The sequence below is a fragment of the Diabrotica undecimpunctata genome, chromosome 9, assembly GCF_040954645.1.
Source record: "Diabrotica undecimpunctata isolate CICGRU chromosome 9, icDiaUnde3, whole genome shotgun sequence".
NCBI classification, from domain to species: Eukaryota; Metazoa; Arthropoda; class Insecta; order Coleoptera; family Chrysomelidae; genus Diabrotica; species Diabrotica undecimpunctata.
This window is the reverse complement of record NC_092811.1, coordinates 111,843,686-112,132,043: the sequence shown is the minus strand read 5'-3', so window position 1 is coordinate 112,132,043 and position 288,358 is coordinate 111,843,686. Positions and strand designations below refer to the sequence as shown.

General features: G+C 34.1%; 2 protein-coding genes across 3 annotated transcripts in view; one reads left to right on the top strand and one right to left on the bottom strand.

The window, feature by feature from the left end:
- The window catches only part of TrpA1 (Transient receptor potential cation channel A1), a 299,380-nt gene extending 206,116 nt beyond the window's left edge, over positions 1–93,264 (top strand). The window contains exons 5-20 of one of the 2 annotated variants that reach the window (XM_072544022.1): positions 11,086–11,176; positions 20,249–20,444; positions 40,571–40,800; positions 41,087–41,398; positions 47,505–47,601; positions 53,444–53,622; positions 58,567–58,731; positions 61,388–61,502; positions 65,641–65,810; positions 69,054–69,198; positions 69,262–69,360; positions 72,737–72,958; positions 77,127–77,555; positions 82,532–82,813; positions 83,387–83,546; positions 89,158–93,264. In XM_072544022.1, the coding sequence (XP_072400123.1) occupies positions 11,086–11,176; positions 20,249–20,444; positions 40,571–40,800; positions 41,087–41,398; positions 47,505–47,601; positions 53,444–53,622; positions 58,567–58,731; positions 61,388–61,502; positions 65,641–65,810; positions 69,054–69,198; positions 69,262–69,360; positions 72,737–72,958; positions 77,127–77,555; positions 82,532–82,813; positions 83,387–83,546; positions 89,158–89,444 (3,179 nt within the window). In that variant the 3' untranslated portion in view covers positions 89,445–93,264. Of the gene's footprint in view, positions 1–11,085; positions 11,177–20,248; positions 20,445–40,570; positions 40,801–41,086; positions 41,399–47,504; positions 47,611–53,443; positions 53,623–58,566; positions 58,732–61,387; positions 61,503–65,640; positions 65,811–69,053; positions 69,199–69,261; positions 69,361–72,736; positions 72,959–77,126; positions 77,556–82,531; positions 82,814–83,386; positions 83,547–89,157 lie in introns of both variants that reach the window. The other variant, XM_072544021.1, reaches the window with a different exon arrangement.
- Positions 93,265–104,782: 11,518 nt separating this feature from the next.
- Egfr (epidermal growth factor receptor) lies at positions 104,783–237,743 on the bottom strand. The gene is made up of 5 exons (XM_072544020.1): positions 237,454–237,743; positions 123,116–124,643; positions 121,470–121,862; positions 107,419–108,853; positions 104,783–105,872 (listed from the first exon to the last, which is right to left on the bottom strand). The coding sequence occupies exons 1-5, from the start codon at positions 237,665–237,667 to the stop codon at positions 105,087–105,089; spliced, it is 4,356 nt and encodes a 1,451-aa protein (XP_072400121.1). The 5' UTR covers positions 237,668–237,743; the 3' UTR covers positions 104,783–105,086.
- Between the last annotated feature and the right edge of the window lie 50,615 nt (positions 237,744–288,358).

Below are 288,358 nucleotides of genomic sequence, written 5' to 3'. Positions count from 1 at the left end.
AAAGGTCTTCTACATTTATGCTTATTGCTCTATTAGGGAGCATACTGAATATCCATTCGATTATGGCCAGGGGAACATTCCTGACGTTGAGCTGTTGGGTGATGATTGGGAATGTGGTTTTATCAAACGCTCCCTCAATGCCTATGAATATACGTAAGGTGGATTCTTTATTATCCAGCGATCTTTCAATTCTTCCCACTACATAATGCAGTGCAGAATCGGTAGAATCGGTGTAAAAGACGTATTTGATGTTCAATAAAATTTCTTTTAAGACGTGTTGGTTTTCGGTATACTCTTTTAAGGATTCTACTACTTCTTACATTAATAAAGGTATATATTTGAATATTTTTCAGAACCTTCAAAAATTTCTAAATGTTCGGATGACAAGTATAAAACAAATGATTGAATTTTGAATGGAAACCTTCGAACAAATTCATCGTTCTTTGTGGAGACGTACTTCTTTCGGCCCACATGGTATGCAATCGCAAAACAATCGTCACCGTCTTTGAAGTCCAACAAAGAAATATTAAGTTACACGAAATGTCTGATTCTTTCAAGTATTCCGTTGCCAAGCCCCAAAGCTTAAAAAATTGGTGTATGAACTACAGAAAATAAAGCTAAACCGAAAAAATCTGGTGTCCGACAAGGCTGTGTCATGTCCCCATTACTCTTTAACCTGAACTCTGAAGGCATATTTAAACAAGATCCCCAGTCGACCAACGGTCATGGGGGAATAAATGTTTGCTTCATTAGGAGAGCAATTACTATAAGCAATTACTGTAATTTAAAGCAATAAACATTTTTGGATCTGAATCTGAGAGAATAGTTTTTTTCCCTATCAATATTCACTATACGTTTGCAATAATGTTAGCCGCTTAACTATTTTAAATTAGAGACAAACCTTAGAAACTGTTTAAAACACAGCTCTACGAATAGGTGCGTTTCGAACGACACCAGTTCAAAGTTTACAATGCTTAACAGGAGAACCACCCCTAAGTTTACGATGCAAATACCTTTCTATCTCATATGCTTCTAAAATAGCTAGTAATAAAGAACACCCTACTTATACCAATACGTTCACAGATCGCTTCTAAGACACTTTCTCTACAACAAGACTTTTTTTTTTGGACTGAGGTGGAAAGGTTCTAAACCGACTAGGGAAGATGTCCCTAGAACTGTTGGATTCGATCCGGAAAGGAGCACATGCTAGGACATAGCATCCAAAGTATGGATTATATGCGCCACATGCACTCCTGACCAGTCGCCTACCAACTAAAAACCACCCCTTCTTCGGACAAGGCACCCCCGGACGAGTTCAATCGGTGAACGAAACATTGAGATGCCTTGTGCAGTCTGAAAATTTGGGAGAAAATTGTAAAAAGGGTTCTTACCTAACAACGATAAGAACCACTTAAAATGATATGCAGAGACGGTATTGTGGGGAAACAAAATATGAGTTCATAAAAAGTGCAGGTGTGTTCAGCCTGACAAGGAAGGAATGTAAATTAAAAGAGGCATGGGGTCGTGAAAACTACGTACGTAATATAATTACAGATCTGGCTGTAAAGCTGCCGTCTATTCCGTCGTGCAGCCGAGCTGTAAAGAACTCATGACAGCGTATTATGTAATTTGTTACCTCAACCACCCTGTTCCTGTCTCGCTCTTTCTAGCGTCTCCTTTTTCTTTATAATTTGCGTAATTATGTTATAGTAACATCGTAGGCTTCTTTGTTTTGGGTCGCTTTCTGTATTAGATTGTTGGGCGTTATCGCTCCTAGCCCTGATATGAAATCTACAACAAGACTGGATCTATCATTTTACGAAAGAGTTAGAAGAAACCTTCATGACCTACATCTTGAATTTCCTGAAATTCTACCAACAAATTTCCTAACTTCTACACCTTGGTTAATACCAATTCCTAAGATTAATACTTACCTGGCTCCAACTCACAGCGACTAGGCACGACCAAGTGAGAATAACACGTTTGCGACTAAGACACAGGAACTTTACACATAAACACCTCTTTACGTGAACTGTGCCGCCAATGTGTGAAAAATGTCAAGTAACACTCCCCGTGAAGCATATACTAACTCAATGCAAAACATATGAAGCAGCAAGAGGAAAGCACACTATCCCAAATAATATAAAGGAAGCCTTAGGGAAAAACATGAACATTAAAAACACAATAAGTTGTCTTAAAGACTCAGGACGCTATCATTTATTGTAATTTTTTCTAACTTTACCTGTATTATATTTTGTAGGTCGCTAATAACCCTTGTGGTTACAGCGTAAATAAATAAAAAAAAAACTAAATACAACATATTCTCGACCAAATATTAGTTGTACAAAAAGTTTATTAGGCAAACACAACAATTCACATTAAATATCATTGCAAAACATTCAATTTATGAGAATTAAACCAAGATGTTGAAGTCAAGTTTATGGTCCATGTAAGAATGAATTAAAGGTTAGAATATTAATGAAAGCTTATATTATTCTTGAGAAAAAAATTTATTAAACAGTGCCGTAATTAATATAAAAATAAATAGTAAATATATTAACAATATCAAGTTGCAGACGATACCGTACTGATAGCAGAAAAAATAGAAGACAAAAATTACAAAATATACTATAAATAGACAGAGTTATAGACAGATTTATACAGTTACAGACAGTTAATAATGCAAGTGAAGTTAGGGGACTGACAATAAATCTTCAAAAAACTAATTGTGATTAGAAAAATTGATGAAATTTGTCTTATTGGTCTAAAACCCAATTTTAACAATATAAATATGGTCCTTCTGTATGAACAGTTTTAAACACTCTAGCAGAGGAAGAAAGAGACTCAACAGAAAATTTGCTGCGAAATGAAATAGTAAGAGCAACTTCAAATCTCTTACAATACATTGTAAGGTCTGCAACTGATTCCACATCCTGGAAAGCAAAAGCCTTAACATAATCAGGAAGAAGACCATTAATGATTTCATCCACTTTTTCACCTTCCGGAATTGATTTTGAAGACCGGAGCATCAAAGACTCCATATAAGAAATATATGCAGAGACCGGTTGTTTAAAAGACTGTTTTGTGGAACGTATTTGTTCTCACAAATTTCTTTCATAATTGTATGGTAAATAAGTTTTATTTAAGGAAGCAATTAATTCATACCATGAATTAAAAGATTTTTTTGTGAAATGATTATGCCACCAAGTAAAAGCAGCACCTTCAAATAAATCTCCTGCAGAGATGAATAAATCTTCATCAGTGCAGTTTCTAGAAAACTTAAAGGTTTCAATCTGTTCCAGAAATGGAATTAGAGGTTCTTTACCAGAAAATTTGTTAATACCTTATTTATAAACAGGAACAGACTTAACAGATGAGGTTGAAGATTGAGAATAATTAAAGTTTACTCTATCAGAAGTAGAAGCAACAGATTGGTCCACAATATCAGGTTGATCAACAATATCAGACAAAGTAGCCTTTAATTTTAATAAATCATAGCGGATAGCTTTTTTAAATTTTTCTTCATCTTCAGAAGTTGTCTGTAGAAGGGAGATTCTACCAGACAAATGAGTTAAACGAGAACTAAAAGCTTTGAATCTGCTATCAGATTTTGTACCTGAATAATTAGATACGGGAGATAACAGATCAGAATAGGAAGCTAAAGCTTGTTGGTAATCAACATCAAAATATAAATTGACCGAAACATCAGAAAAACTACGGTTACTGTCTTCCTAAGAAAGAAGTCCAGTAAGAATCTTTCGTTTTTCCTCTACTATACTTGGGACAAATACATTCCTAATAAGAATGGCATATGATAATACATCTGTATTTAGATGTTTAGGTAGCATCTTGAAGAAATAATTTAAAAAAAAATTAAGAAAGTAATTAAAGTACGCTATACACAAAAACTGGTTAAGTTAAAAAAAACAGACCTCTTAAATCAATATAAAAGTACCTATCATCATAAAAAAAAATGTAAAAATATCTGAGTATAAAATATAAATCAAATATGCTGAAATATATAAAATTTGAAAAGTGAAAACACGTGAAACAATGTTTCAACATGTGAAAAGTAATGTATATAAAAATAGTCAAAAGTATGGAAATATTAAAATTAACTGCAAATAATGAAAATATGGACACATATAAAAATAAATAAAACAAGTATTTATTAAAGCTTGTATATTTGCTACCAAACCAAAAATTCAGAGCCCAATTCTTCGAATAAAACAAGTAACGTTGGCGCCAATGTGTAGCAATAAGACTACCAAAGAGAATTGAAATACTATTATAAAAATAATACCTCAATCAACCATGGGAGCTTATCGCCTATGCTTCGCCTAGCTCAGTATCTCAAGTGTGAGTTCGTCTTGTCTTAAACTAAGAATTAAACCATAAACCCTTAGCTAATAGTAAATAAAACAATTATGTAACTAATCAAATTTATTAAAAATGTGACGAAAAAACCATCAACTCTGCCAAGGCTTTACAATAAATAAATTTGCGATACTTGTGACATCGATGAGTAATTGTGTGGCCTCCCAATTAGATGGTTAGGTCCTCCTGAGTTGAACAAATTAATTAATTATTATTACGTAGTTAAATTCTGTTAAGATTCCTACATACATATAACTGGAAACGTGGTTTAGGAAGAAGTGAGAGAATTCTTTTATAGATTTTAATTATAGACAAAAAACATATCCCACTATGTCAGAAAAGCTGATTGACAGAAAGTAAGTGGGAGACTGAAATGAAGTTAGCACAGATGTCATAGGATGTACGTCTATGATGGAATTAGCTTTTCTGTCAACATAGAACAGAATATTTAGTCTACCGGATAGAGAAAGAGAAGGCAAATATGAATTCTGCCGTAAAGAAAGAGAAAGAAAAGAAAGACAGAGGGCGCCAACTACTTTTTGAAGAAAAAATAGTAAAACGAAACTGGATGTAAAGGAATTAATAAATTAATAAAGAAATTAAAATAAAATAATTATATAAATATAAATTAATAAAGATGTGACGTTTTTAACGTTACAACACCGTAAATAAAGACTAAGAATTTATAACAACGATTATGAAAAGAAATACCTCGTACTTAGGCTATATAATGAGAAATAACAAATATAATCTGCTCCAAATAATAAGTAAAGGAAAGATAGTGTGCTGAAGAGGACTAGGCAAAAAAATTAAGTCATGGCAACTTGTGGAAATTATATTTAAAACTGTTCGACACTAGCATGGGTTTTCCCTGTTCGCTTATCATTTCAGTAGCTTAAATTTTCTACGACGTTATGATCAAGTACAAGCAAGACGCAAAACTATCAGTAAACTAATTTGAAATAAGTTTGCAGTGAAGTTTATACGGATTTAAAGAATGATGGAAAAATCCAATTTTTAAATGGCCATCAATTCCAATAAAATCCCTACCTACCTCAATTTCCAAGAATTTCATCGGGAGCCAATTCACGCAAACATTTTTATCAGTAGAGAGCTTATTACCTGCAAACGGGAGCCAATTCATGTGCAGTGCAACCCTAAAAATCATTCCAGAAATATTAATCTAAGGGTAAGAATCTGTTCCTCTTTTTTTAACTCTTTTTGGATTTGTGCGTTTAAGCAACTCTAATTTTCACAGATTTTTACTGTATCTGTTTTGTTCATTTGTACGTTCTTTCTTTAGATTATTCAAAGTAACAATATTCAAATTATAGTCTATTTTTATTAGAAAATATAAAACAGTTACGAGATATTACAGAAAATAAATTTTAATTTGGTAATTTAAAAACTTTTTTGTGTGTACATTTGTGCTATTTTAAATTATGTTTAATATATCTATTGATAGACAAAAATAGCAAAAAAACAGTTCAATTCATGGCCTAATTTTGTATTATATATTTTATAAATCACATAGCAAATATCCAGAAACTCTAATATTACGTTAACGTCCGAAGCTTTAACAAAATAATCTAATATCTCAAATCTTTTGAAAAGAAAACTTCAAAAAAAATGTCAAGCACAAAAGTAAAGAGGTACAAATCAACTTTCATTGCCAAAAAGAGAAGTTTACCTCTTCAAAAAATAAAGTTTCGAGCTTGATGATTGAGATTTTCATGAAATAAATGTATCCCACGGACATACTGATGTGTAAGAAATTGAACTTAAAAGTCTTTTTAGATTCATCTGATTAAAAAAGTTTGCTGAATACTCCCTAACACAATATAAATGACCATGTTACACAAAAATTTTTTATTTAGTTTACTTATTTTCATTTCATTTCTGTTTTATTTACTTGGTAATATCCAGTGATATATTTTTTTACAGATCAATACATACAAATTCTTATTAACTTTGATAGCATGATGAAAATTTCTTTTATGCTATTTTTTATCATAAATGGCAACACTGGTTATTATTATTAACCCGGCGTCACATACGTGGATTTTTCTGTCATTAGTACATATGTGGGGTGTGACAAACCCCAATTTCTAAGAAAATCAGAATTTTTTCTGGCAGTTTTTTTATATGTTGTCTAATTTCATGGTCTGAAGTGATCATCTAAGGACTATTTAAGCAAAAAAAAATAATCAGAACACCTTTATTCAAAAGAAATTAAAAATAAACTAATAATAGGCAATTCTCCATAAGCATAATCTTACCAAAAAATATAAACACCATATGATCAAAAATACAATAGTAAATGAAAATCTAATAGTAAAATAATACAAGGAAAAGCTCTGCCCGGTTGTACAGTGAAAGAAAAAAAATTAATCGCTATTTGAATTCATGCAATTTTGACAACTTATGACAGCATGCTCCAGGCACAGTAATGATTCACAGTTTGAACAGAAATATTTAGTTTTCCGATCTCGGCTTCTTGGACATACTGAACATCTTCCAATGAGTTTTGGAATCTTGGCAGCTGGCACTGAAGGGGCATCTTGGCCAAAATGTGCAATGTTTTGACGAATACTCCTTGGTATTCTTAGATTATTTTTGCTTTCAGATATGTGGTCCTGGATCAATTCAAAGCCCAACATTTTGATAAACAATCTTCTGGCAAGTTTGAAATCTTGATTGTTTTCTCTGTATATCACCAAAGCATTTATGGCGGCTGTATTCAAGAGAGAAAACAGGATCGTAAGAGGCCATCTCCGTGAGTTTCTAGATACGTTATATGATGCAGACAGTTCATTAACTACATCTACTCCACTTTTAGTAAAGTTGTAGAAGCTTATTATTTCTGGTAAATTTTTATCGCCAGTTGCTTCATCAATAGCTCCATCATGGTGCATGGTGGACAACAGTAGGACGTTTTTATTTTTTTTTTTTTTCGGCACATACGATAAAAGTGTAATATCTTTCTGAAAGCCAAATAAAGATGTCATTTGTTCTCTGTTCTGGACTGTCCAAAATTATACTGGGATGCATCGTTTGTTCTTTCTCAGCGTGCCTACTGACGTAAGTTTATGCTCGTTCAGCAATTTTATCATTAATTCATAACTAGTGTACCAGTTGTCAAAGGTCACATTTCGGTTGGAACCAGAAATAAGTTGTATTAGCCTCTCTACTATATCTATTGGGGAATTACTAACACTGTAGGGACCTTCTGGCTGTTTTCCTGCATACACTTCCAAATTTAAAACGTAGTACGAACGGGCATCAACTAGGGCTTGCACTTTGATACCATACTTTGCAGGCTTGTTGGGCATGTACTGTTTGAAAGCACATCTTCCACGATAAGACTCCAACTTCTCATCTATCGTCACATATTGAGAAGGAATGTAGGCCTGCTTACAATTTTCAATAAATTTGTCCAGAATTCCACGAACTGGAGCTAATTTGTCAATCGCCAATCTGTCTTTACGATTCTCGATGTTATGGAACCGAAGACAGACCATCAGGAATTGAAAACGATTTATAGACATCGTATTGCGGAATATATCGACACCAATCCCATCTGTTTGACATAAGTCTCTCAAATTCTGACGATTAGAGTGAAACATACCTGCTAAATAAAGAAGTCCGATAAATGCTTTAATTTCACATTCATTGGTTGGTTTCACCATGCATTTATTTTGATATGCAATTGATTTTTGTTGAATTTTGAGATTGGTCCAGCGCACTATGTATTCGATCATTTGTCGGTCAAAAAACAATTGCCAACAATCTAAAGCACGTTTAGCATTTTTTTCATAATGCTTCACACCCGGCAAATGAGTAATAATGTTCTCTGATATTGTTCGAACCCGTTTATTATTTGAAGCAAGTTTGTTCCATTGTGTTCCGTCTTTTCCGAGATACATTTCTTCGTTTCTTGGAGGTCCGTCAGTGCTTTTATTTTCCGTCTCATTCTGAAGTTCTGTTTTTGATGTCTCCATGTCTAAATCTCCGTCAGAAACTACATCTTCTATTGCGATATCCTGCTCCGAGTCGGTGTTGTGGTCGCTTTCAGAGATATGGTCAATATCGTCATCGCTTCCCGATTCGATGGCATCGTCATCAATTTTAGCCCATAGAGCTTCAAGCTTTTTCTGTTCCGCTTCGTATGACATGATATTTTAGCTAAAAAATTAAACAATTGAATATGCAGATTCAAATAAGTCAAAAATAAAAAAACTTACTTATAATGTCAAAATTGCAAACGTGAGTACATAGGTGGGGTTTAACACACCCCAGAGCGTTTCAGGCGCGTGTAACTTCACTCACTGCCTACAATGTACTGAGATAACGCCTGAATTCGATGGTGGGGACATTTTTGGGAAGCTATTGGGGTGGACGTGCGCATAAGTCTGCGTTTGATTTATTTTAAGAGCGATATTTGGGAGCTGGGGTTTGTGAAACCCCACATATGTAGTGCCGGGTTAAATGAACATAATATCTTTGAATTTAAAAAAATTTAATTAAGCAGGTTTTTCTTGAGAAGTCACTGTTTAATGAATTTTGCATTACATTCCGTAAATTCCAAATATTTGTTTTTTTTGTATTTTTTTTTTAATAAAAAATAAATTTGTTTTTTTTTAGTATTATTTACTTATACAAAATTAGACAATATACAGACAATATACAGAAGAATATACAAACTTAGACAAAATATTTTTTGAGCTACAAAATGAATTTGGTGGAGTATAATTAGTTTTTTATTAACGTTTATTGGGACGCGATTTCGCGCTTTCTGCAGTTTATGCGAAATTTCCAAAAATGTGCGGAGGACGCTAATTCGCGTCTAACAAAAAGTAAGTAAAATGACCACCTGCAGCAGATTTTCAACATATTTTTTTCACATATCTCATAAATCATATTTGAATATACCAAAAAAATACTTCCACACAGGGCTACACTACTATAAGATTACCATAATAGTGAAAGGGCTAGGGTGTTGAGAGTGCAGCATATGAAGGGATGTTCGAGATGTTTTCTGGATATGAAGAGAGGGACACTGTATACGCAGCAGATACAAGTGTCTTGCTTTTCTTCCAGTGATCTTGTCCTGTATTATAAGGTGTAGAAAGTTATACTTTTCTGGATGTCTCAACAAATGATCGAAACTTTGTACCTTTGGAATTTTTGTTGTTTTCGATTTTTCTGTGTTTTTTTTTCATTAGGTGTTAAACTATCTCACTCATTATTTATTCCATCCAATTTATCCATACTGCAATATGGAAGATATGTAGTAGCATATTAATCGGATTTAAAGGTTAAAAGTAATATTAATGAGAATTCTTATTGCTTTGTTTGTTCTCCCATATTAGTTTGCTCTCTCATACATAAAAACTATTCATGAAGATTATAACAAAACGGCTTGTAAGGGGAGGAGTTTTGTCCTCCTTGTTGTGGTGCCTGGTGGTTGATATCCTTCTTGAGCGACAGCCAGAACAAGGTATATATGCGCAAGCCTACGCCGATGACATATTTATACTAGTTGAGGGACTCTTCTCGGGAACGTTCCACGAGGTCAGCCAGGTAAGCCTCGGGCTCGTTGACGAATAGCAGTTGAGTGCCGGTAGCAGGCACTCGGGGTTAATTTTACGAAGACTACTGTGGTTCTGTTTACTCGATAAAGGGCCATCTGACCTACAAGGGAGCTTACCTTCTATGGTAAAACTGTATCGGTTTCCAAGTCAGTGAAGTACTTAGGAGTGATCCTGATTCTAAACGTTCATGGAAAGAACATCTCGATGCCAAGGTTAGCAAGGCCACGGTAATTTTCTGAGCCTACTGAAGAGCTTTCAAAGTAAAATGAGGTCTACAGCCAAAAATTTTATATTGGATGTATCAATCCATAATAAGGCCTATCCTGACTTATGCGGCTATTGTGTGGTGGCCCCAGGCTAGACTGGCTTCAGCTAATGCCCAGCTTACTCACCTCCAGCGGTTGGCATGCGTTGGCATCTCAGAAGCCATGAGGAGACAGCATGAGGAGACAACTTACAGTAGCTCTTGAGGCTTTCCTGGATTTACCTTCTCTACATCTTATTGCAGAGCACGAAGCCATGATGGCAGCCTATCATCTTAACTGTTGTGTATACTGGTTGGTTAGGAATTAATGGTAGGGTGTATCATCTGGAGACAGGCCTTCGATTGTTGTCCTGTGCTCTCTATGATACAGGAGCACACAGCCCCCCAATTTGAGTTCTCATCCTCGTTCTTGGTTCAATTTCCTGACCGGGTTTAGTGGAACGAACGAGAGCCAGCACTGATCTGTCAAAGCGGGCTCACATGGTTTATTTTGATTAAATTTTGGTATCTTTCAGTAATTAATATATAATCGATCTGATTGCATATGATCTTATCTTTATTTCTAGCAAGGTATTCCTTGCTAATGTAAAATTAATTAAAACACCCACGAGATCACATCAAAATAATTATTAAATAGTTTCTTTAACAATTAAGGCTGTCTAATTTTAAAAAATGGTTACTAATTGCTACATACTTAAAAATGGAAATACATTGTCCACCATGTAAATTTCCTGAACGTAATCTTGGCTAGAGAGAAGAAATAAAAATTTTAGAAATCCTGTATATGAGAATTCTTTCCAGCTTATTTCTCAGTACAATAGTTGTTCATAACTTTATTTTCTTTTTTAGATTTAAACATCCTCGACAATGCAAGGAATACTCCTTTACATGTAGCTGTAGAACATGAGGCTTTGGATGCTGTTGACTTTCTGTTAGACAAGTAAGTAATTATCCTTAAATGTAGGTAGATAGTGGTCTAAGAGGATAAATGTCCATCTCACAAAATTTGAAGTCTCTTTCTTTTGAATTTATTTTATTTATTTATGGCTGACAATATTATAAAATATAGGAAACTGGTATTGTGATGGGTAGACAATATAACACACCAAACTCAGTAAAACACAAGTTAAATTTAAATAAAAATATCATCATCATCAGTTGGTGCTACAGCCCTTCGTGAGCCCTGGCCTACCTCAAAACATTCTTCCATCCTTTCCTGTCGAGTGTCTGTTTTCTCCATCTCCTTCCTCCAATCTGCCTTAAATCGTCCTACACATCGTCCAGATTTCTGAGTTTAATGGGTCCCTTCTACGGCCTATTTAGCATGGTTACTTTAGCAGGAGTAAATAAAAATATATTTAAAAAACTTATACAGAAGTAAAACAATTCACATTTGAATTTAGGTATAAAGCATATAATTAGATTTTTTTTTTAAAATGTCGTCAAAATTTATACAGGAGCATAACGTGACGTTTTCGATCTAGATCAGATCATCCTCAGTGCCTTCTTTTGTAATTAAACACTAAAATTGTAGCTGTGACATCAATATATGGTTGTACATTGCTCCAAATTTAAATTCTAATGTGACTCTAGGTCGATGACATTGGATAAAAATTTAATACTTAAAGAGCAACATGTTTCTTTGCTCGACTTGAACACGTGGTTCTTGTCAGTTAAAACGACACAGACCAACTGGCTGAGGTGACAGGAAATATAATTCAAGAAGACAGCATTAACATGACGAGGTATGGGTATGTTCAGAGACTAATGTAATTTTTAAAATTATAAAATTTTTTGTAATAATATCTAATATCTTATTAATGAAAAACTTTAGTTAGAATTAAATTCATTTAAATGATAATATTTATTGTCTGTGAAACAAGCATCCATAGTAAAGAACAAAAAAGGTAAAATAATTACAGATTTAAATTAAAAACTGGCAAGATGGACAGAATACATTGAAGAACTTTTTGCAGACGAAAGACCAGAAATAGCAGTGGCAGAACCTACAGACGACACAACAGGGCCTGAAATCCTAAAAAGCGAGGTAGAACATGCCATAAGGAACACAAAAGGGGGTAAAGCTGCAGAACCAGATGAAATTCCTGTAGAATTGTTGAAACTAATAGACGCCGACGAACTTGAAATAATGGTGAACCTCTTTAACACAATTTATAGAACAGGCATCATACCAAAGAAATGGCTCTCCTCTACTTTTGTCACAATCCCGAAGACGAATAACGCCAGAGAGTGTTCAGACCACAGAACTGTAGCATTGATGAGCCACACACTAAAAGTATTTTTAAAAATAATTCACAAAAGAATATTTAATAAATTAGAAGAGGACATAAGCGCCACACAGTTTGGATTCAGAGGTGGACTGGGAACACGTGAAGCTTTGTTTGGTCTGAGTGTGTTAATGCAAAAATGTTTGGATGTAAACCAAGACCTCTACGTAGGTTTCATATATTTTGAGAAGGCCTTTGATAAAGTCAGACACCAAAAGCTGTATGAAATCCTAAGAAGCAAGAACATCGACAGTCGCGACATTAACATTATATCCAGGTTGTACTGGAAACAAACAGCAAAAATCAAAGTTGATAATGAGTTAACCAAAGAAATTGAGATTCGTCGAGGTGTGCGTCAGGGTTGTGTGCTTTCTCCACTATTATTCAATATATATAGCGAAACGATATGTCAGGAAGCGCTCCTAGAGCAAAACATTAGTATGAACATTAACGGAGAGTTAATTAACAATATACGATACGCTGATGACACGCTAATAGTAACAGATAACCTAGCAAATTTACAGTTTTTGATGAAAAACATAAACACCCATACCAAAAAATATGGTCTAAAACTGAATATCAAAAAGACTAAATTCATGATTGTAACAAAGAAGCTATACACCAATGTGAATTTAACCATAAATAATCAGCCAGTTGAAAGAGTTACGTCCTACAAATATTTAGGGGTTTGCTTCACTAATACTAATGACCAGACAAGAGAAATCAAGAGGCGAATAGAGATAGCAAGACAATCGTTTGTCAAAATGAAAAAGTTCCTGTGCAGCCGGGACATAAATATAAACTTAAGAACGAGAATGTTAAGGTGCTATTATTTTCTCCGTTCTGCTGTACGGCATGGAAGCCTAGACACTGAAAAAGATAAACATCAAAAACATTGAGGCATTCGAGATGTGGTGTTACAGGAGAATGTGGAAAATACCATAGACAAAAAGAGTAACAAATCAAGATGTTCTGCTAAAGATGGGGAAGGAATTCGAAGTCATAAAAAGCATACAAACGAAAAAACTGGAATATCTGGGCCACATAATGAGAGGAGAAAAGTAGTCTCTGCTTAGACTCATAATTAAAGGAAAAATCTCGGGAAAGAGAAATGTGGTACGTAGGAGGATTTCCTAGTTGAGAAATTTAAGGGAGTGGTATGGGTGCAGTTCAATACAGTTGTTCAGACCTGCAGCCAACAAAGTGAAGATTGCTGTGATGGTAGCCAACCTCCGATAGCAGGCAGTACTGCAAGAAGAAGAAGATTTATTGTCTTAAATCTGCAAATCTCTATTATTGAAAAAACAATTAAGTTATTAAATTAGTGGAAATAATGTTTGAGGTTGAATCTATGACATCATAAGTATTATGAAAATTGATTAAGGTAGAAAATGAACGGAAGTGATGTAGTACTGTACACATAATAGTGTAAGAAATGGTATAGAAAGTAGTATATACTAAAAGATTAGGCTGAAATCCAGTGATATTGAAGTTAATACATTTTGATTGGGTAATGGTGGTTGATAACAGAATATGATATTCTAACTATTATTATATTGTAGTTGTGTTAGTATAAATATTAGATTATAGTGAAGTATGTTAAAATGAATATAAATGAAGCTGAGAAAAATGAATAAAATTTAAAAAAAAAGAGGAAATGTAAAATGTTGGTTAAATACCATAAGAAATTGAATAATATGTTGTTATGAACGGCATGAACAAAGTTAGGTAATTAAAATATATAAATGGAAAACCAGACAAAATGATATGTATATGAATATGTATTTGAGAAAGAATGAAATAATAGAGACTATGTGTTAAGTTAACTGTGAAGCGATTAGATTGACTGCTTATCTGAGTTGGTTAAGTGAAATGTGTAGTATAGGTGATAATGGAGTCAACAGACTGAAACTATCGAATGGATGGGTGAAAATAAATGATGAAGTTTAATTTTAATGATGAAGTTTAAGTTTAAAGATTAATGTGAAGAATAATGGTGAAGAACGGTTCAAGCAAGACAAGTAAGGTGACCCAAGAAGTAAAAGACATGAGGAAAGAGTATGTGATAAAGTGAGTCGTAAAGAGGCTGGCAGGAGGACGAGAAATAAGAAACTACAATGGGATAAGGTGGTGAAAGAGGAATTGACTATGAATACAAGTGTAGAATCGTGATATCTCAGGAACGGTAACTCTTCAGAAACAAATCATAAAAATCATTTTTGTTAAGAATTTTAAGATCTATAACTTCATTTAAAGTTTTTTTTTTGATAAAATTTACTGTTTTCGAGAAAATCCAAAAAACCTCAAATTTTGACCTTTGATCCCGATTAACTTTTGTAGTATACGATCAATTGGGATTTTTAAAACTTTTTTTAACGGTAAAGCCCAACTCTCCACCAATATTTGGCTTTCCGGGAATTTTTGTTATCTGACCACTATTTTTATGTGTAAATTGACCGCAAAACATATAAGATTTACAAATATTAAAGGTAGAAACAGCTAAACTGAACGGTTTCAAAATAGCGTGAGATTTTTTGTAACTTAAAAAGAGTCCCAAAAGAAGTAAAAAACCACCTTCAACTCATTAGAAAGGTAAAGCTATTCCTTGAGAAAGTCATCATCATCGGGCGCGTTGTGCGGGGAGCGTTTTATCGCGTAAAATAATACTAAGGAACAAGTACCAATTTAAGAAATAAAGAACTGGGACTCGGACCGTCAGTCATCCTTTGGCTAGTGGAAACGTTACCGGTTAATAGCTTTGTATTCTTCGACAGATATTTTTCGACGATACCTTTGTTGCTCAAATTATCTGAGCTACAAATACATGGCACAGATTGTTCATATTATGAACAATCGTTTTAAAGGATTTACATTTAAAACAGAGAATCAGCTGAAAAGAGGCGATTCTGAGCAGGTTACTAGCAGTGATCAGAAGATATGTATCACTAAATGGAAAGATAATAAATCCGTTTTAATGGCATCTACTGTTTTTGGCCAAGAACACACACATTTAGTCAAACGATGGGATAAAGCTAATGCTAGTCGTGTAAAGATTCCATGTCCAAACTTAATTAAAATTTACAACGAAAAGATGGGTGGAGTTGAAATCTGCGATCAGATGATGGAATATTATAGAACATTTTTCAAAACTCGCAAATGCACATTGAAGGTAATCCTACATCTATTTGATTTAACTATTGTAACAGTTGGATGGAATACCGTCGCGACTACCGAAGTAACAAATACAAATCAAAAGATATTAAAGATTTATTATATGATCGCATAGAACTAGCAGATTATTTGTTATGTGGAACAAAAAGTCCAAATACAGAAAACGGGGACACAGAAGATGAACATGAAGACCCTAGTCCAAAGAAAATGAGACCGTCACCTTTACCTTGCACTGACAAAAGATATGATGGTTTTAATCACTGGCCTGTCTTGGAAATAAGCCTAAGCCTCCAAAGAAGTGTGGAAGAATAGTTTGTAATTTAAATTTTCCATAGAATAGTCCACTTCCCGTATCTTTTTAATTTTTCTACAAACAGTCTGTTATTTTTAATGATTTTTCCTTTATTTATTGAGAGGCCCAAGATACAAGTCAGTATATCGATTACTGATAAACCAAATGAAATGTTGCAGGATTAAGTCTTACAAGCGTTGTCTTTATCTTCTTTTAATTTATTTGTCCTAAACACGCAACCTAATTATTTAAAGAAGTAAAATAGAAAAAATGTTATATATTCCGCCAAATTCCAAAGTCTAAGGTCAAACAAAAAAGATAAATTAGTTAACTATGTCTTTTAGATAAGAATATTTCAGAGAAATATAATTTAAAAGGATCTATCTCATTATGAAACATAATATGGAGCATTGGACCATTCTCGTTAATATTAATTCGATTGTCTTTTTCGTATCTTAAAAAAAGTGTTTTGCGCATGAAAGTGATTAGAAAAAAGTAAAACAAAAAAGTTGAAGGCAGAAGTATAGGTTGTGGCACTTGGACAAGACGTTTAAAGTTTAATTCTGAAGTCACTGGCGCCAATGTCGGTGAGCGTTGGAGCTGCATTACCGACCGAGTTTAGTCAAAACATGAACCTTAGCCAAGACCGAAACCATTTGTCAACTGAATATCTGGCAGCTGACGTCTAACAGGTGTGTAAGTAAAATTCTTGATATACAGGGCGTAGTTAAAAAGTCTTTTCATTTGCGACATTTTAGGATTTAAGGAATATGATTGTATAGAAAAATAAAAATGGTGTCAGGTGTGACATAACACGTAGGTGTGTCATGTTATACAGGTCGTATTTAGGAAATTCTTTTCATTAACGACAAATTAGGATTTAAAGAATATGCATATATATTGTAGGAGAGCACATTGTAATACAAACTTTTCAATCGTCCTCATCTTAGTCAATCAATCTAGAATATTTACAAAAATAATATAGCAGGCAATACTCTTAACCGAGTATACTATTTGTTTACCTATCCTATTAATAACAATTTAATTTGTATATCTTAGGCAATACCTTTGGGAAAAAAATATGAACTAACCACATATATATATATATATATATATATATATATATATATATATATATATATATATATATGTATATATATTATATATATTATATATATATATATATATATATATATATATATATATTATATATATATTTATATATATCTGGAATCCAGATAGGATCGTGGAATATTAGAAACCTGAATAAACCGGGTGCGCAGAGAAACAAAACAGATAATGAGATCAGAAACAATGAGGGTCTTCCACGCGCTACCTTGCCACCTTGCTGACAGTCTGTGGATGAATGAAAGTAGTGCTTCAGAAGTGATGGCGGCCTCACAGCAGCCATTCTGCTTCCAGATCGCTATATGATAGAGGAGGGTCTGGCTTAGCAGGTAGGCGTTTGACGTAGACTCAGCGACAAGAGGGCATTTTAAAGTACCTCAGGAACTATCGCCGGGAGTACAAATGCAGTATGCGTGTCTATATTCTTTGGTATAAAGAACGAATCCTACACTAAGGTCAGTCAGGCGGAGTCCTGGACTGAGATGTCTATTGAAGTTTCCAAACCTCCCTCAATAAAGACGAAAAAGAGAAGTAATGAGATCAGAGATACAAGAACAAACTATATTTTACAAAGGGATAAATTAACTGGCAGTAAAGATCTGAGAGTGGCGTTTATAGTGGGCATATCAATAAAATGATTTTATACCTTACATGTTGAGATGAAAGGCCCAATAAGAGTGAAAAGCGGAGAAATGACAACAAGAATACGCCATGAATTAAAAAACATAATTAAGGGAAAAGACATAGTTGGATTTACAACAAACTTTGTCAATATAGAAAGATCTATCAATAAAATCAAGAAAACTACCCGATCTACTAGACTTTTGTATCATAAAAGGAATCAGTAAAAATTATTTTCAGGTAGAGTCTTCTCTAAATTTATCCTCGGATCACTCGCCAATCATAACCTCTCTACAATAAAATTATTTTTCAATAATAGGCAAAATACTCTACATAACCATAAAACGAGCTTGGTTGAATTTAGAGAACACTTAGATGCACAAGTCAATCTGCAAATTTCAATAAAAATGCCACAAGAAACAAAAAGTGAAACAAAAGAATTCGCAATAGCTATACGGAAAGCAGTGTGGGCAGCAACCCCAACTATTAATTACATTAAACTAGAAAAAAATATTGACCCTACAGCTAAACAAAATATACTAGAGAAACGGCAGCTATGAAAACAATGGCCGATATCGAAATGCGCAAGCGTTTTGCGGCAAGCAAAACTTTATAGAGTTACCAAAGATCTAACAAAGTTACTAAATCATATCAAAAACAAAGGTATCAAGGATTACTAAGTTCTTTTGCAGCCTCTGAAGATACAGACTATTCACTTTGGTAGGCAACAAAAAAACTTAAAGAACCACAATATTGTTTTCCAATAAGAGACATGCAGGGTTAATGGGCCAGAGATGAAAAATACAAAACCAAAAAAAGCTCCAGGGTTTGTTCTGATAACAGACAAGTTATTGCAAGAATGTACAATAAAAAGTTACAAATATCTGCAGCGCATTTTCAACGCCATCATCAGATTAGGCTACTTTCCGAGTCAATGGAAAATTTCACAGATTATCCTGACACCAAAACCTGGAAGAATATCAGAAGACCTAAAATCCTATAGACCTATCATTTTGTTGCCGATTCTATCAGAGGTATTCGAAAAGCTTTTATTGATAAGATTGATTCCAATCTTAGAAAAAACTAAACTTATACCGAACCACCAATTTGGCTTCAGGCTTAGGCATGGGAGAATCGAGTAGGTGCATAGAATAGTAAAAAATATCTCTTACGCGCTGGAAAGTAAATCCTACCTCTCAGCAGCCTTTCTAGACGTCAGTCAAGCCTTCGATAAGGTTTGGCATGAAGTCCTACTTTATGGGATAAAGAAACAATTGCCATATCCTTTCTTTCCACTTCTAAAATCCTACCTATCAGATATATACTTCCTGCTGAAGCAGCACGATAAATAAACTCAGCTTTACCCTATCAAAGCAGCTGTTCCACAAAGAAGCGTACTAGGACCTATTTACAGACGACACCGCAATACTGACCATAGACTCTAATCCCACAAAAGCATCAGAGAATTCACAAGAAAACCTAAATAAAGTAGAAACTTAGCTAAAAAATGGACCACATATATAACCTTTACAACGAAACGAGGTGAATACCCTCCGGTCACACTCAATGGCAAGCAATTAAATAAGGCAAACGACACAAAATGCTTAGGTCTCCATCTTGAAAAATATCTAACCTGGCAGAAGCACATGTTTACCAAAAGAAAACAACTGGGCATTAAATTTAGACATATGGACTGGTTGATTGGTCGAAACTCTAAACAAACATTGGATAACAAACTGCCTATATACAAGGCGATTCTCAAGCCCAGATAAACATATGATATTCAGCTATATGGCACCGCTAGCAATTCTAATCTTGCAATCCTCCAATGCTTCCAAAATAAAGTATTAAGTTCATAGTAAATGGTCCATAGTATGTTACATCCTCCTCTATAGAAAAAGATCTGGAAGTGCCTCCGGTAAAAGAAGTTGTAACAAGTTACAATGTCAAATATGGTAAACGGATAAAAGTGCATCCCAATGTACTCGCGCAGCGGTTATTCGATGACAATAATGAAGTGCGTAGGTTGAAACGTTTTAAACCAAATAATTCATACTTTTTAATTAATCTATTCAGAATAAATTAGTCACATTTGAAGTTGCTAAATAAATAAAAGAAACTCTTAATTGGAGTTAATAAAAAAAATATGAAATTATAACTTAAACTCAAGTTCTCTAAAACTATTGAGCTAAATAAATACATATATAAAGTGATACTGCACTTTTGTACTGTACAAACTTGTTTTAATTATATATTTGTATTCAATATTTTGCTATGTAAGTCAAAGTTCAAGTGAATAGTCAATTATATTTACAATTGGTTGATAGTATATGATTCAAGGGTATTTACATATCTTTAACCAATATGGCTTTACTGAAATCCAAGCTAATGATGTATAATCTAATTTTATGAATTTACGTTGTGATTTAATCAGTTTTGGATAAATAACTCTGCCAATTTATTGGAGCATAGTATTTATTGATGTAATATTACAAAATTGTTTCTTTTTCAGGGGCGTGAAGACAGACATCTTAAATGAGAAAAATCAGGCGGCGATTCACTTGGTAACTGAGCTTAATAAGGTAGCAGTGTTGGAAGTAATGAGCCGTCATAAAAACAGAATTGACATACAGCAGGGTGGTGAACACGGACGATCAGCACTCCATATTGCCGCTATCTACGACCACGAAGAATGCGCAAGAATATTGGTAAGGATAAAAATTTACTTATTACTTTAAAAAAATCCACTATATACAGGATGCGGCAGATAAACGGCCAATTAGAAATATATCTCGAGAATTAAGGTAACTGAATCATGAACATTGGAATGGAGGGGTTTTAAAGTGTGTCCTATTTAATGAAAATATTTTTATTTATTTGCTACTTCCGGTTATACCGGAAGTTGCTTATAACCTTTTAATGGTACACCCTTTATATTTTTTAATTTTAGAAATATTAACGTTATTTTTTGTTTAAAGTTCTCTATACCTATTGTGAATCGTTTTTGAGTTATAATGGCTTTTATATGAAAATTATCTACAGCCTATTACCAGTTATGTCCAAAATCCCAGAGAAAGTCATTGCAAGTAGACTGATTATTAAAATACAGAACAACAATAATATATATATATATATATATATATATATATATATATATATATATATATATATATATATATATATATATATATATATGTAATCGAACACCTCTCTACCCAACTGAACAAGTGGATGTGGTGGTAGAAAAGATATAATCAGCCTTCCATAAAAGAGCTTTTAAAATGCCATTTTCCTGGATGTAAGTCAAGCATTTGACAAGATCTGGCATCCGGGATTACTATTCAAACTGAAGAAAGCAATATCTTAACCGCTATATTTTACACGATACTAAAATCATACTTCGAAGAAAGAAAATTTCAAGCTAAAAAGAAAGTGTGTCTAACCTCCACAACATAAATTCAGGGGTGTCTTGAGAACAATTCTCTACACAAACTTTAAAGCTGATTTTCCAGCTAGAGAAGAATTCACAATCGCAAAATTCACAGTTGACACTGCAATTCTGGTCAAAAACCCAGATTCCATACAAGCAGCTGAAATATTACAACAAAACCATATATTTAATTGAAATATGGGCTAAGAAATGGACGATAAAGATCAATGAAACAAAATCAGTTAACGTGTTATTTACTAAATACCACAAAGAAACACCAAATCTCCTAATGCATAACAAAAATAGTCCCAAAAATGTTACTGTAAAATATCTTGACAAGAGCTAACACGGAAAATACACATCTGTATGAATAGGAAGCAATTAGGAATAAAATTAATGCTTCTGGTTACTCGGTCGTACATCTACCGTATTATTATCTAACAAAATATTAGTGTATAAAGCAATCATCCGACCCTTTTGGACATACGGGATTGAACTGTGGGGAACTGCAGCAGATACTAGAGCGATTTCAGTCTAAGGTTCTTTGTGCCATCACTGATGCACCGTGGTTCATTCCAATTACAGACATTTATAGGGACTTTAAGATCGAAACAGTGAAGCAGATGATTGTTAAAAGCGGTGATAAATTTTTTAAACGACTGGAAAAACATTCCAACTAGTTAGGAGTAAATTTATTGGAGAACTCCATCCAAACTAAATATATTAAACATGAAGACTACAGGGAAAAAACCAGACATATCAAAATTTCGTAAAACCGAGAAAAACGCATATTTAACTTTAAAACCATAATGTGTCTTACGTTGAAACGTATAAAAAAACTCGGTAGTCAAAATTGCTCCCTAAAAACACATGAACGGCATTGTACTGTTTTTATTCAGAAAAATGTGTTACACTCTTTAAAAATATAGAAAATTCTTATCAACCGCAATTTGTCCATTGAAAGAACCAGCTTAGTCATCTGAAACAGAAAATTGTCAGTTCTTTCAGTAATGAAAATAGGTTTCATTTTAATTGGCATTTCTATTGTGAATGATAGGTAATGATAAATACAGTAAAACCTGTAAATAATGGTCACTAAAAATGACAGAACTATTGACCGATATAAAAAGGTAGCCGCTAATACCAAATTTTGTAGTTCACAAATTTTGGTTTGAGAAACTTTGGAACTGGCAGGCTAGTACAAGTGGCCGGTTTTGACAGGTGGCCGTTAACACAGGTTTTACTGTAACATGGCTCGTTAAAGATGGAACACCAGGGCATACGTCAAAATTTTCCGTTGGTGGAAGCGTGCTCCGGGCGTCGTTGACCAGTCTTAATCGCAAAAGTAGATCGACGCCGACGTTAAATAAAGAAACAAAAGGAAAGAATAATTATAATAATAATAATTTACCTGTTACTAGTGATTATAAGGTAAGACGGGGAAAATTCCACAGCTGCAGGACCACAGAATCTCATAAGGCTCATTAAATCGCTGTGCTTGGCTTTTGAAATTGCGAAGGGTCCTGAAACATCATGCAGGGAATAATATTATAATTTCTTGTGATACCTTATACCTTACCTGAGTAGAGTGGTAATGGTAATTCAAGTTCTCTATTCTTAAACTCCGTAGTTGTTGAGGACATTCATTACTTCAAGATGCTTGACAAGAATGGTCCATTGTAAGAAGATCGATGATTTATGAGTCGACTGTGCTCTGATGTGGCAACATCATCATATAACGGGGGTCCTACGGCGATTGCCGCTTCCCGCATTTCAGCCTCCATCTTTTCCTATCTCTCCAATCTCCCTCTTCTAAGCCTCTAGATTGCATTGTTTTTGTAATTTCTCTTCTCCAGGAATTTGGTGGTCTTTCCCTTTTCCTTCTTTCTGGCGGAACATACATTAAGGCTTTCTTTGGCCACCGTTCCTCCTTCATTCTCATCACGTGACCATACCATTGTAATTGCCTTCCTTGTATTCTATCTGAAAGAGTATCTCTAATTCCTGTACGGTTTCGTATTTCCTCATTCCTGATTCTTTCCATTCTCGATACTCGACATGACCTTCTAAGATAATCCATTTCCACAACGTCTACTTTATCTCGTTCATTCTTTGTCATCGTCCAACATTCAGCACCATATGTGGTAATTGGTTCTACAATTGCTCTGTATACGCGAAGTTTGGTATGCATCTTTATTTTATTAGATCACAATAATGAATTCAGTATTCGGATGCATTTTTTCCCTTGGGTTATTCGGTTTTGTACATCTATCTTAACTCTGTCATCTGCTGATATGATGCTTCCTAGATATTTATACTGGTTGCAGCCTTTTATAACTGCGTTTTCAAGCCTTAGATCTGTGGTATTTCCTCCAATTTTTAAATATTCTGTTTTGCTTATGTTTACAGTGGCAACAACCTCTTTCAAAACCTTAGTTTTGAAAGTGCATTTTGGAACATACTTCTTGTCTACAAATGATTTCCAGTCCAAAACTATTTTTCGCCTTACTTTCACGATGATGAATGGAGACGGCATTACGCGGGACGCCTTGATCATGTCTTTAAACTCTTTGGGTACTTCAAAAGGCGTTTTTAGATTCCACCGTCCAACATTCTTGTCACACTCTAAGTATGAATGTCCACGGATGGGATATGTAATTTTTATTTCACGAAGCCCATGGATTTTGTTGTTCACAATATAATGTATGAATCGAAATATTGTAAAAAAATTTTTAACTCCTCAACCTCATCATCCAAAAAGTTATTAATAAAATGTAACAAAAACAATACCACCTTATCTAACCTTTTTTGACAATTTCCTCGTGGTAAGAGTAAAAAATTGATTGACCAGACGATAAGACGTGAACATTAAAAGTGTACATTGATAGCTGGCGCTTATAGTACGTGTCGTTCTGCAAGCAGGTAAATTCGTTTTTTTTAATACTATCATGGCCTTGTCGACCCTTGAAACTTCCGATATGATCCCGTATCAATTGTTTTGTGGCATCTGGCAACTTCCTGTATCCGGAACTATGCTTTCCCCTATTATCTATTGGAGCTTCTGTAAGGGATTGTTTGATAAACGTTAGTTTGTTTTTCGTTATTCCATGTAATGAACAAAATGTTTTCAAATAAACCAGGATATCTTATCCTTTAACATGAATGCGATAAGCAAAACTAGCAGTATAAAAATTAGCAGTATTTTCATCTGTGTGTGGTCTCCTTTGCCTTACACGAAGTACTGTGATCAATCCAGCAAGATACGAATTGTGTTTGTTGTGAGAAGGAAGTGCATTGAATGACTGAAGGATTTTCTTTCTTTGTTCTTCACTTACCACATCGAAGCACTTATATCGTGAACAGTGATAAGATTTCCCAGCTTTATGAGTTGATAACTTCCGTTTTTTACTCACTTCTCTTATCCGCCCGGTTTTCTTTTGGCAGCAGCGTTGCAACCTCTTCATGCTCTGAGTGAGAACTCGAAATAGTTCGTTTTAATGATAGTCACTACAAACGGTCAAAAGCACAAACACACGGACCAAATGGTGTGGATAATATGACTGGAGGTAGCGATTCGTATTTGTCAGAAATAGCCCACTACCCCTACTCTCCCTTTTTCCTTTTCAGATTCGATACGTTGATCGCATATTTCCGCGTGTAAGAGAGAAGAAATAACCGTTTAAGAAATGCGAATTTTTCTACCTTCCTGTTTATATTTTTACAAGAAACAACACGAGTCTTGTTGAACATTTGATCATTCAGAAAAATAATGATGTTCGATATTCACAAATGTTTGATCTTACAAAAAAACTATCTTTTATTGAAACACGCTTTATTTAATAATAATGCTTACTTGTTTGTATGTAACAGATTGTATTTTTAAACAATTAAAAAAAATAGAATTATCAGTTAAATATGGGTTAAAGTGGCTCATTTTGGGTGGAGATTTTACTTTTTAGTTCTTATCAGTGGTTCCCAATGGGGGCGGTACCGCCCACCGGTGGGCGTTGAAGAGAGATAAGGGAGCTTTTTGGATCCAAGGAAAATTTGGGGGCGTTGAGGAACAGCTGCCGCTCCCCTAAAGTAACTCATTGCTTTTTTGCTTCTAACAACTTCTAACAATCCGAAAATATAAACGAAATGCACAAAATGCATTTTGGTTATGCACCCTGCAATTTTTTATTTATCACTCAGTCCAACACTGCAACAATTTCGACGTTGCAGTCGAACGTAGAACGTTTCAGTTTGGTTAGTATAATTCCACTTCCAGTAGAACCTTTCTGCTTTAAGTGAATTTTGGCTCCTCCTTCGCGCAGCGGCATGGTCAGGCATAACTTAATCATTCGAGATTGTTTCGCTAAAGCAGGGTGGTGAATTTTCTTCTGTGTGTTATTTGCAGAAAGTTGCAGTGCATTTATTAGAAATATATTTTATTGTAATACATATTTGTCACAAAGGTAAGTATCTACGTGGCATTTATATCACTTACTATAATTCTTTATTATTTTTCCCTATCGTAATTTACGAGGAATTTGTAAAAATGTAATAAATCTAAATTTGTTTCCTTATACATATGTATAGTTATTGTAAAATATTCAAAAAGTACCAACTTGCACAAACTGGATCAAAGTAAAAAGTTAATTAGGACCTACCTACACTGAGAGAAGAATTGGGGAAAAAGTACAAAAAATCTTAATAAAATTTACTATTTATTTATTTTATTTATTTATTTATTAAAACTTTATTTATTAAAACAAACACCACCTAGGTAGTAATTACATGTAAGAGTGCTCATTACTCGGTATAAAAATATACACACAAAAAATACAATATACTACAATATACACACAAGTACAAAATAAAAACACAGAAAGTAAAACACATTAAAAAAAAGACGCAAGTTAATAAAATTTTAAAATTCAGTCCATTACTTATCTATTCATAACATTTTTTAATATCCCTTACACTACAGGTAAAGAGGTCTATATCAGAGATCTTTATTAACTCATTACACTGATATTGCATATAGTTTATTATTGCACAAGAATTATATGGACTACAAGAAAATAGGTCATTACTGTTTACCCCTAGGTTGACCTTTGGCACATGAAACCTAATAAAGTTGATCAAACCACATGTCTTATATTTAACATTGTTAATGACATTATGAATAAACACAACACAATGCATGTTTCTTCTTTGCTCTAATGACTGCAAGCCAAATATTTGAAGCAACTCTTTTGATGGCGTAAGGTGAGTATACACATTGTATTTCTTAAGGTATAAATACCTTAGAAATCTTTTTTGTACCTTTTCTATATGATTAATATGAACTTTGGCCTCAGGAGTCCATACCACTGATGCATATTCCAAGTTTGGTCTGACTAAAGCGTTATATAGTCTAATGGTTGTGTTTATACTAAAGTGTTTGGAATTTCTTATTACAAATCCCAATATTTTGTAGGCTTTATTAACAATATTTATATAGTGTTCATTAAATTTCATGTTAGCCTGTAAGTATATTCCCAGATCTTTACATTTAGTTTTCCTAGATACTACACAATTGTCTATACTGATCATAGACTGCCAAAAATAAACTATTTACTGAATATAAAGTCATTTTTATAATATGTGTACAGTATGGTAATTTTTAATAAGTTGTTTTGTAATTTTTCCTCAAATTCTCCTCTCAGTGTATATTTATTTACTTGTGGCATGTTTTAAATTTCTCGACTACTTGCTTGGATATTCCGCCACTCTGAAATATTGATTTTGCTAACTAAAAAAATATTTAAAATGATCAAAGCGGTGGCTACAGCATATTTATTTTTACAGATATACCTACAGTATGTCCGATCCAAAGAAAAAGTGCAGATAATACAATGTCGAATATTTGAAGTATGGTTTTATTGAGTCGCCTTCTAATAAGGCATTACCAATGTGTTTAATTTGCTAGAGAGTTTTCTCAAATGAAGCCATGAAACCTTCACGATTACAAGAACATTTGACCAAAATACATCTCGACAGAAAAGACAGAAATTTATCATATTTTGAAATGCTCAAAAAACAACATTTCAAACGTCCAACTTTAGCTAGTATCTTTTCAGCAGCATTAAAGCAAGACGATGATGGGCTACATGCTTCTTATAACATTTCCTTACTTATAGCTAAATCAGGAAAACCCCATACTATTGGCGAAGAATTAATACTGCCAGCTGTAAGTGAAGTTTTGCGGACTGTACTGCACCAGCAGGCATCTGATATTATTAAAAAAATTCCATTAAGCAATAATACGGTACACAGACGAATTGACGAAATGTCTGAGGATGTGGAGCGTTCTCTAACTTATTATTTAAAGACTACTGAGTTTTCTTTACAGCTTGATGAATCAACTCTGCCAAACAATGAGTCTTTACTTCTTGCGTACGTTCGCTTCATAAAAAGTGAAAAAATCTGTCAAGAACACTGGCAACAGATACTAAAGGCAAATCGACATTTTATGTTCTGGAACACTATTTTACAGATAAAGGTATACCTCTGGAAAATGTCATAACTGTAGCTACAGATGGTGCTCCGGCAATGGTTGGACGACACCGCGGACTGATAGCATATTTGAAAAAAGCGGTACCAAATATACTCGCCGTGCATTGTGTAATTCACAGACAGCATTTAGTTACAAAAAATCTTAGTGATCGCCTTCATTGTTCACTACAATATGTAATTACTGCAGTTAACAAGATCAGAAGCAGTGCTCTCAATGATAGATTGTTTAGAAAACTGTGTGATGAAAACGACGAGAATTTTAATCGTTTATTGTTGCACGCAGAAGTTCGATGGCTTTCGAAGGGTATCTGTCTAAAAAGATTTTATGATCTCTTTGACTCAGTTTTAGAGTTTTTTGAAAGCAAAGATGATTCTTTGAGAGACAGTTTATTAAAATTTAAGAGCGATATTGCTTATTTAATTGATTTATACGATAAATTTAATGAAACAAACCTACAGCTACAAGGTGATAATTTGAATTTGATCAAAGCAAAAGGAACTATTTCCTCGTTCGTGTCAAAACTTAATTTGTATAGGCAAAATTTGGGTCGGAGACAATTTCATCGGTTTCAAAATCTTTCCTCTCTGGAGACAAATGATGAAGACATTCTGGTATATTGCCAGCACTTGGAAGCACTTCAAGAAGATTTTAGAAATAGATTTCAGGATATCCTTGGTCTGATTATTCCAGATTGGGTGCTAGAACCGTTCTCAAGTTTAGAAACAGCAGAATTATCACTACAGGAGGAATTGATAGAAGTGTCAAAAAATGAAGAGTTAAAAGTGAAATTTACAAATGGATATCAAGAAATTTTGGCTGCAATGTCAAATTTCAGTATTATATCCAGCTTTATGGGCTGCATCAAAGAAGTTTTTCATTGCCTCTCCTTCATCGTATTTAACCGAAAGAGGATTTAGCATAGTCAGCAATTTATTAACAAAGAAGAGAAATAGACTGTCCATAGTGGAGCGCGGTGATTTAAGATTGCTGATGACAAGTATGAAACCAAATATTGACAGATTACTATCATTACATCAAGCTCAGCCTTCTCATTAAAAATGTTATATTATTATTATATTGTTTTTTATGATATGTATTTAAGTTAAAGTTTGATCAATACATGAATACTGTATTTTTAAATAAAACATTTTTTTTTAATTTGTTGTTGCTTGGATTAGTTAAGGGGTCGTCGAATCATATTCAAGGTAGCCTTTGACCCAAAAAAGGTAAAACAATTGTGAATGAAAGTGCGTTACTAATTTTAAGAATGGAAGAGTTTTTTAAGGGGGGCGTTAAGTATTTTGTTTTTGGAAAAATGGGCGGTAGGCCGAAAAAGATTGGGAACCACTGTTATATATAATTACATTATTTTTAATCCCATATTAATTACGTAAACTTACACTCATACCTTTACTGTTGCTATTTCCTTCTTCATATTTCAGGCTACACTCTGTATATCTTTGAGATTTAGTCTTACTATAGCTGTAATCCTCCCTATATATTTTTTAAGGGTTTTTTTTATTAAATTACATCAAAAATCCTCAAAACTGTAAAAATGTAAAATCGCTAAATTTACAATGTATAATAATTATTCAACGAGAAACCTTCTACATACTGTAGATATGTGGGTAACTTGTGGAAAAGTTAGTATATATAAAATCCTCAAAGTTTTCGTTTAAAATCGTTTGCTACTTTCTATCAAAATATCATAAATTAAACCCAAACGTTTCTTGAGCTATATTGTTTTCACAGTAAATAGATCCACATAACCCAGATCTGGTGGAAACTTTCAAATTGTTCGATTTAAAGTTCTATATACTTCTGCTGTAATAAAAACCAGACGCAAACCTGCAATAAAAATTTATTCAATTTAGTTGTTGCCCACAGGGTTTATTTTAAAAATAAATGCTATTGGCTGTATTACATTCTCAAACGTTTTAAATGTTTAAATGTATGAACTGGAAATGGATTCATTTAAAACTAAGTATTATTAAAAAAAGGTTTTTATTTGAGTTGATGTTTCGACAGGTATTCCATGTCTTTATCGAAGCTATATCTAAAATTATTTGATTATTTTTATCATAGTATTTACAAAAAGTACTAATAAAAACTTACAATAAAACGTAAATTATTCCATTTGGAGTAAAATAAAATGATCAGTCGTGAACGTGTACCCTCTTTATAAACACAAAGGGAGGTTTACACAAAGAACGATATTAAAGTTCGGGCTTCAGTCTGGTAGAGGTATCTTGGTCGGGGTTTGACAGGGCTAGACTATCGACTAGAAAAAAAAACGAGTGAGATGGAGAGACACGAAAGAGAAGATAATCTTGGGCACCACCCTAATTTTGAAAGGAATAGGGAAACCTAGTAAATAAGAGAATGGGCAGATAATAAGATAAGAACGATAACGAGAAAGTGACGACAACGTAAAGAATATAAAACAAAAACAATACGAGAAAGATACAGATAGTTATTATACGGAACGGAGTTGCTGACGTGAAAATAAAATTAAAAAGAATTGAACTCGGTAAACAACAACCAAAAATTAATATAAGAATGCTAAAAAACGAATTAAAAAATAATGTGAATGTTAATACGCAAAAAACACTAACTGACAACAAACAAATTATGGACGTAAATAAAAAGTGGTATAATATAAAAAACACATTACTGAAACCAGCTTATGAAAGTTTGATACAACATAGGTCAGAGGCTAAAAAGCAGTGGATAACAGAAGAAATACTACTCCAGATGAAAGAAAGAAGGAAATATAAAGGAAAAGATCTACAGAAGTATAAAGAAATACAACGAATAATTAAGGAAAAATCAAAAAAGCTAAGGAAATCTATTTGATGAAACAATGTAAAGAAATAGAAGAACTAGAAACACAATATGATATGAGAAATATGTACAAAAAAAATAAGAGAAGTGACTGGAATGGGTCGAAATAGACAGCAAGGACACGTAAAAGACAAAAAAGGAGTACTACTAATAGATTTACTAGAGAAATTAGGACGATGGGAGGAGTGCGTTGGAAAACTTTTCTATGATGAAAGAGGTGAAATGCAGAAAATACAAGAATTAAATCCTATAGAGAGACAGAAGATCACGATAGATGAAATCAAATATGCTGTCAAAAACTCTAAAGACAATAAGGCAGCTGGATTAGATGAAATACCAGTAGAACTGTTAAAACTAGTGGAAGAGGATAACTTGGAAGTATTGGCAGATTTATTCAACACGGTGTACGATACGCGAATAATACCACAAGAGTGGCTGAAGTCAGCATTTATAACCATTTCTAAAAAACAAGCAGCAAAAGAGTGCTCTGATTATCGAACACTGAGCCTCATGACTCTCACTTTAAAAGTACTACTAAAAGTAATGCATAGGATAATATACGAAAGGCTAGAGAAGGATATTACCGAGACGAAGTTTGGGTTCCGAAATGGAATGGGTACTCGAGAAGGACTATTTGCCATCAACATATTGATTCAGCGATGTCGGGATGTAAACGTTGATCTACACTTGTGCTTTGTTGACTACGGAAAAGCTTTCGATAAAGTAAGATATGAAAAACTAATATCAATACTTATGAACAAGTGCATTGACAGTAAAATTATAAATATAGTGCAAACATTATATTGGAACCAAAGTGCCATAGTTCAAATTGATGGGAACACTTATAAGAAATGAAGATCTGTAGAGGAGTTAGACAGGGATGTGTTTTATCGCCTTATATTATAATTTATATTCTTAAGAAATTTTTCAAAACACGCTCAATAATATCTTAGCGGGAGTTACCGTTAACGGAAAATTAATTAACAACTTACGATATGCAGACGACACTGTGATCATAGCAACGAGTATAGAAGATCTACAACATCTTATCGAAAGCTTAAGTATGAATAGTGCTGAGATGGGAATTACTATAAACGCTAAAAAAACGAAGTACATGCTAATTACAAAAGATCACAAAATATACATCACCTATTGACAATCAATGGTAACGTGATAGAACAAGTAGAAAAATATCAGTACTTGGGGACTTTGATCAATGAAACCAATGATCATACTGCAGAAATAAACAAGCAAATAGAGATTGCCAGATCAGCGATTATACGAATGAAGCCACTCCTAACATACAAAAATCCAAATTGGGAGATCAGACTACGTACCATTCGCTGGTACGAAAAAATACAATTTAAAAATATTCGAGGCTTTCGAACTCTGGTTATACCGTAGAGTATTAAAAAGTACTGGAGAGGGTTGGTAAAAAACAGAACTAATCACCACTATACAAACCAGAAAACTGGAATACCTAGGCCACGTGATGAGGGGACCAAAATATGAAATTTTGAGACTCATAATACAGGAAAAGATTTAAGGAAAAAGATCTGTTGGCCGAAGTCAGAACTCATGGTTGAAGAATCTACGTGATTGGCATCAATGCAGATCTATTGATTTGTTTAGAGCAGCAAGTTCAAAAATAAAAATAGCCATTATGATTGCCATTTCGCTTCTAAAAATGAATCAATCCATATTTTCACATGAAAAAAAAAACATAATACTTAAAATACATGGTTGCAACCGAAAAACAAGGTTTTACAAAAATTCGCTAACGGAATTATTCCACAAGATGTTTCAAAGTTAGGATAAAAAAACACATTTTAATTAACTAAAAAAATCTTTTGACCAAAATTTTCTCCGTTGCGTTTTTTTGCATCTGAGTGTAAATTGTCAATGCGTACATACAGTTTCATATAATTGGCACGTGTCTGAGAGATATACCGGTAGAGAAGCGGAAATCGTAATGTTGAGGATTGGCGAAGAACCAAATGGAAATTGTGTTACCTCAATTCTCAGGGTGGTTCAAAGGTAAAACAGCGGCAGAATCCAATCAGTTATAGGCAGTATTGAATATACGGCAATAAAAAGCAACTACTTAGTAGCAGTATATAACAAATCAGCGGCAGAATGTAATTATTTGTAGGCGGTACTGAATATACGGCAGTAGGACGCAATATACAAGATACGAAGTCTGAAGTACGATGGCCAACAGAAGTGAAATCCAAGTCTATAGTTAATAAAAAAAATTGAAATTAGCTTGACAATAACAAGATATGATCTGAATAAATGACATACCGCCAAGTTGACCTGCTTATCTCGAAGGATGGTACACAAATAAAGTAATACTTTTCGAAATTCGTATGAGAGCTTAAATTTTCTCTAAAGAGGGGATTTTTTTAGTCATGCCCTAATTATACTTTAGAATTGAAAAGCGACTCGGGTAAGAGGGACCTCCTTGATTTTCGAAGGTTTTTTAGAAAGCGAGAGAATTATACCTGTTCTTAGAAGTCAAGGGTTGGTGATTAGACAAAACACACAAGCTATTGACTTGTTTCTGAGAAGGGAAAGTATCATAAGGAAACCATGACTTGCCCTTGATAATATATGTCAATTGGAAAGTGTAGTATAACACAGGTTTACAAAAAAAATATTTTTTAAAATTGTTTGGAATTTCATAACTGATTTTTATGTATTTTTCAGCGCTGATTGCAAAAATGCAATCCATTTTTTTCTATCAGGTAAGGTTTTCTCACAAAAAAGGAATTACTTTTTGGTATAATAACAAAATTTTAGCAATTTTTCAAATTTTTTCTTAAGTTAAAGGATTTTATTTCATGTATAATACATGTTATAAACTACATATCTAGTACACTTACATTTCTCTTTAAGCTCATAAGTCCTTATAGTAACGCTTTTGCTTTCCGTCGAAGCTTCTTTTATTGCTTTTCCGGCTGTGTACTCGTTGAGGGTCATCTTGTTTTAGCATCCAGCAGTAGTCCGCTATCATGTTGACGTTCCATCTTCCTTGATACCTTCTTTCCATTTCCTTGATATCTTGGTGGAATCTTTCATCCTGCTCTTCACTTACATCACCAAGGTTTGCAGGGAAGTAGTCTAGATGTGAATGGAGGAAATGAACTTTAATGCTTATGTTACATCCCAGCTTCTTAAAGTTGTCGAGCATGTCTGCGACGATTGTCTTGTAGTTAGGATCTTTTTTGTTTCCTAGGAAACCGGTAACAACTAATTTAAAAGATGTCCATGCTGCTTTTTCGTTTGTTTCCATTTTGTCCATAAAATTGGGATCTCTCATCAGTTTTCTAATGTCTGGTCCGACAAAGACTCCTTCCTTTAGTTTTGCCTCGGATAAACCAGGAAACTGTCCACAAAGATACTTGAAACACTCCCCTTCTTTTGGCAACGCCTTTACAAATTGTTTCATTAACCCCAACTTAATGTAGAGTGGTGGTAGTAATACCTTTTTGGGATCCACAAGGCTTTTCCTCTCAACATTTTTAACCCCCACCTATAAGGTTTTTCTCAAGGGCCAAACTTTTTTAATGTAGTGTTGCTTTCTGTCTCTACTGTCCCATTCACAGAGAAAGCAAGGGAACTTTGTATAACCACTTTGTTGACCAAGCAGCATTGAGATCACTTTCAAATCACCACATAGTGTCCATTTATGGTCTGAATAGCAGAGTTTGTTTAAAACCAGTTCGAGGTTTTCATAACATTCTTTCAAGTGAACAGAATGTCCAACTGGCATAGAAGCATACTTATTGCCATTGTGTAGAAGCACTGCTTTAAGGCTTCTTTTTGAAGAATCTATAAAAAGTCTCCACTCATCAGGAGCATATTCTATTTTGAAACGTGCCATAAGTCCAGGAACATCACTGCAAAACACCAAGTCACCTTCTTGAGAGAAAAAAGATACAAACTTCTTTTCCCTGGAACGATACCAAGAAAAGGACGTACCCGGAGCCAACATATTTTTATCTTTTAATCTAGACCCTAAAAGTTCTGCCGAGTCTTTAGGAAGACCTAGGTCTCTAACTAAATCATTCAGTTCAGAGAATGGAACAGAATCGGTTGTGCCAGGATCGTAGCCATCACTGTCTTCTTCACTTTCACCTAGCTGAGCCAATGGCTCGTGGTTATCTAAAATACCATCCAAAGAAACTGGAGGAGAGGGTATTGGTACTTCAGGTCCATGAGGAACAGGGCAAATGGCTGATTTGATGTTAGGGTAAGAAATATCCTTTTTGTTTTTCAAATTAAAACCTTGAACATTGCAAGAACAAAAATAGCAGTCATCACTATGGTTTTTGGGCTCCCTCCAAACCATTGGTATTCCAAAACGAAATGACTGCTTTTTACCTTGAAACCATTGTCTCAGTTTTTCAACACACACTGAACAAACTTTGTGTGGGGCCCAAGACTTGTCTTGATCACCCAACTTTATACCAAAATAGGCAAAATATACCTTTTCAACAAAATCGGAAATGTTTCTTTGTTGCTTTTTAACTGTATAGTTACCAGAAATGTAGCAGAAGCAATCTGGTGAGTTGATACATCCTCTGGTAGCCATTTTTCATAAAACAACTTCACACCACAAGAAAACAATCTGTTTAGGCTGATGCCTTGAATTTATGTTCTTTGTAGTTCGATAGAAAATCACTGAAAGTTATTTGATTCACACTTTATTGCCAACTATCCGTGTGTCACGAGATATCATTTAATACTACTCTCACAATCACTACTACAAATCACTAGTAACCACAGCACGTGAACAGCACAGAGTAAAGAGATACTGTGAACTGAAGAACAGGTAGCAGAAGCTCACTGCTTGGTGATGGAGAGAGGGATGGGCACTGTGGCAGACAGGCACTGACATAAAAGATGCTCAGTGAGTCAGTAAGTGGATGGCGAGGGAGGGGAGGCAATGGACAAGTACCGACATGAAAATAATGCTGGTTTCTCCTAATCAACTCTTTATTTTACTACAACTTGTATAGTAAAAAACAGCTAAGTAACTGAAAATACCTTAAAGTATTTTTTATACTTATTAAAAGTACTATGGGCTTAATAAACAGTTCATAAAGATCCAAAAAACAAAAATTCAAACTCACTAGAGTACGGAACTATGTATAAAAATATCGAAAAAAAGCTAAAAATAGACAAGCAGTTTGTGGAATAACTGTACGTGATGGAATGTTTTCACTATTTTTCCCAAAATTAGCGTTGAAAATACTATAAAAATCACTTATTCAATTTTAAACAATTTTTATGTCGCAGACCTGTGTAATTCTTCTAAGAATTTGTTAGCCATGGGCGTAGCTTAAAGAAATTTGTTAAGGAAAAAATTTGGAAGAATTTGCGGGATGATTCAACATGCTTCAAAGGTATATATAACACATCACACATTTTTTCGAAAACAATTCAGGATTTTTAAAAACCTTCTGCTGTCAAGGTGTCAATTTTCTTTATCGGTGAATTATTTGTTTGATGTTTTGAGGTACCTAGTACATGGCCAATTAAAAATTGTTAAAATAAATTTTATTTAATAAATTCATATATTTTTTGTCATTTATAACATTTGCATCTATCTCTTATTTGATCATTGTATCTTTCATATTCTCAATAACCACGGTATATTTTTTGAGCAGTGTATAACGACTCACACGTACACGTGTTTAATTACTTCGCTAAAGAAATTTATGTGGACACTAAAATGCTTTTATGTGCTTATTATTAAATTTTGTCTAAACTACAAACCAGTAGATTTTACCCACGTTTTTTATCTAACATCTGTGATTTCTACAAAATGGATCATACAAGTTATTAAACTGAATTGCCACACGCATGGTTATTATTCGTAGAGAGAGTCCAAAGAAACGTTAAATTTAATTTACGTTTTTTTTTAATTATTATTATCACTAATATATATATTACCATTTGTTCTGTATTTGCGACCGATATTGCAAATTATATTTTGATTATATTGAACCCTAATATATGGTTTATTACGTAATCAGCTATTTACCTGAGGTTTTTTAAAGAATATACTTACTTAAATAAGAAATTATAAAGACTGAGTCCTGAAACAAGCTAACATACCTTAAAGCATCGTCAGTTCTCTACAAAAAGTAATGATGTAAGAATATAAGTAAAACAAGAATAAAAAACGAACAAGGTTCATACTTACAAAACAATTTGCAGGTTTTTAAAATGTTATGAAAACTCTATAATCATTAATTTAATTTTTAGGTGATTTTTTTATTTTGACCGTTGGCTTCATTTGGATGTATTGTTAAAGCTCTTTTAAGTGTCGAACCTCACTAGTATGCTTTCGGTTGTTTGCTGTACGTTGTTGAATGTCATAGTTCCACATGTGGCTTGCTTTCGTACATAAATTTATTTAGAATGCAGTGAGGTACGATTATCGAGGGAATTGGTGAAAAGGAAAAAACGCAAGTTTTTAAAACAGAATTTAAAATTTTTTTTATATTATATTCGATAAAGAATGGACCAATTTAGACTCTTAGTTAAAAAAAAAGAAGAATAGGGATATAAAGTTCTTATTTGTCCTGCATGGTGATTTGTTATTTGTTCTGTATGATGAGAAAGTGATATATCTGGCTCAAGTTATCGATGTCAGTTCTTTTATTTAGGGAAGTTCGATATTTTAGAATTTGGTGCATTTCAAGGAGGGATCGCTTATGATAATTTTGTTGTTTGCACAATATTTTAGTATTCGTGAAATCGATACTGTGTTTAGTTGAAATGGCATGTTGTGTAAGAGCACAAGAAGATTTAGAAATCCTAATGTTGCTTTTATGAGACGTTAGTTGACCTTGAAGAGAGCGGCTGGTCTGGCCAATGTAGCAGGAATTGCAATCTGCACAGGGTATGTATGCAGAGTGCAACTGTGCAGAGTGTAAAATTAAATTTAAGGAAGGTAAAATAAATGAAGAGGAATGGGAAGGATGAAGAAGGACATCAGATTGAAAAAACAACACCAAAAAAAGATAAAGTCAAAAAAATTGGAAGGAGATGAAGCAATAGCGATGACAAACAAAAAGCAGCTGCATGAATTCGAAGAAAACTTAAATACTTCTAGTCGAAAAACAGTCCCAATGTTTAACTTTAGCCATTCATCGATTATCCGAACATTAAAAAAAATTGAAATGCATCACTATAAAATTAAATCGACTAAGGAACTTACGGAAAGGTACTTTAAAAGAATAATGTACTTTTTTAAAAAAATAATGGCAATCTTAGACAACAATGTATTCCAATTAAAACGTGTTTTGTGTTAGGGTGGGTTGCACTTCACTGGCATGCTAATCGTCAGAATTGCCGCTATTGGTCTAGGGAAAATCCCCACTGGATGAGAGAAGAACATACACAATATCCTGAAAGGTTAATGCATATGAATGAATTGTTTAAAACCATATCATAGTTTTTCATTGAGGGTAATTTGAATGGCGATACTTATTTAGCACTTCTCCAGAAGAATATTATACCAACTTTGACAAACTTATATTCTAAACCAGCAAATCACTAGTCACCACAAACAAAGTTCTAGCGAATGTGATTTTTTTAGCAAAATAGAGCACCACCCTATTACCAAATAGGTGGATAGTGAGGCAAGGATGGATAGAATGACCAACACAATCTTCTGATTTGATGCCTTTAGATTTTTCCTTACGGGGAAATGTCAAAGATATTGTAAACAAAACCAAACCTTTTGATTTAGCTGACTTAAAAAAACGAATCTCTATCATCAGATGCTATATATTTTCTACATTATTATACGGGGTAGAGGCATGGACGCTCTCCGAAGCTTTTTAAGGAAAGCTCGAGGCCTTCGAGATGTGGTGTTACAGGCGCATCTTTCGAATTTCATAGAAGGAATTTGTGAATAATATGCGAGACCACTAACACAATCAAAGAGCGCAAATTAGAATATATTATCCATGTTATAAGACCTAAACACAGATGTGGCTTATTGCAACTCATTATTTAGGGCAAGGTATTTGAAAAGAGAGGACCAGGGAGAAGAAGAATATTTTGGCTTCAAAACCTAAGGAAGTGGTTCAATACGTCTACAACCGCACTATTCCGAATAACTGCAAGTAAAGTTAGGATAGCTATGCTAATCGCCAACATCCGGAACCGATAGGCACCCTAAGAAGAAGAAAAAGACGAATAAGGCTTGCGATTATATGTAGACATATACTGTTGTTTTATTGACTTCCAAAAGGCATTTGATCGTGTTAAGCACTCTATATTGATCGAAGCTCTAAAAGACATTGGCTTGGACGGCAGAGATGTTCGAATAATTGCAAATTCATATTAGAATCAAACAACATCAGTTTTAGAAGATGATGTGGAATCACAGGCTCTTAATATTAAAGGAAGAGTACGGCAGGGATGCCTGTTGTCACCTCTGCTTTTCAACATTTACTCCGAAAGCACTTTCTGAAAAATAAGAAGGAATACTTGTGAACAGTGGTCATCAATAATTCGCGATTTGCGGACGATACAGTACTCCTAGCTTCTAGTCAAGAAGATCTGCAAACACTACTTGATAGTGTCGTTGAGAGTTGTAGGGAGGCAGGTCTGGATCTAAACATACGGAAAACCAAAATACTCGTAATAAGTAAACAACAGCATATAAAACCGTCTATATATGTAAATAATACCAAACTTGAGCAAGTTGATAAAATCGTATACCTTGGACAGCAATTAAATTGTAACGCAGAAAGTCACGGCGAAATTAGATCTAGGATAGAGCAGGCTAGAGCGGCTTTTAGAAGGATGTCCAAGGTGTTATGTAACAGAGACCTAAAATTGGCATTGAGGATCCGCCTACTTCGCTGCTACGTGTTCTCGGTCTTACTTTATGGTGTCGAGTCCTGTACTGTGAACAAAATCGATCTAAATCGCCTTGAGGCTTTCGAAATGTGGTGCTATAGAAGAATTTTAAAAGTTTCCTGGGTGGAGAAGATTCAAAACTCCACAATACTAGAACGTCTCAGCAAGACTACTGAGATCATAAAAAGCATCAAACAGAGAAAGCTGGAGTATTTTGGACATGTAATGAGAGGTCCCAAATATAAGTTGCTACAAAATATCATGCAAGAAAAAATAGCAGGCAAACGCAGTCCAGGACGCAGAATAACCTCATGGTTGAAGAACTTGCGAGATTGGTATGGTGTTGATACAAGCATGCTATTTAGGGTGGCAGTGAATAAAATTAAGATAGCTGTGATGGTAACCAACGTTCTCAAAGGACATGGTACATGAAGAAGAAGAAGATTATATAGTCACGCCTATGGTAGATTGGAGCAGAGCCCGTTTTTGTCGATCTCGCCTAAGATGTTGAGTAACGTATGAAAAAATTTCTATTTAAAATTAGGATGTTACCAAGATGTTCGCGACGAGCATTTTGAACCACGATATTCACATTAATGTATTTTTTTGTTTTTTATATTATCAAAAATTAAGCAGTATCACTTATTGGTTTTTCAGTATAGTGTAGCAAATTTCTGTACTAAGATTATTTTTTTCTAGTGTTATTTATTGCAATAAACCTGAGCACACACACACCGATAACTATAACAATATTTCCGAAAAAGTTGAAGATATGTATAAGTTATTTTACATGGGATATGTCAAGAATATTCTAAGAAATTAAAAAATTTATTATTAGGATAGTATATTTAAAATAAGTCAGTTGATATCAGGTACTGCAAAATAACACACCCTGTAAAATTTTTTGTTGCAATACATGCATGCATAAAAATACCAACCGAACTGTTCGAGTATTTTTTAACACGCCCCATTTATGTATTATGGAATTTATTACATTTGGCTGTTCCACTCTTTCTAAAAAGGTTACTAAGGTTAAAGTTATTATAATTTTTGATACAGATCAGTATGTATTGATTTTAGAAGTAAAAAAGTGTTATCGAGTCAAGATTTTCATTCATGTCTTTCAGATTTCAGAATTCGGTGCTTGTCCGAAGATTCCATGCAACAACGGATATTATCCCATACACGAAGCAGCCAAAAATGCTTCATCCAAAACTTTAGAAGTTTTCCTGCAATGGGGCGAGTCACGAGGTTGCAGCAGACAGGAAATGATTTCGTTCTACGATTCCGAAGGAAACGTACCACTTCACTCTGCCGTCCATGGAGGTGATATAAAGGCTGTTGAATTGTGTATAAAGTAAGAAATTTTTTAAATATCGCAATATCGTACACAATATGTCTCTTTAGTTTTATTTTCATGTACCTATTTTGAATTTAATACGGTTTGCTCAGTTGCTCCTTATATATAAACTCTATTAATAAATTTACAATAGGCATTTTACTACGAAATTATTTTAGAATAAGTGAATGAATTATATGAAATTTCGAAGACAATAGTTTTTAATCTTAAATTTATAAAATCATTTTTTTAATATTTTAGTGTATAAGCAGGTAATAATAAATTAATTCTCTATCCTAACTAGGTCAGGTGCTAAGATCTCCATACAACAACAGGATCTATCAACTCCAGTTCATCTGGCTTGTGCTCAAGGTGCTACCGAAATTGTCAAGATTATGTTTAAAATGCAACCAGATGAAAAACTGCCGTGTCTTCAGTCGTGCGATGTTCAGAAGATGACGCCGCTTCACTGTGCCGCTATGTTTGACCATCCCGAAATAGTAGAATATTTGGTCAGTGAGGGAGCAGATATAAACGTGATGGACAAAGAAAGACGATCGCCAATGCTGCTTGCGGCGTTAAGAGGAGGTTGGAGGACAGTACACACATTAATAAGGTAAAGATTTTCTATTTGTCACTTCTATATGAATTCGTTCTATTATTTTGTGTTGCCTGTAGTTTATTTTTTTTTTTGTTTCTCTTCATGACACATTTATCACATATTCTGTTGAGTAATAGGCTCATTTAAAAAATCCACTTTGCACTCGATTTACAAATTAGAATAAATAAAGACGTCGTCCAGTAAAGATTCGTTCCAGTAAAGTTCTTGTCCATTCTTGTTACTTGATGATAGTGCAGGTTTGTAATTATTCGTATTACACGAAATGCCACTAGACAAAAAGTTTAAGGTCGTACCCTTTACCATAAATGAATTAGTCGAGGCATTGGATGCACTCAAGATACATAGGTGATCCAGACTAGACCAGATAGCGCCCGAAGCGGTAAAGGGTCTAGGATACGTGGTACCTGGGTGGCTTTTGCAGCAAATGAATTCATTCCTTGAAGCACAGACATTTCCTGAGGTTGGAAGGTTGGTACTGCTTCCCAAAACTGGGGAAAAATTTTGCCCCATATGCTTCCTCCTATGCCTAGGAAAGTTGTACGAGAGGATGCGGCGATTACGAATCGACGACACGATTGAGAGATCAGGAGGCCTATCCCCGAGACAATTCGTATTCTGCAAAGGTAAGAGCACAGTTGAGGTAAGGTTGATTTTGAGTGTAATCAAGGCATTGCATAACATTGGGGACGAACAGCGATGAGCGGCTCTGCTGCTCTTCGATGTTAGAAATGCATTCAACACTCTGCAGTGAAAAGAGGTGATGCTGGCATTAAAAGAAAGGCATGCCCTAACTATCTGATGAATGTGATGATAGAATATCTTTTCGAGAGAAAGATCATGGTTGAGAAGGGCACGCTCGTTGACGTAACAGCCGGAGTCACACAGGGATTGGTCTTGCGTCCGATGCTGTGGAACCTGGCATATGACGGGGTCATAAACTGCGAATATAGAGAAGGTATAATCCCCTTTGCTTTTGCGGATGATCTCGCTGTGCTGATAGTAGCGCAGGACGAGCCGAATCTCCCATTTTGGGTAAGACATACAGGCAACGTCGTGAGGGACTGGATGACAGATCACGGACTAGAACTCGCAGTAGAAAATACCGAAGCCATCATTCTAAAGGGTAAACGGAACAGACAAGGAATGGAACTTCAACGTGCATGGATACAACTAATATCAAATAAATGCGTCAAATATCTAGGAGTGACACTACAACAATATAGTGGATGGGGGGAGCATATACGGGTGGTAGCCCAGAAGAGTGAGGCTGCGATGGGAAAGGTGATGCCTAACATTGGAGGACCCAAATCAGAAAGCAGGAGGGCTTACAGGGTGTTGTGCAGTCAATCATCCTTTACGCGGCACCAATCTGGAGTGACGCGATAGAGATACGGACCTACAAACGGCTCATGATACGAGTAGACAGACCAATTTTGTTGCGAGTAGCATGCGCCTTCAGGATACTACCTGCAGCGGCCTTGTGGACTATCACGGGTTTTTGCATATTTTCCATAAAAAACTTTTTATACGGGGTGTATCAGATAACGGTGGCCAATACCAACTTGCTCATTTTAAATAGAACACCCTGTATATTAATTAATTTTTAGATTCCTTAGATCATTTTAGACATTTTTTGAATACAATGTCCTATACCTATCTTTGACTTTTTCGGAAATATTAAGTAAAATGCAAAAATTCACATTTAGAAAAGAAAATTATTTATTTGTCGAAAGTCGCTACAACATACAAATCTAATACAAATCTAAACAATAATGTCAATGTAGGAGATGTTCAAAATGCTCCCCACGAATGTCTTGGCAACACCCTAACCGTGAATACAAATTTTTTCTAACGTTACTCAACATCTCAGATGTAATCGATCTAATCGCAAGCGTTATTTGTCTTCTTAAATCAGCTAAGTCACTGATACGAATACTCCCTCATGTATTTATGTTTTGTTTAGTTTTGTATACAATACTTTTCACATATCCCATAAGAAAAAGTCTAATGGCTTCAAATCGGAGGATCGTGGTGGCCATTCCATCGATCTTCGCCTCCCTATCCACCGATTTGGAAATATTTGGTTGAGGTACTGCCGGACATGGATTTGGTAGTGGGGTGGTGCTCCATATTGTTGAAACCATATTATATTCGCTGGAACTTGACGGTTTCCTGGATCAGGACACAAGTTGGCCAACGTTGGCAATACATAATTTTGGAGCAATGCTAAATAATTGTCGCAATTCAAATTGCCATCTATGAAAAGGGACTTATGATCTGATCTTCAATAATTCCTGCCCACATGTTAACCTTCTCAGGGTATTGAGTATTGCCTTCTCTCATCCAGTGAGGATTTTCCCTTAAAAAATAGCGGTAATTTTGCCGATTAGCATGCCCGTGAAGAGTAAAGGTACACTCATCAGAAAACAAAACATGTTCTAATTGGATCACATTGCTGTCTAACATTGTCATCATTTGTTCACAAAAATACGTTCTCCTGTCAAAATCATCTTCTATGAGCTCCTGATCTTTTAATATTCGAATAACCGATGAATAGCTAATATCGAGTACTGGGGCTGCTTTTCAAACAGATGTATGTGGGTGTCTCTCAAACTCAATCATAATAGCCAATTTGGTATCCTCACTTATTGCATTGGCACCTTCTTTTTTTACCTTCCTAACAGCTCGTGGAATTGCTTCTCTATTTTACTAATTGTCCCTTGAGATATGTGCGGCAAATCATGAAAGGCTTCGTGAAATAAACGAGCTACTTCCATTTGCGTCCGTGTCTTATCTCTATAGCCAATCATCTGTATAATTGTAATTTTGTGCATTTCTGTTAAATGAACCATTTTTCTGGCTTGCGGTTATTGAAATTCAAACGACTATAGCACTGACAACTACTTCTGTCATGTAACAATAAAACATTGGCGTTTTAAACCAAAGTAAACAATTTTTTGTTTTTTTTAACATATCAATAAAAAGGAATGCTTAAATAGTTTTTGCTTACTTTATCATTACCAAGACCTAAATGGGCAAGAAGTATTAAGACAGTGGTAGTGGTAGCGACTTTCGACAAATAAATAATTTTCTTTTCTAAATGTGAATTTTTGAATTTTACTTAATATTTCCGAAAAAGTCAAAGATAGGTATAGGACATTGTATTCAAAAAATGTCTAAAATGATCTAAGGAATCTAAAAATTAATTAATATACAGGGTGTTCTATTTAAAATAAGCAACTTAGTATTGGCCACCGTTATCTGATACACCCCGTATAAAAAGTTTTTATGGAAAAAAATGCGCAACTATAAATACTAATCGACGTGTTCGACCGTTTTTTCGAATACTTCCTCATTTATTTATTAGCTAATTTATTCCATTTGGCTGACACACAGTATATATATATATATATATATATATATATATATATATATATATATATATATATATATATATATATATATATATAAGTTTAGTTTTCCCTGGTAATTTGGATTTGATGACCTAAGTATTAATATTTATAAACTAATCTAATTTCGTTGTAGTAGACTTTTGAAACTACGCTTGGTATTTACGCTAAAGATACATTTTTTTAATGTATCCTACAACTGAAAATAGTTTATTATATTAAAATAGTTGATGCACATTCGGATAGTATAGTGATACCTAACAATCATACGAATAACTGAAAAAATAAAAGCGACGATAACCAATTTGAAACCCACAAAACTCGATTTCAGTATACGGTGTATGTGATCGAATAAAATTACCCGATATGTGTATTTCGCAATATGCATCAGTTTTGATTACAATCAATTACATAATGCCGAATTCCAATTCCATTTAAACTAGATGATAAAGGTAATTTAAGCACCCTGTTTATTTAAAATTTATTTGTTGCAATCTCAGTTATAAATGATATTATCTTCTTTAGTATTTACCAGGTTACATGTTACGTTAACAACACAAAGCACGAAGTAGACCGTCGAGTGCGAAATGAAGCAGTTGAACTGGCGGTATTGGGTTATTTACAAATGACCACACATTAGGCACTATTTTTTTAGCTCAAAGTCCTAACTATTTTCGAGAACTTTTTATATTCGTACTCTTCCTGCTAGTACTAGCTTCTTCCATTTTAATTAAATTGGCCAGTATTTAACAAAAGCAATATACCATGCGGTCCATATATGGAATAAATTCATTTTTAGCGTTATTATGTACTATCTGAAAAAAACCTGAAACAGGTCGATTTTTATTCTTAAATTGACAATTTACAGTATGAAAATATTATCCCTTTTCCAGTACCCCCTTTGAATTATAAGCACCCCCTCGAAAATTTTAAATAACAAAGAGGGTCGTGTGGCACCTTGTTAGAAAGGGATTTTAGTCCTGTTCAGCAATATAAAGTTTTTTGAGTTTGTACAATCATAACTGAGACAATTGATTTTTACAATTAAATTAAATTTTCAACTTGACCGCCATTATTCACTTCTTGACAATAACCGAGGCGATTTTGGAATTCTCGTACAACATTTTGTATGACCTCGGGGGTTATTTTGTTAGTTTCTATCGTTATCCTAATTTTAAATCAGCAATATTACCGGGTCTATTAAAATATACTTTAGAAATAATCACGTATAGAATTCGTATCTGTTCTGCTAAACATTAGATAAAAAACTTTGAAGATAATAAAATATTAGTCAAAAAGCCAAATAAACAATTGATATGAATCTAGTAGTCTAGAAATTTAGAATTAGTAAGCAAAATGCATCTACCTGGAACAGATAATAAAAGTTAACAAAAAAAATTTAACTGCCGAAATTACCAGAAGAATAAGGTTAGCGTGGGCAGGATCTGGAAAACTGAGTTGGATCTTAAAAAGCACTAAAATAGAACAATATTTGACAACCAGAATTTACGATCAGTGTACCCTCCCTATACTCACGTATGGTTCACAGACGTGGACATTCACCAAGTCTAATATGGATAAAATAGTAAAGACACAAAGAGCGATGGAAAGATCAATGCTCGGGATGAGACTTATAGACAAAAAAACAATCAAATGGATACGAAACAAAACCAAAGTAAAAGACGCAGGAGAACAGGGGCTGCCAAATTAAAATGGAGCTTCGCAGGACACAATGCCCGAATGAAGGATAAAAGATGAAACCACCAAATATAACAATGGAAACCATGGTTAGGAAAGAGAAGCAGAGGAAGACCACAAATAAAATGGGCTGATGACATTAAGAAGATTGGAGGCCACAACTGGAAACAAGTGGCGCAAAATAGAAAACACTGGATTGATTTGGGGGAGGCCTATATCCAAAGTTGGATTACTTAAGGCTGAAGAAGAAGAAGAAGTGGCTATAGCAGAGAGGTCCTTTTCTACGTGAAGAAGAGTGAAAATTTGGCTGAGGGCAAAAATGGGGAAACCCACGGGGTTTTGCCTCCTGCCTTCTTCATGTTTACCGAGACATTGAAGTAGACACTGAAAAAGTAAAGGGCGATTTGCACATCAGCGAGCTAGATGACTCGAATTTGTTGTATGATGTTTACTATACAAGAATAATTTTTATACTAGACAAATAAAGTAACTTGACCAATATTATTCGCCTTTTATTTATGCTATTTTAATTTCATAAACTAAATTACATTTCTTTCTTTGCACTTGTTGGCTGGTTGGACTTTATTGGGTTTTAAGTTAAAATTTTAAGATTTTTCGTTGCTATACAAATAAAAATACTTTAATATCATAATGTCTTATGACATTCAAAAGTGTGTGAAAAGTGTCTTAAAACACCAATTTAACAATAATTTTTAAAAATTTTCCCCAGACCCCGCCAAAAAAAGATCATGCCCCTCCGAAAATCGGTTCTGGATCTGCCTTTGGGCCATAGCGATAGCGTAATTGTAAATGATTACGTTCACGACTAATTTCGTTATTTATTTGCTGGAGTAGAGTGTATGGACCCCTTAATTACATTCACAAACAATTCAGTAATTAATCTATAGATGCTACAAAAAATAGCTTTAGAACCACATGCTTTTACAATTAACTATTGTAGGAAAAATAAACTGTAACAATATTTTTTATAGATTAGGAGCAGATATCAATATAAAAGACGTTAATCGGAGGAACGTTCTACATCTGGTAGTAATGAACGGTGGAAGATTAGAGAAATTTGCATCTGAAGTAAGTGAGGTAACTATTAGAGCTTTGCTTGATTAGATTTTATTTTTAGTAGTGTTTTTATATTTCTTCTACACACATTACCAGATTTGCTTAGCTGAATGGTAATCATTAATATAGAGAACGTAGGTTTGTTTGACTTACAAAAATTTGAATAATAATTAGGTATGTATTATTTAGTTTTAGAATTTAGCGTTAGTCAAAATGAAGTAGTTTGGATACGCGAAAATGTTGCATGTCTTTACTTTATAGTTAACACATTTAGTGCTACCACTTTTTCAGAATTCAGCGTTTAGTAGAAAGCACTTGTTGCATATACTTTTTTATTCAGCGGATATAGTCCACTACTTACCGTATTGTACCGTTTTTAAATAAAAAGAACGGTTCTAATTTATGTAAATGTATTTATTTATACGTTTACAGTTTGATAGTATCTTAATAACTAACTTTAACTTATAAAAGCGGTACTTATATATAAAAGTTATTATGTACCGGAATATTCTGGAATAGTCCACCTCTATTCACTTGCACTATCGCTTCGATTCCATCCCGATCGATACATCCGGAGCGTTCTCGAAGGCAGATCACCGTCATCTCGAGATGCAACCGTTATATTTTAGTGGTCAAAATAAGCAAGTTCGGTACAGTATGTTGAGCGTAACAAATATTCATGTTAATGACCTTTCTCCGCTGTTACTTCACTTCCTTTCATTTTAAGATTTGAAGTAAAACGGTATAACAACTACAACGCGCATATTGTTAATAATCATCGGCATCATCAATGGCGCTACAACTCTTCGTGAGTCTTTGCCGCGTTTACTATTGCCTTCCATGTTTGTCGGTCCTGTACCAGTAATTCCCATTGTCGCGCTTCCATTTTCTCTAGATCTTCTTTGACTGCATCTTTCCACCTTTTTCTAGGCCGCCCTATAGACCTTCCTCCCTCTGGCCTTTCCCAGAACACATTGTTTATAAGGCGATTGTCGTTACTTTATAAATATATTGGTAATAATATTTAATGATAATATAGAGATAGAGTAATCGGGAACAGTATTATAAATTTTAAATTAAAAAAAAATCGCAGCCAATAGAAAATTACTAAAGATCGTTAAATTACTGATGCATGGTCAAAGAATTAAAGTTATATAGCTTTATCCCAATTAACCACTATTACTAATATTACTATTACTATTACCAACTTAATCGGACTCAAGATCTACTGTCTGCCTTTCTAATTCTTTGCGATCTACACATTGCACAGAACACATTGTTTATAAGGCGATTGTCGTTACTGCGTATCACATGCCCTGTCCATCTGAGTCTCTTGGCCTTTATATATTGTTAATAATATTTAATGATAATATAGAGATAGAGTAATCGGGAACAGTATTATAAATTTTAAATTAAAAAAAATCGCAGCTAATAGAAAATTACTAAAGATCGTTAAATTACTGATGCATGGTCAAAGAATTAAAGTTATTTAGCTTTATCCCAATTTACCACTATTACTAATATTACTATTACTATTACCAACTTAATCGGACTCAAGATCTACTGTCTGCCTTTCTAATTCTTTGCGATCTACCGGCTAGGAATTTTTTAACTATTGGAGAGCAATAAAACTTTTAATCCAGAATTTTAACGTCAAAAGTAAGCTGAATATCTTAGAGTTGCTCACTATATCAAGAAAATCAATCACTGATTCAGAAAGACTATTTTATCAACTTTCGAGTTCTGAAAGAATTTTTAATAATATGAGTAAAATCGATTCGGCTTTGAACGCTAAAATTCTGGATGGATTAGTTTTATTGCTCGCCAGTGTGTATTATTAATACCCAAATAAAACAAAAGTAGTTTGGGCCAAAGAAATTATAGAGAAGAAATACTGATCCAATTGCGCCTAGAAGAAAATCTAATGATCGCAAACACCTGGTTTAAACTACCAAAAAGAAGATTATATACATAAAAAGCACCTGGGGATAATCAAAACCACATAATAAGAAACCAGATTAATTATATATTAATTGACAAGCGTTATAGAAAGGAAATCAGCGCAGTTAAAACATATCCCGGGACGGACATCGGTTCCGACCACAAACCTGTTATCGGTAAAATCTTAATTAAACTGAAGAAAATCAAAGCAGAGAGAAGATAAAATCTAGCCCCGAAAAACTTAAAGATCCAGCAGTACAGGCAGAGATACAGAAAATACTCAATGATACACTCAAAGAAAAATTCAGTGAAGCACCCGAGGTAACAGAAGAATCAGTAGAAAGTATTTGGTACACCTTCAAAACAACAATCACAACTATACAAACACAAGAAAAACAAAGAATACATGGATGACAGAAGAAATCCTAGAACTGATGCACGTAAGAAGATCTTACAAAAACTACAATGCAATAAAATATAAAGAAACTTAGAGAACCATTCAAAACAAAATCAGAAAAGCCAAAGAAGAATGGCTGAACAGCAGATGTGAGAAACTGAGGAGATTACTAAGAAAACATGACTACTTCAGTGTATACAAAAAGATTAAGGAAGTCACAAATGTGAAAAACGCAACAAGTCACCGGGAATCGATAACATTGCAGCTGAAATACTTAAAGCTGATCCGCATCTAACTGCTGAACTTTTGCTCCCCATAATCCGAGAGGTTTGGGAAACAAACCACATTCCAGCGGGCTGGAAAAAAGGTAACATTATCAAGCTTCCAAAAAAAGGCAACCTTACACTGTGCAAAAATTGGAAAGGAATAACCTTGCTTACTGTCATAAATAAAATTTTCGCCACCATCATACTGAAAAGAATAACAAACAAGGTTGAGTTTCGAGCTAATCAAGCAGGCTTTAGACCAGAATCCTCCTGCATAGACCACATTAATACTGTGAGGGTAATAATGGAACAATCGGTTGAATGGAACACACTCCTATACATGGTTTTTGTTGATTTTGAACGTGCCTTTGATAACTTGTCTCACGCTGCTGTATGGAAAATTTTAGAGCTAAGAAACATCCCGCAAAAAATAATTTCTATCATAAAGTCACTATGTACTGATGCAAAATGCAGCCTGACACACAATGGGATCAACAGTGACGAATTCAACGTACTTACTGGAGTTAGACAGGGATGCGTGCTTTCTCCGTTTCTTTTTAACATAGCTATAGACTATGTTCTCTCCAAACTAGACTTCGACACAAGAGGGATACAATGGACGTTAACCACACGCCTAAGCGATCTAGAATACGCGGACGATATCTGTCTATTAGGTCAAAGGTTCCAAGATCTGGCTTACCAATTGGAAACACTTTCCACTGAAGCCAACAAAATAGGTTTGAAAATCAATATTAGTAAAACCAAGTCCATGAGAATAAATGCAAGAAACAACACGCTATTTACTATCGACAATATGCAGATTGAAAATGTGGAAAACTTTACGTATCTTGGAAGTGTCATAACAGAAAACGGAGGTACAGAAGACGATATTCGTATGAGGATACGAAAAGCCCAACAAGCTTTCAGCACGCTCAACCCTGTTTGGAGATCTGGCGAGTATACTACAAGGACAAAGATCCGAATATTCCTATCAAATGTCATGTCTGTTCTACTCTACGGATGTGAAACCTGGAAAGTGACAAACACCCTCTCAGACAAACTGCAGGTCTTTGTTAACAAATGTCTACGAAGAATTGTTCGTATATTCTGGCCTAACACCCTCAGTAACGACGATCTGCTAGACCTGACCAAACAAAAGAGGGTACAAAATGAAATTAAGTCCAGAAAGTGGGGTTGGATCGGTCACACACTCCGAAAAAATAGTTGCAGTATCGCAAAGACTGCCCTAGAGTGGAATCCCCAAGGGAAAAGAAAAAGAGGTCGCCCAGTACAAACTTGGAGAAGGTCCATCATGGACGAGATAAGAGGCCAAGGAAAGTCTTGGAATGAGGTGAATGCCTTAGCGCAAAATAGAACCCGATGGCGCGTTTTCACTGAAGCTCTATGCTCCACTTAGGAGTTCAAGAACCTTATATATATATATATATATATATATATATATATATATATATATATATATATATATATATATATATATATATAAATGTGAAAAAAAAAAAATAACTACAACAACCCTAATAGATTATAACAACCAAATAGTATCTAGCCCAGAAAATGTAGGAAATATATGGGAAAAATTCATTCGAAGATCTGTTTGATGACGAAAGAATACAACCACAAATGAATATAGTACAAGACACAATACTTGATATATTAACATCAGAAGTTACAAAAACAATCAATACGGCAAAGCCACGAAAGGCCTCAGGTTGAGATGAGATATATCTAGAGATGATAAAACTTATCAATGAAGAAAATCTTTAGTCCTTAACACTACTATTTAACAAAATATATACTACTGGCATCTTCCCAGAAGACTGGCTTAAATCGACATTTATACCTATACCCAAGAAAAATAAAGCAAATAGATCCTCACAGTTCAGATTTGTTATTCTGCTGTATACTTCTGTGGTTTAAAACATAGACAGGGTGTTTTCCATGTGATCTTTAATGTTCGTAAATCTTGAAAATCTTTTCAATATCAACTATGGAAGATACTACTTGAAGTTTGAATGATGCAACAGAACTCATCATTTCTGATGTTTTATTGTTGTCTTGCAGTTCCAGATTAAATATGCTCAGTTTACCGGTGAGATCTGCTAGAAATACAAAATCGCATTGCCAGTATAAGTCACGTAATTGCTAATGATCATCACCCCTTTCCTCCAAAAACTTAATAATGTCATTTAACAAATCTCGAAACCTTTGCAAAAACCTGCTGCGACTCAGCTACCTTACGTCGGTGTGTGAGATTAAATCTGGTATTTGTCATCCAGTTGTTGTCATCCACTAGGAACCTAAGTTCCTGTAGCTGACTGTATACCATGTATCACAAAAAAATTTTTATTTCAAAAGTTTTTAGTAAAAGGTATAAATAAAACACCCAAACGGGCTATAACACAAATACAGAACGTTTTCGGGATGTAAATTCCATCATCAGTGTAACAAAGTGCACATGCTGAGAGCCACTAAAATATATATGGGTAAAAACCCTTTAAACGATATATATTTACAAATATGTTACATTATATACTATTAAAAATTAAGATGTCTAAGTTACCATTGGCATTGGTAACATAGCAACGTATGGCTCTACATCGGTTACTTGGTCCTGAGACAAAGTGGCTTCGAGGACCTGTTGATAACAACTGACTTCAGATCAACTTAGTTGTTATCAACAGGTCCTCGAAGACACTTTGTCTGAGGACCAAGTAACCGATGTAGAGCCATACGTTGCCATGTTACCTATTGCAATGGTAACTTAGACATCTTAATTTTTAATAGTATAGTCTAGTCTTTGTATAGAGACGACACCTCCATGTGACGAGACGACAAAGGTGATGCTTGAAGACTGTCCGTTTATCTGTCTAGTTTAGATTAAAAAAAAGCTGCAATAGCCAGAGAAAAACTGATGACATTCCGCTTCAAGTTATTAAGGAAAAAATTCTCAAAACGGTTTTGAAAAAATTATTAAAAATGGTATAAGTGACAAATGAAGATTTGAAGAAATTTATTTTGACAACGTGATTATTTTGACAAAATGGTGATCAGCTTGCAAATATACGTCTAAAAACATGTCTTAGTTAACTGTCGGTCATATGTTTTTCACTTCCGGTAAAAATTTTTGTCGACTTAAATCAACAACTTTTCTTGCAAAATAAAAATTCACACAGAAAAATGATCTTCTCACTGATAAAAATCACATTCTAAATTCGTTTATATTTAACAGGCGAAATCAAAAGAAAGTCTGCTGCAGCTCCTTAACGAAAAAGACATTAACGGATGTTCACCGTTACACTACGCCAGCCGTGAAGGGCACATAAGGAGTTTGGAAAATCTTATCCGCTTGGGAGCATGTATTAATCTGAAAAATAATAACAACGAAAGTCCTCTTCACTTCGCTGCTAGGTAAGTAGTTTTAAAATATACTATACTGGATGTTTATCGACTAGCTTACACTATCTATGTATTTTTCAAATTGGTTTATGAGAATTACAAGTTATGACGAACTTAAAAAAATACTTTAACAGACATGCCATTTCTAGTCATACCATAACAATAACAACTTTTTTATTTTTAATATTATATGTCAAAACTTTTCGAAGACGCCATTAAACTTAAATGTACTATTAAGTAAAGATAATAGAAAAATTTTTAAATTGATTATGGTATTTCTGCAAAAAATTAAATTAAAGGTGTGAATAAAAAATTGGATCGTTTGAATGGATATTTCCTTTGTGTGTGTACCTATTTGTTTCCCACCTATCTAACCGTGGTTTGTGTCTTGTGTGTTATGATGAAGTCGCTCTGATAAACCCCTGGGCTTGAAAAGTGTCCTCCCTGTACAATCCTAAATGAATGACTAATATTTGTATGTAATTACGTGGCTAAAGGTTCTAAACCAAGGCTAAAATACAAAAAAAAAACGTTTCAACTGAGATTATTCCCATAAAATGTTACAACAACGTTCTAAGCGCCTGTCGATTAGAACGTTGTTGAAATTAAAAATTTACTATTTTGGTTATAACTTTATTACTACTTTGTGTAACTTAAAGGCCGGTTGTTCGAACGCTAATCAAAACTTGATTGTAATCAAATATTTAATTACAAGCAAATACGTCACAGCAGCTGTCAAAATTATGAAAAATTGCTTATTATTATTATTGATTTGTAAATAAAAAGATGAAATTAACATCAGAAAGCAACATCAATTACGCAAAATAGTACAATTGAATAAAATAAATTATTCAATATAACCTCAAAATGTGACGTATTTGATTTTAATTAAATATTTGATTACAATCTTGTTTTGATTAGCATTTCAAAAAACCGGCCCTAAAGGTTTCACTAGTGATGTTTTATAAAAAGGTTTACAATAATATTGTTATAATATTTAACGTATCAACTTATTTTTTATGTAAAAAAAGATTTTTTTCACTTCCTCAAAAATTTTTAAACTGTGCTTGGAACGTTGCTGGAGAGACCCATTATGAAATATAAATATTACTCGGCAAAGAACTAAAAATTTATTAGTCCCGTTTGTTTAGATCAGGTGAAGTCAGAATACAAACAACTTCGTCTAATGAAATGGTAGACACATCTTCCTTTTCAGGAAAAACAAATTTGTATTCATGAGTTTTTTTTACCTTTACAGTATAATTATACTCTTGGTCAATATTTATTAGCAGTCCAACACAATTTTTACTATACTTTTTCGAAGATACTTAACCACAATAAAGTTGTTCCTTTTTGGTTCAATTGAATCTTTTGTTTTTGATGTTTTAGACTCATTTAGAGTCATTTCATCACTATCCCATTCTGATAAGTATATATCTTTGTAATGAATTCGTTTTCATTCTGTGAACTTTACTTCTTTTTTCTAATTTTGTTTTACAGATGTCGTACTACAAGCTGTGTAAAAAAAACTTAAAAATAAAGCAAAAAGAAACAATTCTAAAGTTCTAAATTCTAAACAAAGTATAAAAAAGGATACATTCATCTGTGGGTGATGATCATTCTTATTTTAGGACGGATTTAAATGTGAAATGTCCATGGTACCAATTTTATAATGGCAACATTCTTAAACTCCACATGTCAAGCATGAAAATTTTCTTGCTTCTAGTAGATTATAGGAGGCTTTTGTCCAAACAACTTCTCTTATAGTCATTGTACCTTTGCTTCATTTTAAATTTTTTGGATTTCTGATCCAGAAACTGTATGACAAAAATCCCCTTAAAATTTTCTCAAAATTCTTTAATTAAACTATTAAAGTTGTCTAAATATTTTCCTTGAGCCACTAAAGTATCTGCTGTCCTTTTCAAACATCCCCCAATACCATCTGGTGATCCTTTGCCATGTTCAGACTCACCGTAATGCCATCTTATAGCTTGGCAGGTAAACAGCTTCGAAATATATGCCACTATTAAAAAAAAACATAGTTTTATTTTTATATTGTGTGGATGGTCCATCACTCAAGAAATATACCATAGATATACTGGAAATTAAGGTTTTTACATATTCTGCAATGTTCTGCAATACAGGCTATGGATTTTGATGAGGTGTAATATCTTCTGCAAATTCCTCAGGAACTGGAGTGGATGGTGGGGTTATTTCATTAAGCTGAGCCGAAAGTCCTTTTCTTTTTTTTTGCGTAGTATAATTTTTTACTTTTTTCGCCAACATTTTCTAATATTTCTTTGCTCTCGTTCTGATAATTCATCAATTCTCTTTACTTTATCTGCTTCTTTTCTAGCTCTATATCGCTCTCTAGCCTTCCGTTTTTCTTCTTCATGTAATGCCGGATTATTTTTTATTTTTTTCTCTTAACTTACGCATTGCATTGTTTGATCTTTCCCTAAGAACACTCTTTTTTCTTTGTTTTTCGCTGACTCTGCAATTTCTACAAACTTCTATATACTTAGCATATTAAATTTAAAAAATGTATCTTTATTTTTTAGAAAATATGTTATCAAGATTTAAGTAAAAAATAGTAAAATTTTATAAAAATTTAATCAAACCTCATTTATGGTAACTTTTTCTCACTTTCGTTAGCATATAAATTAACTGAACTGAGATTAACTTAACTGAAGTTTTATTACAAACTTCCCGCGTAATCCAGAATAAATTGTTTGGATGGTGACGCCATTTTAAAAATAACTACTTTGCTTAATTTCCTAGTATATACCGTTTGCAAACATTATTAATTAAAAATTTTTCATAAAATATACTTATTAACAAAAGTGAAACATTATGCTTACCGTTTGTGGGTCTTAACACCGTTTTGCTCTTAATATTTGTTAAATTTCACAGAACAATATACCTCTCTCAAGGCTTTTATTCAACTAATAGACTAGGCGGGATTTGTAGAAATTCAGACCCTAATGGACATTTTCCATAGGAAGCTATTTTTTTGCTGGAATCACTTCAGGATGTGCCCAATATCGATAATCACGATATGCGCCAGTCGCAAACCCTGTGCAAAATTTTTTATTTAACAAAATCTGAAAACAATTGAAAATTTCTCATTTTTTTGCTCCTATTTTCGTTTATAATTCGGAAAATATTGATCTTAGAGAAAAAATTATAACAAGTTAAAAGTTTCGTTATTCAATTTTACACAATATTTTGTTAGCTAGAAATTGAATATTTAATGTTTATTGTTGAAAAAATAGCAATAATTGTAAAAAAAGTACCAGAAAATGAAGTTAATCCTTTAAATGTTTTCGACTTTCTAAACTTGACTTACAAGCTCCATATTCCGCCTAAAAAAACTTTTTAATATGTTTAAAACGTGTGCTAAATTTTGTTAAGATCGGTTGGATAGGTTTTGCATAATAATTTTGCAATCCAGCCTACTGGAAAAAAATCGCAAATTTTCAAATTTATAGTAGGCCCTAAATAAGGCTCTCAGGTAGTTGCAGTTTTTTTAAAGTTTTAAACATTTTTAGGCTTATAAACAAATTAGTACAGCAGTGGCTTGGAAATAACCTGAATGCTACTGAGTGGGGGTGGAAACTAACTCAAAATGGTCTTGAGTCAATACAAACTGAGCAGGTACTACTACCTGACTCATTATTCAGAAATATTAGTTGCAAATGTAAAACACTTTGTACAAAACCTTCAGTTTTATCAAACATGGTCTTAAATGTTCTGACTATTGTCTTCACTGCAATGGTCAGACATGTAAAAATATTGAACACAGTAAAATATTGGAAGAAGTTGAACGAGATATGGATATGGAGTCGATGGATTCCTTACATTTTCTAGAGGTACAAGATAAAGCTACAGATGAAGGAGAAGAAACATTAAATTTACAGATCGAGGATGAAGATATTGAAATGGAAAATGAAGGTTTTGAGAAAGAAATAAGACTTGAAGATTCTTGTCCTTCCAAAAAAAGAAAAAGACTTTAAAAAAATATATTGAAGATTGAGTCAAAATAATTATAATTAATATCTTCTTCCTGTTTAACGGTAGTCATCCGAAGACTTACTTCTTCATACATTCTTTCTTTCTTCAAACTGAAACTGAATTTGAACCTGTAATTCGTTTAAAGTATCTTGAAATTCTTGTAATTATTCATTTACCACATTCTACCAAATCGACACCTGTTCTTTCAACTTTTCTATTTTATTTTTACTAATTACTAGTTGCTCATTCAAATGAGTAACTTCAGATTCCAGAGTAACTTTTTATTTCTGTGGTTAGTTGTGAAAAATCTATTGCTTGGTGTCCTATATCTACTAGTATTTCTAGTAGGACTATGTGACAAGTTTAATAATATCGATCTAGGTGACCTTCTGATCTCATTCTTTAGTTCTTCTTTACTTGTCTCTCGACTTCTTGTTACTTCGTATAGATGCCGCTGCTAGCATACTAGTCTGTTATAATTATAACGACCAAATACTAGACTGCATTTTATTTGAGTTTGAACTTTCACAAGTATTCCTACTGAGGAGTTGAATAACTCGAAACACGTATAGAAGAAAGGAATGGAAAATTCGAATTGAAATGAAATTCAATATTTTACTTTTATATATAAACATAATATATATATATATATATATATATATATATATATATATATATATATATAAAATAAAGTTTTATCTTGAGGTTGCAGTCATTAATAGGGCAGGAAAGTGAAACTCTTTGTTCTTTATCAAGCTTTCGCAAAAAATAAAGATAAAACTTTATTTTACACAACGTGTCAGTCAATAATACCTAACTACTTTATATATATATATATATATATATATATATATATATATATATATATATATATAATGGAAAGAAAATCTTAATTTCTTTCTTTTTAGTAGGTATGAATTTATTTTTATTATATATTTGCAGATACGGTCGATACAACACCGTCAGACAACTACTTGATTCCGAAAAAGGAACCTTTATTATCAACGAGAGCGACGGCGGAGGACTGACACCCTTACACATCGCTTCTCAACAAGGACACACCAGGGTAGTTCAACTTTTGCTCAATAGAGGAGCTCTCCTACACAGGTAATATTATGACTATTCAGTATACTAATATCCTTCCCGAATAGTTCCTAATAAAATACTAATATTTATTTTTTTTTTTGAATAATTGATGAGATAGTGGGAATAGTGGAAGCAACGCTTATGTGATATTCATCTTAACATGACTTAACATTAGCATTTCAAATAGTGTAAAAAGGCATCTCAGAAACTGGTTATTTGGCAAGGGACCTGGAACAATTTACAGTTTACGATTTGATAATTTATAATGTAACAAAATCGAACCAATTTTACAAAATTTAAAATAATTCAGACCTATGCTCCAAGCGAACTTTTTATACAAGTGACAGAAATTATTCAAAACTCGCTATGCAATAATAACACTGCTCTATATTAAATTGTGTAAGATTTCTTTTATTTCATGAGCCAAATCTTCCACGGTCGTAAAAAGCTTAATTCAGTGAATTTCTAGAACAGGGAGAGCAAGTAATTTGCGATAATTGATTTATGCCAATACCTAGGAACTCTATATATATATATATATATATATATATATATATATATATATATATATATATATATATATATATATATATATTTAGGGATTCTACAGTATTCACTGCCTTCCCTCGCTCAACCGTTTCTATCTCTCTCTGTTGTTCCATTCTCCATCGTTTAGTCCTCTCTTACTCATGGCGTCGTCTACTTCGTTCCTCCAGGATTTTCGGGGTCGTCCTCTTTTCCTCCTTCCTATGGGGCTCCATTCGGTTATTCTCTTTATCCATCTGCTGTCGCTAGTTCTTCTTACATGTCCATACCACTTTAGTCTTTTTTGTTCTATATATGTTAATATGTCTGTTTCTATTGATGTTCTTTGCTTTATTTCGTCATTACTTCTCCTATCCATTCTTGTTACTCTGCAGCATCTTCGCAGGCATTCCATCTCTGTTGCTACTATCTGGTTTTCTTGTTTATGATCCAATTTTCAGCCCCATATGTCATAATACTTCGCACTAATGTTTTATAAATCTGCGTTTTTGTCTTCATATTTAGGTGTCTATCCCACCATACTGAGTTAAGTTGTCGGATTGCTGTTCTTGTTTGTCCTAATCTTTGTGTAATTTCTTCCTCTGTTGTTGCCTTTTTCGTGATTATAAACCCCAGGTATTTGAATTTATCCTTTCCTTTGATTGTTACGTTGTCATCAATCTGTAGATCTTCTATGTCTTCTTCACTTGTAGATAGGGACTCTGTTTTCGCGAGGTTAATATCTAGGCCAGCCTTGGTATATTCTTCTTGTAGTTTCTTCATCATGTAGCTGAGGTCGTCTTGGTCTTGTGCAATCACTACTTGATCGTCTGCAAAACTTAATACTCCCATGCCTTCGCATTTTCTTTTCCATGTAGTCAAGGCTTTCTCTAAGTATATTTTGAATAGGGTTGGAGAGGTGGAACATCCCTGCAGGAGCCCTTTTGTTGTGGTGAAGTCTCCTATGATTCTTGTTCCCATTTTAATGGACACTTTATTTTCTTTATACAGAGCTTTTGTAGCTTCTATGAGTTCCATCTGTATTTCTAATTTGTACATTGCCTCCCATCGTTCTGACCTTGGTACAGAGTCGTACGCCTTTCTCAGGTCCACAAATGCCAAGTGTATATCTCTATTTTTTGCTTTTTTCTTTTCCAACAGTTGTTCCAGTGTGTATATGTGGTCTATGCATGATCTTCCTGCCGTGAGGCCTGCCTGATCTTCTCCGATTTTGCCTTTTATCGCTTGCTCTATCTTTTCTCGCAGTATCTTCCCATATAATCTTCCTATTGATGATATTACGCTTATTCCTCTGTAGTTTTCGCATCGTTTTCTATCTCCTTTCTTAAATATAGATGTCATATATGCTGCCGTCCATTCCTTTGGGAGCTGTTCTCCATTTATGGCTTTCTGAAATCTAGCTAGGAACTCTACGAAGGGCAAACCTACTACCATAACATTTTATAATACCACCAAGGGAGAAGTGGGCGTAGTGGACAAAATAAAGGAAAATTTTTCAATGTCTCGAACACTTGCAGGTGACCTCTTATATTATTATTTTTCAAGCTGAATGTTATAGGTATAACAAATATTATACCAAGCAAATACTGTTGACTACAGGGCTCATTAATTAGTTGATATATGGTTGAATGCTCGAATAAATGAACTTGATAAAATAAAGGCAGATATCGAGCACAGTTTTATTAATTAAATCTTTCCCAAGTACTTTCGCTCCCTAGAGCATCTTCAGGGACATTTCGTCAATTTTGGGCTTTCCAACAATCGCAGAATGTAATAAACATGAAATTAAACATGAGGTTGAACATAACACTACACCAAACAAGGACAAACAGTTTAAAATTATTTAAAAAAGTTGAAACTACATTCTGGTCGGCAACAAGAGAGAGAATGGATTTATTTCATCGGCAAACTCTATAAAGCCCATTATAAATCCTGTTTCTCTGAATGTACTTCATAAGCATTTTCTCCCAGGATATTTTTGAATATGTATGCGCGTTTTGACATTAAAGCAAGATTTTACTGTCATATTGAAGCAGCTTTTTTAAATCAGTTCTATCTATTATGCAAATATTCCTTCATTTATAATCATCTTATACTGAATATAATATCGTGTATATTTCTTTATTCGCAGGGACCACAACGGTAGAAATCCATTACATCTTGCAGCTATGAACGGATATACTCAGACGATTGAATTGTTACTGTCAGTGCATTCCCATTTGCTTGATCAAACTGATAAGGATGGGGTAAGTTAGAAACTGTAAAATCCAGAATTTATTGAGTTGTTGATTAAATTGTTATCTAAAGATACTCCTAGGAGATAAGAAATATTTCCAAGGAAATGTTTGGTAAATTTGTGTAAGTGAAAAGAAGTTGTGTTGGTTTTCTATGTATACATGATGAGTCATTAGTAATCATTTTAAATTTAATTCCATTTAGAAGATAAAACTCTTTTTTTTATTACGTTGCCTATTCCTTCTGGATGTTGACAATCTACATGATGGTTATTACTTTGCTAGCGCCTATTCTAAATAGTCTGGTTGTAGATGTTGAACCAATATCTTAAGTTTGAAAGCCATGAAGTTGGCACTCTACACTGAATAACAAGCCATCTCTGCTAATTTGAACTCTTTGATTATATGAATGATCTTCCTTATTCTATTTACAACCTCAACATTAGTCAACTGGTCCCCCCATGAAATTCTTAAAATACGGCTCTAACACCACAAATTTAGAATTTGAAACATTTTAAAAGGAGTTACTAATTGTTGCATCTTCAGAATTAAATGCCTATTAGACTGTCCAGCTATTTGTTAGCGTATAACACTGAGTAATCTGAACTACTGTGAAGTAGGTTCAGGACACTTTACAGTATGGGTCTCGAAGACATTTTGCTCCGAAAGTAAGGAATATGCAAAAGATATAAACAGAAAATAGAAAAAGAATATAAAAAAAACAATAATTTTTAAATATTTTAATAAAAAAAACAGAAACAGGATGCTTAAAATCAGCAAAAAAAAACCTTTACCTACTGAATCATCTTTAATAATTATAATTAAGGTAGAGAGGTTGCAAAAAATGTTAATAGAATTAATTCATAATAATATTTGTAATACTTAAGTGTTCAAAAATATTAAATATTGTAATGTATCAGCCACATACCCAAGGGAAACAACCCCACCCCCAAACACAATCGTTAACCAGTTAGCCGGTATGTACAAGTCAACATAGCAAGTAAATAAAAGAAATAAAATAAGGGGTAGTTAGCCTAGAAAAGAATAATTAAAATTAATTAAATAATATTCCAATATCCAAATTAATAAAGAATAAATTCACAGTTTAACGTATACATTTCAAATTAAAAAACAAAGAATAACAATTCACCTAGTTTAACACAAGCCTGAATGTTTAGAAAATTACGACACTTTAGACCTTGTTGGAAAATAATACAAGGTACGAATTGTTAAACAAGTGATAAGAGTTGAGCTGACTAATAAGTTTTACATGGCGTGATCCAGTTTAACACATGGAATAGATGGCATAATCAGCGAAAACGTAGAAACAAATCTCCACTTCGGACGTGACAAAAGAATCTAAGGTACGAGTTGGCAATAGATAAAAACAAACAGAAGTTGGTCAAACGAGGAGTAGCATTCTGGCAACCGGAGCCAGAGGGTATCCGGGTACGTCCGGTGCCAGTGGTACCTCGGCAGTTGGCAGTCAGCGCGGCAAGCGTTAGCTAAATCATCGTGATATTCGTGTGCGACGGAAGGTAGAGATTCGAAAATACGAATTTTTCGTCTCGCTCAGTACCGCCATAACGTACAGTGAATTCCAGCGTTCGTCCAGACTATTCCAGAGTTCCAGTTTGGACTACAAGGCGTATTCATTAGCTAGGGATTAAGTACGCTAAGGTAACAAACAATGTTTACTAACCATTTTGGGAACAATTAATAGTAGGTTGTCCGCCTTTTAAATTCCCTTAGTAAAATCTCTTCTCGTCTCCCTTCGTAAACAATAATAACCACTAATAGCTCATTGTACGTTTGTGTAGTAGTTGTAAAATTACGATTTGTTAATTATACAGTAAGTTGAAAGTGGCTTGTTTTATTTTACCGTTAGATAGAGACAAAGGAACACATTTTTGCTTTGTACATCTTCCTGGCTTCTAACGCAAGCCCATAGCCTCTGACTCTTTACAGGGCCTGCATCGGAATACCCTTTAGCCCCTATCCTGTTTATCTTCCTACCCTCTTGTAAATCCACGAGGGCGAAATCACGACCTATTCGAACTAGTGGACCAGTACGCCTCAAATTCGCTCGGACAGCTAAATCTCCTTAAACACAGGGGATATTTCAGTGGTGACAGTGCTAAGTATCCCTTAGCTTCAATCCTATTTTATTACAATATTAGGAACTACGTTGTAATTAAATCTAGTCTTCTTTCTTGACTTTGAGATTTGAAGAATTTGAAAGAAACTAAATTAAAGGATTATCATCTGACCAACAAAGATGATAACTGCAAACACCAGACCTATCTTATAACTTATTAATAGGAACTTACGTGAAAGTGTGAAATAGGATATTTTTGTAGGTACAAAAGAAATTCTCCTTTTCATTCGACCGTAAACAATATTACGTCTTATAAAGATTGAATTTGCAAGAGTCGAACCTAACCTAACCTAAACTAACTTTATCATCATTATCATCATCCAGCCTTCATTTATCACGTCCACTGATAGATATAGGCCTCTCTTAACTCCTCCATTCTTTACGATTTTGTGCTCTTTGTTGGCAATTTTTGGTGACACGCCTGATGCCGTCAGCCCAACGTGTAGGTGGTCTTCCTCTACTACATTTGTTTGCTTTTAGCCTCCAGATTGTAATTTTGCTCGTCCATCGTGAGTCATTCATTCTCGCTATATGGCCTGTCCAGTTCAATTTCAGTTCCGGTATGCGCTCGACAACATCAGCAATACTCGTCTTTTTTCGCAGATCTTCGTTTCTTATTCGGTCCCTCAACGTCACTCCCAGCATAGACCGCTTCATTCGTCTCTGTGTCACTCTGAATTTTGAAGCCGTAGTCTTAGTTGAAGTCATAGTTTCCACCCCATAGGTCATGACCGGTAGAACGCATTGGTCAAACACTTTTCTTTTGGGGCTAATTGGCATGTTGGCCCTAAGTGTGTCTCGCAGTTTTATAAAAGTAATTCGTCTTTGGATTTCGCATATTTGGTTATCCCTGCTGATTCTTATTTCATGGCACAAATACGTATATCTCCACTAGTTCTACCACTTTGTCTTGAATAGTTAAATGGTTATTGGGAACCATATTTGTCAAACTGAGAGGGGTTGAGGACTCCCCCCTGTCTTGCGCAGAGTACTGAAGGAACCCTACTTAGTTCAGAATCCCTTCTTTACGCAAGCTGAGACCGGTACAGAACTAACTATCTAACTAACTTAACCTAATGTTAATTTTCGGCTTTAATCTTGTCCGACGCGTATTCAATTGAGGATAAATGTGGGGATCTTATGTGCTAGAGCAAAAGATTTAATCCAGTCTGTTCAAAGAACTCCATGATGACTCTCGCAATATGTGGATTCGCATTATCTTGCAGAAAAATTGGAATTTGGACCATCTAAAGATAGGGTATGAGATGAGTTTCCAGAATTTCTTCTACAGATCTCTCAGCTGTCATGTTTCCTATGACAAAGATTAGAGGTTACCTTGAACCATAAGCAATGGCAGCCCAAACTATAACCTCAAAAGTGCGCTGCCGTTTGGCAAAAATCTTAATTTTCTCTTTTACCGTGGCATTTCGTGGATTTTTGTTGTATATGATTATATAATGCAACTTTTGAACACTTACACAACCATATAAATAAAAATTGACTTAAGTATAAAAACTAACTACATAGAAATATAGACATAAGTGGGACAATTAATTAATTAACATGCCAACTAACGGTAAATATGTAATTTTAACACAATCTCTTAGTGCCATACATGGCATTTAAAAAAAACCCAAAAAAGACACGTTCAAAGAAAAATAAAAGCGCTCTTTATCAAGCTAACCTATAATTACTTAATTTAAAAGTACGAAAAGCGTGTAACTTACAATATACTGCTAATAATTAGACATATTTTGCGCGATTGTCTACCCTAAAATATCCAACATCTTTCATAGCTAAACCGTTTATATTTTGCAACCAAACATATTATCAGAGTTTATTTGTTTGTATTTGTTTTATTTCTTCATATTGCTATTAATTTTCATATTTGATATACATTACTGATTTTATTACATTGTTACAGTTTTTCATTCTAATCAATATTGCATTTATAGATATGTTCTTTGAGTAAGATATTTACATTTTTTTCAGAATACTGCACTACATCTAGCAACTATGGAGAACCAACCCAATGCAATCGCTTTTCTATTATCAGTCGGTTGTAAGTTGTTATATAACCAAATGGATATGAATGCTATCGACTACGCTATTTACTATAAGTTTCCTGAAGCAGCTCTAGCGATGGTAACTCACGAAGACAGGTAAAATAAATACTAAAAGAGTGGATAGTAAAGCTAGATCTCTAAAATGATAAGATTTTATATAAACATGGTTTTTATTCAATTATTTGCGAAGGACATCGTTAAAAAAATCAAAACGAATTTTTAGGGAAAGTTTTGGGAAGTTGGGACAGTTTTTATAAAAACATTTTTTTATATTACACTTGTACGGTGTTTGTATGCTGCTATCTAGTCTCAAATGACCAATTATTAGTTTTTTCTGACCTAACTTAATAAACAGCAAATACTTAAATCTAAGAGCTTACCCTATGGCTTACTCTTATTTTGTCTATCAACTAATGCACTATAACTAACAACTACACACAACATACAACTAATATACGATAACATCACAGCACTATACTCTGTTTTTTACACTAAACTGTTACACATTTACACTAATTCAAATGGTTTTGTCTTTGTGAGTCTTTTGTTTAGTTCAGTGTTGTCAAGAAGCTGGATTGCCCCCACATTCACATAACTATGCAGCCTCTGCTCGTGACTTGCTGCTGTTCCCTTGATTACTTCGGTCACAGTTTCCATACCCAGGTCCTGGTGAAGGTTGCTGTTACGGATATACCAAGGTGCATCAAAAATGTTTCTCGGTACTTTGTTTTGAAATCTCTGGATAATATATAGATTACTAACTTTGGTACAGCGGCATAGTTGGCACCCATATACCCATACTGGCGTCAATACTTGCTTGTAAATGTATAATTTATTAGGAATGGATAATGTTGAATTTTTTCGAATCAGCAATTACAATTTCCTATATCTAATACTAAGCTCCTCTCTTTTCTTTTTGACATGGACTTTCCAGCGCAACCTCGTATCTAGGATGATGACCAAATATTTTGCTGATGTTGCATAAGGAACTTGGGTATTATTTATTCTAACTTTGAAATTATCTATTTTTTATTTTTTGTAAAGTTAATGTGTGCAGATTTAGTCTCATTTAATTTCATTCGCCATTTTCTGGTCCAGGTATGTATTGTATTTACTCATATCGCTAGTATGACTGTATCATCGGCGAAGGTAGCAATAGTGTTTTGTTCTAGCACTGGAGTGTCACACGTATACAATAGGTAGAGAACCGGACCTAATATACTCACTTGTGGCACGCCAGCTTTGATATCCCTTAAATCGGTGTACACATCTTCTTGATTTACTGTGAAATATCTATTCACAATGTATGATTCTAAGATTTCTAAATACTGTTTGGGCATGAACGTTCTTAGTTTATAGTTTAAACCCTCATGGCAGACTTTATCAAACGCCTGTGCTACGTTCAAGAAGATTGTAGAGCAGACTTTCTTTTCTTCTAATGTTTTTTCTATTATATTCGTTTTTCTGTGAACTTGATCTGTAGTGGAATATTTATTTCTGAAACCAAATTGATGATTTGGTAGATTTTTTCTTTCTATTATTGGTTTTAATCTTTTCAATAGAAGTTTTTCAAATAGTTTTGACATCTCCAGAAGTAGTGACATTGGTTGATAAGATGTCACTTCATTAGGAGGTTTACCTGGTTTGGCGATCATAATAACTTCGGCTACTTTCCAGAGTCTGGGAACATATCTTAATCTAAAAGGAGAATCTATTAGGTGTGTCAGCTTAACTATAGCTTCCCATTGTCGTTGGGTTTAAACGTACTTTCTAAATGATATGCAAATCGTTCTTCTTTCTCTTCGTTACTTCTAGCCCAGTTGCCGTTTTCCAATTTTACAGGAAGAGAATGAATAATTTGTCTCTTTATTCTTTTTGTTGCCTTCCATAACGAATAATCTGTGTTCTGCTCAGCTGTTAAATTACTTAAAAAGGAATCAATTGTTTAATTTTTTGTATTCTGTATCCCCCTTTTTGTTTTTGTGTAGCATTATTATGTTACATCCACTCTATTTTTCTTTATGGTATCGAAGCCTGAACTGTTAATGTTGACTTAATGGGAAAGCTTTTTAGATGTGGCTTTTTAGGAGAATTTTGAAGATACCATGGACCGATCATATTACGAACGAAATAGTATTACACAGAATGGGAAGAGACAGAGAACTTTTGACCACCATTAAAAAGGCGAAAGACAGCATACTTGGAGCACAAGATATAGACAAATTTGCAATGGTTATAGCCAACCTTCATTAGTGGAGACGGCACTAGAAGAAGAAGTGTAGCAATATTTAGACTAGCTTTGTCTCATATAGCTTTGTATTGCTGCCACTTTTTTCTTAACTTATTTTTTCTACTATGAGTTCTCTGATTTCTTTTGTATATTTGTTCCCTTTTGTTCTAGAAGTTATTGTGGGAGTATTTTCCCAAGACACCTATTAAATATGTATCCAACCGGTTTAAAAACATGTGTTATTTTGTTTCCATCTTTTTTGCATTAACCGTCCACCAAACTTATTTAGAATGTTTCAGAAAAAATATTATGTTCTAGCGGAATTGAGACTGAGGTTTATTAAAGCCTGTTTGATGTATAGATCTGGCCAGGAGTGTTAGCTTATATGATTGGATGCAGGTGATATGTATCTTCTTCTTACTGCATCGTTTCTCTTCGAAATTTGGCGATCCAATTGGCTACAGCTACGCGCAAAACAGCGGCACTGAACGTCTTGGTCGATGTTTTATCCAGCCAACGTCGCACATCTTTGAACCAAGAATTTTGTCTTCTTCCTATTGACCTTTTCACCTGCATTTTTCCAATGATCAACCAAAGTGTTTCGTATCTCCCTTAGGATCCCCTCAGTACATGTCCAATGTATGTTAGTTTACTTACATTGGACAGTTAAACGATATGTACGAACTGGGTTTATTTGGGTCTATTTAATCTATGTTAATATGGACTAATTTGTTAAAATTTAGAGGGTCAAGTCTCTCTTGAAATATTTGTGGATGATTTTTGATAAAGAGGCATTTTTTTGGGTTAAAGAGTGACTGTTGCTATTGTGGTTTGGGTACCTCAGGTTGTCATTATGTAAGAGCAAAAATATGTGTTAAATTTTGTTTATCGTATATCTGAACTGGTAGATAATTTATTAAAAAATGGTAGAGAATAATTTAGAGATTTTTGGAAATATTTTTTAATAATGTGTGATAATCTTCGGAAACTGTCGCAACATTCTGCTAATGGATCCGTGAGCAGAATAACTATATGTTAAAGCTAATCTTTTACTTACTGTTTTCATTTAGTAGTCACGTATGCGTATGCCATTTTTTTATTATTTACAGGGCTGAAGAAATTCTAAATTTAAAATCTAGTAAACACCCTTGTGTAACACTGGCTCTAATCGCTTCAATGCCGAGAGTGTTTGAGGCAGTTCAAGATAAATGCATCACAAAACCAAATTGCAAAAAGGACTCAAAATCATTTTATGTAAGGATTTAACAATTCTATATCTTAATAGAAAATTAATAAAATTAAATCTTTTATTTGCAGATTAAATATAGCTTCAATAGTTTGCAATGTTCAATTTCTACTCCTAACATAGAAGAAGATAAAACGGCTCCAAAAAGAGAGCCACTGCCAGCATTAAACGTAAGTAGAGGTATTTATACAAAAAACGGTGCTTTTATTCTTAAAATATACCATCTGTTCATAAAGTGTTGAAACAGTCTATTAAATCATGACTTAATTATTTTCAGAGTTAAAGCTAACACAGGTCGATTTTTATTTTTGATTTTTAACCTTTTTGGAAAAAAAAATAACTTTTACCCCCACTACCACAGTAGATGTGACGTCATCGATAATTTTTTTAAATAGAAAGGGCATATTTTTATCCAAAACATTTAATGTCCATATTTTTCTGAGTATAAACGTAGCAATCTCATCACATTCAATCTTCAGTGAACAGAGGAGAGGAAAGGAAACAAGTGCTCGTATTTTTTAAAATTTATTTCAAAATTTATTTCAAAATTTATTTAACAAAAAAAATTATAGGAGTCATTTTCATATTAATGACAAATAAATAACATAGTTACAACAAATGCTCGAATTGAGCTCCTTACTACAGCTTACTACTCCTTATACAGCAGCATAATGTGGACTTGCTCTATCATAATGAAACCAAATGGTCGGATATATTTGACCAGTATTATTGATATCTGAAAATTGTGCGGTTAAAAATGGAACTACGTAGGTTTGCAACATCTCAAAATACTTTTCACCCGTCACAGTAACGTCAAAAAATACAGTCCCACAATGGTATTCCTAACAATCCCAGCCCAGAAATTTACTTTTTGGGGATATTGGGTATAAACTTATATTGCCCAGTTGGGATTTACTGTTGCCCAATAACGACAATTTTACCTATTAACAGGACCATTTAAACAAAAAGTGTCCTCGTCGGAAAACAAGACATTCACATTCAATATTTCGGTTACACAATTCTTGCATCTTTTCGCAAAACTCCATGCATCTATCAAAGTTGTATTCATTAAGTTCATGTATAATTTTAATTTTATATGGATGTAATTTGACCTTTTTTATAATTTTATGGACAGCACCACGACAGATCTCATTGTTAGTTGATAAACTTGTTATTGAAGAATGAGGATTTTCTTCAGTTTCAAGTAACACATGTAATTGATTGTCGTCGGAAACCGCGAATATCATTAAATTTATGCAATATTTTGCTTACTGTCTCTTTACTTCTTGGTACTTCTTGGTAATCGTAATTTTAAATAAAAGATCCAAGGTAATCGTGGTCCTGGTAGAAGAAGAACATTATGGCTGAAAAATCTACGTCAATAGTATGGAAAATCAACTACATCGTTATTTAGAGCTGCTGTCAATAAAGTCACGATAGCGAATATGGAAGCCAACATGATATCCAACGGTCATGGAACTAGAAGAAGAAGAATTTTAAATATTTTCTATTAGGGAAATATTTCTCAGAAACATACTATTGCAGACTTCTAAATCGATGTGACACAACAAATCAATTTAATATTGACATATCCAATGGTAACTACGAACTTACTGTCTGGTTGCTAAGAAATTTTGACATGTCTTCACAGCCTACTTGATTTTTGGCAATATACTCTGAGTAAAGTCGTTTACCAATTTATTTTATTGTAGTAAAAATTAAATTTTATCGTAGTAAAAACCAGAAATAATATCATTCAGAAGCTCTGCAGTACAACATGGCGGCCATCGGCATTCACACTCACGTCTTCGATAGATGTCCAGCTAAATAACACCATGAAAATATACGCTGGAGTAATCAAATCTACGCCAACACATACCAGTGCTGAGCGACATTCCACCACCACATCTTCGCTGACTCAATCTGCTTACCAAATAATATAACAACATCCTTAGCAACACGGCACAGCCGATTCATAACTATATAGAATATGTAACCTAAAGCCGACTGCGCTCCCGAAAATCTCCAATACAAACTGCAGAATCAGCCGCAGCCACAGGGTTTAACATGATCACCAAATGGATCCATGGATGGTCGGTAGCTCAACCAAATACAGCCATACCTTTCATCACAGATACACCTTCTGGATTTGACTTACCACATAAGACCTGGTGTACACTTAACCGCATCAGAACTCAACATGGTCGATGTGCAGATATGTTGCACAAATGGGGCAAGCTAGTATCACCGTCATGCAGCTGCGGCGAGGTCCAATATATAAGCACATAACGGGGGAGTGCCACCAGCGAGCCTACGAGGGCAGTTCACAAGACTTCCTGTTTGCGGCGATCGAGTAGATTAACTATATAAACAACCTCGACGATTGCCTATAAACAGGGAATGATTTAAGTATATTTATATCGAGTCAATTTTAACTGTGAATTCAAAGATATGTCGAAATGCCATACGCTAAATAAATTTATTGTATTGTTGATCTACAAACGCCCATTACAAAGCCATTATCATTTGAATGGAATTGGTTATCTTTAATAGATAAACAATCTACCTTCTGTATCGTATACCAATAGGCCACTCCATTCTAGCATTTGATGTAGTTAAGCAATAATAACTCTCAAAATTTTTAAAAATATTATGAATTGACTGTACGCAAGAAATTAGTCTTCCCTCAAAAATACAGAAAAAGGATCTACACACTGTTGTGCAGAATTTTCAAAATAAAACCATTTTATTATTTGAACTTTTTTTACGGACGTATAAACAGATATGTTGTTTACAAAAATAAATTAAAGATCTACACTGTTAATGCTTTAGACAACCACTCTATAATGACAAAGTATTGGCGACGGGTCAATGAAGTAGGTTGCGCGCAGTGTTGCCATTTATAGGTTGTATAACCTTAACGTACGGTATGATTGTCCCCTCAGTAGGTACGTGTTCCAGATATTGTAACTTTCCTATTTTTATTATATTTATTACTTCGTACTCTTTGCCCTGAAAGAATGGAACTATTGGTAGTAGACGGAAAGGTAGAAGGTCAAAGACCAACAGGAAGATTCCCAACACGATGGGCAGATCAAATAAAAACTCTGATGGGAAACTCCCTATACGCAGCTGTCCATATGGCAGAGGAGCCAATGGAGGCAGCAAGCCAATAATATTTAGATTGTCACCATGCCCTGACAAGGCCTCGAAGAATGAGGAGCACTATTTTCCCATTTCTCGCAATGCTTAGATTTTTTTTCCTCTGTGTCCATGCTATTCTAAGCAATAGTAATATCTTAGTAACATGCAAAAATTCAGCTACGGGATCCAAGAATATTCGTTTTACTAAAAAAATCCGTACCTAAAAAGAACTTCCTTCTCCTTTCTAGTAAGATATAGTCCAATAAAATAAAGATAAAATCCAAAGTACATATATGGCTTTGTATCCGAATTTGAGTCAATCATAGATTAGTAAAAAACAGCCGATAAGCTTTGAGACGCTAGAAAACCTGAATGTATTATATTATTTTGTATCTTTTTTAGGCAATGGTTACACATGGAAGAGTAGAACTACTTGCTCACCCTCTGAGTCAAAAATATTTACAAATGAAATGGAACTCTTACGGAAAATACTTTCATTTAGCTAACGTTACATTTTACAGCGTATTTCTGGGTTTCATAACGGGATTTGCTTCACAATTAATGCAACAAGATAATTCAGACGTCGTCACTCCAATTGTCAATACAACGAATATGACTCACGCAGTAAGTATTAGTAAAATTATACTTTTATGTGTTCCTTTCATGTATTTGGTTGTATTGTGTTAAACATGGAAAAGTCCTAACATATAATAATCTAGTGATTTTGGTGGCCTTATAAAACTTACTTGTTGACTTATATGTGTTTATATGGAAGTATACTAAATCAGACATTTACGCTACGTAATTGTTTTCATTCATTTATTACAGTGGATGTTGGGAGCCAGTGTGGGAGATATCTGAGTAAAGTGTGATGTTATAACTTCTATACTTATTTATATCGGAGACAAACTTTCCATATTTAAAACAAAATCTTTATTACATCATCATCATTCTGACTTTACAACTCTGCGTGGGTCCTAGCCTCCTCAAGAATTTCTCTCCAGTCGTCCCTATCCATTGCCTTTCTCTGCCAAACACGTATTCTAATATTTCTCATGTCTTCATCGATGTTATCAAAAAAGCTTGTTCTGACTCTTTCTCTTCTTCTTTGACCAATTTTAATGATGAAAACACCAAACATGTTAAAAAGAATTCAATATACAGGGCATTTCAAAAATTACTACACACAAATTAAATGCACAATTAATTGAAATTTAAACCAAACAAACATGTGACTACATTACAAATTTAACTGTTGAGAATGAGGAAAGCACAAAAATGAATCTTAATCATATCACAACGGGGAGTTCAGAGAACAAAGCGAACGATGAAGTATATCAGATTGTGACAAAAAGACGAAAGAAAATAATGGGAACTGGAATTGGTTATAAGGATTTCCATTTAAAATCCGAAAAACCAGACAAAAAATTGTGGCTATTCATCTTAAAAGTTCCGAAAAATGTAAATGCGAAACACATCAAGAGTTTCATAATAACTAAGACAAACTGTAAGGAAATACAAGTAAAATTGTTACCAACTGACCATAGAAGAAGGGATTATAATCAATGTTTAATGATAGGTGTACTACCTGACTTAAGGGAAGAAATTTACAATCCAGCTTTTTGGCCGAAAAAAATTGGCATTGAACGATTGAACATTAGGTTAGGAAGAAGATTCTTAGATCAAAAGCATCATAATAGAGGTCTGTCAACTGGAGAAGATAGACCAAACTCTTTTTTAGTCAAGTAAACCCAAGAGAAACGTTACTTTTATCATCACCAGACAGTTGTTTAAAAATGCTCTAAATGCTCAATGTTTGACAAATAAGTTACTCAAACTTGAAGTCTTAACATTGTAAGAAACACCTGATATAGTTTGTCTATCAGAACATTGGTGTACTGAAAAAAACATCCAATCTATGATACTGAATGGATACAACATCGCCTCTTATTTTTGTCGAAAGTTCCATATCCATTTAGGATCCATCATCTACAAATCTACATCAAAGCTGATATTAAATTCAAAACATTAGATGTCTCTAACTTTGGTGAAGAAATGGTGTGTGAGTGCTGTCCAATTTCTCTGTTTATAGCCAATAGCAAAATGTGTGTTATTAGTGTTTATCGTTTTATGAGTTTTTCTTCAATTTTCAATCTTTTAATGAGTTTTTAGTAAATTTTAATCTGAGAGTCACATCTGAGGTTCCTACAAGTGTTTTCGTAGATAAAGTGGGTAAAACAACATCTACAAAATTGGACTACATATTAACAAATATCGAACCACATCTTTATAAATCAAATGTTTTCGAGGGGCACTCAGTGACCATAAAGTATTTTCACTTAGTCTAAATTTGCAAGGCAATAAAGTATCGAAAAAAGATAAAAAACCCATCAGTCACAGGGATATGTCAGATGAAAATATGTTGATGTTTAAAGCAGGGATTTCTTCTACAGTTTTTGATGAAGTTTATTCACAATTGAATAGTCGCAAATTCATTTATTGGCATTTTAGATTACAATCTAAATTTATATTGTCCAATAAAAACACGGTATAAAGCACACAAAACAAATAAGGCTACATAGGTAACAAATGAGGTAAGACACGCTAGTGAAAAACTAAAAAATCTACACTAGATAGCAAAAAATATAGAAAGTCTCGAGTCTCAAGTTACCTATAAACAGGCAAAAAAAGAATATAATTCTCTATTAATAAATACTAAAAAAAACTTTCATAGTGACTTAATTAATCAATCTTACAATATACCAAAAACAATTTGGAATTTAGTAAACATTGAAACTGGTAGGCAAAAGAACAGGTCTGATATTATTCTACATTATGCTAATAAAATTATTACCAAGTTTTGTGATATTCCTTATTCGTTTGCCTCATATTTTACTACAATTACAGAATACAATCTTCAAACTCGTTTTGGTACATCGTTGGCTTCTTCTTGTACTACCTCAAAAATGTCTAACAAAACATTTTTCTTTTTACCCGTAACTAAAATTGAAATAAAAAATACAATCGATCAACTAAAAAATAAGCCTAGTACTGGTATTGATAACATATCTGTAAAAATAATAAAACTGATAAGTGATCATATATCGATTCCTTTAACCCATTTAGTTAATCTCTCAATAACAACCAGCCTATTTCCAGTCATATTTAAAATGGCAAAAGTTATTCCAACCTTCAAAAAGAATGACCCTCATGATATTTCAAATTATAGACCAGTATCTGTCCTTAGCATAATTTTAAAAGTAATAGAGAAGGTTGTATACAACAGAATGTTAAATTTTATAGAAGAATACAATTTATTAACTTCAAACCAACACGGCTTTAGATTCAAAAACACTCACGGCTGCATGCAGCTTGTTTGAGCGTATTTATGATGAATTAGATAGTAGAAACCACGTGGCAGGACTATTTTTTGATATATCACGAACTTTTGACTGCTTAGACATAACATTTATTCGCAATAAATTAGATAACGTTGGTTTTAAAGGAATATTTCTAGAATGGGTAATAAATTTCTTAAGCGACAGGAAGAGTGTTGTTAAGATGAAAGAAAACCATACACGACAATTAAAGGAGTACCACAGGGATCCGTTCTGGGACGATTATTATTCCTAATTTTTATTAATGACCTACCAGATCACATAAGGGCAATTATAATATCAATGTTTGCTGATGATACCTCGTTAATAGTCTCTGCACGTACACTTAACGAATTAAAAATGAGAATGAAGACTGTTGTTGACTGCTTTATACGTTGGTGTAATACCAACAGACTAATATTAAACATTGACAAGACGGAAATTATTTATTTTCATTCATACAACTCACCTACCTATGACTATATCTTAACCATCCATGATAGAAACAATATGTTATCTTTAACTCACTCTACAAAGTTTTTGGGTGTGTTCATTGATTGTAATCTCAAATGGTCAGAGCAAGTGTATTCAGTGAACATGAAATTGAATAAAGCTTTTTATGCTATATCTAGAATTAAAAACACAGTACCCATCTCGGCATTAATGAATGTTTATTATAGTCTTGCTTACAGCCACATGTGCTATAATGTAATTTTGTGGGGGAACTCAGTAGATAGTAACAAAGTGTTCATTACCCACAAAAAAATTATCCGTAAAATTTTTAATTTGGATTATCAACAATCTTGTAAACCAACTTTTATTAAACATCAAATTTTAACTTTCTACTGCCTATATATCTATAACTGTTTACTTTATGTAAAAGAGGAAATCAATACATTTCCAGTAAATTCAGACAATCACTATTACAATACAAGAAGTGTTGAATCTTTACGAGTTCCTAAACTCAGAACTTCCAAATTTCAAAATTGCTTCAGATATATGGGACTGACCTTATACAATCATTTGCCAAAAACTGTGAAAGAAATACCACTTTCCTCTAAATTTAAAAAAATGTTAAAGATTTACTCTTAAGAAAAGCATATTATTCTATAAATGAATATCTTGAGGACAAACTGCAGTAGCTTCATATTTTACTTGTAAAAAATGTTATTTTATATATTTTATGTTTTGTCAATTTTTTTACACTGTGAATATTGTATTATATACATTAATGTTTTATATACTGAATTCTGTAGTGACGTATCCTATACATTTATTTTGAATGTCTTAAAGGATCAATAAAGAATTACTATAGTTATATATATATATATATATATATATATATATATATATATATATATATATATATTAATCTTAACGAAAACTTTGTATATTTACTAATCATTATATTGTAGGAATATGTAGAATACCACAAAAAACTTATCCTAACAATCCGAATCAGTCCGATGATGTACATCAGTGCCTTAGCAATTCTAGTCTACATAGGCATCAACATCTTCAGAGAATCCCTTCAGCTTTATCAACAGAAATTCCTTTACTGCATGGATCCAATCAATTTGGTAACGTGGTTACTATACATGTCGGCACTTATCATGGTTCTGCCCATATTTGGAGGAGTTATGTACGACTTGCAGTTTTCGTGCGCATCAATGACTGTGTTTTTGAGTTGGTTCAATCTCTTACTGCTATTACAACGATTCGATCAAGTTGGTATCTATGTGGTGATGTTTTTGGAGATTCTGCAGACCCTCATTAAGGTACTCATGGTGTTTTCTATACTTATCATCGCTTTTGGATTGGCTTTCTACATTTTGCTCTCCAGGGTAAGTACTTTTTATTTAAGTATATAAACTTTGGAAAAATCTCTTAAAAAACTATGTAGCGGAGATCAATAAAAATGCAAGCAAAATAAAAGAAAAGTTATGTCTAAATGTACTCTAGGTACTAGTTCATTGTTAAGTATATCTTCCTGAGAAACGAAATTATCTAGATTCGATTTGTACTATTAAGAGAAAACCATAAAGTATTACAAATGTTATTTCTTCAGCAAGAAGCACATTTTCTTAACACTGTGTATAGACAGCGAGCTATATTTTACTAATACAAAATACCCTTATTATGTACAGTACTGGTATTATAGTATAACAGAAATAACTAAAACCGCGAGCGCAAGTTCGAAGAATAGCCAAGACTGTTGCCTACTCTAAGTCAATTAGAATTTTAGAGTTTTGCTTTGCTTTCACGATATGTTAACAGAAGAAAATTATACATCATAATTATTATAACCAGTTTATAATATATATTATGACACTGCTAAAAATAAACTGCAGGCTCAAACTGCACACAGCTAGAAAAATACATCAGACAAAACAGCTCAGTATAAATAATACAGAAAAATTCCAAATGAAACTGATAAACAAAAAAAAAACTACAAATATTAAAAGACATAAATAAAACGTGGAATGAAATAAATAGCGGGATATATTGTAACGAAAATATTTTGCCTACCATAGGGTAAGATTATGGGGTATAAATAGGGGACAGAAACTATGGGGCGAAGATAGGGCAAGCAAATCAATCGTTACTGATGCGAACGACACTCAGTTGGTTGTTGGAGAGCTGGGGTCGTGGATAAGTGAAATAAATGGGTCGGATTGGGGCAGCTACAAAAAAACATGAAAGGGTACTTACATAAATCTCCTGGACAAAATGAAATAAGATATGGCAGACAAGGTTACCTCTAGCTATTTAAATTTGGACGCCGCTTCGAAGAAAACTTCCTGCTGGAAAAAGAAAGAAAATTTCTTCTTCCCTAAAGTCAAAAATACATACAAGGGTTAGGAGATTTTCTAAACTAAAATAAACAAAGGATCAGAGAAACAAATCAAACGTTTATTTTTGTCTCATACAAACAGTTATCAAACATAAAAATGGCACAAAAAATATACTATATAAATAGTTGCCAAATACAGAATAAAAAACTTACATGTGTCCGTTTACAAACTTCGTTTACAAAGGGGTTGGAGATACTACAAAACTTACAAATGTTATCGCACAGAGATTAATCTTTTTTTTAAACAAACAAAACAAATGAATATCGAAAAGAACAAAGCTAGCTGTCATATGTTAACATTATATTAAAAAAAACAATTAAAATGACAGCTGTTAAACCATAAAATTTACAATTTATTGTTTATTACAAATCCTTTAAATTTTAATGAAAGCAATTATTAATAATTATCAAAAAAATTGTCTGTCTTTACTTTAAAAATTAAAATGTTAATTATTACCTGGATTCACTGTTTAGCACTTAACTTTCAAAAAAAACTTGTTAACATCTATGAGACTGGAGCTGCAAAGGACATAACTCTCAACTTGAATAAAAATAAACCATTTCCATACGTAGGCAGGAACGATTGGAATAGAAACTTGATGGAGGAAATCAAGCTGTCGACGGGGACATTCTATATAAACATTTTCCAAATTTCATCAGTGCCGGTGTACTGCACAAATCTGATGGGTGGTTACTCTGATCTATTGCCACATTGCATAGAGTATCATCACCTTAACCGGTCTTAAGATATTACCAAAAAAAATTGAATCGACTCGCGATTCAAAATCTCTTCTGTCTGCTTTGCTTAGGGCTTAAATGTCGACTCTTCGATGCCTTACGTTTTACAAATTTCAACGCAAAATAAATTTCCCTTTGCGTCTCACAGCTAGTTTTTGCCTACAAACTTAAAACAAACAATCTACCCTTTTTTGACCTCGTTCTTAGCAACGAACCGACAAAAAACTTCTTGAGTATTTACTTTTAAATTGGTTAAACTGGAAATTTTTTACCTCACAATACATACAGAGAATAGGGGAATATTAATGTAAACAAAGACAAAAAAAAATATTAATACGTCTTAGAAAAACCGTATACCTGACTTTCAATATTATTTTAGGGGACTCGAAACAACTTTTAAATATTCCAGTTTATTGCGTTTTAAAATTCATTTGCAAACAGAAAAACGAAAATATTCCACCAAAATTAAAACGCTACAATATTCAGCGAAAAAAAAAAAGAGCGCACACCACGTAAAACCCAAAAGAACAAACATTTGATGTCAGAAGAAACCTAATAATTACTGGAAAAAAGAAGAGTTGTGGTACAACATACTAAAAAAAACAGAAAGAAATACTAAAGAAGTAGGGGAACTGAGCAGGAAAATAAAATTTATGTGCACCAGAGATAAAAAAAACATATAAATAACGTGTGTCAGGAACTGGAGCAACATGCAGACCGCCATTAAAGTCGAAAAATTTAAAAAAGTTAAATATTTGGCCCGAGAGCTCAAGTCCCAACTTTAAGCCATCCAAGATAATAATGGAGAAGTAAAAACAGAATTATACAAAGATACATCCAAAGATGCATCAGTCTCAGAACACAAAAAAATGTAATCAGAGAGGCAGAACCAATAATCCAACGAGCAGAAGTAGAAACAGCTCTCAACCAACTAAAAATCAAACAATACTAAGGGATCGATGCCATACCAGCGCAAACTCGCAAAGCAATGGGCGAGATTGGCGTAAATGTAATACTGGATATGTGCATAATGATATGGATCACAGATAAATGGCTTGATGAGTGATGCGAATCAACCTGTATCCCTATCCATAAAAAATCATGCAAGCACAATCCTGCCACATACGCAGCAAAAACATGAACTCTCAAAACAATCGATACAAGTAAGATCGAAGCCTTTGACATGTGAGTCTATAGAAAAATTCTACGCATGTCCTGGACAGAACATAGAACCAACCTGTCAATTCTGGAAGAGCTTCATATAAAAGGCAGGTTATTAAAAAAGTAAACCGAGCGTACCTAAATTACTACGGCCACATAGCTAGAAGAATAGACTCCATGGAACAACTGGAAGTAGAAGAAAAGTAGAAGGCCGAAGACTAAGAGAAAGAAAGTAGAAATTTCTAATACGATAGGCAGAACAAATGAAGTTTCTGGTGGAAAAATCCCTACATGAAGTCGTCCATATGGCACAGAATCACAGCCAATGGGAACAGCAAGCTTACGATATTTAGAGTGTCACCACGTCCTGAAAAGGGCTCAAGGAATGAGGATGAGAAGGAGGAAGATATTATGAAAACATCAATGTTGCTAAAGCTAAAATGTTCGTTGTAATTATTAAAAATGTGTTCTTAGGATTTTGTCTTCACAAACAATTACAACTAATCTACGAGTATCGCATAATAGCCAATTCGGTAGTATATTTTATGAACGGCATTAAACTGGTCATCCCCTTTGATTGACAGCGAAAATGGCCTTAATAACTTCTGCCATTTATGTATACACAGTCTCTAAACAACACATATGCAGAGCCTTAGGACACGAGTATCGGAAAATGGCCAATTTTATAGTATATTTCAAGGACGGCCTTAGACTGGTCATCCCCTTCGATTGGCAGCGAAAATGGCCTTGATAACTTCTGCCATTTATGTATACACAGTCTCTAAACAACACATATGCAGAGCCTTAGGACACGAGTATCGCAAAATGGCTAATTTCGTAGTATATTTCAAGAACGGCCTTAAACTGGTCATCCCCTTCGATTGGCAGCTAAAATGGCCTTGATAACTTCTGCTATTTGTGTATACACAGTCTCTAAACATCAACTATGCTGTTAACAGAGCCTTAGAACACATAAATTAATATATTCAACCAAGTAAAGAAATCCGATCTTACTGTATGGTGTGGAGGCCTGGACGCTGACGGAGACGCTCACGAGAAAACTAGAAGCATTCGAAATGTGGGTGTACCGACGCATTCTTCGTATATCCTGGACCGAACATGTCACCAACACAGAGGTAATCCAAAGAATCGGAAAGGAGAAAGAAATCGTGAACACAATTAAACAAAGAAAGCTTGAATATCTAGGCCACATATTGAGACACGATAAGTACCGTCTACTGCAATTGATTGTCCAGGGAAAAATAGACAGTAAGCGAGGGCCAGGCAGGAGAAGACACTCGTGGCTCCAAAATCTGAGGAAGTGGTTCGGGCTCACATCGGTCGAACTATTCAGAAGCGCCGCAAATAAGATCAGAATTGCCATGTTAATAGCCAACGTTCGCAACGGACAGGGCACTTGAAGAAGAAGAAGAAGTAAAGAAAGACGACCGATTTTTTTAAGAATGTAGTAAAAAACCATGGAAGGAATTATAGGAATACTGGTATATCCGAAGCACATAATCACCGTTAGATGCGTTTTTCTCGGAAATTGCTTGCCCTAGAGACTTCAGTAAGGTACACGCTACTTAACTATAAAAGACAGGGAAAAGATGTTTTTAGTCAAAAATAATATATGGTGGAACAAAAAAATTGACAATTTTATAAAGGGTAAACTCATCGCTGGTTGTGTCCTCTAGAAAATACATCAAAATTAATAATAAAGAATAATGCATTCCAAAAAATCTTCGCATGCAAAAGATTTATAGAATTGTCTGTAAAGTAAGCAAAATATATTTAAGAAAATGTGATGTATTTTTTTGGCCTATTCCAAATCGGCCTATCTTAACCCAAATAATCAATATTTCTGATCTATTGTCTAAATAAAAGTATTTCAGCTATCGTTTTGTTTGTAGCTAAGCTGGTATCTTGCAGTTTACTCGAATCGCCATTCATGAGAAGTCTTTTGATTTTATGTTTGGTAGAGCTAGCGCTAGACGCTACAAGCGTAGTCAAAATATTGATAATAAAAGAGAATTACAAACCGTGTTACATAAAATTTTATTTTAGGGTGAACACCTTTCATTTAAAACGATTCCAATGTCTTTAATCCGTACATTCTCCATGATGCTGGGAGAGATTGACTTCTTAGGTACCTACGTTAAACCATACTATTTGACCAATGATGGACAAGACAGGTCGTTTCTACCGTTTCCTATTCCAGCATTTATGATATTGGGTTTGTTTATGGTCCTCATGCCGATCCTGTTGATGAATCTGCTCATCGGTTTAGCTGTTGGAGATATTGAGTCTGTAAGAAGAAATGCTCAACTCAAAAGATTAGCTATGCAGGTAAATATATGTATTTTGTTTTTGTTTTTTTATTAATTAGATACTTAATCTAGATTACCGTTAACTAATAAAGTTAATTTTGCTGGCTATAAAATGTGAGAAGCTTACAATGATCAGATGTAAGCAGACAAACATAAAATCAGCCAAAGACAAAAAATAGTCGAAGCTCTTTTAAAAAGAAAAAAAAAACGCCCCAAAATAAAGAAACGGTGAAAGAAATATGAGGAACTTTAAAAATATAACGAAACGATTGGGATGACAAAAAGAACACAAGAAAGAAAATGGATAACCGGAGATACGTTAGAATTAATAGAAAAATGCTCCTAAACGGTGCTCCTAAAATGCTCCTACATGTGAAGAGATGTCAAATTCCTAAATATACTTAAACGTAAACAATTACAAACATACCTACTAGTCGTACCTAGGTACAACTCACCTTCTACTCTCTCTACTGATATTTTACAATCCTTCTGCCAAATGAGTATGCCATTATAAATATTATCACGCGGTTTTTGATGCATTTCGCCCGTTTTATATAAACTGGATGTTTCATAATTTGTGAATAATTTTTAGGTTGTATTACACACAGAATTAGAACGAAAGCTGCCGAAATTTGTATTAGAAAAAGTTGACAAGATGGAAATTGTTGAATATCCCAACGATGCTAAATCAAAGGGACGTTTCCTGGATGTGATTTTAAGGAAATGGTTTGGAAATCCTTTTTCTGATGACGGTTAGTATAAAATAATAAATACCTTTATTATACCTAGTAATAGGTATTGTTTACTGACCGGTTTGGCATACTTTAATATGCTATGCATCCTCATGCTACCACCACCAAAAAGACTGGTTGTAGGCGAGTTGATATATATATATATATATATATATATATATATATATATATATATATATATATATATATATATATATATGAAACGTAAATAACAATTTATTGTGGTGGTGTATCGGGTATGTGGTCTTTTATTTGAAAAAAACTCCTTTTTCTTTTATTTCTCTATATTTCGCTGATTTTTTGTCAGCTTCACCAGGAGACAACTAAAATATGGTTAAAATTTGTATAAATATAAGGTTTTTTTTATTATTATGACACAATCTTTAGTAATACTACTACTACTTGTCGGTTTATAACGTTCTCCGCCGTTTTCCGACTTCCAATCGCCACTTAGACCGGTTGTTCCATAGATCTTCTTCTATGGCCCTCTCTCTCAGTTCTTTATTTATTCCTTCGCTCCAACTTTTTCTCGGTCTACCTCGTTTTCTCTTTTCTTCTGGTTGCCACTTTAGTATTTCTTTTGGCATTCGTTGTTCGTCCATTCTTTGTAAGTGTCCGAACCAGATAAGTTGTTTTGTTGTTAGGTCATCTGTGATTGTTCGTTTGATTCCCATTATTTCTCTAATGCGTTCGTTGGTAATCCTTTCTCTTCTAGATCTTCCTGCGGCTCTTCTCCAAAAATCCATTTCCGTCGCTTTCAGCGTTGACAGTGTTCTTTCTTTCAGTGGCCATACCTCACAGCTGTATAAAGTGATACTTTTTACTATAGTCTCATATATCCTCTTTTTATTTTCTTTGCTGATGGATTGGTCCCATAAAATGGTGTTTAACATTGTGATGGCTTTTCTCCCTGACGTATTGCTCTCTCTTATGGCTTTGTCTAATGTTCCATCTTGTGAAATAGTGATACCTAGGTATTTGTAGTCACAGCAGTGCTTTATCGTAGTGTTATCGTCTAATATGAGATCTTTTTGTTCTGCTCCAATGCACAGGTATTCGGTTTTCTTTTTATTTACTTCTAGACCCCATATATCATACTCTTCAATTAATTTTCGTGCCATATAGTTTAAATCGTCATCTTTAGTAATCAAAACACAATTAAAGTTCTATAAGCTAATTTGCTGGCTACGGAGCAACGGGCTCCTGTTGGCATGGTGAGGTCTTCTCCAGTGACAAGACCACTTTAACCGGTTTTCAGGTCAGCTGGCCAGTTCCTCTTGAGTCTCCTATTGGCTTGGTGTTCTAGCAGAGGTTGGAGTAAGGGGTTACTATGCGATTCCAGTGCTTCATGGTGCCTCGTGCTGTATTTAGTGATTACATCCTGTACGAATGGGATTCTTAGGTCTTCATGAAGTGTTAGGTTTGACACATACCAAGGTGGATCAGCTATCGTTCGGAGTATTTTAGATTGGCATCTTTGAATTATGGCTGTGTTTGACTTGCTCGCACATCCCCAGAGTTGGATTCCATACGTCCAGATAGGTTTTATGATGGTTTTGTATACAAGGATTTTGTTTTCAAGGCTCAGTTTCGATTTCCTGCCTACTAACCAGTTTAGATCTTTCATTCTTAGGTCAATTTGTTTCCGCTTCTTAAGAATATGTTCTTTCCAGGTGAGTTTTGAGTCAAGATGTATTCCTAGATATTTAGTGCTAGAGGTTTGGGGAAGTTGGATATTGTTAAGTGAAACTGGGGGACACTGGTCTCTTCTCAAGGTAAAAGTCACTTGGACTGATTTTGTTTCATTCATTTTAATTCTCCACTTGTAAGACCATGTCTCGATTTTATTCAGTTATACCTGTAGAATGTTAGATGCTATAATTGGATTTTCGTCGGCTGCAAGAATGACAGCATCATCTGCAAACGTATCAGTGATGGTTTCATTAGTGGAAGGTAGATCTGCTGTGTATAGCACATATAATATTGGTCCAAGAACGCTGCCCTGTGGAACACCAGATTTTATAGGAAAATTATTGGAATTACTTTCATTCACTCTTGTTCGGAATTCTCTCCCACTCAGATAGAATTTTAACAGTTTCAGGTACGTGATCGGTAAATATTTCTTAATTTTGAAAATCAGGCCTGTGTGCCAAACCTTATCAAAGGCTTGACTAACATCTAGAAAAGCAGCTGTGCAGTTGTGTTTGCTTTCCATTGCAGAATTTATGGTGTGTACTATTCTATGAACCTGCTGTATTGTCGAGTGTTTTTTTTTTTCGAAAGCCAAATTGGTGGTTGGGTATCCATTCCTCCGTATTGTGGTCTGAGTTAATTTTTTGTAACAGTAACCTTTCAAGTAATTTGGATACGACTGGTGGTAGGCTTATTGGCCTATATGATGAAACCTCGTTTGGATTTTTTCCTGCTTTTGGGATTAGTATTATTTCAGCGGTTTTAAAGAGCTTTGGCCAGTAGTTTAATCGTAGAATAGCATTGAAGATAAGAGTAATTAGTATGATTCCTTTATCTGGTAGTTCCTTCATCATCTTGGGTGTTATAGTGTCCAGCCCAGGAGCTTTTCTTACATTTAAATATTGGATTTCTTGTTGAACTTCATTTTTGATTAGTGGTCTGATTACTGGTATGTTCTCCGGAATGTTATTTATGTCCCTTTCAATTTCAGTATCTGGAGCGTCGTTGTTGGGAGTAAATACTTGAGTTAGGTGCTCGGTAAAAAGCGTTGTTTTTTCTTCATCACTTCTGGCCCACTGTAGTGTTGGTCCCTGTTTGTTTCTTAAATATAAAGTGAGAATAAATAATGAATTACTTTCAGATTTAGAGTTTAAAATATTTAAAGATATTCTTGTACATAATACGTTCAAAACAGTACTAACAATATTGGTTAAAAGTACCTAGATCACTAGTAATTAAATATAAAAAGCAAACAAAAACAACCAAGAAACAATTAAAATACAATAAAATTACACATTAAAAATATACAGGGTGATTTAAAATATAATTGTAAACAGAAAAATTATTTTAACATACTAAGAATATTACAGTAGATATTGCACATCTGTCCCGTGTCTGCCTTGTAATTTACTGCATATTTTTCTCTATTAATATGACACATTTCTAAAAACAATCTTTTTTGTAATTATTCTCTTGTTGTAGATCCCTGACATTTGAGTAGTCACATTGATGCCCAGTTTTTAAGTAATAGTCAACTGCCGCACATGTATTCTTCTTTTTTGTGCAGTCACTTTTGTGCTGTGTGACCCTTTGTTTTAGCCATTGAGAAGTTTGGCCAACTTAACAGCTCTGGCAATCCAAACAAGGCAGTTTGTAGAGAACATTAGTTTTATTTACAGTTGGTGTCTTGTCTTTTACTTCAGAAAACAGTTGTCGGTTTTCTAATAAATTATATTGGACAATTTTAATGTTGGTAAATTGTTTAAATAAACTAGTCACAGAAGGTGTTTGACGAAGCTGACAAAAAATCAGCGAAATATAGAGAAATAAAAGAAAAAAGAGTTTTTTCAAATAACAGACCGCATACCCGATACACCCCTACAATAAATTGTTATTTACGTTTCATATATATATATATATATATATATATATATATATATATATATATATATATATATATATATATATATATATATATATATATAAATATATATATATATATATATATATATATATATATATATATATATATATATATCTATATATATATATATATAGATATATATATATATATATATCTATATATATATATATATATATATATATATATATATATATATATATATATATTGTTATGAGTGTTTATTTTGACTTTAATCTTAGTTTATTGAGCCAATAAAAAAGAATTATAACTTATTTGTTATCAAAAGTAAAATAATCCTTATATCACCTGTGTTCGATGGATTCAAAAGATTTTCTAGTTGTCTTTTATTGTGATAGAGAAGAAAGGATAAGAATACAAATATATTATATTACAAAGATTTACGTTTCTTAATTTTATATGAACGAATAAAACAATTATTAAATTCTGTCGTTATCTTATCAATCAGCATAAAAGAAAATAAATCAAATTTTTATAATAATAAGATTATAAAGCTACATACATTTATATTTCGTGAAAACCAATTTTACTTAAAACTTTCTTTACTTGAAACAAGAAACAACAAAACTTTAAACTTTTGATTAGCCTAACAAAACCTCAGTTCTTAAATTTGAATGCTAATGTCCATGATGTCAAAACGATCCTTCACAGATATAAAATTCAATTGTACAAACACTTACAGCTTATTTTCTTCTTGAGTTGTATGTTGGAACATACCCAGAAAAGTCCAGTCTCCTCAACGATATGATCTCTCCTCAACGATGTGATCTCTCCTCTTTTGGCACCTCGGCTCCTTCTTAACGTCTCTGCAAACCTCCTGCAGACTACACAACAAACACCTGATTCACTTCTCCAAACTCAGCTACTTATTTATGACACCAGGACCTCCTTTTGTCAACTTGATGCCGTAAGAATACTTTCACATATACTTTATAAAATGCCCGCGGTAGATACAAGGACCTCTTTTAATCTACTTGTTATCTCCTTCTGCAAACTATTCACTTCTTTTCGTTACGCCGGTATCCAAACTCACGAACCACACCCTATCTTGAGACAAACGACTGTTTCCTTTCGATGACCAAAATATCACTGCCTCCGGTCTCATGATCGGCTCACAAATTCCCATTTAAAAACGACCGTCCAATCAAAAGCTCAAATTGTGTTTACCATGATTTTGGAAAAGCCTAATTTCGGTTTCAGAGAAAAACTAAATAGCTTACTTTAAAATTGGTTTTGTCAATACATCATTTATACATATTTCAAAAGATTAGAATATGGTCATTTAATACTCGACTATACAAACAATGAAAAGATTAACTTACAGGTAAAATGTCTTCTAATTCTAAACAAAGGTTTTTTGATAATTTTGTTTGAAACGGAAAAAAGGTCGTTTGCCAAACAAATTTCTATTCTTATCTACACTAAATCTTATCTTAAATTACTATATACATTTTTGTTTATAATGATATCTTAAAATTTTATTCCGATGGATATTTTTATTTATTTTTCTTTGGTTGGGAGAGAAAAAGTATGACAATATATATATATATATATATATATATATATATATATATATATATATATATATATATATATATATATATATATATTTATATATATATATATATATATATATATATATTTTTAGTGGATTTTCTTGGGCTTAGGTTCATAAAAAAATTTGATTTGATACTAAGGCATTTTTTATATTTTTTTGACGTTTCGGCAGGAATATATATATATATATATATATATATATATATATATATATATATATATATATCTATATATATATATATATATATATATATATATATATATATATTTATGTATATATATCTATATATCTATATATATATATATATATATATATATATATATATATATATATATATATATATATATATTCCTATATTTTTAGGCAATATCAAGTATTTAGTTTAATAAACTTTTTATTCCTTAATTTTTAATTTTTAGCTGGAGTAGATATAGCTATGGATAATACCGAAGATTATATAGTAGCAGAATTGGAAAAGACAAAACGTAAACTGAAAGATATCACCAAAGCTTTGGAAACACAACAACAGTTTTTGCGCCTCATCGTTCAGAAAATGGAAATAAAGACTGAAGCGGACGATGTAGACGAAGGTGTATCGTCTAGTAACATGGGCTCAAGTAACGCCAGTGCGAGCAAGTGGACCTCTCCTAAAATTCGAAAAAAATTAAGATCTGTCTTAAGTTTTAATAATAAGGGTACTTCTTAAAGATTATGGCGAAGTAAAACGGCATTTTGTATGAAATAAAGAATATTAGGATTTAGTATTGAGTATCATAAGTTATTTCACAATGTTAACTATTGACTTATTTTCTATTATTTGTATTAACTACTATATTTTATATTCTACTTGTAAAAGAAAAAGTTATCTGCCTTCAAGTGAAGTTGATGTCCACTATTAACGATTTAAGAGCCTAAAATTGGAGGTTTTCATTTTAGTTTTTTGTTTTAGTTTAATAATTTGCATTTTAATCTCTTGTTCTTACTCATTTGATAACGTCGTGGACTCCTAATCATCTTAAGTATCTTCGTTATTTATAAATAATAAGAAAGATTGGAAAGATACGATTTCAAACATCAGATTTATGGTCTGTTTTGCTAATATGTCATAACGATCGATGTTTGCTCACTCGTTTTATTTTTTCATGTATAACGTATGGTCCTAAAGTTTTGGAAAAAATTTCAAAAGCATATAACTCTGACCACAATAATCTTATATTTTTATTAAATTATTCAACAATTTAACTTAACTATCCTTATTATAAATCAAAATTCAAATGACAGACAAGGGACCATTTTCGATTTGCCTAATAATTCTCCTTACACGTTGCATCATCCTTTGGACGACCTCGGCGTCAATTTTTCTAATTTTTGTATATATGCGGCGTCTTAACTGTTCCTGATTTTGTGCTTCCCATCCGTTATTATAGACTTTCCGACTTAATATTACCCAAAACTCTTCAATTGGACGAGCCTGAGATAGGTTGGGGGGATTGTCTGCTTTCGGTACAAAGGTAATATTGTTAGTTTCGCACCAGTCCCTTGTGATCCTCGCGTAATGACATGAAGCAAGATCTGGCCAAAAGACTATTTGATCATTTGCATGATGTGTGTTCACAAACTGAAGCAATTTAGAGAGACATCTTTGAATATAAATATTTGCGTTTAAGGCTTCGCCTCGAACAACACCAATGTAGAGCTGTGAGATAAAGCCAGCCTCAGAAATTGCACACCACACCAATATTTTGTCCTCAAATTTTTTCTTACTTTTGAATTTTATTTCATCAGGTACATTTTCGTAATCGTTCGTGTAAAACCCATCGTTACCATTCATCTCAGAGTTAGACAAAGTAAAATATTTTTCATCGTCCATCACGATCAACTTGTTGATGAAATCTACTCGCCTTAACGCGCGGCAACATCTCGGAATTCTCTCTAATTGATTCTCTGTGGATTTTGGAGCTTTCCTTCTTTTCCGGTAGATAATATTGTTACTCGATAGGGTCCTGTATACTGTAGTCTTTCCAACATGAAATATTCTGGCCAGTTTTCGCTGTGAGACCCCAATTTTGTTCTTAGCTGCTTCAATCAGTCTTGCCTCTCTTATATGGTTCAAAATCCGCGGTCAGCCACTGTTACGCACGTTAACACATGGTATCCCTTCTTCACATTCTCTGATTGTGCGATAAATTGTCGATTTGCTTATGTTTTGATCTCGATAAATATTAACAATATCTCGTTTCGACATTCGCCCAACCATATTATAAACACCTCGACGAATATCAATTTTATAAGACATTTTGTAGAGCACAAACCAAAATATTCTGATTTGTTTATTAAATGTCAATAACTGATGACATTTCAATTCCATGGCCTTCTTTGTTAAATGCATTTTGCTTCTCAATCAGACCAGGTGAAATTTTTCCCAAAACTTTAGGATCATACGTTATTTGTGTATATTTCTTTATGTTGGAGGTGGCCATTTAAAGACTTGTAAGTTGTTTTTGATTCGTATTAATATAAATCTGTCTACGTTGATTGCTTCTATATCACACTTGCTTATAAGGTTTTCGTTACTTTTTCTTCGAATTCTTGCGTTAAAATCTCCTAATAAAATATTTCTCTGATAATTGTTCATAAAACGTATCTTTCAGAGCAACAGGAACGTTATTGTTTACTTTATAATTCCGAGTATTTTAATTTTTATTTCAAACATACACACATTCATCTTAATTATTTTTACAGAGATTGCTTCCCACTAAGTTGTCTTTCTACACCTTTATATTTTATGTATTATAATAAATAGGTATCATCAACATCAGAAAAACGGTCGTATGGTCCAATGTTTTCTGAGCATTTCCCTTTCTCTTCGGTTGTTAATAGTACATCCATGTTCATTTCGTGGATAAAATCATTTATCTTTTTGGATATCCCCTCCTGTACACTCGATATACTTATCTTTATTATCCGTTTCCTTCGCACCGTTTGTCTTCGGTTCCTAGTCCTAGCCTAAGGCTGTGTATCGGTTGTTTTAACAATGGATATTTTTACTAGAACAGTTGGTTGGCATGCTTATCTTTTCCTCTTTTTCGTGGCTTAGGATCAGCTGTGGTAGTTTGAAAGCTACGTTCGCCAACAAACTAACTCAGGTGGATTTATATATGTGCTTCTCTGTCAAATAATCAGATGCGTAGACTAATAATATGATGATATGGAACTGGAAGGTGTGGACACCTTCATATACTTAAGATCGTTACTGACTAAACACAACAACGTCATAGAAAAAATTAAAAGAAGAATAGTGCTGGCCGAGTGGCTTCTTCGTTCGGTGCCTTGTTAGATCCTCCTAACGTTGGCAACTAGATTGGATAAGCTGAACGTTTTGTACTCTCCTTTAAGAATATACCCAAGCTACATACTTTATTAGTTTTTAATAACTCACGAACGGCATTTGCTCTATTTAAAATAGTTTTTTGAACTACATCGCTGACCAGGTTATTCTTACAGCGACCACATCTTAAACGCCTCTAGGCGATTGAGATGTGGTGATTTGGACTTTAAAGTGAACTTTAAAGTCGAGACCTCGATACCATGTAATAATATTGACCCAATGTAGAATTTGATCATTCTTGTTTATCTATCTGTAAGTAGAATTATGGTCGTCAGGTTGGCGACTAAATATCAAATTTTGACCTAGATGCCTTCATTCTTAGACCCATTTCTCTTTTTGTCTTTGCAAGATAAATTCTTTATCTTGCAAAGCCTGATTGAAAATTATATCCGAGTAGATATTAAATAAAAGCGGGGATAAACAGCGTCCATGTCTAACGCCTCATTAAATATAACATTCCTCGGTTGAATTCCCATCAACACATATGACTGCTTTCAGCTTCCAATACAATTTTTCTATAATATGTAGGTCTCTACCATCAAAGCTTTAGCTTCATAATATGTTCAAAATCGTTCCATGTTGTACCCTATCGAAAGCATTTTCTTAATCGATGAAAGCCACATAAATATCTTTACGTTGGTCACGACATTTTTGGAGAAGTAGATTTAAGCCAAAAAGTGCTTCACTGGTACCTCAAGCGTTCCTAAATCCAAACTGGGATTCGTCTAGGTCTCTTTCGCATGACTTCTTCCATGAATAATGCGAAGAAAGTTTTTTAATGTTTGGATCGTAACACTAATCAACTAAATGTGACTTGAGAAGAAAAATGGCCTTGGAATTATCCTGTAAAATAAAATATACCATGTATGGATCACTAATAATCATTCACTTTCATTCATAAAACATAGTCACTTTCGGAGAAGGATCAAGAACGGCTTAAACGCTTTGAACGAAAGATGATAAGAAAAGCATATAAAGAAGTATAAGAGCAAGTATTGTTGCGCAGATGTTTAAACTTTGCACAGATGTTGTATAGAAGTTATGCGAAATCTGACATCGTGAAATTCATTAACATCTATTATTGTTCTGAAGCTATTTTCTTGTGGCATTTTAAATTAATTAATATTTAAATGGGAATAAGCCACAATTAAAGGTTAAAATACATTTATTGACGTTTCAATTTCCACTTCGGAAATCGTTCTCAAAATACAAACATTAGTAAATTAAACAAATTTTGTTTTTGTTACTTAGTGAAAAATTCTTCTAATAATTTAATTTTATCTGACTCATCTATATTGACAATTCAGACATACATTATACATTTTAAAGTAGACGACTTTAAAATGATATTGCCAATATTGTTGAGTTGCGTTCCTGGGACGACTTTACTTATAAGATAGTTCATTCGATTACATGAAATCAACTTTAACGTGAGAATATCCATCAGAAAAAATCATAACATGTAATTCGTCTTTAAAAAGACAAATACATGCCATGATGACAGTAAAATTCTCCCGTTAGTGATTCCATAGTAAATTATGAGGGAAAAACCAGGAAAAAACCTCATAATACTATCCCGACATGGTAAGTATTTGATCTTGCATTTAGTTTACCTTCAATAAATACCAAATTCCGATTTTATATGTTTGTTATTTAAAAAATATAAATGATGTATTCTCTATATGTTACTGACTTACCAATACTGGTATTTTCCTTTTAATAACTTCCTCTTTCAATATGGGTAACCAGATCCTACTACATTCTGCCGAGGAATTCGCGACGCAATTGGTCTCATTTAGCATAATAGCTAAAGAGCTTTTTAAAGACGAATTACATGTTATGATTTTTTCTGATGGATATTCTCACGTTAAAGTTGATTTCATGTAATCGAATGAACTATCTTATAAGTAAAGTCGTACCAGGAACGCAACTCAACAATATTGGCAATATCATTTTAAAGTCGTCTACTTTAAAATGTATAATGTATGTCTGAATTGTCAATATAGATGAGTCAGATAAAATTAAATTATTAGAAGAATTTTTCACCAAGTAACAAAAAAACAAAATTTGTTTAATTTACTAATGGCTGTATTTTGAGAACGATTTCCGAAGTGGAAATTGAAACGTCAATAAATGTATTTTAACCTTTAATTGTGGCTTATTCCCATTTAAATATTAATTCATTAACATCTCCCATAGATATCATAAACAGAATAGGACCAGTGGTACGACGAGGAACCAGAGGAATAACTAAACTAAGATACCTGGACAACTAAGAGGACGTCACAAAATCAGAGTTAAAGGGTCGAGAACCTTTGTCTAAAACATAAAAGAATAAAGGATTTTCTAAAGAAAACTTTGGCTCGTAATGAGTTCCAACGCCATTGATGATGATTGAGCTTATGATAATTTTACTAATTCACTTTCATTTTTTTGTATTTATTGACTCAGTTTTAACAATCTACAAACCTTAATTGTTTTGTCCTCAGATTTATAGTCCAATTTTCGATTAATTTTAAGTATTGTTGTGAGTTTTTATCTAATATTGGGCGAAATAAAATTGTTATCTCCTAGATACTCAATTCTAAATAATCCTCAATTTCATACACGCATGCTGTAAAGTTGTTGTACCTGTCCGTTCTAGTCATAGAGTCTATAAAAAGTTAAGATAAATTAAAATAAATGTATTCTTAAGTGTGACAAGATATATTGCATGAATTTAATTAATGTGCAGGTGTTAAGATTCAAATTTTTAATTTTTGTATATTGACAAAAAAAAGCACTCGTGTCAATTTTCAAAAATAAATATGTTCCTCACAATTTGTTGTATATTATTTCTTAGTGTACGGGACTGTAAGGGATTGTAAATAATCAGATTTCAGCTCAACCGCCAACTTCATTTACTCGGATTTTAATTAGAGGGTGGAACGAACGATATTTTCGTTATGAGAGTCTTTATGTCGAAGGGAACCGAATGCAGTCATCTTTTTTATTGAGACAATTTAACCTTTTTTCAACCTCTATGACTTCTTGAATAATTCTTACTTAATAGAAGCGGATCGGGGCTGTGGTTCTGGTGTTTTCAAAATCAATTTTGTGACCTGTATAAAGATGGTGTTGACGTAGAGCTAAAATTGAATCAGAATTGCGAACAAAAATGGAATGTTTATAAATCCTGTTTTAAATTCCACGATTTATTTTGCTTACATAAGATCGGGGGAGAAAGGAAGATTATTCTTGCTTAATAGAAGTGGATGGGGGCTATGATGGTTCTGGAGGTTTTAAAATCAATTTTGTGACCTGTATGAAGAGGGAGTTCATCTAGAGCTGAAATTAAATCGGAATTGCGAACGGAAATGGGATGTTCATAAATCCTATTTTGGATTCTACGATTTGTTTGGCTTATATAAGATCGGGGGCAGTCTGCACAAGGAATTTCATAAACTTCGTATTGTTCATTTGGAATGTTATCTTTGATTGGTCGGACAAGAGATAATTTTTGTTGGGGGGTATATATTGTTTTTACTCTTCTTGATTTAAGGATTTTGTCGATTTTGTCAGTGATACCTTTGATGTAAGAAAGAAAAACTTTGGTCCGATGAGGGTCTGAGTTTTTGGGTTGAGATTGAGTAGAAGATTGATGCCTGTGGATGCTGCCAGGGTCTACTTGCATCATCGAAAAGGTGTATTAATCTGAAGAGAAGGATAATGATGACTGAATTAATTTGTTTTCAGTAAACAGAGTGATGAAAACCTTGGGATTGATTTTTTTATGATAACGTCGAAAAACGGTAGGAATGAATCAATTTCCATCTCCATCGTGAACTGGATACTATACCATTGGATGTATACCATTCGAATTTGAAAAGGGTTTGAAAAGACAAAAAGCATCCTTGTCGTGGGAGTAAATGACGAATTTATCGTCAACATCTCGTAGCCAACATGTGGGTTTGGGCATTGATGTGGCTAGTGCTCGGGTCTCGAAGTCTTCCATAAAAATATTGGCAATTACTGGAGACAGTGGAGATACCATTTATTTGTCTGTAGAATTGATTTCACAAGATGAAACAAGTGTTGGACATATAAGGTTTAATGAGAGATTAGGGGTCTTGCTGGATACTGTATTTAGTTTCCAGAATGTTTAGGGTTTCGTCTATAGGAATGTTTGTAGAGAGTAAAATAATGTCAAAACTTACTAGAATGTCTGACGGTGAGAGTTTAAGAAGTTTAAGAAGTTCAATAAAATGAAAAGAATTTTTGACAGAGTTACCGCATTTTCGGAAAGAGGTTGTGGTCTTTTGGCCAAGTACTTCGCCATGGGTTGTGTAGGGCAGTTGTATGCACTGGCAATGGGACGTAGAGTAATATCTGATTTATGAATTTTGGGTAGGCCATATATTTGAGGTGTTCTAGAAGACTTTTCGCGAGGAATTAGAGTTTGCTTTATGTCAACAGGAAAAGAAGTTTTCTCGATGATTGCTTTTGCTGGTTTGTTTACATAGGTTGTTAGATTATTAGGGAACCTGGAGTATTAATGAAATTTGAGAGTTTATTAATGTAGGAAATAGGGTTAAGGATGACAGTGGCATTTCCTTTATCGGCAGGAAGAATGACTAGACGTGGTTTGACTGAAGTTCTTTCAGGACTTTCCTCTCGGATTAGCTAATGTTTAGAGTAGTAGGCTTTGAATTTCTAAGAACGCTAGCGATGTCTTGTCTAGCAACTTAAGCATCTTCTGAAGGTAAATTGGCTTATTCAGTTTGACAGATGATTGTCTCAATTATCAACATGTTTGGAATGAGATGAAGAGACGTTTACCGAGTCATGTGCAGGCTCCCAGAAATTCGAGAGAGCTTCGCGACATATTGGTCCAAGAATGGAATAATCTTTCGCAGAATGTGATCCAAAATCTGATCCAAAGCATGCCTCGTCGTTTGCAAGCTGTTATCACTGCCAGAGGAGGGAATACTCGCTACTGAAGTTCTTAAAATTTCTTTTTTTCAAATTCTTCATTTCCATTATTTTTAATAAACTTTAAACGACAAAAACGTTGTTTTCTTTAAGCAATCCGTTAGTAAACTTTGTTACAACCGAAAATAATTAAAACAGAATAATAATTTCTAAAATAAATTCAAATTACGGGGTGACCCTAATTTTATGCTCGGTAGTGTATATATATATACATATACATAATTTTAATACCTTAAGAAAAGTATAATATAATTAAAAAGGAAGAATATAATAGTAACATATAAACTTTACTACTGTTTTGAACGATTTCCTCATTACTTTTCTTGGTGTACTAAATAAATAAGTAGTGCAACTGTCATTTTCCCTCTGAAATTTCTATCCTACCAACACCAAAGGTACCGACAAAGCTTTGGCTTCGTGTTGGGTGGTGTATTCTGTGGTTCTGACGTGATTATTCCTCTCTGAGCGTAATATCTAATATTTACAAGCTTAGGGTGTTATATAAAAATGTTTGTTTTCATGTTTCAAGATTAATAAAACATACAGTAAAATTCAGATCTTTGCAATCAAATGTAATAAAATTTAATATAAAACACATTTTGTGTTTTCTAACAAATAATATTGGAGTTTGGAATAAATAATCTATTCACAAAAATGACAGTTAAAATTTTGGTGAGAACGTTTTGACAGTTAAATATTTGGCGAGAGCGCTATTTCCGTTTTTAAAAAAATTGACTATCTCCCCGCAAACGTTAGTGTATATTAGTAACTGCATTGATTTTAACCGGATTGTATATATTATAAGGGCATTCTCTAAGTGTAAAAAGGTTAAAAAAGAAATATTATTTATAAACAAACACTATATTAACGCTGTATTTTAAATTATTTATATTTTTATTTTACTTTACAGAAAATTTACGCCATAAATTGAATAATCTGGTAGTGACATCTATGACTAAGCTAGTACAGCACTAAATTTTTAACTTTAGAAATTACTCTCTAGATGTCACGCCACGAATGTAGTGGATATAACTGGTTGCCTAATTATTAGTCAGATAAAATTCAGATCTTCAGATCGATAATCTTTGACAGATACTCACGATAGCATATGGGATATTTATTATACAATACTTAATATAAACTGAAAGGTAATTCTGGATTAGTTCAGTCTTATATACCTACAGATTGTACAAATAAAATATTGAATTTATTAAGAAAATATAACTAAAATGAAACTATACTTAATTTAAATAAAATGGTATTTGCTGTTATTTTTTACAGTTAATAAAATAATTTTAGGTTTTGGGAAGACCATAAAATGATTTTCTCTGCTTTTTATACATCTATAAAGATTCTTAGCAACAGTTTGGTCTAATTTGTAAAAAGTGTAGCATTAGCCAAAATTTACACTGTTAAAAGCGCGTAGTTAAATTGTTACTTTGTACTCGATTCGCTGATCTCAGTAAATTTAGTAATTCAACTTTTGCCATATTGGACATCGAATGTATCTGACTAAAAGCTACTATACAATATGTGCTCAAAGACAATATTAATTTTACATTAAAGTAAAGAATTATTCATACGGCGTTTTTATCAACAAAATAAAACTGCATCAATTAAATCAAAGCTATGTTGCAAGCATATGTTGATTTTTTTAATTTTAAGTCATGTCTAGATTATTATTTACAAATAGAAAGTTTTTAATCTTTTTCTTCTTCAGCTTTTTTCCATTATGAGTTGGCCATTTTCGTCCCTCACAGCACTCTATTCTCCCAGTTTAAAACTTCTCTGCGGTATCTATCTATCATAGCATTTCATCTGTACGTTTTCCATCTTATAGCAGGTCTCCTGTTCGTCTTCTTCCCGGTGAGTCCCGTTTCTTTTTGTAGGATTATTTCATTTTGTTTCATTTGTTTAGAGTGTTGCTCCAGATTACTCCATGAAGTGGTTCATGACTTGTTTTCCTCGTGCTATTTTCATCTTTCATACAACTACTCCCACTGTGTGAATTGGCCCTCTGGCTTGGTAAAATACATTTTGTGCTATCTAATGATAATATAATAAACTAAAATAATGTTGAAGTTTAGAATCTATTCACAAAAATGACAGTCAAAATTTTGGTGAGAGCGTTTTTGGCAGTTAAATATTTGGCGAGAGCGCTATTCCGTTTTAAAAAAAATCACTGGAATATTATAAGGGCGTTCTCTAAGTAAAAAGGTTCAAAATTAAATATTATTTATAAACAAAGACTACATTAACGCTGTATTTTAAATTATTTATATTTTAATTTCACTTTACAGAAAATGTATGTCATAAATTGAATAATCTGGTGGTGACATCTATTCCTCTTTGACTAAGGTAGTACAGCACTAAATTAATTTATTTTTAGCTTTAGAAATTACTCTCTAGATGTCACGCCACAAATGTAGTGGATATAACTGGTTGCCTAATTATTAGTATTTATACAACAAAATTTAGTAATCTTTGACAGATACTTGCGATAGTATAATATGAAATATTTATTATAAAATAATTCAATATAAATTAAAAGGTAATTCTGAATTAGTTCAGTCATATTTACCTACAGATTGCACAAATAAACTATTGAATTTATTGAAAAATATAGCTAAAATGAAACTATACTTTATTAAATAAAATGGTATTTGTTTGTTATTTTTTACAGTTCATAGTTTAATTTTGGGTTTTAGGAAGTCCATAAAATCATTTTCTCTGGTTTTTATACATCTATAAAGTTTTTTAGCAACAGTTTGGCCTAATTTCTAAAAAGTGTAGCATTCGCCAAAATTTACACTGTCAAAAACGCTCTCGCCAAAATTTTAACTGTCATTTTTGTAAAATTTACTTTGTATACTAGATTCGCTGATCCCAGTCTTAAGTGCCTAGTAAATTTAGTAATTTAATTTTTGCCATATTGAACTTCAAATGTAATTGGAGGAAAGTTACTATACAATATGTGCTCAAAGACAATAATAATCTAGACAATTCTAGATTATTATTTACAAATAGAATTTCATACAACTACCATCTCGGCTTATCATTAACCCTAAATACATACTGACATCAAGTCTTACAATTCTGTCTCTTCTTCTAAACTTAAAATCTGCAGCTCCGGATCCAGTACATAATTATTCGGTATTACACATATTTATCTTGAGTTCCCATAGCACTAGTAGAATATCTTTTTTCCTTTTCCTTATATAATTCATCTTTTAGTGTACTGAAAAACCTTCCTTTCCTTTATGGTCGCATTGTCATTCATTGCATATACTCCAACAATTATGGTTTGTTGTCCAAATATGTTCATCCTAATTTCCATTATTTGATCATTTATTTGCATTCTCCATTTATTTTTTAATAATATTGATACTTCGTTCACTGCTTTTATGTTTTCGAACCCCACTCTTTGTGTGTGTATATTGCTTGTAATTTTCTCTCCCCTTTTTCTTTGTTTTACTAAAGATTATTGTATATATACCTATCCTTTAGATTTCTGGGATATTTGATTTTGTTTCGTAAGATTGTTTGTTTTTAATCAAAATGAATACTTCTGTTTCAAGTACAACAGTAAATTTACTTCAACAATTAATAAGGTGTGGTATACTTGGTTCATTGATTAAAGTTCCAACTGTCTAGTAAATTTAGTACCTAATCATTTTCTCGCTATTTAGGTTAAATTTTGAACGACTGAAATAATTTTGGTTTTGAGAAGAACCATTATTTTGAAGACGTTTTTATGAAGGTCGCAGTTGTCATTGTCATGTCAGGTAGTAACGCTGCGTGCCAGTAGTCAGCAAAACTATATATATGGCCTATACCTACATTTTGTATAACGAGATTACATTCAAGAATATAATCTTAAACCTGTTCACTTCTAAGTTGATATTCTCCATACACCGGATAGTGCTCATTTTCATCACATTCTATGAGTAGTATCAGTACAATATATTGATCATCTATATGCTTTGCGAGTAACAGAAATATATAATTCTAAATCAAGTTAGAAAGAAAATAAAAGTCATATCTTATTTTTAAAATATAGGTTTTATTAAAAATCTTTATAAATGTACTAATATGGAAATGTCTGATAAAATTACAAGGCACTTTTTGTAGAAAATGGCACAGTTTTAGTGCTAATAACAAAAAAATAAGTAATAACATTTTTGAAAACCCTTCTTACTATTCCTATACAAAAATTACGTACAAATGAGATTTTCGCTGAGATTTGGTTCTATTATTCGACAAAAATAAAATCTAACATGATGTAACTTGTGCTAAACATTTTCTTAAAAAACGTCAGTTTCAGCTCATTTCCCAGAATAATCAACAATATATTCGGTGTTTATTATAAAAAGGTTTAAATTGGAAAAATTAAGGTAAATACTTTAAAATGAACAAACAAATATACTAAAAAGATCTGCCAAAAAATATGTTTATTTAAGATGCTATTGTTAAAAGCTCAAATGTTTTTGCCTACTCAATCGCTGAACGGGACGCCAAATACTGACATCAAACATGGATTTTCTCAGAAGATTAGTAAAAAACTCCAAACAAACGAATTAGAAATAAACACATAAAAAAAATGCTCGGAAAAGAAAGAACTTATGCAGAAATTTCATTAGTTTATTCAATCTAGATTTACAGGTATACTGTGTCGAGAAAATGAGCTCCAACTGTACGTCTTTATATATTTTTCAATAACCTTACTTATTCTATACACTCGGTAAGCTAAATTAAGTTTTATCACAGATAGGCTGGGCAAGAATATTTAGGATTGGCATCACTTTTCCCCGAATAACTCACCCTCGAATTACTACAATTATATACAATAGGATTACAGGAAATATTAGGTTCGAGACTGACATTAAAATTAATATTTAAAACATGTAAAATATACAACTTTTTAAAAAAAGTTATAGAATTGTGCAATGCAAGAGAGGTGTGAACATATATATTATTACAGCGCGGACAGTGCTGCATATGAGTAAAAGTTATTTATAACAATATTCGTGACTAACTTGGAAGAAACTCAGTACAGGATACGATAGTTACCTATGTCAAAAAATATGATATACTGGCTAAAATATGAGTCTAATTTAGTCGTCTTGGAAGCAGCAGCTTTTCTAGTTTACTGTGAACTGGCGAATTGCTGTTAATTTTAGTGAAAATTTGGTCTTTTTCATAAATCTAGAAAGATATTTTCATAAATCTAGACTTCAGAAGTCTAAATTGTAGCAGCAGATGGTGATTGCTTTTTAGCTTTTGTCGTGTTGGCTAGTTTTATCTGTCTTTGACTTTTGTGTCACTTTTCTTACAGATTTTACCTTATCGTCGGTGACTAAATGTTTAGCAGCAGCAGAAGTTTTTTTTGTTAGTTGCTCTTCTAGCTCTCCAAAAGATGACACTTATACACATTAAACTTTGCAGACGATCAGGTGATCATGACACAAGATGAGGAAAACTTAAGGTTTGTTGACAGAAAATTGGAAGAAGTTTGACAGAAGAAGTAAACCTTGAAAAACTTATAAGGAGATGAAGATCCACAAATAAAAAGCACAAAATAATTTAAATACGATTCATAGTTTCATACAATAGAACAATAGAAGAAATAAAAACATACTGGGCTATCAAGCAGTTAAATGCGGTAATGTGGGACAGCCAAATCACAAAGAATACGAAAACAAAAATTGTCCACTCATTAGACTGTAGAAACGAGGGAATTAAAAGGAAAATGGGGGGAACTAAGAATGTGCCGGATTATATAGAAGAAAAAAGACTAAATTAGTAAGGGCACTTCAGAAGAACAGATAGGAATAGGTGGATATCGAAAATAAACGACTGGAGTCCCATGGGGAGGAGTAGAAAAGGCAGAGAGGTCTTGGAGGAATTAACTAGACGAGGTAATTGAAAGAGAGACTTACAAAACCGAGAATGGCAGATCAGAGATACATGGGACAAGTGTTGAGAATACAGGAAGACAGCCACAGGTGTACGAATCCTGGATATATCCATATATATGATATATGTTTACCTCCTTTTCGGTTTAGATGGTAAAAATGTTTGTGGTGTTGTATATGTCAACGTAACTGAAGCGAGTGATGGATTGTTTTCCTACACCTGTCATCTCGTTGCGAGTACAACAAAAATAGTTACTGTGCGGTAAGTATGTGACGATTTGCTCATTAATATGCAAAAACATCTATTGAAATAGAATATGTTTTCTTCTTATCTTTGAACTACATAAAGGATATACAAATAAGCACTGTCCTTGTGATAATAATACGTGGAAAGCAAAGTACAGTATAATCCAATATAGTGAGGTTTCGTCGCGCTGGTTTTAAAGGGATATTTCTCAGAGCATTGATTAACAGCAGATAGCACTAACACTTCGTAGACTAGTCACTGAATGAATGCCAATCTTCCATTCGATTCGCCGGAGCGAAGATTTAGGTGACAATAATTTCTAATATATGTACATATACAAGTAGGTATATAGAACATAATCTAAAGAATTCTTTATTCTTATAATAGAGCTAAATGTTGTAGTTTAAGATCCCACTCCAGGATCACTACGTTTTTATTAAACGTAAACTCACATTTTTACATACATTTAAAATTAGGAGAATATGTTGATAATAAGGTTGCCGAGAAAAAATGGTCGCAAATTAAGGTTGCCAGCTGTTAAGAAAAACATTATCTGTAACTGAATATAAAAAACATGCATATACGCCATGAGCAGCGTCTTTTATTTAAAAAATACATGAACTAAATAAAATTTTTGTTAAAAATTAATCATTAATTGAAATAACAATATTGGCGGCCAATTTTTGACTGGCAAATTGTATTTGATTTTAAATGTATGTAAAAATATTAATTTTTACATAGTTTGATTAATTACGTTATGAACGTAGTGATCCTGCAGTGAAATCTTGTACTATTATAAAAGAAAACAAAAATTATATTAATATCAACCAACCTTACAACCTCCCTTACATTGTCTGAACATAATATCAAAATAATTATAAAATCACAATCACGTAGAATTTAAAATCATAAAATATATAACATTTCATAAAATTCCGCTCATTTATAACAATATTTCCTGTTTCCGAAAAAGGATAAAGTTCATGCAAAATTATGTACATAAATTACGCCATTTCCATGGCACTCAGTTATTGTCAAAGTTTTGACATTACAGTTAAATGATTCCTAAATCTAATTAAGTATCATAAAAACGATCGTTTACCACAGCCTTGCCTCCATAATGAAAGTACAAAAGGCCTTAAGGATCTAAAAAGAGTCAATAAAACTAAACATATTAATTGAGGTACTGTTCCGTTCAAATAAAATCGATCGATCTTATCTTGCAGATATTCAAGAGTTTATTTCGCTCTCTCTGTTGGTACACGTCTCGCACTCAGAGTATTGAAAATGATTGAAAGACTGTCTCTGTTAGTATATGCTCGAAGTTAGGTGATCAACTAATCAAAGTTATGGCATATTGTGCAAATTTGTTTTGTCAATTTGATTAATTCACATTTCGAGTCCCGGTTGAAGATAAACAAGAAAATCATAAAATCATGGTAATATAAAATATCAAACTTTGAAGAGTGCTGGGATTATAAACAACGTAGTATGCCATTGTGAAGATTCCCTGTTTTATTTCACTAAAAGCAGGAACAAGATGTACCAGAATAATTTCTGATAGATAAAAGTAAAAATTTTAACAGCATTTCTCCTTAGAATATTGAATTGGTACATACGTAACAATGACATAAAAGGATTCTGCAGATCATCGGTTTATACATTCTTTAAACACCTCACTAGTTTGTTTTCCTTCTGCGGATAAAAAATTATATTTCTCATTAGATTTAAACTGAACAGTACTCCAATAGCTTCAGTTTTACTGAATTTGTATTAACAGTTTTGTACATTAAGTTTTGTGCGATGTACAGCAGGTAATCCCGAAAATCAAACAATAGATCCATCCTTATTTCTCTGAAGAGGTTGCAACTCTCTTTGCAGCCTATCGAAATCGTTGTAATATTCATGATCAGATTCCTCTTCTGATTTCTGAGGTAAGTACGCTGGAGGGGGCATGAACCCAGAGGCTTTGTCAAAATTGCCCGAGGAAACGAATTCTGACACTGTAGGAAGACCGACGGTTTGACTGGGAGGATCGTTGTTCATCAAATATTCAGGATTATCGACATTGTTCTTGTAGAGATCTTGGTAATTAGTGAAGGGGGTTTGGGTAGGATGGTCGGCATTTTTGGTATCGATTACGTCGACATAAGTAGTGTTTCCTTGAGTCTGTTGCGGCGAAGGCATCAAGTAATCGTCTTCGTCCACTGGAAGGTCCAATTTCAAGGTTCCTACTTTAGCTTGTGATCTCGCCACTGAATCGTATTCGTCAGAACCGATATCATCCCTTAGTTTAAGAGAATTCCCACAATATTTGATGCTTGAGGCATCAGATTGAGTCGGAATACTGGAGTCGAATCCGTGTGACTGTGCATACCGTAACAACTTTTGATTCAGATGGTTTTGATACTGCGAAGTACTTCCATCAGATGTCATTGGTTGAGCAGACGGCCAGTAGCTGTTGTTACTCGGGGACGGCGACATTGAGGGTATTATGAGACCACTGGCGTTCAAAGGGGCACGTGATTTGGGTCGGAGATGATCATCATTTTCAAACGTACCTTCGGAGGATTCTATCACTGAGGCAAGACTTCTCACAATTTCTCTGTCGGTCTGAAAGTAATAAAATGTGAACATTAGTTTAAAAGTGAAATAATCAGATACATGTTATTAATTCAAGTAATCAACTTTTTAGTTTTGGGGTTAATTGAGTAGCTTACAAACTACCACAGTCATATTTGACCAACAGGCCGACGGCCGTTTCTTGTAAAAAGAACCATTATCAAAACAGCCAATACACAGCCCCGAATCAGGACTGAAGACCAAAAACGATGCAAAGGGGATAATGCCCATATCGATGGACCCATGTGCTGCCGCTCTGTGAGTGGCACCGGCTGTGTTCCCTCATAGGTCTTGGCGGGTGAGAGGGCAGGGTTCATAGTCATAGGGTGAGAGAAATAGGGAGAGATAAGTGAGATAAGGCTGGTCAAGAGAATAGTTTTAATCGATCAGTGGCAGGAAGAGTGGGAGGCAACAGGTGATGTGGATGAAGTCACTAATCCCGAACCTGCGAAGATGGGTGGACTAGACAGCTGGATTATTACCTTACGCAGATGCTCACAGGCCTGCTTCCGTAGCTACCATTTCAGGTTCAGAAAGGTACAGACCGATCAGTTCCCTTACTGTGTGGAATCACCTCAGTGTGAAGTACTTTGGTACTGCGGACACTGTTGGAGTAGGAGTGATTGCAATATCACACTATGTTGGAGTGCGAGCAGTGGGCGGGTGAAAGAGATAAGTTTAAAAGATACATAATTGTACAATGTTTGATTCCGTGAGGGAAATGGTGGAAAAAATAATTAAAGATCAGTGCTGGTGGATACGGATCCACAAATTTATCAGGGAGCTGCGCTTGAGCTCTTGGTTGCTTTGAAAATGGCAGCCTTGATAGGGCAGGGGGTTGAGGTCTTTGGTGGTTTGTCTGGGTGTGGTGTGGTTTTCCTACGACGTATGTGTGATAGGAAGAATAGGAAACAGGGATAGCAGCGCACAAGACAAGATATACCTTAACCGGCGGTTCCATCCTGATGTCTGGAGTGACAGATGAGAGATTTTTAGTTGGACGCCAACAGTCTCGGAGAGGTGACATAACGATTGTCATGGCACTACTTCGTTACGGTATTAGGAACTTAACACTACCTTGGTCACAGGTGTTTGCATCCAGATTCCCCTTCTTGTTAAAGATGCAAAAAATCTTAACGTACTGCTCAGGAACTTAGTCTCTAACAAAAAGCAAAAAAACAGTTTTGGGGTGTTTTGAGGCTACAGTACTGATAATTTACGGAACAGTTAATAAAGTTGGTACAACTCAACCTGAGAATATATTACGAACCAGATATCGTTAAACGTCTGACATGCGGTTGGAGTAAAATGATCTAGTAAAAACGCTAATTGATAAACTCAATGAGCAGAGAAAAAGAGAAAAAACAAGAAATAGATTCACTGATAGCATTGAAAAAAAATATGGGAAACATGATGATAAAATAGACACATTTAAATATAATAAAGAAATATAGAACATGGAAATAAAATTTAAATATATACTGTAAAAATTATATCTAAACAATCAAAAATAAAAGTGTTAAATAATTATATTTACCTGATGATTGGGGAAATTCGTCAGCCTCATGAATTTATCTCCAGGTATCGCCAAATATCTTCCAGGATCTAAGGCCATCTTGAAAAAATCATCTTCCAACTCCTTAAAGCAAGGTCTGCTCTCCGCATCTAGCATCCAGCACTTTATCAATATCATATAAACTTCGATGCTAGCTATTTCGGGCTGAGGCAATCTCTCCCCTTTTTCTAATAATTCAGGTACATCTCTAGCAGGAACATTGTCGTAAGGGCGCTCACCAAAAGTTAGCAATTCCCAAAGGGTAACACCGAACGCCCAAACATCAGATTTGTGGGTAAATATTCGATGTTGAATACATTCTAAGGCCAACCATTTGATAGGCATTTTGCCGCCAGCGGCTTTGTATTCTTCTTCGTTTATATCTAGGAGCTTGGCCAAACCAAAGTCAGTTATTTTCACACAACCGGGTGTTTGGAGAAGAACATTTCTAGCTGCAAGATCTCTATGGACCAAACGTTTTTCTTCCAAATACGCCATTCCTCTAGCGATTTGCGTAGACCAATTTAACAAAGCTTTTGAACCAATTCTGTCCCGATTGTTTCGTACAAAATCTAAAAGACAGCCCAAGTACATTAGCTGCGTTACCAACATCATTTGTGATGTCATGCAAACTCCAAGTAGTTGCAGGAGATTGGGATGGTCTACTGTTGCCATAATATAAGCCTCATCTAAGAAATCTTTACTAGTATTTGCTCCAGTATCTTCTCGTAAAACTTTTATTGCTACTGGAATTTTAGCTGAGTTTTCTCCCTCCAAATTCCAAACTCCTTGGTACACTTTACCAAAAGCTCCGTATCCAAGAACATTAGCCCTTCGGAGTTCTGTTTCTTTTATTATTCTTAGTTTTGCTACGTTTGGCTTTACGTTAGTAGGCCTCAACGGTTCGTTGTCTTCCAAACCAGTTAGTGCTAGAGTCATTTTCATTGCATTTTCTTTGATTTTTTCTTTACGTTGGTAGTAGCAAAATGCATAAATAAGTCCTAGTAATATGGTGAGGCCCACAGTAACTCCAACCACAATAATTAAGATCTCAAAAGTATTTTTAGGAGAAGATAATAGAGAACTACTTGCTATGTCAGAACAATAAGCATGACCTTCTTCTGGATAGACCTTATAGGGAAAATCTGATGGACACACTGAAACACACGCAAACTTTGTACTGTTCATATCGATGTTACCATCTGGAAAGAGTTTTAAGTTATGACACTCAATACAGTTCTCATTGCCAGGTCCAGTGCACCCTCTACATTCTTTGTCACAAGCGATGCATTCGTTCTTAGATATATCTGGATAGTAATCCGGGGTGCATTCATCTTCACATTGCTCGCCTTTCTTGAAATGAGTACATTCTTGGCAGATTGATTTGTGGAATCCAAATTGAGTGCACTTTTTACATCTAAAAATAAAAATAAAGATTAATAAAAATATAAGATTGATAATTTGTCGATAACATGAAAGATTTATGTGATAAAAACTCAATATCGTTAATATTTTTTCCTAGTATTGAAATTTAATATAATTCCAAATCACATTAGTTGTAGAGTTTTGTTTATAGAGGAATCAGCAGCATACCTATTAGATTAAAACAAAATAAAAACTTATTAGATGGAAAAATATTCAGAATAACTTTTTCATCAGGACCACCATTCACACAGGAGGTAAATATGTTATAAAACTAACAAAAACGAGAAAAGCCGTCGGTACAGATGAAATACAAACAAAAGTGAAATAAAAAGTGGTATTAACTGATGTCTTCAACGCTATCTATAGTACTGACAAAATTCTGCACGACTGCTTGGAATTCACCTTTATTCATCTGCCAAAAAGTGGAAATGCTAAATATTTGGAAGAAGTGATATGTCATAGCCAAGTTAAGATATATTACAACAAATTCGAGACGTACATGAACAATTTTTTCTATGATTTGTAAATTTCAGGAATGCTTTTGACAAAGTTAGGCACAGAAGAATGATGAAACTACTGAATGCTGCAAACATTGAGCAAAAAGATGTAGGAATTATTGCTAACTTACTGGGACCAAAAGGTCTGTTCTGCTTGGCTAAGCGGATACATCACTTCAAGAAATAGACCACTAGTCTAACACACTCACGTACATAAGTGCCCAATCCCATTAATAAAGATTATTCATTCATTTTAAGGGTATTTCTAACCAACTAGACATACGGTTATTATAGAAAATTGGTGCATATAGTGGAAGATTGCAGTAAATCCTGATAAATTCTAGGTCGTAATGTTCAAAAAGGAGAGAAAATGTTCAGCTAACACCACAAAATTTTAACTCCCAAATTAAATGGACCAACGAAGCTAAATATTTGGAAGTCACGCTATACAGGGGACATTCACATACCAATTAATTTAGACTGTAAACAAAGCAAAACAGATCTAAGCCAAGCTTTGAGGATTAACTAGAACAAGTAAATGATCATTTACAACCAAAGCCAAATTGATAAACATATCCAAATGGATCAGAACGAATACCTTGAGAGCAGCAGCAAAATACCAATTTTGTAGCGAACAAATTCCTGTATAGAGGTACCAAGCAAGAATAAATTGTGTAAAATGTTGGGCGACTGGGCATACCACATATTTAATGAGCTGACCCACCAGTTAATATAATACTTAAAAAGCTTTAGGCTACAATATAAATGATAAGAGCAAATTTTTAAGGCCAAAACATCAACTAAGAAGATATAACATAAAAGATAACAAGACAAAGATAATTAAGTCATTGGTAAGTTCAAGCCCCTCTATTAAATAGATATTAGTACGAGTACCTCCAAAAAAACTAACAAAAATTTACTAATATCCAAGAAAATCACAAAAAAATATATAAGAACTGGCGAAAGTCGCCAAAAAAATCTCAAATCAATCCAAAAACCAGACTACATAGCAGTACACACATCGAGACTTCATCCATCGCGACGGCTCAATATATGAACATACACAACGCGGTGCAGCATAAAGGAAGAAGAGGGAAGAAAAGCGCCTCCCTTTACCCCAAAAGAAAAACGTGAATGTCCCATTATCCAGGGCATTCACTCAAATTGGTAGTTCCCAATGGTAAAACAGTACTTTGGGAGAGGTGGAGCATCTGGAGAGCATTGAGGTGGTGCGGGTTCGCATCTGCCTCACACAGGTAACAATAATAATATTATCGTACGACATTTTTGCCAGAGAGATTCCTTCGAACATGTTCCAGCACCAATTGCATTTTTAACCCTATTTGGAGGTATCTAGTGTCAAGTAGCTAGGCTAACACAGGTGCCAACTCTGATCACAAGTCATGTATGTTCAAATATTCCTTAAGAACATGTATGCCTCCCAATAGAGGGTTATACCACTGTGTGTACGTGGGGGTATTGTTCAAACTATTTTAAATAATTTAGATTGAAGCATGTTCATAATTTCTTTAAATTATTCCCTTTAATAAACTATTTTCACGCCGCCCATGCCTGCATACCTTCGTTTTGTTACGCCTTTTTTTAACAAAGAAATAACTTCGCCAAATGTTTCTTCTTCTTTTTATCTTGTTTTGCTACATAAAAATCTTTCCTAATAACAAAGGAAAAAGGACCTATTGTGAAATCTCCGAGCTACCTTCTCAGAAAATCAGAAGAGTTGTTTTTCGTAGAAACTTTACTTTCTATTGGTAAACGCTACGAAAATGAACCCCAATATCTCGGATATTTAATGTCAATTTCGCGTGGCATCCTTCAGCCAATATCCCTTCCCTATTTTCAACCTTCGCTTGTCTAAGCCCTTCTAAATTCACAATCCGATATTCATTTCCAAGTTGGTTCCTGTGGCAAGCGGTCTTATCTTCGACAATCGGCGGTAAGTGGATTTTCAATTCACCCTTATTTATCTTTACACAGTGAGTCCTATATTAAATATTTTCTCTTTTGTCCAACAGACGTGTTCCACTTCGAAGGAACGAGGTCACTTCTGTTTGCCGATTAACCATTAGCCATTAACGATTAGCCATTAGCCATTAGCCATTATTTAATATTCACTATTCATTGTGCATTATTCATCATTCATCTCTACTACCGATTATTACCTGTGCTATTCCTGTTTGGCTGTTTATCTTCTCGTCTGCCGAAATCAACCCGAGGAATTACTGATTGAAAACCGTAATTCGTTGCTGTAGCTACCTGTTGCCGAGGACCAAGTGTCAAGTGACTTTATTGAAGGCCTAACGCCACTATCTGTATCCACCTGTGGCATATTAATTGTGAGTAGTAAATTTTATTGACTAAAGCTCAACTTTGATACCTAAACCGTAAGAATTTGATTTATAACGTTTAGTTTAGTGACCTTGCTGTTTATGGTTAAACGGAACGAACTATTATGAGTTTGAACCTACGATATAATATATGTATAAATTACGGACCATTTCTTTTATATTAATGTAGGGTATATTTATGTTAAATTTCATATATAGATTTGAGGTGATCACATTCAATAAAAAAATTTTTGGTAAACGTTTAAGTGTTCTCAAGGCATAATAATAATTTGTTTGACGAATATTGACTATTATAATGTCCCTTGCTTTCTTCTATTCTTGAGAATACTACGTTATGCAGAATTATTTTCCCCAAAAAAATATTTTTTGTTTTTATTCGATTATAAATTAATCAATCACTTATCTCGTGTCATCTAACTGTGCCGTAAAGATTGTTATAGTGTATTTTTTTTATATACCTCAATATAATTTTGTTGACGAACCTTTTGCTTTTTATTTTTATTGTTATGATATGAATATATATTATTGTGCATGGTGTATCTCTTTCAGGCATTTTTACTGATTTATGTTATTTGTTTTATCGTATAATTAGTGTATCTGTGTCGAAATATTGAGTGTGTACCGCACGATCAAGATACCTTTTCTCTCACGGTTTATTTTATTCTCGCGTATCTTAACTGTATCTTATCTTTCTCATTATCGTATTCTCTATGCCTTAAGGTTTCCCTGTTCCTCTAAAAATAGGGTGGTGCCCAAATAACTTTTCTTCTCTTATCTCTTATCTTCTCTTCTAACTTCTTGTCTTTGTGTCGTAAGTACTTCCTTAATTGATCCGTGATATTTGAGCTGTAACAAGAACCCCGACCAAGATACCTCTACCAGACTGAAGCCCGAGCCTAGTACCGTTCTTTGTGTAACCTTCAATCGATCATCAAGAGGGTACACAGAAAAGAATGGCGCCCAATGTGGTAGCTAACAGCAAGAAAATATCGTCCAATGTGGTAGCTAAATGGTAAAAAATAGCACCGCAACGCAGTCTTCAAATATAAGTATCTTCTCTTCTCTCGACTATTTTTTATCTAAACGAGTTTAAAAATGGATTCTTCTGTTATCTCTTATCTCAAGGTAAATCAGATCGATTACGAACTGAAAATCAGAGGTATTAAGTCAAATAGAACTCTTTCCGAAAAAAAATCTATCCTTAAGAAAGCCCTTCAGAAAGCCACTCCGATTATCGATCTAACGGAAAATCCCCTTATCTTTGAAGATGAATCAAGCCAGATCGAAACTATCTTTTCCGAAGTCGAAAATCTTATTTCTGAATTTGAAGGAAACCCTAGTGATTCTGTCTACAAAAGAACAAAGGCCCATTTATTGCATCTTTCCCTAAGACTACAACGTCTAACCCCAGATCCACAGAAACCTGTGGAATCGAATTTTAAAGACGAAGCTATCTCTACCTGCCTTCTGTTAGAAGCAAACCTAGATGATAAAATAATCACTACCGACTCGAATCCTGCATATATACCTTTAACTTCACAAGCTCCTATGCCAGCCATTAACCCTATCGTCCATGTTAATACTCCTGTCAATGTAGGTGATTGGAATATTAAATTTTCCGGTGATCCTAAGCATCTATTTAGTGTCTTGGAAAAAATTCAAAATCTTGCTGAATCGCGTGATATTCCCGATGCGATACTTTTCCGATCTGCCGTGGAATTTTTCTCAGGTAACGCAGCTAAATGGTTTAGCAGCGTTAAATCTAAACTTACCTCTTGGCCACAACTGGTCGAATTACTTAAATTCACATTCCTTCCGCATGGCTATGAAGACGAACTGTGGGATCAGATCAAAAGCCGTAAGCAAAGAAAAAATGAACCTTTCGTTCTGTATCAAGCAGACATACTTAATTTAATAAAGAGATTACCGAGACAGCCCTCCGAAAAAACCATAATCTCTTATATTCGTTCAAATCTCCTACCGGAATATTCTACTATGATAGCCACTAGTACGGTGGATACCGTAGACCAATTATCTTCTCTCATTAATACCGTCGAAATAAATGCTGCCTCAGTTTTCAAACGTGACCCTCCTTCTATTTCTAGCGTAGAAAACCAAAGGGATGCCCAGAGAAACCCTCCGAGACATTTTCAGTCTAGAAACAATTCTTCTAGTAATACCTTTCCCACGAACCGTTCTTCAGGCAAGAATTACGTACCTCCCTTAACTTCTAAGCCAAACTCTTCCACTGCGTGTTGGAATTGCCAAGGCAAAGGACACAGTCACCGTGAATGTCGTCGTCCGAGGAAAATATTTTGTTATCGATGTGGAAAATCTCAAGTTACCTTCCCACAATGTACAAATTGTAATCCTCCAAAAAACTAACGTACGGAATAAATACTATCGGCTATTCTATTCCCAGACATCCCAAAAAGTCCGATATCTCCCGATCCTCCAGTTATTCTTCAAATAGAATTCAGAATAGAAACTCCTACCGCTTTACCGAAAATGAGTGGAAAAATTACCTTACGGAAGTTAGAAACTTCTATCGTCTTCCTTCTCATAATAAAGTCTGTCCCCTTGTGATCTCTAAAAAGACTGATAAAAGACCCTACATATCTGTAAATATCTACAATCAAGATTTTACTGTACTATTGGATACCGGTTGTTCCATTACGTGTGCCGGACAACAAGGTCTCGCTTTTCTTAATCAAAATAAAATTCCAATAAATAAATCCGTTAACTCGACAGTTTCTCTAGCAGACGGTTCCAATAAAAAAGTAACTGGTCTCATAGATTTACCTATTCTTGCCGATAATGTCTTTAGAGTAATTCAATGCCTTGTAGTGCCTTCTTTACCGTGTTCTTTTATCCTTGGAAGTAATTTTGCTGAACAATTTTGTCTCTCAATTGATTTTAATACCAACCAATGGAATACTAAGTCCGACAAACCAAATCATCCTTTTCCTATGGCCAATCCAGAAGCTATCTTCCCGCATCTTTGTTCGTTAGAATCTCTTAGTCCAACCGACCGTACCTTAGCGAACAAAATTATTAATAACTTTAACGAAGTTAGTAGCGCTGAAGGTATAGGCCGCACAAATAAAATTCAAATGACAATAGATACAGGCGACTCAAAACCATTCAAGCGACGTCCTTTCCCTATGTCTCCATATATGTCGAATATCTTAAATAAGGAACTAGATTCAATGCTCCAGCTAGGTGTGATAGAACCCAGTTGTAGTTCTTGGTGTTCACCCGTTTTGTTGGTTAGGAAGAAAAATGACGAATTTCGTTTTTGTTTTGATGGTCGTACTTTAAACGATGTCACTAAACATGACACCTACCCGCTTCCAAATATCGATAGGATCCTCTCTCTTTTACGAGGTGCAAAATTTATCTCGTCTATTGATCTTAAGAAAGCTTTCTGGCAAATCCCCTTGGAAAAATCATCTCGTGAAAAAACTGCTTTCGCCGTAGTAGGTCGAGGGTTATTCCAATTTACCGTTATGCCTTTCGGTTTGTGTAATTCAGCACAAACACAACAACGTCTAGTAGATGCAATTTTCGGACCTGAATTCGAACCCTTTATTTTTTGTTATCTTGACGATATAATAGTATGTTCCCCTACCTTTGAAGAACATATCTCTCTTCTTTCTAAAGTTAAAGAAAAGCTAAAGGACGCAAATCTTACCATTAACGTAGATAAATGCGAGTTCTTCAAAACTTCCCTTAAGTTTCTCGGTTATATCGTTGGTGATAATTCTCTTCGGTCGGACCCCGAAAAAATATCTGCTATGATAACCTATCCCAGACCTACAAACACTACCGAAATTAAACGCTTCATTGGACTTTGCTCTTGGTACCGCCGTTTTATTAAAAATTTCTCTACCCTTGTCTCTCCAATAAACGATCTCCTAAAGGGTAAAGGAAAAGAAAAGAAACAAACCATTACTTGGAATCCTGAAGCTGAAAAGTCTTTTATCCTAATCAAGCAAGCCTTAGTATCTGCCCCCGTACTGGTTCAACCAGATTTTTCGAAACCCTTCGTCGTTCAAGCCGACGCCAGTGATACTGGAGTTGGAGCTGTTTTGACGCAAAAATTAGATGATAGCGAACAAGTTATATGTTACGCTAGTCGATCTCTGACTAAAGCCGAGCGAAATTTCTCTGTCACAGAACGTGAGTGCCTTGCCGTCCTTTTCGCCATTGAAAAATTTCGTCCGTACGTTGAAGGAACCAAGTTCACCGTCATCACTGACCACTATTCCCTTCTCTGGTTGACTACCCTCAAAAATCCCTCTGGTCGTCTTTGTCGTTGGGCCATGCGCCTAAAACAACATAACTTTACTCTTGTTCACCGAAAGGGATCCTGCCATAAAGTACCGGATGCACTCAGTAGAATGCACGAACAAGTCCCTCTGGACGAAACTCCTGTAAGTCCCGAATTAGCTTCTCTCGATGTCGATCTAAATAGAATCGAGCCCTGGTACGATAACTTACGGTCAAAAATTATCGCTAATCCAGATAACTTCCCCCAATGGAAAGTAGAAAATGAATATGTTTATAAGTATGTACCTACCTGTCTACCTTTTAAATCTAACGAAATAGAATGGAAAATTTTAGTACCTTCTCCCCAGAAACACGACGTTCTCAAATCCTGTCATGAACCTCCTACTTGTAGCCATTTAGGCTATTTTAAAACTTTATCCCGGGTCAAAGAGAGATTTTACTGGCCGAAGATGAGGAGAGACGTCCTCAAATACGTTCGTTCTTGCCAAGTCTGTGGAGCACAGAAAGCTCCAAATGTTCCTCAAATGGGTTTAATGGGAAATCAGAAGAAAGCCGAGTTCCCGTGGCAAATAATTGCTATTGATTTTATCGGTCCCCTCACGCGCAGTAAAAAAGGTTTCTCTTGGTTACTCGTCGTGACTGACTGGTTCTCTAAATATACGTTAATACAACCCCTACGCAAAGCTACCGCTCAGAATGTCGCTAACTTCCTAGAAAATAATGTTTTCTTAACTTTCGGTGTTCCCCAACACATCATATGCGACAATGCCTCTAATTTTAATAGCAAAATTCTTAAGAATCTTTGTCATGAATACAGAGTTCAAAAAATCTGGTTCACTGCCGTTTATTCCCCCCAATGCAACTTCGTAGAAAGAAGTAATCGTACCATTTGTACCGCTATTCGCAGCTATATTACCGAACATTCCGAATGGGATAGAGAAATTTTTAAAATTCAACAAGCTATTAATACCGCCCGCCATGAAGTTACTCAACACTCCCCAGCTTTTCTGAATTTTGCCCGCAACGTTCCCTTATTAGGAGATTATTATAATCGTCCCTATGACCAGCTCCAAAATATCGAATTCTCTCCCGGTAACAGAGACGAATATGCCTCTGAAATAACTGGATTGTCAACTGTCTTCAAGGAAGTCCAAACCCACCTATCTAAAGCCTATGAAAGAAATGCCAAATACTATAATCTCCGCAAACGAGATGTTCAATTTTCTGTTGGTGATACCGTGTGGCGCAAAAATATTGTTCTTAGTAGTGCTCCAAAACGTTTCATGTCTAAGCTTGCTCCCAAGTATGTCAAGGGTACAATATCTAAAAAATTCTCTCGTCTGGTGTATCAAATAAAAAACGAAGATGGTACTAATGCTGGACGCTGGCATATAAAAGATTTAAAGCCGTGTTATAGTGACTCTTTTGATTCCGAAGTCTCAGAAAATGAGCAAGAATAACTATTTACCATGCTAGAAATATATATATTATACCTTTTGTAACTGTCGTCTAACGCCCACATCTAATTTTATTGACTAGGAACTTTTACCTCCCATATCTATATATGTTATAATACGTCTGTAGTAAAAACGGTTATTTTACTATTTCCTACTATTTCTTATCTGACACTCATACATACATTGTTGTAACAAGATTCGTGAAAACACCTCTCATGTCTTTCTACCGATGTATCTTACCTGTCCATGTAAATTGATGTTTGTTGAGACCCCTATAATTCATGGTTAGTCTTAATTGCTTTGATTTCTACCTATCTATGTCTTTATTTTTACTTTCGACGTCATGCGATTTACCTTAAATTTTTCGTCCTATCTTATAACACACCTTACCTCATTGCGTTGATAAAATAATCGTTATATAGGCTGTGCTGTAGTCCTTACAAGCGAAGAAATCTTATCGTGTGTTACCTTTATTTAAAAATTTTTACCTTATCTTCAAATAAAAATGGAAGGATATCTTACCTGTTGGAAATATACCTTACCTTCCAACGAAAAATTTACCTTACCTTCAAATGAAAATTGAAGGGTACCTTATCTGTTGAAAATATACCTTATCTTCCAACAAAAATTGGAAAAGATTTACCTTACCTTCAAATGAAAATTGAAGGGTACCTTATCTGTTAGAAACACACCTTACCTTCCAAAGAAAATTGGAAACATATCGTATCTTGAATAAAACTACCTTTTTCCAAATGGAATAATTAAGGACTACCTTGTTTAAGAAAAACTAAGATTTTCTTGCCTTGACCTTTTAAAAAGTACAATTGCCTTATACCTTATCTTTACTGATACATTGTTTCTAACAAGACTTCCCCTAAATCCCTAAACACACCGTCCGGCTGTGACATCTCTGTCGTGTTTAGAATTCCCAAATCGTGTAGTACTCTCTTTCCTACTTGGTTTAACTTTTGATATGAGACCCAACATAGAAATAACATCTTCTCTACCCCTTTTCGTCATAGAGATCAGCATCTGCCAGAGATACTAGGCACTGAGGAAGGCTAGGACTGATGTTAGCGGACGTCCGCCAGTTGACTCGCCGAAAATAGTATCTGGATCCTAGTTTCTATTGACCATCTGTGGTAAGAATTCAGTCGTTCTTCAACCGGAATGAGGCCAATTAAATGACTCTCTTAGTGTTAATTTTGGTGCCTAAGAGGTTAGTCCCATCAATACCAGAATAAATACCCTATGTGCACCTGAAAAATTATGTACCATATGTACCCCCTGCTCCTAAACCTCGGGTTTTTGCAACCACATTACTGAAATATAATTTTTAACTCTATTAAATCTCAATCTCTTGTTAATACTGCATAGACTTTTGATAATCATTAAGAGATACTAAGTACGCAAATCCTCATTACAATTCTCCTTGTTAGTTACAAACTCCCTACCTACCTAACCAAAACTTAACATTAGTCTTATTACCTTTATGCCGGGTTACGAAAAACGTTGGCATATTAATCGTCTATTATTACCGCTTATATTTCAATAAGTACCGTTATATGGATTTTTAGCTATCTTCTTACACCACTGAAACTAGGTTAAGTCTATCTTTCTAGTGATGATATCTAAGCAAAATACTCGGACTATCTATTGATACAGTGTTATTTAAACCAAGGTGCCTCACGTTAACAATCTCGCGACGAACTCACTCTCTCGCTCATTGTTTAACGATCTCCATATTGCCTTGTTTGCCTTACGTGTCCTATTTTGCTGTAACAATATCGAGCGGATACCCTCTTATACCTTTTGACACATAAGTGTATATATTAACATAGTTGTATAAAAATATTATATAGGTTAAATAAATTCATTAAGCTTGTACTTTCATACCTTTTGTAAAAATTATAATTATTAAGCATATACCTTTATAACTTTTGTAAAACTTGTAGAATTACTTTTATGTTTTGTCTATTGTGTTAGATAGATACTATTTAGTGTATCGTTTATGTTATGTTATAATGTTACTTGGTCATATTGTACGTATGTGTTATCGTAGTAACGTAAACTTTCCTTGTTTTTCTCAACTTGTCTTTACGATAGTTCTCCCATGCTTCCTTGTTTCACAGTTCCGATGCAAACTCAGTACACCCAGTTTACATCGTGGAAAGGGCTGTGAAGCATGTTCATAATTTCTTTAAATTATTCCCTTTAATAAACTATTTTCACGCCGCCCATGCCTGCATACCTTCGTTTTGTTACGCCTTTTTTTAACAAAGAAATAACTTCGCCAAATGTTTCTTCTTCTTTTTATCTTGTTTTGCTACATAAAAATCTTTCCTAATAACAAAGGAAAAAGGACCTATTGTGAAATCTCCGAGCTACCTTCTCAGAAAATCAGAAGAGTTGTTTTTCGTAGAAACTTTACTTTCTATTGGTAAACGCTACGAAAATGAACCCCAATATCTCGGATATTTAATGTCAATTTCGCGTGGCATCCTTCAGCCAATATCCCTTCCCTATTTTCAACCTTCGCTTGTCTAAGCCCTTCTAAATTCACAATCCGATATTCATTTCCAAGTTGGTTCCTGTGGCAAGCGGTCTTATCTTCGACAATCGGCGGTAAGTGGATTTTCAATTCACCCTTATTTATCTTTACACAGTGAGTCCTATATTAAATATTTTCTCTTTTGTCCAACAGACGTGTTCCACTTCGAAGGAACGAGGTCACTTCTGTTTGCCGATTAACCATTAGCCATTAACGATTAGCCATTAGCCATTAGCCATTATTTAATATTCACTATTCATTGTGCATTATTCATCATTCATCTCTACTACCGATTATTACCTGTGCTATTCCTGTTTGGCTGTTTATCTTCTCGTCTGCCGAAATCAACCCGAGGAATTACTGATTGAAAACCGTAATTCGTTGCTGTAGCTACCTGTTGCCGAGGACCAAGTGTCAAGTGACTTTATTGAAGGCCTAACGCCACTATCTGTATCCACCTGTGGCATATTAATTGTGAGTAGTAAATTTTATTGACTAAAGCTCAACTTTGATACCTAAACCGTAAGAATTTGATTTATAACGTTTAGTTTAGTGACCTTGCTGTTTATGGTTAAACGGAACGAACTATTATGAGTTTGAACCTACGATATAATATATGTATAAATTACGGACCATTTCTTTTATATTAATGTAGGGTATATTTATGTTAAATTTCATATATAGATTTGAGGTGATCACATTCAATAAAAAAATTTTTGGTAAACGTTTAAGTGTTCTCAAGGCATAATAATAATTTGTTTGACGAATATTGACTATTATAATGTCCCTTGCTTTCTTCTATTCTTGAGAATACTACGTTATGCAGAATTATTTTCCCCAAAAAAATATTTTTTGTTTTTATTCGATTATAAATTAATCAATCACTTATCTCGTGTCATCTAACTGTGCCGTAAAGATTGTTATAGTGTATTTTTTTTATATACCTCAATATAATTTTGTTGACGAACCTTTTGCTTTTTATTTTTATTGTTATGATATGAATATATATTATTGTGCATGGTGTATCTCTTTCAGGCATTTTTACTGATTTATGTTATTTGTTTTATCGTATAATTAGTGTATCTGTGTCGAAATATTGAGTGTGTACCGCACGATCAAGATACCTTTTCTCTCACGGTTTATTTTATTCTCGCGTATCTTAACTGTATCTTATCTTTCTCATTATCGTATTCTCTATGCCTTAAGGTTTCCCTGTTCCTCTAAAAATAGGGTGGTGCCCAAATAACTTTTCTTCTCTTATCTCTTATCTTCTCTTCTAACTTCTTGTCTTTGTGTCGTAAGTACTTCCTTAATTGATCCGTGATATTTGAGCTGTAACAAGAACCCCGACCAAGATACCTCTACCAGACTGAAGCCCGAGCCTAGTACCGTTCTTTGTGTAACCTTCAATCGATCATCAAGAGGGTACAAGATTAAAACTTACCTTGGATGACATCCTCTACAAACTGCTGTTGTATTCGGATTAGATCCTTCCATAGAATGTGGTCCAATGTACTCAAAATAATAACCATCTGGACAAGTATCAGTCCTATTCAAACACACATAGGTATTCTCCTTGACTATAGCCAGTTCGCAGGCATCGCAACCTCCTCGTCCCAGCGTACTCGACGGTCCTGTGCAGCTTTCAACACAATTCTCGTTACATTGTTGGCACAGGCCATGTTGCTCGTACTTATTCCTCATGCATTTGGATACGCAGAAGTTGCCGTCGCGGAGATGTTTGCATGACGTGCAGTTATCTGCTCCGGGTCCGTGGCAAGAGTAACCACATTGTTCATGGCAAGGCTTGCATTCGTTCATACTTGCACGATAGAGTCTAAAAAGGAAAAGAGAAAAAATATATTCAGTCTCTTTAAAGATATACACTATGATTTAAGTTAGTAAAATTTTAATTTAAGTCAGTAATAAATATTATAATTTAAGTTATTTATAAGATAAGTTATAATTTAAGTTATAAGATGAAAAGGAATGTTTGTCCGAAAGAAAAAAGTAGAAAAAAGGGGTTTAGGGCAATGGCTGAAATAGTGAAGAGAGTTTCTACTTGACGAAAAAGGTCTACTCCTGTTTGCAAAACCAATTAATTATAGCGAGTTAATTAAAAAAGATGATGGGTTTGCCGCTGTAAGATTTTCTATGATCGAGCGGACAGACGGGCGGATAGTGGCTAATGGTTTTGTACCTTTAGTTTTTGATTTTTTTTAGGGGCTGACTTCGAGGCTCGGAAGGAGTTGGCATTGAGGGAATGTGAGTCAATTTGACTGTAAGAGGTAAGATCTGATATGGTAATTACAGGGGGAGAATCGAGGCTCCAGTCAGTTAAATGGGCTCTCTTAAGGAGGATGATAGTAGGAGGTGTAAGTTGAGATTGATCTAAAGGTGGGGGTGTGATGTTAAAGGGAGAAGTTGGGGAGGAAGAAGATCCCGGACGTTGCAGTGGGGCTATTGTTTGTGAATTCATTAGGTACGTGGGCGAATCGGGGGTAGAGGTAGTGGTATCCGGTGAGTTTTGGTAGGTTTCAGCCGTGTGTCCAGCTTGTTCGCAAAGGAAACATTCAAGTTTGTCGAATGTAATGAATATTCAGAAGGAAGTCTTTTCAAAATGTGTTAATACGGAGGTTTGAATTTCGAAGTTTTCTTCATCGGGTGAGCCAGTACAAATCTGAGATACAGCTGAGGCTAGTTGTAGATCCATTTGCAATCGATGGAGATACATTTAGATATTAATAACGTTAATCTGATACTAACTCTTAATAACACACTTTAAGGGAAAAAAGACAGATTCGTGTCTTCAGGTGCATCATACGGTGTAAAGGTCGTGAAGAGGAAGATAACCACGAGACAATGGGAAAAAAATCTGGTGAAAGAGATGCCTAAATATAAAAATAAAAGCACACATGTGAATAACTCTAGCAGCATTAAGGAAAAAAATCGTTAAATGCTAGCAAATAAGATTTATTATTATCTAATAAATAAAAAAGGAAGGTTAGAATAAAAGGTTTCTCTTTATATTAAAGACCAAATTGTTAATCTAAAATTAGTACGAAATAGTAAACTCATAGAAAAACTTACCCAGGTTTCACATTGCAATTCTGCAAGCACGTATGTCCAAGCCTGAAGTTTAAACAAGAAAGGCACTGATCTGGTCCAGGACCCCAACAACCACTATGATCACATTGAGAATCACATACTAATCCTCTCTTTCGGCAACTCTCGGGATCACTATTATTAAATAACATCAAATTGCTCTCGTTGCTTTTCTGTAGAGATTTCCAGTTGATTCCTTCTGTTAAGCATAAATGCTGATTTTCCAATATTGCCACTGTTCCCATTTTGATGGTTTTTAAAGATCTGAGCTCCAATGATTCGAGAGAAGTTTTCACTATGTACACCGACGTGGAATATTCGTATAGAGTCCGTCCACCGATTTCTTGCAAGTTACGGAAGCACGAAAGATTTTTAAAATCTGGATGATACGCTTGGATATTTAAATATCCGGTTATTTCTTTTAAAGTACTGAACACTTCTAAGGCACTCGGATGCATAGGAGGGTATCTTTCACCGAACGTAAAATTTTCGTAAACATGTTGGTAGCCGTTTAAAGAATTTTGTAAAATGTTTATGTTTCCTTCTAACACAGTACAGTTCCTGACAGTATTAATGTTGCCGTAGTGAATAGTACCGTCGAATGTACAAGGTTTAGGACACGGCCCTTCACAAGGAACGCACTCACCGTTTTTAGCGTGTTTGTTAGGAGGACAAATTCGCACACAGGCACCATTGTCTTTTAGCAAATGTTCCGGACATTTTTTAACACAAGTGGCACCATACGCATACCTTCCAGCAGGATTCGGCTCCCAAGAATATGTACTAGGATTATAGATTTGCATCGGAGGACATTCTTGTGTACAAACACCATCATCGTAGAAATTTACGCAGGCTATACAGTCACTTTGAGTAGGCCCAGTACAACCACCAGCACAAAAGAGATGACAGCACTCTCTGGGCTTTGGTCCGAAGCATCTACCTCCAGCGCATTGAGGGCTGCAGAAGATTTTGGAAAATTGTTGGCAGTTGTGTTTTCCTTCTCCCCAGCATCCATATTCACATTCTCTGTCACATGCAGGACATTCTCTCTCGGGTGAAGTAAAGTTGTAGATATAAGAGAAATTTCCGTATGAAATGATTTCCGACCAGTTAATGGTTTTGATATGACAGAGATTATAGTTATTAAAAGAGCCGACGTTGCCTCTTAAAATATCTTTTAGAGCTGGTAATTCTAGTGTTTGCATTTTCGATAACGTCACAATCAAGGAAAAATTTTGATTGGCCACGCTCATTAAAAACAAATTTCTTCCTCTTATAATTTGCAGCTTCGGAAAGACTACTTTCTTCACGTCGACGTGGGAGATGAGAACGTAACCAGTAACTTCTCGTATGTCCTGAAGAAAGCTGAGGTCGTGATGATCTGGGTCTTGGAGCCATGTCAATTCGAGATTACCATCGACGTAGGTACAGTTGGTGTAGCGGTCCTTGAGATTTCGATAATGACGATCCCGATTTGACGGAACGGACAATCGTCCATTTGTACCAATACAGACTGAAACAAAAAGAACTATTAGTCATGATGAACATATAAATATATTTGTTTGGTATGGTCATGTGTATTTCACGAGAACTAACGAAGTCTACTATAGCAAATTTTGTTAACATACTGCTGAATAGTTATAGGTGAAGTTTACTTGTTGAGGTTATTATTAAAATAATAAACCAAATATCAAATACCTTTTACGTTCTCAATTATATAGTAGAGTATAGCAGAGATATAGTAGAAAAGTTTAGTTATTGTCATTTATCTTTATAGATTCGTTCTCGGACAAATTGACATGAGTATACCAGACAAAATGTTTTATAGTTAAAGTACTAAACAAAGAAGATCAAGAGACATATTTCTTCATCACCAAGATTCATGATGACCTATTTCAATATAATTAGATAATAAACTGTTTTATGTAATTATTGCTACAATTGTGTAATGTTTAAAATAAAATCCTTCATTAACGATCAAAATATTGGCTATGTATTATAATTTCAGCATATAAAGGTTATGATTCAATATTGTATACGTTAAACACTCATTTTTTTAAATTTTTGAGAGACAAAATATAAAGAAAATCATTCATCTAGTCAGGCAATAAATCCAAAGCTCTGGCGGAATTGCATAGAAAGTATTGCTAGGAGATAGAAGAGACCGCAGAAATGGTAATGATCCATAAAATTCGCTCCAAGGAACCTCAGATAAATATAAACTAACTCCAAAAGAAGTCAGGTGAATACACTCAAAACAGTGAAGGGACAATGAAAGAACTTTTCTGCGTTATTTCAAAACTGATACTATCAGCCATATGGCATCAGATTGGACTGGAAGCTATAGATTAGGACAAAATCAAATATGGGTTATAAGCTACTTCTGCAGCAGGAAAATGATCTGTATAAAAATTATGTATACTGCTATAGTCTAGCTTAGGCCTGTGGTAGATACCAAACGTATGAAAGCTCAGAAGGGTAGCTTTTATACCCAAACCTAGCAGAACCAGAGAAAATTGTCAAATTTCAATCAGAGCAATTTAAGAAAACGTTAGTGTGAGTATAGGATCTGTCCATAGTATCGTACACAAATTGGTTTATAGCTAAGCTTGTCAACGGGTTTATTTTTGCAACATCTCACGGAATACAGGCAAAACGGTAATGATTTTTGTTCGTCAATAATTGCTGGCGATGAAATTTGGTGCCATTATTTTAAACCAACCAGTAAGCTGCAGATGCAATTGAAACAGGCAAACTGACCACCACCGAAGCCTGCTCTGCCTTCTGCAGGCAAGGTCATGTTAACATCTTTTTTTTTAGAGTACGAGGATGGATTGATATAAAACTACCTTTGATGGAAAAAACAAGTTTTTTGGAATTAAATCGATTTATTTCTCAATATAGTCCCCTTTTAGCTCGATACACTTAGTAAAACGATGTTCCAATTTTTTTATCCAATCCTAATAGAACTTTTGCTCGAGTTCTTCAAAATAGGCCGAAGTTTCAGCGATGACTTCATCATTTGTTGCGAAACGGCGTCTTCCGAGCCATTTTTTTAGTTTTGGAAACAGGAAAAAATCGCTGGCGGCAAGATCTGGGGAATACGGTGGGTGTTCAACCAATTAATAGCCCAATTCGTGTAATTTTGCCATGGCGACGGCCGATCTGTGAGCCGGTGCATTGTCTTGGTGAAAGAGCACTTTTTTGCGTTCCAAACCGGGACGATTTTTTTCGCCGATTTATCACCGTTGATGAAACCTGGGTGCATTATTACACACCAGAAACCAAAGAACAGTCGAAACAGTGGCGCAAACGCGACGAAGGGCCGCCGAAGAAGGCAAAAAGTGCACATTCGGCCGGAAAAGTGATGGCGACTGTTTTCTGGGATGCGAAGGGCATCATCCACATAGACTACTTGTAAAAAGGAAAAACAATCAATGGTGAGTACTATGCAGCATTATTGGATCGATTCGATGCCGAATTTAGCTTTACAAAAATTTTACTGTTGCTAACGAAGGTGCAACCTCGCCATAAACTTCGTCCAGGTCGGCTTTGATTTGCACATTCGTTTTACCCTTTTTGTGGAGGAACTGAATCACCGAACGATACTCGACTTTTTCCATTTCTCCGAAAACACAAAATTTGCTTGCTTTTGACGACTGTAAAAACCAAATTAATTGTTTTTAATACTTAAAATTTTGACAGACGTCATGTTATGAATGGCAAATGTCAACACCGAAACCAATTCGGTATCAAGTAGCGCCATCTATCAAAGGCTAGTTTAATATCAATCTATCCTCGTACATATTAACGCAAATCTGTATAATGAAACTTTGAACAAGCTCCATCAAGCAATAAGACGAAAAGTCTAGGGAAACTCTCACTTGATGTCACTCTCTGCACGACAATGTTAGGCCTATGTTGCCAATGTAGTGAAAGAAAATCTACAATGAAAGAAATGGAGGATATTAGAGCATTCACTCCTTACTCCCTATTTATCGCCTAGCGATTTTCACATCATTTTGCCACTGAAAAAGGCGATAAAAAAGTTTCAGGGCCAAAGATGGTTTTCAATTGAACAAGCGTCATATTTATGATAAACTGTAGATTAAAGACAGAACAGGAGAAATAAATACCAAACAAAAATAAGAGTACTAAAAGAATAAGGAGGGGTTTGGTCCATTTTATGACATATGGGTCTCAGACATTGACTCTAAAAATATTATTAAACAAGGTACAGGTTCAAAACTACTTAATAAAATGCTACGAAATGATAGTCAAATATTAGCAAATGGAAGAATTGCTAGCAGAAATAAAAGAAAATTAAAGCAATAAGAAAATTAATCGTTAAAGAAATCTTAGATCTGAATTAGACGAGAGACCTTATATGTACAAAAACAAATACATTAAAATATGATCATCCACAATATTTTCGAATAAATACTCATCACTTATGAATATTCCTGTGTGCAAAAAATTTGCAGTTGAGTAACAACTGTGACACTGGGGAGTGCCACCATTTAAATTTTAAATAATTGCTGCATGTGTTGAACCGTATGAACGAACATCGAATATTGGACAAAACTATAAGTTTAACGTTAATTATGCATTAACAACCTACAAAACAATCACCACAAACAACAAAAATTGGCATCGGTGACGTATGCTAACCTCACACCTGAGTTATTGCAATAATCTTTAAATGGGCTGTTGGACAATTTATTAAGCATAATACTCGAGTGGGTCGTGCGTGTAGGTTGGCGTCCTGAATTATTTTTCTTGAAATAGATATATTTATTTGCAACGTTTCGCTAAACAAAATATTAGTGTTTGTTGTTATTTTGCAAGTTTCGGAATGGAAGTGAATTATAACTGAATCATAAGCAATCATATTTTGATACATCTATCGTATGCAGACATAAATCTAGTACTGTAAAAATAGTGCAAAATAATACAGCATAAATTTCTTAAATAAATAATTACAGAATCATTTCAGAATTACAAATTAATTACGACTACTGGAACAGTTTATCCAAACAATAAAAGCAAACATAAAAAGCAATCTCCCAAAAAAAAACTGAATTAAAAATGAACGATTTATTTGATATAGAGTGTACAACAATCTCTGGAGAGCAAAAGAACATGAAGCAACGAAAACTAACAAACAAAAACAAAAATGAATATATAATCCTAAACCCTTTTACCCTAAAATGTTGAGTGTAATGTCTTTAGTTAGCTGCGTGCGCAATTTTTCTCTATTGCTTCTCATTCTTTGCTTGGTTTCGTGCTTGTTCTTTGTTAATTCCTCTTGTCTTTATAATTGAAGTTACATGATCGCCCCATGTCTTCATTGATCTGTCCCTTGGTCTCTTAGTTTGTCTTCTCGCTTCCCATACCTATTTAACTAGTCTTTCTTGATTCATTCTCATTATGTGTCCATACCATCTTAGTTGGGTCTCTTTAATTTTTTTAATAATTGGTTGGACCTTAAGATGTTCTCTAACTGTCTCATTTCTAATCCTATCCAATCTGGTTATGCCCACTGTTCTTCTAAGAAACTTCATTTCTATGCTCTAAGTTTTGACTTGCTCGAGTGTATTTTCGTTCATTTTTATCTTCGTTTGTTATCTATTTTTCCGCATACCATTACTTTCGTTTTCTCTTCATTAATCTTTAAATTTCGTTTCATTAGTGCAACGTTCCATACTTCCAAATATTACAAAATCGTCTGCGTATGCGCACTCTGAGGTCCACACTGCTTCTAGATTTCTATGTCCAGCATATAATTTCAGTGTTTCTGTTCTGGTTTCTTTAATTATGCCATCCAAGTCGATGTTAATTAGTATGGGGCCTAGGACTCCTCCTTGACGGAAACCCTTATTTACTACAAACTTTTCGGATTCCATATTATCAGTTTTGATCCTGTTCCTTTCATGTTTCTATACTACATTCATAATAGCTTTCCTGAGTTTGGTATTCACACCTTTCTTTTTTAAGCATATGTCTATATGCTTTGTGGCTTTCTTGGTGTACTATCAAATGCTTTTTCTAAGTCAATAAAGGCTTGGTATAACTCAGTGCTTGAGTTCTGTGCGTTTTGTATTAATTTCTGGATAGTAAACATGTGGTCTTGGATGCTTCTGCGTTTTCTAAATCCACCCTGTGATTGTTCCACTTTAGAGTCAACTTCTTGTAAAAGGCATTCGTCACTACAAAACTTCTCTCGTACAGTTTGGATGGGATGCGTAGTAGTGTAATACCTCTGTAGTTATTACGATCCCGTATATCTACCTTTTTGAAGATGGTTAGAATAAACCCCCCCCCCCCCCTTCATGCCTTATTGCATTCCGCTGTGATTTTATCAAATATAGCCACCTTAGCTTTCTTAAATATTTGTATAATTTCTTTTATTTCTGCTATAGTTATTTCGTCTGGATTTTGGTCTTCTTGCTCTACCTCTTCTTGGTTGCTATCTATATCATTTTGGGTATTCCGCAGATACTCCAAATATTGCTTCCATCTATCTAAGATGTGATCATTGTGGAGACTTTCAGGTTCTTAAATTATTTGGAATTTTGAAGAATAACTTTTGGTTAGTGTGATAGTCTTCTTCCATCTTGTTTCCAAATTCTTCCCAACTTTTCCGTTTTGCTGCTTGTACCATTTCTTTGATTTTGGTTCTCCGCTGTTTGTATTTTGGGTAGTTGTCTGTGGTTTCGCTCCTTAGATAATTATTTCATGCTATCTTCTCTGCTGGTGCTTCTTTCAGTTTCTGTCAAACTTGGTCTAAGCCACAGTCCTGTTCAGCCTTAAAAGACATCAAACCCATGGGGAAGAGGAATGTTGAGATCTATTTAACTCAAGCAAATCTCTTAAAAGGCTGGAGGAGAAAAAACAAACAAAGAGCGAGCAGATTCAAAAGAAAGAAAAACAAATGAAAAAAACAACTTTGACAGAACAAGTATAATGTGGTTAGAGACTATGCAAGAGGATCTAAAAATATAAAAGTCATGGTGTTACAAATCTATAAATAATCAATCTTCATATCTACATACTTCTTCTTCTTGTGCCTATCCGTTCCGGATGTTGGCGATCATCACGGCTATCTTTACTTTATTTATTGCAGCGCGGAACAGTTCAGTGGTAGTCGTGTTATACCACATACATCTACATACTTAAAAACTACAAAAATTTTAAATTGAAAATTAAACAAAAAGTCTCAAAAATTAAGTTATTATAATATTCAATAATAAGGAAATGGTAACTATGAGAAAACTACCCAGAGATGAATCTTTGAAGTACGAAAACGATATTTGACAATTACAGTCAAAAATTGGCCATTTTTAGATTTATGAGGATTTGGGTTGAAAATATTGTTCCGAATGTTGTGGCAAAACTTAAGATTCATGAAAACTATGTTTTGGCATGTTTTTTTGCAAAGTAAATTAAATAAATACTAAGAAAAAAAATGTATTCAGCATCGAAGTTTTTTCGCTCTCCTAAAAAGTTGTAAATTTTGACTTATGAGGTTTCGATATTTAACCATTTGTTTTTTATTATTATTTTCATTGATCATTCTCTTTTTAGTGAAGATACTAAACTATTGCTTCAAATCGACTATTATACGGTATAACAAATGTTTTCTTAAAATGCTATATTTCTAGAACCGCGAAACATTTGTTTTTTCTTGATTTTGAGCAGCATCCGCCACTGGAGTTAGTACAAATATTCGAATCGGCGCCAACGAGGTATCGCAGTCATATAACGTATGTCATATAAGTCATATAATGTAACGGGAATGATTTCAACTACACTCAACCACCGCACACCCCCTGGCGAGTGCTCGACAACCTTCCTTACCTGTACTTAAAAACAGGTAAAAACGAATGTTATGCCGCTTGGAATGACCAGAGCCGGAGTAGAACAGTGTGAGCAATAGTTGTCTACTTTTAGGACGAAATCGAACAGTAGCTATACTTACACTAAGCTCCTAAATAATCAAAAATAGCTGAATTCGAAAATGAATGTTATAGTTCATTATGTTTAAATTGATTCTTAATATCGTTATACTAAGTTGTTGTTTCGTGCTATAAATGAGTACATGTTATAATGGAGGATAAGGATACTAGTGGAGAGAAAATGTAACCTATCGACAATGACCTAATTACTTAATTTTATAATAAACATTATCAAAATAGTTTTATATATATATATATATATATATATATACGAGTATATAGTATTTGGGTGTGTGGGAATCACAATCTGGGGCTTCAACAACAAGGCAACAAATTACGTTAAAGGTGTGTTAAAATTACTAAAATAAGAAACTCAAGTCAGCAGATAATTATTAAAGACATTCAGATCAAAATTAAGATGAAAATCGAGAACGAACTAACAGATGAAGTGGATATCGACTGCGGAGTCCAACAGGGAGATACTTAAAATGGGTACCTCAACTTACTAATGGGCAAATTAATAGAAGAAACTAAAAATTGAGGATACAGAAAATACCTAAAAATCTTTTGTTATACAGATCTTTTGAATTGGTACAAGCATTCAAAACAGAGATAAAGACATACAATATAGAAATTTCAACATCTAAGACCAAACTTCTATTGGCAGTAACGTGGTTCAAACGGATACAAATTAGTAATTAATAACGATGTAATCGCACAAGTCTCGAGAATTGAATATTTACGTGCGGAGTAAAAAAAAAACAAAATAAAGCGGCTAGGGATCAGGATGTTTGATTGAACAACATAAAAACGATGCTTCAAAATTAAGAGTAGTAAAAAGGAGGATGGAGCGTTCAATGATAGTAGTAACAATATAAGCACTACATTGTACGATAGAGAAGAAAAAAAAAACGGGAGTCAAATTAGTTTGTTACAGGATAAGATAATGAGACAATATCCTTAAAAACCTTACAGATAATACCAAAGCGTTATGCTTGGACAAGATATCCCCAAGGGCTAATACAGAAAGAAAAAGGAAGCAAGTTTTTAAATGTGTTCTAGCTTTTAAGTTTGTCTTGTAAGGTCAAAATTAGCAAATTGCTTTATGTTCTGGCATCCTCCTCATCAAAGCCTTTGATACAGTTCTTCTATATTATTTTGCTCGTTGAAGTATGATTTTGTATAATGGATAACTGAATTTTGCTAATAATTTTCTGACTGCCACGAAAGGGCTTGTTATTTATGGTAAATCAATAAGAGGGGTGTAAAAGGGCTGAAATGCAATATGTAGATTTAAATTGTATATATCCTCTAGTGAAACGTTCCATTTTCTTTACTTGGAAATAGAAATGCATGTAGTATTAAACAATGTAATGATAATTAGTACCTATGATATTTTATATTTATACCACTGATTACTGGGTGTGTTTATGAACAGTTATTTTAATATAGTTCAAAAGAGAAAGAAGAAAAAAACGTGTTTCATTAAAAATAATATGCACAGGAGAGTTTTTCATCTTTTGGCTTATGGGGACTTGTTGTCCTGAGTCCACCACTGGCACGAATAGCTGCGTGCACATCTAGAAACGCAATTGATTCTACAGTCATAAAAATCACAATACAGTTGATTCGCTTTCTTTCCTTGTTTCAAGCTTCACGGAATTGAGTTGGAGCTGGTTTTGAGTAAAATTAATACACGTTCTACTCTAACCAGATGAACGCTAGAAAGTTCATAGACATTCCAATTACTGCAACGTGGTTTATTTGTCTAGAAGACTCTCGTAATACTATTAATTTTTACTGACTAAAAAACAGACGTGACTGATGTTTTCTTATCTTCAAGCGAATAGGCAAAAAAAAATTTTTGAACTAACTGTTTTGAACCCAAACCGTTAAGAAGTGTTACTACGCATAAACCATTTGATAAATTATGTGGACGACATCAACAACTAGCTAAAATAAAGAGGAATACATCATGTAAGAATTAAAAAAGTCTTTTACGAGGTCCTTTCACGTAGAAACAACTTCAGACGAATTAGAAAAAATCCCAATATTTCCCAAAAAGTATTTTCCGAAGACTTTCCCAAAGAAATGAAATGGCAATATTGGAAGGGATTATTTCAATCTTTACATTGATAATTATTTACATTTGCTAAATCATAAAAAAATTAACGATAATTTGATCCAGCTGTTACAGACTTAAAAGAGTCAACAAAATACGAAAGAAAGTAAACCAGCGACTAACCAAAGAAACAAAACATACAAAATTGATACATACTTTAAGATACATACTTAGTTCGAGACCTTTCAAATGAATAATGATCGATAATAGCAGAAAATAGGGTGTTTTGCAGATAATTTGTGTAGATATATTCAAATCATGATAATACACCTCAATCCGCCCAACATAAGAAATATTGCTGACGTCGAAGTGGTCGATAGGTTTGACTATCTAGGATAGGCAAGTAACACTCCAAATTATTATTTGGCTCTCTAATACAATAAATATTTTGGATGAAATAAGGCGTTTTTCGAGCGATTTTGACCACAACAATCTCCTAATAATTGCTAGTGATGCTAGAAATTTCATTTAAAATATTCTAGAAGCATTTTAGATGGTTATTGTTGCAGTTTCGCAACTGTGTCTAAACATTTGTACTATATTAACAGACTTTTTGTTATGCCTTGATTCTCCTCGTATATTTAAACAAGATTGCGTGTACAAAAACATAGCGGTTTTAAAAACTAAACATTACAAGATGAGCCATCTGCGAAATAACACAGACGTGTATTTAAGATAAGAGACGAGTTCCATATGCTAAATCAGACAGACGAGTTTTATCTCCCAAACGACACAGACGTGTCTTTGGGTTAAGGGTAAGAGAAAGACAATCGTTCCATGTAGTAGGGGTGGAGGCTGGTCCATAATTAATTCTTTTGTGTTCCTGTATGTCCTTGAAGACGTCTTTTTCGATAGCGTTTGGTGCTATCATTTCATTGGGGTAAAGTACAATACACCATATCTTGTTGCTGCATAGATCAAGTACGTGTACTTGGTGCTAAATTATTACATATTGTGACGCGATTTTGAACCTTCTGAAATACATTTTAAACTTTTTTACATTGTAGTTGTTGCTAATTGTTATTAATATGTGTATAAATATTACATTTAAATTGCTTAGTATAATCATAAAAATGAGCCATCCATGATGTACCAAAGATGAAGGACTTAAGAAGAAGCAATTTACACTCTCTTGATTTTACTATTTCAAAAACTAAATTCATAATTATAAACTCATGAAGGTCGCAATATCCTCCGGTTCTAATCAACGAAAATTGATGTTTTTTTTTATTTGAAGTATCTTATTGTATAGATTATAAAAATGCAATTAGTTTATTTATTTTACATAAAAATTTTGTTTTTTTTAAATCAAATCAATTTCCGGAGATATTAGAACTTTTATACATTTGAATTTATGAATTCAGTTTTGAAACAGTAAAATCGAGAAATAAAAAAGGGCTAAGTCGGGATCTAAGGGTCGTAGAACAATTTTATATATATATATATATATATATATATATATATATATATATATATATATATATATATATATATATATATATATATATATATATATATATATATATATATATATATATATATATATATATATATAATGGCTATACACCCCAGGGTTAAACTGCGAATGCTTTCTAGATCCTTCTTTGGTGGATCAGTCCGTTTTGATTATATTATCTTCTTGACGATATCTCTCCATTTTTTCCTGTCTAATTTTTCCTCTCCATTCTCTGACTCCTGCCTTTTGGAGGTCTTCTTCAACTTCTTGCAGCCACTTTGATCTTGGTCTTCCCCTTCTCTTTCTTTTTCCTGGATTCCATTCTATCATTGCGTATGTCACTGCTTTATTTCCTGCTTGCCAAATGTGACCTAACCATCTAACTCTGCATTGCTTTATTTTATTCACGATGTCTTCCTTAAGTTCTTCCTTAATCTCTTCCTTAATCGTCATTGTTTCTCCTGCATATAATAATATTGGCCTAATTATGGTGTTATAAATGTTCATCTTAGTTTTCTTAGTCAGTGTTTTACTTTTAAGTAATCTTTTGTTTGCAAAATAAGCTTTATTCGCTGTTAATATTTTTTCTTTTATTTCGTACTTCCTTTCTCCGGTTTTGCTTATTGTAACTACTAGGTACTTGAAGTATTCTATTGCTTCAAACTCAGAACTTCCTATTTTGATTTTTTCTGTCATTGGCTTTTCCCTGATCTTAATATTTTTGCCTTTTCTTAATTTAATCTTAGTCCCATTACCTCCGCTTTCTCTTTTATTTCTTCTAGCATTTCTTTCATTAATTTCCTGGTCGTTGCAATAATAGCAATATCGTCTGCATATGCGATTATTTGACCACCTTTTATTCTTAGATTTTGTTTATTTATATTTCGTAGTACATATTCTAAGGCTAGATTAAATAGCGTTGTTGATAAGGCATCTTCTTGTTTCATCCCTTTATTTGTACTGAATTCCTCTGTCACTTCTGGTTTTTACGCTTATTTTTGTTATTGTCATTTCTATTAATTTTCTACTTTATGCAGAATTTTTAATTTTTTAAGTAATCATTAATCCTTTCCTGTTAATTGAATCAAATGCCTGTTTGAAGTCTATGAATAACATTTCCAATTCTGGTTTATATTCGTTTGCTTTTTCTATTATTTGTTTTATTGTACATCTATTGTGCAGAATCCACATTGGTACTGACCCACTGCCTTCTTTGTGATTTTTGATAACCTCCTTTTATCTTCTTCTTATAGTGCCGTGCACCTATAGTGCGTTGGTAAATTATCTTTCAGACGTCTGAAAACGTTTCATCCTCCTTGCTCCTCCATGCATGCACCTCCTTTGATTACTCTATAATTTTCACAAATTTGTTGGTCTCCCTTTTTGTGTATTGTTATGATCTGCGCTACCTCCTCGTCTCCTGGCATTTTCTCTTCTTTCCATATACCTTTTAGTAGTGGTATTTTTCCTCTCAGCTCCCTTCCTCTGTATTTTATTATTTCCATATTAATTTCGTCTTTACCAGGGGCTTTGCCATTTTGCTTCTCTGTATTATTTCCTCCAATTCCTCTGTTGGTTTTTTTGAAATTTCGATGCCTACTTTATCGACTTCGTCTGCTTCTTCTTCGTGCCGTAGATCACTAAGTTTCTTTTTTAAATTCTTGTTAATTGCTAACATGACGAACAAAAAAAATTATTGAAATTATTAAAAAATATATTTTTTGTCTTTGCTGTGTTGTTTTATTCGAACCAAATCAGCGCAGCATAAGTATCTATGTTTATTATCCAATATGGAGTTTAGTAGGTACTAAATATTAGAGATCCACAGCCTCAGAAGCTCAATTGTTATTTGTAATAAACAAAACAACAAGAAAAGTAATCAGATTCAAAACCCAACCCATCAACGTATACATTTTTTACGGCCGTATGTATCATTAAAGTGATTTAACAGAACACACGGATGAAAGATAAACTAAAATTTTAATTGATCTTATAAAAAGACCCGTTGGGATTCGAGAGAATCGAGAGTAAGGCGATTCGAATTGACGTGGGCGAACCAGTTGTTACAAACTTTAACAACACAGCTTGTATCCGTGACTAACGTCAAATATCCGCGACATTCCATCCAATGCTTAGCCATAACAGTGCTTTCATTTGTTTTATAAATTTATTCAGAATAGACTCTAGTTCGGTCGAGAAGTCGTTCAAATATGGTAATAAAATCGATTTTATGGATTGAGTTTTTCGAGATTTATGTTCTAGTCGAGCAAGAGTGACATGTACAGCAAATAAATATTATAATAAATATAGTATCTAGGGTATTATTAAAAGTACTTGGTATGCCAGTAATTTTTTGTAATCACTCGATAACATCGATGGTAAGATATAAACTACAGACTGATTCTGATCTTTATGCTTTTAAACAAAACACTAGTTTTAAATTATCCTATTAGTTAGACGTCGTGTTATGATTTTTGAGATAAGTCCAAACTATTATCAGAGTACTATATTTTAAACTCGTAGAAGCATTTCATGAGAACCAACCCCACGCATCTTTAGTATTTCCGAATGTTGTCGAGAAGCTATAGAACTTTTAATACCAAAATCATTTCACGCCATTTAAGATTTACGATGTTAGATGTCAGTTATTTAACAAAATCTTATACGACACAGAAACACCAGAGGAATGGCATAAGAGCATCACAATCCCCATATTCAAAAAAGGACAAAAACTTGCCCACAAAACTACAGAGGAATAACCCTCTTAAATACAACGATAAAACTTTTCACGAGTATTCTTAAGGACAAATTGGAAAGGAAATCACTAATGCTGAAGAACAACAAGGTTTTACAAGAGGGCGGTCCATAACAGTTGCAGTATTCATAATAATACAAATAAAAGAAAAAGCTATAGAGTTCGGCATGCCAGCGTGTATTTGCTTCATTGATCTGACGAAGTCGTTTGACAGGGATCGCCTGGGAGACATTCTAAATATATTAATAGAAAATAAAACACCGACCAACATAACAAAGATAATCCATAACCTAAATAACAACAATGTAACCAAAGTTAAAGCAGGAGACCAATTCAGTGAAAATATTCCAACACCGGGAGGAATTAGACAAGGCGACAGTTTAAGTCCCTTCTTGTTTAACCTACTCATGGGCAAAATTATAAACAAAGTAACATCTCTCAATCTCGGATACAGTGTGTGTTACGCAGATGATACAGCAATTCTTTCCGAATAAGAAGATAATCTTCAGAGACAGCTCTTTCAGTTCTTTTAAATAAGCCGCCAACTAAATATGACCATTTCTACCATCAAAACTAAATGTATGACAATAGCAAAAGATCCGCTGAGATGTAAGTTAGTGGTTGAGAACAACCCCATAGAACAGGTGATGCAATTCAGATATCTGAGCATATATATATCAAGCACACACGACCCAGTAAAGGAACTAAGGAGTCAGAACAACAAAGCATCCGCATTGTCGGGATGTCTGCGGGAGATAGTCTGGTCAAATCCGTATATGCGCACAGATAGTAAAATTAGAATCTACAAGATTTGCATACGACCGATCATGACATATGGCATAGAAGTGCGCGAAGATACCAACAAAACGAAACAGGTGCTAAGGGTTGCCGAAATGACAACCCTAAGAACAATAGTGGGCAAAACAAGAAGAGACAGGATGAGAAATACAAACGTCAGAGAGCAGTGCAAAATTCAAGATACCTATTGTAAGATGGGGAAGGCAGGTAAGAGGATGTGGTACAATCATGTAAGACGAATGGTTGAGAATAAACTCCCAAAAATTGACCTAGAAAACAACCCGCCCGGCTCAAGACCTACCAGAAGATCACCTTAAAGATGGAGGGATAGTTGGCAATCTACCTCCCAGGACATTAACCAGAGGCAGCTTCAGAATGAGAAAAATGGTAAATCAGGCAATCAAATTTCAAATCTTTATATTGTAAAATTACTGTATCCCTGTTTTTCTATAATTCGAATCAGTCCTCTCTGTATATTTAAACCAATTTGGGACGCACTTTTTTGTGTAATTTCAATCAGTTTGATTACTGTGGTATTAAACATATTTCTGAGATTTTTCTAATTTTAGAAATAAACATTGCTTGCTCATTCTTGGCATGAAGCTATTTAACATTAATTTATATTTTTATGTTTTTGGCCTTCCAGTCTCGCTCATTTTTATTGCACAATCAACTGACCTTTTTCCAATATGTATTAATATTTAAACAATGTTATTATTTTATTTAACAGTTTAAAACCACCAGTCTGGTAGCACGTTCACATATTTTAGTGTAGACGTTTTTGGAATAATCGTAAAATGAGGGAAATGTCTGAATATTAAAATGCAGCGACAGTTGTCAGACGATTTGAGTATTTGTTTATGATTAAGGCGAATACGTATTACAGCATATGGTATTAAAATAGAAAAAAAAACGAGAATATCACTTATCTAGGTTCAAATATAAATGACAATTGGGATATGAGCAAAGATATTTAAAAAAATCGGCAATGAAACAGCCAAAGTACTGTTCTTCCATGTGGACGGAACTAATAACAATAACCTAAAAGTAAGAATCGTCAAAAATTACATTTTCTCGACATTATTGTATGGAGTTGAAAGCTGGACGCTCACTAAATCTCTATTAAATAAACTTCAAGCTTTCGAAATGTGGGGGAATCTAAGGGAGAGCGCCCACCAAACTGGCATGACAAGTGGCAAGTAGCGCGCGTCTAGCATGTTACTTAAGAGCGTAGGCGCCAAATTTCGGGCCAATGCTTTTTAAATGCATTCATTTTTTTCGAATCCTGAGAAAACCAACACATATTTTTGAAAAATTTAAACGCAGAATGCAAGATTACATTATTACCGAGGGCCGAAAGTCCCTTAGAATAAACAAAAAGTTTTTTTTGAATGAGATATTTGAAATTAAAAATCACAGTAAATTTTCTCTTCTTTTTCACCCCTGTAACTTATTATAATAAACATTATAGAAGTTATCAGGGACTTTCGGCCCTCAGTAATAATGTATTCTTTCATTCTGCTTTCAAATTTTTCAAAAATACTTAGTTTTCTCAGGCTTCGAAAAAAAAATGAATGCATTTAAAAAACATTGGCCCGAAATTTTGCGCCTACGCTCTTAAAATGTAACCAATGCAAAACAACTATTCAGCGCACACCAACATGACAGTGGCACTGTCGTCATGCAGCTTGCTACGCCACGTCGTTAAAAATAGAGGTTGTTCTACTTTTTTCCACGTGCTACTTGCATTTTTGTATGTGTGTTTGTGGAAAAATATAGATATGGAAAACAGTCCAGAATTTAATATTCGTTTTGTCTCATTAATTGAGAAATTTCTAGGTATCTATGACAATACAAGTCCGGAATTTTTTAATTCTTTAAATTCATTAAATCTACTATGCCCTTGCATCTCTTTTCAATAAGGGTGTACCGACGTTGCGGACGAGTTTTGTTCATATTGCCATGTCCGTACTATGTCACTGCCATGTTACATGTCATGCAAGTTTGGTGGGCGCTCTCGCTAAGACTGATACGCACGATGGGTTGACAACTTTAGGCAAGTTGGCAAAATATTTTAGCCAAGTTGGCGAAAATGCAACATTCGAGACACTCAACACACTCATCTCACAGATCACTATTTCTGGAACGATATTCTTGAAGGGGGTTTTTATACCATTATGATCTTCTGACAAACAAGCTACTCTAACGACTTTGAAGTCTACAGTATCTGACGAAAGTATTAGGCTGCCAGGACAGTTAAACGCTCATAATTTCTGTATTTGTAAGATCATTTTTTTGTCGACGGCCATAAATATCTGGAATAGGTATTTTTCGAAGGCAATCATGTGACAAAAGAAGATCCGAAACGGAAACTAAGGTTTCTTAGAAAAGTTTTTAACAGCAGACCAATTGCGTCGAAGTACAAGGCACCCTAAAATGAAGAAGAGAAGTCTTCATCTTTTGGACTAAAACATACTTATAGAGTATACAGTGATGAGTGCCTTAAGAACCGGCAAAATAACGCAAAAGATAGAAAACATAATACGTTGTGAAATAAAAAGAGACGAAAGTAGTAGAGGTGGGAAATTATCGATAGAAACCTCTAATTTACATTAAATTACATTAGGACTATCGATAGTTTCCCACCTTTAGTCGTTAGCTTATGAGCTAGTTGACATCAGTCATAATATTACAAGTATGACGTCGAACATTTACATTTTGTAAATTTCGCATAAAGTAAAAACTGATTGAAGGCAATAAAGCAAATGTAAGTAAACAATTTAATTTGTAGTAATTTGATAATTAATTCTGTGTTAACGAATACAGAATAACAAGCTATGGTAATTTTGTATTGAGAAGAGTGTATGCGACGTCTCAAATCACAGTTTATTATTGATCAATATTTTAATTTTGGATAAAAAAATACTCCTACTTAAACTGTTTTACTTACATTGCGTGATACGTATTACTATGACTGAAGTCAACCAGCTCATAAGCTAACGTCTAAAGGTGGGAAATTTTCGATAATTCTAATGTAATGTAAAGTAAATTATAGGTTAATATCGATAATTTCTCACCTCTACTACTTTCGTCTCTTTTTATTTCACAACGTATTATGTTTTCTATCTTTTGCGTTATTTTGCTGGTTCTTAAGGCACTCATCCCTGTATATAAAACATCTTTCAAATCGCATTGTGGAAAGGTTTAATAGTCCAAACGACCTCTTTCAATACAATCTACAAATCCCATTATAGATTAAAAACTGTAAAATTTCCGAACCAAAACCGTTTACTAGATAATCATCAAACAAGTTCGTTATCGACTGATTTAATAATTATTTGAAAACAATAGATGTTTATGGCTTTACTATTCAAACTATCAATGTAGGCAATCAAAATTCAATAACTTATAACTCTCACTTAACATAGCGTGTATATTCATTCGAATTTAGCTCGTAGAATATCAACCAGATTTTATAATTACCCATTGTTATTTTTTAATAGGTGTACAGTTGTTTGTAGGTAATTATTACATGTATTTTAATAATCTTTATATGCCACGTCTTTTGCGACGTTACACGAATATTAAAGGTGCATTTATATACGAAAATTAATGTTTTTATGTATATATAGCAGTTAAATCAGTTCGTTTCCTATTTGTCTTTAAAATAAAAGTTAAACACTTGTATGTGCCATGATGAAGACATATATAAGTCCACTCGAAAGAGCCTCATATAAAATTCAAATTGATTAAATCATCATCATCATGACGGTGCTATTAACTCGACCTTCTTAAGGACGTAAGCAAAGCCTTCGACAGAGTCTGGTATGAAGGACTGACATACAAAATGAGAAGCTATGGATACAGCGGAGCCATGACAGGACCAATGTCATAGTAATTAAACGGTCGGAGGTTTAGGGTTCGGATACGACAAGTCCTGTTAGAGCACGGAGCTCCGGAGGCCGGAGTGCCACAAGGAGAGGTCCTGTCACCTCTATTGTATACAATATACACCGTCGATGTTCCAAGAACACCATGATCACTTCTCAGTCTTTATGCAGATGACACAGCAATTGCGGCTAAACACAGAAACGTTGATGAAGCTGTAAACAACTTACAGACAGCATTGGATAACAAGAATGAAGTATCCAATGGAAAATAGCCATAAACTCAGAAAGAACTCAAGCGGTCATGTTTAAAAAGAGAGAAGAGAAACCCCAGACGAACAGCTTACAGTACAAAACAATCCTGTCGAATGGAAAAGAGGAGTAAAATACCTAGGAGTCACAATGGATCAAGGAATAACCTTCACGCAACATGTGGACCAAACCATCCAAAAAACAACCACAGCCAGAGCGGCAATAAGAGGACTCATAGGTAGAAAAAGCAAATTAAGACTAAAAATGAAAATAAGACTGATTAACAGCATCATACTTTCAATAATAACAAATGCATCTCTCGCATAAGGACACATAAGTAAATCAAACGAAAAGAGGATACAAGCAGCACATAATAACAGCCTCAGAGAAGCGGTAAATATACCCCAATACGTTTCTGAACGTTAACTGTTCAGAGAACTGAAACAAGAAGTAAGCCAGAACAAAGTTTGCTGAGCTAGAGAACCACCCAAGCCAAAAGCACAAAAGACCAAAACACATATAAAGTCTAGGAAATCGTAGCTCTATTAACAGAAGACACAGCACATAGCACTGGCGATTTTTATAATGACTAATGATATAACTTTTCAGACATCTCTCAAAAAAAATTAAAAAAACTTAAAAAACAGCTTCGGCCACCAAAAAAATTACAAAACTATTAAGCAAAAGGCGAAAGCCACCAAAAAAATTAACAAAAAACACAAAACCCGGGCACGAGAGGCCCATATCGTCGAGCGCTAAGTCGCCAAACACGGAGCGGAGACTTGGGGTCTGAGCAAAAAATCTCAGATTCGATGATAAGTCACCAGAGATAGCAGGAAAAGACTGCCTTACGTTACCTGCTTTGATCGGGATAGAATATCGTGTTGGAGTTCTTGTACCCAGGAATTCCACACGACAAGCACGTTGCTGATAGTTGTGCCCCTTGTGTTGGATAGTCTGGAGCATTGGGGCGCGGTGGACTCCTGACTCCTGAGTACAAGAGTTAATCCTCCTTGCCCCAATGAATTGTAACACCCGAGTGTCACCCTTAGGGGGTGTACAAGTCTCACAGGCTGGATTAAATTAAATTGCTTGCTTGCTTGCCTTCTTAAGTTTCCTGGGCCCCGTCACCCCGTCTATCCATATCAGCTTTGGCCTAAACCGTCTTCTCATTTCATCGGTTGCGCTATTAGAATATTTTTTATCATTGATTGAATGTACTTATAAATACTCCTAAATAAAAAAATCCCCATACAACTACTCTAACGAAAGAATTTGGATACGAAGGACATTAGAATTATTACCAAACTTTAGTATAATCACAGCATTAATGAAGAAGGGGAAAGCTTTCGGATAAAGGCAACATTCGAGGAAAACAATATGTGGGAAGACGAAGGCTGGCTGAAGAACTTTGGTTAATGAATGGTTTGAATGTAGTAGTGCAGAATTATTTATTGCGGCGATTAACCGATAAGATTCGGTACTGACAGCAGAATATATCGAAGATCAATAATCAACGACAAAAACGGCTACACTGAAGAAATCAAATCAAGAATTGGATGAGCAAGATCGCAACAAATCGCCGATATATTGGAAGCTTTCTAAATATGGACTTACAGAAAAATACTTAGAATAAGCTATGTGGACAGAGGTACAAGCTTGGATGCCGCGGAAAACAGCGCACATAATTTCCAAGTTATACGAGATTGTGGTTGTAGGCGTAATATAACTGGAATAGAGTTTTTGTTACAGAGGCGCAAACACGCCTCTGCTCTGCGGTGTTCCTTTATAAACAGTGTGTTCTAAAAAATTTCCATGTTGGTACTCCCCTCAGCTCATAAGCTTACTCAAGGATAAAATAATGGCTCACAAAATTTATAAAAGCACCAGATCTCCAGACAGTTATGCACATTTTACTAGACTCAGAGATCAGTGTACTGATCTTAACTCTCGTTAAGGGAGTGCTACTCGGGCCATGTACGTTTTACAGAAAATTTTATTAAGTCAAACATTAAGGCTTTTATTTATTTATTTATTAAAACTTACAAACACCACCTACGTAGTAAATACATGTATTACTTGGTATAAAAATATACCCACAAAAACTACAATATACACAAAAGTACAAAATAAAACACAGAAAGTAAAACACATTAAAAAAAAAGACAAAAGTTAATAAAATTTTAAAATTCAGTCCATTACTTATCTATTCATAACATTTTTTAATATCCCTTACACTACAGGTAAAGAGGTCTATATCACAGATCTTTATTAACTCATTACACTGATATTGCACAAGAGTTATATGGACTACAAGAAAATAGGTCATTACTGTTTACCCTTGGGTTGACCTTTGGCACATGAAACCTAATAAAGTTGATCAAACCACATGTCTTATATTTAACATTGTTAATGATATTATGAATAAACACAACACAATGCATGTTTCTTCTTTGCTCTAATGACTCTTTGGCTTTCTGGAAATTTGTAGCAAACAAAAACGAAAATAATGTTATACGGAACATGATAAACTTAGATGATTTAACTTGAATCGCGAAGCCCAAAACGGAGAGTTTTTTCTGTGAGAGAGTATATTACAGATTTGTATGTAGGAAATGCTATGATAGATAAAGACTTCAGAGGAGGTAACTAGCAGAATAGAGTTTTGTGGAGGATGAAAACGGAAAATTGATAATAGAAAAAAGCCGAAGAAAAACAAATAGAAGAGGAAAACAAGTCTTACAAATATAATGTTAAACCAATGGTGTCGAGAAAATAATTGAGCTGTAAAGTTCATAAAAATTTGTGGATGTTTCAGAGCCACACTTTCCATATTTTTTTAGTAACTTCAAAGGGCTATTCGTAACTTTTTTATATTCACATTTAGAGAGAAAAATTTCACTAAATTCAGAAAGTTTTGACTTTAGAACATATAATTTAATTTATGAACTACATATTTCTTATTCTCTGTATAGTTAGTGTTTATTTTGAAGGATAAAAAAATGTACATAGGTACATACTTTAATATTTTTGTATATAGCTTGCTTTTAGTTGTAAACTAGCATTGTCATAAGATCTTCTAAATATAAAGCCAGGTTATCTCTTAAAAGTATCTATCCATCTGCATGAAACACTTTTTTAGATCTACATCGCGACTGATTCTATTCTACCCGACATCCCACCGAGAACTAGGTAAAAATGCTTTTTCAAAAAGAACACGCACAAAAGCTCCCAAAAAGGCAGAGCCCTTGATGCATGAAGACAATACTTTTCAGATATCAGGTGATGAATGCGAATACGTGGTCCAGGTAAAAATATGTTCTCGTGTGCGAAGCTACATGCCAACAAACAGGAAGAAGAAATGTAATAGTATCGCCACGTCCGGATTTCCTGTTATCACTCTCGTATATTAAAAAGAAAATATTAGGGTCACCGGACTTCTCTCTCTCTGAATTCTTTCCTGTTTTGCATTAGACCGTTATTAGCTACGCATCTTGGTGTTTTATTTAATTGAGAATCCGTCGAAAGGTAATAATACTAAATTATTATAATGGTCGGAAAGCTTCTGGTCAACGGAAGGATGATAATTGTTTAACCGAACAAAACGTTCTAAATCTCATTTATCAAAAATATGCGGAACCACTACGTTGCGACTGTATGCTGGTAATGAGATTCTACGAAAAAACAAAACTTAATATGGTTCTTAACCTTTTTTCTTACGACATTTTTATATCATTTACTGCATTTAATGGCAATGAATACAGGGTGTCTCATTAATAATTGGCAATATTTTAGCTGTAGATTCCTAGGCTCAAAATATTAAGGTTTTACACAAATCACTTAAATAAAATGTAGATTCTTACTGAGTTACAGGCTGTTTGTACCCAGTACTTTAAAACTATTTAACATATCCTTGTCATACTTAGCAGGAAGTGTAGATAGGTACTGTACAACCTATTTAATTATGTTAAATAAATATTTTATCAAATTTGAAACAAATAAACAATTATTTGATTATTATAAACTTATTTTTTTTACAAAATTTTTGAATATGAGTTTTGAAAAGCAACAAGCATATCTTGAAAAGCTTCATGCAGAATTTCTCTCTGATTCTGAGCCAGAAGTTGAACCTGACGATGACGATGCTAGTTTGGAAGGAGATTTCGAAAAGATACATGACCACGACACCGACATGGAAGAAGAAATTAAGGTACCAATCTCAGAAAGAAGTCTTGAATGTTCCACAAAGAGTGCCGCATTTCATTGGTAAGGATGAAACAACTAAATGGAAGCCACATGTAGGAAACCACCGGATACGAACTCGCAGTAACAATTTAATGAAGGTAAAAATTTCTGCAGTAACTAGAGAAGTACGACATATGAAAAGCGCATCAAAGATTTGGAGTGGTTTTTTTACTGAGGACATTTTGCAAAACCATTGTAGACAACACAAATATCTTTATTGAACTATGTTCTTACAATCTCAGTAATCAATCTACAACAAAGACAGATATTTTAGAACTTATGGCACTATTGGATACTTGATATATAGCTGGGGTAACCAAAAATAACCACAGAAATGCAGAAGAGACAAACGGCTCAAAGATTTTTAGATTGACAATGTCCCTTACACATAGGCATAGGAAATAATAGGCGACTGCCAAAGCGGATTCAGACCGGGAAGGTCGACCATAGACCAGATATTCGTCCTACGCCAGGTGCTGGAAAAAAACTGAGAATTCAACTGCGATGTACACCAAATCTTCGTGGACTTTAAACAAGTTTACGATTCTGTTAGTAGAGCAGCATTTTGGGAGACCATGGTAGAAATGGGAGTAGCTGGAAAGCTGGTAAAATTAGCCCAGGTGATCACAGAGAACGTTGCCGCACGCATCAGAATTGGCAGCACCACATCGGAGGAATTCCTCATTGACATCGGGCTTAGACAAGGAGATCCTCTCGCTCCCCTGCTATTTAATTTTGCACTGGAACATGCGGTAAGGAAAGCTCAACCACAACTGACAAACGGATTTGCCGCCCAAGGATCAAAAATACTATTGGCGTTTGCGGAGGACGTGGACACAATTGCACAATCCACCAGAGATGCAAAAGAAGTTTTCACCCTTTTCGAAAACGGAGCTAAGGAAATTGGTCTGAATGTCAACGAGGACAAGATCAAGTACATGGTGGTTACGAAGAACCCAAGATCAAGGGTTAGACAAAACGTAACAATCAATGAATACAACTTCGAAGTCGTCAAAGAATTCAAGTACCTGGAAGCGATTATAACATCTGAAAATAAATATGAAAAGGACGTGGCAGCCAGGATCATCGCAGGAAACAGGGCATATTACTCATTAGTGACCGTACTTAGATCAAAAATACTCTCAATACCAGCAAAAATAAGAGTGTACAAGACAATAGTTCGTCCCACAATAACGTAGGGAAGCGAGACATGGACTCTGAACCAGCGGGAAACGACAAAATTACTGGTACTGGAAAGAAAGATACTGCGGACTATCTATGGGCCTTGCAGAGAAGAGACAACAGGAGAATGGAGAAGAAGACACAATGATGAACTACAGACAGTATATGGAGATGAAAACATAGTACGCTACATTAAAGCAAACCAAATAAGATGGGCGGGCCACGTACTAAGATCGAGTGACGAAAGACTCCTGAACGCCACATTCTGGGAAAGGCCCGATGGCAGAAGGTCAGTTGGTCGCCCAAGAAAAAGAGTTGGAAGGACGCAGTAGCCAGTGATCTACGCAAAATGGGAATACAGCAATGGGAAATAGCTGCTCAGGACCGACAACAATGGAGGAAAATAGTACACGCGGCCAAGACTCACATAGAGTTGTAGAGCCAAATGATAATGATGATGATGATGTTGAAAATGTGATTCTCGAAATAGATGAGGATTTTCAATATCCCACACTATCTTCGCTTGTTTCAGTATGCCAAAAATATACATATATTATGCTTCGTCATCTTTTTCACAACATACATACTTTAGCAAATAAAATGCTAATATTATCAATAGTAATTTAATTATACATAGATTTTTTGATTGTTACCTTGACTTGTGATTCAGTTGTTTTTGATATTTTTGACATACATACTCTTTAACTTTATTATGTAACCATAAAACCGTTACAATTAAATTTATTCAGAATTATGTGTTTTATATTTACTTTCACATAAAAAAATACCCTTTTGTTGACAATCCAAGGATTTGGGTCCGTAAAAAGGTACCACTGAACTGTAAATTTGTTTGTCTAAGATAAGTATTTTATACATTCGGTGTAAACATCATTCTCTTAAAATTTTAAAGACCAAGGTAAATAAAAATAACGGTAACACGAAATCTTGTCTGTTGAAATAAAGAAAACGGTTAATGATAAGATATAAACTAATACCCTGTTGTTGTGAATCTTTATTGCTCTAGATATTCCCGCCATACACTTTGTTTTGAATGCTAATACTTAGTTTAGATGTTAAGCTTCTTCTCAGAAATAATAAAAAATTTAAATAATAAGTATACAATAAAATTTAAGTCACAAATACAGCAGCGCTTGTAATGTGGTACAAAAAACAGTACCACATGACGCAATTCATACATAAAAATAGAAGCCATCTATGGGATTTATAACAAAATAGGCAAATAATGACATACATCCAAAACTTACATTACTATTATGGGTACAATAATTAAATAAATAGTAAATATAAAGAGAGCAGAAAAAAATTTATCTGGTTTATGTAAAGGTCAAACAATTTCTTCCTTGGATCAAGGGGAACCTACGTACCACATTTAAATATTCTAACGATTTAAAAAGACTTAGAAGAATAAGATTACCTCAAATTCAATGATTCGTTGTTAGATCATGTATATGTATCAAGTTTTAAGGCTCTACAAGTTTTTCTTCAAGAAAAACAACAGACTGTAATAAGACAGACTAAGAACATCTATTGACCCCAAATTCAATATAATAAAGTTCCTCTTGGGGTAATCCTTACACCAACAGAACCGATGTATGCGAAAAACTCATAAGAGCTTTCCTTCAAGAGCTAGGAGAGAGACAATTTCATTAAGGAATTTTCGAATCCTTCTTCTTCTTCTACCTTCTTGTATTTAGGCTTTAAAGCCTGTTTGATCTTCAATATTAGCCTCCTAAATTGTTTAAATTATCGCACCATCTTTTTCTTGGTCTGCCAATACTTCTTCGTCCATTTCGTGACTTATCTCGTGGTATTCGTACTGTCCTATCCTCTGTCATTCTACTAATGTGTTCGTTCCACTCCTGTTTCCGTTTTGTAATTCATCCATGTATGTCTTCTATATTGCATGCTCTTCTTATTTTTTCGCTTCTCTCTGTATCTAACAGACTTTTGCCTGATATTCCTCGAAGTATTTTCATCTCTGTTGTTTCTAGTAGTCATCTCGTTTTCGATGTGTTAAGTTTTGTCTCCATCGTGTATGTTAATCTAATTGCTGCTTTATAAATTTTTATTTTTGTGTCTTGTCTTAGGTGTTCGTTCTTCCAGATTGTGTTATTAAGTGATCCTGCTGCTTTACTTGCTTTTCAGCTTTGTTGTCGTACTTCTTTTTCAACGTCTCCGTAACTAGTTCTATCTATTCCCAGATATCTAAACCTTGCTTCCTGCTTTATTATATTCCCATCAATTTCGATTTTACATCGTGGTGGGTATTTAGATGTTGTCATATATTTCGGATCCTTAATAATGGTAATTAAAGCGTCTATCACACTCAAAATATGTCAAAGTAACCATCATAGATGACGTTATAAATTAAAAGCTTATATGCAGCGCATGAGCGTAAATATAATCCCAAAATAAGTGCTGGAATAAAAATCAAGAAAAAAAAAAGTTACCAGGAAGACCCAGAATAAGCTAGGGAGAAGAAATTGATAAAAAGAATCTGTAAAAAATTATGGAATTATCGATTGAGATGAAGATTGTAAATTAGAAGGCCTCGAAGGACGTTATAAATCGATGCCCAATAAGAATATTGTTATTGCACCATTGATATAGTTAATTTTATCAATATTTTTATTGACTGCAGTATATTGGAAGTACAGTTATTTTATCAAATCAAACTACTAGGCAAAAAAAACTAGAAATATGTTAGTTGCATATTTATACAGTGTTAATATCATCTACATCTCAATCTGTTGTAAAATTCCATCATTTTTAAAAGATAACAAACCTGCCTAATTAGTAATAATTAGTAGAAACTCCAGGTTTTTATTATCAAAACCGGCCCATTCCACTTACGACTAACAATTTAGATACCAATTTCTCCAAATACCCAAAGATCCACCATCAACCAAATACCTCTGTCCTTATTTGATGCACCTCTTAAGTGCTGTGGATAAAAATAATGATAGCGACCATTTTTCGGTTACATATTCTTTATGTGTTTTAATATTGTCTCCATTACCATTTCTACATTAAGATTGTGGTACCAGCCGATTCTTTTTTATGCGATTAAGGCTGAATGTGAAAGTAATACATGGGCGTAGGCATTTTGTGTTTAATGTTGATCGTGATATTTCATTTTTATGACATTAGTAAATGCAATATGTAATTGAGCTATAACGAGATTATAGTTAACTAGTATGTGGGACTTTTACCTTCTAAAGTTTGTTACAAAACTGATATAATTTCAACGGTACTTCTATTATCAAAATTACTATGTATGCTTTTTTAACATTTAACATATTTTAAAATGGTAAATGTTAAAAAAGGTTAAATGGTTATTGTCAGTACTGTTATTGTTACTGTTTACTACCATTCGATTGGTTAAAATACGTCTTTAAAGAAGATAAATTCCAACTTGACAGAAACCAACAGATGAAATCAAGGTATAACGAGGTTTTTTAAATACCCTATCTTTAGTTTTTTTATAAACCATATTAAAAAAAAATCAGTTCGATGATTCGAGATGATCTGAATATACCTAAGAACTTTTCATTAAGGTACATATTTAGTGATTCAGAACAAAAGAAAAACTTGAGAACAACGGATAAAAAAGCACGTGATTTTCAACGATCTCAGGAACTATCCAAGTAGGCTATTAAGAGGGTTGACAGACTATGACGAAAACCAGAGGACAATTGGTATGCGGGCCAGACAGCAGCTAGCTGGGCATAGTGAAGACCCAGAAGAAGGCCTAAAAAATAGAAGACCCTATCCTTATATTTTATTTCTTTATTTAATTATTTTTATTTTTACTAACCAGTTACACTATATAAAAAACAAAGACCAAAACATATACACGTTGTTTATGATTGCCATATACACCTGATAATACACAATATACACACCCCACCCATTATTACTTTCTATCTAATATTACTTTCTCTTAACCCTGTACTAATACCCTGATGTTACAGCAATCATGAAGCGCCAATACATTACAAAAAAGTATTGTAGCAACAGGCAAATGGCCCTTCAGGCACCTAATACCCTTCAGATCAAAAGAACCAAGCTCACAGAATCTGAACATCGACGTCATGTACCGACAAACATGGGCTCGATGGCCAAACCCTTTGGGCTCTCAGCCGACGAGGAGAACAAAATTTATTTTGAAAATTCGACGACTGAGTGAGCGAGCACACACAACCTGGGCCGGGAATCACCGACTTAGGTCGATGACTCGCTGTACGGAACACACATTTTGGGACACAAGTCCCAAGTCATATAAAATTAACGTGAGTCATTCATAGGAAGAAAAGCACTTCTAGCTACCTCTAACATCAGGTGGCTACCACATAAAATAAAACAGGATGTCCCATTACCCAGAGCATCCAAAATAACTTTCAGTATAAAGCCACCCCATTCGTTATGTCCTGCGATGGGAATTAGTGGTTGGTTATAGCTTTGAGGCCACATCCATAACGGAGTGTGTGTGTGTAGTGAAACTGTTTAGTAGTTCCTCTTCATCTTCGATAATATGGCGTGTAACAGGAACCCTTTACATAGTTTATGGATGAGTGATTACTACTTTGATTGTTTTGGTCCATTGTTTGTCCCATAGGAGGCTAAATAATATAAGCAGAGATCGAAATATCGCCTGATATCCGAAGTTGTGCCGGCCTCAATTAACTGTCGCTCACAGAATTAATAAACGAGCCCCTCCATTAAGACAAGCTCTCACGGTTTTTAGAAGATACTAATAACAAAAGAATTGCTGGGTTGCTCTGGTACAGAGGTGACTTAATGCCAAGTGAATAAGAGAAGAAGAAAATGATAAATAATACGACTAACATAAGGTCTATTCGATTGCAATTTCAAAAGTAGATACAGCAAATATCGTTTATGGCGAGGTACGAGAAATTTCGTATTTTCGTCTCTAGATACGTCAACCCTCAACTGGCAGAACAGTCGAAAGCTCGGCATTCATTGAATGGTGTATGTGCGTCATATTAGTGATTATTGTCTGCTATGCAGACATGCCTGCACCCGCCACTGTTTCTTTGCCACGATTTAATGAACCAATGCCGCTAAAATCGGCACTTTTAAAACCTGAGCAATGAAACTTCATCATAACCATAAGCTCTATCCCTTCGAAACAATTTGCCACTACACTGTATAAACTGAAGTAATTATGACTCGTTTTCTCTAAAACATTCTTCTCATGATGTAGATATGATCGATATACGCACTAACGTCCTCCGATCCATTTATTTTAACACAAAGGAACCAATCAACGAGGTACCGCAAGTCACTCTCCAATTTCGACGTTCTTTATTCATCTTGCCGTATCAGCATACTTTTGATACTCTGATTCGAAAGAAAAAGCATGTAATGTTGTCTTATTCAAAAATCTTTTATTGCTCGTTTGATTTTTAAAAGCTTCAGATCGGTATGTAAAAACATTTTGTTGTGTTTGGAATAGATATTGAATGGTTGTGATTGAATCGGTAATGGACTAGGTAAATTAATTTTTGGATGTTGTATAAACGTATTATTATAATAGTTAATTGTTTTATTTTTGGATTTTGGGTTTTAAATACATTACCAAATTATGCGTTGAATTATTAATTGCGAAAATACTTGCTTTTGGATTTATTTTTGACATTACAAAAATTATTAGAAGTTATAATTTGAACAATGGCATTTAACGATAAAAAAATGTAAAAATCATTGCAAGTTGTAAAGATTTAACATTCCAAAATCATTTTTGTTATTTACAACAAGAAGGATGACATTAAATTCTGCGAATTGTTTACCAAATTGGTGCCATATGATAAGCTACTACCTCATATGCAAATACATTCAAATAATCCTTTAACCAATCTCCACAAACATATTTGTTTAAATCTAGTTCCTTGAATCTACCGTTGAACTAATGTTTTTCATTTTAGTCATCGAGATATCTATCATTTTCAAGAATTTTTCTTTATCAAATAAAAATTATGAAGCATTCTCAATTTTAGGTCAAATAATTTGAAGTATGAAGTTGGAAATGGAAAAATACTGTCCAATATTAATAATCTATAAACAATAATTCCAACTCAATTCTTCTTTTGGTTAGATTGTTGTCTGTAATCCTCCCCCTGCTGTAATCTTCGTTTAAGTTCTTCGAAGCATATTTTTCTTTGTCATTGAAAGCCGTCCTAGCACATATCTTAACAGAAGCTGCTGGTAACTCATTTTTTTTACCAATGATACGAGTTCTTTCGATTTGGTCGTTACACAACTTCTTCATACAATATTATTACTGTCCAAGTTTTTTTAATATTTGACGATAAATCCAGATATCGAAGTTAGTCTTAATTTAGTTAAGCGCTCAACCTTTAGAGTCCATGTCTGAACCCCGTAAGTTAATATCGACTATAATATCAATTTTTTATTCTTAACTGCAGATTGAGAATTGTGACGTAAAATTAAATACCCTTCCTCTTTTTTATGTTATTCAGGATCGAGTATGTATTGTTGGTAATCCAGTAGGCCAGGACCTTTTAATGGGTTAACTGTTCTAGAATTTTTCTATTTACTATTTGTGACAATGGCTTATTTTGATTATTCTTGATTACCAGCATTCTTTTTTCGTTTACCGTCACTTTCAACTCGTGTTATGTTGTATTGAACTAGGATAATAAGTCTGCGATGAAGAACTGTGTTATCTTCTGATCTCGTGCTTGACGTTTGAATGCCATTAACTTCTAGACCCTTGGTTACTCTTTCTAGGGTTCCTAGCCTAGGAGATGCATACACGCACCCTGATTTCTCGGTTTATACAAGCCAATGGGAGCTATGGTTCTGGAGTTTCAAAAGTCAATTTATTAAACCGAGAATTATCCGAGAAGCTATAGAAATTGAAAAAAGACCAAATTGTCTCAATAAAAGAGATGACGGCATCCGGTTACCTTCGACATGGAGATCTCTCATAAAGGAAATGTCGTCCGCTTTACCTTAAAATCAAAATTTACCTTAAAATCATCGACGGTACAGTAGCAGTCGTGCAGTGACTAGTAAACAGTGTAGTAATGACACGAAGAAGACATCAGAGAGGATGTCGAAAGCTCGGCGCAGTGATTATCGAACGGGGTTTATAGATATAGTATATATATATATATATATATATATATATATATATATATATATATATATATATATATATATATATACACATATATATAGTCCCTGCTTAATTTATTAGACAAATCAAGAAAATTTCAGTTCTTTTGATTTCATTCGCACTGAAAGTATGTTCACTTGGATACTAAGATGTGGAATGAGTTGCATACCTATTGGGTAGATAGTTGCGTAAAAAAAGGTATAAATTTTTCTTAGAATTGTCAAAAATTTACAGATAACACTAGAGTGCGCCTAAAGTGTGGAGTAACTAACTGGTTTATATTTTGAGTTTTTTTACTTAAAACATAGATTTGTGGTCAGTTAATTTAAAATTTGCACTAGTAAGTATTGACATCATTACATAATAGTGTTATTTTTGGTTAATTCCTAATCATAAATCATCCAGCCTCAGGAGTCCACTGCTGAACATAGGCCTCTTAGGCCCGCGTAGTAGTGTAATACCTCTGTAGTTATTACGATCCCGTATATCTACCTTTTTGAAGATGGTTAGAATAAACCCCCCCCCCCCTTCATGCCTTATTGCATTCCGCTGTGATTTTATCAAATATAGCCACCTTAGCTTTCTTAAATATTTGTATAATTTCTTTTATTTCTGCTATAGTTATTTCGTCTGGATTTTGGTCTTCTTGCTCTACCTCTTCTTGGTTGCTATCTATATCATTTTGGGTATTCCGCAGATACTCCAAATATTGCTTCCATCTATCTAAGATGTGATCATTGTGGAGACTTTCAGGTTCTTAAATTATTTGGAATTTTGAAGAATAACTTTTGGTTAGTGTGATAGTCTTCTTCCATCTTGTTTCCAAATTCTTCCCAACTTTTCCGTTTTGCTGCTTGTACCATTTCTTTGATTTTGGTTCTCCGCTGTTTGTATTTTGGGTAGTTGTCTGTGGTTTCGCTCCTTAGATAATTATTTCATGCTATCTTCTCTGCTGGTGCTTCTTTCAGTTTCTGTCAAACTTGGTCTAAGCCACAGTCCTGTTCAGCCTTAAAAGACATCAAACCCATGGGGAAGAGGAATGTTGAGATCTATTTAACTCAAGCAAATCTCTTAAAAGGCTGGAGGAGAAAAAACAAACAAAGAGCGAGCAGATTCAAAAGAAAGAAAAACAAATGAAAAAAACAACTTTGACAGAACAAGTATAATGTGGTTAGAGACTATGCAAGAGGATCTAAAAATATAAAAGTCATGGTGTTACAAATCTATAAATAATCAATCTTCATATCTACATACTTCTTCTTCTTGTGCCTATCCGTTCCGGATGTTGGCGATCATCACGGCTATCTTTACTTTATTTATTGCAGCGCGGAACAGTTCAGTGGTAGTCGTGTTATACCACATACATCTACATACTTAAAAACTACAAAAATTTTAAATTGAAAATTAAACAAAAAGTCTCAAAAATTAAGTTATTATAATATTCAATAATAAGGAAATGGTAACTATGAGAAAACTACCCAGAGATGAATCTTTGAAGTACGAAAACGATATTTGACAATTACAGTCAAAAATTGGCCATTTTTAGATTTATGAGGATTTGGGTTGAAAATATTGTTCCGAATGTTGTGGCAAAACTTAAGATTCATGAAAACTATGTTTTGGCATGTTTTTTTGCAAAGTAAATTAAATAAATACTAAGAAAAAAAATGTATTCAGCATCGAAGTTTTTTCGCTCTCCTAAAAAGTTGTAAATTTTGACTTATGAGGTTTCGATATTTAACCATTTGTTTTTTATTATTATTTTCATTGATCATTCTCTTTTTAGTGAAGATACTAAACTATTGCTTCAAATCGACTATTATACGGTATAACAAATGTTTTCTTAAAATGCTATATTTCTAGAACCGCGAAACATTTGTTTTTTCTTGATTTTGAGCAGCATCCGCCACTGGAGTTAGTACAAATATTCGAATCGGCGCCAACGAGGTATCGCAGTCATATAACGTATGTCATATAAGTCATATAATGTAACGGGAATGATTTCAACTACACTCAACCACCGCACACCCCCTGGCGAGTGCTCGACAACCTTCCTTACCTGTACTTAAAAACAGGTAAAAACGAATGTTATGCCGCTTGGAATGACCAGAGCCGGAGTAGAACAGTGTGAGCAATAGTTGTCTACTTTTAGGACGAAATCGAACAGTAGCTATACTTACACTAAGCTCCTAAATAATCAAAAATAGCTGAATTCGAAAATGAATGTTATAGTTCATTATGTTTAAATTGATTCTTAATATCGTTATACTAAGTTGTTGTTTCGTGCTATAAATGAGTACATGTTATAATGGAGGATAAGGATACTAGTGGAGAGAAAATGTAACCTATCGACAATGACCTAATTACTTAATTTTATAATAAACATTATCAAAATAGTTTTATATATATATATATATATATATATATACGAGTATATAGTATTTGGGTGTGTGGGAATCACAATCTGGGGCTTCAACAACAAGGCAACAAATTACGTTAAAGGTGTGTTAAAATTACTAAAATAAGAAACTCAAGTCAGCAGATAATTATTAAAGACATTCAGATCAAAATTAAGATGAAAATCGAGAACGAACTAACAGATGAAGTGGATATCGACTGCGGAGTCCAACAGGGAGATACTTAAAATGGGTACCTCAACTTACTAATGGGCAAATTAATAGAAGAAACTAAAAATTGAGGATACAGAAAATACCTAAAAATCTTTTGTTATACAGATCTTTTGAATTGGTACAAGCATTCAAAACAGAGATAAAGACATACAATATAGAAATTTCAACATCTAAGACCAAACTTCTATTGGCAGTAACGTGGTTCAAACGGATACAAATTAGTAATTAATAACGATGTAATCGCACAAGTCTCGAGAATTGAATATTTACGTGCGGAGTAAAAAAAAAACAAAATAAAGCGGCTAGGGATCAGGATGTTTGATTGAACAACATAAAAACGATGCTTCAAAATTAAGAGTAGTAAAAAGGAGGATGGAGCGTTCAATGATAGTAGTAACAATATAAGCACTACATTGTACGATAGAGAAGAAAAAAAAAACGGGAGTCAAATTAGTTTGTTACAGGATAAGATAATGAGACAATATCCTTAAAAACCTTACAGATAATACCAAAGCGTTATGCTTGGACAAGATATCCCCAAGGGCTAATACAGAAAGAAAAAGGAAGCAAGTTTTTAAATGTGTTCTAGCTTTTAAGTTTGTCTTGTAAGGTCAAAATTAGCAAATTGCTTTATGTTCTGGCATCCTCCTCATCAAAGCCTTTGATACAGTTCTTCTATATTATTTTGCTCGTTGAAGTATGATTTTGTATAATGGATAACTGAATTTTGCTAATAATTTTCTGACTGCCACGAAAGGGCTTGTTATTTATGGTAAATCAATAAGAGGGGTGTAAAAGGGCTGAAATGCAATATGTAGATTTAAATTGTATATATCCTCTAGTGAAACGTTCCATTTTCTTTACTTGGAAATAGAAATGCATGTAGTATTAAACAATGTAATGATAATTAGTACCTATGATATTTTATATTTATACCACTGATTACTGGGTGTGTTTATGAACAGTTATTTTAATATAGTTCAAAAGAGAAAGAAGAAAAAAACGTGTTTCATTAAAAATAATATGCACAGGAGAGTTTTTCATCTTTTGGCTTATGGGGACTTGTTGTCCTGAGTCCACCACTGGCACGAATAGCTGCGTGCACATCTAGAAACGCAATTGATTCTACAGTCATAAAAATCACAATACAGTTGATTCGCTTTCTTTCCTTGTTTCAAGCTTCACGGAATTGAGTTGGAGCTGGTTTTGAGTAAAATTAATACACGTTCTACTCTAACCAGATGAACGCTAGAAAGTTCATAGACATTCCAATTACTGCAACGTGGTTTATTTGTCTAGAAGACTCTCGTAATACTATTAATTTTTACTGACTAAAAAACAGACGTGACTGATGTTTTCTTATCTTCAAGCGAATAGGCAAAAAAAAATTTTTGAACTAACTGTTTTGAACCCAAACCGTTAAGAAGTGTTACTACGCATAAACCATTTGATAAATTATGTGGACGACATCAACAACTAGCTAAAATAAAGAGGAATACATCATGTAAGAATTAAAAAAGTCTTTTACGAGGTCCTTTCACGTAGAAACAACTTCAGACGAATTAGAAAAAATCCCAATATTTCCCAAAAAGTATTTTCCGAAGACTTTCCCAAAGAAATGAAATGGCAATATTGGAAGGGATTATTTCAATCTTTACATTGATAATTATTTACATTTGCTAAATCATAAAAAAATTAACGATAATTTGATCCAGCTGTTACAGACTTAAAAGAGTCAACAAAATACGAAAGAAAGTAAACCAGCGACTAACCAAAGAAACAAAACATACAAAATTGATACATACTTTAAGATACATACTTAGTTCGAGACCTTTCAAATGAATAATGATCGATAATAGCAGAAAATAGGGTGTTTTGCAGATAATTTGTGTAGATATATTCAAATCATGATAATACACCTCAATCCGCCCAACATAAGAAATATTGCTGACGTCGAAGTGGTCGATAGGTTTGACTATCTAGGATAGGCAAGTAACACTCCAAATTATTATTTGGCTCTCTAATACAATAAATATTTTGGATGAAATAAGGCGTTTTTCGAGCGATTTTGACCACAACAATCTCCTAATAATTGCTAGTGATGCTAGAAATTTCATTTAAAATATTCTAGAAGCATTTTAGATGGTTATTGTTGCAGTTTCGCAACTGTGTCTAAACATTTGTACTATATTAACAGACTTTTTGTTATGCCTTGATTCTCCTCGTATATTTAAACAAGATTGCGTGTACAAAAACATAGCGGTTTTAAAAACTAAACATTACAAGATGAGCCATCTGCGAAATAACACAGACGTGTATTTAAGATAAGAGACGAGTTCCATATGCTAAATCAGACAGACGAGTTTTATCTCCCAAACGACACAGACGTGTCTTTGGGTTAAGGGTAAGAGAAAGACAATCGTTCCATGTAGTAGGGGTGGAGGCTGGTCCATAATTAATTCTTTTGTGTTCCTGTATGTCCTTGAAGACGTCTTTTTCGATAGCGTTTGGTGCTATCATTTCATTGGGGTAAAGTACAATACACCATATCTTGTTGCTGCATAGATCAAGTACGTGTACTTGGTGCTAAATTATTACATATTGTGACGCGATTTTGAACCTTCTGAAATACATTTTAAACTTTTTTACATTGTAGTTGTTGCTAATTGTTATTAATATGTGTATAAATATTACATTTAAATTGCTTAGTATAATCATAAAAATGAGCCATCCATGATGTACCAAAGATGAAGGACTTAAGAAGAAGCAATTTACACTCTCTTGATTTTACTATTTCAAAAACTAAATTCATAATTATAAACTCATGAAGGTCGCAATATCCTCCGGTTCTAATCAACGAAAATTGATGTTTTTTTTTATTTGAAGTATCTTATTGTATAGATTATAAAAATGCAATTAGTTTATTTATTTTACATAAAAATTTTGTTTTTTTTAAATCAAATCAATTTCCGGAGATATTAGAACTTTTATACATTTGAATTTATGAATTCAGTTTTGAAACAGTAAAATCGAGAAATAAAAAAGGGCTAAGTCGGGATCTAAGGGTCGTAGAACAATTTTATATATATATATATATATATATATATATATATATATATATATATATATATATATATATATATATATATATATATATATATATATATATATATATATATATATATATAATGGCTATACACCCCAGGGTTAAACTGCGAATGCTTTCTAGATCCTTCTTTGGTGGATCAGTCCGTTTTGATTATATTATCTTCTTGACGATATCTCTCCATTTTTTCCTGTCTAATTTTTCCTCTCCATTCTCTGACTCCTGCCTTTTGGAGGTCTTCTTCAACTTCTTGCAGCCACTTTGATCTTGGTCTTCCCCTTCTCTTTCTTTTTCCTGGATTCCATTCTATCATTGCGTATGTCACTGCTTTATTTCCTGCTTGCCAAATGTGACCTAACCATCTAACTCTGCATTGCTTTATTTTATTCACGATGTCTTCCTTAAGTTCTTCCTTAATCTCTTCCTTAATCGTCATTGTTTCTCCTGCATATAATAATATTGGCCTAATTATGGTGTTATAAATGTTCATCTTAGTTTTCTTAGTCAGTGTTTTACTTTTAAGTAATCTTTTGTTTGCAAAATAAGCTTTATTCGCTGTTAATATTTTTTCTTTTATTTCGTACTTCCTTTCTCCGGTTTTGCTTATTGTAACTACTAGGTACTTGAAGTATTCTATTGCTTCAAACTCAGAACTTCCTATTTTGATTTTTTCTGTCATTGGCTTTTCCCTGATCTTAATATTTTTGCCTTTTCTTAATTTAATCTTAGTCCCATTACCTCCGCTTTCTCTTTTATTTCTTCTAGCATTTCTTTCATTAATTTCCTGGTCGTTGCAATAATAGCAATATCGTCTGCATATGCGATTATTTGACCACCTTTTATTCTTAGATTTTGTTTATTTATATTTCGTAGTACATATTCTAAGGCTAGATTAAATAGCGTTGTTGATAAGGCATCTTCTTGTTTCATCCCTTTATTTGTACTGAATTCCTCTGTCACTTCTGGTTTTTACGCTTATTTTTGTTATTGTCATTTCTATTAATTTTCTACTTTATGCAGAATTTTTAATTTTTTAAGTAATCATTAATCCTTTCCTGTTAATTGAATCAAATGCCTGTTTGAAGTCTATGAATAACATTTCCAATTCTGGTTTATATTCGTTTGCTTTTTCTATTATTTGTTTTATTGTACATCTATTGTGCAGAATCCACATTGGTACTGACCCACTGCCTTCTTTGTGATTTTTGATAACCTCCTTTTATCTTCTTCTTATAGTGCCGTGCACCTATAGTGCGTTGGTAAATTATCTTTCAGACGTCTGAAAACGTTTCATCCTCCTTGCTCCTCCATGCATGCACCTCCTTTGATTACTCTATAATTTTCACAAATTTGTTGGTCTCCCTTTTTGTGTATTGTTATGATCTGCGCTACCTCCTCGTCTCCTGGCATTTTCTCTTCTTTCCATATACCTTTTAGTAGTGGTATTTTTCCTCTCAGCTCCCTTCCTCTGTATTTTATTATTTCCATATTAATTTCGTCTTTACCAGGGGCTTTGCCATTTTGCTTCTCTGTATTATTTCCTCCAATTCCTCTGTTGGTTTTTTTGAAATTTCGATGCCTACTTTATCGACTTCGTCTGCTTCTTCTTCGTGCCGTAGATCACTAAGTTTCTTTTTTAAATTCTTGTTAATTGCTAACATGACGAACAAAAAAAATTATTGAAATTATTAAAAAATATATTTTTTGTCTTTGCTGTGTTGTTTTATTCGAACCAAATCAGCGCAGCATAAGTATCTATGTTTATTATCCAATATGGAGTTTAGTAGGTACTAAATATTAGAGATCCACAGCCTCAGAAGCTCAATTGTTATTTGTAATAAACAAAACAACAAGAAAAGTAATCAGATTCAAAACCCAACCCATCAACGTATACATTTTTTACGGCCGTATGTATCATTAAAGTGATTTAACAGAACACACGGATGAAAGATAAACTAAAATTTTAATTGATCTTATAAAAAGACCCGTTGGGATTCGAGAGAATCGAGAGTAAGGCGATTCGAATTGACGTGGGCGAACCAGTTGTTACAAACTTTAACAACACAGCTTGTATCCGTGACTAACGTCAAATATCCGCGACATTCCATCCAATGCTTAGCCATAACAGTGCTTTCATTTGTTTTATAAATTTATTCAGAATAGACTCTAGTTCGGTCGAGAAGTCGTTCAAATATGGTAATAAAATCGATTTTATGGATTGAGTTTTTCGAGATTTATGTTCTAGTCGAGCAAGAGTGACATGTACAGCAAATAAATATTATAATAAATATAGTATCTAGGGTATTATTAAAAGTACTTGGTATGCCAGTAATTTTTTGTAATCACTCGATAACATCGATGGTAAGATATAAACTACAGACTGATTCTGATCTTTATGCTTTTAAACAAAACACTAGTTTTAAATTATCCTATTAGTTAGACGTCGTGTTATGATTTTTGAGATAAGTCCAAACTATTATCAGAGTACTATATTTTAAACTCGTAGAAGCATTTCATGAGAACCAACCCCACGCATCTTTAGTATTTCCGAATGTTGTCGAGAAGCTATAGAACTTTTAATACCAAAATCATTTCACGCCATTTAAGATTTACGATGTTAGATGTCAGTTATTTAACAAAATCTTATACGACACAGAAACACCAGAGGAATGGCATAAGAGCATCACAATCCCCATATTCAAAAAAGGACAAAAACTTGCCCACAAAACTACAGAGGAATAACCCTCTTAAATACAACGATAAAACTTTTCACGAGTATTCTTAAGGACAAATTGGAAAGGAAATCACTAATGCTGAAGAACAACAAGGTTTTACAAGAGGGCGGTCCATAACAGTTGCAGTATTCATAATAATACAAATAAAAGAAAAAGCTATAGAGTTCGGCATGCCAGCGTGTATTTGCTTCATTGATCTGACGAAGTCGTTTGACAGGGATCGCCTGGGAGACATTCTAAATATATTAATAGAAAATAAAACACCGACCAACATAACAAAGATAATCCATAACCTAAATAACAACAATGTAACCAAAGTTAAAGCAGGAGACCAATTCAGTGAAAATATTCCAACACCGGGAGGAATTAGACAAGGCGACAGTTTAAGTCCCTTCTTGTTTAACCTACTCATGGGCAAAATTATAAACAAAGTAACATCTCTCAATCTCGGATACAGTGTGTGTTACGCAGATGATACAGCAATTCTTTCCGAATAAGAAGATAATCTTCAGAGACAGCTCTTTCAGTTCTTTTAAATAAGCCGCCAACTAAATATGACCATTTCTACCATCAAAACTAAATGTATGACAATAGCAAAAGATCCGCTGAGATGTAAGTTAGTGGTTGAGAACAACCCCATAGAACAGGTGATGCAATTCAGATATCTGAGCATATATATATCAAGCACACACGACCCAGTAAAGGAACTAAGGAGTCAGAACAACAAAGCATCCGCATTGTCGGGATGTCTGCGGGAGATAGTCTGGTCAAATCCGTATATGCGCACAGATAGTAAAATTAGAATCTACAAGATTTGCATACGACCGATCATGACATATGGCATAGAAGTGCGCGAAGATACCAACAAAACGAAACAGGTGCTAAGGGTTGCCGAAATGACAACCCTAAGAACAATAGTGGGCAAAACAAGAAGAGACAGGATGAGAAATACAAACGTCAGAGAGCAGTGCAAAATTCAAGATACCTATTGTAAGATGGGGAAGGCAGGTAAGAGGATGTGGTACAATCATGTAAGACGAATGGTTGAGAATAAACTCCCAAAAATTGACCTAGAAAACAACCCGCCCGGCTCAAGACCTACCAGAAGATCACCTTAAAGATGGAGGGATAGTTGGCAATCTACCTCCCAGGACATTAACCAGAGGCAGCTTCAGAATGAGAAAAATGGTAAATCAGGCAATCAAATTTCAAATCTTTATATTGTAAAATTACTGTATCCCTGTTTTTCTATAATTCGAATCAGTCCTCTCTGTATATTTAAACCAATTTGGGACGCACTTTTTTGTGTAATTTCAATCAGTTTGATTACTGTGGTATTAAACATATTTCTGAGATTTTTCTAATTTTAGAAATAAACATTGCTTGCTCATTCTTGGCATGAAGCTATTTAACATTAATTTATATTTTTATGTTTTTGGCCTTCCAGTCTCGCTCATTTTTATTGCACAATCAACTGACCTTTTTCCAATATGTATTAATATTTAAACAATGTTATTATTTTATTTAACAGTTTAAAACCACCAGTCTGGTAGCACGTTCACATATTTTAGTGTAGACGTTTTTGGAATAATCGTAAAATGAGGGAAATGTCTGAATATTAAAATGCAGCGACAGTTGTCAGACGATTTGAGTATTTGTTTATGATTAAGGCGAATACGTATTACAGCATATGGTATTAAAATAGAAAAAAAAACGAGAATATCACTTATCTAGGTTCAAATATAAATGACAATTGGGATATGAGCAAAGATATTTAAAAAAATCGGCAATGAAACAGCCAAAGTACTGTTCTTCCATGTGGACGGAACTAATAACAATAACCTAAAAGTAAGAATCGTCAAAAATTACATTTTCTCGACATTATTGTATGGAGTTGAAAGCTGGACGCTCACTAAATCTCTATTAAATAAACTTCAAGCTTTCGAAATGTGGGGGAATCTAAGGGAGAGCGCCCACCAAACTGGCATGACAAGTGGCAAGTAGCGCGCGTCTAGCATGTTACTTAAGAGCGTAGGCGCCAAATTTCGGGCCAATGCTTTTTAAATGCATTCATTTTTTTCGAATCCTGAGAAAACCAACACATATTTTTGAAAAATTTAAACGCAGAATGCAAGATTACATTATTACCGAGGGCCGAAAGTCCCTTAGAATAAACAAAAAGTTTTTTTTGAATGAGATATTTGAAATTAAAAATCACAGTAAATTTTCTCTTCTTTTTCACCCCTGTAACTTATTATAATAAACATTATAGAAGTTATCAGGGACTTTCGGCCCTCAGTAATAATGTATTCTTTCATTCTGCTTTCAAATTTTTCAAAAATACTTAGTTTTCTCAGGCTTCGAAAAAAAAATGAATGCATTTAAAAAACATTGGCCCGAAATTTTGCGCCTACGCTCTTAAAATGTAACCAATGCAAAACAACTATTCAGCGCACACCAACATGACAGTGGCACTGTCGTCATGCAGCTTGCTACGCCACGTCGTTAAAAATAGAGGTTGTTCTACTTTTTTCCACGTGCTACTTGCATTTTTGTATGTGTGTTTGTGGAAAAATATAGATATGGAAAACAGTCCAGAATTTAATATTCGTTTTGTCTCATTAATTGAGAAATTTCTAGGTATCTATGACAATACAAGTCCGGAATTTTTTAATTCTTTAAATACATTAAATCTACTATGCCCTTGCATCTCTTTTCAATAAGGGTGTACCGGAAATTGAAGTTGCGGACGAGTTTTGTTCATATTGCCATGCCCGTACTATGTCACTGCCATGTTACATGTCATGCAAGTTTGGTATGCGCTCTCGCTAAGACTGATACGAACAATGGGTTGACAACTTTAGCCAAGTTGGCAAAACATTTTAGCCAAGTTGGCGAAAATGCAACATTCGAGACACTCAACACACTCATCTCGCAGATCACTATTTCTGGAACGGTATTCTTGAAGGGGGTTTTTATACCATTATGATCTTCTGACAAACAAGCTACTCTAACGACTTTGAAGTCTACAGTATCTGACGAAAGTATTAGGCTGCCAGGACAGTTAAACGCTCATAATTTCTGTATTTGTAAGATCATTTTTTTGTCGACGGCCATAAATATCTGGAATAGGTATTTTTCGAAGGCAATCATGTCACAAAAGAAGATCCGAAACGGAAACTAAGGTTTCTTAGAAAAGTTTTTAACAGCAGACCAATTGCGTCGAAGTTCTTAGGTACAGTACAAGGCACCCTAAAATGAAGAAGAGAAGTCTTCATCTTTTGGACTAAAACATACTTATAGAGTATACAGTGATGAGTGCCTTAAGAACCGGCAAAATAACGCAAAAGATAGAAAACATAATACGTTGTGAAATAAAAAGAGACCAAAGTAGTAGAGGTGGAAAATTATCGATAGAAACCTCTAATTTACATTAAATTACATTAGGACTATCGATAGTTTCCCACCTTTAGTCGTTAGCTTATGAGCTAGTTGACATCAGTCATAATATTACAAGTATGACGTCGAACATTTACATTTTGTAAATTTCGCATAAAGTAAAAACTGATTGAAGGCAATAAAGCAAATGTAAGTAAACAATTTAATTTGTAGTAATTTGATAATTAGTTCTGTGTTAACGAATACAGAATAACAAGCTATGGTAATTTTGTATTAAGAAGAGTGTATGCGACGTCTCAAATCACAGTTTATTATTGATCAATATTTTAATTTTGGATAAAAAAATACTCCTACTTAAACTGTTTTACTTACATTGCGTGATACGTATTACTATGACTGAAGTCAACCAGCTCATAAGCTAACGTCTAAAGGTGGGAAATTTTCGATAATTCTAATGTAATGTAAAGTAAATTATAGGTTAATATCGATAATTTCTCACCTCTACTACTTTCATCTCTTTTTATTTCACAACGTATTATGTTTTCTATCTTTTGCGTTATTTTGCTGGTTCTTAAGGCACTCATCCCTGTATATAAAACATCTTTCAAATCGCATTGTGGAAAGGTTTATAAGTCCAAACGACCTCTTTCAATACAATCTACAAATCCCATTATAGATTAAAAACTGTAAAATTTCCGAACCAAAACCGTTTACTAGATAATCATCAAACAAGTTCGTTATCGACTGATTTAATAATTATTTGAAAACAATAGATGTTTATGGCTTTACTATTCAAACTATCAATATAGGCAATCAAAATTCAATAACTTATAACTCTCACTTAACATAGCGTGTATATTCATTCGAATTTGGCTCGTAGAATATCAACCAGATTTTATAATTACCCATTGTTATTTTTTAATAGGTGTACAGTTGTTTGTAGGTAATTATTACATGTATTTTAATAATCTTTATATGCCACGTCTTTTGCGACGTTACACGAATATTAAAGGTGCATTTATATACGAAAATTAATGTTTTTATGTATATATAGCAGTTAAATCAGTTCGTTTCCTATTTGTGTTTAAAATTAAAGTTAAAGACTTGTATGTGCCATGATGAAGACACATATAAGTCCACTCGAAAGAGCCTCATATAAAATTCAAATTGATTAAATCATCATCATCATGACGGTGCTATTAACTCGACCTTCTTAAGGACGTAAGCAAAGCCTTCAACAGAGTCTGGTATGAAGGACTGACATACTAAATGAGAAGCTATGGATACAGCGGAGCCATGACAGGACCAATCTCATCGTAATTAAACGGCCGAAGGCTTAGGGTTCGGATACGACAAGTCCTGTTAGAGCACGGAACTCCGGAGACCGGAGTGCCACAAGGAGCGGTCCTGTCACCTCTACTGTATACAATATACACCGGCGATGTTCCAAGAACACCATGAACACTTCTCAGTCTTTATGTAGATGACACAGCAATTGCGGCTAAACACAGAAACGTTGATGAAGCTGTAAACAACTTGGATAACATTAAAGAATGGAGTATCCAATGGAAAATAGCGATCACCTCAGAAAAAACTCAAGCAGTCACGTTTAAAAAAAGAAGAGAAACCCCAGACGAACAGCTTACAGTACAAAACAATCCCGTCGAATGGAAAAAAGGAGCAAAATACCTCGGAGTCACAATGGATCAAGGACTAACCTTCACGCAACATGTGGACCAAACCATCCAAAAAACAGCCACAGCCAGAGCGGCAATAAGAGGCTCATAGGTAGAAAAAGCAAATTAAGACTAAAAATGAAAGTTAGACTGATTAACAGCATCATACTTTCAATAATAACAAATGCATCTCTCGCATAAGGACACATAAGTAAATCAAACAGAAAGAGGATGCAAGCAGCACATAATAACAGCGTCAGAGAAGCGGTAAATATACCCCAATATGTTTCTGAACGTTAACTGTTCAGAGAACTGAAACAAGAAGTAAGCCAGAACAAAGTTTGCTGAACTAGAGAACCACCCAAGCCAAAAGCACAAAAGACCAAAACACATATAAAGTCTAGAAAATCGTAGCTCTATCAACAGAAGACAACCCAGCACATATTTATAATGACTAATGATATTACTTTTCAGACATCTCTTAAAAAAATGCACAAAAAACTTAAAAAACGGCTTCAGCTATCAAAAAAAAAATTACAAAACTATTAACTAAAAGGCGAAAGCCACCAAAAAAATTAACAAAAAACCCTAAACCCGGGCACGAGAGGCCCATATCCTCAAGCGCTAAGTCGCCGGACACGGAGCCCTGGGACTTGGGGCCCGAGCAAGCAATCTCAGATTCGATGATACGTCACCAGAGATAGCAGGAAAAGACTGCCTTACGTTACCTGCTTTGATCGGGATAGGATACCATGTTGGACTTCTTGTACCCAAGAATTCCACACGACAAGCACGTTGCTGATAGTTGTGCCCCTTGTGTTGGATAGTCTGGAGCATTGGAGAGCGGTGGACTCCTGACTCCTGAGTACAAGAGTTAATCCTCCTCGATCCAATGAATTGTAACACCCGAGTGTCATCCTTAGGGGGTGTACAAGTCTCACAGGCTGGATTAAATTAAATTGCTTGCTTGCTTGCCTTCTTAAGTTTTCTAAACCCCGTCACCCCGTCTATCCATCTCAGCTTTGGTGTAAACCATCTTCTTATTTCATCGGTTGCGCTGTTAGAATATTTTTTATCATTGATAAATACTCATAAAAAAATCCCCATACAACTACTCAAACGAAAGAATTTGGATACGAAGGTCATTAGAATTATTACCAAACTTTAGTATAATCACAGCAGTGATAAAGAAGGGGAAAGAGCTTTCGGATAAAGGCAACATTCGAGGAAAACAATATTTGGGAAGACGAAGAATATCCTGGCTTAAAACTTTGGTTATTTAATGGTTTGCATGTAGTAGTGCAGAATTATTTATTGCGGCGATTAACCGATAAGATTCGGTACTGACAGCAGAATATATCGAAGATTAATAATCAATGACAAAAACGGCTATACTGAAGAAACCAAATTAAGAATTGGATGAGCAAGATCGCAACAAATCGCTGATAGATTGGAAGCTTTCTAAATATGCACTTACAGAAAAATACTTAGAATCAACTCTGTGGACAGAGGTACAAGCTTGGATGCCGCGGAAAACATCGCACATAATTTCCAAGTTATATGTGATTGTAGTTGTAGGCGTAATGTAACTGGAATGGAGTTTTTGTTACAGATGCGCATGCTCTGCGGTGTTCCTTTAAAAACAGTGTGTTCTAAAAAAAAATCCGTGTTGGTACTCCCCTCAGCTCATAAGCTTACTCAAGGATAAAATAATGGCTCACAAAATTTATAAAAGCACCAAATCTCCAGACAATTATGCACGTTATTGGAGACTCAGAGGTCAGTGTAATCTCTTGTCAAGGGAGTGCTACTCGGTCCATGTACGTTTTACAGAAAATTCTATTAAGTCAAACGTTAAGGCTTTCTGGAAATTTGTAGCAAAGAAAAACGAAAATAATGTCATACGAAACATGATAAACTTAGATGATTTAGCTTGAATCGCGAAGCCTAAAACAAAGAGCTCTTTATGTGAGAGAGTATATTACAGATTTGTATGTAGGAAATGCTATGATCAGAAAGATGACATACTTAGGGCATCTGATGCGCAATGAGAAGTATCAACTAATTCAACTAATTTTACAAGGCAAGGTAGAAGGCAAAATATCTCAAGGGCGCAGAAAGACATCGTGGTTAAAGAACATCAGACAGTGGACAGGAATGACTACCATACATCTATTTAGAGCAGCTGTCAACAAAGTTGTATGGACCAACGTGATTGTCAACATCCACAGGGGATAACGATTTCAGAGGAGGTAACTAGCAGAATATGAGTTTTAGAGGATGAAAATGGTAAATTCATAATAGAAAAAAGCCGAAGAAAAACAAATAGAAGAGGAAAACAAGTCTTACAAATATAATGTTAAACCAATGGTGTCGAGAAAATAATTGAGCTGTAAAGTTCATAAAAATTTGTGGATGTTTCGGAGCCACAATTTCCATATTTTTTTAGTAACTTCAAAGGGCTATTCGTAACTTTTTTATGTTCACATTTAGAGAGAAAAATTTCACTAAATTCAGAAAGTTTTGACTTTAGAACATATAATTTAATTTATGAACTACATATTTCTTATTCTCTGTATAGTTAGTGTTTATTTTGAAGGATAAAAAAATGTACATAGGTACATACTTTAATATTTTTGTATATAGCTTGCTTTTAGTTGTAAACTAGCATTGTCATAAGATCTTCTAAATATAAAGCCAGGTTATCTCTTAAAAGTATCTATCCATCTGCATGAAACACTTTTTTAGATCTACATCGCGACTGATTCTATTCTACCCGACATCCCACCGAGAACTAGGTAAAAATGCTTTTTCAAAAAGAACACGCACAAAAGCTCCCAAAAAGGCAGAGCCCTTGATGCATGAAGACAATACTTTTCAGATATCAGGTGATGAATGCGAATACGTGGTCCAGGTAAAAATATGTTCTCGTGTGCAAAGCTACATGCCAACAAACAGGAAGAAGAAATGTAATACAGTAGACTCCCTCTATAACGAGAACTGAAATGACATACTAATTACCTCGTTATAAGCGGATCTCGTTATATCCAACAACAATAATATTGTGCATACATATGAATATGTAGTTTTCTAAAACATTAACTTTCTATAGTGAAGCCATTCGGAGCAATATAATATGCTAATAAATATTGTTTGAATGGCGTTTTTAAAACAAAGTTGTTTACTTTTATTGTCAATGAAATGCATTAAAACAAAAAAGAGTTGTTTACTTTTACTGTCAATGATATATGTTAAAACAAAAAATCTGTATTCTGTAAATATGTATAAAGCGTATAAAGTTATTTTGTCATTTTTGACTGCTTTAAATTGTCCAGTATTCTATCTATCATATTTTCTAAAGATGTGAAACAGTTTTATGCTTCTTCATTTGCGTTTTGTCCTTGGATAAAGTTTCTGACAACCTTTAAAACACTTTCAACATCTTGTCTATTAGGACCCATATTATTAGGTGTGAATGGTCAACCCAATACAATGACACTTGTGAATCATAAATTTTACATTTCCGACTAAGAATCATAAATTGTAAGAAGTTTATTGCGGGCGGCCCGCAGTTAAAAAGGGTATTTATTTATAGCTACGGTCGGGCCAAAACGTAAAAAACACGTTTTGCAATCTTATTGTCTCTCGTTATAAGCAAATTTACCTCGCTATAAAGGGTTATAGTTCAATAGAAATTTCACAGGACATCTAATGTACCTCGTTATAAGCGAAATCTCGTAATAACCGTGTTCGTTATAAAGGGAGTATACTGTAGTATCGCCACGTCCGGATTTCCTGTTATCACTCTCGTATATTAAAAAGAAAATATTAGGGTCACCGGACTTCTCTCTCTCTGAATTCTTTCCTGTTTTGCATTAGACTGTTATTAGCTACGCATCTTGGTGTTTTATTTAATTGAGAATCCGTCGAAAGGTAATAATACTAAATTATTATAATGGTCGGAAAGCTTCTGGTCAACGGAAGGATGATAATTGTTTAACCGAACAAAACGTTCTAAATCTCATTTATCAAAAATATGCGGAACCACTACGTTGCGACTGTATGCTGGTAATGAGATTCTACGAAAAAACAAAACCTAATATGGTTCTTAACCTTTTTTCTTACGACATTTTTATATCATTTACTGCATTTAATGGCAATAAATACAGGGTGTCTCATTAATAATTGGCAATATTTTAGCTGTAGATAAAATATTGCCAATATTTACTGAGTTACAGGCTGTTTGTACCCAGTACTTTAAAACTATTTAACATATCCTTGTCATACTTAGCAGGAAGTGTAGATAGGTACTGTACACCCTATTTAATTATGTTAAATAAATATTTTATCAAATTTGAAACAAATAAACAATTATTTGATTATTATAAACTTATTTTTTTTACAAAATTTTTGAATATGAGTTTTGAAAAGCAACAAGCATATCTTGAAAAGCTTCATGCGGAATTTCTCCCTGATTCTGAGCCAGAAGTTGAACCTGACGATGACGATGCTAGTTTGGAAGGAGATTTCGAAAAGATACATGACCACGACACCGACATGGAAGAAGAAATTAAGGTACCAATCTCAGAAAGAAGTCTTGAATGTTCCACAAAGAGTGCCGCATTCCATTGGTAAGGATGAAACAACTAAATGGAAGCCACATGTAGGAAACCACCGGATACGAACTCGCAGTAACAATTTAATGAAGGTAAAAATTTCTGCAGTAACTAGAGAAGTACGACATAATGAAAAGCGCATCAAAGATTTGGAGTGGTTTTTTTACTGAGGACATTTTGCAAAACCATTGTAGACAACACAAATATCTTTATTGGTAAAGCTGGTAAGATTAGCCCAGGTGATCACAGAGAACGTTGCCGCACGCATCAGAATTGGCAGCACCACATCGGAGGAATTCCTCATTGACATCGGGCTTAGACAAGGAGATCCTCTCGCTCCCCTGCTATTTAATTTTGCACTGGAACATGTGGTAAGGAAAGCTCAACCACAACTGACAAACGGATTTGCCGCCCAAGGATCAAAAATACTATTGGCGTTTGCGGAGGACGTGGACACAATTGCACAATCCACCAGAGATGCAAAAGAAGTTTTCACCCTTTTCGAAAACGGAGCCAAGGAACTTGGTCTGAAGGTCAACGAGGACAAGACCAAGTGTAAATGGTGGTTACGAAGAACCCAAGACCAAGGGTTAGACAAAACGTAACAATCAATGAATACAACTTCGAAGTCGTCAAAGAATTCAAGTACCTGGAAGCGATCATAACATCTGAAAATAAATATGAAAAGGACGTGGCAGCTAGGATCATCGCAGGAAACAGGACATATTACTCATTAGTGACCGTACTTAAATCAAAAATACTCTCAATACCAGCAAAAATAAGAGTGTACAAGACAATAATTCGTCTCATAATAACGTATGGAATCGAGACATGGACTCCAACGGGAAACGACAAAATTACTGGTACTGGAAAGAAAGATACTGCGGACTACCTATGGGCCTTGCAGAGAAGAGACAACAGGAGAATGGAGAAGAAGACACAATGATGAACTCCAGACAGTATATGGAGATGAAAACATAGTACACTACAATAAAGCAAACCTAATAAGATGGGCGGGTCACGTACTAAGATCGAGTGATGAAAGACTCCTGAACGCCACATTCTGTAAAAGGTCCGATGGTAGAAGGTGAGTTGGTCGGCCAAGAAAGAGATGGAAGGACGTAGTAGTCAGTGATCTACGCAAAATGGGAAATAGCGGCTCAGGACCGACAACAATGGAGGAAAATAGTAAACGCGGCCAAGACTCACATAGAGTTGTAGAGCCAAATGATGATGATGATGATAATGATGATGATGTTGAAAATGTGATTCTCGAAATAGTTGAGGATTTTCAATATCCCACACTATCGTCGCTTGTTCCAGTATGCCAAAAATATACATATATTATGTTTCGTCATCTTTTTCACAACATACATACTTTGGCAAATAAAATGCTAATATTATCAATAATAATTTAATTATACATAGATTTTTTGATTGTTACCTTGACTTGTGATTCAGTTTTTTTTTTGATATTTTTGACATAGATACTCTTAAACTTTATTATGTAACCATAAAACCGTTACAATTAAATTTATTCAGAATTATGTGTTTTATATTTACTTTCACATAAAAAAATACCCTTTTGTTGACAATCCAAGGATTTTGGTCCGTAAAAAGGTACCACTGAACTGTAAATTTGTTTGTCTAAGATAAGTATTTTATATATTTGGTGTAAACATCATTCTCTTAAAATTTTAAAGACCAAGGTAAATAAAAATAACGGTAACACGAAATCTTGTCTGTTGAAATAAAGAAAACGGTTAATGATAAGATATAAACTAATACCCTGTTGTTGTGAATCTTTATTGCTCTAGATATTCCCGCCATACACTTTGTTTTGAATGCTAATACTTAGTTTAGATGTTAAGCTTCTTCTCAGAAATAATAAAAAATTTAAATAATAACTATACAATAAAATTTAAGTCACAAATACAGCAGCGCTTGTAATGTGGTACAAAAAACAGTACCACATGACGCAATTCATACATAAAAATAGAAGCCATCTATAGGATTTATAACAAAATAGGCAAATAATGACATACATCCAAAACTTACATTACTATTATGGGTACAATAATTAAATAAATAGTAACTATAAAGAGAGCAGAAAAAAATTTATCTGGTTTATGTAAAGGTCAAACAATTTCTTCCTTGGATCAACGGGAACCTACGTACCACATTTAAATATTCTAACGATTTAAAAAGACTTAGAAGAATAAGATTACCTCAAATTCAATGATTCGTTGTTAGATCATGTATATGTATCAAGTTTTAAGGCTCTACAAGTTTTTCTTCAAGAAAAACAACAGACTGTAATAAGACAGACTAAGAACATCTATTGACCCCAAATTCAATATAATAAAGTTCCTCTTGGGGTAATCCTTACACCAACAGAACCGATGTGTGCGAAAAACTCATAAGAGCTTTCCTTCAAGAGCTAGGACAGAGACAATTTCATTAAGGAACTTTCGAATCCTTCTTCTTCTTCTTCTACCTTCTTGTATTTAGGCTTTAAAGCCTGTTTGATCTTCAATATTAGCCTCCTAAATTGTTTAAATTATCGCACCATCTTTTTCTTGGTCTGCCAATACTTCTTCGTCCATTTCGTGACTTATCTCGTGGTATTCGTACTGTCCTATCCTCTGTCATTCTACTAATGTGTTCGTTCCACTCCTGTTTCCGTTTTGTAATTCATCCATTTATGTCTTCTATATTGCATGCTCTTCTTATTTTTTCGCTTCTCTCTGTATCTAACAGACTTTTGCCTGATATTCCTCGAAGTATTTTCATCTCTGTTGTTTCTAGTAGTCATCTCGTTTTCGATGTGTTAAGTTTTGTCTCCATCGTGTATGTTAATCTAATTGCTGCTTTATAAATTTTTATTTTTGTGTCTTGTCTTAGGTGTTCGTTCTTCCAGATTGTGTTATTAAGTGATCCTGCTGCTTTACTTGCTTTTCAGCTTTGTTGTCGTACTTCTTTTTCAGCGTCTCCGTAACTAGTTCTATCTATTCCCAGATATCTAAACCTTGCTTCCTGCTTTATTATATTCCCATCAATTTCGATTTTACATCGTGGTGGGTATTTAGATGTTGTCATATATTTCGGATCCTTAATAATGGTAATTAAAGCGTCTATCACACTCAAAATATGTCAAAGTAACCATCATAGATGACGTTATAAATTAAAAGCTTATATGCAGCGCATGAGCGTAAATATAATCCCAAAATAAGTGCTGGAATAAAAATCAAGAAAAAAAAAAGTTACCAGGAAGACCCAGAATAAGCTAGGGAGAAGAAATTGATAAAAAGAATCTGTAAAAAATTATGGAATTATCGATTGAGATGAAGATTGTAAATTAGAAGGCCTCGAAGGACGTTATAAATCGATGCTCAATAAGAATATTGTTATTGCACCATTGATATAGTTAATTTTATCAATATTTTTATTGACTGCAGTATATTGGAAGTACAGTTATTTTATCAAATCAAACTACTAGGCAAAAAAAACTAGAAATATGTTAGTTGCATATTTATACAGTGTTAATATCATCTACATCTCAATCTGTTGTAAAATTCCATCATTTTTAAAAGATAACAAACCTGCGTGAATGAGATCGTGGGTAACTTCGGCCTAGGAGAGAGAAACGATAGAGGTGATAGACTTATATGCTTCTGCCAGGAATATAACCTGCTATTAAGTAATACACTCTTCAAGCTCCCCAAACGTCGACTTTACACATGGAAATCCCCCGCTGACTCACCTGACAACATCATAAGGAATCAGATAGATTATATAGCAGTACCAACAAGATATAAAAACATGATAAAATCATCAAAAACGTACCCAGGTGCCGATGTTCCTACGGACCACAATCTGTTGGTATGCAGAATGGTCATGAGAGTAAAACGGCTCGAGAAAAGATCTAATTTAAACACAATTGATATTAAGAAACTCACTAACCCAAAAACCGAAATAAAAGTACGAGAACAACTAGGAAAGAAAATAAACGACATTAACGAGAACACGTCGGACATAATAGAGAGATGGGATAAATCGAGGGAAGCAATCCAAACAACATGCGCGACTCTATTAAAGCGTGACAGACGAAAGAAGAACGAATGGATGTCTGATGAGATAATGGATATGATGGATGAAAGACGTAAATTCAAGAATAAAAATGAAGAAAAATACCAACAGATCCACAAAATCATAAGAACGAAAATTCGAGAAGCCAAAGAAAAATGGTTTTCCAACGAATGCAGGGAAATAGAACAATACGAACGAAAATACGACAGTTACAATATGCACAAAAAAATAAAATCAATGACAAACAAGAGGAAATTCAATAAGTCACCCAACAGCATAAAAGATGGCGATGGAAATCTTATCTCGGAGCCATCAACGATCTTAGAAACATGGAAATCATACATAGAAAAATTATTTGCATCTGACAGGACTGATGATCACCTATATGGAGAAGGAGAAACAGGACCTTCAATCCTTAAATCGGAGATAGAAGATGCCATTGCAGCACTAAAAAACAATAAATCAGCAGGTCCGGACAATGTACCCTGCGAAATATTAAAGATCCTATGTAAATCAGACAAACAGTTCCTTGATAATCTAGTTGAACTTTTTAACAACATATATAATAGCGGTAAAATCCCGGAGAACTGGCTGCAGTCAACATTTATTACAATCCCGAAGAAACCAAAGGCCCAGATCTGTGATGACTACCGGCTTATAAGCTTGATTAATCATGTCACTAAAGCGTTCACTAAGATCATTCATAGAAGAATATATGATAAATGTGAGTCAAATATTGATAGATCGCAGTTTGGCTTTCGGAAAGCACTTGGAACTAGAGAAGCAATTTTCGCTCTCCAGGTGCTTATACAGCGGTGTAGAGACGTTGATAAGGACGTGTATTTGTGCTTTGTGGATTTTAGAAAAGCATTTGACAATGTCAATCATGAACAATTGATAGATATTCTGCGAAAGACAGGTATTGACGACAAGGACATTCGAATTGTGGCAAACCTATACTGGGGTCAAACAGCAAGAGCAAAAATTGGCAACGAACTCACTAAAAGTGTGCAGATCAAAAGAGGTGTCCGTCAGGGTTGTATATTATCCCCACTCCTATTCAATATTTATTCCGAAGAAATATTTAATAAATGTATGGAAAATGCAAATGAGGGCATAAAAATAAACGGCGAGTTAACAAACAATATAAGATATGCCGACGACACGGTGATCCTTGCCAGTACCATAGACGAATTACAGCAGGTAATGGAAAGAGTTTTTTCAGTTAGTGAGGAATACGGCCTGAGCCTCAACTTCAAGAAGACAAAGTGGATGCTGATAAGCAGGAAGCAACAGCCTGCTCGACAGTTACGGATAAGTAACATACTAATTGACCATGTAGAATCTTATGTGTACCTTGGCACCAACGTAAATGCAAAATGGGAACAGGCCACAGAAATTAAGGCGAGAATAGAACGAGCTAGAGCAGCATTTAGCAATATGAAAAAGCTCCTCATAAGCAGGGATTTGTCTCTTCCCCTAAAACTACGTCTAGTTAAATGCTACATTTTTCCGATCTTACTGTATGGTGTGGAGGCCTGGACGCTGACGGAGACGCTCACGAGAAAACTAGAAGCATTCGAAATGTGGGTGTACCGACGCATTCTTCGTATATCCTGGACCGAACATGTCACCAACACAGAGGTAATCCAAAGAATCGGAAAGGAGAAAGAAATCGTGAACACAATTAAACAAAGAAAGCTTGAATATCTAGGCCACATATTGAGACACGATAAGTACCGTCTACTGCAATTGATTGTCCAGGGAAAAATAGACAGTAAGCGAGGGCCAGGCAGGAGAAGACACTCGTGGCTCCAAAATCTGAGGAAGTGGTTCGGGCTCACATCGGTCGAACTATTCAGAAGCGCCGCAAATAAGATCAGAATTGCCATGTTAATAGCCAACGTTCGCAACGGACAGGGCACTTGAAGAAGAACAAACCTGCCTAATTAGTCATAATTAGTAGAAACTCCAGGTTTTTATTATCAAAACCGGCCCATTCCACTTACGACTAACAATTTAGATACCAATTTCTCCAAATACCCAAAGATCCACCATCAACCAAATACCTCTGTCCTTATTTGATGCACCTCTTAAGTGCTGTGGATAAAAATAATGATAGCGACCATTTTTCGGTTACATATTCTTTATGTGTTTTAATATTGTCTCCATTACCATTTCTACATTAAGATTGTGGTACCAGCCGATTCTTTTTTATGCGATTAAGGCTGAATGTGAAAGTAATACATGGGCGTAGGCATTTTGTGTTTAATGTTGATCGTGATATTTCATTTTTATGACATTAGTAAATGCAATATGTAATTGAGCTATAACGAGATTATAGTTAACTAGTATGTGGGACTTTTACCTTCTAAAGTTTGTTACAAAACTGATATAATTTCAACGGTACTTCTATTATCAAAATTACTATGTATGCTTTTTTAACATTTAACATATTTTAAAATGGTAAATGTTAAAAAAGGTTAAATGGTTATTGTCAGTACTGTTATTGTTGCTGTTTACTACCATTCGATTGGTTAAAATACGTCTTTAAAGAAGATAAATTCCAACTTGACAGAAACCAACAGATGAAATCAAGGTATAACGAGGTTTTTTAAATACCCTATCTTTAGTTTTTTTATAAACCATATTAAAAAAATCAATTCCATGATTCGAGAGGATCTGAATATACCTAAGAACTTTTCATTAAGGTACATATTTAGTGATTCAGAACAAAAGAAAAACTTGAGAACAACGGATAAAAAAGCACGTGATTTTCAACGATCTCGGGAACTATCCAAGTAGGCTATTAAGAGGGTTGACAGACTATGACGAAAACCAGAGGACATGGTATGCGGGCCAGACAGCAGCTAGCTGGGCATAGTGAAGACCCAGAAGAAGGCCTAAAAAATAGAAGACCCTATCCTTATATTTTATTTCTTTATTTAATTATTTTTATTTTTACTAACCAGTTACACTATATAAAAAACAAAGACCAAAACATATACACGTGGTTTATGATTGCCATATACACCTGATAATACACAATATACACACCCCACCCATTATTACTTTCTATCTAATATTACTTTCTCTTAACCCTGTACTAATACCCTGATGTTACAGCAATCATGAAGCGCCAATACATTACAAAAAAGTATTGTAGCAACAGGCAAATGGCCCTTCAGGCTCCTAATACCCTTCAGATCAAAAGAACCAAGCTCACAGAATCTGAACATCGACGTCATGTACCGACAAACATGGGCTCGATGGCCAAACCCTTTGGGCTCTCAGCCGACGAGGAGAACAAAATTTATTTTGAAAATTCGACGACTGAGTGAGCGAGCACACACAACCTGGGCCGGGAATCACCGACTTAGGTCGATGACTCGCTGTACGGAACACACATTTTGGGACACAAGTCCCAAGTCATATAAAATTAACGTCAGTCATTCATAGGAAGAAAAGCACTTCTAGCTACCTCTAACATCAGGTGGCTACCACATAAAATAAAACAGGATGTCCCATTACCCAGAGCATCCAAAATAACTTTCAGTATAAAGCCACCCCATTCGTTATGTCCTGCGATGGGAATTAGTGGTTGGTTATAGCTTTGAGGCCACATCCATAACGGAGTGTGTGTGTGTGTAGTAAAACTGTTTAGTAGTTCCTCTTCATCTTCGATAATATGGCGTGTAACAGGAACCCTTTACATAGTTTATGGATGAGTGATTACTACTTTGATTGTTTTGGTCCATTGTTTGTCCCATAGGAGGCTAAATAATATAAGCAGAGATCGAAATATCGCCTGATATCCGGAGTTGTGCCGGCCTCAATTAACTGTCGCTCACAGAATTAATAAACGAGCCCCTCCATTAAGACAAGCTCTCACGGTTTTCAGAAGATACTAATAACAAAAGAATTGCTGGGTTGCTATGGTACAGAGGTGACTTAATGCCAAGTGAATAAGAGAAGAAGAAAGTGATAAATAATACGACTAACATAAGGTCTATTCGATTGCAATTTCAAAAGTAGATACAGCAAATATCGTTTATGGCGAGTTACGAGAAATTTCGTATTTTCGTCTCTAGATACGTCAACCCTCAACTGGCAGAACAGTCGAAAGCTCGGCATTCATTGAATGATGTATGTGCGTCATATTAGTGATTATTGTCTGCTATGCAGATATGCCTGCACCCGCCACTGTTTCTTTGCCACGATTTAATGAACCAATGCCCCTAAAATCGGCACTTTTAAAACCTGAGCAATGAAACTTCATCATAACCATAAGCTCTACCCCTTCGAAACAATTTGCCACTACACTGTATAAACTGAAGTAATTATGACTCGTTTTCTCTAAAACATTCTTCTCATGATGTAGATATGATCGATATACGCACTAACGTCCTCCGATCCATTTATTTTAACACAAAGGAACCAATCAACGAGGTACCGCAAGTCACTCTCCAATTTCGACGTTCTTTATTCATCTTGCCGTATCAGCATACTTTTGATACTCTGATTCGAAAGAAAAAGCATGTAATGTTGTCTTATTCAAAAATCTTTTATTGCTCGTTTGATTTTTAAAAGCTTCAGATCGGTATGTAAAAACATTTTGTTGTGTTTGGAATAGATATTGAATGGTTGTGATTGAATCGGTAATGGACTAGGTAAATTAATTTTTGGATGTTGTATAAACGTATTATTATAATCGTTAATTGTTTTATTTTTGGATTTTGGGTTTTAAATACATTACCAAATTATGCGTTGAATTATTAATGGCGAAAATACTTGCCTTTGGATTTATTTTTGACATTACAAACATTATTAAAAGTAATAATTTGAACAATGGCATTTAACGATAAAAAAAATGTAAAAATCATTGCAAGTTGTAAAGATTTAACATTCCAAAATCATTTTTGATATTTATAACAAGAAGGATGATATTAAATTCTGCGAATTGTTTACCAAATTGGTGCCATATGATAAGCTACTACCTCATATGCAAATACATTCAAATAATCCTTTAACCAATCTCCACAAACATATTTGTTTAAATCTAGTTCCTTGAATCTACCGTTGAACTAATGTTTTTCATTTTAGTCATCGAGATATCTATCATTTTCAAGAATTTTTCTTTATCAAATAAAAATCATGAAGCATTATCAATTTTAGGTCAAATAATTTGAAGTATGAAGTTGGAAATGGAAAAATACTGTCCAATATTAATAATCTATAAACAATAATTCCAACTCAATTCTTCTTTTGGTTAGATTGTTGTCTGTAATCCTCCCCCTGCTGTAATCTTCGTTTAAGTTCTTCGAAGCATATTTTTCTTTGTCATTGAAAGCCGTCCTAGCATATATCTTAACAAAAGCTCCTGGCAACTAGTTTTTTTACCAATGATACGAGTTATTTCGATTTGGTCATTACACAACTTCTTCATACAATATTCTTACTGTCCAAGTTTTTTTAATATTCAACGATAAATCCAGATCTCGAAGGGATCTAATTTAGTTCAGCGCTCAACCTTTAGAGTCCATGTCTGAACCCCGTAAGTTAATATCGACTATAATATCAATTTTTTATTCTTAACTGCAGATTGAGAATTGAGACGTAAAATTAAATACCCTTCCTCAATTTAATAAACCTACCTCTCGCTTGAGAAATTATGACTTTTATATGTTATTTAGGATCGAGTACGTATTGTTGGTAATCCAGTAGGCCAGGAGCTTTTAATGGGTTAACTGTTCTAGAATTTTTCTATTTACTATTTGTGACAATGGCTTATTTTAATTATTCTTGATTACCAGCATTCTTTTTTCGTTTACCGTCACTTTAAACTCGTGTTATGTTGTATTGAACTAGGATAATAAGTCTGCGATGAAGAACTGTGTTATCTTCTGATCTCGTGCTCGAATTAACTTCTAGACCCTTGGTTACTCTTTCTAGGGTTCCTAGCCTAGGAGATGCATACACGCACCCTGATTTCTCGGTTTATACAAGCCAATCGGAGCTATGGTTCTGGAGTTTCAAAAGTCAATTTATTAAACCGAGAATTATCCGAGAAGCTATAGAAATTGAAAAAAGACCAAATTGTCTCAATAAAAGAGATGACGGCATCCGGTTACCTTCGACATGGAGACCTCTCATAAAAAAATGTCGTCCGATTTACCTTAAAATCAAAGTCCCGTCGTCAGAAATCTTCGCGCCACCCCCCACCCAAACCACGCCATCATCGACGGTACAGTAGCAGTCGTGCAGTGACTAGTAAATAGTGTAGTAGTGTCTAAGGGCTTAGGAGACTGAAACCCCGAACGACCCGAACAAGACATCAGAGAGGATGTCGAAAGCTCGGCGCAGTGATAATCGAACGCGGTTCAAGCCGGAAGCCTGGTGAGTTTAATATTAATTTTTAAAATAATATTGATCTTAGTGTTAGGGGTATAATTGTAATAACCGCAGCATACATGTCTCTGCTTAATTTATTAGACAAATAAAAAAAATTCAGTTTTTTTGATTTCATTCGCACTGAAAGTATGTTCACTTGGATACTAAGGTGTGGAATGAGTTGCATATATATTGGGTACATAGTTGCGTAGAAAATGGTATAAATTTTTCTTAGAATTGTCAAAAATTTACAGATAACACTAGAATGCGCCTAAAGTGTGGAGTAAATAACTGTTTTATATTTTGAGTTTTTTTACTTAAAACAGAGACTTGTGGTCAGTTAATTTAAAATTTGCACTAGTAAGTATTGGCATCGTTACATAATAGTGTTACTTTTGATTTTGGTTAATCATAAAACAAGACTATTAATCTTGGATTGGAATTTTTAGATGGCACATCTAAAGATCTTTGTGTTGAGAAAATCTTGTCCATTGCTGGTTTATTAGAGAATACAACACTTAAGTCAGAGAAAGATAGCACGAAAATGTGGTGTATCCACGTCGTCAGTGAGAAGATTGAGGCAAAAACTCAAAGAGAAGCGACCTGTGACGTCATTTCGGAAGGGTCGGTGTGGCAAAAAACCTTCATTCGTCCCCAAGACGTAACGAATTTTAAAAAATTTAGCTGTAACACACAGAAGGGCCACCCGTAGAGATTTAAGAAATAAGTTGAAAGAAGCAGGATGCCCAGTATCCATGACCACCGTACACCGAAATTGGTATGGCATGGGCTTCAAATGTCGCAGGTCTGTTAAGAAGCCAAAAATATCACCACAAATGCTCAAAAAACGCTTAACTTGGGCCAAGATCCACAAAGATTGGTCTATTGATAATTGGCGCAAGGTAAATTATTACAAATCATAATGACGGAATTAGATTATTATTTCGATTCGGGGCAGCGGCAAGCCGCTTATACGTATTTCAACCTGTTTAGGTCTCATCAGAGCGGCATATGCTGCTGCTCTGAATCAAAATAAAATCTATCCCGTCGTAGAACAATAATTATCGAAATAATTTCGCCAAGTAGGAAACCTTATGATTTCTCTTGTTATTACAAATCATTTTATTTTTGCGCTTGAAGCAAACCTGTAATTGTTATTCACATTCACAGGTTTGCTTCAGCGATGAAGCCACATTTCAAATTATGGATACAAGGCCCAGTTTGTCCGAACGCGTCCAGGGAAAAATATGAAAAGGGGTGTGTAATTAATACAATTAAACATCCCACCTCACTAATAATATGGTCGGTGACTAGTGGCAAGGGTATGAGAGGTTTGTATGTCGTAGAAGGAACCATGCGACAAGACCAATATAAAAGGGTTTTGCAGACAAGATTGGTTCCATAAGTGAACGAAAGGTTTGGTAACAGCCATAAGATATTTATGCAGGATGGAGCACCTTGCTATACAGATAAAAGTATTAAAAAAAATTTATTAGAACAAGAAATTCCACTCTTTCCATGGCCCGGCAACTCACCAGACATGAACTCCATTGAAAATGTCTGGAAGTGCCCAAAAAGAGAGATAGCCAAGGAAATAATTACCAACAAGGTTCATTTAATAGAAAGAATCATTTTCCACTGGAATCACACCGAAAATTTAAAAGAAATCGCAGGAAAAACATAAACAGCATGCCTAGGAGAGTGGCTACACTGCTTAACGCCAAGGGTGGCTTAACAAAATATTAATGTTATAGAAAAATATTGTGTAATATTTTACGTTGTATTTGCTAAGGAGTCTAATAAATTGAGCAGGGTAAATAGTTTATAACTTAGAAATCTAACCACATAAATATTTTCACGAATTTTTGCAACACAGCAAAACAATTATTCGCTGTGTATAGCAAAAACATCATTGGAATTGGACATAAAGGTACGGCAGACATGTTTTTGAGATTTCTTCTTTGGTATTGACAAAAATAATTATTTCTAAATCACCATATTCCGCTAATGGGAATGCTTTAAACGATATTTACTTAAACTAGATCTAATAGGCGAATATATCTAAGACAACTTTCTACTGTTGTTGGCGCATTTATTACGCATAGCTGCTGTTTTTGTACCGTGGCTCGGCATGTTAGGAAATATAAAAACAGCATTACCTCGTTACGCAGATGTAAAATAGACCATTACATTGTCATGTTGGTTAATACGAGTATGTTAGTAAAGATAAAAATTTTAACAGGTTGTGGTAACAAGTGGCTAAATAAGACAAGTGCTGTAAGCTATGTTATACAAACATATTTAATTATCATGACAGAATTGATTTTTCGTATATAATATCATAAGAGAGAAAATTTGGCCGGCAATATTTTCGATTGGTATGAAAGTTTGTTGCCTGGGAATGTTCGAGAATTAAATTTTGACAGTTGAATCACGAGACTTCAGTCGAGTGATGTTGTCAAAATTTCATAAGAGAAAATTGCCAAAAGGCAACAAACTTGAATAAAACCAGAAGAAAATTTTGACTGTAAATAATTTTCTCTCGAATGATATTCGACAATGAGATCAATGAGAATGGTTTATTTTATGTGTTTTTGTTTTCATTCCAATTTTTTCAGCTGATATTTTTGTCCACTTGGATACGGTGTTGATTCCAAGTGGACAGTTTTTGAAACAAGATTAATCCTTCTAGTTGGGGTGAACGGTAAGAAAGAGTCTGTTTAATAAAATCTTTGGTCTCCTTTTTTCCATTAATTTTAAAAATAATCTAACTGGGCATACATTTTCGTTTGATGAATTTCTTACTAACCATTTGCTGCTTGCCAAACTTTTCGAACCGCCTTGATTTGTTTTAGAAAAAATGCTGTTGTATTCAATTCGGAACCTTAATTTCCCCCTTAACATCAAATTCCTTCTGGAAAAAGTGAATCTTGCAGTTTACGGCCTCATTGCCTCTCCAAGCAAGTTCAAATGAGCAAAGGTGAAAAAACTTTTTTTTGTGCTCCATCGAGGGTTTCCTCGTCGTAGCTTTGGATGATTTTTAATAGTTCTTCAGTGGATAATGCTTTTGAGAGTTTTCGTTATTCTTGAACACTTTGAAGCTGCCTCCGCTTGGTATATCTGGCCAATCTTGCACATTTGAAAGATATATCTGCGAAAGGGTTGATTTTTATGCCGTACTCCGTAAAATATTTTTCTTGTACCATTTTTACTGTATTATTCCATATTCGCCTTCGCCTTTGTTCATATTAAAGGCATAATCCTCGAGAATTTTTACTAGGCCCGTAGGAAATCCAAAAATTTAGTCGAAATAGAGCTTCTGGACCTCTGTGTGCTCAATGGGACATTTTCCGAAACCAATTTTTGATTTCTTCACCAAATCTTGATTTTTCGTCTTGATTCTGTCATAATTTTGTCTCTGAGAAATCAAGAGCAGAAAGGAGTTTTGTCAGTAGGAAACGTGGCGTTGCTATGACGTTTTATCAGTTAAAAATAGTCTAGTGAAATAGTTGGTAATATAAAGTAAAATATTCCTTATTATTGAGTATCAAAAACTACAAATGATCTATAAACAGTAAAAATGCGAAAATAGTAAAAATACTTATCGATATTACAGAACAGTAATGTCTCCGTTGCAGCGGATAATACGACAGGTCACTAGAGGACCAGGTACATTGATATTATTAATATAATATGAAAGGGTATCTCCTGGATCTCTAGGTTCTTCAATTCAGGTATAAAACATCCGCGAATCCATTTAGTAAACAATATCATCATCTAAGTCTTGCGAGTATGTTGCCACAAAATAGGAAGAAATTTTTTTATTGTTTAGAGGACAAGGATCTTTGGTACGATAAATAATACAAACCTTAATCACATGTTCAACTCCATGACCGCATAGTGTCAGAGTTAAGGCCTGGACACACCTGCCATGCAGCCTTTAGATCATACTTAGGTTCGATATTGCTTCAAAAATCTGGACGGTGTGGAATTGAAAAGTATTGTGGAATTGAAAAGAATTGAGCACACATGTTGTGCTCGCTTCCTACTCCCTTCCAATTTTACATTAGTCTACCTTGCTAGTAGATCGTGAAAGTTACACTGCGCGTAATGTTGAAACATTTAAATAACCATGATTTAGTTATTGTGACTATCTGTTTGTATGAAGAAGATCTAATTACAAAAAAAAATCGCTGATAGAGAGCAGTGTACACATATACATATTGGGTACACGACACTAGGATTTTGTTACATTCTTACCTCATCTTTGGATGACGAGACTAAATGTTTTAAATACTTCATAATGTCGATGTACACGTTCAATGAATTGGAACTTAAATTCAAAGAAAAATTGTCCAGGCAAGAGACATATTTTAGAAGAACTATAGAAGGTAAGACAGTATTATTATTATTTTGTAGTACTGTATTAGCGATGATGTGGTGGACTAAAATATTTCAAACGGCTGTAAAAGTCAAACTCAGCAAGGTGCAGAGACTTGCGCGTATGAGGATAACTGGTACCATGAGTATGATGATGGTGGATGATTTTTTGAGATACCTCTATACCGTCCTCATTAGCAGATGCAGCTTTTGCAGTCAACAATGGATCTTGTTGATCGATTCATGGATTGATTTCCAAGTAGAAGAAAAAGAAAAGGAGTTCTAAGCAACAAAAATATTTAAAAGATTGCTCTCAATCGCAGTAAAAGTTTATTAATGGCTACCAAAGATGCTACATGATCAAGAAAAAAAAATCTACTGGAGCAATCTCTACAGTAAAATTACTATGAACAGCGAATGAAACGGTGGATACCTTCATTATGTAGCACTAACACAATTAAAGAAAAATCACAATATTTTACTTAAATAATTAACAATACAACTTAAACATAAGCTTTGGATAATCAGTATCTGCACCTTGTTTCAGTTCTTTTTCTAATAGAATGTTCAACGAAGAAATCAGCCGTCAATCCTATTATCATTCCTCATTTGATTTTGTTACGGCGATGTAACGGTGCAACTTACCCAAATATTTTTAATTTCTCACACAAGGTCACTATTTTTTATGGATTATTCAAGCGATAAATTAAAGATATTGAACATTGATTGATTAATTTTCTTTAATAAAAGTTCTTTAATTTAACTGTTGGATGATTCTATCTAACTAGATTTTTTCGAAGGATCTTTAGGCAGCGTTGCTATTTATTAAAGCAAATTGTGAAATAGTTGTTCGGTTATAAAGGTATTCAAAAATCGTTATGCGGTATTGGTATTTAATTATTGTATAATAAGAGAAAAAACTTGTTTACGAAAGAAAAAACAGAAAGTAGTAAACAGGAAAACTAAACAAATGAAGTATGAAAATCAAAACAGAAATTAAACCATCTAATAAGAATTTAAAATATACAGAACTGTCTGTTGACTAAATAATGCTGCATTATCAAATCCTACTATCAGTGGCATCTATACAGTGGCAAGAATAGTATTACGTGTATTAGTAACCTAACGAAGCAGTGACATTCATATAATCATATCATAATATTTTATAGTGAAAACATATATTTAAATAAAATATTGTTCTATCTATAACGAGCAATTACAAAGAGGCAATAGCTCTATATACAGATGCGTTTAAATCTCCAGATGGAACCGGATGCGAAATCGTAGACAACAAATTATCATTATAATTCTCTAAAAATTATTTAGTTAATCTTGTTACGTTTGTTTTAAACCATTTGTATAACTTCCTCCTCTCCGTGACCTAGTGTTGCTGTGTCTTATATAAATCAATGCCTTGATAGGTCCCTAGGCGAGAAGAGTGTGTCCCTGTTTTCCTAATATCGATGTAATCTTTTATTGTGATAGCGCATTTAGGTAAATTATAATCATGGATACTGCCTTACTCCTTTCGTGTCTGGCAATAAGTCTAAGCCAAAAAAAATTCATAATATTGTTATTACTTTCATAATCAAATCTACTGCCGTCGTAGCTGGAATCATTTAGAATAATTCTAACTCTTCAGTATTTATATCTATGTTATGTACATTTTTCAGGTACTTATTTTCGACCGTGACATCAAGTTCACACACTTTCTTCCAGTTATCTACAGTAACTTTGACAAATTCCTGTTCCAACAATACTTTGAGAAATCCTATGGCTAGCTCTACTGCTAGATTAATAAAAAATCATGATTGATTACATAAAAAGCAAGTTTGTTGGTCAAAACAAATTACAATAGAAAAAATACCATCCCTTGAATACTGTAATAAACAAAACATTAAGGTTCGTATTTCTCAGGTACTCTGTACATATTATTAAAGGCTTCTCTACCTAACAAGATTCGGAAACGAACTACCATAAAAAATAACAACGTAGAAATTATTTTTTATATAAAAAAGTGCATTTTTAAGATTGTGTTGATAACTTCTCTGATAATAACAACTTGGACATGTCGATGCTCATTCTTCTGGAAAATTGCATCTAGCGTGAAACTGAATGCCACATGCCCTCATCTTGATTTTTGCAGGACTGTCACTATTAATTAACACATGGAATATTACTTTACATGCTTCGATGACTTATGATTTTAATAAAACTGAAACATGTTCGAAAGGACAAAGAAAATGAGGTTCTGGTTTCTTATTTGTGTTTGGACGTTTTATATTACTTTTTGCTCAACTAAACAAGCAATGTAGTTGCTGCTTAACGAAAGAAGCAGAATTATTGTGTAAACACCAATGAACTGATAGAGCTTGTCATTTCTTTATCTGACAGAGACTACTAAAAAAGATTTATAAAAATTTAATAAAAAAAGGTCTTGTATTCAATCGGTAACGATTAAAAATGGTAAAAAGATTCGATTTTTGTATAAATTCTTGAGAATATTACATGGTTTCAACTGATTAGGAATTTAACAGTACTGATTAAAAAAATCACAAGCAGAAAACTAGACAGCAATGCAAAAAGTAAAGACTGAAAATAAAGAGGAACAGGTGAAATAGAATCTTGGCCAATCATAGGAGAGTCTTAAACAAAAATTTTAAAAATTAGGCTAATAAACTGTATTAAGTTATTTTTTGTAAGGAAAGACTCTGAATCGGGAAGATGCCTCAGGTACTATTTGATTCAACAGAGGCGAGTAGCATGGGCACTTAACGCTGAGAAAAAAAAATGGACAGATGGCAACATTAAGTTATGAAATATTCTACCATGCGTAAAAGATAAGGAGGGCTATTCTCTACTCTATTCTCACTACACGGCCAGTTCAAGTCCCTGAGGTTTAAAGAATTCTGAGATCGGTGCCTTTGAACAGTTGGTTAGAACGTACTCCGTTTTCGATAGTAGGTCCAAATATCTTTCTGAGGACTTTTCTTTCAAAGATATTCAGCTTTCTTTCCAGTTTCCTCTAGTTCTTGTCTGTGTTAACCTTTTTATCTTTCGAATATTTATTTATAGTCCAGTCTCCTTTGCCCCTTTTTTGAATTGTGAATATATTTCTGCCGCCTCTTTAGTTCTGCGAGACAAAATACTGATGTCATCGGCATAGGCGGCAATCTTTATTGATCTTAAATTAGGACCAGCAACATTAAAAATCACACTTTACTGAAAACGAAGAAATGGGATGAATATGTTACATCTAATAAATCATAAAAGAGAGAATGATCGAGGTAGTTTCACTTAAGAAACTCATTTGGATAAAATGGAGAATAAGATTTAGAAAAAAGATCTGAGACAATTCTGATCAACTGAATTAGAGAAACAGACTGAAGAAGATGGAAAAACAATGTGAAATGTTGCAAGAAAAACCAATTAGGGCAAATTTACAAGTAAAGCTAAATAAAACCTTTTATCTTACGCATAATCTAACTCTGCTTAAAGAAGACTTTCCAAGTCTAACCCCCCAACAGTTCATTTCTTTATCTAGTTATCTTGAAACGTCAAGGAAAAATGTTCTAAAAAACGTAAAAAGTACCAAACTAGATATAACATAAACAGGACGTTATGCAATTAAAGACTGGCTGCTAACATAAAATATAATAATATCTTAACCATACGAAACACTGATAAGCTGCAGCTGCTAAAAAAACTTGAAACAACTCGGTAAATATTTTCAACCCTAAAACAACTTTAGATGGGTGATAATGAATGCTTCGGCTTATTTCTCCTATAATTCGTTATTATTCATTAAACGATAAACTCAAAATTGGAATAGACAGATACTTGCTTCTAATTAGGTATATTTTACTAGTCTGGTCAAGGAATCACATAGATATATGGAACCTGTAGTCTTCTGGAACCTGACATGTTATAAACCCTCGTTTAGGCTCTATGACTCTTTAATGTATGGGTTTATTCTGTGGATATAAACACCAGTTTGCGTGTACACCGTTCTCCCAATTCCAGCTTCTTCGGGTACCAAGCCCGCCACCAAACTACAATCTCCTGGGTACAAACGGTTCCTTTAAGAGTTGGACGTTCTGTAGCAAACGCATGGAGGTTAGTTATTGCAAGATCCTCACCTAGGAGCAGGTGTCATTGTGCAATAAGATTGGGAATCCACAGAAAACCAATCTCCCCCATGTCCTTCTTAAAGATAAGCGACTCTTAAGGAGTGTGTTAGTTATGTGTGAATTAGTTGTCTGTGTATGTTTATTTTTGTTAAAGGTATTGACTATTTAGGGTGTATGGTGAATTGTTTTTGTATGTTTTGAATTGTATTGTTGAAGCAATCACCCTTAGGAGTTGGTAGAGTATTATGTATGGTAGTAAGTTAGTTTGTTTAGGTTTATCTACGTATTTATGTAAATGTTTAATTAACTATGTTATTGTTGCAGATATCGATGTGGCACTCAATATGCTGACGATACAGTAATAATTACTGAAAGTAGAGAAAGATCTGCAGATGCTACTAAACACAATTTGTGATACTGGGAAACAGTTTGGTTAATAATAAACATAAAAAAAACCAAAACAATGGTTATCAGTGAGGGGGTAAAGTCATAACAATGATCCAGATAAAAATGAAGATATTGAACAAGTGGACAAAACGAAATATGTACTTATAAGTCTGGATTACTGAACATCAGAGCCGAGCCTTTTCAAAGATGAGCAAATTTTTGAGTAACCAAAGACTCAATTAACAAACTCGATATCAGATCGTAAAATGTTATATCCACTCTATTCTTCTTTCTGTTGCCGAAGCTTGCATTGTTATTGTTCACTTAATGAAAATTCTGGAAGCGTTTGAGATGTAACTTTGTATGAGAATTTTTAAAATGCAATGGACCGATTATATTACAAACAAAATGGTGTTGCATAGGATGGGAAGAGACAGAGAACTTGTAATACCTAGTCTAAAAAAAGAGAAAAACAGCAGATTGGGGGCACAGAAATAATATGTACAAGTTGTTGCAGCTGAGTGGTAAAATCGAAGGAAAAGGGGTCCTGGTAGACGGCAAATCGGGATAAACACACAGACGCTTTTAAGAAAAGCAGAAGATAGAGACAAATTTGAAATGGTTGTAGCCAACCTTCATTAGTGGAGTCGACACTAGAAGAAGAAGTCAATGTGGCGTATCATATAGTATGTGGAAGAATTTGTTGAGCAGGTAAATAATGTCCTTCCATTTTTCAGGAAAGACATTAAAAAGATCATGGATGAGAAATGGATTAGGGATTTCATGTCAGAGGTGAGGTCGTAGTATGGGATTTGTTCTGGTATGGTTAATGGTTGTGGTTGTTTTATGTTCGCTATTGTGGCTTTTCTGTTTGGGAATGTAGGTGAGACTGCCAGGTGCTTTTCTTCACAGTTAGGACATTTGTCGTAGGGCAAGCGGACAAGCAGTCGATTTATGCTGCTGTCCGCAATTGGGACCAGAAGTGAACAGTACTTTAAATGGACAGGAATGGTATTGCTTGATCTAGGGATCTGATAATTTAGCCGTTCCCCATCAAAAATGATGCCTTTACGAATTCAGTTTCTGCCGTACAGAGGAAGTAAATTTGTTGCAGCATACACCAGATTATTTTAAGGTGTTTTTATTCCATTTGGTACCCATTTTTCGATATTACTTTTCCTATTATTTCATCTATGATCGGGTTGAACAATAGAGAACTCTAGGAATTCTCCTGTCCTATCCCCTTACCAGGTTCAATTGGGTCAGTTAGTTCTTTCTCTTTTTTTACTTTTACTGTGTTGTTTCGGTAGACATTTTCAATCGTTTTGATTACTCGTAGAGGTATCTCTCTTGCGCACAATAAGTGGATAACGTCCTTTAATTTGAATCTGTAAAATGGATTCTTAAGGTCCAAAAAACATACAATATGCCGGTTTGTTAAACTGCCAGGCCTAAAACCTTGTTAGTAAAATCTGTAGTAAAAGTCCATATTACTTGTTTATGGTTCTCTTTCTACATATTCTTTTGCGTTAAGTTAACATTAGCCGTTGAAAGAATCTTCTTTCCTATGAACGTTATGTCAACATTTTCTTAGAGAAAATATTAGTAGTCGCGCGATTGATAAAATACATACTTAGGGAGACGATCAATATTCTTAGCAATATCAATATTTTTAAATACAACTGATATCTTTTCCAATTATTGACACACCTGGGGTCTTAGACGAAGTTTATTTGTTTAATTTTGTCGTTAACGATATCAAACAAGGTGACAAGGAATTTCAATTCTGTCTTCGCGTCCTCCATCTTGGAGGTTGGGCAAATATTTAAGCAACGTGTGCTTGTATACCTCGTCGTTAATTTTGCTAATAAACCAGTCAGAAAGATTTAAAACAAATATTTTGTGCGGAGATTATACCGTCATTTTTTTAAAGTTCCTCTGCCAGTCATAAAACAAAAGATGTTTGATATGTACGTTAAACAGAAAAACTAAATGGTTAAACAAATCGGTTAAGTTGTTGTGTAACCAGTACCGAAAAATTAGAATAGTTGGAATATTTGCAAAGTTCATTATCATTTCTATTCTTAGCTTTACTATTACTATTTAGTATGATTTTGTGGTTATTAGTGTTTAATAGCGTATCAACGTTAGTTAATCTTTTAACTTTTCGATATATCTAAAGAACATCTGGCGTTAATTTGTTTTGTGTTGTCTCTGATGTAAATCTTAAATTTCACAAACGTTTTGGCCGTCATGAAATACGAATTTTGCCTTTTATTTATATTATTGTTTTATCTTCCTTCTGTTGTTTAGAGAATATTAGCATGTTGTGGCTGGCTGTATGGCACCTGCCTATGCCAATTAAAAAAAAACACTTTTTTTAATAAACATGTGCTGACTATGTGCTGACATATGTCAGCACAGTATATGCAAAGAATAAGGTTGTTTCATGCAGACTTTGAGCTTTAAACTCTATATCAGAGGATCTGAAAGAGTGAACCATATTTTGCATGAGTTTGAAGCACTAGATCACAAATAGCAAACACTTTTGGTAGATATAAAAGATAGGTAGATCTCCCTAGATTTATATATATATATATATATATATATATATATATATATATATATATATATATATATATATATATATATATATATATAACTGTTTTGGATGGGTTGGAGTCAATAATAGGGCTATTGATTAACTATTTTTTTATTCTCGAGCTTTCAATTGTGTTTACAATTATTATCAAGAGCTAAAAAAGACAAAATACTTACAAGGTTGAACTAAAAAAAAAAAACAATTTTTGTTAACTTACCAAATAAAAATTAGTTTGGTAAGTAAAAATCACTGCTTACATCTTCAAAATATTTAATAAAAAAATGTTTTAATCTAATAAATGTTTCTCCGAAAATTTTTTTAATTTTGAAAACATTTTTTTAATATAAAAATAATTAAATTTATAAATAAGTTCAAATAGCAACCAACTACAAATAGCCTCAATGTCATAAATGCCAACATAAAATTTTTATTTTTGACAATTATATTGCCAAAAGTAAAATTTCGTTTAAACATTCTTTTTTGTTTAGTAACAAACAGAAGAAGATTTATTCACCGTTGACAGATGTCTGAAAGAATGTAACAGATATATGGAGAATTAAATATGACAAGTTTTATATATAAATCATAAAGAAAGAATATAATTATAAATTTTGCTTAAATTTTGAATTTCAGATCTTTTGTTTAAACTCTTATCATTTTTGCTAATACAAACCATTTCCAAAAAAGTCCTTTTAAATTTATTACTTTCACTACATAAAATTTTAATGTTATCAAAATCCATAATATGGTCTTTATCGATTACATGTTCTGCCAAAGCACAAGATGGTTTTTAATTCTGCAATCACTTTTGTGAGAAATAATGCGATTTGAAAGATTTCTTCCGGTCTCACCAACATATTCAGCCTCACACTGAGTACAACTAATGCTGTATACTAAATTCGTTTTTTCAAAATTGTCTATAGGATATTTAGTTTTAGAATATAAAGATGAAATAGTTTTGATGTTCCTTGTTGCTATTTTTATATTGTCAATAACCTTTAGTGTTTGTATTAATTTAGGTGTTAATGATGGTATAAAAGGTAGTGAATGATAATAGATGTTTTGAAGTTAAATGTGTCGATAGCAATTAAAGTAAATTGTATACTCACGCTTAATCAAGCCATTAAGAGCGATGCTGGGAATATTTATATTCCACTAAGCATCAACAATTTACCCATGTAAATTACTATCTTTCTTGTACTCATTGCGTCGAGTAAGGACGATAAATATGCGAAAATGGTTGCGTTTCGATTTAATTTGAGCTTCTTACCACTCCCTGACACGTGTTTCTGGGTCTTCCCGTCATCAGAGAGAGCTTGTAAGAAAACTCAAACTAAACCAAAACGCACCGGCTACTCGGCAATTATAGACAAAATAATTACCAGAGTATGCTACTAGAGACATCTAGTGATGAAAGATGAAGTTAAATGTGTCGATAGCAATTAAAGTAAATTGTATACTCACGCTTAATCAAGCCATTAAGAGCGATGCTGGGAATATTTATATTCCACTAAGCATCAACAATTTACCCATGTAAATTACTATCTTTCTTGTACTCATTGCGTCGAGTAAGGACGATAAATATGCGAAAATGGTTGCGTTTCGATTTAATTTGAGCTTCTTACCACTCCCTGACACGTGTTTCTGGGTCTTCCCGTCATCAGAGAGAGCTTGTAAGAAAACTCAAACTAAACCAAAACGCACCGGCTACTCGGCAATTATAGACAAAATAATTACCAGAGTATGCTACTAGAGACATCTAGTGATGAAAGATGAAGTTAAATGTGTCGATAGCAATTAAAGTAAATTGTATACTCACGCTTAATCAAGCCATTAAGAGCGATGCTGGGAATATTTATATTCCACTAAGCATCAACAATTTACCCATGTAAATTACTATCTTTCTTGTACTCATTGCGTCGAGTAAGGACGATAAATATGCGAAAATGGTTGCGTTTCGATTTAATTTGAGCTTCTTACCACTCCCTGACACGTGTTTCTGGGTCTTCCCGTCATCAGAGAGAGCTTGTAAGAAAACTCAAACTAAACCAAAACGCACCGGCTACTCGGCAATTATAGACAAAATAATTACCAGAGTATGCTACTAGAGACATCTAGTGATGAAAGATGAAGTTAAATGTGTCGATAGCAATTAAAGTAAATTGTATACTCACGCTTAATCAAGCCATTAAGAGCGATGCTGGGAATATTTATATTCCACTAAGCATCAACAATTTACCCATGTAAATTACTATCTTTCTTGTACTCATTGCGTCGAGTAAGGACGATAAATATGCGAAAATGGTTGCGTTTCGATTTAATTTGAGCTTCTTACCACTCCCTGACACGTGTTTCTGGGTCTTCCCGTCATCAGAGAGAGCTTGTAAGAAAACTCAAACTAAACCAAAACGCACCGGCTACTCGGCAATTATAGACAAAATAATTACCAGAGTATGCTACTAGAGACATCTAGTGATGAAAGATGAAGTTAAATGTGTCGATAGCAATTAAAGTAAATTGTATACTCACGCTTAATCAAGCCATTAAGAGCGATGCTGGGAATATTTATATTCCACTAAGCATCAACAATTTACCCATGTAAATTACTATCTTTCTTGTACTCATTGCGTCGAGTAAGGACGATAAATATGCGAAAATGGTTGCGTTTCGATTTAATTTGAGCTTCTTACCACTCCCTGACACGTGTTTCTGGGTCTTCCCGTCATCAGAGAGAGCTTGTAAGAAAACTCAAACTAAACCAAAACGCACCGGCTACTCGGCAATTATAGACAAAATAATTACCAGAGTATGCTACTAGAGACATCTAGTGATGAAAGATGAAGTTAAATGTGTCGATAGCAATTAAAGTAAATTGTATACTCACGCTTAATCAAGCCATTAAGAGCGATGCTGGGAATATTTATATTCCACTAAGCATCAACAATTTACCCATGTAAATTACTATCTTTCTTGTACTCATTGCGTCGAGTAAGGACGATAAATATGCGAAAATGGTTGCGTTTCGATTTAATTTGAGCTTCTTACCACTCCCTGACAACGTGTTTCTGGGTCTTCCCGTCATCAGAGAGAGCTTGTAAGAAAACTCAAACTAAACCAAAACGCACCGGCTACTCGGCAATTATAGACAAAATAATTACCAGAGTATGCTACTAGAGACATCTAGTGATGAAAGATGAAGTTAAATGTGTCGATAGCAATTAAAGTAAATTGTATACTCACGCTTAATCAAGCCATTAAGAGCGATGCTGGGAATATTTATATTCCACTAAGCATCAACAATTTACCCATGTAAATTACTATCTTTCTTGTACTCATTGCGTCGAGTAAGGACGATAAATATGCGAAAATGGTTGCGTTTCGATTTAATTTGAGCTTCTTACCACTCCCTGACACGTGTTTCTGGGTCTTCCCGTCATCAGAGAGAGCTTGTAAGAAAACTCAAACTAAACCAAAACGCACCGGCTACTCGGCAATTATAGACAAAATAATTACCAGAGTATGCTACTAGAGACATCTAGTGATGAAAGATGAAGTTAAATGTGTCGATAGCAATTAAAGTAAATTGTATACTCACGCTTAATCAAGCCATTAAGAGCGATGCTGGGAATATTTATATTCCACTAAGCATCAACAATTTACCCATGTAAATTACTATCTTTCTTGTACTCATTGCGTCGAGTAAGGACGATAAATATGCGAAAATGGTTGCGTTTCGATTTAATTTGAGCTTCTTACCACTCCCTGACACGTGTTTCTGGGTCTTCCCGTCATCAGAGAGAGCTTGTAAGAAAACTCAAACTAAACCAAAACGCACCGGCTACTCGGCAATTATAGACAAAATAATTACCAGAGTATGCTACTAGAGACATCTAGTGATGAAAGATGAAGTTAAATGTGTCGATAGCAATTAAAGTAAATTGTATACTCACGCTTAATCAAGCCATTAAGAGCGATGCTGGGAATATTTATATTCCACTAAGCATCAACAATTTACCCATGTAAATTACTATCTTTCTTGTACTCGTTGCGTCGAGTACTCATTTTCGCATATTTATCGTCCTTACTCGACGCAATGAGTACAAGAAAGATAGTAATTTACATGGGTAAATTGTTGATGCTTAGTGGAATATAAATATTCCCAGCATCGCTCTTAATGGCTTGATTAAGCGTGAGTATACAATTTACTTTAATTGCTATCGACACATTTAACTTCATCTTTCATCACTAGATGTCTCTAGTAGCATACTCTGGTAATTATTTTGTCTATAATTGCCGAGTAGCCGGTGCGTTTTGGTTTAGTTTGAGTTTTCTTACAAGCTCTCTCTGATGACGGGAAGACCCAGAAACACGTGTCAGGGAGTGGTAAGAAGCTCAAATTAAATCGAAACGCAACCATTTTCGCATATTTATCGTCCTTACTCGACGCAATGAGTACAAGAAAGATAGTAATTTACATGGGTAAATTGTTGATGCTTAGTGGAATATAAATATTCCCAGCATCGCTCTTAATGGCTTGATTAAGCGTGAGTATACAATTTACTTTAATTGCTATCGACACATTTAACTTCATCTTTCATCACTAGATGTCTCTAGTAGCATACTCTGGTAATTATTTTGTCTATAATTGCCGAGTAGCCGGTGCGTTTTGGTTTAGTTTGAGTTTTCTTACAAGCTCTCTCTGATGACGGGAAGACCCAGAAACACGTGTCAGGGAGTGGTAAGAAGCTCAAATTAAATCGAAACGCAACCATTTTCGCATATTTATCGTCCTTACTCGACGCAATGAGTACAAGAAAGATAGTAATTTACATGGGTAAATTGTTGATGCTTAGTGGAATATAAATATTCCCAGCATCGCTCTTAATGGCTTGATTAAGCGTGAGTATACAATTTACTTTAATTGCTATCGACACATTTAACTTCATCTTTCATCACTAGATGTCTCTAGTAGCATACTCTGGTAATTATTTTGTCTATAATTGCCGAGTAGCCGGTGCGTTTTGGTTTAGTTTGAGTTTTCTTACAAGCTCTCTCTGATGACGGGAAGACCCAGAAACACGTGTCAGGGAGTGGTAAGAAGCTCAAATTAAATCGAAACGCAACCATTTTCGCATATTTATCGTCCTTACTCGACGCAATGAGTACAAGAAAGATAGTAATTTACATGGGTAAATTGTTGATGCTTAGTGGAATATAAATATTCCCAGCATCGCTCTTAATGGCTTGATTAAGCGTGAGTATACAATTTACTTTAATTGCTATCGACACATTTAACTTCATCTTTCATCACTAGATGTCTCTAGTAGCATACTCTGGTAATTATTTTGTCTATAATTGCCGAGTAGCCGGTGCGTTTTGGTTTAGTTTGAGTTTTCTTACAAGCTCTCTCTGATGACGGGAAGACCCAGAAACACGTGTCAGGGAGTGGTAAGAAGCTCAAATTAAATCGAAACGCAACCATTTTCGCATATTTATCGTCCTTACTCGACGCAATGAGTACAAGAAAGATAGTAATTTACATGGGTAAATTGTTGATGCTTAGTGGAATATAAATATTCCCAGCATCGCTCTTAATGGCTTGATTAAGCGTGAGTATACAATTTACTTTAATTGCTATCGACACATTTAACTTCATCTTTCATCACTAGATGTCTCTAGTAGCATACTCTGGTAATTATTTTGTCTATAATTGCCGAGTAGCCGGTGCGTTTTGGTTTAGTTTGAGTTTTCTTACAAGCTCTCTCTGATGACGGGAAGACCCAGAAACACGTGTCAGGGAGTGGTAAGAAGCTCAAATTAAATCGAAACGCAACCATTTTCGCATATTTATCGTCCTTACTCGACGCAATGAGTACAAGAAAGATAGTAATTTACATGGGTAAATTGTTGATGCTTAGTGGAATATAAATATTCCCAGCATCGCTCTTAATGGCTTGATTAAGCGTGAGTATACAATTTACTTTAATTGCTATCGACACATTTAACTTCATCTTTCATCACTAGATGTCTCTAGTAGCATACTCTGGTAATTATTTTGTCTATAATTGCCGAGTAGCCGGTGCGTTTTGGTTTAGTTTGAGTTTTCTTACAAGCTCTCTCTGATGACGGGAAGACCCAGAAACACGTGTCAGGGAGTGGTAAGAAGCTCAAATTAAATCGAAACGCAACCATTTTCGCAATAGATGTTTTGATTGTTAGATACAATGTTTTGAGATTGAGCAAAAAATGGTGTTAAATTATTTATATTACCAATATTAGAAAAAAGCATCCTATGTAGCATATCTGGAGGATAAGAGTTTTCAATTAGAATATTTTTTAATAATTGAAGAGTTTTCAATTAGAATATTTTTTAATAATTGAAGATCTTTCTGTAGATAATCTGGATGAGAAAGTTTTAAAACACGTTCTTTTAATCCTGTTATAAGGTTCATTTTCATCTTATTTGGATGGTGAGAGTAATAGCTTATAAATCTATTACTACATATGGGTTTTCTGAACCATCTGGTTTTCAACATATTGTCTGTATTTCTTACAATTCTCATGTCAAGGAATGGTAGAGAATTATCTACCTCTTCCTCAACTGTAAATTGTATATGTTGATTATGACTGTTGAAAATGTTGACTGTTTCATGAATTTTGTGTTTAGGAAGTGCCAAAACTAAATCATCTACATATCTCTTAATAAAAGGAATGAAAAAAGTGCAATTACTGATACAATCACTGATAACATCATCCATGATGGTTCAGAAAACCCATATGTAGTAATAGATTTATAAGCTATTACTCTCACCATCCAAATAAGATGAAAATGAACCTTATAACAGGATTAAAAGAACGTGTTTTAAAACTTTCTCATCCAGATTATCTACAGGAAGATCTTCAATTATTAAAAAATATTCTAATTGAAAACTCTTATCCTCCAGATATGCTACATAGGATGCTTTTTTCTAATATTGGTAATATAAATAATTTAACACCATTTTTTGCTTAATCTCAAAACATTGTATCTAACAATCAAAACATCTATTATCATTCACTACCTTTTATACCATCATTAACACCTAAATTAATACAAACACTAAAGGTTATTGACAATATAAAAATAGCAACAAAGAACATCAAAACTATTTCATCTTTATATTCTAAAACTAAATATCCTATAGACAATTTTGAAAAAAACGAATTTAGTATACAGCATTAGTTGTACTCAGTGTGAGGCTGAATATGTTGGTGAGACCGGAAGAAATCTTTCAAATCGCATTATTTCTCACAAAAGTGATTGCAGAATTAAAAAACCATCTTGTGCTTTGGCAGAACATGTAATCGATAAAGACCATATTATGGATTTTGATAACATTAAAATTTTATGTAGTGAAAGTAATAAATTTAAAAGGACTTTTTTGGAAATGGTTTGTATTAGCAAAAATGATAATAGTTTAAACAAAAGATCTGAAATTCAAAATTTAAGCAAAATTTATAATTATATTCTTTCTTTATGATTTATATATAAAACTTGTAAAATGTCATATTTAATTCTCCATATATCTGTCACATTCTTTCAGACATCTGTCAACGGTGAATAAATCTTCTTCTTTTTGTTACTAAACAAAAAAGAATGTTTAAACGAAATTTTACTTTTGGCAATATAATTGTCAAAAATAAAAATTTTATGTTGCCATTTATGACATTGAGGCTATTTGTAATTGGTTGCTATTTGAACTTATTTATAAATTCAATTATTTTTATATTAAAAAAATGTTTTCAAAATTAAAAAAATTTTCGGAGAAACATTTATTAGATTAAAACATTTTTTTATTGAATATTTTGAAGATGTAAGCAGTGATTTTTACTTACCAAACTAATTTTTATTTGGTAAGTTAACAAAAATTGTTTTTTCTTTTTAGTTCAACCTTGTAAGTATTTTGTCTTTTTTAGCTCTTGATAATAATTGTAAACACAATTGAAAGCTCGAGAATAAAAAAATAGTTAACCAATAGCCCTATTATTGACTCCAACCCATCCAAAACAGTTATATATTTGTTCCAAACGAGTCACAAGTACTTCTTTTTTCTTATATATATATATATATATATATATATATATATATATATATATATATATATATATATATATATATATATATATATATATATATATATATATATATATGCAAGATATTAGGAAGCATGTTTAACAACACATGTCATTATGTCATTTTGGTCGGTGGCACTAAAGATATACGTAGTTACAAAATGTTTAATTTTATTACATTGCAGGAAAATTGAGACGTTTTTTAATCACTTATTCTTATTACACAATAAATCTTTTGTAGGCAGCAGAAGATCTCTTAAAGTTTCCATGTAGGAGCACATCACGATATTCTTTCTTCGGTGCCCACACACGTAGAATAATGGTTCGATAAAAACGTAAGATATGTTCTATAATCAAGAACTTAAGACAATTATTAACAACTAATGATTATTTCAGCGACTTTCAATGCTATAATAACTTGTTACATTCAAAAACTACCAAACGCCGATGATATTGTTGTAAATAATGACTCGATTACCGCCATATGTTTCTGTTTCGTCAGGTTCCGCCCACGCCCTAAAGAATGAGACGTCAACTGTTAAAGAAGAAAACAAACAGTATTATTAAGATGAGTTTTAATTTATTGCTAACAAAGCTGACAATAAAGGTAAGTTTGTGTAAGAAAATACTTTTTAACGGTTCCGTGACGTATGTAGTTGAGATAGCACCGTGTCATATGTAAAATAAAGATTGTTCTTTGTGATTAGAAAGTACTGTTAGAATTCGAACGGAGCAACGTACTAGTAGCTATATGTTAGTTTTTATACCAATTGAATCTGTACCACTATTTCGATTTTTAACGTAGATAAATTTAATAAAGCAGTTTTTATAAAAATCACGAAGACAAAAAGTCTAAAGCTTAAGTATATTCGGATATTTCAAGTTTCACGAGACTTGGCGGAGATTGGTTTTAGTTCAATTGATTAAAAGAAGCAGAACATAAACATACTTACTCTAGTCATCAGAGACGAAAATGTCACTGAAAGTTACTCCTAAAATCCACAAGAAAAATGAATTTCTTGTTGTTGGCTGTGTACCATAAATCACAAAAATTGTATTTAAAAAATCCTTTATAAAATATAAAAGAACCCTTTCGGACTACATCACAGAACGTTTTTGGAATGCCTGTCCCATCATCAGTGTTTTTCCGTTGTTAAATTAATTTTAAATTACATCGTTGCTCATAATATTATACGATATTTAAGTTTTAAAGTGTATTTAAATGTATTTTACTTCATGGCAACGTAAGACTCCCAAACTAGGGTTTCTGGACCTGAGACGTAGTCGCTATAAGTTATTTTTTCAGCTGCATGAAGCCAAGAAGTTATCCAACTACATGAAGCCAACTATACATTTTGCCAATTAAAATTAATATTTAATCTATAATAAATATAATTAGTTAATATCATCTTTTATTTTTCCCTACATAGAAAGTCACAAGAACCAGACGGAATAACCAATAAGCTTCTAAAACACGGAGAAGAAAGTATAACCCTAGAGGTGACAATACAAAAACTTACTGCAAGATACCAGACGTATGGAGAAACAGCATAATGATACCAATTTTCAAGAAAGCAGATAAAGAAGACCCCACCAATGATAGAGGTATAAATCTACTGAACACCGCACTTAAGCTTACCACCAAAGGCCTAACCAACAAAATTAATAAATTATCAACTTTATCAGATGAATATCAAGGATTTAGATCTGAAAGACCCTGCGTAGACGCCGTATTTGTACTAAGACAAATCCCAGAAAAGGCCATTGAGTACAATAAACCAGCATATCTATGTTTTATAGACCTGACAAAGGTTTTCGATCGCATCCAAATCAAAGACGTCTTACAAATACTGTATAAAAGAAACATACCAATCAATATTATACAAACCATCGAAAACATCTACTTCCATAATCGAAAACAGGCAAATATAAATGGAAAAATTGGTTAAGGCTACAATGCGTAAAGTTGTTTGCAAACTCGAAATACAGGAAGAAAAATCACAGGCATTTGAAACGCATGTTGGGCTGCGACAGGGAGATGCGCTGGCGTGTCTCCTTTTTAACATAGCTCTGGAAAAGGCGGTCAAAAGGGATGCTCAAATAGACAACAGAGGAAACATTTTTAATAAATCATCCCAAATTTTGGCATATGAAGATGATGTTGACCTAGTTGCCCGCACAACACGCAAGCTAGAAGAAATGTATACCACCTTGTCAAACGCCTCAAAAAATATGGGTCTGCAAGTAAATGAGGAGAAAACTAAGATATAGCATCAACATCCAACAATAGAGCCAGAAACATCGGCCACCAATTCACGGTTGATAACTCTACCTTTGAAGTGGTGGACAAATTCACATACTTAGGCTCCCTAATCACCAAGGAGAACATCATGACGGAAGAAATCAAGCGCGAAGAATAATCCTAGCAAACAAACGCTATTTTGGACTAAGTAGACATTTGAGAAGCAGAAACTTAAGCCAAAAAAACAAGAATAACCCTAATAATAATATACAAAACCCTTATACAACTAGTGTTGACATATGGGTCGGAGACATGGACCATTTCCAAGGCAGATGAAAACCTCCTGCTTATATTTGAACGAAGGATGCTGAGAAGAATATTCGGTGGCATCTATGAAAATGGTGTTTGAAGAAGGAGGTACAACTACGAGATATATCACAGATATAAACATATATTTGGTGGTAAAGACGTAGTATTCCTTATAAAAATAGGAAGACTAAGATGGGCAGGACATCTGGCAAGATCATAGCAGAACAACCCTCCTAGAAGAATACCAGTGTATACCAGTAAAAAGCGGAGTTAGATAGGGTGACTTGTTAAGCCCACTTCTCTTTAATATAATAATGGACGAAATAATACAAGCAGTACGTAAAGGTCATGGTTACAGAATGGGGAACATAGAAATCCAAATATTATGTTATGCAGACGACGCCGCATTAAACGCCGAGACAGAAGACGAGCTCCAAAGATTTAAACACATCTTCAATATAACAGCCAAGAAATACAATATGATAATATCCGCAGAAAAAAAAAACAAATGTATGACAACATCTAAATACCCACTGCGATTTAAAATCGAAATGGGAAAATAAGAAAGCATGAAGCAAGGTTTAGATATCTAGGAACAGATATAACTAGTTATGAAGATGTTGAAAAGGAAGTACGACAACAAAGCTTAAAAGCAAGTGAAGCGGTGGGATCTCTTAATGACACAATCTGGAAAAACAAACACTTAAGACAAGACGCAATAAACTCTATAAAGTAGCAATTAGACTTATATTAAGATACACGGCGGAGACAAGACCTGACACATTCTAAAACGAGACGACTACTAGAAACAACAGAGATAAAATACTCCGACGAGTATCAGGAAAAAGTCTGTTGGATAGGGAGAGAAGCGAAAACATAAGAAGAGCATGCAATGGACAAAAGACAAAACGGAAACAGGAGTGGAACGAACACATTAGTAGAATGGCAGAGGATAAGATAGTACGGATAGCACGAGATAAGTCACCAAATGGACGAAGTAGTATTGGCAGACCAAGAAAAAGATGGTGCGATAATTTAAACAATTTAAGAGCCGAATATTGAAGAAGAAACATGCTTTGAAGCATACATACAAGAAGGAAGAAGAAGAAGAAGAAGTTTTCCCTACCTTTTTCGTTCAGATTTGATTACAACGGTAGTTGGAGTTATATTGTTACCAGCTGCTTAGAAAGATGTATGAGACCAAAAATACAGTGTACAAAAAGTAATCAGAAAAGCATTTAAACAGTAAACTTAGACATTTAACAATTTTAATAATACAATAGATGTTTCGAAGATACTTAAACGCTACTTAACGCTAAACCACTAGTGTAATGTTGTTTGTGTTCAACAAGCAGTATTAAAAAATTTACGAGTAGTTTATAAACCTTTAGATTATGGTTAGCTATAAAGTAAATGACTTTTGCAATTTTATGATTAAAAATTATATTTTACCGAAGTTTTAATGTGAAGTTTATGCGCAGAAGTAAAATTTTAAATTCAGAAAATAATATAATACAGTGACGGTCAAAAGTTTTAATTTGTATACAATATTATATATTTTTTCTATTTTCTTCTATTTTAACATTGAATGGGGTATGTTCTAAGGGGACTTTGGCTTATAAAGGGATGTAGTACCAATGATAATGATGATTATTAGACCAGGCAAATATGCAAAATGCGTATATTGAATATTTTGCATATTTAAAAAAAAATGCATAAAATGCATAATCGTTAATTTATTTTAAATTGCGGATTTTAAATAATATTTATCTAACCTAGATGACTAAGTAACTGGAAATTCCAATGTTCATTTTGTTCCATTATTTCAGTCTTCAATATTACCGATAGTACCTATAGATACTACCTAATATTCTTGGTATTGGTATTCTCGGTAAATTGTAAGTACTAAATATTTATTATTTTATTTTGGACGTGATGTGAAGGCCCTAAGCTATCTTTATTAGAATCTATGGAAATTAACAAATTAAAAAACACGGACATAATTCTGAATGACCAACTTAAGACAAACAGTTCTACCCTCCTCAACCTATTTTGTTAAAGACTATAAATTGTAATCATATCCAAAAATAGATCACTTGAAAAAGACACTCTGCTGAAAGAGCTGTAGTGATAAAATATTATAATAAATGTTATGGAAGTTTTGGAAATAAAGTTTCCAGTGTTTTATTGTTATATAAACTGAATTTCCATCAAGTAATGGTCGAATCCATCACTTATTTTAAGTTTATGTAATAATTAAATTTACTATCAAATGATATTTATTTATATTTTATAATGAATTCAATATTTCTTCTGAATTTGACAGGTCTGTCAGAAGAAAACAACATATGTTTAGTTAATATGTTGGTACTGTACCGCCAACTTTATCTTTTGTTTTTTCAAAAATAGAAACTGTTTTATTTGCTTATAATGTATAATAATATTGATCGTTTAAAAATGATAAAAATATATTCATAGACTAGAATCTATAAAAACAATAAATGCTTGGTAAAGCTATATTCTTCGATCAATAAACAAAAAAGCTTTGAACCAAAGAAGCCACAATCTTGTTGTATACCGTAAACAGAGATTAAAGATAATAATCACCTCTTCGTATGCTTCTGAAAATATTTTTGGAAAATTATAATGTATTTAATATCTAATTTACATGGAAGTATTAACACGCACAACCGCACTTACCAGATACGCGGGTCCAGCATCTTCGAGACTCTTAAAGAAAAGCCTAAGACCTTATATACGTTCTCAGCACGCAACCCAGACGTCTGAGTACTGATTAACGATGTGCTCGGGCTCCATGCGGCTACTTTTTGTTTTACAGCGGACTTTCTGCCAAGCCTTTATACCATTGGCATTAGCGACTCGAGATCAGGAGGGTATATTCAATTCATTATATATAAAATTATATATACTATACAAAAGAACAAGGACTGGGAAGGATTAACAAAGAAATGGAAATTTTAAATTCAATAAAAACAAGAAAGTTAGAATATCTCGGACATATTACACGTGGAGAGAAATACACCTTACTCCAACTGATTATGCAGGGAAAGATCCAAGGAAAGAGAAGCATAGGGAGGCGTAGAATGTCATGGCTGCGCAACCTGAGAGAGTGGTACGGATGTACATCAAATGAACTTTTCAGAGCAGCCGTCTCAAAAGTCCGAATAGCTGTGGTGATTGCAGACCTCCGCCGCGGAGATGGCACTTGAAGAAGAAGATACAAAAGAAGTCTTTTTGGAAAAACAAGGAAAATGAAGAAAATGTCTTCTGTAGATGGTCCATAACAAATGATACTGGCAACTAAATATTGGTAAAAATTCACGATGGTCTCTGAAAGTTGTCGTATGGAGTTTTTCATGCTTGGTCATGGTAGCTATTTCTATGAGGTACGCAGGACAAAAAGGAAGCTAAGTTCATGCAAAGAATACCTATATGTACGTAGTTTTTGTAAGAGGTCATACGCCCAGAAATAAATAGTAGTCAGTAAGAACTGAAAACCATTAAGCAAGCATGAGGGACGAGAAGAAGAAAACGTTTAAGTTCCTAGTAAAAAACCAATATAAGAGGTTAGATTACTGAACAACAAGTTACTTATTGTACTAGCTATACGTAATTCTCTTTCATTCATACGACTAAAATTGTCATTCCAAATCGACCAAATCTGCTCAAAAGTACCTTTTATCAAAGAGAAAAAGGTAGGCTATTGACAAGTATGGAAAGTTCGGAGTACTTTCTATGCTTGTGCATAAGGAAGAGTCCTAATGCTTCCAGCCGTTTCAACAGTGTGTTCATCGGAATGATGGTATAAATCACACATGAGTGGTACCATAACCGACGCCACTTTCACCAATAAACCACGCCTACTACGTCGATCAACTGTCAAAAATTGTTTTCTAAAGTAGACAAAAAAATATTTTTGATATAGAAAGAAATAAACTTTCTAGTAATCTAAAATAGTTTGAATGTTATTAGGTTTCTTAAAAATATCCAAACTTCCGTGGCACTTCTTCCTAAAATACATCCATCCTTTCTCTGGATTCGGTACAGATTTCGTTTCTCATGTTTAATATTTCTATTTTTTTAGATGTATTAATTAACTAAAAGAGTTCATCTATTGCAGAATTTGCACGATGTTATTTTGGGCTCAATCTCCTCCTTAAATCTACAATTATATCGAGAAATACAAAAATAAAACTTTACAAAACAATAATAAGCCCAGTCCTAACATATGATTCAGAGACCTGGATTCTAATAAAAAGTAATGAAAACATGTTAGGATGCTTCGAAAGAAAAGTACTAAGGCGAGAATCTATGAAGCAGTGAATGACAATGGAGTGTGGAAAAAACGATACAACTTCATCGATCTTTATAGAATATACCAGGAACCAGATATCGTATAACATATTAAGATAGCACGTCTGAGGTGAATAGGTCATGTAATGCGGATGGAACAAAATGACTCAGCTAGAAAAACACTCCTTGGTAGACTCATTGGTCAGAGAAGAAGAGGAAGACCCAGAACAAGGTTCCTTGATAACATCGATGAAGATATGAGAAATATGGAATAGTTGCTTGGCAGAGGAGGGCGAGTGAATAGGGACGACTGGAGAGTAATTTTTGAGGACGTTAGGACCCATGCAGGGTTGTAAAGCAAGAATGATTATGTTGCATATATTATCTGTTTATTTTTTATGACGAAATAAGTTAAAATGCAAATTTATTAATTAATTTGAATATTGTGTGTGTATGTAAATTATATTGTACGCTACCTATGACGCTGAATGCTTTCCGTTCTCTCCAGCTCTCTGGGGCTGGATTGTTTCTTACACTGTAACAGATTATATCAAAAACTAAACCAAAACGTGTTTCTCACGTGGTTGTTTAAACGAATACTGAGTAGGTGGCTATACAAGCCAATAGTCTAAGTATCTCTTAAGATATACTTAAAGACTATTCAGTTTTCCAGGTTGGTTTCATACCTACCCTTTCAATTAAATCCTAACTCATCATTTTCATTTTAAGATGACTAAATTTATTATAAGAATTACGACGTAACTTTAGTGCACTTTACATCCTTAAGTGGAGCCTTTAATAAGTTACTAACAGTGTTAAACAGAATTTAAAAGGTTCTGAATTTTCAATAATCAATTTTACACAAATATACTATTATAAAAAGAAGTTTTTATACATAGATAACTATTAAAAAACCACTTAGTATTACTAAGTATATTAATATAAGAATTATTTTATTGATACCCTTGGTAGCCGGTGCCGCCCATGTTCACTATAGATTGCTTCTTGATTGGATATTTATGATCTCTTTATACCTTTGTCTTCTCGAGGTATCGGCATGATGAAGGACTACTAACTGTTTTTGGCATTCCTCTTGTTAAATTTCTTCGGTAGATATTGTTAATTAACTTTTCTCCTGTAGAGATAACTATTTAAATAATTTTTTGTTGTGGTGCCGTTTAAGAAGGCTGTCAGATACTCTTGTTAGAGTTACTTAACTAAAGCTAAAGAAAATTATACTGTTTTAATCTTGATAATGATAGGAAAGTATTCAGAAGCGCCATTAATAAGCGTACGGTACGACTGGTATATAAAAAAAGTTATATTAGTCTATTCTAGATTATTTCAAGTAAATGTTAGCCGGAGATAGGAGCCACTGTAGACTAACGCGTAGATTCATATTTACTATTTTTTTAAAATTGAAAGTATATGTATTTATTTATTATTGTTTAATTGATTTTTTATAGATTTTAATAAAATTGGTAAGTTTACATGTTGTATAAGGGACTCGCCTCGTCACGTAAATGGACTCTTCCAACTGTCTACTATGACTGCGAACCACAAAACGCTATTTCGTGGCGCTACTTCCGTGACGCCCGTGTCGTAGCGACACTTCGGTGGCACTTTTCACATTCCGTTCATTTTATATTTATATATGTATATTCTATAGTGAATTATTTTAAATCGTATTCTTTTCTTCATTCATTATTTTAAACATCTATATATGAATACTAAACCGGTATATTTATGTTTTGTGGACCTTAAGAAGGCATTTGATCGGATCAAATTAAAGGAACCACAAGGAAATAAATTCCAGTAGTTGGCTGTATACCATTAATCACAAAAGTTTATTTAAAATCCTTTATAAAAGGTTTATAAATTAAAATCCCTTCCGGGTTACATCACAAAACGTTTTTGGACTATAAGACCCTTCATCAGTGTTTTGTTACTCAGTGCACATGGGTAATTAATCTAAAGCTATTTGGGCTGTTTTACGCCTAGCGAAATAATCGTGCCTTTGTTCTAATTCCTTCAAATCTGGTCACCTAGGCTCCATGCAACCATTGGTCTTTTGCATTTTTGATCTCCATTTTCATCTGGTTGTTCAATGTTTTCTTCATAGCTAAGTCTCTGGAATTAAATGATCTTTTTTGTCCATCTATACTATCTGGTTATTCATTACACATTCACAGTCTTTATCGTTTTCCTTGGAACTTGTACTTTATTTTTCTAATTTATCTATTATGTTCTTCAAAGTATCCCAATCTGGCTCGATATTTATTCAAATTCGTGGAGTCTATGTACTCAAGTGGTCAGAGAAGAAAATACCACTGATCCTCTAAAAATCATACGAACAAGCTAAATTTGAGATTGTTAATTTTCGGACCCCAAAAACTATGCACTGGGGGTAGAAGTGGTAAACTTTTTTGCATCTTTTTGCGGTCCCAAAATTGACATTCTCAGCAAAATTCAGCTTGTTCTCTGACGACTGGACTCTGATATTTTCTACTTTGAAAATGAGCATGAATGACGAAATATCAAAAAAAAAATTATTTCTAATATTCCTACACCTACACCAGAAAAAAATTAAGCAACAGGATAAAATTAACAGAAATACCTATACCTGACAAAACTCTTCAATTAATGCTTGAGATATTATTACTGTCTTTAATGATTTTCTTTTATAATATAATGCAAATCTACAGTTACTCTCTGAATTGCTAATAAAATAATTTCTGCTGCAAATTTACTTGACTCTCATTAGCACTAGAATTCCAGCTGTTACTTAATATACCATTTACTAAGAAATGTCGTCAATATAGAACCGGCTGACCTACATCTGAACTATTTCGATCAAGTAGAGAAAGGAACTTCAAATACTCGATCGATATCATCTATGTGACATTTATCTCCATGTTGTTCACTAAATTAACAGAAACTTGATATTTAACGGTTGTGTTTACTTCGTGTATACTTCTTCATATACTGGGTGATCTATAAAAGCGCATTTACAAGATGTATATTTTCGAGCAACTTGCTTCATGTGATTTTTTGAGAGAAAAATCATGCAACTACGTATATCATAGCAGAAATGCAAACCGACCAACTAAAGCACGAAAAAAGACACCGTAAAGGCAATATGAATATAAAGTGACCTTATATCCCTTGAAAGAGTTAAATTTGCTTAAAGTTAGTCAAAAAATGTTTTTAAAAAATCAGTTTCATCATTTGTTTGTCTTAACTTGTTCACGTGGCACGCAATTGTTATTTATTTTAGACCAGAAAGTAAAGAACAAATGTAAATCATGCGCGGCGCGGTTCTCCCATCGCCGCGGTTTTATGCGCGGTTCTCCCATCGCCGCGGTTTTATGCGCGGTTCTCCCATCGCCGCGGTGTTATGCGCGCCAGTTACCTCTGTCTGTCGCATCGGTGTGAGCCAAGCCGCGTTACTGTGTGGCCATGCGTCTTTGTTTGCGAGGTTTAATTCACGTAGAGTTTATGCATAGAAATGAAACAAAAAATTCAGAAGCCTATTGCGAATTCTTTCAAAAACTAAAAGTTCAATACAAAATAAACGACGTGCCATGTCGATGAAAATGTTTCTGATTCACGACAATGCTCAGGCCCATGCATCCGTAGAAAGTTCAACGCCTTCAATGGGAAATTTTCCAGCACTTTCCCTTCAGCCCACACCTCGGGCTCTTCGATGTTCTCGAAACTGGGTGGAAAGGAGTTTGGAAACAATGAAGAGCTCCAAGATGAAGTGATATCCTTGCTCAAGCGTTTGGTGGTAGAGGACTACAACACCGGCATCGAAAAACTGATTCTACGATACAATAGATGCCTTGATAGCCAAGGCAACTACGTTGAAAAATAGCCTAAGGCACTGTGACTTTGTAAATACAATTTTGTATTGATATCTTTTGTTTTTAATTTTTTTATGCCAAACCGTTCTTTACTTTCTGGACGATCAATATATGTTTTAAACGAGGGTTAGGTGCCACTATAATGACCTTTGACTCATTTACCCTAACTTCAGTGACTTTTCCTTGGATTAAGATAAACCTATGTACCAAGCTTCAAGATTCTATGACTTTCTCTTCAACGTATCGGACATAAAGAGACGAATAGTTACAACGATTTCAATAACGACCTAATAAGCTCCTATCTATATATTCCAATTACTATACGATACAAGAATATTTTATAAGTGTATAAATATTGGAGTGTTAGGGGTGAGAATATTTACAAGAACATAAAAAAAAGTACTAGAACAAAATATTATAAGAAACCCAAAATTAGTGTTGAATTAGATGATAAATAAAAGGTGAAAAACAGTGATTGAATTTGAAATATCAAGAAAATGAAAATAAAAAACTTAATTTGTTTGCCATTATTTCATTTTCAGTAGACCCATAGAATGCTTGGTACCATGGTTATCATAAATACGGTCTCTTAGTCTTCTAATAATACGAGTCCGTACTTTGGTGTCGTCGATACATGTTTTCTAATTTACTCCTAAAATTATATGTACACGATATTTCAAATTTTGACAGCTACATAATCTTACACAGAAAAAACTATTGGGTTTCTGTCCTGATCTAGAATTGAAATCTTCACGCAGTAAACAGGTGATAGGTTGATCGTCGTCCATACATGGAATGACTGACTTGTATCTAACGAAATAAAATCAAGATTGCGATAAGATACGGTGGAATACATAAATATTTTTTAACATTAATGACTTAATGTTCTGTTTAAATTATACATTATAGCGACGCATTTTCAATACGTATCTCAAACACAGTTGTCTTTTTGCTCTCAGATACCCATGGAGAAGAAAGACAGCATTAAATAAACAACTAAACGTTTTTTGTCTAATAATGTTCGGGTATACACTAAAAAAGTGCATCAATGTACTTACAAAGATATTAAATATGTCTGAAGAGGTATTTTTATATAGTTTATATTTATGGTATTATATTACTCAGATATTTTGCGTAAACGTCCAACTCTGCTGTTGCCGGTTTAAATCCGTATAGGAATGCAAGGGAATTAGAAATCCAAAAAAACCGACTATTATAGAAAGGAATGGAATATGAGTCCACGAAATATAAGGGATTTAGAGCTGGATAATGAGAACATTGATAGAGAATAGTGGGCCATATAACAAGCTATTAATAATTGTAGAAGATTCGAGATATAGGCAACTAATACATAATAAATATGAAAATGCAACTATAACAATAGTACAACTAGACGAAAATACAAATCTCATCCCCATTAAGAGAGGAGTGAGACAAGGAGACGTAATATCGCCAAAGCTTTTCAACCTAACCCTAGAAGACGTCTTCAAAACTACAAATTGGTCAACCTATGGCATTCACGTTAATGGCAACAAGTTAAACCACCTCAGATTCGCTGACGACATAGTGATTATAGCGAGCACATTCGAGGAACTGCAAATTATGATGGGGGAACTAGCAGCCAGCTCCCAATACGTCGGCCTAAAAATGAATATGAAAAAAACAACAATAATGAAAAACACAGATGACCCCAAACGTATAACTATAAATGGCGGTGAGATAGAACAAATCCAGGAATATATCTACCTAGGCCAAATCCTGAGACTTGGCAAAGAGAACCAAAGTGCGAAAATTACTAGAAGAGCAAGACTAGCATGGGCAGGATTTGGAAAACTTAGTTAGATAGTTAAGAACCGCAAAATACCCCAATACTTGAGGAGCAAAGTGTTCAACCAATGCATCCTTCCTATCATGACATATGGATGTCAAACCTGGACCCTAACCAAGGCAAACATGAATAAATTAGCGACAACAGAAAGAACAATGGAAAGAGCAATGTTAGGTATACGACTGTCGGATAAAAAGAGGAACGACTGGGTAAGATCCAAAACAAAAGTCGAGGATATAGCAACAAAAATTGCCAAACTTAAATGGAGCTTCGCGGGCCACACTGCTAGACAAAAAGACCAACGTTGGAATACTACAATACAACATTGGAGACCTTACGAAAGTAAACGAACAAGAGGAAGACCACATATGAGATGGGTTGATGACATTAAAGGAATAGCCGGAACAAATTGGAAATATGTTGCTCAGGATAGAGACCGATGGAAGGAGTTGGGAGAGGCCTATGTCCAAACATGGACGACAGAAGGCTAAGAAGAAGAAGAGCTGGATAAAGCGATTAAATGCAAAAAATAGGCTGAAAATATAAACGTTGTTTATATCTCATCAGAAATCTGCATTTTAGGTAAGCTTAAGCAATTTCCTTAGTAACGTTGAAGAAGCAATGTTAAGAGATAGTGTACTGAGCCCATATTTTGCATATATACATCACAAATATCTATCAAACACTATTATTCCACTTTTTTCAATAAAAACTTAACACTTTTTTGTTAATACATACCATTCGATTTGAAAACCTGTACTCTATAAATGAAGGATTCCCATAAAAATTAATCTGTCAATTGCACTGATTTATTGAGGCAAAAGTGACAGAGCGTCAAATTCGTGCGATTAATTGCTTCAAATTGTAAAGAAAAAGTGCTTCAAACTTTAAAGATAGTCTGTATTTACTTTCAGGTCATTTTGACAAGACTCTGAACGTGATTTCGCGATTGTGGCGTAGATTGAATGAACAATTTGGTAATGCCTCTGAAATAAATGGAGGACGTTACCGTGCAACTCCTCGAGAGAATCGGTATGTGGTACGATTAGCCCCTCAAAATATGAATCTAACCACACGTGAAATGAGTCCACAAAATTATGTGGCCAAACTTTGAGGAATAGATTACATGAAGCTGGCCACACGTCAGGATGGAAATCGAGTTCTGTGTTTTTCATACATGAAGCTAGATTTTGTCTCTACTCTGATTCAAGAAGAGTAAGAGTTTGGAGAGAACCTGGTAGACAAGAGAGACTCAGCCATTTGCAGGGTGTTCGTCCATACAATGGTCTAAAAGTTATGATGTGGGCTGGAATAATTTTTTATTTTTGGTGTGGAAGGCATTTTGATTCAATATCAATATATTGATCTATCTTAGGACCTGTTGTCTTTTTATTTGCCACAGCTGTATGTCAAACAGATCCTGCGTTACATGCAGCATAATGCAAGGCTACATACTGCAGCAACAGTAAAAGATTGATTTCTTAATAAGGATATTACACTCTCAGTGTGGCCAGCACAATCGCCAGATTTTAATCCCATCTGTACCCAAATAGTTTAGAGATAAATTTATCAAATTGAAGAAAACAGTGTATTGGAAAAGTTAAACACAAACTTAAACATTACAAAGTAGTTGTTCTGCGTATAAAAACCTATTACTAGGATTTGAAGATAACTGTCCTTAATATACGCTTATTCCTCTACGTCAAAGGAAAGTAAAAAGATTATTACAACCTGCTCACTAAACAAAAACACTTAAATGGCTTCAGACTCTAAAATCTACAACTATGAGCTACATTGCCAAATATTTTTAAATCATTAACAAAAAATATTTTTCAAGTGAACTAAATACAAACAAAAAAGACCAAAATTAATTAATTAATCAGAATAAATGTTTCATGCATGGTAGAAATGCAAAACAAAAAAGAAAAAAAAACAGTTTGTTCTTTTTTAAATACAGAAATTACTAACACTATGACGACTCTTTTGTTTGTTGACGTTTGTGGATGATCAATCGAGCAAATGCTGTGGATGATGTTAAAAATGAGGTTAAATTTGATTTAAATAATGCAATTTATCTATTAAATCTTTAAATATGTAAATAACTATAATTTTTTATAGTTTTTTTAATTTTTCTTTAGCTTTGTAATTTTCCCGAGAAATTTACTTCATGTCGGAGCTACTGCACTTGAAATAATGAGTAGTGTTCTGACAGTACATGCAAACATTTTTTTACTTTGATCTAAAACGCGTTACCACGCGATACAAATTTGTGCCACTTAACTAATGTTTATACCTACATACTCATCAGTTTGTTGCGTTTATTTAAACAATCAACAACTTTAATAAACAAAGAACGAATCGCCTAGAACGACTTTACTACTTTCCCAAGTCTGTAAACTGCTTCGCTGTCCCACGACCCCGTACTGTAATTTTTGTAATTTTTCTCGACATTTTCACGAACAGTTGCCTCCGAGACAAAGACTTCTTCGCTGAAGTCGACATATTTATTTATTAAAATTATTGAGCTCTCTGGCGGTTAATTTGAATAATCAGATGGAGGAACACGCACGAAGAAACGTATTTTTATCAGGGGCGGTCTCAGATCAGTTATGTCATCGAAGGATAAAAGTTTAATTTACAAATGGAAGTACAACTGAGGACTAAATAAAAAAATACCAAACTTCGTAATAAAGAGAGATTGAGAGTGTACTAAACGAAATGAAAAGGAAGACACTTAAAATAGGGAATCGAAACTAAAGATGGAAATGGAATAAAGAAAATGTTTATTAAAAACGGAAATTTTAAAAATTCTTTAAAAATATTAGTGAAGTCACATGTCTTGAACTATCACACTTGTACTCAAATCTTCTGTACACAAATAATATTTTTTTATTGACACACTGTAATATTACCAGAAACTCAAAAAACTGTGCTTCGTTTTGTGATATGCACCAGGTAATTATTAAAATTTTGTACTAGATCAACTAGAAATACTGTTTAGAGTTGATCTGTGCCTTACCGAGACACTATAACTTTGTGTCAAATATGAAACAGCTTAAACCAAAACCAATTCTAGCTATTCTTATATTTCTCAAGCATCTGCCTTGAACCATTTTCAATATAATAAGTGGAATCTTTTTCCTCGCTAGAAGCAATTCTGCTTATTTATTGGTAAATTAATACCTCTATAGAAGATTATCACTTCATCTGTGTGAGGTTTGCAAATATTTTGATAACTCTGGTCTTCTTCATTCTGCTTTTTATTATTTCCTTTTTTCTCTTCAGTATCCACTCAGTTGTACCCTGTACTTTACATTTTCTTCTAGTACCCTCACTCTTCCTTCGGTCGCTCAGCGAATTTCTTTTCCTGAAATGCTTCTCAGTCTTTTCATATTTGCATTTCATTGTTTGCCGTTCTCAATAGCTTTTCTGTTGTGGCCGTATCTGATGTATACATCATTATTGGGTTTATGCTGGCTTTATAAATTATTGATTTAAGGGCAGTGTTCCTGTGTGGTTTTCGCCATCCTGTCACTCAATTTGGTTTTTGTTTAATCCCAAAATATTTTACTTCCATTACAATTTTATGTTTATGACATTCTATAATTTTTCGATAGGCCAAAATTGACGAAATTCCCCTGAAAATGGTCTAGGAAGCGAAAGTACTTGGGTAAGATTTAATTAATAAAACTGTGCTGAATATCTGCCTTTCATTTGATCAAAGTTCATTTATGTTAGCATTCAACCTTATATCCATCTAAATAAAATGTCTATCGATTATTAGCTGGTTGCCTATATATAGCAGATTAGCTAAAGTCCAGATGACATTAATGGACAATAGATAATTGTGTGTAGTACGACCATGTAAAAAAACCGAGTTTCAAAGAAAAAAAGAGCTTTTGAGGGCATGATATTCAGCTTGCTTGGAAGTAATTCCGCCATTTTATCTATCTTGAAAATTCAAGTAAATACAAATAAAAACGTGAGTGTGATATCGGTTCACTCTTAAGTTCTGTTAAAATATTTATTCCAGTTACTCACGACGGACCTGTTTGGCTACTTCGAACGTAAGTCGAGGAATTGTCAAATGTCAATCGATTGGAAATTTTACGCAAAACGTCTGCAAGTGTGCAATTGTTCTTGTAATTGACACATCCCTTTTGTTGTAAAAATTGCCATGAATAAAAACATGAGGTGTTTACGGTGTGAGCTCGTATTCGAATTGGATTTTGTTTACAAAGTAGCATCGGTTTGCAACAATGTTGTAGAAGGTACTTAAATACAATTTATTTACTTCTTAGTGGATATTTCATTTATTTATTTAACCCTAGACCTACCAATACACAAAAATAACACAGGATTAAATTTATAAACAGTCGTGAATGCGAAAAGTTTTATTTGGGCCAAACCTCAAGATTACAAAATGTTAGAATAAATAAACATTAATATTAAATTAAAAATAGAGTATTTGGTATAATAAATATAAATAATTTCGACATTTTAGTAAAGGGAAAAACAAACATGTCAGGGATGCATTATGAAAGAAAAATAAATATTTTGTTTATGTTGATGCTATATTTTGCTGATCTATTTCTCATTTTTAAAAATCAGGTACTGACTTTAAATATGAATGGTAAATTTAAATATTGTCTTCCATATAGGTGAGTAAAGCAAAAAAAAAGAGGAAAAACAACTTATACAGTTTTTTTAGTTTTTAAAAGGTATACGAGGGATAGCTAATAATGACAAACACATAAACAATAGACCAAAATAATTGTAACAAACCCATATTTGTGCAGTAATTTATAAATGTTAATAACTTTGTTTTTTGCATAATGATTTCTTATAAAATTTTAAATTTACAAAGCAGATTCTAGATATCCGAACTTAAAACTCAGCAGACGCAGGGAGTGATCACAAACTAGTACTAGCTTACCACAGAAGTCCTAACCAACAAAATCAACAAAATCAATAAACTAAGAACTCTATCAGATCCGGAAGATCCTGCGTAGACGCCGTATTTGTACTAAGACAAATCACAGAAAAGGTCATCGAGTAAAATAAACCAGCATATCCATGGTTAGACCAGACAAAGGCTTTCGATCGCATCCAAGTCGAAGACGTCTTACATCTACTGTATAAAAGAAACATACCTATCAATATTATACAAACCATCGAAAACATCTACTTCCATAATCGAATACAGGCAAAGATAAATGAAAATCTAACACAATGTATACCAGTACAAAGCGGAGTCAGACAGGGCTACTCTTTAAACCCACTTCTCTGTAATATAATAATGGACGAAATAATACAAGCAGTACGTAAAGGTCATGGTTACAGAATGGAGAACAAAGAATTATTTAAAAAATTGTACTTATGAACTCTACTGTGTGAAAAAAAAACACGGCAAAAATGCCGTACTTTTGTTTGTTTTGCACTAATTTTGCAGCATCTCAGGTTCTAACTGTTGGATTAAGGTTTACCAAACAACATTTTGTATGTTTTTTTAAAGGAATAAATTGCATTTGTAAAAATGATTTATTATTTGTTAGTTTACAAATTATAATCACATAAACAACTAATTGTTTTTAACAAATTCCCGTCCCTTTCGACGCAAAAACAGTTTGAAATTGAATTCTGCGGGTAAAAATTCATAAAAACATATCCTAAAACTCCGTGGACTTTGATCGGTCATAAAATAGCATAGCCCTAGCCTCTAGACTATAACTATAAGATTAATGTTTTCCTCGTCCAGTAGTTTTAAAATTTTAACATTTAAATCATCTGGACCAGTATTTTTAGTTTCTTCGAAAGCTTTAATTAATTTTATTTATGTATATCAAGCCCGTCTAACAAACGATCTAATTGTTCTATTTAGTCTCGACCATCAGCCAAACACTCGGATGAGTAGGTTTTCCATAACAAATTAACTGAGTTTACTCAAAAAAAGGCGAATAAAGAAAACTTGGTACGAATTACAATGAAAATATTTATAGAAACGTCTTAAATTTTTTTGTCCGCGTTGTAAGCGTTTTGAATACATAATTAGAATTTCTATCTCTGTCTTAATAACAAAGCAAGTGTATATTATTCTGTGAGTATAATTCCAAATTACAAACTACTCTAATTAAGTTGTTTTATGGATCTATATTTAAAAAAATGTTTAATACAGTTTACTAGTTTTTTACGAAAACAATTACACATTCAATATTTCGTTCATGCCCTACAGCAGATAAAAGAAGCTATTAACATCCCATTATTACTATAATTACACAAAAGTGCCTGTCACGATTGTTCGTTTTCCTTTTTTGTTCTATTGTATATTAATTTTGAAATTGGTTTTCATTATATTACATCTCGGTTAATCATAAGGCCAAATAACTAATCAACATCTACAATGAGCCGCTTGACAAAAATGAAAAATAACGTCGGTAATTACAAAGGAACGTTGAGATGGTCTGTATTAAAGTTTAAAAATTAATAAGCAAAATATTACAAATACCCCTAAAATGAAAAATAAAAGAAGTATTTTCTGCATACAGGAGACCACCAGCTCGGAAGGTACTCTTTATAAGAATATAGGAATAATTTAGGGTTTGCCAGGGCTGACATACTCAGTAGTCCTAGGAACCGGAACCGGAATGCTGCATTTCTCAGCATGACGCTTACTATGGGAAAATATCACACCAGAATATAATGCATGGAAAACCAATTCAATCAATTTTAGTCGAAACTTATACGAAAAATCTTGAAACTTAGTATATGAAAGTAATATTTGAATTTCACGTTATGTTAATAATAATAAAAAAATCACTTAAAAAAAATTTATTGTTGACAAGATATATGTATAACACTTATATAAAAAGCAACTTAAAATAACGTCCTTGTCTTACTGGTGAGTTTATGAAAATAAGTGTATCTCGACCTTCCCCTGTGTGCACTCATGCTGCAGTCCCTTGCAGGGTGCGGAACGAAGAGCCTGGACGTCTATACGTGCTACGTAAAGTTTTAACACAACTATTGACATGACAGTTTGAATACTTCAAAAAAAAGTTATACCATTTCTCAGCTTTGGCGTCCCAATAAACTATATCTAATGGGGATCACTCTAAAGGCATCCATATTCTAATTTGAGAAAGCCAAAAGGATGTTGAATAGAAAGAAGACTGTTCTTAACATTCTACTTCTTGTGAGACCGGATGTGCGATAGAGTGTGTGCAACAGTTTTGCGTGGTAAATTTAAGCTAAGAAGGACTTCAGTTATGTAGTGCATATTATTATTGACTAAGGCATCACCTAATTCGTGAACCCACTTGTTGGTTATGTTGGACTTGATTTTTGAATGTGTATTGTTTTCTTGTGCATATGTTCTTGCATATGCAAGAAAGTTCTTGAAGTGCCTAGATTGTATATTAAGAAAGACACTAAAACTCTAGTAGATAATGCAGGAAAAGTCTTATTACGCCGTTCCCTTTCGAATGTTGGGGATACAAATGGCAATTGTAGCTTGGGAAACTACTGCACGATTTTTCTCCCCAGGAAATTTCCCCTAGGGTCTTTTAGCAACGAATTCTGGCGTCTTCCTACCGATTTTTCCCTGTACTTTATGTTATAAGGTCTTCATGCAATAAAATCAGAAAAAACCAAGAAAGCAACTGGACCAGATAACATCTAAGCTGAACTCTTAAAAACGATACAAAAGGACCACATCAGTGCTCTATTTAAGCTTTTTAATAACGTGGATATTAGTGGTGAGGAATGGCAAAGTCTATTTTTATATCAATTTTAAAGAAACAGCGAGCAAAAGATGCGAACGAATACAGATTAATTAGTTTGATGAGCCATACACTGATAATAATTGTTCTTTATATTATATTATTTATAGAAGAATAAGAAGTAATTGCGAAAGAGACCTAGATGAAACCTAGTTTGGATTTAGGAATACGTCCGAGGCACTATATGGCTTAAGCGAACTTCTCCAAAAATGCCGCAACTAAGGTATAGATATTTATGTGGCTTTCGTCAATTACGAAAAGGCTTTCGATAGGGTACAGCATGGAACGCTTTTGAACATATTAAGAAGCATAGGCATTGATGGTAGAGACCTACGTATCATAGAAAACTTGTATTGGAAGCAGAAAGCACTCGTATGAGTCGATGGGAAATTAACCGACGAATTTAACATTCAAAGAGGCGTCAGACAGGGATGCATTCTATCCCCGTTATTATTTAATATCTACTCTTATATAATTTTCAAACATGCTTTGTAAGATAAAGACTTTGAAGTAAAAATCAATGGTGAACTGATTAATAATCTTAGATACACTGACGACACTTTTATCTTATGTCTCCAGGGCCTTCAAGAGTAATTGGATTGCGTAAACTCGACAGGAAGAGAAATGGGTCTAAAAATAAATGCTTCTAAGATAAAATGTATGCTATTTAGTTACTAACTTCACGACAATGTATCCCTACAGATAGATCAACAAAACATTAAGAAAGCTACTCACTTAAAATATCTGCGATGCTACAAAGACCAACTAGACCCAAGTAAAGAGATCAGATGCAGAATAATTGAAGCAGCTCGCATGATTCTAAAAATAAAATCATACTTGTAAAACCTACAAGACCTATTTGATCAGTATTGTTACATGGTACTGAGATATTAACTCTAGAGGCAGATACGATCAATCGGATAGAGGTGTTTAAGACGTGGTAACATAGAGGAATGCTCGGAATACCTCGTACAGCGATGCAGACGGAGCTGTGTTAAATATAGTAAATGCCGTTTGTTAGTTGCTGAATACTATTAAAAAAGACTATTAAAATAAGAACAATTTCATACTTACGGCATCTTCTTAGAGGAGACCGGTACACAATCCTTCAGCTGATCATGAAAGGTAAAATCGAGAGCAGCAGAGGAATTGGAGGAGACAGAAAGAAGAAGATTGTTTTCTAAAACGTAGTAGATTTTATTTTTATTATTGTGAAGAAAGCTATTAAAAATTGGAAGAAGAATAAAAGAAATGACCACCAAAAGGATATGAAGCAAATAATCTAGAAAGAGGGAACAGAATACTGAGATAAAAAGAAGATCATTGTTTATTCTCTACAAGATTGAATTGCTTTGCGAGCTAAAATATGCTCATCTACATTAAGTTACTCACTCCGAGGCATCGATACTCTCAATCGAGGCAACATGTGCTCGACAAAACGAGAATCTGAGTATTTGGATTAGAAGCAACCCGATGTCATTTTGTATCTGGTATGCATGATTATAATACAAAGTAACTAACATTAATACAATTTCTGGTATAAATATAACAAAAAATATGAAGCACATTGACCGTAGCCTGTTAAACCCATGACTGTGACGAGATTTTTGAACGAATACAATAAGTATTACATAAACCGACTAAATTTAATTGTATTTATATTAATAGTAACTATAAATGCATTAGGTTCAATAAATTTGACCTGGTATATAAATAAAAACACCTACAGAACTGTGGATTCTGTCGATACCTGCTAATAAAACTAAAAATAAACTAATAACTGCTGGTTGAATTATGAAAAGGTAGCACAAATTGGGCGTGAAGTTTTGGCAACAGCTGGCAAAAGAAATCCTGTTGTCCAGTTGTTTTATTATTTACTGCAAACTATTTCTTCTTTAAGTTAATCTAGATCCATCAACCAACGAACCCAATCACTTTTATAACATCCATATAATCTAGTTTACACTCAAAATTGTGCAATTGTGTGACCTTCACATAAACTGCATAATAGTTCCAATATAAATACGTCTGATAAATACTTCGTAAATATTGATATTTTTTAGTATGTATTAAAAATCAATCCGATACCAAATTCTAACGCTATTACAAGATAAACAAAGATTTAAAAACAAACAAAAGATGTACCATCATTTATACTCGTAAACATCTTATCACGCATGGCTGCACATTCGCGCCAACTAGGGAAACTGCTTATTCACGACATTCTAATCTCACAGAATCCTATCACATTTTCGTAAACGTTGTGTTAACAATTCTTGCCATCCGACACGTAGGAATAACACCTTATCTTGCGTTTCGACAGGGCAATGCTTTATTTAACCGTGTCATGCTCCTTGGTAAACAAGAGATTCGTAAATTGCACGTAAAATGTTCGATTAAATGTTTGCATAATACGAGTAAGTGTATTGCGATCATTTGGATGTCTAATAATGATTTACTGTTAAATATTTCTTTCTTCCTCGAAGTGCTTTATATTTTTATGTATAAGACAATTTATCATAGTTTAATAGAAAAATTCCTGTGCCCGGTACGCTCAACCCACGAAGCTACGAAGGGTATTTTACTAAATATTGTTAAAATGTTAAGACCTATTCGGTAAATGTGATCACCTATAACTTATAGAGGAATTAAACAACATATTATAGAGGAATTAATAGAATACCGATATGAACGGCTTATTTCTCAAAATTATGGTTGTGAAATATGGGTTCTTTCAAAGAAAGATGAAGAAATTCAGCACTGTTATTGAATAATTAGCTAGAAGCTTAAATGTTACGTGTACTCAGCGCTTTTGTATGGAGTAGAAACGTGGACATTGAAGGCGACAACTCTATCAAAACTTCAGGCTTTTGAGCTATGGTTATACAGAAGAATTCTGAAGACACCATGGACAGCCAAAGTCACCAATGAAGAAGATACAAGATACTTGAGACATATAATGAGAAATCAAGGAAGGTATGAGCTACTTCAAAGGTAACATTGCAAGGTAAAATTGAAGGAGAAAGGGCTCCAGAACGAGGAAGAGTATCCTGGCTTCTAAAACTATTAACTAGAAAAAGAAGCTAGAAGAGTACAAGGATGTACTAGAAAGAGTAGAAAATGCAATTAAATAGATTACAAGACGGTCTAATTTTACTCTAGCCATAATATGCTCAACTCAAGAGAGAGTACGGCAACACAAAGAAAAGATTGTCTTGATAGAAAAGAACGTCTCCTTAGCCTGGCCTATCAAAAAATGGATATGAGCAGGTGGTATAATTGTTGAACAGGCCTAAACCCATAAAAGGTTGTGGTGCTACAGGCAGAAGGGAAAGATCTATTCTTCTACTCGGAATATGTTTATCTGATCACTGTCGCTATCTTTTCTCTAGCTTGTTCGTGTATTTTTTGCTTTATGCGACCTCTCGTATCACATGCCACCTAATTTGGCTTTTGAAATCAGATGCTTATGGAAATTGTTAAGAAGATGGTCCTCTGGACAAAAGAGATACTAGCTTGTATTCGAATTGATGTGTACATCTTAAGAAATACGTACTTTGAAAGCAGTAGAACGGAGTTGCCGCACTTTCACAGTTTTTGTTCAAAATATACTACAAATCATAGCTTAAGTTATATGTCTAACATATGTTTTGTTGGCTAATAGTATAAAGGTCTGAAAACATTATTCAGTGTAGTTGCTCAAAATTGCCGAATTTGATCTAAAATTTAACACTAGAAAGAAAAAATAAATAACTGGTGACTAGAGGTTGCCCAAACTGGACAGAAAAATTATATCTAATCAAGACATTTAAAAGTTATTGGTACTAGAAAGAAGACAAAACCATAATATTTCCACTGTGTAATATGTGGAGTTAAAAATTATTTGGAGTAGACCACACTTGGAGCTCATAACATTTGAAGAAAAACTGGTAAACGTATATTCCAGAGAAAGAAGTAACACAAAAGCAAACTAAAAGCGACAGCAATGATATTCTTAGGGAGGACTGAGCTGAGCAAAATTAAGTGTCGATATTCACAAAAACTCTGCCAATAAAAAATTTATAGCAGTGGGAAGTTAGTGTCTGGAGATGAAAAAAATTGGGAGATACATTTTTAGCATTTAGCTGCAACCCCTGTCATTTTTTATCTCGTCAATCATGCAATGAAGGTTGACAGTTGTTGTTTCAATATTTAGTTATTGTCAATATTTAGTAGGTTTAAGATGATCAATCAAGATGATATAATGGAAGTCAGAATAGATGGACAACTTACAGAACCTATAGAAATAGGCAGCGGAATAAGACAAGGGATTTATTGAGCCCCATGCTCTTCAATTTGATCATGGATAAAATCATCAAAAGCGTTAACAAAGAAAGAGGATACAGAATGGGAAACAAAGAAATAAAAATACTCTGTTGCGCAGACGAGGCAATATTGATAGCCCAAGATGAAGATAGTCTGCAAAGACTAATCCACAGATTTAACATAAGAGCAAAGGAATTTAATATGACAATCTCATCTCAGAAAACTAAAACAACAGTAGTCAGCAAAGAACCAACCAGATGTAAAACAGAAATTGATGGCATCAGTATTGAACAAGTAATGGAAATAAAATACCTGAGAATTACACTGTCTATCTATGGAGACCTGGACAAAGAAGTGAGAGATCAAGCAAATAGACTGGCAGGATGCCTTAATAACACTATATAGCGAAACACACACTATAACACTGAGATGAAGTCAAGAATTTATAAAGCCAATGTAAGACCAGTAATGACGAATGCCTCAGAAACAAGACCCGGCATAGCCGCAATGTAAAGGCTACTGGAAATTGCAGAGATGAGAGTACTGAGAAGAATTACAGAAGTGAAAACATTAGAAGAAAATGTAAGGTATAGTGTATAAATGAATGGACACAAAATATAAAAAAAGAATGGAATAACCACATATGCAGAATGGAGGAGACCCGTGTCGTCAAAAAAGCAAAAGATAAGTCACCAATCAGCAGAAATATCGAACGATCGCGCAGAAGATGGAATGACAACCTTCCATAGTGGTATTAATCCGCCAATGAACAAACAGAATTGCTTATAAAGAGGAAGAAGAAGAAGATGATGATGAATTATTATTACCAGAGCCTACAAAATACAATTCTTATAATCTAGACCAATCACCTTAAGAGATTATCAGACAATAGGACAGACGGTTTAAGTAAGAAACAATAATGTTAAGTAAAGGCAAATAATCAAACTTGAAGAACGAATTTAGAAGATTCTAGAACAATAACTGTTGTCATGGTCAAATGATTTTTGAAAAATGTTGTGTTATATATCTTTATTATAAATAAATATTTTAATGTCACGTACGACGTAACGTTTTATTTTAACACTTGTAAGAACATTTAATGCAAATAAGTAATGAACAAAATTCTTGGAAAGAGAAAACATTTTGTTTATAAATTTTCAGCGAATAGGTGTGTCGATTGAACTCTTACTTGTTTCTTAAGGTATCCACACCTTTGTGACTTTATTTATAAACTATGTGCCGATTTCCTACAAGCCATGTTTCCATTATGCCATAGTTGTAAGATAATTACCAAAATATTATGTAATTGAACCTGCATTTCCAAGTACAACAAAATTGCTGAAATCATCAAAATATCAATAGACAACACGTCAGTTAAATCTTTTCTAATAAAAATTTGAAAGGCATTGAAATATATTCTACCAGGTGTACTCTGTTAAAAAATAATCGTAATAATACAGAATGTATCTAGATTTACTCTTATTCAATATTATTTCTAATATCGCTTGCTTACTTCACATTAGTACAATTTAAAATTTTATATTAGTCACCTTATATACACTTTTTTTTGGCATGTCTGTTTTGTTTTACAGTCAGTTTATGTGTAAACCAGGATAATTCAAAGTACATGATCACATTAATAATAAAATAATGCAAAGAGCAAAAAAAAGGTGATCAGTTCATTTTCACATATTAAGCAAATGGAAAAAAAATCGAGATGGTGGACCATTTTAATTACCTGAGGGATATTATAGAAAAGAAAGACATAAGAAAGGCAATAAGACCCACAGTGGCAGATGGTACTGACTGCATTATGCCAGACTTTGTCAAATGCCTGGGAGATATCTAAGAATATTCTGAAGCATTATTTTCTGTTTTCCAGTAATTGGCGTATTCGCTTATAAGCCTAATAAATTTGTTCAGTGGTAGCGTGTGGCCTAGAGCCAAACTAGTGATGAAATATTATTTGTTTGTCAATGAAAATTGGCTCTTTTCTCAGCATAGATATAATACAATACATACATTATAATACGATACAATAACAGCAGCTTTTCCAATATTTCAAACTTTATGGGGAGCAGACTAATATGATGATAATAGACTACTAGGTCTGTAAGACTTTGTTTCCTTTAAGGATTTATTGGATTTTGGAATTAAGATTATTTGGAATAGATTAGATGGTTGTTGTAGAAGTTGGACTTCAGTATCTATATTAATATGCCCATCTGCAGGAAATGGTTGGAAAACCATTTAAGATGTTCAGCAAAAATTTCGGCTTTCTCTTTATGGCTTCTGACCATGAGCCACTTTGAATCCGAATTAAGAGTTGTGAGAATTTGTGTGGTTGCTTTTCAGAGTGAATACTCGGTAGTTTTTGTAGGTGTAAGATGTCATGAGATAAAGATGTATACTATTGGTTTTGTGGTTATTTAATAACGCTCTTAACTGTGCTGCAGCTCTATTCAGATTGGTCTTGTCTTGTGGTACTCTCGTCAGCTGCCACCTACGTCGTAATATTCGTTTCTCAATAATTTTTTGTTTTATTTTATTGGTTAGTTCATGAGTAGGGCGGTTTATTTTTGTGTCTGTCATTGATTCCCATGCAGCTTCTTGTATGGATTGGGTAAGGTATTCTGTGGCATTGTCAATTTCCAGGTTTGTTGTTAGTGAGATATTTATTTCTAATTGATTAGTTAGAATTCACTGGAATTATTAAAGTTTTTGAATTTGTTAGTTAATGTAGGAGATGGTATTTTGTGAAAGATTTCTCAACTCACTTCTATTAAAACAGGGGAATTGTCATAAAAAAAGATCATAATAAGAAGAAGCGTTCATGTGGTTTTTTGGTAAACCGATAGTGACACCAAAATCTACCAGATATGGTACTTTATTTTTGTTAGTAGGTCAGTAGGTAGGTTTCCAAGAGATCTGAAGAACTGTGTAAATTGTTGTATTATGTCGTGGTGGGCACTAGATGGTTGTTATTGTTAATGGCCCTTCTTAATCTTCGACGGATATGTTGGTGGCTTGCAAATAGTCTTAAGTATTTTGCTACGCTCCTCTTGCTTAATTGAGTTCTTGATTATGACTGCAGATCCACCGTATGCCGTATTATCTGGATAATTGGTGCTGAATATTACATAATTATTACATTTAAAATAACTTCAGATATCTGCATTATGCCAACGTTATTATTGATTATGAAGGCATTGACTTCTTAGACATATTAAGGTAGCTCGTCGGCATTCCAGAAGGAGGCAAAAAAATACGGTGAAAGATTTGGTACGACGAACAAATATCAGCCGGTTGATAAGGATGTAAAGAGATATATGGATAAGACATGTGATATGGATAATGAGAAGATGTGAAAGATGGTCCTAAAACGGAGAGCAACAACGAAAAGAAGAAAGTATCGACCAAGACAAAAATGGTTTGATGGCGTATAAAAAGATATTAGAAAATGTTCAGTCTCTCATGACTGAAAACAATTACAAACAGATATGTTAATGACAAAAACTGGTTAAGTGCTATATTTGGTCTGTACTTTTCTATGGAGTGTATACACAACAGTATCAAGGATGAACAGAATTAAAGCATTGGAAATTTGGATTCATAGACGAGTGCCGAAGCTACCTTGGACAGCAAAAAAAATTAATGAGGGTCAACATGTTAGAGAATTGGTAAAGACTGGTAAATACTGGTAAATCTCTAATGTGGGACATATAGTGACGGGAAATCGATATAAAATACTATAACTGATGCTTAAAGGACAAAATAGAAACCCATAGAGGTGTAGGAAGAAAACAGGTTTTTTGGTTAAAAACCATTCGTGAATGGACTCAGATATAAAATGCAGGACAATTATTCGGTGGCAGAAGATCGAGAAAACTTGGAAAAGGGACAATGTGTATATTTTAAAATATGTAAGGATTTTTTATATTTTAGCCCTAGGCCTACACAGACTGCTAAGCATTAAAAAATAAAAATTATGTTTGAAAGTCTTGAATTTTATCTTGAAAGTTAATTTTTAGATGTACTTTACATAATGTCAGTTCGATACAAGCGGATATGGTTATCTGCGGTAAATCTTTGTATATCATTCCATTTTAATTAAGCTATAGCATATAGCTTATAGTTTTTTACGATCATATACTTAAGAGATATTTTTTACTTTGTGACATAATACACATTCATACAGACATTTTTACAAGCCTAATTGATCTATAAATTACAAAACAATGCCATCATTTCCTCTAAAACTTGAGCTATAACAACGATTTTAAAAAGCCAAACTTTGATTTCTTCTCTTTCGCAAAATTAATTTCAACCATAAATTAATTTAATCTGCAAATTAACAATATATTATTATATAAGCTGCGTATTCTGCAAGTTCTCGATAAAATTCAGTTCCTACAACCTTTCACCGTTTTTGCCAGGTACCAACTTTCTCTAATAATAACCATGAAACTTATGTTGCTGTACGAATATTCTCAGTATCTCCTACGGAGGATTTACAAGATAGCCAAATAGTTTAACGAGTTTTGATTTAGTACCTATCAACTAGCATTCTTACGGTAAAGATTTAAATATTTATTGCTGAGTTTTAGGAAACGCCCAAAAGGTGTTTATATTCAATCATTTAGGTAAAACTATTGACGTTTTCAAGTACGAATGTCTAAACAATAATTGTTTTCTTGGTAACTACTAAATATTTATTCAATTAATAAAACAATAGTTAATTAGGATAGTTAATATTGCCAACTATGCAATTAAAAAACACACAAGTAGATAAGGTTAACTGAATTAGTGAATTAGGCTCTTAAATAAATTAAAATATAGTCTGTCAACAAAATACAATTTATCCACTTCATTATCATCATCATCATCATCATCAAAGGTGTTACAACTATTTATGAGTCTTTGCTGCGTTTACTATTATTGCATTCCATATTTGTCGATCCTCTGTCACTATTTCTAATTGTCTTACTCCCATTTTCTCCAGATTCTCTCTGAATGCATTTTTCCACCTTATTTAGGTCGTTCTACACATCCTATTCTTTTCCCATCTGATATTTCCCAAAACACATTGTTTGTAAGGCGACTGTCACTACTGCCTAGCAAATGTCTTCTTTCTTGTCACTCATTCATTTTGCTTATCCACTAAAGCAAAACTAAATTTTGATAAAAGATGTGTATACATATTCTAAAGACAAATCCTCCTTTCTCTCTCTGAATCTTTTAGCTGTCATGCCTCCAATATTATGGACGTAGATCTCAGCACTTGATTGTCATCTGCTTATCTTATTCAATTTAGTTTCATTGTTTTTATTTGATGGGTTACTATACCATATTGCTTCTAGATATCATCATATTTCTTGGATATGGTTTTTATTTAATAAAATGTTTGATTTCATATATCATTTTCTCGTCTTGCAACTCATATTTAAGTTTTGTGATTGTATCTGTCATGTCCCTTACTTTTGGTATCTTATTCAGTTACTTCTTGTTTTTTCATCAATATATATCCAGAATTGCTCGTTGTATCGGCCTTTGTGTCACTTCAAGTCTGTGTTTTATTTTATTCGTTAGTATACAAGTTTGAACTCCCTGTGTGACTCAAGAGATAAATTGATTATAAATCAGAGATCGCTGAGCTATTTTTTGGTTTTTAATACATAACCTGATCGTCGACGAGGAGTTCATCTCAATTCTACATATTCTAGAACGTTTTCTTCATATATGATCTATTTACTTCCTTTGTACCCCAATCTTTGTTTATTTTTCCAAGTATAAAATCATTTGATTTCAGTTTTCGTTATTTAAAGACTATTTCATACAATCTTACGATATTGCCTTTTGGTATATTTGTGATGAATTATGATTGACGCTTTCGTTTTTAAATTCTTCTTCAGGTACCGAGTATTCAATTGAATCAAAAAGGTTTTTTAAAGTCTATGAAGGAAAAGCTGAATGATATACTGTATTTTCTCGACATTTCTATAAACATGTTAAAAATCTCTAAGTGGTCATATTTTGTACTAAATTCTTTCGTAAATGCCGACTGATTGGTAATTGTCGATTTTGGTTGTAATTCTGCTGCATATAATCCTAGAAGTAGATAACTCGGTCGGAAAATACGACCTTGCCTCCCAATTCTGTCGAACTGTACTTTAATTATAAAGGAATTAATAATAAAAGAATTTACAACCACAAGTAGGGTTGGCAACCACCCCTGGGATGGAAGCATACATCGGCGTTTTATAACTTTTGTTACATGTGCACTTTCCCATTAACTCACCAAATTTCAAGTGAATCGGTTCAATCCGAGAAAATTGGGAGGTAGATAGGCAGAGTGACTGGATTATAGTAAATGGTGCACTCTGGAAAGGCTACAAACCATTCAAAATATAAAATCCTTGTAAGTAACTTAACCAATCAAAAGGCCAACTTATGTGATTGCTATTGGTTGTAGCCTTTTTGAAGATCAGCTCTATTTTTGCAATATTTATCTTTGAATATGCCCCCTCTTAAAATTCGTCCGTTTTATTCTGTCTGGGTGTTTTATGAGACCCATCACAGCAAACAAAACAGATTAAGGATACAATGAAAACTAATAACAATATTTATGGATTAAAACACGCTTTAATAAAATCACATAATTTGTCACTATGCATCATGAAATTTTCTGGTATTATAATTGGACTTCTAACGAGAGAGTTTTGCTGTAATGGTTGGTATGACGAATAAATGATTGTAGAGGGACTGATTTTACTACAGACCTCTCTTAGGCTATTATTACTCGTCCCGTGAGAACTCTTTAATTATAAATAAATTTAAATTGGCATTGGCATGACTAAGAAACAAACAAAAAACCAAAAAGAAGGTCTATACCTAACAGAATGTTTTAAAAGATGGTTGAGATACATTTCAAAACATTTAAAAGAAAATGGAATAGTCCAGTTTGTTTCGGCTTCTCCGCTGAGAAAAATATAACAGAATCGATTATTTTGGAAAACTTTACTTTAAATAATTTCCTGATAACAAATGTGCTTGTTGCCGTAAGTAAATCATGTCCACAAGTTGTTTAACCTGGTAAAATGGTATTTTACTCATTTTGCTCATTTTGGTTATCATCAAATCTTTTCTAATCAACAATTTTCAAGTTACAAAGTTAGTACATACTATGTAGTAAAAATCGTTAAATTTGTTTTTCGATATCTTTACTACAACCCAATATTATTTGATTGTTAATTTTGCGCGCGAATGGAATCCCGTGGCCGCTATGTTACCCGAACAGTTATAATAGTATGGTGTGAAAATCCATAGAAAAACAGGTCTGCATCAAAAATGTTTTTAGAGCCAGTTGATATGCTGTATGCTTCTACGCATCAGAAAGAGAATTTATAAAAACCGTGATAAGTGTCAAGGCCTCAGTGTAACATAACAACAATCTATACTCTATATGGATAAGCCTTTAAGAAAAAGTTAGAAACAGGTGTAAAGGAAATTGTTGGAGAATAACAAGCAGTTTTTACAGTAGGGAAATTATGTATAGATCACATTTATATATCAAATCAAGTCATGAAAAAGAATGCAGAAAAGAGACAATTTAGCATTTATACACCTCAAGAAATTATCTGACTCAATACTTAGAGCTCAACTATAGAAAGCAATATACGATATCTGAGTAGGCAGTACGGTCAGCAACACAATATCTAGTCCATTTAATGCGACAAAATGATTCTTGCAGTTTGCTATTTTGTTTAAAATATTCATAGAGAAAATTCTAGTAAAAATAAGCGAAGAACACCGTATGGATATGAACTCCATAGAAAAAAGTACAGATTGGAGTCCGATACGAAGAAGGAGAGGCAGAACAGAAGATCGTTTAGAAATTATTTAGACGAGACAATGGAAAGAAGAAGCCTACAAGAATGGGATTGGCAGAATAGAAAGAGCTGGAGAGAACAGAAGAGAGAAGAAATGTGGAATTACTTATATTTCAATAATATACCGGACTTGACATTACGTTACTTGGGACTCAATTCTTAGAAAGCTACTCATCACCTTATGGGAGAGTTAGGAAAGTATATTAAAAGCTCTTAAGGAAGCCAAGCATTTATGTCAAAAATATCAAACGAGCAAAAAGCAGCTTTAAGTCTTGGAGAAACCATGAAAAATGTCTAGATTATTAAAAATCCTCATATTCTCAATAGAGTCAAAAGTACAGAAACTCATACAAACTATATAGGACAGCTAAAAAAGTCAACAAGAGGAGTACAGGAGTTAATAGCAAAATAACCACACTAGAACATATGTCACAGTATTCTAAACGATGAAGAAATTTTATGAAAGAAAAATGATGGCGCATAATAAGAAAACATTACTCGACTCTGGACATAGGAAACCTATACATTTGTATATAAGTAATAATTTAAGATGATCCGTTATATCAGTACCCACTTTGCAGCAAATCTGTTACGTCTGTATCATAAATAATTATTATTCTAAACGTGTCCGTAATTGGTTTGTTTTGAATGGTTAACACATATGTTTCACCTGTCATATGGTACGAAATAGCATAAATTTGGCGATTTGCCAGCTCAAACTTGGGGAGTAAACTCGCATACCAGAAAATTATCATATTGTACTGTAAAGCAGGGGAAGACAAAATTCCTGCCTTAGAGATATACTACAGTGGACCAACAAAACACCTATAGCGTTTTTCAGATCAGCTTTGGAGAAGATAAAATAAATGTTTTTGTAGTTTTTAACATCCTAATACATATGCTAAGAAGAATTAGCCTGTAGAGTGTAGAGGGGGCATAAGGGAACTAAATACAAATGTAATAACAGGAGGTATTTCCACATATGACTACCAACAGAGCATGTTCCTGAAAACAATGAGACTAGTGTCTCTATGCTCAAATTTTTTACATATTAAGAGAGTTTCATACACGATTTTTAAATCACGCATGAAATACAAGTTTCGTAGCAAATGCACGCAGCAATGATCATAGCAAGAAATCCAGAGCATATAATAGATTTTTTTGCCCAATAGCCCCTGGTAACTTTTAATTTATTCCAGTAGAACTAAAACATACATGTTATCTAGGTTTACGCACCTAAAAATTAGGAAATTATGAGCAGAACGTAACAAAACACTGCTTAAAATTTATGATTAATTATGTATTTTAGGTATTCAAAAAGGACTCACTTCTCAATACATTTCGGTTACATCAACAGTTATATCCTCTACATTTTATGATACATCAGTAAAATAATCAAATTTACAAAACTTGAAAATCATTATTTTGAATGAATTGTTTCAAGTTTTGCATTGTGAGAGTATACAAACTAAATAAATACAAATATGAGATAACTTGCATTACATAATTGCGTACAAGAATTACTTAAAACTTTCTTTACACAGCTATATTGTTTAATTGCGTGAAGAAAACATCAACAAAAACAAGATAGTCTATAAGGAAAGTTTTAAAATGGCATTCTAACTTAAAGTCCAATGTACAAGATCATAGTAGGTTTATTATTGTTGTTATAAACTAAAATTCTACTTTGAACACTTACTCTTTCCCCCCTTATTCAAAAAATCAGTCTCCTTCTCAGCAACTGGCGCTCTCGAGCGCAAGTGTTGCTGAACAGCGTGCGAAGTATTCGTGTGTCTATTCCTGTTTTTTGCACAATTCACCCTGTCAATCACAAACACAATCAATAAAAGGACAATGCACAATTTGATCATCCCCATGCAACCTACGGAGGCGCACATTTTGACGGACGACATCTCGATGAAGGTCACATGTTTCGCGGTGCTCTCCGGAACGCATCGTCCGACGTACTGACGGTTTGAGGTGCAGCTCCAGCCATGGTTCTGTAAAACAAACCTAACCTTAGTTTCTTGGTTTACCTGACCGGTACTAGTCAACGTTGCCGAGTTTCGTCTTTCTTAGAGTACCGCATTTGGTAAACACGGAAAATATTGAGGTCATTGTAATTCTAGAAAGGTTACAGGATTATACACCGAAAGAATATTTAATAGTGATTCTAGAATTAATTTAACAAAAATATCTTTCTATTCTAAAGCACCTTCAGTACTTATTACACAGTGTAATATTATTTAAGACAATTATTTTTATTTGGCCTTTATTTTTTTTAGAGTAACAACAATCTTATTTTTGTTTTACATTGTGTGTCTTTTGAAGTGGATATTTTGATTATCCCTATATACTATGTTTTAAAACATTTGTCCTGTATTTTTTAAAGCGAAAATCAAGTTTTAGTCTGATATTTGTAAAGCAATATTATACTTTATTTTTAAAAAACACTTTGTCACAGAGGTACAAATTTGATATTATTTTCACTCTCTCTACAAGGAGATGTATAGAGAATACATAATGAGGAACGCACTCGATGGATGGAGAGGCGGCATCTCCATTGCAGGAAAAAAGATCTCAAACTTAAGATTCGCAGACGATACAACACTGATAGCAACATCTGAAGAGGAGATGTCGAGACTGATAAAGAGAGTAGAAACCGAAAGCAACAAGTGTGGGCTCAAGATTAATAATCAGAAAACAAAAATCATGATTGTGGACCACGCGAATATCCTCCAAACAACAGGCGCCCTAAATCAATTCGAGAAAGTAGACGAGTTCACGTATCTAGGATCTTCCTTAAGCAATGCAGCCTCCTCCCATACGGAAATTGCTACGCGTCTCGTGGACGGGGCACAGATCCAATCAGTCGATTCTCGAAGAGCTAAACATTCAGACCAGACTCTCCTCTCAGTGTCTTGCAAATGTTTTAAAGTTTTTTGGCCACATTGCGAGAAGAGACAATGACAACTTAGAAAGACTAATTGTGTGCGAAAACGTAGAAGGACGTAGACGGTTTCCGAGTCCATGAGAGCAGCCCAAAATCACAAGAGACGGAGAGAATTGACAGCCCGCATTGTAGGAAATCACGATCCTCAGCAATGAGGAAACGACAAGAGAGAGAGAGAGACAAGGAGATATCTCAAATAAAATAAATGACTTGAAATTTTGCATTTTTGGGAGTATCTATCATTGTCTGATGTGGAATTTCTTTGTCTCATTAATAGTCACAGATATGCCAAAGTAGCCATTTATCCGATTGTTGGCCCATTCGCTCATCGTTTGGTCCAAATTTTGTTCTTGTGGATGATAACGACCTCACAAACTAGCAATTTTGAGTTTAGCTCTAGAAGGCTAGATATTAGATACTAGACTAGCATGAAGTGACCCACTTGTTTGCCAAACTCTAATTCTATCGACCAAGTCAGGAATTGTCTCCAATCTCCAATGATAGCTTATTATTTACGATCCCCAGCCAAAGAGACTTGAAGAGCTTTCTGAGACTTTAAACGAAGAGTTGCAAGCTTTAGATCAAAGTCAATGTGATTACTGGTTCTGAATACGTATAGAGGACTACATGCTGTTTTTTCTACGAGATATTGAATAGAAGATTTACCAATGATTTTATCGGCCTTAGCCTTAAGGTACGTTTTCACGCTCATGCAATTTGCGCAAATTGACTTGTGTACGCCAATTTGTGCAAGTAAATTGGTGCATGAAAACGAAAATTGTTCACTTGCGCAAGCCACAAAGTTTGGCTTCAGGAAAATCTGGATGGTCAGATAATTTGCATGTGATTGGCGCAAATGCGTAGTGGTCGAATAATAGTTAATAGAATTGTTGTTCTGACGTGCACGTGGCTTTAATTTTCGGGTTTTCGGTCACTAATAACTTGTGTAATAATAATGTCAATAAAAGAAAAAGAGTTCATGATTCAGTTTATTGAGCTTTATCAATCGCTAAGTCTCAGGCGTATGAAATTCTCGTTGAAAAAATGCGCACAGTTGAAGAGAGTGCCAAAGAAGAAACTGTGATAAATGAAATAAATTCCTGGAGAACTACATACAGAAAAGAACTAAAAAAGTTCTCGCTTTTGAGAAGTCCTGTGCAGGTGTCGATCATGTATATGTACCACATTAAAAAAATGTTTTAAAATGAAATAGGCACAAAATATTTATCGAGAAATGATGGAACAAGGTTTGAACTTGAATTTAGGTCCTTAATGAATTCAAAAGTACCGTATTTTACTGGTTTTTTGAGCCTTGAAAATCGTAATCTTGTACTATTTTGTTGAAAATGATCCAAAAAATTCAAAAAAATTTGTCCGGGCCGAAAAAATTGTTTAAAAATATTTGAGCAACTTTTCGCCTGGCGACCTCTTGAACTTTATTTTGGGGTTATCATGAAAGTGATTATGCAAAAACCCTTGCCTATACATGTTTTTTCTCTCTGGAGGTATAAATTTCTAAAAACCGTACCAGGTTAACCGATCCCTAGGGATTGCTGACCTAGTATCAAAATATTACGCATGCGAGACATGGGTGATGACAGAAGAGACAAAAAGAAAACTGGAAGTCTTCGAAAGAAAAGTCCTAAGAAAGATATTTGGATCTATTAACGAAAACGGAATATGGAGATCCAGGTATATCCATGAACTCTACCAACTGTTCAAAGAGACACCGATCTCAGAATTCGTTAAACTTCAGAGACTTCGCTGGGTTGGTCATGTAGTACGAATGGAGACAGAAAGATTGCTGAAAAGAGCCTTAGATAGTAAAACGCAGGGCGCAAGATCAAAAGAAAGGCCGCGGAAAAGACGGGAGGATGAAATGGCAGCGGACGCGCAAAATTTGCTAGACGTGAGAACCTGGAGAAGATCGGCACGGGACCGACAAGGTTGGAGGCATAGTTTGGAGGAGGCCAAGGCCCGATTTGAGCTGTAGCGCCATTGGAGAGAGAGAAAGGGATGGTTGGCGTGTGTTGGATTCAGGGTAAAGGAGTACATCCGAGTCCATTTCCCCTTAGAAGAAGGAGGTCTTGCAAACAAATACCTTCCTGTTATCCTACCTACCAACTAAAACCACCCTCTCCTACTTATGCTCAGTTGACTGTCACACGTACCGTACTTTGAAAGTGGGAGGGCCGCTGTAAGGCTGACGACACTTTCGGAGCACTACCTTGTCTTATCTATGTCGTTGGTCCGGCTGGTGTTTCTCTTATTCTTCTTTCTTTTTAATTACTGTTCGAATCTAATTATGTACAATATTCCATCCCTCCCTACTTCCCGTCATCTTCACGATCATCTCTCTCACAGTAACAGGGTTTGTACCTATTTCTCTATAGATTATGTTTCTCTCCACTGTCCATCTATTACACTCCACCATTGTGTGAATAACATATAGCCTTGTCTATACATAACTACAGCCATCTTTTGAATAATACAAACAAAATTATTTCCAATTCCACTTAGTGGATGTGTACAAGATTTTATTGATGCGTTTTTAATGGTTTTTAAATGGTAGTAGAAAATATAAATTCCCAGAAACTTTAATTTATATCGACAGAAAGAAAGTTCAAAATAATTTTGTCAGACAAAAAAACAAAAAGTGAGTAAATATTAGAATATGGAAATTATGTAACAATTAGTTGGAAAATAAAACAATAATATATGATTTGGACATAAAATGGATACAAAAAGAATACATCGAATATCCCCAAAAGCTTTTAATAAAAGCAACTGTCAAGTAAGCAATTAAAAGCTAATCAGATTAATTTAATCATAATCGAAATTTCCAGACTCAGCGATTTGATCTAAACCTTATCCGACCACGTCTCTTCAGTTTTGATTTATTACATTATTTATACTATTCCTTTTGTACAACTTAACATCAATTCAAACAGATTTAGTGAAGCTTACAGTAACGATCTTGAGTAAGAGTATCTACGAAACTGGCTTGTGTCCGACTTCATGAAGATACCAAGAAGTTCCGATTAGAACGTGGAATTAGACAGGATTATACTATTTCCACGAAGTTGTTTACAGCTGTACTCGAATATATGTTCAAGTGAATGAAACAAGGGAATCATATGGGAATTAAAATAAATGAAGAGGATGTGAACCACCTAAGATTTGCCGATGACATCGTTTTAATATCCGATAGAATTAACACAAAGACAAAATTTATTACCAGCCTTGTAGTCAGCGAAAGAATTGGTTTCTTATGGGCTGCCTTTGGTAGATTGAACAATATTTTCAAGTCTAATGTTCCAGTTTATTTAAAAAAAAAGGTTTTTAACCAATGTGTTTTACCGGTTCTTACATATGGTGCAGAAACATTAAATTTGACAGAAAGAACAATAAATAAAATAAGAGTTACATAACACGCTATGAAAACACCAATGTTTTCAAGGTCTTACCATCAGAGATAAGGTACCAAACAAAGAAATAAGAAGAACAACAGGAGTCACGAATGCAGTTGAAAGAATAGCCATAACCAAATGGGCTTGGTCCGGACATGTGGTCAGACTGACGGATGATAGATGGAGCAGAAAGATTCTGGAATGGCGACCAAGACAAGAGGCATATCAAAGCAGAGGACGAACACCGACTAGATGGACGGATGATATCAAGCGCATCATCACGAACTGGATGCAAGAATCGAAAAGCAGATAAAGATAGGTGTAAAATTTTACGGGAGGTCTACGTTTAGCAGTGAACAAATATAGGCTTATTGATAATGATGACTTAACCGACACTTTTGCAAACTTCTGTATTACACATAAATATATCAATGCTACCTATCCCAAGATTTCTATGGATGGTACCATTTCTTATGTACAAATGTTCTTCAATATTTGGTTTTGATATCGCTATTCATAGGCGTTTGTTTCAATACTTATTTAATGCAGTAATTAGTGCTGGTTTTGAAGAGACAAGCTGAAATCTCGTCCAATTAGCTAACATATTTTGAGAAGCCAACTGATAATTTACATTTCTGAAAATTATTCAGATGCTTTAGCAGATGAACAACAATGTTTTCGTAGTGGAAGATCGTGTACAGATGCAATATTCGTTATAAATCAAATTACTGGGAAATCACAATGAGTATAATAGACCAGTATTTCTGTGTCTGATTGACCTAAAGAAACGTTTGGTAGAGTAAGACTTAAAGATCCATCTTCTGTATAATAGAGAAGTTCCCCTAAATATTATAAAAACTATCGAAAACATCTACCAAAACAACAAAATGGAAGTCAGAATAGATGGCCAACTTATAGAACCTATAGAAATAGGCAGCGAAATAAGACAAGGGGATTCATTGAGCCCCATGCTTTTTAATTGAATTATGGATGCACCATCAAAAGCGTTAACAATGGAAGGGGATTCAGAATGGGAAACAAAGAATTTAAAAGACTCTATTACGCAGACGACGCAATATTCATAGCCCAAGATGAAGATAGTCTGCAAAGACTGGTCCACAGAATTAACATAAGAGCAAAAGAATTTAATATGACAATCTCATCTCAGAAAACTAAAACAATAGTAGTCAGCAAAGAACCAACCAGATGTAAAATAGAAATTAATGGCATCAGTATTGAACAAATAATGGAAATAAAATACCTGGGAATTACACTTTCCAACTATGGAGACCTGGACAAAGAAGTAAGAGATCAAGTACAAAAAGCAAATAGACTGGTAGGATGCCTTAATGCCTTAACACTATATGTGCGAAACAGACACAATAACACTGAGATGAAGTCAAGAATTTATAAAGCCACTAACACCAATAATGACATATATCTAAGAAACAAGACCCGACACAACCACAACGCAAAGGCTACTGGAAACGACAGGGATGAGAGTACTGAGAAGAATTACAGGAAATATGCGAAGAGATCGAAAGAGAAGTGAAGACATTAGAAGAAAATGTAACGTAAAGTGTATAAATGAATGGACACAAAATAGAAAAAAAATGGAGTAACCACATAAGCAGAATGGAGGAGACCCGTGTCGTCAAAATAGCAAGAGATAAGTCAACAATCGGCAAAAGAAGAATCGGACAACCGCGCAAAAGATGGAGTGACAACCTTCCATAGATGTATTAATCTGCCAATAAACAAGTAGAATTGCTTATAAAAAGGAAGAAAAAGACGAAGGAGAAGAAGATATACCTACTTTGGTTTTCTCCAATACTTGGTTTTGATATCGCTTGTCATAGGCATATTTCTCAATACTTATTTAATGCAGGAAAGGCTTGTTTTGAAGAAACAAGGCGAATTCGTGAACTTACATAAAAATAAAAGTGAAAACTATCTAGAAAAATGACAGTTTGGATTAAAAGTTTACTGTTTATACATTCTGTAAATTTATTGAGTCAGTTATAAAATAAAAACATCAGACAAAGATATACCTATTTTGTTGTAATTTACAATAATTTTAGATATTAAAAAAATATTTTTTATATATTTCTACACAACATAATTTTTATAGAAGAATTTTCAAACACTTCATATTAACTTGATTTTTATATACTTAGATTAAAGATGAATTTGTTATTCTTTCAATACCTCTAGAAAGATAAAATACAAACAGACAAACACAAACACAACATAATGAATATAAAATAAATATATACATAACAATAAATAAATCTTTAAATTGGAAAGAATTTCCAACTTGAACACACTTTATCCGAAACTTGGCAACACGGCGTAGCTTCTTGGTTTACCTGGCCGGCACTAGTACAGGTGGGTAATGAAGGCCCCATTTCAGGCAAGCGGCAAAGTGGGAGATATGTGTGATGGGTAAGATGGTAACATGCTTATTGGTCGTGTTGGGCAAGTGTGGTACAAGAGATGGAGGCGATTATGAGCATGTATAATTTGGTGTGGTTTGGGGTGAAGAAATTGATGACTTTTTAACTATAATCCATCTGTTAATGAGTTGTAAATTAATTATTACTCGTTGGATGCTTCTCTGAATATTTAAATACTGTTATTGCGATTTTTATTTGTTTCTGTATACGTTTGTGGTTGGCTTTACGTTTTAAATGTTTCTTAAGATAAGAAAACTAATAAAACAAGTTAATTACTATGTAATGTCTAATGTTTTCGAAAGCATTCTATTGAAAAATAATTGCGCATTTAGCATCCCATAAATTATTATTGTTTTTCCAATTTAATTGCATTTGATAGATAAATGGCACCAGTACGTTGTTTTGCTTGATGATTAAAATTACTTACCAAATGTGATGTTTCTAATAATGGTCATTTTTGCATTTACATACACATGCATATATTTAAAAATTCTCTTTCTCTGTCATCTCCCGCTCTCTTCCTCTTTTCTCATATCCTTTTAGTAATTTCAAAATGATTTGGTGTTCATATCTTTATAAAGATGAAAATACAGATTATAAATAAAAGTCTTGTTTTGATTTTGAAAAGCATCTAAAAATGTAGTGATTAAATATATTCTCGTATTCCGAAAGGAAAACATATGTAATATCGGCAAGTCAAGGATGAAGATGATATAAAGACCACATTGCCAGATATCATTTCTAATTCAAGAGAGTTTCAAAATTATCACGTGGAATATACATCCAAGATATGATTGGAACCTAAAACCCTCAAGAATGATAGTAAATTAAGAAAAAGAAAGAAGACGACCTTCCTAAATACAATTAATGTACAAAGAAATGATATTGATATTCACTTATCTACCAAAATACCACAGCTAGCGTAAGACTATTTGAACAAGAAACAAATAAATTCTGTATGCAGCGAGGAGTACGACAAGGAGACACAGTTCCTCCAAAGCTATCCACGACGCTTTTAGAACATACTTGTGAAAAGGCAGATCTGAACGAGCATGGTATCAACATAAATATGAAGTACGAAGGGCCAGATGTTGGGTGTCTCTCTGAAAGACCAAATCCCAAAAACAACAGACGAAATCGAAAAAATCGCGTCGCTAAAATGGAACTGGGCAGAACACGTCGAGATTATCAGACAACCGATGGACAAAACGTATTGTTGAGTGGAGACTAAGACAAGAAGGACTAGGCTTAACTTGGCTTTCGTTACAATTTTCTTCCACTCATATCGATATGTGCATAGTTCCCTCCAGCTTCTCACTTCCAGAATTTTGATATCTTTCATGACCTGATCCTCCCATCTCTCTCTGGGTCTTCCCTTGGTCTTTCAGCTGCTGGTTTCCATCTGGTGATCTTCTTGATCAGTAGGTCGTGTTTCCTTATCTCTATGTGTCGCAGCCATCTCAGCCTCTGTGCTTTAATAAATCTAACTATATCTTCTCAATTCATTATGTCTCTTAGTTCATGGTTCATTCTTCTTCTCATTTCTCCGTTGTCCATTCTTATCGGGCCCATAATCCGTCTGAGCATTTTCCTTTCGAAAATTCTCAATTTTTCTTTATCTTTTTCCGTGAGGCACATTGTCTCAGCTGCGTACGTAACTACTGGTCTGATTGCAACTCGGTATATTTTCAGTTTTGTATTTCTGGATAAGTTTTTGTCCTTCATGAGCCTATGATATCTCCAGTATGTTTTGTTACCTGCTAGTATTCGTTCCGCTACTTCTTTACTTCTCCTGTTTTGGGCATTCACTATTACTACCCAATACACTACCTCAAATACACTACCCAAATATTTAAATTGTTGGACTCCTTCAAAAGCGTAGTTTTCTATTTTGATTTCTGTCGTCCTGTTATCTTTTCTTCTAGAGCAGAGTAGATATTTTGTTTTTCTTTCGTTAATTTCTAGACCTCTTTTTCGTGCTTCTTTTGCCAGGATTGTTAGTGCTTCTTTTAATCTTTCCTTGTCTCTTCCCATAAGAACTAAATCATCTGCATATGCAACTATTTGTGTTGAGGAGTGGGCTATAGTTCCTTTAATTTTGCTGGCCTTGACTGTTCCTTCTACTGTTATGTTGAATAATGTGGTTGACAGGGAATCGCCTTGCCGCACTCCTGATTTTGTGCTACCTTCTTCTGTTATTACTTTAGCTAGAGCTCCATCCATGGTCATTTTTGTTAATCTGATTAATTTTGCTGGTATATCTTGATTGTTTATTTCAATAAATAATTTATTTCTTCCAATACAGTCAAAGGCTTGTCTGAAGTCTACGAAGAGAATGTGGAGTTCTATGTTGTGTTCGTGGCATTTTTCGATTTTTTGTGTAACTATGTGGATCGCATCTGTAGTGGATCTGCCTTCTCTGAATCCTTGTTGGTAGTCCCCAATTTTTTTCTCCGTGAATTGAGTGAGTTTTTGCTTGATGAGGGCTGTTAGAATTTTAGATGTTGTGCTCAGTAGAGATATTGCTCTATAGTTTTTACAGTCTGTTACTTCTCCTTTCTTAAATATTGGTATAATTCTGCCTTCTTTCCAATCCTCGGGCATTTCTTCTGCTTCCCATATTCTAACTATGAGGTTATAGATGCTTGTTAATAACTTTTCCCCTCCGTTTTTCAGCTCATTGGGAATTTCATCTGGGCCGGGTGTTCTTTTCTGTTTCATTTTTTGAATGATGTCTAAATATTCATCATATGTTGGTATTCCTATTTCATTATCTCTAATGTCTTCCATTGCGCGTACTTCCTCTTCCGGGCTTTCTTTGCATCTATATAGTTCTGTAAAGTGTGTTTTCAATTATCTATTGTCAATTTTAACTACTGGTCTGCCTTTTCTTTGTTGAGCTTTTAGGTATCCAAATAGTTTGGCGCGGTCTTTACTATTCTTTTCTAGGTCCTTTGGATTTTCTGTTTGATTTTTATTTCGTATTCTGCATCAAACCACTCTTTCCTTCTTTTTATTTCTCTTTGTCCTAGCACCTCTTCAGCTGAGTTCAAAATGGATTCTTTTATATTTTTCCATATGTCCTCTGTGTTATTTGCTTGTTAGATTTTCCTTTAGGGTTGTCTTATATTGTTCTTTTAGTTCCTGTACTTTTATCTTCTCCAGATTCCATCTTCTTTTGTTTTGTCTTGTTCTCTCTGCTTTAATTATCTTCATTTTGATTTCTCCTATTACTAGAAAATGGTCGGTGTCCGCGTTTGCTCCTCTATATGATCTGACATCGTGCATTATTATTGAACATCAAATAGGATAAAATATATGGCTCGTTCGTTGGACATATGCACATATATTACATTATTTACGAAATATTTTTTACAGTACTTTCCTTTTTTACTGAGAAAATTAGAACCGTTCCCTAGAAATCAAATTTCGGATAGAGAAAGCAAGATCTGCATTTCGAAAAATGGCTAAGCTATTCAAATGCCATAAGTTATCAGTACACATAAAAATTAGGTTACTACGATGTTATATCTTTCCTATACTGCTGTACGGAGTTGAGTTATGGACTCTCACAGACGCTACCTGTAAGAAAATTGAGGCTTTCGAAATGTGGCTTTATCGTAGAATCCTGAAGATATCCTATACCGACCACGTTACTAACTAGGACGTTTTATTAAGAATACAAAAAGGAAAAAAGTTGTTAAACACAATAAAAACAGCCAAAATGGAATACCTCGGTCACATCATAAAGAACGGCGAAAAATATGGGTTGCTGCAATTAGTTCTACAAGGAAAAGTAAAAGGAAAACAAGAACCAGGTAGGTAAAGGATTTCCTGGCTGAAAAATCTCCGTACGTGGTTCAACACAATCTGAAATGGATAGGCACTACAAGAAGAAGAATAGCTGTTTAGAACTATAACGGTCTCGATGATCCCATCAACTTACAGGCTACTCATTCAGCTACAATCCATCCAGCCAAAATCAGAAGACATCAGCAAGTTGTCCTATTATCCACATGAAGCCATAAGTATCATTTTAAATAACTATAGTGAAATTAAAATCTAAACCTCTGGTATTGTTAGTTTATGTCTTTCTAAACAATGTAGAATAGACGAGACAAGAAGAATAAACAATTTCAAATGTGTGTAGTAATCAAAGAAAACAAAAAAGAATCTTAAGCATTGTAAGTCTTGTAATGTCCAGCTAAGTACATCAAAATCGTCTGCAAGTATATATTATACGAATATTATGCGAATAATAAACATTATTCCTTTGCTATTTATTGCATCGCCTTGCTTCAGTTAGTTCTTTTTTAATGTTAAATAATTCTGTGAAAGTTAATTTTGAGCTATAACACTGTTGGTCTATAAAAGTTAAAAAATAGTTTGTATTTTCTGGTTTTGCTTTCTTCGACATTTCATAAATCATTAAATTTTTGCGATAGGCTTAACTTTTAACATACTTGATACCAATAAAGCCTGAAATTATGTCATATATTTTGATCCCTCTCGGTATTAAAAACCTCAACAGTACGACCTTCCTCAAATTTACGTAAATTACAAAGTCCACCAACAAAGGCCTTATACGGAACCAAAACACTGCCGCTCGATAGAGACGGTGTTCCCAACAAGAACATCTAAAAGAATAAAGCACGAGAGTTGTTAAGCACAAGCAGCGAAGTGAAACACACGCTCAACTTTAACACGCGCTGGAAAAGGACGAATGGCAAGAGAGAATGATAAAAATCTTGAGAGACTTCAACGATAAAGTAGAAACGAAACCGCGGAGATACAAAGAGGCTTTAGGGATTGTTAGCGTGCTTGTAACGAAAAGAATCTCTTTTATTCTTGTTAAAGATTTTATTTTAGAAAAAGTAGACGACGAAAATTAAGCAGTTATTTTTAAAAAGCAAAGTAGCGGAGATACTACAATTGTCTCAAGATTTATCGAATAATACAAAAAGACAATTAAAATTTTGTAATAAATTGAACGTATGATTTAAACCTTGTAGGATACGAAAGTCCTTCTTGCTGACGGAACCGAGACGAAAATCCGAGATCACGGTAAAACGTGCGATAACAAATTTGAAAAACTAGAGCTCTTGGTCGTTGGCCCGAATGAAACACAGACCAAGATTTAATTTTAGATTGTCTTGTGAATACAATTAAAGTTTTTGCGAAAGTCCATAACACATATGGCTGGCTTCTTATGTATACGAATCTAAACTCTCTTATGTCCAAATTTAATGAATTTATAAGTACTGTTCAACTTTTAAAACCTCACATTATTCTTCTAACAGAAACGTGGCTTAATTCTTCTATCCCCGATGCTATTGTAAACATTGATAATTTTACTATATTTCGTAGAGATAGAGGTACTCGTCGAGGGGGAGGAGTATGTATCTATTTAGCAAATGAAATTACCAATATTTTCATCATTAATAAAATTACAGATGTACCCGGTATAGAAATTATCCACTTACTTATTACTAATAACTCTTTCATATTTAATATAGTTTGCATATACCGACCACTGAATACAGTACCTACTCAGAACAATATGCTTATTGACAAACTAGGAATTATCATCCCAGGAAAATCTCATTGTTGGAGATTTAAATTTTCCAGAGAGAACTGGCTCATTATTTCCAAAACCGACACTATCAATTCCCAAAATTTGTTTAAAAACTTTAATATGAACTCAAATTTATTACAACTGATAACTGAACCCACAAGGTTTAGAGCTAACAATAATCCTCCAATTTTAGACTTATTTTTCACAAATGACGATCAATTTTTACACATGAAGTGTCCTCTCCTGTGGGTCTTTTTAACCACTCGCTTATTACTGCTCACATTCAATTTAGTTTAATACCACCTTGCAAAAATAATTTCGTAACGTATGCCACTACCGATTTCTTTAATGTAAATTAAATTTTATCCCAGTTAAACTGGCAATTTATTTTTCTTAATCACTCTGATCCATCGTGAATGTGGGACTCTTTTCTTTATACTGCTATTACAACAATTTCTGATCATACAAGCGAACGGCAGCTATACAGAAATCGACTAAAACCTTGATTAACCACTCAGCTACCCATTTAATTAAACATAAGCGAAAGCTTTGGCGAAGATATAGACTTACTGGTTCCCTTGATGATTTTCTCGCCCATCGTAATTTTTCTAACTTAGTCAAACAATCTTTGATAAAGTTCAGAAGTAGTAGTAAAAAGTTTATCGGTACAATCGCAAATCTTTATCTTCTAAATTCTCCATACCATTACTTCAAAAAGCTGACGGGTCTTTATGTTCTTCGAATAACGAATCTTCGGAATGTTAAGTACCATTCCTCATAATACCATTTATCAAATAATGTGCCCACATTTGTCTAAAACTCTTGACAATATATCTTTCACACCGGATGCAATTATACATCATTTATGGAAACTACGCAATAATTCATTACCTGGATTAGACGGACTCACCTCCTTTTTCTTCAAGCAATGTGCAGAATATGTTGCCATCCCTATATCTCTCATAATGAATGCTTCGTTTAATCAAGGTTTCCTCCACTCGTCCTGGAAATTGGCTCCGGTTACTCCTATATTCAAGAAAGGAAATAAACTTGATTGCAATAATTATCGTCCAATCAGCCTGGTTCCTATTGTCGGCAAGGTCATGGAATAGATTATTTCGGAAGCTATGAGTTTCTTCTTTAAGAAAATGTCATCCCTCACCAATAGCATGGCTTTATCAAAAGTTATTCAACGATCACAAACTTTATTTTTTTGGTCATAATCTTTAAACAATCTTCATCCTGTCGATGTAGTCTACTTAGACTTCTCCAAAGCTTTCAACCGTTTTCCAAAATGTCGATCACCAGCTAAATTGGATCACTATGGTATCCGCGGAAAGCTAAACATTTGGATTCAAGATTTTCTATCCGAAAGATACTTTAGGGTTCTTATTGGGATAGACCACTCACTAGATAAGCCAGTCAAGAGTGAAGACCCACAAGGATCAGTACTTGTGTAACGTTTCAATCAAGAACGGCTACAAGGAAGTGGGTAGCTCACAAGTCTCTGGAATGGTGGAGGAATTCACCAGGACAAAGACAGGCGAAACAGTTCATTACAGAACAGTCGCCAAAATTTACGGCAGACCTAATAAGCAAAGACAGGAAAACAGTCAAGGTCATAGTAGGTCTTCTAACAGGGCACTGTAAGCTGAATAGGCACTTGAAGCTGATGGGATTATCAGATGATGACCTGTGCAGATTCTGTCACCTCGAAGAAGAAACAGCAGAGCACATTTTATGTCAGTGTGACAGTCTGGCAAATGTGCGGTTCTTTGCATTAGAAGAAGAAAATCCACCGGCAAATAGCTACATGGAAGGTACAGTCTCGAAGCTACTAGACTTTATAAAAAGGGTCAGGCTAGAGAATGTTATCTAGGACTAGAGGACCACAATAGATCTGAAAAGGTCGCAGTGGAATAGGCCGAAAGGCCACCTCTCTTAATCTAAACGTTTCAATCAACCAATTGAACGTGCCCGTTCAATTGGTTGAAGGCGAAATAGCCAACCACACTACCGTGGGAAGCAAACAACAGCCAACCACACTTCTTCTTCTTCAAATGCCCTGTCCGTTGCGAACGTTGGCTATTAACATGGCAATTCTGATCTTGTTTGCGGCGCTTCTGAATATTTCGACCGATGTGAGCCCGAACCACTTCCTCAGATTTTGGAGCCACGAGTGTCTTCTCCTGCCTGGCCCCCGCTTACTGTCTATTTTTCCCTGGACAATCAATTGCAGTAGACCTCCAACCACACTACCTTGGGGAAACAATCAACAACCACCCATACTACCTTAAATCGACTGATGCATCAGAATATAATTTGAAACCCATTTACCAACATGGGGACGAAGATGATTGCTATAACCTAGACCAACAACCCCCCTTAACCCAACCAACAACCACCGACAGCGGCTAACTTCTACAAAGATCGGAACACTTCCTGGAGAACTGAACGACTCCTTCAAAACGAACTAAAGCTAAGTACTTTTTTATACTTCAATTATTTTATACCGGCAACCGGCAGAATCTTTGAGCCTCAGTTTAAAAATTTATTTTTGTTTCACATTCATAATAATTTGAATTCTTTTTATTTTTACCTTTAATGACTTCGTAAGTTTTTTTATTTCCTATACCTTCCTGGGATTGGTGTGGGAAGAGAATGAACAGGGAATGAACCCAGGGCTGAGCAGTCGGGCAGAGCACCATTCTGATGGATGGAACGGTGGGCGTTTTTCTCTTGAATATCCTTAGGGATATTCGAAGAATTTCTCCATTCGTTTCTTCCAGCAGTATGGTGTTGCTTAACGCAACACCTGGTCTTAATAAGATTAAGACGTTACACTTGGACCGCTAGTTCTTTTGTCTACACTAGTTCCGGTCATTGCATCTAGTAATGTTTCCATTAACTAACATGTTCTTCAACACGATCTGGATGCAATATTCAAATGGTCTTCAGAATGGTAACTTCCGTTTAGCATTGAAACATGCGTTGTTTTACATATCGGCAAAAATAAACTGTCACTGCCGTGATTTATTAATGGACATCTCTTGATAACCTCCCACAACGATCTCGGAGTGATAATTAATAGTGACTTAAATTGGTCTGATCACATAGTGTCAGTATGTAAACGTGCAAACTCGAAACTGTTTTTGATCCGTAAATGTTTTACACGTGTATCTCTAATCTCTGTTAGTAAACTTTACTCAATGTTCGTTACACCTATTCTTGAGTTTGCCAAGCCAGTGTGGAATCCAGATCTCAGTATCGATAAAATCATATTTGAAAATGTTCAGCGTAAAGCCACAAGACTGGCATACGGCTGTGTAAGACCTAACTAGGAAGATAGCCTATCCATGGCTCATCTTACGATATTCGAGCAGCGACTTGAATTGAACTAATTATGTCCTTCCGTATTTTAAAACATACTTTTGGGAACCTAAACACCATATTCACTTTAAATCAAGACGAAAGATTGAGAGGCCATCGTTACAAATTAAACAGGAAACAAACTACTGGAAGGTCCAGGGTGAACTTCTTGCCAAATAGAATATTTAATATCTGGAACAGTTTGGATCAAGAAACCATATCGGTAACTAGTGTTAAGATTTTTAAAAATAAACTTGATAGCGCTTTATTTTATTTATAGGATTGTGTTATTTTCGGACCGCATTATTTATTTATTGTTTCACAATTTTTGTATGATATACTTAATTGTTTAACTTTATAATTGGTATTAGTTTCATAAGGATATTTTTTCGCTTTTTGGGCATAATAGGAGCTCGCTCCTCTGCCCTTATTTGTAATATAATAATAATAATAATTATAATACATTTCATTATTGATTTATTATTATATTGAACTCTATTGTATTTTTACCTATAGAGTCCTTAATGTAATACACATATTTATAAACAGCTGCCACTTGAGAACGTTTTATCCTATTTTTAACATCAAGCAATCGACTTAAAAAAACTGCAAGAATTGATCACTTTAACACAATGAATGTAGAAATATTTCAAAAGTGTTGTTGTCGAGACAAAAACAGAACTTGAAACAATGGTTATGATATTCCTTAAAGGACGCCTATGTTGCTGTAGTTCTTACAGGCATTGTTACGAATAGTTCAGCGTGTTAACACGTCTGGTGCAGAATTTATAATGGAGGCTAAATTGGAATACCTAGGAGGAAAATTGTTTTTAACAGGAAAGTATTAAACACAAGTATTTCTTATTATACGGACAAGTATAATATATAATAGCTGTTTCTTGTCCAATTTACTTTTATGTGATATTTGATTCTTGTTAATGGATTATTGTTTTCATCGATATATTCTTGTGTTATACATTCTTGTTTTGGTATTCTATAATACATAGTATTAATATGACCTCCAATTGTCACAAAAATTCTTTTTATTAATTTATTTGTAGTCCTAGGACTAAACTACAAATAAATCATTTTATATTTCAAACTTACTTAACTTTTTCGTTTCCAAAATTTCAAGTTTTTTATTGGGTACAACGCTCCTTGCTTATTAAGACGTAAGTCATGGACTAGAGCAGTTTGTGCAGGTCAGTTCTGTATGGTGGCACATTCGCATGAATTATCTGTGTTGTGTGTAAGACCCCACTTTATTTGATTGATTTTTGACACTGCTGCTACTCCGATTCCTACACGGTCCCGTACTTTTTATACTGGTCACTTGGAAGTTTGCACCGTTGGGCATCTTCTCGATGAGTGAGTGTTTGCAGGTAGGCCGTCCACAGTCTGATCTAGAAATCTGCTAAGAAATTTTAATCTTTTGAATTTGTATGCGGCAAATTTGGCAGTGGCGTTCATCAATTATCTGCTTGCTCCTTTCCATAAATCAATGAGAAGAAGAAGGGAGGGAGCTTTTGTCTGTCAACCACACATATATTCCTTCGTTTAGCTATGTTACTTGCTAGGTACATATATCTGTACAAAAGCTAACAGCTGTAATACAAAACACTGCTTGGAAATCTTCTCCTATAAGTAAAAAGGGTAATCCTGAAGACAACAATGTGCCATTGCATATTAAACAAATTCTAACCGAAAAAAGAAGAGCCGATAAGACACAGCTAAATAGACTAACACACCAGCTAATGTCAGCGCTAAATCAAGCTCGTAATGGCACCTTCAATTTTTATATTAACAATCTCTCTCCAGATGAGCACTCTATATGGAGAGCAACTAAAAAAATTCAAGAAAGCGACACTATCAATTCCTCCAATAAGAAAACCTAATAGAAGTTGGGCGCAAACTGACCATGAAAAAGCTAATGTATTTACCCTGCCAACTATGACTTCCAATAAAAGCATTCTCCCCATTCGAGGTTCACAGGATAATATTGAGTACCAACTCTCACAAAGCCTCAGGATACGATTTAATCGATGGGGAAATCCTAAAACATCTACCCAGGAAAGCAGTGCTTATGCTTACTATTATCTACAATAGAATGCTACAGTTAAGCCATTTTTCAATCCAGTGGAAATATGCTCATATTATAATGATTGGAAAGCCAGATAAATTGCCTACAGAACCTTCTTCCTATGATCCGATAAGCTTGTCACCCTTGATGTCCAAGATATTTGAAAGACTCCTGCTAAATCGAATAAGCGAAACTTTACCACTCGAGAACATAATACCCGAACATCAGTTTGGTTCCGTCAAAAAAATTCAACAATCCAACAGTGTCATAGAATAGTAAATAAAGTAAAGAAAAGTTTAGAAGAAAAAAAGACTATGTGTCCTTAGTATTTCTCGATATTCAGAAGGCTTTTGATAAAGTCTGGCACAACGGTTTACTATAAAAATTAAAATATTTACTGCCTAGCGATATGTAGCTTATCTTGAAGTTCTATATTAACGAACATTCGTTTCACGTAAAAATCAATAATGATTTCTCAACCTATCACTCAATCCAATCTGGAGTTCTTCATTGAAGTGTCCTCGGTCCCTTCCTGTTCCTAATCTTTACTGCTGACATACCTACTACAGATGACGTCACAGTGACGACTTTTACCGATGATACAGCCATTTTAGTTTCAAACAAAGGCCCAGATATAGCATCTGAAAAGCTGCAAAATTACTTGCATACATTACAAAATTGGTTGACAAAATGGAAATTAAAGTCAATAACGAAAAATCAGCCCAAATCACATTTACAACAAGAAGACGCACTTGTCCACACATTAGTCTAAAGAATGCCCCCATTCCTGCTAGAAACGTTGTAAAATATCTTGGGTTGCATTTGGACCGAAAACTCACCTGGAAGCAACACATTAACGTCAAACAAACTCAGCTCAATAAAAAATTAAAACAAATGAATTGGTTACTTGGCAGAAAGTCACAACTGTCATTGGAGAACAAAATACTGCTTTACAAAGTCATACTAAAACCAATATGGACTTTTGTAGACCTTCCAATCAAAAACATTGCGTATGATATCTAACGCCCCTTGGTATGTGAGCAATGCAACCATCCACAATGACGTAGGAGTACCAACCGTAAAAGATGTCATATCACTTCAAGACAACAAGGCCAAAATTCTTAATTCACCACACTACAGCCAAATTATCAGTAAATTATTTCAGCCACCAATAGAGGAACGAAGACTGAAGAGGACGTGGCCAGAAGACTTTACATAGGTGAAAATGGAGAACTGTCGAGGGAAGGTACCCAAATCAGGTCAATATTGTTATTACATTTACTAATTACTCAATGTACTGTTTATGAATTATGCGAAATGAATCTATGCTCTTCTTCAAGCCATCCAGCAAGAAAAAAATATTTGGAAAACGAGGTCCAGGAAAAAGAAGAACATCTTGGTTAAAGAACCTCAGAATCTGGTTCCATACAACATATGTGCAGCTTTTCCGCGCTGCTGCAGATAAGATAAAGATTGCCATGATGTCGCCAACATTCCAACATCAAGAAGAAGAAGAAGACTGTTTATGAGTAGATTGTAAATATGCATTTAAAAATAAATTGAAACCATATTATTCTTCTACTGATTTTTCGTCAGTTTTTCAATTGAGAATCACCGAAATGATGGTTTTAAAAAACTTTCCGGTTACATCTAAAGATCTACAGATTCTAAAGATCTAAAATACCGAGTTGAAGCGACATAAAATTGTAAAATTGATACGATATTTATGGACCATTTGAATGCAACGTATTGTATATAGAATACAAGGTTTATGTTTCTATGTATCAAATGGTTTATGTCCATACCAACCTTGCATTTTTTATATACACATTTTAAAACTAGATTTGCACTGCTACAATGGATCGTAAACATATAAATTTGAATTGTAAGATGACTTTCATTACCCGAAAGCATAAATAAACAACTAATCATGTATCTGTCGGTTGCGAAATACGAGATTCAATTGTTCCCTCTACGCAAATTCAATTTATGAGTCGAAAGAATTGAATTTGGCGAGAATTCGAACCGGTTTTATCACGGTAGAAAATCGATTTGAACACTCTAATAGCATTTTTAACTGCAGAAAAATTACATCACGATGTAATCAAGGGCCAATTTTATGTTATACTGCGGATTGTTCGTGATGGTATGTAAATTTCTGCAATTGGATGAATTTGGTTTATTACACCCTTATTGTCTTCTTTTTTTGTAATAAAGCATATAGACTGTCGGATTTCAGTTCGCAGTTGGATCACGATTTTATCCCTTATGTCATTTTGTGTACTGAAAATTTCATATGCGCTAAGATAATTCCAAATGATGTTTTTGTTAAAATAACATTTCTAGCCAATCATGACTTTACAAAGTATGCACTCAAGTGTGTTTGTCCACAAAAACATAATGAATAGGCATCTGCTACTTGAAACTTTTCGGGTAAATTCAAAAATAATTATCTCTTCTATTCAAGTCGAAAAGTCAACCATCCTAAAACTGAAGGTATAAGTATTCTATAGCCGAAAGGTGGTCTGTATCGCTCGGACCCTCTCACCTGGTGGTGACTTATTTTTCTCTAGATGCCTCTTCGATGATTTACGGCCTATAAGGTAGAATTTATTATGAATTCATGCGGAAAAAATCTTAACATTCCGTGAAGGATAGTTTTATCTTTAGATCTTGAGCTATCCGAGATGCAAGTCACAAAAAATATGGCATCGAATGTCAGACGCAGGAATGGGACTAATTTTTGTGATGAGGTATGTGAAGAATAATTAATAAATATGAAGATGTGATTATAACGGTTATACATTATTCAAGTGGTATTGCTATGTCCTTGGTGATTTCATAGAGGAAAATTTTAATTTATAATGTTCGTTTTAAAAATAAATTTGTTGGAAATTTACCATTGCCCAAATTGCCATATTATTTGGATTCTCCCTTCCTTAAGAGAGTTATGATTAATATGCCGTTGTCGATTGTCTTTACATTAAGTATAAGAATCTTTTCATTAGTACATATTTAAAAAAATTGTCGATTGTTTAAGAAATCCTTTTGTTTTATTAGAATTTCACGGTTACGGTAAAATTTTTTTAAACAAACTTTTATTACGTTTTTTAAGTATAAACTACCAGCTTTAAATCTTTATACAATTTATAACTAGACTTGTAGGATTGTTTTTCTTTGAGATTCAACTGGCATGGCATATACATTGTTGTACCCGGTTGCTTATTCAGATAAGCAGCACGCCTTATTGATTTGTGTTGCATGTTTTATGACAAAAAAAGACGACATATCGACACATGATATGAATGATATTGTAATTCTACTTACAATGATTTTCAACTATGGATTAAATAACATCTATAAAGGATAACCTTTATTTTGGTCTAAAAACTTTTATCCTATCCTATCCTGCAAATTTTTAACCACTTGGTGGAAAAAACGTTCTAACCAATGTTATAGTTTATTTTTATGAACGAGAGAGTAATTAGCATAATTTTAACTGGTAGCTCCGACCACTCCATGGGCGTGCTCAAGATTAATTGAAAAATTACTTTGAATAATTGTAAAAAATAAATGAATTATTTCAGTGTTATAAAGTGTTATGTGTATGTAAACAAAAGTGACCTCTTTTATCACACACTATATTAGAACTGACTGGCCTACATTAAAAAGGGTTTTAAAAAATTCACATTTTTTTTTAATTTTTAAAAATTACAAAAGAGAAAAAGAGTTTTTAAAACCGTCTAAGGTATGTTAAATAGATGAATAAAAATATTAATATAAAACTTACAGCTACTTGTTACAAATCCAAATCAGATTCAGAAGATGAACTTTCAGAACCAAAATTTATAATAACTGGCTCGATCATTTTATCAGTAATATTGTCCAGCTTCCACATTTTTTCCTCTTCTTTAATAGTGTGATTTACTGCCTTTTCCCAGTTTTCAGGTTTTACATTATTTACGGCCTCCAAAAACAACTGTTTAACATCATGAATTTTAAAAGTGGTATTTTTTCTTGAAACTTCACTCTTTATCTGTGCCCATACCAGTTCAATCGGGTTTAATTCACAATGATATGGTGGGGATCTAAGTACTGTCATTCCACGATTTTTGGCAATTTCATCAATTTCGTATTTTTTAAATTTTTCTTTATGAAGGGCACACAACGAATAAAGTTCCTTTCTTATAGATCAGGGATGGTACGTAATATTTTTTGAACTCAGCCAATTCTGCAAGTCTTTTTTTAACCACTTGGTTGTGGGCAGTCCTTCTATAAGTCTGGAGTGATAACTTGCATTATCCATTACTATTACACAGTTCTTAGGAAGAAGATCTATCATTTGTTCGAACCATTCTTGAAAGACATCAGCGTTCATGTCTTCATGGTAGTCACCGGTAAGAGTTGATTCAAAAGTTAATAAACCACCTTCAAAAAAACCGTCTGAACTGCCAATGTGTACTATTATCAGCCTGCGTCCCTTTCGTGATGGTGGGTTTAAACCAGTAGATAAGTTATTTACAAAAGCGTGCCTTTGACTTGTAACAGTTTCATCCTGCCAAAATTTATTTGGTGTATGACCCTCGTTGATCCATGTTTCATCAAGATAAAATATTTTTCTTTTTTGGTTTCTCATTTCCTTTATGGTTCTTAGAAAATGTCTTCTCCATATGACAATATCGCTTCTTTCTAATAAAATAGACTTTCTGGGATTCTTTTTCCAGCGGAAGCCTATTTCTTTTAAAAGTTTCCATAACGTACTTCGACTCATTTCTGGGTAATCCTTATCATCTCGAACTGAGACAAGAACTTTATCCAATGTTGGAAATTCTTGTCTAAAGAAGAATTCATGCACTTTCCGTCGAAGTCCTTCTTTAAAATGATATTCTATTTGAAATTTTGGTTTCCCTGTAGCATTACGTGGCATTTGAAAACTACCACATTTCTCTTCTTTAATAACTCTGTAAATCGTAGATTTCCCAACACCAAGTGTACTGCTAACTAACTCAACGGTCTCATCAACACTTTCACATAAACGTTTGTCTGTAAATAATTTAAAACAATTAAATATTAATGTTTTTTCATTAACTGTTAGAGGACCAATTTTTCGGCGTTTACACGGCACTTCCAAATTTTCCATAACACTAGTATACACAATAAACTGCACCTTGCAACTGAAGTACCTACTTTTAGTGAACTGTTAAGAATTTTGAATACGCCACTTGGACCTTCCTATATACAAAATGGAAAAACCCACTATCACATTTTCTGTGGAATAAGTTTAGAAGGTAATTATCTAGTCAATTACTGTCGTAGATTCCTGGAATTAAAGAATTAAATGTTTGATTGTTGAAACCCTTACTTCGTGGAATGCACTCATTTCAGATAAAATAAAACGTTTTATTTTATCTAAAGAATTAAACTTTATTTTGCAAATAGGCAAAGAATTAAACTTTATCGGGCCTTGGCCTCCTCCAAACTATGCCTCCAACCTTGTCGGTCCCGCGCCGATCTTCTCCAGAGCATCACATCTCAAAGGCATTAATTTTTCGCGTGTAGAAAGTCTCTGCCCCGTATAGAATTATTGAGAATACAAGGGCATTCAAAAGTCTCATCTTGATATTTTGAGAGATAGATCTGTCTTTCCAAACTTTAGTTAGGCGACTCATCGAATTTTTTGCCATACCAATAAGTCTCCGAACTTCTGTTTCATAGTTACCATCGTTAGTTATACTAGACCCGAGATAGACAAAACTGTCCACTATCTGGTATTCCTGTAACATGTTAGTCAGTTGAATAGTGTGGAATCTGTCGACCATCATTATTTTTGTCGTAGCTTTATTGATTTTCAGAACAACTTTATTGCTTTTGTACTTGACTCTTTGCAGGATATTAAATATTTCTTGACCTGAGGGAATGGTTTAACAGATCCTCTGCATCCCTTTTCCGAGCTGCCGTCAACAAAATTAGTATAGCCAACGCATAATAAGCGAGCAGGGCACGAAAAGAAGAAGTAAACTCATCATCTAGTGGCACATAGGTGGCTACAAAATGATGAGTCTATGCTTACTAGTTTCCTTTGGAACCAGAATATTTAAAAAATAATAATAAAAACGGATCTATAACTTCTTTATCAAGAATATAATAATATATGGAAATGAAGTATGGCACATAGAAGGTAAAAGAGAAAAGATAATTACAGTTACAGGGATGGATTTCTGGAGAAGAACAGCATGAAGATCGAGAATGGAGAAGGTGACAAATGAAAGAATTAGGGTGATAATGGATGTAAAACACTCATGATTAGGTGATATCAAAACTTCACACAATAAAAATTTGGGAGAAAACCGTAGAGCAAAGATTAAGGAGAGAGGCATCGATAGGAAAAGAATAGTTTGGGTTTATACCAGAGAAGAGGACAACAGACGCCTTGTTTGCTTTGAGACAGTTGATGGAGAAATACATAGAAAATAAAAGAGCTACATTTGACATTTATAGATCTTGAGAAGGCTTACACCACAGTTCCTAGAGAAGAGCTATGGAAAGGTATGAGAGAAAAATGGGTTCCAGCGAAGTACTTAAGGCTCTTGAAGAATATGTATGAGGGAGCGTATTGACCGACACTGACGGTTGGTTTGCATCAAGGCTCTTCACTGAGTCATTACATATTTAATCTTGTTATGAATGTACTGGCAGAGAAAGTAAGGGAGCGGGCTCATTGGTCAATGCTCTTTGCCGATGATATCGTGTTAGTAGATAAGAACAAAGATATGTTGGAGGAGAAGTTGGAGAGTTGGAGAGGGGCTATTGAAGAGGAAGGACTTAAGATAAGCAGGTCGAAAACGCAGTATATGTAATTTGGAGGTAGAGGAATGGTTGGGGACATAGAATTGCTTGGAGAAAACTTGGAAGAGTAGGAAAATTTAAATACTTTGGCTTCTACATAAAGGAAAATGGGACACTAGATCGAGAAATTGTCCACAGGATACAGACTGGTTGGTCTAACTGGGAGCGAATGAGAGGAGTACTTCGGGAAAGGACTGAAAGGAAAGATAAACAAGATTGTGGTGGGACCGGCGTTGGTGTACGGCGGTGAAGTGTGGCATGTAAAGAAGATTTAGGAAAAGAAGTTGGAAGTAGCTGAAATGAAAATGTTACGGAGAATGTTGGGTAAGAATAGAAGGGCCAGGATCAGGAACAACTTGATTAGGAAAAGAACCGGGATAACTAGTCTCAAAAAAGATTCAAGAACAAAGGCTGCAATTGGTTTGATCATGTCAGATGTAGAAATGAAAACTATGTGAGACGAAGTATAGAGCTGTTAGAAGTTGATGGAAGGAGAGGTATAGGAAAACCGAGGAGAAGATGGAAGGACTGTGTGAAAGAAGACTTAAGAGAGAAATGTTGAGGTGAAGAAAACTCGATCGAAAATAAATGGCGACGAAGAGTAAGGAACAGCGATCCCTGAAAAGGAAAAAGCTGAGGAAGAAGAAGAGGAAGATTAGGTTATATCAAAACTAAACAATTAATTTGGTAGAGGGAAGACTACGAAAACAGATTTTGAAATGGTAACAAAGAGGAAGAAGAAGGAGAAGGCGACCTAGGAAAAGTTGGAGAGACAGCATAGATAAAGAAATAGAAAAAAGACAATTAACTGATAGAATATGGGCTGACAGAGATCAGTGGTGTTTAGGTGTCGGAAAGCCATGGAGAACGCTATAAACATATAATTTTCATTACGATTAATTGTGGCTTAATTGCATATAGCTTTTTAATTTTTATGGTTTCGATAAATATTATCTGTCAAGGCCCTCTGTAATAAAATATTTCATTCAATAATTATTCTTTAAAGGTGTAGAGCCAATCAAATGTTATAAACATGCGTTATAAACATAGTTTTCTTATTGCTAATCAATATTACGTTGTGATAATACATTTAACATCCCTAGAATATGTTTTCATGGTATAAAACACTCAAACAGTGTTTGTACTCTTAGTTGTACATAACATTACCTCACAAAAGATCCTCTTGAAACATATTATTACCTTCTAGTAGAAAAATAGGTAAATTCATAAACCCTCAACGGATACTTTTTGCAGCGGTCTATCTGCTAAAGCCGAAAACAATCTAAGATCTAATATCTTTTTATACCTGTTTTAGCAGTCTTTTTGCCCCCGCAGAGAGCATAAAAGAATTCTATTCTTTGTAGTGGAGCCACTATAAAGGGAAACAAAAGGTGGTGAGAACAAAGGACAAGAAAAGGTTCTATGGGAGGCGGAGACTTTAAATAATTTTTAATTGCGGGGTGTCTGATCAAATTTACTTCTTGAAGAATTGTGGAAATTATAGAGTATTACTTTCAATTAATTCGTCTTTTTATAGTATAGTCAGTGCAGTCATTCTACTTCTGTTTATTGTCCAAATTTCAACTTTTGGAGTTAAGTAGAATTTTTAAGTTATATAGTTGACAGAATATACGATAACAAAACATTATGGTGATGTCTTTAGCTCAACAAAAGTCCGTTTAGACAGGATAGTAAGTTTTTTCGGAGGTTTTTTTTTACACGGAGTTCGTGGAAGTTTTTTTATAGTGCTTAAATGAAATAGGAAAATATGAATATTAATTTAGAGGTTGCCGAAATTCTATACTAGCTATATGAGGGCAATTATCTTTCTCTGTCTTTCTCTCTCGAATATTTGGGTCACGTGATGAGAGGACATAAATACGCATTACTTCAAAATATAATGCAAGGAAAAATAGAAGGAAAACGGAATCCAGGCCGTAGAAGAATGTCATGGCTGCGTAATTTGAGAGAGTGGTTTGGCTGTACCACTTCAGTTCAGCTGTAAACAAGGTCAGGATAACCTTGATGATTTCCAATTTTCGATAGGAGTGGCACAAGAAGAAGAAGATCTTTCTCTGACACAAACTCCTTTGTGCATTTATTAGGTAACGAAATCCTACACAATTTCACATACACAGTTCGAACCCTCCAATTTTTAGTTACTTCCGACTCTAAGGCTTTATTAGTTTTATCATCGTCATGATCATCATCCAGCCTTCATTTATCACGTCGACTTCTGAACATAGACCTCCCTTAAACCCATCCATTCTTTACGATTTTGTGCTCTTTGTTGGCAATTTTTAATGATACGCCTGCTGTCGTCATCCCAACATGTAGGGGTCTTCCTCTACTACGTTTGTCTGCTCTTGGCCTCCAATTTGTAATTTTGCTCATCCATCGTGAGTCGTGCTTTCTCGCTACATGGCCTGTCCAGTTCCATTTCAATTCCGCTATGCGTTGCACAACATCAGCAATACTCGTCCTTCTTCGCAGCATATCAGCGTCCCGCAACGTCACTCCCAGCATAGACCGTTCCATTCGTCTCTGTCCACTCTCAAATTCGAAGTCGTAGTCTTGGTTAGAGACCTTGAGAAACATACAAGGAAATTGCATAGAGGAAATTTGTGAGAAAATAAAAATATAAAAAAGCTATAGTCGAGGCTGACGAAGTAGTCAGCTACTTGATCTAATGGACCAACGCAGACAGTACAAAATACATCAGAATCAACAGGAATACAAGGAAATCCAACGTACGATCAGGGCAAGAATTAAAAACGCTGGAAATTAAAAAAAGGAATGCTGGATGAAAGAACTTTGTGTAATAGACCGAATCTACCAACTACTAACTTACCCATGGAAAATTTATCCGGTTCTCCCATTATTCACGCCGAGGTGGAGTACGCTATAAAAGTAGCAAAACTAGGCAAGGCTCCTGGACCGGATGGAATTACTACGGAAGCCATAAAAATGTTAGAAGATCGACATGCTGGTAACAATTTTCAATGCCATATTCCAAAGGATTGTAAGTTGAAAAATGGTAAGTTGAAGTATATATTTATATTTTTGAGGTAAAACTTGTATGCTTGATTTTTCATTAGATTCAGATGAAGATAAAATTAGAAATAAACGACTAAGACAAACTAAATCTGAAAGTAATATATACTATAAACAACCATTAGGTTCATCTTGAAGTAATAGTAAAAATGACATAATCAGTACTGAAAAAGATCATTTAGTTGTAAATAATGGTAATATGGATAGTGATATTGTAATGACAAATCAAGTGGTCGAAAACTGTTACATTGATAAAAAAGCAGTGGAAAATGAGAATTTAACAAATGATGTCAAGTGGAAAATACCGGTTGGTAATGATCAGCAATTTATTTTTTCTGGAAACCATGGACTTAATCCTACGAACGCGACAGCTATATCCTTGGATGGTGTACCATCTGCCACCGATTTCTATTTGATTTTTTTTTTGTTTTTTTTTATTTCAAAATTGTTGACCTTATAGTAGATCAAACAAATCTTTATACAAGGACTGGTAGATAAGGTTACTCAGAAATTCAGATTACACAAGTGGTCGTGTAAGAATGTGTCATTTTTCGGAAAATACAAATAATCCAGGTCACAGGCTTCACAAAATGAAACCATTAGTGAACTTACTCATCAAGACATTATATACTCCGGGAGAAGTAATTTGTGTAGATGAGACCATCGTTTCTTTTCAAGGAAGATTGTCAATAAAACAATACATACCACAAAAAAGACACAAATATGGTGTGAAGGTATTTAAATTATGTTGCGGCCAGGGATACACCTGGAATTTTGAAGTTTATAATAGAAAAGAAAGAGACCAAAGAGCTACAGTTCCTACTAATGTTACAATAAAACTATCTTTAAAGTGTTTGAATGCTGGTTGCAAGGTTATTACAGATAACTTCTATACAAGCCTAGAGTTCACTAATAAACTATTTTTTGTGGCATTTTAAAGTAATTACTATTTTAATGGGAATAAGCCACAATTGAAGGTTAAAGAAAGTTTATTGACGTTTCAATTTCCACTTCGGAAATCCTTACCGCTGCGGCAGTGAACCTATTAAAGTTGTCTTCTAAAAATTGTGACATTAAAATAAACAAAACTCAAACTGAAAATAGTCCACCCTAATATTTGTTAAGATTCATCAATTTTTTCCATCGTATCAAAACTGCATTGAGACGAATTTTGCCCTCATTCTAATTGGTAAAATTACTTATATGCTACTATTGTCAAGTTTCATTTATTTTCCAACTTTGTCATAATTGCTTCTAATATAAACGAAAATATCTGTCTATCTACGTATCTATGTGTTTTATCCAGGGGTACTTTAAAGTCGATAAGATCTTGAGGATACCATTCCTGGCCTTGGGCAATATATCAGTATTTATCAGAACAATATAATATTTAATACATGTAATTACCAGGAAAAGAAGTGAACCAGTTTTTACGCAAACATACATTTTTTATCTAACAATAAAACACTGAAAACTTTTATTAATCACCTTATACATTTTTTATTTTTACCAAAAAATACTAAACCGTTTTCCATATTTAAATAACACATTTTTACAAAACGTGATAGAGTAATTACACTAAGGCTATTTTTAAGCAAAGATAACATTTACACTTAGAAACCTCCTTATATTTTGCAGCAATTTCGCCAAGATCTCCAAGTACAGATTTCCATGAAGCGTATCTTGAAATAATGACTTGGAATTACTATCTCCGTAATAACACTGGTAGGTACTGGCCATGCCCCTTAAATCTTCTTAATCTTCTTTGTAGTCGCGCTATGTCACGAGTTTTCTTTTAGTATTAGTGCTTTGCTGCTGGAGTTTTTATACACGAGTTGAGATAAAATCAAATCTTGGTTTTATAGCATGTTTTTAACTTTGTCCTGTTGAAAATATATTTTTCAGATGAATGTTTATACTGTGTGGTATAGAAAATATCCAAAAACTTTTAACATTAACCGACTTAAAGGCACTTATTTTATAGATACCTGTTCTCAAGGTAATTGTAATTTCTCAAAAAAATTGTAGTAGTCGTATCAGAAGTGGAGAATGCTATAAAGGGTCTTAAAAATAACAAAAGACCAGACAACGATAACGTATACGGGGAAGTATTGAAAATGCTGTGCGAAACAAACAGTCAATTTCTAGACTCACTCGTCAGACTCTTTAACAATATTTATAACAGCGGGGAGTTTCCTGAAGACTGGCTAGAGTCAACTTTTGTTGCCATACCGAAAAAACCAAAAGCAAAGTCTTGTGATCAACATCGGATGATAAGTCTAATTAACCACATTTCAAAGGCATACACCAAGGTTATTTACAACAGAATAAGAAAAATTGGCGAGGATAACATTGGAGATTCGCAGTTTGGGTTTCGGAATTCTCTTGGGACAAGAGAAGCACTTTTTAGTCTACAGGTACTCATCCAGCGCTGCAGAGATATGAACAAAGACGTGTACATATGCTTTATAGACTACGCAAAAGCATTCGATAACGTAAAGCACGAAAAGATAATTGAAGTTCTCCATAAGATCGGAGTCGACTACAGAGACATTCGAACAATAGCGAGTCTCTATTGGGGTCAAACAGCTAAAGTGAAAGTAGGATCTACATTGACCAATAAAATTGAGATCATAAAGGGGTACGACAGGGCTGTATCTTGTCTCCTATTATCTTTAATATATACTCAGAAGAAGTATTTAAGACAGCGCTAGAGGAAAGCACAAAAGGCATAAAGATAAATGGAGAAATAATTAATAACATAAGGTATGCTAATGACACTGTGATTCTAGCAAGTAGCATGGAGGAACTGAGTTGCCTAATGAGTAAGATACAAAAAACAAGTGCACAATACGGACTGAGGCTAAATATCACAAAAACCAAATGGATGTTAGTAAGCAAAACCCAACAACCACCACAGCAACTGATATTAGACAATGATAGAATTGAACACGTGGATTCGTACATCTACTTGGGAACAACAGTTAACTCAAATTGGGATCAAGCGAAGGAAATACGTATAAGAGTAGAAAAGACAAGAGCATCGTTCACTAGCATGAAGCAAATTTTCACCTATAAAAGCCTCTCCCTACCTCTCAAAATTCGACTTCTGAAATGTTATGTATTCCCGGTTTTGTTATATGGAATGGAGACGTGGACAATGACCGCAACATTGATGAAAAAAGTAGAGGCCTTCGAAATGTGGGCTTACCGACGTATATTACGTATATCCTGGACTGAGCACGTGACCAACGAAGAGGTACTACGCCGGATAGGTAAAGAGAGAGAGGTAGGAATAAGTATAAAAAAAAGAAAGTTGGAATACTTGGGTCACGTTATGAGACATAATAAATATAGAGTACTACAGCTGATCGTTCAAGGGAAAATAGACAGCAGAAGAGGTCCAGGGAGGAGAAGACACTCGTGGCTCCAAAACTTGCGGCAATGGTTCGGATTGTCATCTGCTGAACTATTCAGATCTGCCGTAAACAAAGTCAGAGTGGCCATGTTGATTGCCAACGTTCGGAACGGACAAGGCACATGAAGAAGAAGTAGTCGTATACCAACATGGTGCTTAACAATTTCCAAAGTAGAACGACCAATCAGATTTAATGGATATACTGGTATAGCCGGATCATATTTCGGTCAGAAGGCTCAAAGCTTAATTTATTTGTTTTGCAGTTAAATTATTACATAAATCTTCATCATTATGGCTTCCCTAATTACAATTATTTTTCATAAGTTTTTATCTTGGGTCACAACAGTAACAATCCTGGTTGTTTTCTATGGTCTTTATGGTCACGAATAACTTAAAATAAACAACACATTTTTTGTTGATAGATTATGTTATAACCAACAGAGATATACGTCCATCGAAAATAATCGACGTAAGATGCCACAACTCAGCAGATGTAGGTAGCGACCATAGCCTAATATTATATAAAATAAGAAGCATCCTGAAATACTTCACACCCAAGAGAGCGACGCCAACACAAAAAAAAACAAAGTCGAAGGACTAAATACGAAATCCACTGAATACTTATACAGAAAAAGAATATCAGAGAAGATCGCTGGGAATGAAATATGTATTAGAAAACGATAACATCGATTAAATCTGGGAAAAACTCAAAAATAACATAGTTAACGCAGCAACAGAATCACTTGGAGAGAGGAAAGTAACAAACACTAACATATCAAAAAAGAAAAATCCATGGTTTAGAGAGGAAGTAAAGACAAAGTGTAAAGAAAAGAAGAAAACCGTTTTACAATACAGAACACGACAAACACAAAAGGAATATAACAACTATAAACGAACCATAAATGAAACGAATACTTTAGTTAGACGAATCAAAAGGGAACACTGGCAGAACTTCTCCACACAGATGGAACACGACTTCTGCGGAACACAAAAAGAAAAATGATTAGATTACAAAGAAAAGAGATGAACAAACTAATAAAAACGAAACACATTCAAAAGGAAACATGGGTAGACTACTTTCAATTTCTATTTGCTAAAGGTGGCGATAATGAACCAACTACACCAGAGGCGACGACAAACGAAGAAATAAATATTGAGGAAGAAGAGATATAGGAGGCATTAAGGAAATTAAAGAATAGAAAATCACCAGGAGAGGACAGAATACCGAACGAAATCCTAAAGTACGAGGACCAGATTTGACCAAACAACTATTCAAACTAATCCAAAAAATAATAGAACAAAACAGAATTCCTTAAGAATAGAGATCAAACATCCTATTACTTCTCTTCAAAAAGGGAAACCAATCGGACCCGGAAAATTACAGAGAAATCAATTTATCAAACACAACACTAAAATTAACAACCAAAGTGATAACAAATAAACTGAATGACATTATAACACTAGCAGAAGAACAACAAGGTTTCAGGTCGGGAATATCATGCACCGACGCTATATTTATAATGAGGCAAGTGCAAGAAAAATCATTAGAATACAATAAACCGGCATATCTATGTTTCGTGGATCTCAAGAAGGCATTTGACCGGATCAAATTAGAGGACGTTATCCACTTATTGTACACAAGAGAGATACCTCTAGGAATAATCAAAACGATTGAAAATATTGACCAAAACAACACAATAAAAGTAAAAGTGGAAGAAGAACTAACCGACCCTATTGAAGCTGGCAATGGGATAAGACAAGGAGATTCCCTGAGTCCTGTATTGTTTAACCTGATTATGGATGAAATCATAAAAAAGTAAGGACTAAAAAAGGATACCAAATGGGAGAAAAACAACTTAAAATAATCTGCTATGCAGACGACGCAATACTACTCTCTCAAAGTAAAGACGATTTACAACGTATGCTGCACCAATTTAATATAACCGCCAGAAAATTTAACATGTTAATTTCCCCAAAAAAGACAACATGCATGGTTACAACAGCAAATTTACTAAGATGTAAATTGGAGCTGGAAGGTCAGATAATAGAACAAGTGATGGAGTTTAAATATCTAGGCATCTCATTATCTAGGTACGCAAAGCTCAAAACTGAAGTGGAAGATCAAGTAAATAGAGCAAACAGAGCCGCAGGCTGCCTGTGTAAAACAATATGGAAAAATAAAAATATCGGGAAAGAAATGAAACGCAGAATTTACAAAACAGTCATCAGACCAATAATGGCATAAGCGGCAGTAACAAGACCTGACACAGAGGACAAAAAGGATGTTAGAAACAGCAGAGATGAAAACACTTAGAAAAATTAATGGTAAGACACTATGGGACAGAGCTAGAAGTACAGATATACGACGTAGATGCAAGGTGGAGAAAAATGGTTTAAAATTTAGTCGGACAAAAACAGAGAATTTGGAATGTTCATTTTCATTTAAAGATGGAGTTACTACAAATCAAATGATAACTTGTAACCAATACTATTCTAGAAAATTAAATTAGGTTTATTAAATTTTAAACTAATGGAGTTCTAAATAAATATTTGCCATCATAAAATTTGCTAGTAAAAAGTTTTATTTACTTATCCCACTGAAATACTAAATTGGTAGTAGAATATTATATAATATCTTTAACGGTCGGGTCTGTTATGTGGAAGATGTGATGTAGCTTTCCTAGAACGCCGATATCGTATTTAACCTTCAGAACACTATTAACTTGCTTTTGTTGTTTTCAACTATAAGAAAATTTATTGCTTCGGTTATGTTTTACACTTACGGTTAGCTTTTTATTAACTAACAAACGTGTAAAAGCGAGGCCTTTTAGGATAGAGTAAAATATTAATTACAAAAAGCAGTAAAGACGGGAGATTAAATAACACCGTAACAAATGTAAAGCAAACTCGATACATCTAAAAAATAAAACATATTTTAGATGCTTAATTTTTTTAGATGCGGAAAATTAGGATGTAGGATTTATATTTGTATATCCTTCTGATTCAGCTTCTACTACTGCTACCTTCGCTTCCCTTTTCTCGGCCGTATAGTTTTGAAGATCTGTGGACCATTCCCTTGCTACTGTTTATATAATTTTCTCTTCCTCTTATTAGTTTTTTTCTTGAACTTCGTTTGACCACCTATACTTGGTCTCTTTTTCCTCAAACTTCTTTTCTGAGGTCTTTACAAGTATTTCAATAGCAGTATCTCCAGTAATACTTGCTATATTCCTTCAAAAAATTGTATTGGGATTAGATAACTTGACTTGTGCCCTTATTTACGGTTAGATTTTAATGTAACGAGCAACCAACTTAACATTCATAACCTATAAATTAGTAAGCAGCACGTGTCATAGTTGAGATTATTATTGCAAAATAAAAATGTTTGTTTAAATTTAGTAATAACAATATAATAAGTGAAAATTGAAAAATATAATTTATTTTCTATAAGTAAGTAGTTTTACAATATTTTTACTGTAATATACAATTCTCCAGTTGTTTCTGTATGTATTGTACGTGGAATAAATAAAATAGATGTGATAATATTTTATAGATGCACCAGAGAATATTCATATGAATTCTTTAGATAAGGAAACTGTATTAGAAAATTGCAATAAAAGATCTCCAAATGTTAATAATCACTTGGTAGGGATTATACCAATGTAGAAAAATTTTTCTTCTGGTAATAATAAATAAGTAATAAATAATTATATTAAAAGTAGGTATAAGTAGTATAAACTATGGAAGAAATTATATGAAAAAAAAAACAAAATATGCATTCAGTGTCATTTTTTTGTTGTTTTTTAATAACAATTTTATTTTTTTTGCATTGTAGAGCACCATGCCAGAGATGAGTCTGAGATGTCCTACGCCAGTAGCGTTGCTGCATCACTTCCAGATGAAATTAAGGATCTATTAGATTTCTCATCAGATGATAGTATTGCAGATCCAAATTTTTTCCCTGCGTAGTATGAAAACATGATAGCTTTGCCATGGACAGCGATATGGTAGGAAGAAAAAAGAGAATACCCAATTCAGAAGAAGATATAAATAATTCTTCAGTAGACCAATATAACTAAGACGGAAAAGTCCGCGGGAAATTTAAAAAACGCACGAACAAAGAAACGAGAAAAATGAGACAAGAGAGACGAAAAAAACGAAATTTTGGTAAAGCGTATGTTACAAGAATTGGAAAAGAGATTAAAGAAAAAACTATGCAAGAGCTGAAATTATGTAGAAATAAGTGCAAGGAAAAAATAAAGTACGAAGTTCCCTTGCAACTTTCCAAAAAATTCTGAAAAATTAGAAGCTACAATCGTAGGTTAGAATATATAGCTGCTCTCTTGGATGTTAAAGAGAAGAGTTCTATGCGTATTTCCTGACCCAAACAAACAACAATATAGAGAGGCGTACCATAATTTTCCTGTGAGTGGCGTTCGTTCTATTGTTTGCAAGGACTGTTTTATGAAAACTTATAATATTAGTAAGACATTCATAGAAGTTAAAGCAGCGAAAAAATGTTCTCAGATAATGTTCTCGCGTAATGACATAAGACGAACGAGGATATCATGAAAATCGGAAGAAGGTATTAGATGTTGAGAAAATAACGGCAAGAGATCATATTTTATCTATACCCTTATATGAAAGTCGAGGAAATATTTACCTTCACACTACACACTCACTGCTATTTATGAAGCTTACAAGAAGATATACCCAGATAATTTTATTAATCGTAAAATCTACGAAAACATATTTTACAGCTTGAACATCAGTATAAAGAAACACTAACAATGACACACGCGGTACATGTGACAAATTATAAATGAAAATTCATATTTGTTCCTTTGTAAATTGTGGCATCTTACTGAGATCTTTTCTCATATTAGCAAAGTATTTTGCTACCTGTTGGTACTCTCTAACTAATCTTTTCCTACGAGCTCTTTCCCTTAATCTCCTAGCATACATATCTACTATTGACAATCTCCATTTCAGTATCTTGATCGGGATTTAAGACAAGCTTAGATACTAAATGTTCAGCCTCCATGTTGTACTCCATTTCATATTCATCTCTATGTGTAGCCTAACAGTCGAGCTTCTTCAAGAGTCACATCCAATGGTGGTAACCTAGCTACAACAGTAGGTGAAAGAGGTCCTGTATCTTCTTTGACATGATCAGTTAAAACTGGCTTATTGGCAATAACGCTGGCTAGAGTGGCTTTGCCTACATTTCCATCTAAATAACGAGCTATGTATTCTTCTTTTACCTCTTCTATTTTGAGAACGATTTCCAAAGTGGAAATTGAAACGTCAATAAATGAAAATTAAAATGTGCAAGATAGAGGATGAAATAATACAACTAAAAGAAAAGTTAAATGAACACCATTTACAAGCTGATCAAGGATATAAAAGCAAACAACTTTTGATCTCCAGCAATGCCTGCCAATACCACACCTCCAAAGCGGTGAGTCGTTTTACAAGGGGCAATTGTGGACATTTAATCTTACAGTTCACGACTGTGACAACTTACAATCTCACTGCCATTTATGGCATGAATTTTTAACAAAATGGGGCGAAAATGAAATAAGTTTCTGCCTAAATCAATACCTAACAAAAGATTTAGATCCTAAAGTCGAACACCTAATAATGTATTCAGACTGCTGTCCTGGCCAGAATAAAAACAGTTTTATAACAGCAGGTGTTTAACTTAACAGTAACTTAAGTTGTTTAATAGAAAAACTAAAGAAAAAATTTAGTAGTCAAATAGAATATCCGCAAGATTGGGCTCAACTAATTCGGCAAGTTAAGAGAAAACATCAATTTTTAGTTACAGAAATGAAGAAATGCATTTTGGTGACATTTAATTCCATAATAGATAACCGCAACACAAATACTTAGAATAACAAGATCAACTGAAGACAGTTTGGTTGTTTACGGTATGAAAAATCTAAACAATTTCAATACAAGTTGTCTTTTGACAAAGAAGAACCTTTTAAGACCGTAGATTTAGGAAAGAGGGGAAAAGCGGCTACAAATTTATTAACCAAGGAGGCATATAACAAGGCAGTGCCTATAACGATAGAAAAGAAAAAGCAGCTGATGAACTTACTGACGTACATATCAGAATCACTGAGGGACTTTTAAAAAAATCTACCCACAGATAAAGATTTAGCTGATGCGCTCCCGGATTCATCAACTTCTGAGAACGATTAAAAGTTTGAAGTATCTTTAAGCTGGACTTTTATGCATAGGTATTTAATGTTTAATGTTTTTAGTACTTAAATATACATTGCACTTAAGTAAGCTTGTATTAACGTAATAAAATTTTCAATTATCCTCTGTGTTATCATTATTATGTTCAATTACAAAGCGGGTAAGTCATATGCTTATTTGTGAAAAACGAGGTAAGTTAAACAAATATCACTTTAAATATATTTTGTTCCCAAATACTCAGCAAATAAAAGTTAATCCATTTAGTAAAAGTACATGTAAAAAAAATTTAAGTAAATTATCATTCTAAACTACTGTAAAAAAATCATAACGTTTATCTTAAATATGTTTGAGGAAAGATTTTATTTATTTGCGTTTTTAGTTAAGAATATAATTTATTTATATAATAAATAAAGCAGGCAAATATTTTCAAAACTTGTAATTTTATATCACACATATGCTAATAGGATATCTGAATTATATATTTTTAATTAATTTGAGACGTAGTTAATTAACAGCTAGCGGCGATTTTGAATAACGATTTTTCATAAAATTTAAAATAGAAGATTATGACCTACAGTCAACTTTCACATCAAAATTTATCAAAATAGTTATATCTGCTTTTATTTTAAAAACATGTCTTTAATGCAGAGCTCCAAAAACTGATAAAACGCTTTTTTTTTGGGAAACTATCAACTTTTTTGAGAAGTACACAAAAACTTCTACTGTGGGTATCTGAAGCAAAGTCATTAGCTATGAAGGATGTTCAATAAGGACTCCTTAGTGAATATGGAGCAATGATAGGAATTTGGTAGTACATAGCTTATTAACAGGTTTTCCCCCTGCAATATTAATTATATTATCCTTCGCGGAGTATTTTCTCATTCTTTTAAAGGAACATAATAATATGTCAGTAATAACAGTCTGTGTTATAACACAAGTGTTCAATGGGGTTTAGGTCAGGACCAAGCACTGGCCATTTCATAAATGCAATTTAGCATTCTTGTTAAAATACTCATACAAGGCGATATGTATACAATACTGTGAGCAGCAACATGTTCATCCAGGACTTTGACATAACTTTGTGCGTATATGTTATGTTGAATGTCTAAAAGATCTGTTCGATTGTCTAACTTGATTCCATCCACAGATTTAATACCAAATCGGTAGACATGGTGAATGTCAACAGGCATCTTTCATTTAATTTAAACCTAGAATCATCCATGAAAATTACGGGCTTTAATGAGGAAGCAGTCGATATATCCTTCATCAAAATTGATAGTCTTTATCAGACATCTTTTCGACTTGATTTAATAAATATTATACATATTATAATTGCTTAATATTATTTGGGAAGTGTCTTTCTCGTATTCATAATGAATCTTTATTCTTTTTTATTGTGTTATCTTTAATCGTAAAAAAAAGCTAATGACCAATGTTTCTCCTTTTGAAGGTTGGCGATCCAAATGGCAATTCTAGCTTTGGAAACTGCCGCACGAAAGATTTCTGTGGATGAGCGGTCTAACCATCTCCTCAGGTCTTTCAGCCACGAGTTCTGGAGTCTTTCAACTGATCTTGTGCCCTACACTTTACGTTCCAATATGATTTGGAGTAGTTCATATCTTTCACCTCTCAACACATGACCCAATTATTGTATTTTTCTCTCTTTGATTATGCTGAGTAATTTTTTTTGTTAACTCATTCGCCGAAGTACCTTACCATTGGTAACTTTTTGTATCCATGGAATTTTCAGCACCGTCTGTATATATACATTTCTATCTAGGATAGGCATCTATCCTTTTTTCTGTTTCAGAGTCCATTGTCCAACTTTCACAGCCATACGGCAAAACAGAGAAAACGTAACATCTGATTATTCGAATTCTGAGTTCTAGACTAGGGTCTGATCTTGTAAAAAATGTTCTCATATTCATGTTTTCCTCGCTTGTTTGATTCTTGATAGGATTTCTTTTTTTGGATTACACTGGCTGTTGATATTTGGTCCCAAATATTTTCTGGAATTTATATATTTTATGTTGTCTATGCTGGTTCCGTGAATCTTGATTCCACCTTGAACCTCGTCTGATGCTTTTCTGAATATAGATTCCGAATACAGTTAAATAATAGCGGTGATAAGACGCAACCTTGTCGCACTACTCGTCGGATTCGTATATCTTCGGATGTTTGTGTGCTCTATCTCAATTGTTGCCGTTTGGTGCCAATAGAGTTCTGAGATAATTCGCAAGTCTTGTTCGTCAATTCCAGTTGTTCACATACTATATAAAAGGTTAAATATTGGCAAAAAAAATCGGGAGACACATATTATAGAGAAACTAACAAACACAAAATTGAGATTTGCAAGCCATGCAACAAGACAGAACAATGATCGATGTACTAAAGGACTATTGAGAGTGGATACCAAGGAACTCCTCTCTCATAACATAAGCAAACCAAGCAAACCCCCGATAACATCTATATAAACAAGGGATATTGTTTAACGTAAATGTCAGTATGAAATCGAAATATTTTCAAATATTCAAACAGTTTAAATATAACAGTTATCTTTTTATTTAAAAATCCTTTATAAAAGGTATATAATTAAAACACCTAATCGGGTTACATCACAAAACGTTTTCGGAATGTATGTTCTATCATCAGTGTGTCTTAGTGTACACATCTTTAAAATGTTAACAGTAAAACTCCGTACAACTACAACTCAGTAAAACTTTAACATCATAGCATAGAAGATCCAATAATGTAACTTAAATTTAAATTAATAACATTTAACGGGTTTTTACCCAAATATTTAGTGGCTCAAAACATGTACATCTAGACACACTGATGTTGGAATATAGATTCCGAAAACGTTTTGAGATGTAGCCCGATTAGGCGTTTTAATTATATACCTTTTATAAAGAATTTTTAATAAATTTTTTGTGATATATGGTATACAGCCAGCTACAGGAACTTAGTCTGCTTGTGGAGTTATCTTTGTACTAATCCTATCGAAAGTTTATACGAATACGATTTATATGAAGCTTGGAAAGTCCGCTTATAATTTCCAAGGAAATAACTGCCATTAAGATATGCAGCTTCAATATAGGCAACATTCGATGAATCCTATTAACCGTTTTAGATATATTTTTACACGACATGTTGGACTGGACCTTCCTTTCTATGAAAGGGCCAATAGATACCTTAATGAACTTGAATTTTAAATTTTCACACACTTATTGTGTAACGTGTCAGCACTGTTTCTCCGTGAACTATTAACATTTCATCTGTTAATAGCAAACTCTCCATATACAAAAAAACTAATTATCATCCTAACACTTTACATCGATATATCCTCCAAATACTCCAGACATGTAATAACCATGATCTTACAAATACCGATGCGTCAAAAACTAAATAGGGAATGAGAGCAGCATTTATTTTAAATAAGGCAAAAATACTAATTAAATTCTCTAAATCTGCTACTGTTTAACATCCGAATTAACCACTATCATTAATGCAATAAATTTTGTGGTAGAAAATAATATCAAAAACCCTGTCATTATTAAGGATTCCATAAGTTCTCTAACTGCTTTAAATAATATAAGTTCCCATCATCCAATTCTACTTCTTCATCATACAGCAATAAATCAACGGCAAATTAAGAATGTAAATATTATCTATATGGATTGCTTCACATATTGGAATTGTTGGCAATGAAGAAGTGGATTCCCTGGTAAAACTTCATTCTCGAATCTGAAAGCTGTAGAAACCAGAAGCATTCCACATCTAGATATAAAATCTATAATCAAGAACTTAATACTCAATGCTTAGCTTCTTCTTCTTATAGTACCGTGCACCTATAGTGCGTTGGCGAATTATCTTAAGGCCAGACGTCTGTCTTTTGCTACATACAAAAGATCGCCAGTGTTATTTATGCCTGTCCAGTTCTTTATGTTCTATAGCCACGATATTTGTTTGCGACCTACTCCTCTCCAGCCTTCAATCTTTCCTTGGATGATTAGTTGAGGGATTGCGTATTTTTTTTCTCTCAGAATATGGCCGAGGTCAATGCTTAGCAGATCAAGTAAAATCAGTCAACATCCAATCTATGAGAAGTAAAACACTCCTCCACTATCACACATAATCATTTGGTGGAGTGTGAATCGAAACCGCAGAGTTACCTACGTATGGGATATCGTGCTCAAGAAAATAAATGTTGGCCACATTTTACTGAAGTGTGTGTTCTCCCTACAAAGTAGAAAAACTTCAATATAAATTGCAAGTTACCTTTCAAGCAATATGACCTGATGAAACTGATATATTTTTCACCATACTTATATTCCATAAATATACATAAATAAATAAAAAAATATTCTGATTTTTATATTCTATAAATATTCTTTTGACTTTTTAAATTTAAACTTTTTTAGCACGCTAAATTTTGCTTAGCAATTCTAATAGAAAAAAAAAATCTTGTGAACAAGGCCATGTGCGCAGAATATAAAAACAGCTGCTCAATTTCAGAAAAAGTTAGTGCGCACTCGCGCAGCTTAGAGTGAACTTAGCTGAAGACTTAGAATATATTCGACGATTAGTCATTAATAATATGTTCGTTACATCAATGGTGGATTGCCTTACATTATCGTTTTAAAAAACGAACAAATGTTATCAAAACAATGCAGAGCTCTTACTAAATACAGGTTAAGTGCTCGCATCATCATTCAGACAATAACAGTTTGTTGTCAACATCGAACCGAAACAAAACATTGAGAGTTTAATCACATAAAAGGTCTTGTCTCCCACGTAAATCAGAACAGAACTTAATGCAATGCATTAAACCATAATGGTCCAGATAACTTCGATCATTAACGAATGATAACTTGGTGACATAAAACTAAAATGCTTGGGTTCGATCTTTGATGATGGTATTAATGACATATGAGGTTCAGACTGTCTGGAATGTTTTGGGTGAATTAAAATACATGTATATGATTGTATGAATATCTCTATAGGGACATCATTAAGAAAAGTGGTAAAAGCCAAATTCAAAATTTTGCACAACAATAAAAAAACTGGATTTTATCAAGAAACATTAAAATTTGTTATTGCCAGTATATTTTAGTTTTGTAGCTGTCAGCACTAAAACAGTTAATGGACCGATGAGATTTGTCGTTAAAAGCATGTTAAAAAAATGTATATACCTGCTTTTCATTCTACAATATGCAAAAATGAAGATTATTTAGCTTTGTAGTATTTGAATATATTGATTTTTGGTTTTTGATACAAGGTACATAGAAATCCTTATTTCTAATATATAAATTGTATTTAGTAGTGTATTTAATATAGAAAATAGTTACACAAACCAAAAATTTAAATTTTTTTACGAAATTTGAAATTTTCTGTTTCAATTTTGAATTTGCGTGCCTGTTTGGTTTCTGCTTCATACAATCTAATATTTGTAATAAGGCAGAATCTTTGAAAATATAAGAATCGATTGGATTGATCTCTATATTGTGGCACATCGAAACTATGAGTAACTTTTCTGCCAGTAGACAAAGGTTTTGGGACAATCTTTTGCCACACTAAAAAACAGTATCCTTATAGAGAATCAAAACTTATAATCTGTTTATTGTGCTACTAGTTTCGGATTGAACAGTTTGCACTCCATTTTCAGATAGTTAAAAATAAAATATATCAGTACTAGATGGGTGTTTTCAGAAGTTCCCCTTAAAAAATGTATTCATATTACTTTTTAATTAGAACAACACTAAAAAGAGTAACGATCCAAAGAACATAATATATTTTTTTAAGAATACTATATGATTCAGAACTGTGCTGACTGTGAATTCTTAAGAAATGACAAAAATGTCTTATAAAACTTTTTTTATTGGTCAAATTACATCAAACTATTTAAGTGTAGCGTAATTCGGACAGGGAAGTTTGCTTCTTGGGAAGAATCGCGAATTCCTTCTATTTCTGACCGAAAAAAGAGAATAAATTGTGTTGAGTTTTCCCGAAAATGTCCATCAGGTAAGCCGTTGTCGGAAAGACATGAATTTTCATAAGTATGTAGCATTTTCGTTTCACCCCCCATTTCATAAAACACCGAAAATGATTCTTAACCTTTTTGCGTCTCTGAGATTGATAATCTAAACATTTTGGAGTCTGTTTATAATAAAAAAAATTGCTCTTTCGTTTGATCTTTATTCTGCTCAGATATTTACGCAGAAAATAAACAAGAATTTTTCTTCCGTAAACTAATTTTCGAAACCAAATTCAGATTTTTGTTTTAATCTGCCTTCTAAGAATTGCAAGGCAAAACAGACGTTGATAAAGATGTTACTAAAGACATGAGGAATCTAAAAATTGCATTCCATGACATATCTCCTCAACTAAGCAAAAATCCATAGCGAATTTGGTTTCTAGTACTCGCACAGAGTACTAGAAACACTTTTTTTAGCGAATTTGGTTTCTAGTACTTGCACTGTCTTTTCCTTTTATTCTGATATACTCTGTGCGCGTACTAGAAACCAAATTAGCTAAGGATTTTTGCTTAGTTGAGGAGACATGCCGTGGAATGCAATTTTTAGATTCCCCATGTCTCTATTAACATCTTTATCAACGTCTGTTTTGCTTTGCAATTCTTAGAAGGCATAGATTAAAGCAAAAATCTGAACTTGGTTTCGAAAATTAGTTTACGGATTTTAATATCAGATGTCGCTATTTGCGTCTATACGAAGCGATGTTAGAGTTGCTTCCTAAGAGAGAAAAGATTTATTTTCACTTTCAGAGCGACTGTGAATAGTCGTCTCTGATGATCCCTATTAGGGTGAAATACGTATAAGCGGATACATAGAAGCACTGTACGTGAAATCAAATCTGAACTGTCTTTTTCTCCTAAAAGTTTTTCTGCTTATGCTTATACCGATTTTTGAAGATAAGGTCATCTCGGCTTCTCGGTGGATCTGCCGCAAGAGCGTTCGCTTTCATTGTGCAAATCCGAATTTTGACATCGGGAATTTGACGTTGGCAGCAGCCAAGAAGAGCAATTTAGAGTCTGATCGGTTGAGAATAATTTTCGGAGAGTTTTGTAAAAACCGGCAAAGTTTTTACTTAATTCCATGAGTGTGGTGAGAAGAAGGTGAGGTGAGCTTAAAATGCAGTATGACAATCTTTGAAATGAGTTAATCACCGTTTGTTGTAAGCTGTATCCTGTGACAAGAGATTTAATAACAACGTCCTGAGGGCTAAGTAAGCCGACATGGTTTTACGTGGAGAATAAGCAGCCGAGTTTGAAAGATCACATATTGTTATTATCCAGGATAACCTAAGTCCAGTTTTGGTATTTGATTTGATTTCTCCCAGGATTTGTCCAGCCTCCATTTTGTGTCTTCCAAGTGTCAGGTTTTGCAATCTGACACTGGTGTCTTCCAATCGCATATTTTAGGAGATATCAGAACGTGTATGCAGAAGCATTTTAAGATACACCTTATGTTCTATTAAGGCACAAACATACTGTGTAATACATTAACTTTTTTAGTATATTTATATTCTTCACCAGATCTAATACAGTAGTCATTATCATCTTCTTTAACTTCATCAACATCGTCATCATCTAGTTCTGGTTCACTTTCCCCATCTGATATGTCAGTTATCTAGTTTCGCTGTTTTGGCTTTAGGTTTTGACCTCTTTCTTCGTTGCTTACTGTTTGCATTTTGTATCTTCTTGCGTTTCTGTTGAACTTTTTTCTTTAGAATTTTTATATTGACCTTATTATTCAGAATAGAAGCTAAATTTCTTAAAATTTTGCGAATCGCATCAACGCGAGGAGGGTTGTGTACTGGAGAAATGTTTTCCAATATTTTTATTTCTAGCTGTAATGTCATCATTTGGGTTAGTTGAAATGAGCAGATCACTGCAATTCTCGGGTCTATCCGATTGTATTAAGTCAGATGAAGGGGTATTTAATGGTCTAGATTCAGGAGAAACAGTTTTAGTAGGTGTCTGATGAGAAGAGGCTTGTTGTGAATTATTTGAAATCTTTTTGGTAGGTGCCTGATGAGACGGGTCTGGTTGAAGATTATCCACCTGCGACTGAACATTTAACAAAAACGAATAGTCTGAAATGATATGAGAGTTAAATGGTACAATACTGGTGGCGCGAAATCCAGAGGTTCTATTGCTTACAGTTGCTGATTTTGACCAACCTTCCAAGTGTAATAAAATGCTTTAAATGACTTGAAAAAAGCTGAGTCTAACGGTTGCAAATAACGTGTTGTGTCACTAGGCAGGGATAGTAAAATAATATTGTCTTCTTCTGCAAATTCTAACATCTCAATTAAATTACAATGGGAATTATGACCATCTTATATGAGTAATACTGTCTCTGGTGATTATCTCGAAACAAAATGTTTTCTTAGCCAAAAAAAGAAGATTTTACCTGTGACATAAGCTACAGATATACATAGCATACCGTCTTTGTACTAAGGGTTGTCATTCTCACTTTTAAAAATACATGCAGGTGGAAGAAACACACCTTCTCCATTGCAACAAGCAATAACGGATATTGTCTCCCGTTTTTTTCCTGATGCAACATTAGAAACATTGTTAGAGCTCTCTGCTGTCACAGAATAGAGAGGTTTATTATTTAAGTGAAGTCCACTCTCGTCAATTATAAACATGACCCGGTTTATTAAGCAAGTTATTTTTTACTAAAATATCTTGAAGCAAATCACAGTACTTTGTGACTTTTTTTTATATTTTGAGTACGAGCTTCTCGAATCATTTTTTTTTATGTCATGGAAAGAAGGGATTTCAGAAACAGAGAATTAGATAGAGATAAGTGGAATTATTGGTTGAAAAAATAAACATAGCAACAGATATAGATGCCTTAAATACTTAATATGATACAGAAGTTATAACAGATACAGCGACGAAATATACAAACTATAATAGAGAACACCTGAAATAATATGATGCTTCAAGCAACCAGTATATCAGTGATGCTTCCTACAAGTTTACCTTACATATGTATTTAGTAAATGTTAAATTGTCACAAATAAGTAAAAATAGTGTATCAGACTTCAACCATCTCTAAAGCTTTAAATCTTCTTTTCTAAACCACTAATTACAAGAGATCAAAATTCGTGATACAAAACTGTAGAACGAGAAATTAAATGTTAGCAATTAACCTGCTCGATCTGGGATTTTTATTTTAGAAAAAGGTCTGACGGTTTGACAAGTGGAATGCTCTGCTGATGACCCCATATAGTGACGGGACGAATCTGGGAGATGACTCGGTAAAACGCCATTAAATCTGAGAGCCTGACTGTTAATTTGTTAACAAAAAACCCGCAAGGAGGTCCCACAGATTTGAATTCAATGCAGGTATAAAACAAAAGTTGTTTTAATATGCTCTAGCCTATTAAATGATATTGGATATTATTTTAGGAATAATAAATCATAAGGAAAAGGTGATAAATCAACAGTGTAAAAAATATCTAATAAATTTTATATAAATTTTTAATTTAATATTCCCAAGAATACATTTATTATTACTTTATTTGTGGACGTACAATAATTTGCTCTTATTAGTCAAAGACAGCAACTCTAGAAAAAACAGACTATAAAATCCACTCTACCAAAAAGTATGACATAAAAACAAGTGTACACATAATTTTTTGCATCAGATACATATTATGTTTTTTTTTTAATTGCCGTATTGCCAGATTCCTGCCGAGGCAGATTTGCCTATTCTAATTGTGAAGGTGCCAGCACTACCATGTCCAGTCAGAAACTGCGTCAGGAAGTAGGCTAGTTTCTTGAACTTACATTCCCACCATGGCCTCAGATCGGGAATAAGCTCCTTCGTCCACCTTGCCTTTCCGCTATCATTCGCTCATTCTCTCTGTCACTCTACTATCGTTCTTTCTCTCTCATTTTCATCTATATTTACATCCATCCTCCTAGCATATACCCTCGCTCGCTCTTTGCACAACAAAACGATCGGTATCACCGCTCCAATGACATATAGAGCCTCATTTGAAACTGTCCTATATGCGCTAGATACCCTGAGGAGCATTCGCCTTTGCGAAGTCTTCATCAGCGTAGCGTATTTAGCAGTTTTTAGTACGCTACACCACACGGGGACAGCGTAGGTTACCACCCACTGGAAAACTCCATTTAACACCTTTCTTTTGGTGCTACCTGGGTCTCCAATGTTTGGCATCAGCCGCTTCCAGATTTTGGTTCGCATTTTCTACCGTCTTTTGGATGTGTACTCCGAACTTTAGTCCTTCCAACAACCAGACTCCCAGATACTTAATCGATTTAACCGGTGCAACCTCCACTCCTTCCACTATAAAGGGAGGATTTTTCCCGGCTCCCTTTGAGAACTAACATCTCAGTTTTCTGAGGCGCTAGCTGTAGATCGTTCTCTCTGATCCACCTACTAATGCGACGCAGGGCTGTATTAGCCGCATTAGCCATGTCCGTTTTCTGACTCGCCTTCGCAACCAGTGCGAGATCATCGGCATAAGCTACAATAGTGCATCCCCTTGGCATCTGTAGCCTCACAATTACATTGACCAGGTTCTCACTAACGTCCAATTTTCTCAGCCTGGACATGATTTTTTTCCATGATGCCGTATTAAAGGCATTCTTAACGTCAAGCAGGATAAGAGCCAACCATCTCTTTGTATCCTGCGTCACTAAAGATGTTACTTCTGTGACCGCATCTATGGTAGACCTTTTGGCCCTAAAACCATATTGGCGGTCGCTCAGCGCATGCTAGATACATATGTTGTACAACGTATTCAAAAAATAATATTACATTGATTAATATTTATATGTATAGTGACTGAACAATTACTGAGTTAAAAACTGGAACTTTCTGTGATATTTTTTAAAGTAGATTTGTAGGCAAAACGGGAACTTGAAGGAAGGCTTTACTAACAAACTTAATCCAGTAGTTGAGAAAAAGAATGAGTGTAGTACTTTTATTTCGTTTTGCAAGGAAGTTTCATATCCACACCTGCATTTGCTAATACAGCCTCTGAGGTAGGGCTGAAACGGTATTTATGTAAGGATCAAACACCTATTTCGATCAATGAATGGGTGAAATACACAACCAAACGCTTTCTGTTCGTGCATTTAATGTAGACTAGAACGCGTTTTAGACGTGTTGGAGTTGCCACAAAAACAAAACGTCCCAAGATCGATGAATTATAGAAAATATTGCTATTGTTTATTTAAGCATACCATTTAAGTTTTAAAAATACCATCAGTTCTAAGAGAAACAGAAAACAATGCAACACGGAACAAAACGTTTACATTCTGCCTTAAAGGCCTACTGTCTTGGTTCTACACGCATATTTTAAATCGACGCGATCGTTTGCAATTACACAATAGTACCAACAGAAAAAGATGTCCAGGAGTCTAAAAACAGAGAAAACCAGGTACATATTCGAAGAGAATGAGGTGCAGAAGCGGAACTTTAGCTGAAGAAGAAAAAAGGCTGCAATAGTTTGTATATATCTGTTTAAAATGTTAATATATTAGGCAATAAACGTTTCTATTTTTTATTTAATATTTTATGTTTAATTTTACTTTATATAAATGCTAAACCAGAGGTAGTCCGGAGGGACAGATCCCGACAAAGTACTTGCAATTTTAGAGTTAGTCACCATTATATAGTAATTAAAAAAGTAAAATGGCGAAAGAATATTTTTTTACGGATTGCCGAATATAGGCCTCTCCTAATTCTCGCCATTCATCTATGTTGTTTGTAAGACGTTTCCACATTAGTCCTGCAGTTCTCTTAATATCGTCGCTTCATCGCTTTTGCGATCTTCCTCGTGGTCTTTTGGCTTCATATGGTCGCCATTTCCCGACTTCTTTATTCCATTGGTCATCCTTAAGACGTTCGTTATGTCCAGCCTATTTCCATTTCAGTTTAGCTGCCTGTTCGACAGCATCTGTTACTTTTGTTCTATTACGAATGTCTTCATTGGTTTTATGGTCTTGGAGCCATACATCGACCCAGCATCTGTCGTTCCATAGCTCTCTGAATTTTTCTGATCTTCATGTTTGTGAATGTCCAGGTTTGAGCTCCATATATAAGTACAGGTAGGATACAGGAATTAAACACTTTGATTCACAGTCTTTGAGGCATATTTCTATTTTTAAGTACGTATGAGAGTCTTCCGAATGCTGCCCATCCCATTTTTACACGTCTGCTTATTTCGGTAGTCTGATTTTCTTTGCGTACCTTGACATTTTGACCCAGATATGTATATTCATCTACGTGTTCTATCTCTGTCCCTTGGATGTTTATCATAGGTTTGTCATCTTTGTTTGACATTAATTTATTTTTGCTGAAATTAAGTTTGTCCTTTTTTTAGGGATTCTGTGTGTAGCTCCCCAATCATCGTATTCGGTGCATTTCACGTGTCGGCTATTAGTACATCATCTGCGTATCTAAGAGTATCTTCCGTTAATAGGGATTCCCCTTATTTTCCCAGTCTATTGACTAAAAGATATCTTCTAGGGTAGCTGTAAATAATTTAAATTTAAAAAAGAGTTTTAGAACAATAAAAAAACTTTTACTCAAAGAAATAGAACAGATATTGTGAGAATGATCCCAAACATTCTTTTGGTTGTCTCTAGCTGAAAACTAATGATTATTAGTGCCTCTAGCATTATAGATTACATCGATTTAACAAAGTCTCTATCATTAAATCTATACCTTGGTTCAGACGGACAAGGTATCATTCGAAAATCATAAATCACCAAAACATTTAATACATCAATAATTTCTCCAGCCCCCTAACACATTCTTCTATATCCAAGTTAATAATTTCAGTGTTAAGAATTGTTGAATCTGTTAAGTATTGTGTGCAACCTGTAATTAAAAGTGGTTTAGAAACTACCCGCCCATTTACAGGTTTTTGTTGTCTATTGTTCCCATGTGTCTTGGTTTCCTATTGGAATGATTTCATAGTATATTTTTAACTACACTACGAAAAATGTATTATTGATATAGATAATTATATTAACAATATGTTTAAACTGGTCTTTTATTGTGAGGAAACTGTACAGGTTAGGTTTACTTTAGATACGTTGTTTATACGACTGTATGTTACTGAATACTTTTTAGAAACGCAAGTTATTGCCAATTTTACGTGAATTATCGGGAAACATCTTTAGCTACAAGTACAGTTCATAAATATGAAATATGACAT

Coding starts and splice junctions, on each gene's coding strand:
- Egfr (XM_072544020.1), bottom strand. CDS start 237,667: ATGTCGTCCGTCAAAATGTGCGCCTCCGTAGGTTGCATGGGGATGATC. Junction 124,644..237,453: donor TTTGAATAAGGGGGGAAAGA/GTAAGTGTTCAA, acceptor TTTTTGTTTCAG/TCTGTATTGGTACAAATGGA. Junction 105,873..107,418: donor CGAATTTCCCCAATCATCAG/GTAAATATAATT, acceptor TATTACTTTCAG/ACCGACAGAGAAATTGTGAG.